Genomic DNA, 261,559 nt, shown 5'->3' with positions numbered 1-261,559 from the left:
GACCCCAGGTTGATGGTGGAATTGAACTCAGGACCTTCTTGCAGTGCTAACAGTGCTAACCACCGTGCTGCCCTGAAAAAATAACTATTTCAGTTTAACTTAACCTTTAAAGTATTTGATATTAAATGGAAAATATAGCAGCAAGAACGTTTTAACACGTAACTATCTGCTTTCCTGTTTTCTGTGTCTGTCTGCATGCCTCCTCCTCCTTTAACTCCTTTCCTATTCAACACATACATATATTCCATATATATAAGCCTATCATTACGTTGCGATAAAAATATATACATCTCTACATATCATTTTTGTGTTTCTCATGGATGGACCCTCAGGGTCCCTGCCCAGGATGCACTCTGACTGCAAAGTTTACTCCAATAACTGTAAATTTGCCACCTTGTCACCTTGTACATTCATTCAGCTGCACTTTATACGCAGGGACTGTTGAATATATGCAGACTGTAATTAATTTACCATTTTATTTGCTTCCTACCTTCTCTGTACATTAAAGGCAGTATGTCTGGTTTACTTATTTGACATAAATCTGTGCATTTTTCTTTTATTTCTGGGTAAAGGTTCAACAGAAATGCCTGTAATTGTAGAGTTAATCCTAAACAATGAAAGTGTTTTCACCATTTTGTCTCTGGCGGGGAAACCCCCTGATAATATAATATAAATAGCACTCACCGTGGCATCTGTTCTGCTTTAAGTGCCTTCAGTACATTTATGCTATGATTAGCAGTAGTTTTCCTTCGTATTTACGTCAATTCAGCATAACTAACTTTATGCTCATGCTGCTGGGAAACTGTAACAGACATACGAAAACTATATTTACAGTAACCAATAAGGAAATACATTTAATATTAAAAGATGATTAATTTATCGTATGATGGACGTCTTTGTTTTTTGAGAGTCTCTGTATGTATAGAAATGGCTGATAAGCATTTCTCATGCTTTCTAGAGCATACAAATAAACAGCAGAGGATGAACATCCACCGTTTTCTCCTTAAAGCATCAGATTTTCACGGTTAAGGCTGCAGACAGTGGTCTCTTATCTGTTTATATTCGCAGATCTTGAGCAGCTCATAACTTCTCAGAAAACAGATTTGGCTCCCTGGAAGAGAAGAGAAAGCACAGCAGAGGGAAAGACTCCAGATTATAAAAAGTAGCACAGCTGCACTGAGGACGGATGTCTGGCAGGTGATTTTTGAGGTGACGTTTGAAGCTGAATCCAATAACGTGTTCTTTGATGTATATAATGCACAGTGATGTGATATAAAAAGCCATTCATGTTGCTGTGCTTCCTCATTTTGGAGTGCCAGATTTGAAGCGACAGGGACGGCATGTTTTCTGACAGCTATACAGTTTTTTTGTCAGATAAACGTTATTTAAAGTGTCACATTGGTTCTGTTCCGGTTTTTGTATTTTTGGCAGCCAATCACATGCTGTTAGTTGCCTGTTGCCTGAGGGATTCGACTATATAAAGTGGCTGTGTATATAACATGTTTAATGTGACCTTTTAGTGCAGACTCTCTCCTCAGCTAATATACATGTACTTGCAGTATGAACAGGCATCAGATAAGGCAGTGCATATTTAACTTTTGATCACAGCCTCTGATATGATTTTTTTTTTCTCCAGGAGAGCTGAGCTGGCGCCCACCATGCCTTTCTCTTTCTGTTTACTTACCTGAGAGGTTTGGGTGCAAACAGTGCAGCCATTTTAGCAGGGCTGAGGCCAAAGTCACCACAGAGAGAAGTCTGGCCACCTAAGTGGCTAACCAGTGGTGCAGGTGAGGGGGCACAAAAAACTGCAGCTACATCCAGGAAGTACATTCATGAAGTATTTTTCTCTAGCTGAACTTTTTTTTTATTAGCTGTTGTTCCCATATTTAAACTGCAGCGTTTTCAACAATTCCATTTTTTATTGAAATAGGTTTTTATTTGATTTTTTTCCCAGTCAGAGCTCATTAACTTGTATATGACTTCCTCATCGCAGCCTGCATAGACAAACAACAGAAAAACTGATTTTGGTACAGCTATAGAGAGCTGCAGGAATGAATCCAAAACCTCGGAAATGAGTTAGCACTTCTTCTACTTCTAGTTCCCTGTGGTAGGCGTGTGGTTAATACAGGCTTAAGACGTTTTCACATGTTGTTCCACTGCAGCTATTCCTCAATTCAGACTGTTTAAAATGTGAAAATCTTCTGCAGCTCACACGGACCTTCAGTCACAGCTTCTGCTTTTGTGTGCTTTGGGTGCTCAGTTAGAGAAGAAAGCAATGTGTACGTATCTGCCCATTTACTACTCTCACAAGTGGAAAATTAAATATTTCCTTTATGGTTTCACTGATTTATTTTAATCTTTTGATCATTTATTTGGCGAACTTGATTCTCCATCAACAGCTTTAAGTCCTTTCTTAAGTTTAGCAATGATGATACATCAGAGTGAGACATTTTTAAACACCATTTCTTTGTTTCATTTGTTCTGTTTCTTTTTATAATGTAAAGATTTCATGAAAAAAAAAAAAACATTTTATTTTGAAGCAAAGGTCTCACCACCAACTTGCAAACCAGGGGTGTCAAATGTAAGACTGTGGGCCAGAATCAGCCCACCAAAGACTCCAATCCAGCCTTCTGGATGGATTTGGAAAATGTAAAGAGGGGCATAGATTTTGTTTTAACTGCATTTTCGAAGTTGGTTTTTTTATAGCTTTTTGTTTAATAGCATCAAAGTATCTAAGTAATAGATAAACAAAGAAATGATGGAAAACTTCCTCTTTTTTCACTATCTGCAATAGATTTGTTTTTTATTATATGAAGATATTTGAGGAATTCATTGGTTAAACTTCTGTATACTGACAGAAAGAGGAGTTTCACTGGTCTGGCCCACTTAAGGTCATAGTGAGTTGCATGTGGCTAACAATGTAAAATGAGTTTTACATCCCTGTTATAAACCTTTCACTTCACTCTCCATTTGATTGACCCTAGTAGTGCATTCTATCCTGTCAGTTTATCCTATAAGATTTTAAAAGTTCAAAAGATGTGACTTTTAAATTGGTGTCACTCAAAAGACCTAAGATCTAAGACGAACCCAACCTCAGGGAGTCAAAAGCCTGGATAAAGTGCAGGGTTGTGCCGGGAAGGGCATGCAGGCTAAAATCTGTGCCAAATCCACCTGCTGTGGTGACATCTCGGGGAAAAAAGAAGTAGCAAGAATTTCACTTAACTAAAAAAAAAACCCATGTATTTATAGTAAATGGCCTCTTACGGTCCACCAGGGGGCTGTGGACCATACACTGGGAATCACTGCTCTGCAACATAAGCATGTAAAATACTCCAGCTGTGAATTCTGATGCTAGAGGGTGTTTATCAAAAAGTGGCTAGACCTCAGAAGCTGTCGGGGACCTTTAGTGGTGATGATGTTAAAGTCATTTCACCATTGTGTATTTCATTTACAGCCTGACATTAGCATTTTGGTTCTGGCCATTGATTTACATTTCAATTTGGCGTCGGTTTGTGGAGATAATGTGTAAGCATCATGAACTCTTTGTTTTCTGCAATAATCCAGAAGTCTGTGGAAAAACTGGTTGCTTGTCGAGGGAATCAGGGTGATGTTAGCTTCCAGGTTGGACTATAAAAAAAGAGTAATCCCTGCAGGATCCACCCAGGAAAACAAAAATGAGAGACATCAGTTTTTGTGCCACCCTGGTGTTCACACCCCGGCCACTCCTGCAAAATATTGTCTTGTCTTGCCACTTCATTTTAAAGCCTTATATCACTTAGGAAGTACCAACAGTTTGAATGTGTATTTTTAAAAATTTCAAGCAGTTTATTAATGTATCTGCGGTATTTTTAGAATTTAAAGGGCTCCAAAGGTGATCTGAGTGACTGATCAGTTAGTCTAGACTCCAACAAACAGTTGGATGGATTGGTATGATGAAGTTATTTGGGTAATCACGGTCCCCAGAGGATGGATCCTATCTATTTTCCTGAGCCCTGCCCTCTCCTCTCTCAGCTTCCCAAACATTTCTGACTTCTCCCACTTGTAGAGCCAAAAATATCCACGTCACACAATTACTAGAATCAGGAAATCAGACTGGAGACAAAGACAGGACTTACAAAGAGACGAACAAATGAAAGCAAGTACCAAAACAAACCAGGAAGACAAAGGCACAAACACGGAGACAAGGCAGTGGGAGAACAATAATAAAAAAACCAAACAATATCACAAAACTGAAGCTCATCAATAGAATAACCGAAAAAAATTAAAAGCTGGAACTAAAAATCTAATAAAATAATAAAACCTTGGTGACACAGACACCTGATGTGTTTGTCAGTCTGTTTGTCCTTCACTCAAGTGGTTAGCTGCTGCTTTTGTTTGTCACACACACGTAATTACTCTGGGTGTGTCGCATTATTGGGAGTACATATCTAGATATTTCTTTTATTTGATCATCGACTGCTATATTTGGACATGTCCTTGGTCACTCGATGTGTTTCTCCCTATATGACAAAGACCCACATGAAAAAGCCAGAAGACGCCCGGCTGGTCACGATCCAGGGCCCGAATGGATCAGATGAGTTGCTCTTACTGCATATCTTCCTCATTACGCTGGCTAAATATGGATTTCATGACAGACAAAAGGCCGCTCATCATCGGATGACTTATGGCTGCAAATATCATTTGATGGGCTCAATGCCGAGAACAGCGTTTCCATGTTGCTCAAGCAGAATACGCCTTTATTCAAACAAACAAATTAAGGAGTTATTACCACACTCTCAGTCATAAACTGGAGGCATGGAAGTTATAAAGGACAGGCCTAAAATTAGATTGTGACTAAAGTAAACAGAATTACCTGTAAACAACAGACCCTGGGAGCACTGGTATATTGTCATTTGAACTCATTAAACACAGACTTAACTGGGAATTACATGTATAATCAGCTTTGCTGCTTTGAGGTTGTACTTTTATGGACTTTGTTGATCACTGTACTCTGACTAATGTGCTGGCCCTGAGGTGCAAAACAACAGCAACAGTAAAAACGTTTCAACTTAAGGACAAGGTAGAGGCAACATTTCTTGTTTTTGGATGGAGGCAATGTGGCGGCAGGTCAATTTCACTTCCTGTCTAGAAGGCGCAAGATAGCAAGTATGTCACGAGTCTCTGCCTTCACTCTCTGAGGTAACAAAAGAGAAGAGCAGGAGACTCCCTGATGCAGAAATATTATGCGGAGACTATAAATAAGCTGATGACTATCAGCTCATCTCTTATTCCACACAGAACAAATGCTTCTGTTTATTGCAGAGAAACCCGTTCTAGAGAAGATAAATAAACTTTTAGATAAATGAAGTATGAAAAAGTTGAAAGTTTAAATAAGTGTCAGGATTCAGGAGAAAGAAGGAAGCCTGTCACACAACAAAAAGCCAGTCTCTGATTGGCTCATTTAAAAAACCACAAACATCTAAAACAGAAAGTGTGGGCCATACTGGAACATTTCTATATGGATTTATATAAAGATAAATTCACTTTCTAATAAAGTTTGAAAGAGATTTATGATTAAATATTAAGAAAGCAGAAGTCTTAAAATAAAAGCACACTCTAGAGTTACATGTTATTCTTATTATATTTGACCTCATGTGCAGTTTATATGCTCTCGCTGACAGGAAAATGGGTAAAATGGAATAATGGCCTTCAGCTGGCAAAAAGAAAGCTTTAAGAAAAAAAACAGAAGTGGAACACAAAATTAAAAAATGAACAAAATGTATTGAGAGAAAACAAAAAGGAGGAAACGCTGAGTCGTAAAAAGCATTTATGTGGCCCACATAAACTGATTTTCATTTCAGACTGTCTTTGTGAATATCTGATCCAAAGAAAACCGAATCCACTAAAGTTAAAGTGACCTTATTGTCATTCAGGACATACAACCCGGAGGCAGGCATCCTAGCTCAATGTGCAGTAAAGACAAAGGACAGACAATATGCAAATACTTAACTAGCATTAAAAAAGAAAAAGAATAATAATTATATAATAATCTAATCCGTAACCCTGAACTGCAGATTACTTACCTGTTCCTCTCTGCTTTGCAGAAAAACTGTCATTTTCCTGGTGGGAGAGTGAGAGAGAGGTCGAAGAGAGATTGGAGCTCATCGATAGACTTTTTTCTCCAAAGACCTTGTAAATAGAGATTGGAGATTTGTGGCTTCATCCGCATTTTATAAATAGTTAACTTCCAGGAGCACTGTAAATAAACTCACTGAATCTGAGTACCACGTTTTGAATCCGGTCTGCTTCATTGGTTATGAAAGGTGCTTTGAAAAAAGGCAAAGATATGACCACACACACACTTGACTCCAGAATGAGAGAAAAAGGGTGCCTTCTTCATGTGGCCTCAGCTCAAAAACAGTGCATAGGGAGCTTCCTGGAACGAGTTTCTATGGCGAGCAGCTGCATCCAAGCCTTGCATGACTAAACGCAATGCAAAGCTCGCCGCTGCTGGACTATAGAGCTGTGGAGACATGTCCACTTCTCTGTCTGTCAATCCAGTGGACGAGTCTGGGTTTGGTGGTTGCCATGAGAACAGTACTTGTCTGACTCCATTGTCCCAAGTGTAAAGTTTGGTGGAGGGGGGATTATGGTGTGAAAGGAACACCTCAACATGATATAACACCTTTGGGATGAATTAGAGCGGAGACTTCGAGAACACACTCCTAAACTTTGTCTGTGAAGGTTCTCAGTCATCCAGGTCATCGTTGTGGAAAGCCTTCACAGGAGATAATAGCTGCAAAGGGTGGGTCAACATCATATTAAACTCTGTGGATTAACAATGGGATGTTACTTTCACCTTCTGCATCCTTCAGCAGATTTCCAGATGACAACGAGGCACAAAGTAGAGAAATGAAAAGTGAAAAAGAATGAGACACAGGTGGGAACAATCAGAGAAACAGATGGCAGACACAGACAACGAGGCCAAAACACTGAAAACAAAACACCAAATAACAGAAAGACATCGCAGAGAGAGGAAGGAAAATATGAATATAGAAACACGAGAATGGATATCAAAATAGGAACCAAAACTACAAAATAAATAAATAAATTTTTAAAAATCCCAGGACGTGACAATGAGAGAAAGCTTCTAAGACCTGTGTACAACACAGTGTGAAAAAGGAAGTGAAAATGGTACATTCTAGACTTGTGTTAATTCTTGTGGCTTGTGGGATGTGCTTGGCAGACACTTCAGACTGTTGTGATAAGCAGGTTACAGTTTCCCACAACCGAGCAAAAGCAAGAACAAATTATTGGTACTTGCAGACAAGTATGCAGCTTAAATGTTATGCAGATTTCTAGACACAAAACAGTAAAGCCCTGTAAGCAATAACGTGAAAATTAGTCAAAAATTATCTCAAATCTGCGCAAACATAAATCAACATTTCACTTTGAGCAACAAAAACAAAATCAAACATATATAAAAAAAAATATATGTTACTTTAGTTTCTGTTAGTTTCCAGAGCGGTTTGCACATATGAGTGTAGGTTTTATTTAGAAAGGTTTAGTTTTACTTCAGCTTTTTTTTTTTAAGTTCCAGATTTATTTTTAGTCGCTGTTGTTATGACATGGGTGGCAATGGTCAGCTTGCAACATCAAACAGGTTCAGATCAGTACCTGACTTACAGTGATGCAGGCATCCCACTTTCAATAAACATTTGCATCAAAGTCTCTTCCGGCTGGATATTTTGACAAATTTTACCTAATTAAAAAAAAGATATTCCCTACTTTTAGTTTTAAGTAATGTATATTTTTAATTTTTATTTTGTAAGCACATCAGAAAACCAGATCATTTTCAGTTAACTAAAATTGTTACATCAAGCTGGAGAGAGGAAACAAAAAAGGTCACAAAGGCAGCAAAAGCTGAGATTATTGGACAATTCAAACCTAAGAAACACTAAAGGAGACAACTAGATGATCTCTCTCACGCACACACACACACACGTCTAAAAATAGTTAAACACAGGTAAAAACTATTGTGGGCGGGGCTTAGAATCACAAAGCAAGGAATGGGATGAGGCCAGTCTGTAAAACCACAACAAGACATATGAAAAAGCTAACCATCAACCAAAACCAAGTCAAACCGAAAGAACAGTCAACACTAATGAAGACTAAACTTGATTACAGAGACAGGTGACTACAGAGGACCGCACTAGAAACAACTAAAAACTAACAGATATCACTGGGACAATAACAACCTTGATTTGTACTCATTTTTTCTCGTACAGTATGAATCCCTCTCCTCAAACATGTAAACCAGAACATGAACAGAGTCAGCAGGTAGATGGCAGGCAGGCTGGTGCTTAACCGTTTTTGGGTTTTTTTTTGCAGTGGTGGTGCCAGAGGGTAGAAGAGTTACAGGAGACATGCACAGGATCCAGGGAAAAGACTTTCCAAACAGGCAAGCTGAATAACTGCAAGGGACGCAGAAACTACAGATAAGTAAGCAAAGACTTCCTAAACAGATTCCAGGCAATGATTGTCTGATTGTCACCATATTGATGGGGACAGTCTCACAGAGAACTGTGGCACCACTTGTCCTTGATATACTCACAGCCTGATGAGTCTGTGGCAAACAGGTGTGTGAAGAATGACTCACACTGAAGAACACCGCCACAGGTTGGAGATTACACAAAGTGCCAGCCCAGCAACTCCACCTCAGAAATAATTATTAGGGAAGGGTAGAAAAGGGGAGAGAGAAAAGACAAACCAAACCAAACCAAACCAATCCTGCTGAACCACATCCATCCATCCATAGGTCTGTCTGTCTATCTTCCAACATCTATCCATCAGCCCAACCAACCAGTCATCAATATATCTAACCAAACCTCCAATCAACCGATCATCCAACCATCCATCCATTCATCCATCCACCCACATTTCCCTTCCTGAGTAGAAGCTTAGAGGCTAGACTAGACACAACCTCACTAATAACCGGCCTTTCTTTGCTGTACTAATGACATGTTTCTATCTTTCAGCTCCATGTTTTATTCTTCTGACAGTTTTGTTGCTTTGCCTGATGATGCTTTTTGGATACATTTGATCTTGGTCCCTCGGAGTCCTGTCTCACTAGAAACCTTCAGTCTGTTTTCCACAATCACAGTGCTGCTTAATAAGCATTGTTCTGCTGGAAGAAAGCTCAGCCAGATCTATAGCAGCTAAACAATGGCTGCAAGCTGATTCAATTGAACAAACCTCTGATGGGCAGATCAAATATCTGAATCCCGCTTCACTGGAAGGATACAACTCGGGGAAACCTGACCCCTTAAACAAAGGAGCTAATGTAGTTAGCACTACTAATCTGCTTCAGTTTGACAGTTGGTCTATAAATAGTGCACATCCTTCAATATTCATTCTTTATTTTACATGTCAGGATGTTACTAAATAACTTCCTCAGACTTTCTGGTTACTTCCTTTTAGTGCATTTTTAGACCTCCGAATCTCAATGTGTATTTTCTCTCCTCTTATCAAGTTTTTTTTTTAAATCTTTGTTAACATCACTTTCATTTATGTCTTTTTTTTGCGTGTGCGTTTTGTTGCATTATTATTTAGTTTCGTCATTTTTGTAAGACTACTTTGTTTCTCTTAGCTGGTTTTTGGCTCCCCCTTCAGGATAAACCAGTAAAGAGCTTAGAGGTGTCACTGAGAAAGACACTGATCAGGTGTAGCTTGGGTCGGTGAACGTATTGTGTTTCCTTGTGGCTAAAGCTGCTGTCTTTGTCCCAGCTGCTTCCCGTTAATGAATTCAATTTACCTTCACATAAGGAGCTGCTTCTATCACCAAGCTTCTCCCCCTGCTGTGAGAGGAGGAAATGTCCCCCAAACACAAAGACTTCAGACAGGCGTCTATAGGAAATGCGTGCACGATTATAAAGCAGGGCTTAGTCGCATTTCATGTCTTTGTTCAGTAGTCTGATAAAATACCTAAAAATAATCATCATGTCACTGTGTAGGTCCACGTGTTTGCTTTGTGCTTGGAGGTCTGGACAAGTATTTAGCAGATTTAGAAGGATTAAACATAATCTGAAGTATGGACTTTGGAGTATAAAAGCGAGTGTAAACAAATAGATACTTTTATCAAGGGAATTAATCAGGCTCAGGACAAAGAGTGACTCTCAAATGATCACATTCATGCCACCAGTTAGAAAGCTACTGCGAGACCAACAATGGTGGCATCTTATAGGGTTTTATAAAGTCCTTGCAGGTTTTTCAGCAGTACGTAATTCTGCAAAGATATTTATTTGTGTGGAATCTTCAAATTTCTTAATTATTGTTAATTTTAGCAAATGACAATAATAATAGATTTAGATATGCTGTTCCTGTATCAGACTAGAGGAAATTGGCTGAATGGAAAACACATTCTGAAAAAGTTTGGATGCTGTGTACCATTTAAGAAAAATATTAGCTCATTCTGAGTTTAATGGCAGCATAACATTTCAAAAAAGTTAGAACATGGCCATGTTTACCACTGTGTGGCATCCAGTCTTCTTTTAACAACACTCTGTAAACATCTGGGAACTGAGCTGCTGGACTTTTAAGAGAGGAATAGTCTCATTCTTGGCTGATAGAGGATTCTAGCAGCTCATTCTACTCTTATACTAAAAAAACAAGCTGTTGTAATAACTAAAATATGAAATATGCAAGGCCTTCCCTGAAAAATATGTCATCTGGATCGGAGCGTATGTTGCTCTGAAACCTGTATATACCTTTCCAGATGTTCGAGCTGCTAATTGCATGGGCACTAATGCACCTCCATACCATCACAGATGCAGGCTTTTGAACTGAGCGCTGATATCAAGCTGGATGGTCTCTCTCCTCTTTAGGGATGTCAGATTTCAAGTTGTCTAACCCCAGAACGGATTTCCACGTTGCTCATTTTAAATGAGCCTTGGCCCAGAGAGTTTCTGGATCATATTCACATATGGCTCCTTCTTTGCATCATAGAGCTTTAACCTGCACTGGATGAACCATGTTCACAGACAGTGACTTTTGGAAGTGTTCCTGAGCCCATCCAATGATTAAATGACAGAATCATGTCTGTTTTTAATGCAGGGCATGGCTTTTGTCGCTCACACACAGAGATTTCTTTGGATCTCTGAATATTTTGATCATATTTTGATCTATAAATGATGAGATATTCAAAGTCTTCGCAGTTTTACATCGACCAAAATTGTCTTGAAATTGTTCCAGTTTTTTATTTACATTTTACACAGTTATCCCGATTTTTTTGAAAGTGAGGGTGTAATTTAAAGATTAGCATCCTATTAAATTATTAAACACTAACAATAACTGAAATTTTATTCAGCATTACACAGAATGAAAAATTGGGTTCTCAAACTTGTTTTGACAGGCACGACTTCAGAAGATGAAAATGTTGATCAATTATTGATTATTAAAAGGTTTCAAAATTGAATTTTTGTAAAAATAAAACATAAATATAAGCTCTGTAGATTCAGATTTTATGTTTTCCTCCAGGTTGTCCACACCCCACCATCTCTGTCACCTACCAATGAGATCTGAGAACCACCGAATGTTATCATTACTGTCAGACAGAAAACTGAGGCAATCTCGCCTGTTTCCGCACTGCGATCATTCAGCACAATATTTTTTTTTGGTAGAGGATTCAGACCCTTTGATAAACAATAAATACTACTAAATAAACAGTAAAAATACTCTAATTTACACTGTTTCTTATGTAATGTAACCACAATCCGGAAAATGATATTAAATTATTGACATCAGCATCCGGTTAGACTCTGTGTTTACGGATCATTCAGGTCTTTATGGTCTGGCTTCAAAGATAAATATAACGGGGGATCATAAATGTTTATTGTAAAATTTATTTCATGATGAAACAATAAAAATCAGTGTTATCAGGGTTTAATGATTATTACATTTTAAAAATCAGGTTTTCAGAATAGTTAGTCACTGTGATCTCTGATGGGTAAACTTGTATGACCACAGTCTGAACAGCATATTTAAATCCTGTTTTGGAGGACAGGCAGTGTTTTTTTTTTATACTACATTGAAGTGAAAGGACAAGGCGTATCCATAGAACAAAAGGGCTTTATTCCACAATATAAACTTGTAACATCTTCAGCTACTCCAGGTCATTCCTGCTGTTTCCCGTGACGGGTTACAAGGCGAGGATCTGCCCAGCCAGCAGCCTCTTTTTCCTTTGGCGTGCCGCAGTGTTTCTCCGTAACCCAGACACGTAACCCAGTAGCTTTCTGTACATCACACCATCATCGCTAAAACACAACTCAGCCGAGATCAAAGCCATTTAAGTCGATTCAGACAAAAATTATTGCTCAGATAAATAAAACTATTCTACAAAACAAAAAAATGGGAATAATTATATTAAGATGCATGTACTAAACACTGGATTTCAAAGAAAAAAAAAAGTCATTTTTTGGGGGGTGAAAACCTCGACTTCTGTCCCCTTAGCTCTGGTTTAACATGCAAGAAAGTTTTAAAGAAGATAATATTAACCCTTGATTAATTCTCTTTACCGGGGGGAGGGGGGTTCATGGTGTAAGACTCCTTTGCGCCGATGTAACGGGATGCCATGCAGCACACTTCACATCCTGTGTTTTTCTTTTTTTCATTTAGACAACCACAAACAATTCATAAGAAGGAGGAAATATATATAATATATATATGTAAAAATACAAAAAAATAACTAAACATTATAGTTCTGGACAACATGTCAAAGAGGAGATAGCACCGTTGTTACAAAAGGGTTGGACAGACGGGACGAGGGGGTGAAGAGGGGTACGGGGTCAGTGACCCTCCAGACTGAGGACACGCCTCCCTTCAGAACGACTTCTTCACTTTCTTACGCGCCCGTCGTTCAGTGTACACGTGACGCAAATGTAGTCCTCCTTCTCGGCCATTTCTGCCGTAACGCCGACGCACACTTGGTGAAACCACTGATTGCAGCTGCCGTCACACTGAACCCAATTCACCTGCAAAACACACAAGTCAGTCAACACCACAGCTAAACAACTGGTCTACACTTCCAAAAGCTTTATGCTTCACGATGTTCATCAGCTCCACCTGTGTTTTCATGGAGGGCAGCAAAACAATTCACTAGCTTGACCAAACAAGGTGCCACCTATGCCGTCAATTGGACAAATCTAATAAATATTTAGTCTACAGTCGGATATTCATAGAAAAATCCTGTTAATCCGGAGGAAAGTTTTATTTTGCGTTTATCCTGAAAAAATACCCTCAGTCCTGTTTGTGATAGACCAGTCAAACATATTCAATCAATATTTAATCAACAGGAGAACTTAACATATATTTAAAGTTAAATGTGTCCTCCAAGAGATGATGGCTATGTTCTACGTCATGATGTTGTTGTTATTTAGTTTGCTGTCTTCAAAGAACAGAAATCCTTGAAACTAAAAGTCAAGGGAACAGCATACCTGGAGGGGGAGGATAGTTTCCACCGTCATTAAACCACCCCCTGTGTTTTTTATTACTCATCCACCTGCAAACTGGAGTTTGAGGTTTGGCCAGTTTGACTGACAGGTGTCCCAACACAGACAGCTTTAGCTGATCAACCCTCCTTGGGCTTGCCTCTGCTAAGTTGAATGACTGAATTGAATATCTCCGCTGTGGGGGGTGCCTTTTTTTGTTAATTATCTGACTAATATTAATGCCTGCTGTGAGGTACAGACCCCCTCAGAAGTCTGTGACTTTGTTAACGGGTCACTTCTGACTCCAAAAATCTCACCCATAACCTGCCAACACGTTTATGTGAAGGCTTTATGTTGATAAAATGAAATATTAGAATGTCATCCACTAGAAATCTACAGCACAGGGTTTTTGCACAGGTTTGTCTGGGAGCGCTGGCGTTTGCTGTTCACGATCAATTCTTTAGATAAAAATAAAGATTACAGCTCGTCTTGTTTTTGAAGCAGCAGTTTCCTGACCGGAGATGAGTTCCTCATACGGGAGACAGTAAAGTAACCTTAGCCTGTCCTCTGCAGACTAAATCCATTTATGTGGCTCCTGTCAGAGGTCTTTCTCACCTCATCTCCCTCTGGCAGCTGACACCTCTCAGCTGGACACACAGCCATTTCCTCATCAGATTCGTCAGACTGGGAGAAGTTGGAGCGTGGGGAGGACGAGGTCGAGGTTTGCCTGCGCTGCGGATTCTTTTTATTCATCTTTTGTCTCTTGTGAGAATGCTTTTTGTCCTTCCCTCTGCGCTCTCCATCTGAACTGTCTCTCTCCAGATGCCGCTTCACCTTCTTTTCTGAGCTGCTTGCGCCTTCCCTCATGCCTTTGGCACCATCCTAAAAATAAAATCAGCACGATGAAACTAGCACTGCAGTGTTCAGGATGTGAACTGGTTCCTTTATTGGTTTGGGCTTGTACCTGGTTCAGTGGCAGATTTGTTCCCTGAGAGTTAAACTGCATGTGTTTCTCACAGTCTGTGGGCTCCTCCTGTGGTGGTGACATGCATGGGTTTGTTTGCTGGCTGCTGGCTCTGTCCAATAAGACATGGTAGAGGCTCTGCACCTCTGGCAAAGACACCTGCAGAAGGAGCCCCTCCACCATCAGCTCCTCCAGGTCCCGACTCAAACCTGCAATATAAACACGCAAAACCTAAAATATAGCAATCTGAAACGACAGAAAAACTGCGAGTCATGTCTTCATGAAGTCGATCAGGACACTGACCGTGCAGCGGTATGCATCTCTGCTCGGTGTAGAAGACGGTCTGAGCATGGCTTGTCCTATTCCACTCTGGAGTCAAACAAGGAGCCTGTATCAAAACGATCAAACCCCGATGTTAACACGTGCAGGTAATTTTTAGGTGATAATAAAGACAACTCTTTAAGCTTTTCTATCAGGAAAAACCAGGGCCTTAAAGACAGACCGAAAAAGTCAAAAATATCACTGTAAATAAAGCGGGCTGGAACTGAGCTCTACATATGAATCAGATTTGTGTCATTTCTGCAGCTTCTGAGACACCTATCAACTTTTTATTACATCTCACAGCACCCTTTAATGGTGCATTTCCCCTCCTTCATTATTTTATTTATTTTTTTACACCTGCCAGATGGTTTATACTAATTTACTAATATATCTCCTTCTGTTAGCTCCTTCTGTTTTATATGAAATGCTTGGCAAAGCTGTAAAAACCTGATCCTGAACCTAAATATTTTGTAAGGGAACTGGTTTATCGTGTCGTGTGGAGAAAATCTAACGTTCTGTCGCACACGTACATTTTCATTTAGCAGAGGTGGGGAGAGAACTGTTCCCCATCATTACCAATTAACATTTGCAGATAATTAACTGCTTAAAAAGTGGCACAAAGAGATGAGGAGTGACCTGAGTGTTGCTCTGAGTGTTGTCACTGCCTGAAACCCAGCGGGTGAGAGTGGGAGGAGTTCCTGGCCTCTCTTCGAGTTCTGGTAGGTTACATGCCTGTGAAACCTCCTGCGCTTGCTGCTGCCAGTTTACTGTCCTCTCCACCAGATAGTGCAGTGCATCACCCTCCGGGAGGCGCACCCCGACATGCCGCAGTGACGCCAGCAGAGAGAGGACTTTGCTCAAGGGGGGCTTTTCTGACTGCTGGCACTGCGGACAGAGCCATGGCTGTGTTTTGCAGGGGTCTGACGGGTCTCTGACACACACACTGTGGAAGGCATCCCTGCAGAGTTCGCACTGTAGCATCGCACCCATGGGCGCCCTCTGACAGAAACACACCCTCAGGTCCATGCAGTCTGCCGTGGGAAGGAGCTTTGACTCATTTGCTGCCCTGAGATTAGAGAAAGCCTCCATCTCCCTCACCCGCAGCTCCTCAAGAGTTGCCATCTGTTGAATGAAACATAGATTCAGTATTTTTCCTGATGAATTTCAGCAGTCAGCTCTCTACCGCAGTGATTAAGCAAATAATCACTGTGTTATCATCACAGTTGTTTGAATAAAAGTTTGTTTTTTTTCTTAAATTGACTGTTATCACCCTGTTCAGCATTGTGCCCCATATCAAGTTTGACTGCTTAACACACGTCCCAAGCACCCTTCTATATGCAGTTAAGCAACAACTTGAAAAGACAAGACTTTCCTTCCGCTCAAAACTGCTTCTCCTCATCAGGATCTGACCACCAAAACTTCAAAATCAGGTAACTCAGCAAACTTTATTCTTTTGAAGCATGCATGTCTCAGGGAACAGGTCTTTGAATACTTACTGCAGAGGTAGAATCCTTGGTCTCTGAAAGCGCTTTTTCCACATCGCTGAGAGTGTTGAACCTCAAAGTTTTCTTTTTGTTACTTTTAGGCGATTCCTTTCCTTTCTTTGCCTTCCTCTTTGGAGAACCGACATTTCCAACTTCACATCGGGGACAAAGAACCTACAGAGAACAAAAGCCCTGTGAGTCTCCTGGACTAACAGGACCTAAAACTAACAACTTCTGCCTGTGACGCAGGGATTTTATCTGCACCGAGCCTTAAAATAAAGGAAACTGTGCTCCTGTTTACACTTAACCCTGCATGCTATTATTGTGCCAGACACTGCACTGAAGCCTGAATTTGATGGAAATAAATGATTTTCACTTAGAAGTTTGGCAATAGTTTTGGTGACTAATTGTTTTGTATAATGCAGTTTTTTGGGTAAGATCCCATAAAGATCCCATTCAAATGTTTTCTTTGTTTCCAGAGGATCCAATACAGTATACATATACATACATATTCAGTATTCAAATTCATTAAACACAAGCTCAACTCTCTCCACACAAAGAGAAGTAGAAACAGGAAGGATTGGACAAGTCAAACATTTTCTGCTGAGGTTAAAACCTGGCAGGCAGGTTTTAACCTCAGCAGAAAATATTTGAAAATGTCCTAAAAATCCTTTTAAATCTGCAGGATTTTACCTCCAATAAGGTGAGGCTTGAGTCTTTCTGAAGGAAAGTTGCTGCTGCTGAGTTTTTCCATTCCTGCACTTGTGCCATGAGAGACTCCAGCCTGTCTAAAGGCTCCAGGTGGACTTGAATGGCTTGTCCTCGTAGCACCATGTCAGAGAGGGTGTCCACCATCGGGATGCAGCCACTGACCTGAATCAAGAAGATTATTTTAGTGTAACACACTTTTTTTGCCCCACTGATACCCTGAACCAGCTGACCAGTTATATTGGCCCCGTGTACATTGTACTGGTCCTTAAAAAAACAACTAATAATTTTCATTAAGTTATATACTACTGAATAGCTTAATAGTTATAATAACACAAAGAATTAATTATTCTAAAAAAATATTCTGAAGAATAATTACAACTAAAGCCTTAAAATAAATGGTAAATGGTAAATGGCCTGTATTTATATAGCGCTTTTCTAGTCCCTAAGGACCCCAAAGCGCTTTACATATCCAGTCATTCACCCATTCACACACACATTCACACAGGAAGTTGTGCTCCTGTTTACACTCAACCCTGCATGTTATTATTGTGCCAGACACTGAAAGGCACGGAAAAACATACAATACCTAAGCCAGCACTTTTTTTTCAGTATACTGGATAGGATCAGGCAAAAAGATGCTTTTCTACACCTTTGAGTGTGTTGAACAGGTGGTTTAATACATGAGTCTTTTTGGACTTTTCCACTCAGAGATTTCGATTGCAGTTACAGTAATTGTTGACTTTCTTTACTCCGTTTTCGCCGCACCGCCTCTTTCCTCTCACTGTGTGTGTGGGTCAGAGTGGAGAGGCTCCAGCCTCAAAATAACTACGACAGTGTCATCTTCACTGCTGCTGTGAAACACGGAGGCTGAATCTAAAAATAGTTTTTACTCACACACCCCTTCACACTTTTTACACCCCAGACGCCTCTATTTTTGGTCACAAATGTGAGTGACACAGTTTCACTGCCTTCCTGCTGTCTTTTATACGCCTCTAAGAACAGCCTCTTTGTTGCAGTAACCTCACGCACTTTCTTTAATCTGACAATAGGTTACTAGCCAGTTTTCATGACAGGAGAACTCTCAATCGTTATTAGTGGAAACACCATTGTTTTTAAGTCACACCCTATCAAAATAATATATAATAATATTATATTTCCTGATAGTCCAACCGTTCTTAAAATTTCTGCTAACCTGAAGCTCCTCAGCTTCTTGCAGCCACTCTCGGGCTTTTCTGATGGTGTCTTTCAGGAGAAGACAGTTTGGGAGGTAGGCAGGGATGCTAGATGTCTTCTCAGCAGCAGCACTAAGGGTCTCTATGGAGTGTGGTGGTCTGGTGGGTAGAAAAACACAAATGATGCACCAAAGGTTGTAAACAGTGGCACAATATTTGCATCAGGTCCATGTTATCTATATTATCAATACCAAGAAATGCCATGACACTTTATTCACAAGCTTTCTAAATATTTATTTTACCACAAACACTTTCAAAAATGTTCTGTACATACAGGTTTTATTGCATAAAATTGCATAAAACATAAAGTTATGTTATTTTGAAAACCAAACTTATTTACATTAAATATTATTTTAATTGTCAAACATCTGAAATATTTTTCAAACACTATCTCATTTTCTGTGAAAACCCCAAATTCAAAGCTGCAGTGGACTAAGCATGATGAAGAAACACAAAACATTTTTTTTAAATGCTGATATTTAAGTCCTGATTGGAGATTAGTTTGCCTGATAATGGTGAGAGTAAATGCGCATTCCTGACAGCCATGCCATTAAAAGCTTCTGAAAAGCACTTATGACAGTTAATACTGGACAGCACTGAGTACCAATGGAATGAGGGCAGAACTAAACATGATGCTCACTTTTTGTTGGTCTTGTTGAATATTCTAGCAGCAGCATTTTGCACTAGCTGTAATTAAAATGAAGCAAAATCAGGAGCACTGACGTAATATTACATTATTCAGTTACAATCAGTGCAAATACCTGGACACAGAGTTAAAGCTAAGAAGCAGAATAACATCTTAGAAATCATCTGGTTTTCTTTTGGATTAAACTCAGAGCATGACAAGCTACCATAATATGTCCTTGTTGCTGTTTTGGAAGCTCTTCTATCCTGTGCCTACGATGCAAACTTTATCATGGATTAATCAGTGCTGCCCTCACCTGGCTTTAAGAAGACTGCTCGCCTTGTCCTCCCAGTGCTCGGACAAAGTGAGCTGCTCTTGAAGTCGTGCCATGGCTTTCTCCACTGACGGATGAGGTGCTAATCCGACTCCCTGGTCGATGAGCCTCCTCATGGTCTCCAGAGTCAGGGCAGCAGGCTGAGCGCTGGCCTGTTGCACCCCCTCCAGCCATCGTGCTTGCTCCAGCCTCACTCTCAGGCGGGGCAGCTCTGGCAGGTCTACGTCGAAGTCGAAACTGACGTCCAAAAGGCTCTGGATCTCAGCAACACTGGGAAGTTCATCTGCCAGGACCTTCTCGCTGTGCTGCTGGAAGTCTTCAATGCGATTTAAGAGTTCCTGAACATGGAAAATACAAGAAGTTCAGATGTCTTCAAATCAGATCAAGTAGTGCATTTTTATTTATTTAACAGGGAAAGTGCCTGTTAATGGACACTGATGTAAAAAAATAAGACGTAAACATGTAACACTAATTTACATCTGTAGTCCTCAGGCAGGTCACATCAAACTATGCGATAAAGAAAAGACATATAACACAAAACACATAAAAACACTCAAATAAAAACAATACATCACATAAAGTTCAGATAAAACTGATTACAGACCTAATGTGTTACTCAAAGGTCTACTTTATTGCCATTAGTAAGCTATTCCAACATTTACTTCCCTTAACTGACACCACACTTTGTGGTTCACCTGTGAGGCATAAAACTGTCTCATTTAGCAGTGGCCTTAGTGCCAATCACACTGACACTTTTTTAAATACAAGGAACACAGGGCAGAAACTGCACAAATAAAAAAAGCTGCACAATGTGACATAAAATTAAAGAAATAAAATTTTACTTTGGTAACAGCAAATTTCTTTTCCTCAGCTTACCTTCAACAGGGGCGCCTGAGGGAGACTGCAGGAGAGGTTGTACAGCTGCCGCACAAATGAACTCAGCTCCTCCACAGTCAGCTGGCTCCGTGATTTCCCGCTTCCACACCGATACCTGTGTCCATGAGTGAAGAAATCAACCTCATTAAGGCGCTATTACTATTCAACAAGAAGAATGTGTGAGAACAAGTAATTCATAAGCCTGGGTGACATCGCATATTAATGTTACCTGGTCTGCTTCTTGCCATTCAACAGCTGCTGTGCCACAGACGCGCACTTCTCAGCATCTTGTGTGACCAAACGAAGCCGACGCAGCAGGTCGTTGTCAGGGAACAGCTTGGAGTCTGACTCAGCAAGGAGGGTGCGAAAGACTGGCAGGCCTGAGGAGACAAAAGCAGCTTAATCATAGTCTAACACATTTGCAGCTTAAATAACCCAACATGTTGCTGAGCAACTGATGACTTAGTGCAGCAACCTCTTTTTTAATGTTTTTGCTGAACATACCACTGGTGCTGCAAAGAGTAATAAATACTTTTATCTTATAACTTACAGCACTATTGACTTAACTGAGTCTTAGGTTAATTGCTTCCAGGAGCTCTTTGAGGGATTACTTTGCTGACAGTGACAATGGAGTGGAGTCATTGGTAGAAGGATTTTAGGATTTCTTTTCTTTATTGACTTTATTTAGAATCACTCAGTCAAACAGCTAATTATGATTATCGAGTGTGATTCTAATATCTTCTAATCTAATATCAAAAACAGGAACAAAACTCGGGGTGGTTCTTTTTGTGTGTTATGTTATACTGGCCCTTTAAGGTTGGGTCTGGACTGCGATGAGGCGATATGTGCTTTGTGTAGCATGAATGACTGGTTAAAAGGTTGGGGCAAGATAGAAAGGGAACTCAGCAAAGAGGAAGAAAAGTGAACAGAAGCACCATGAAAGGCAAAAACAAAGGTGGCAGTGAAGCGTTTTCATTGTTTTTAGCACATTGACTCACTTCATCATAACAAGTTCTTTCCCTGTTGTGACTTTTGTGTTCTCTGTCCCATTGGCTTAACTAAAGGACTTATAACAGCGCAAACAAACTGCCCCAGAATGAAGGTAAATACCTCTAACACCTGATCCTAGGTCTGCAAACCACTGTATGCACAGGGGATGCCACTATAGCTCACTTGGTTGAGCTGTAACACATGTATTGTGTCTTTACTGTGGTAGGTTGTTTCAGTGTGCCAGCCCCCCTCACTGTCTCCCTACTACTGTGTACTCTATACTGGACCATCCAATAAAGGCCAAAAACATTCTGAATGCACAGATACTCACACAGGAAATGCTGACCTTGACTCTGAGCTCGGAACACATTATTTCTAATCGCAGTGCAGCTGCAGAGCAACTTAATATTAGAGCACTGTATGCTGTGATGAATCCCCACTTGGCCAATAGTAAGGGGGCTGTCAATATCCAACATCATTCATACAAGATGTCTCACCCAGTGTGTGTTTTAACAGTGTGTGCAAACACAGCTTTGTTAGCCAAAATGCAAACGCAGTGGCGCACGTTTGTTTTGAGCTTTTTCAAATCAGAAGTGAGCATATTTGGATGAGCTAACTGTACGACTGCAATGCACAAACTCAGATATCTTCTAATTGGTACTAAGTAACAGACTAATAAAGTAGTCTGACAAATTTCTATTGACCTGATTAAAATGCTTCAAAAGACACAAACGGCAGTTTTGCACAAGTGAACTCTAGCAGACTGTAGTTGGCTACAGCTGCCTGTGTTGGTACACCTAACTCAAAAATTCATCTACCAACAGTTTTTAATCACTGGAGAATCCCAAACAAACAATTCCCAAATAATTATTTTTATAAAAAGCTGTAAACATTTACTTTAATTTTTAAGTCTTTTCATTGGTCATTTTAATGTGGGAGTTTTGGGGGATTGGGGGCAGTTTTGGCTCTCATGCACTGGCTTCTTTTTTCAGCCCTTCAGGTTACCGCTTTGATTTGCTACATGTTTCTCCCACTAAAATTTACAGAACTATTAAAGCGTCTTAATTAAGATAACGAGAAAAGGCTGTAGAGCTCTCATTTGCAAGTTTCGTAAACTATTTTGCTCCGCTGTCTATAGCTCCCAAGAACAGTGTGACACCCTCTTCAGTAAACGAAATTTAATTAAACTAGTGGCACTTTTAAAAATAAACATCAGACAGTTAACACCATGCTGAGGAGTCTAAACAGGACGTCGATTACACTTCCTACAGAGTGACACTTTTCCCAGTTTGAGCCTAAAGTACATGGAGAGGAGGGATGCTGAGGCAGGCAGAGTGATGAAGAGGGGATCCTGCTGCTGTGCCATAATAAACAAGAACACCAAACTCACAGTACACAGACTGCAGCTGGTGGTTGACGCGTCACACATGACAAACTGTGCAGTTTGTCAAGTATGCAACAGCTGTATTAATTTGATGAGTAGGAAATTTTGGATCTGCTACTGAAGTAGTCAATAAGGTTTGGATACGTGTGTGAGTAAAAGGAACTGATTTCTCACATCTACTCAGGAAAGCTGACAAACATCTACTTACAAGGTTTTCATCAGTGCTCTACTTTCTGAGATAAAACACGAGCAAAGTTATATTACTGACTGTTTACAGATATATGTCTTTGGCAGGCAAAGCAATCCTTTTTAATACGAGTCTAAAACATGCATCCATCACCTCTTTTACATTCTTTGCTGGCTTGTTTTCAGCTCAGCACCTGCCCTGTTTTAGTGTAGATGTGTATTTTTCTACTTTTGCAAAACATAGTAACTACAGAATAAATGAAACCACCTGCATTTACATGGGCTGTCCATAAACGTTACTTTAACTGTGCCATCGTCTTTTCCAGCAGGTAGGAAACCTCCTCGGCAAATGATGACTTGTTTGCTAAACTGAAGATAGTGCTTTTGTTTTGGGCTGCAATGATCCATAGCTGTGCCCAGATAACTGAAACGATTGATGCTGGAACAACCACATTAAATGCGGAAATGGAAAAGGAAAAAGGAAGAGGACCGCAGAGGAGGCTAAAAAGATGATAGAAAGCGAGATTCAGATGCTATAATTACTGCTTACTCAGTTGAATATAAGCCAGCGTTTTAAAATGGAAAGTAGTGCAGTCTTTGTTACAGCACCATGGAAGGAGGTTGTCTACTGCAACTTCAAAACATTGGTTTAAAATTTGAATATAGTTTCATTTTATGAAATTAGGTGCAAGGAAACGGTGGTTATTTTACTTAAACACCTGAAACCATCTGTTTGGTCCTTTTGCTGCTTACCTTTCTTTTTTTCGAGCTTAGCCTCTAGAGTCTCTGTTACACGGGAGGCCCATTCATCATACAGCTCAGATCGTTGCTTCACAGAATTCATCATCAAAACCAGGTCGTCCAGTGTGTATCTGTAACTGTAGCAGCAAAGCAAAACAATGAATTTTTTAATAAGATGCACAAATCAGAAGAACCACAGTTTTCTGTAGTTTAATACTAAAAAAGAATCAGTGGGACTTACTTCAGTGTGTAGTTGGTGACGGGACAGGAGCAGAGGTTGCTGATGTGGTACAGACAGACCAATACTCCGGGGGTACAGGGACAGGTGATGGCAGACAGGTAGCACGTGGTCTTGCACTTGAAACATTGTCGCTCATCATCTTGGAGGTGATCGTACTTTGCCTCCTGGCGGTGCATCACTCCCTGAAGGTGTGAGATAGCAACAAATGCATTAGGTGATGCAGTGTGTGTTTAAACACAACACCTCTTTGCACTTTTTTTAACATGTATGCCACTTTCACTGCTGGCCAATAAAGCTTAGTGGCACATTTTTACACATTTCTGCGAAGCCAAAACAAAAAAGCAATTTAAAAGAAGTGATATGAAAAATAAACCCGTGTTTATTTATAAAAAATAGTCTACACACTATGCAACTCTGTCATTATATCTACACGAGATGATGAAAGATGCTGTACCATTTTCTTCACTTTCTCCCTCAGCTGCTCCTCTTCTCGGATCATGGCGACCATGTCCTTGTGCACGGCTGAAGCCAGAACCACGCTGAGTGTATCTGCTTTTGTGGCCATGTTGCACACCATCTCATCATGCGAAAACACATTGTACCGATGCAGTGTGCGGTAGTGGTCAACACACTGCCTGCCAAGAGGCATCTGGTAGAAGAGAAAGGAGCAAAAGAAAGTTAATTAAGTGTGTAATCGGTGATGGAGCAATGGCATTAGAGAAATTAGTCAGCAGTAGTTTCAAGTAAGTGAGTAAAGAAGAACAAAAAAATGTCAGCCTAATGTAAATATTTTCAGCTTTTCTTACTCTCCTGTGATAGTAAAATGAATTTACTTCAACTTGTGGCTACTCTACAAAAGAAAACTAATTTTAAAAAAGCAACATGATCTTTTTTAGGAGAACAGATATAATATAATTTACTTATAACATAAACTGCCGCTCCACATTTCTCTCCAGTTCATAGTAACAGCCTTTGGATAACACTGTATGAAAATACTGGAAGTAATCTAAATACTGATGCATGACCCGATAAAGCAGCTTAAGCTTTATTTATAGTCCTGCACTGAATCCCAAAGAGCCTGTGGCATAGGCGGTTGTTGGTATTTGTGCCTGCTTTTCTCTGCCCTCAGCATGATTTTCTTTCTACCTGCTTCATGGGGAAGTCATGGGAAAATGAGAAACTTGACCAAAAGCTACCAAAAGTCTCCTCTGCACATTGCGCTGGTGTTCCTGGACTCTACAGCTGTCACCGGTGCTTCATTCTTTCTTGTGGTTGTCTTTCTTTTTCCTGCATGCCAGCATGCCACATAGCCTTCTAGATAGTCTACATATTCTACATATTCTGTGAGAACTCACTTCACAGAGAGGAAATCCCACAATACGTAATCCTTCTGCAGCTAATGATAACCGGTGCCCTTAAATACCATCATGAAGGATTCTACTGTGTTTGTTTGAATTTAGAAACAGACCAGTGCTCCCAGTACCATTTTACAGTTTCACCATCAGTGTTTTAACCTGTTAAAGGGATGGGCAGCTTTCAGATTTCACATATTCAGTTAACGTGACCTCTGTTTTTATAGGACATAAAGCAGTTGTTATAACAGTGGTTAAAAATGTGTGTTGCTGTGACGCGTAGTTACTTTTCTGGGAAGCTGCAGATCAGGTAAAGTGTAGATTTTATACAGAACTATAAATCAAGCTGTACAGCAGTACCACTAAAATAGGCTCGCATTTTTTTTGTACTCTATCATTGAAAATCTTTCATATTAAAAGTAAAAATAAATTACCTTGTTATTCATTCACATCTGCTACTTTCACATAAAATTATACTGGAAAAAGTGTTTTAAATACTTTTACCAAACAAAAAAGAGATGTTGTTTAGAACAGCGAAAATAAAGGGATTCAATACCCAGTCCACTGTGCAGAAGTTGACCGCCTCAGCGAAGTTGAAGCCCTGATTGAAGCCACTGTGATAAGCTCTAGGAAAGGTGATGACAAACTCACCAGCACACTGGTTTGTTCTGTAAATCTGAAACAAAGTGGAGAGCAGAGAAGATCCTGTGAGAAATATTCAAGTTTTATCTGTATATCCACTTCATAACAGACACTGACAAATTCAACCAACATAACAAAATACTACATATACAGATATAGACTACACAGGGTATGAAAAAGACTACGAACTGGGACTCCATGGTCCATCAGGGTGTTGGGGTTCATGATGGTGACCAGCTGGTGGAGCAGGTCAGGTTGAGACTCAAAAAGCTCTGGGGCCAGTTTCCTCATCACATCCTCCAGCTGCTCGGCAGCAAAACCAGGAGCACCATACCAGGTTTTGGGTTCCCCCCTTGAAATGAACAAGATAAAAAAGACTTCACTCCTGCTGTCCAAAAGTGAGGTGCAAATAAAATATATTTGATTTTAGGAGCTCAAGCAATAATAAACCTATACAAGAGACTTTTTTTGTATACCAGTGCAGGTAATTGATGGAGTAGCTCCAGTGATCCTCGATGTGCCAGCAGAAAGAGGAGAAGCACATGCCAACATAAAGCCACGGCAGCGTCATCCCACAGATGTCAGCTGTTACATGAGTCAGTACAGACGGGTTCATCATCGCCAGGTTGTTGAGGTTCCAGCCACATTTGAGGTATTTCTGCGTGGGGAGCGGTATACTCAGGTCAATAGCAGGAATTAGAGTGCAATGCTTGTACCTCTTAGTTTGCAAAACATGATTCCACAGATATATACAAGGTTTTATATGGCTTATTTAGACATTTACCTCATCTGCTGGAGAAACCTTAAATTTTCCATTTGGAATAGGGAATCCACTCCCAAACTCCTTCGAGGCGATATCTGCTCCATACTCTACAGTAACGTCCTCATCGATGGCTCCAACCAAACGCCAAAACTCTTTCTCTACCAGCTCTGTGGGCACCATCTGTAACAAAGAAGTGAGAGGTAATTGAATTTAAAATACTCAGACTGACATAGAGCAGTATGTTTATGTTTGGACCTTATCTACTTACATGAACTGGCATGTTGAAGTAATCAGATTTAAAGGCATCTGCCATTTGGCCAAACGCACGCAGGGAATAGTCTCTGTATGCCTGTTCAAACCCGAACGCCTCATGAGGCTTGTTGCATTCCTGTGGGCGAATTTAAAAAAGCCTTTCAAAGATATTGACACGCTTAGCTTTTTTTTGTGTGTGGTTTTTAATTTATGCACAATTATTTATGGAATTATGATGCCAAAAACCTATGACTACATAATTAAAAACATATAGGTAAAACTCTGAGAATCCTGAACTTAAATCTGTGGGAGAATGGATTCCAGGAGGAAAAAAATTATCTTAGAGAAAAAGTGAGCAAACCTTTTAAAGAATTTTTTTTTTCCAATCAGACTTTTCTATACATGCAGTTCTCTTTCAAACCTCACTCAGTATCTCACTATTGAAAGTGGCCTCTGGCATGACCAATCAAGCAAGCTCCACTATTACCATGTCTGTCCAAAAACGACTAATCATGTCAACAACACAGGGTCCCCAAAACCCTTATAATAGCCCCTGGCACCACACCAGATATAATCACTTATGTGACAATTAATTTAAATAATGATTGTGATTAAAGAATGTCCGCTGTTCAAATCTAACAGCCTCTGTCTCCTAGAGTCTGTTGTCTAGAGAGCCAAATTGGAAGCTTCAAAGACTCAGAACTTTCAGCAACAGTAGAGGAAAGTGAAAGCTACAGATGAGCAATGGGGCACAGGTGGAAGCATCCCCACTTGGTTTCAGATTTGATATTTCGCTCAGTGGTAAAGGGATTCAAGGGTGGCACTCAGGTTGCAGACTGTTATAATGCCAACACCTGAGGAGATAGATCTCCAACCTTCAGCACGTACATATCTTAAAAGCCATTTCCAACTGCATTGGGTGTTTTATGATTTTAATTTTCCTCTTACTCTGACATTTTGACAAACCTCACACTACACTTACGACTTACACCTGGAGAGATGATGCGACCGTGAATAGTCTAGGCCAGATTTAAACAGCCATTAACTTCAAAGGCAACAAAACATTGGAGTAACTGCAATTTAGAGGTATTTTCACCTGTACGTTATGTCTGAAACTCACTTACTATGTACACTGCTGCAGCTGTTATATATCTAAAACTCAAACTAAACACCATTTTATATCAGTGAAGCAGCAGGCCATATGAGTCAGCCCCCAGCAGAGCATCCTGCCTGAGGTCTCCTCTGGGTATCAGATGCTTAATGGTGTAAGCAGTGTTTCAAAATTAGATCACAAAGAATTAAAAATATTTTTTCTATTTCTTTGGCACCCCTCTGGTGGCCTGTGGTAAAAGCCAGCCCTGCCTCCTAAAGGTGTGAAGTTCACACATGATTTCTTTTTCTAGGAAAGAGTACCTCAGATTATCTCAGGACCAAGAATGAATAGCAGCCCTTTGTCATGACTGACATACTGTCTACTGGAAGTTGGTGAACAATCTGTATCTGTACCTGTGTGGATCTGTACCTCTCAAGAACCAGGAAACGGGCAGGGAAAATCATCACAGACCCCTCACACCCTGGACACAGACTTTTTGACCTGCTGCCCTCTGGCAGACGGTACAGAAGCCTGCAAACCAGGACCACCCGACACAGGAACAGTTTCTTTCCCCTCGCCATCTCCCTCCTAAACAGTTGACCTGTCACACTGCTCCCCACTGCCAGACTGCAACTGCACCTTATGTACATTCTGTAGTATTCATTCCACCTCATTTCATTTCTGTATTTTATGTACATAAGTTTAGTTATTTATAGTTGGTTTACACAGCTTTGTGTATGTATGTGTATGCATGTGTAATGTATATATAGACGTGTGTGTGTGTGTGTGTGTGTGTGTGTGTGTGTGTGTGTGTGTGTGTGTGTGTGTGTGTGTGTGTGTGTGTGTGTGTGTGTGTGTGTGTTTTACATTGCTGTGCTTGATAGCCACCATCTACCGGAACCAAATTCCTTGTATTTGTCTGCACATATACTTGGCCAATAAACACGATTCTGATTCTGATTCTGATTCTGAACAAGAATGAATAATTTTGCTGAAGTGAAAGAACTATGATCTAAAAGAATGATTTCATCACAAACGTCTTATGTAATGCCAAGTGTTGTAGTTTCCTGGTGTGTTTGGGTCTAAGTAAAGTCTTGATTATATTTAAACATCCGTGAGTTTGTTATGTTCCACTTGGGTCTGAGTGACATAAACTTTGTCATCAGATAGTGAGAGTGAGTGTACACAAGGCAATTTGAATGACTACAGGTTTTGTTTTTTGTTTTTTCATGATGGTTTAAAGCATCACAGTATTTACACATGTCTGAAAACCACCATCCAGAAGATTGTTTAGTTTCACCATATTTTGGTTCTGACTTGGCATTAAAAATACATGGGTGTATTTAAAAGGTCCATACTAAAGTAAAGAGTGACAAAGAGAAGTGAAATCAAATTATTCTGAGCTTTGTAGGTGGCAAAAGTCTGCCAGACATTAGAGCTGGCTCCTGGAAGGAGAACCTTTAAAACTGACCCAGGGAATACACTGGCTGCAGCAGACTCATGTTCTTTTTGCGATTTGGCTATGGAAGCTGTTTGAGCCCACTCACTCCTTACGTTGCTTAAACTAGCAGAAGTTATACAACTTCTTTTGAGCTGTTAATTCTGCTAAACATGCCAGTAAAAGCCCAAAACAAAATACAGATGTAGAACTACGCATTTTAGTTCCCTTTTAATGTTAGCGTTAATCTATACAGACTTTGAGTAACAGTTTAAGATAACCATACCTAAGAAACTTTAAATTGTAGTTACAGTATTAGTGTAGTTTTGTAACACATTTTCATTAGTGAGGAGAGATTCTTGTATTTAGTCCAGTTACACTTGTTGCAGAACTAGTGACACTGATCTTACTTCTTACTTGTTGTACTGTAACCCAACCCAGTACTTTTTTTCTAAGCCAAACAAACAGATAGCAAAAGTGAAAGTAAACTACATGTTCACAGTCTTTACGTCACTGATAACATACCTGCTTATACGTTCCTTTAAAAACAAACACTATAAAACCTGGCAACAGCTTAAAAAACAAATACATTCACAATAAACAAAAGTAAACAATAATGTTTATAGATTGACTACACAGTATTTATGCACTACTTAGAAGCTTTATAAAATTCATTCCACCTTAACAAGTATCAAGATAATTATTAAGTAATAATATTATTTAGTATTTTTTTCAGTATTTACTAACAGTGAAAACCTATTTAGCTCATTTTTCTATGTATTAACGATAGTAATTATAAAGTGTTACCAGACTGTGCTGTTTAATCTCACCTGAGCCAGACACTTGGGGCACCTCCAGTCTCCTTTGGGAACGTCGTGCAGAGGAGGGATCAAACAGAAGGTGTGGTAGCTGTCGTCACAGCCGTCACACAGCAACAGGCGGTCTTCATCTCCCCCACTGCCACACATCAGACACACAACCAGATCCACCTGGGCAATAACAACAGGAGCAGTTTGTAGTGAGATGATAATAAACAGATAGAAATGAAAAACATTTTTTACACAGACTGAAATCTTCCAGTACTCACTATATTTATTATAAAAATGAAGAATTTTAACATGCATACTTTGAAATGCTGTCAGATTTAAATGATCAGTTATGGGGCATGATATTTTAAATCTTTATTTCTGCTCATTCCCTCTGCCTTCCTTTCTTGCGCTATTTTATCTTTTAGTTTATGTAATTACATTCAGCATTAAAATGTCACATTTTTTTGTTATGTGTTATCTAAAAATGATACATATTTAATGGACAAAGGAAGCAAGTTTCCCAGCACACTTAGTCAAACGATAAAAGCTGAGGGTGGATTTCTCATCATGTTGAATTAAACTGAACAGACTCTTTTGGTGTCTACTTACTGGACTCGGAGGAACTGGAGGCATGACTTTCTTGTACCGTGACTTGGGAACTTTGTCAGCTTCAAATATTAGTTCCTTGGTTTCAACTGGTTCCTGTTTCACCAGAATTGGGATCTCTTTCTCTGCAAGGCCAGAAGAAATGTTACTAAGACCAAGAAGAGGTTTATCCTTTACGGGAAAATTGTAAAAATACACAGACTCCATATTTGGTACTTTTAAGTTACTATAAAAACATTATTTTCTTGGCTAAAGGAGAATTTGTAACTGCTGAATATATGTTTAATTACCACTTATTTCTGCTTATCGCTACTTTACACTCTTGTTACAACATTCATACATGTTTATTAATGCTTAATGATTCCAAACAAGGTGTGCTGAAGTGTTTGCATTAATGCTATGGATATCAACAGAGTAACTGTTTCTTCGCTCTGGGGTGTGGGTCTGACCTGGTTCTGTCTTGACAACAAAAGACCCCATCCTCCGCCTCAGGTTTGGCTTGCTATCACCAGGCTCACCTGGTTCAGTCTTCACACAGACAGCCTACAGACAAAGCGAGAACTGAAACTTCGAACTATGCGAATCTTCAAATAACTGTTGAATAGTGAAGCCCTGGTTTTGTGGCTCCCACCTCACACTTCATGCGCTTGGCTCTGCGAGCACTTGGACAAGCATCAGGTATCTGGACTGGTGTCCTCTGAGCCTGGTCCTGCAGCTTCTGCTCCTTGATGTCTGTGCCCTCCTCTGCACTGTCGACCGGCTGGACAGGCGTCTGAACACACTGAAAGAGCCAGCAAGGGAGAACTATATGACAAAGGCTATTAGAAAGAACCTAAGCGACTAACTGGAAATACCTGTAAATCAGATACAGTAATCAGGAAGATATAAACTGACTACCAGGTAGTATAATACAGTTAACTAAAACTAAAAGTAAGAGTAGAAGAAATATTTTAGTTAACTGAAATTTAAAAAAAAATAGACTTCAGGAAAAAATGGAAACTACCTGAAACAAAATTAACTAAAATAAAAAAAAAAAAACATATAAGAATATAAAAAATATCTTTTAGTCTTTTTCACTTTTATGAAGTTTGTTAACCACTCTCAGGCACTGGTGTGAATGTTTAATAAGATACCTGGTGGAAAAAAAAAATAATTTACTCTAGCCTTTTTGTATTTTTTCATTAGTTTTTATCTTGTTTAATTTTTGCATTTTCTTCTTTCTCTTTCCAGAGAAAGTTTATATTCTTTATACAGATGTTTATATTGTTTGAAAATATTGTGTTTTTATTAGATTCAGCGTTAGTTTTAATCTGTAAATTATAATCGCATGTGTGGTACTTCCCATGGATGTGTTTTAAGAAGTTCAGAGTACAACAATACAAACACAATATTTCACATCATGTACACATTCCAGTCTTAGACAAACACATGCAATAAGGACTTAATAATGTATCTGGTATTCAGAGTTATTTTAGTTTCGTTATTATAGTTTTAAGAGTGAATTTTATTGTTAAAATATCCAGATGTGGTTTATTTTTTTTAGTTTGGTATCATTTGGTATTTAAGAGTGTTTATAGTGAAACAGTCAAAGAAGAAACGTCCATGAGGAGGATGTGGTTAGTTTGTCACCTCAAACAGGGAGCAAAGAAACACGCCAAATTAAACAGAAGGACATGTGTGAGTTGAGACAGTTTGTGTGTAAAGGTAAGGTATCTCAGACTCTCAGGAGTTTGACTTTTTAGTCTAACTAATTACCAACAGCAGGTTATTGTGTGGATAACACATTACAGCTGCAAAAAGTAGGTCAAGGTGAAGATACCGTGAACTGATACTAAGATTAACTGTTTTATGAAGAGTTTTAAATGTTGTGTCTGCAAATATAGCCCCACAAATCTGGAAACACTTTATGCTGCTGAGCCACAGATAAACATGCATTTTGTTAGATGTGAGGCCGAGTAGCTTCTTAAACGTGACACAAACGTACCTCTTGAAGTTCGGGATCAGCCTCCAAACCCATCAGTTTGGAAGCTGGATCTGGTGCCTAAGGCAGGAGAGAGCTTTGGTAATTACAGAGTTTAAAGTGACCTGTGTAAGAGGTCACAAATGACCAATTAAATCAGCTCTCTTGCAAAATGTCATGAAAAATTAGAGCCAAAATCAATAAAAGACTAGACACCAGATGATAAAATCTAACTCAATATATCAGTAAGAAAACAGAGCTAACTTAAAAATACTGCAAAAATCAGACAGATCTTAAAAACACAAAACATACAACCCAACATAGAACAAACTATCCTAATAATGCATTTGTTTAATCTTGCTCCTTCCATATTACATTCAACTTGCATTCAACAACATTTAGCTTCAATGGAAACATTAATGAAGTGCATTATTAGAGATTTGTTTACAGATGAGGGTCCATCCATAAACTATGAATCATTCTCATTTGCTGAACAAATGAGAAATACCAGTTCAGTGGGTATTTCCTGCTTTCATTGTCCTACTTACACTAATGCAAATGGGTACCCACGCCTAAGTTTGTTTTCCAAACAGCCACCTGCTGTGTCCTAAACCATGTTCAAACTTCACCAGTTTTATTGTGACTTTGAATGAAGGCACACATTTGTTGATTTTACTGCCTGAGCTCCTTACTGTATTATATTTAGGTTTCGATCTATTGAGCTTTTCACTTTTACTATTTTCTATTTAACTGCACTCCTTTTGTGTACATTTAAATATTTACCTTCCTAAGCTATTTTGTTTTTGATATTGTCTTCATTATACTGAGTTTGGTTGTTGTCCATGTTTTGGTTGCAGGAACTGTAATGTCCCAACTAAATGCACCTTATCTTTTGTTGTTCTCTATTCAGGTGTCATTCTGTCACTGCTTGGTGGAAGGAAACTGGTCTAAAAAGCTGTGGTTTGGGCGTTAATTGGCATATGCAAGCAAGACCACAAACTGCCTATAATGGCTTCCTCACATTGGCAGGCTGTTAAACTTGATTTTAAGATTTTATTGTTTGTTTTTGAGCAACTTGGGTTTCAGTATCGTGTCCAAGAAAATTTTGTCAAACACACTAATGGAGCCAGGAATCAACCAATCTTCTGGTTTAGTACATGACGTGCTCTACCTCCTGAGCCACAGCCACCCAGGAAGTGCAGCTATGAACCGTTATGAACTGTGGGAATTATTTAGGAAAATTGAACATTTCTGTGGTTTAGCTCTTAAATGTTAGCGCTGGAGTCAACATGTTTCAAACTGGGCTGGATAATCCAATGAGCATTCTGTGGATAATCCCTGGGGCTAACACTCACACACATTTCATACATATATATGTAGTAATAAGACTACTATATTACTAAGAACGTTTTTTAATCATAAAAAACAATTTAATCAGTATATTACAACACAGTACTCCGTGCTACATGTGCGCCTTTCACTCCTACACTGCTGAGGCTGTTAGTCTCTCTAAACTCAGCTGGGTATTGATGCTGCAGTACTTCCAAAATTAATGAAACAAGAAGAAATTTTTAAAAAAAGAAGAAGAAGAAGAAAACAACAAAAAGAGGATGGCAACCGTGACCCATCATCTTTATGGAAACTGCCAGATGATAATTGCTTTAGTCAACAAGATCAGAAAGAAACATTTGCTGTTAAAATTAAAGTTGAAAATATATTCCGCTAAATGACACGCAAGCTAATCTAGAGTCTCACTAAAGCAGCGGCTCCCAAATTTATGAAAAAGCTCTGGCTGCTTCATTTGTGCTTTAATATCTGCTGCTTTAAAGCTGGATTTGTATTGGGATGGTTGCTTTTTATTTTACAGTAAGGTACAGCGCTGCTTGTATATGTTGCATTAGCACAAGTAGGGCAATGAAAGTAGAAAACACCCCCTAAATGGACATTTCTCATTATAGTTTGTGCACGGACCAGATGAGTCACACACTGCTGGGAAAAAAGATATGTTGTCAGGCTGATGCATGCGTCTAACTCACCAGCAGGTTTGCTCCACTCTGAAACAGATTGTAGGGATAGAGGATTCGCTCGTAATGCCCTCGCAGGTGTGAGCCCACGGCTTTGCCAGGGGCGAAGCCCATTTGCAGCGCAATCTTGGTCCATCGCCTGTCCCGGCAGACGATGTCAAACCCACCTTCCTCTGCTACCAGCTGAAGTGACACATAGTTCGTTATAAGAGTGGTTTAACTAGATTATTACATATATATTGACAGTTCTTCCTGCATATAAAAAGGTTTTGATCTTCTACTAAAGGAAATTTCCAGGACTCTGATCTCTTAGCAAGTACTTTTTGAAGACGGGTTTAATTTACTCAAATTTGAAATACATTTTTACTTAGCAAATTACCACAAAAATAAGAGTCTTAACTAATCGTGTTTATGTGAGTAGTCACCCATCCAAAACGCCTGTTTTTTCAGTCAGCTAAAACCCCTGGGTATTTGATTTAAAAATGATGTAAAGTGCAAGCAAATATCAACCTTATTTAGCTTATACAAATCCAAAATCTTCCTCTCCACATGAGGAATCTTCAGGCTACATCCCTGCAAGTCCCAAAATTTCGCAATCTGGTCCAAGAAGTTGAGTTTGACTCTGGTTTGTGCCTAAACAAAGAGACAAGCAATTCAAAGTCAGCTAAAGACCAAGAACACCAAGAAGATTACTGAGGGACATGACAGCAAAACCAAAAAAAATGAATATTAGGTGCTGTTCTGCTGTTTTTGTGAAACATAAATAATTGCACTTTCAGTTTTAAATCCAGTAATCCTGTTTTTTGTAACATTATTCCAAAGCAGTAATAACATTACTGGTCTTTGTTTCATTGTAGCCTCCGTGGGTTTAGTGGCTACGTGAATGAGTTAAAAATAGCACAACATTTCAGAGTACTGATCCACAGAAAGATAAAAGAGTCAAATGAGGGCTGGTATGATCTGACTAGCAAAACTCACCTCCAGTTCATTGAGCCTTTGGATCCGAGGAACAAAGTGAAGCTTGTCGATATCGCAAGCAAACGGAGGCTGCCAACCCTAAACAGCAACAAAAATACAAGTGAAGGTCATTTAATCACGTAGTCTTCTTTGACTTTCATTTTTGCAATAGTATGCCATGTGACTGAGGCTACTGTTTTTTTTTTTGAAAGTTTTTCCCAGTTGTGTTTGGACCCAAATTTGCCAAACTTTTTTTTTTTTTTTTTTAAACACTGGTGGCTTATCTAAAGTGAAATTAGCCACGTAAAGAGGCATAGGACTACATATTTGCAGGTTAGGCAAGGCCTACTGATAGCTGAGAGAACAACAATCAATAACCTCTTCAATACCACACACAGACTGGGCTATACAATGAAAACACCCATTCAACACCCATGCTGGGCCCCTAAAGTTCTTGTTTTAAGTCTGAAGCCAACATCCCCCCCTCACCACTGGCACACAAAATGGCCAGATGGAAGACTCACTCACCAGCACAGCTTACCACAAAGCCAACATGGAGGACAACACCCTACAACACAGGCATATACATGAAGAGTGGCTCACTCTTAACAAACTCATATTCTTATAACATGCACGCCAGGGTGTAGATGGCCGTAATATGGCGGATTTAACAATAACTTTTCAGAAAGAAACCCCAGTTGAATCTAGGGCCCACAATGGGGGTAAATATCAGACACTTGGAAATGAAGAGTAAATTCTGGACTTGGACAGGCGGAATAAAAACACCTAAAAAAGTGACGGGGCGCTCACTGGAGGGCGATGACTACTTCAGGATGCTCTTGAGAAAATAATCCCTAATTAATACCAACTTTAGGTATGCGAGGACACTCGGGGACAAGCTGAGTAAAAGCATTGTCCCTCATATGATCACATCATGATCATCCTCTTCTTCTACGGAGCCTAATGGCTTCCGCATAGCCACCTATGTCAAAGCTGTGTGTTGAATTATGACAGGTTGAGCTGTTAGCCTGCGCTAGCCTAGCCAAGCAAAAGTGGCTCAATGACTGAGACCACCGACGCTTTGTTGACACACGGCGAATCACGACTTTAACCCACTCAAAACACTGACAAGTCTAAGAGACTGCTGTCGGTCAAAAGCAGCGCGGCTACGTTGTGAATAGTCACGAATGAGAGGCAGCTAGCAGTGGCAGCACAAAGAATGAAACAACCGTTTATCCGCCATGTTGAGCAGTCCCTTTAAATCCCCAGCTCTCCGTCTTTAACGATGAACTAATTCAGCATCCGCGTCTCCGTAACGCTTTTTTCACCTTTAATGACACTCACCGGGGGCGGCCGCACTTTACAAATGCCCGTTTTTTCAGCGATGGGACGGATCTTATTGATGAAGGCGTACGGGTCTCGAAATTCTTCCCAGCTGGGCTCGAAGACCGGGCACTCCGGAGGAGGCTTGAACTCGTCCGGCCGAGGCTGGCTCATCGTTTCGGACGACCCGGTGGAAGCTCGGACAGGACAGGTCACCGTTCGAAGAATGCTTTTTCAATTTAATAATTATTTTTTATTTCCCGTCTATTCACCACTAGAGTGGGTGGCAGCCAGTCGACATCAACATGAGAGGAGGCAGCTTACACACACACATACACACACACTCAGATACACACATAACCTACACACTCTTCCACTTACACACACACATTCACTCACAGTGAGGAGAATGTTCCAAGGCAGAGCAGTGAGCACTTCCGCTCGAAAAACTAGACACCACGCAGCTCTTATCTATGCATGTGCTAATTATCTGTTTCTGCGGTTAAATTGACGTATTAATCAGTAACTACAGATGGAATACAGTTTACAACGTGTCCTGTAATGTGATATCTTAAATTACGCAAGACTTTACAGACAGAAATCATAGTTTTATTTATTTATTTATTTATTTTCATATCCCCATGTTTTGTAACTATACCCTGGAACAGGATATACTCCACTTTAACGTGGGGCTGATTCGAAATTAGGTCATTTCGTTTTAATTCAGTTTTCGCAACACCACGCTCTCTTTTTTAGTGTAAGATAAACCCCTGCAATATCAGAAACACAACCCCAACAATCAAAGTATCCCCTAAGAGCAAGCATTTGGCAACTGCGCGGAGGAAGAACTCTCTTTTTAACAGAAAAAGACCCCCAGAAGACTGGCCTTAGCCAGGGGCAACATCTGCCATGACTGTTTGCAGTATGAGGTATGCTATTTATTTTTTTTAAATCAATAAAGTTCACAACCACCCTACAATTCTTGCCACTCACAAACAACAGATAAGTACTCATGTTAAATTTCTCATACACAAAGATGCATATCAATGCAACAGCATCGGCAAATCCTTTAAGCTGCTGGCTCTGTCAACACTAACAGAAAACAGGGGAAAAAAACTACAGATGGCAGTATATGGCAATATATTTATATGGCATATAAATATATTGGGAGTGAATTAGAAGACATGAATCATGAGCTGAGCTTATAGCACCATAAGAAAGGGATCACTGAGGATCAACTGATCTAGACCAAACTATAAGGCTCATCAGAAAGAAATGTTTAGGCTTATTCTTAAAAGTAGAAAGGCTGTCTGTCTCCTGAACCCAAAGTTGGAGCTCTGTTGGAATAATCTGGTAATAATATTTCAGACTTTGTATTTAAGGTGAAGGATTTTAAATTAAATTCAAAATTGTACAAAAAGCTAGTGAAGAGAAGCTAACACAGGAGAACTATGTAGATATGAAGTGTATGCCACCTTATGAAAAAGATAATTAATTAAACAGTAACAATTATATAACTAGATGGGGATTCACAGTGCAGGTATATGAAAATGTTAAATTCATTTCTAGAATAAGGAAGTAACTTCAGTATTTTGTAAGTGTGATGTGTTTTAGGCTTACTAAAATCCAGAGGTACTGTCTTATTAATTATTTTATTACTTGCAGACCAAATTACAATATAATCATCAAATAAAATGCCATACATGCATTCATAGAATGAGTAAAAACTAATGATTTAACTCATTTAAGGAGCTTGCAAAGAAGCCCAGTCACCTTCTTTCCAGTCTTCTTAGACTACCATGACCTGGATGACTGAGAACTACACAGTCAATGATTCAACTCCTAACCATAAGTAAAAACATGTTCCTTTGTCATTGTGGCATTTGAATATCTTTAATTCCTCTTTTGAATGTTTTCTCATTAATTATGTAAAAAGAAATTTCAGAAAAAACTTAACTGACTGCATTACCTTTTGCCTTTTAATTAAAAAATGTTACACAATTTTGAATGCAAATTCAGTATAATGAAAGTTTACTGTCATGTGAAGCTTTAAGCTTGCCACATTTTAATATCTACACTTTTACTTTATAGACACGAACACACATTTTTACTCGCCTAATTCTACATAGTTTAGTTTTATTTATAAATACAGAACCAGGTTCAGGGAGGGGCAGCCAGTTGAACACAGGACAAAAGAAACTTTGGAGGACTGGACCCCGCCCACATCATGGCATAATGGCCTACTGCAGGAGTGGCCAACACGTGGCCCGGGGACCACAAACTGCTCACCAAAGGCACCAATTTGGCAGTGAAGTCAATATTTAGGTAAATAAAGTGTATTCTATTCCTTGTGCAATATCAGTATTATACAGGTGAAAACAGATGAAGCAGGCTGTTTAAATCATAAAGGCGTAAAAACACTGTTGTAATCAAGAGTAGGGCTTTGTCAATAAATAACTCAGAGGACGTTTTGTTCCACGATGGGGTAAGATATTTGGCACTAAAACATGAAATAAATACATAATCTATGCCGGTCAGCCAAAAGTTAAGGTTAAAAGTATTTCTCAATACAGCTGAGACATCTCAGGCTGCACGTCATTTGTTTTGTACATGGATTGCATGGAAAACTTGTGTTTTTGCCACTAATGAGTCAAACCTCTCAGTGTTGACAAGAAATAACACCATCTGATTTCTGTGGATTTCTCCAAAGGCAGTTTAAGCTCTTAAGGTTAATATTTCACAATGTCCTTTTTTGTTTGCAACTTATATCTATTTAAAATGGACATTATTATGTCATGGTCTTGTCTGACCCAACTGAGATTAATTTAAATGGCTTTTGATGCCTCTAGCTCGCAGCCACCATGCATCTGCTCCACAGGCTCAAAATCTTAGCTAACGCCAAAAAGTGAAACGACTCTTTACTTTTTCCACTTCAGCGTCAGCCTGCAACAGATGGCAGCGAATTGCGGGTAATATCAAACGAATTTCATGCTTCCAAATATATTAAAAACATAATTTAATGAAGTTGTGCGTTAAACGCCTTTCTTCTTTACTGAGTGACTTATGTTTACGCTTGCGCGGAGGGATACGTGCAGGTGACACTTTTAACGGCTGCCGGGACTCGTTGTTTAAATAGACACTGAGCGCAGTTTGATTGGATGTATCTCATAAAACATCTGCTTCTTTCTTTCTATCTTTCTTTGCCATGAATAGTAGTTATTATCAGTTAACTTCCACACAAAGTGGAGAAAACAGTTAAATAAATAAATAAATGCAATTAATATTTTGTGTTACCAAACAATAGTAAAACTTGCCCCAGTTTTTCTGTGGATTTAGGCTGTCTCATAATCCCAAACTGACTCCATGATGTTGGGATCACAGCTCTGTGGGGACCGGTGCCATCTGTGGCTCTTTGTCTTTCAGTTTACTGATTATTCATTCTGGATCTGGCTGTGTGCGTTGGAGTAATGGCAGCTTTAATTTTGCCCACCTCGCCCTCACTGTACTGTTAGTCAGATAAGAATCTAAACATCCAATAGTGCATTTACACAGCACTGTGTGTACTAATGAGGGGCAGCTGCTGTAATAAACCGTGTAACAGCTGCTACCTTACACTTAACTCGAACCCTTCCTAAGAAGATGAAACTGCTGGTTTTAATAGAGGAAACTGGTGGTTTGCATACTTTAGGCCAGGGGTGTCCAAACCTTTTGTCCAGTATGTGTGCTATATTCATTAATGGAAAATCACCCAGGGGCCAACAATCTTTCTCAGTCTTTTTTTTTTTTTTTGAGGTATAAACATAATGCTTTAAAAAAAACAAGCATTTTTATTAACACAAGAATTATGGTGACAAAATAAAACTACTTTTCATTCACATATGGACAGTAAAATAACACAAAGGTCAAGCTGTCTGAAATACATGAAACTTCAGTGAAGCTGCTGAATATCAGCATCTCAGGTTAATTTTAATCGATATGTACAATTGTGTGTGTTGTGTGAGTGTATAAAAGTTTTATACACCCATTGGTTGCATCTCATGGTTCTGACAACATGAGGTAAACAAAGAAATTGCACTTTATTAATTCTGTTTGTGGTGGCGGGCCATAAATAATGCATTTAAGGTAGGTGCTGGACTTTGGACATGTCTGCTCTAGGCTTTGAATTTAACAACAAGTCAAAAAAGGGAGCATGCAGGATATCAATTTCTGTGGATGTGATATAAGGCCATGAATAGAAGTTTTAAGAAGAAGTAAGATGAAACAAAGAGAAATAGTGATATTTTTACTAAGCACATCTGAATGGAGATTAAAAGACAGTTTGCTTTCATGTTAACACTCTTTTCAATTATTTAATTAATATATTTTTGCCTAATTCTGAAATTATTATGTATTAAAAGTGTTTGTATATGTATTACAGTATTATAATACAAGCAAAACAAACAGGGAAACAAAACAAGCAACAACACCGAGACCAGTGTAGACATATCCAGGCTATAGTTGCCTTTTAACCCTATTTATGTGAAAATAGAGTATATTTCATTAACATATGCAATTAACACATTTAATTAGATTCAATAGCTGTACATCAAAATAAAAAAACAAACACTTATTAACATGCACCAGGCCACCAGTAAGCCACTTAGGGGGGTTAGATGTTAGATTAATGCTGAATTGAAAATGCATGTGTGAAAATTCACTTAAAATTACTTAAAACGTGCTTGTGAGGAATGGCTGAGCAGTGAATACAAACGATGTAGTGGCATCTTTTTATTTCCCTTTTTCCTGATTAGTGCAGTGTGGTTATGTAAAGAAAACGTGAAGCTAATAAAAAATAAAAATAACTGAGAATCTCAAACAAGGATCTGAAACAAAATAACTCAGGAAATACATCTGCACCCGATTACATCCTATTTCAGTTGATTCCTTGGAAGTACAGCCGCCGTGGCCTACTTACCAACATCACCTGACACAGTGAATCTGGAGAGGAGCTGCAGGTCCAGCCTGTGCTCACGGTAACCCGTTCCAACCCAGAAAATGCCATTTAATTACTAAATCGACTTACAGCAGTGTTTACATGATTATTCAGAGATAATTGTAATAAGTAAAGAGTGGAGAAATATATCTGAAGAGAAACTTCACAGAATATCTTTCCCTCTTTCATAACAAACCTGACACATTTTCACAGGAACCAGACCAATAAAGACTCCAGATGAGGTCCAAAAGGATCCAGGACCTGTCAAAGCAGAGACTGGTTTGGGTCCAAAGCAAAAGAAGTTCATTTTTAATTTGATCCTCGAAATTTCAGTTAACTTGGTGACAGTACAGAAACAACAAAGCTAGGTTACAGGTACTGGGTGTGAAGTGTGGAATTGCATTCATTGCATTCTTTTAAATGTCCACCAGGAGGTGATATCTTTGGCTACAAAAAGCCTTCCAGTCCTATGGAAGTCTATGGGAAAATTGGGACAGGATCAGAAAAGGAGTACATCAGAGGGAAAGCTCAGGCCGAGCAGTTTGGAGACAAAGTTTGGGAAGCAAGGCTTGGACATGTGCAGAGGAGGGATAGTGGATTTATGGGACAAAGGAGGCTGAACATGAAGCTACCAGGCAGGAAGATCGTAGAGAAGATTAACGGATGTAGTGAAGGAGAACAAGCAGAGGTGTGACAGAGGACGATACTGTTGCAGATCAGTTCAGCAGCCAAAAGAAGAAGCTTCCCTGATACATCTGACTTTACTGTCTTGTCTTTGTTTTACTTCCTGTTCTGAAATCTTGTTTCTGCCCATAGAAACTTTAACTAAGGAATCCGATTATTCAGTCCAGTGTTTAACACTGAAAATTGTCCAAGATTTGAGCACTTTCACAATTTAAAGCTGTTCCACCTCCCGCCTTTGTCCCATCATGACTAGATCACTGTGAGAGTGTTTTAACAGAAATGTAGACAAGAATTTAGTCGTCAACACCTGTGGAGCAACCCATGGCATCACTGCATGGGCCACCTATGTATTTATTTTCAATGGTAATTATTATACAGTTTCTCATTTTCTGTTATCCTGTTACAATGGTGAATGCCTATATTAACATGGCTGAAGTTTGGAATAATGATGTCATTGTATAAATAACTGTAATCAAGCTTCACACTACTGTAAACACTATTTTGTACATTTTTTTTCCGTTTTTGGCTCTCCATGATATCACTGAGAGGCAATAGTTCTAATATGGTCATGTAAGCATGCATCTTTCCTTCTAAGCTTCTATTTAACAAGGATCCGCACGAGTTAAATTCAATTTTACTAATATAGCACCAAATTCCAACAAATGCCCCAGAGCACTTAATGTGATGAAAACACCAGAAAGTAGTTGCTTTTAAGGGATAGAGGAGGGAAAAGTTTTAAATAAGGATTATTTTGGTCTGTGAACAATACAAAGCTACTCTAGTAGGTTAAAATAAAAATATGTTGATAGAATTGAGCATAACACTTGGTGAAAACTCATGCAAGACAGACTGGAGATGAGGGTGACATGTCCCAGTGATCTTCACTCATATTTTTGTATGCTGTTCAGTTTCCGGAACACCACAACACTTTATCTGTTGACCATTTTGCTGCATGTTGCTCTGCACGGTGTTTGATTGGCTGCTATTCACAGTCAAACGACACATCTCAGGAGGACATGCAGCCAAACGAGAGGAAGCTGTTATTTTTAGTGGGTGGTGAAGCGGTTAGCAAAGGTGCTTCAAAGCAAGAAGGTTCTGGGTTCAAACCTGGGGGACGGCTGAGTTTGTTTGCGTATGCATGTTCTATATGTGCCTGCGTGGGTTTCCTTTGGGTACTCCTTCCTCCAACAGTCTAAAGACTTGCACGTCAGGTGAACTGGTGATTTTAAATTTGAGTGTGGCTGTCCTGTGTGTAATACAATTCCCACCTAAAGGCAGCTAGGATAAGTCCCAGCGTACATAGAAGAAAATTAGTGAAATAGTAACCTGTTATTTGATTAATAGGCTCTTCTTATTGGTCATGGGTAGCGTTTGACACCAGTGGCTTGTGTGAAGTGTAGAAGCAGACAGGAAATATGAGCAGGTGGGGGGTGGAAAGACTTGCATCAAAGACCCCTTGGCCTGATTTGTAAAGGGGTCACATGTGGTTACCTGGCACCATCTTAGACCACTGAGTCTCTGACAAGTTTCACACAGAATATGCCAAGACGAAATTTATTCAGAGCACAATTCAAATACAACTTAGCTCACATAAAAATGGCATTACAAAAAAGACAGTGAGAAATGCATCGCTTTGCTTATTTAGGATTAAATAACAGCTTTGCTGTCATAGATTTAGGCCTTACAAATTTCAGTATTCTTCGTCGTTTTCAGAGTCGGGGTTCATTTGGCCCAACTCCTCGTAATCTTTCTCCAAACAAGCCAGGTCCTCTCTGGCCTCTGCAAACTCTCCCTCCTCCATGCCCTCACCCACGTACCAGTGGACGAATGCACGCTTAGCGTACATCAGGTCAAATTTGTGGTCAAGACGAGACCAGGCTTCTGCAATAGCAGTGGTGTTGCTCAGCATGCACACAGCCCTCTGGACCTTGGCCAGGTCTCCACCAGGAACAGCAGTTGGAGGCTGGTAATTAATGCCGACCTGTAAAGACAAAGTTAAAAGTCAGAAACATGACGTATCTTAAGGTGTACTTGTTAGACCTCGGTTACACAGACCTAGAGACGTGTTGGCGACCTAGCAACTACTAAATATGTTTTCCCTGACCAGCTGGCAAATGGCTGCTGGAAGTTTCAGTTATGATTGCTTTGGTTGATCTCAGATTTCACCAGTCAGCCATTTTTAGCATGAAAGATACCGACTTGTCTGCAAACAGTCACCAACTAATCATCAAACGGTAGTGAAAACTGAAAAAGTGAGATGCAAACCAGAAATGGAGAATGTTCACCTGTAATGTAAAAAGACATGTTTTACTTGCTACACATGTTCTCTAGTGATGCCTGATTGCCATGGGGTCAGTGACTGATTTCCCGGCCTGTGTGACTATTGATTACATCTGACATCATTAGCCATTTCTGGGTTTAAATGCTCCTTCACAAACACTGAGGAACCACTCAGGGTTAAAACAGTCAAAATTCTCTACCCTGTCCTTTCGGGTGTTAAAGATTAACATCCAGGCAGCCATGGAAAGTGGATTTATGAGGTTTAGAAGAGTGAGAAGTTAGTGCCTCTGTAGTCTAGTGGTTTACACATTTGCCTAACAGTTAAATTCTGGAAGGAGACCCAAATCCTGTTAGTTGAAGGGAACCAAACATAAAAATCTGCCAGATTATGCCACTTGCTATGGTGAATAAGGCAGTAGTGCGAAGTAGCTCTGAGCAGTTTGCAGAGGTGGTAGGTAATATAGTACAAATACTTCATAGCTGTACTTAAATACAATTTTCAGTTTCTGTTTCTTTACATGAGTAATTTTTTTTCACACAACTTTGTGCTTTTACTCTGTACATTTTAAGACCAATAGCTGTACTTTCTACTCTTTACATTTTCAAAACAGGCTTCTTATTTTCGTTTAAGACATTCGAGGGGAGTTATTATTTCACATCTAGCCTTTAAACATCAGACCTGTTTGAGCAGTAACAGTAACAGTGAAAGGCAGTCCTAATGGTCTATCACTGGGGGTTATTGCATACAAAAAGATGGAAGGTACATAATTTGTAGCGCCATAGCCATTTTAAGCAGCTGTACCTAACTTCATTTATAGGTAAGAACTGTTCAGTGGTATTTGATAAACTGGAAAGCTAAAGCTTACATGCAAGTCCTCATTGGATAACTTCACATCGTGTACAGAGTGGATCTGTACACGATGTGAAGTTTTGTTTTCTTTTCATGTGGAACGCCCTGCAAAACAAACTAAGGTAGACTAACTGTGTTAAAGGTTGCATTAAAACACTCAGCATTTTAATGCAGAATAAACAGGTTTGCTTGCCTCACTGTAATGAACTCACAGTAAACCAGTGTGTTGGACTGGTGCATAATAACTGTGGTGTTCATGAACAGAGTTAGGAAACATTAAGTATAGTAGAGATGAATTTGGATTTAAGCTGATGATACTTAGATTCATTCACTGAATTGCACTTTAATATCAACTGTTTACCGTCTAGTATAAATACAGCATAAAAAGTGTACTGTCTGTATACTAGACAGTATACTGTTTATCCTGTCTAGTATACAGACAATATAAACAGTATACTGTCAAGACAGTATGTCATGATAGCCTGTGAAACATCCACTTAGAAGAGCAGTAAACCTCAGAGTAGCAGAACAGGTCAGCTGATCACAGCTTGTACATATAGACAACCAATTGGAGCTCACAATAGAAATTATTGTGAGTTGTGTTTCTTTTCCTCATGCTGATCCACAAGATGGAATGGAAGGAAGAAGACACCGAAAACCTCAGTCAAGAGAACTTCTGAGATGATCCATCCACAATGCTACGTTAGTTGTTAACATGTTGCTGTGCAGTTTGGATTACTCTGTATGAAAGAGTTCTAAAAGTAAGGTTAATGTCCAGATGGGTATCTTAGCTTTTTCTGATGACTTTGTGTTCAATTACTGATTTCCGGTCACATTAAATGAAATATGATGTCCATTTTGTAAATTATGGACATCATTGAGGTCAAAATTGAGGACCCTTCAGGGTATGTTCACTGGCCGGTCAATTTCTAATTAAGATCAACCCCTTGCTCACCTTTTCCTGTTTTCAAACACCAAGATGTTAATGTGACATTGTTCAGCTTGAGGTTTCAAAACAGAACTTCATAACATCCATCTTTTATAATGTCTTTGATGGCTACTAACCTTGAAGCCAGTGGGGCACCAATCAACAAACTGAATGGAGCGCCGGGTCTTGATATTTGCAATGGCAGCGTTCACATCCTTTGGGATGACATCGCCTCGGTACAGCATGCAGCACGCCATGTACTTGCCGTTACGAGGATCACACTTGACCATCTGGTTGGTCGGTTCAAAGCAAGCACTGGTAATCTCAGACACAGTCAGCTGCTCGTGGTACGCCTTCTCAGCAGAGATGATTGGTGAGTAGGTAACCAGAGGGAAGTGAATACGAGGAAATGGGACCAGGTTGGTCTGGAACTCCATCAGATCCACATTGAGGGCGCCATCAAAACGAAGGGAGGCTGTGATTGAGGAGACAATCTGACCAATCAGTCTGTTGAGGTTGATGTAACCAGGACTCTCAATGTCTATATTACGATGACAGATGTCATAGATGGCCTCATTATCAACCATGAAGGCACAGTCGGAGTGCTCCAGGGTGGTGTGGGTGGTCAGGATGGCATTGTAGGGCTCCACCACTGCCGTGGACACTTGAGGAGCTGGGTAGATGGCAAACTCCAACTTGGATTTCTTGCCATAATCGAGCGAAAGACGCTCCATTAGCAGAGAGGTGAAGCCAGAGCCGGTACCGCCTCCAAAGCTGTGAAAGACGAGGAAACCCTGCAGGCCGGTGCACTGGTCGGTCTGACGAGACACAAGAGTTTTCAGTATTAAAGCAGCTATAGCCAAATTTCATACAGTTTATCAAACAAGTAAGGTAAGTGCTTAGTGATAGGGAGTTTCTTTCTGAAATTGTAGAGTCTTTGCTTTACATAATAAAGCACCTTGAGGTGACTGTCGTTGTGAACTGCTGGTAAATAAATAAAACTAAATTGAAAGGAAATGATGAAATTTCATTCTTTTTACAACTGGTTCCATTTTTCCATTTCTTACAGGTTTCAGTTGTACCAAACCACGTGTGTATCAGTCTTGAGGACACCACAAGCCACTTTGCAGCATCTGCAGTTTTGATTTTAGCAGCACAAGCAGAAGAAACAGCAGCCGCGGCCTCCTGATGGCAATCACTATCAACCACCAAAACCAACTGCTTCCTGCACGCACATGCTAGTTTCTGTTGGAGTTAAAATACATTTCTAACTTCTAGCTATCATTTGGAAACATTTGCCATTGTGGGAGTTTATCTCCCTTAACAGACCAATCAGCTAATATTATACAGGGCCAAACAGCTTCACTATAAGAAAAAACTTGTGGAAACTAAACAACTTTAAACATTTTTTTTTTTTTTATTTGTTTATTGCCTAGAAGAAGGTGTAAATTTAGTGATTTGCTCCTCTTCTTTCAGGGCTATTTCACGAGTGCCTGTAGACAGTTCCTGTATAATGGGATTAAAAGGCAGAGGAGAAAGTTCCCCCAAATCTCCTCTAGTTGTAGTTCATGTGGGAAAAGTAGCTCAGATACTGTTAATGAGCACTGAAGCAAGCCACCAGTCTGGTTATCTTGCAATATTTTCTTTTATTGCATTTCACTTTGATGCCTGAGTTTTGAAATTTCTTGGAATCTGCCAGTGTTAAGTCTTGATGCATGCTCAATCATCCAGGTAAGTAAATCTCCAAAAGTTGATTCTGTTCATCTGGACGTAGCGTTTTGTGGGAGAAATGTTTCGTCACTCATCCAAGTGACTCCTTCAGTCTCAGCTGACTGCAGGTTTCCCCAATCTTATAAACAGTACATTGCATAATGAATGAAACCAGCCCACTGAAGGAACAATGGGCTGGGAGGTCAGTTCATTAATCTTAATTATGCAAATTCTCATGACCATTGATCAACAACCACTGACCAAAACCCACTGATCAAAGCCCACTGATCAATGGCTTCCGTGACTCTGCGCTCAAACCAGCGTTCCTCCCTGTTCAGGACATCCTGGACAGGGAGTCAAGGAGGCCATTTACGTGAAAAGGGAAAGACCATCTCTGAATTGAGGAGGGGGCCTAAGGGTAAATCTTTCGCCATCTTACAATGCTGTGATTGCAGCCACTCCCAACTCTCTGTGAATGGTACTCATGGCCATTGATCAGTGGGTTTTGGTCAGTGGTTGTTGATCAATGGTCATGAAATTTTGCATAATTAAGATTAAGGAACTGACCTCCTAGCCCATTGTTCCTTCAATGGGCTGGTTTCAGTCATTATGCAAATGTACTGTTTATAAGGTTTGGGGAAACCTGCAGTCAGCTGAGACTGAAGAAGTCACTGGGATGAGTGACGAAACGTTTCTCCCACAAAACGCTACGTCCAGATGAACAGAATCAACTTTTGGAGAGTGTCAATGTTAAGATGAATTATTGCATAATAATTTGGATTTTGAACAAACCAGATATTTATTGAAAACATTTATTGAAACCAAGCTCATAACTACTTGAAAACATAAGCAGTTTTTGTTAACAAGCTCACCATGTTTGGGTGATGGCTGAGCTGAAGCTTTGAGTAGAATATTTTTAGGGCTTTCAACCACAGATTATAGTCTTCATCATGTATCGAGTTAGCTAAGAGTCTGTCTACGTTTAATGCAGATGGCAGGGGGTGTAATGACCCCTGTCTCTGTTGGAGAACGATAACTGACAAAAGCCAGAAAACTCTATCTGCAGATAAGGACAATGTGATAAGCATGAAGGAAAGAAAAAAGAAAAAAAAATATTAAAAAGAAAACAGCATGTTGGATTTCATAGATCATTAAAGAGCCTTTAAAGTTCTTATTCTTCCCATCCATATGATAATCTGTTGCCGTCTTTGCAATGGTGAATCATCCACAGTGAACCACTAAAGTGCTGACAATATAAAGCAAAAGCCTTAAACATAAAAACACCCATGAATAAATGTTAAAGTTGTCTGTCGTTGGCTGCTTTCAGGTAGAAAGTGTACCAATCTGAAAATGACTAATAATAAACACAACAGTCTAAAATAAAACATTAACTGACTTTTTTCACATTATGCTCATTTGCCTTATTCCTGGAACTTAATTTAATATCACTCACATATCTGTCTGTTCAATATGTATCAAAACCCACCAGCCTGTTAGCTTGCTATAGCCTAAAGGCTGAAAGTTTTATTACTGTAGTAAAATCAGTTCTTATAAATTCTGCTAATTATTATTTTATACTGGTGCAAACAGGTTTTATGGGGTTGTGCCAAAGTTGGTGCAACAGTTTCTTAAACACAAGCTACAACAAGCTATGCTGTGAGGTTAAGATGCGCAGGGAGGGGGACCTGGGGTAACTGACGCCAGTAGCATTGGTATACTTAAGTTACCATCTTCTCATCTGATTCAAACCTAGAAAGGAAGCAGGATATTCCTTTAAATGCCATTCAAATGTCATATCATTTATTTAAAGGGGAATTATGATGCTTCTCCTTATTCCATATCATGTATTTGCTCTAACAATAGGAATTCAGCTGCTGTTTGAGAGGAGTCACCTTAAAGCGAGAAGAGCTTAAATGGTTTGTTTCTGAAAGGGGCAACAGCACAAGATGAACAACGGTTATTTTAAACTGTGACTCTAGTAATACAAATAAACTATATTTAAAAATCCCACAAAAAAACAAAAACAAAATTGTACTCAGGTCGAAAATATGCCCGTTTGAAATTAGTCACGAAACCTCAAATAAATAAATGAATAACTATAGAAAAAAAAAAGAAAACTTAGGTAAATAGTCAAAATAATGAAAAAGTTTTAATAATAAAACTATTATAAGAGCACCATTACCCCTACTAATAAACTGATTAAAAAAAAAAAAAAAATAGCAGAGCTTCTCTTTCATTATTACTAACCATTTTACGGATGCGCTCCATGACTCCATCAATGATTTCTTTCCCGACAGTGTAGTGACCTCGAGCGTAGTTGTTGGCTGCATCTTCTTTTCCAGAGATCAGCTGCTCAGGGTGGAAGAGCTCCCTGTACTTTCCGACCCTCACTTCATCTGGAAGGAAAGATCACATTCAGAGCCAAGTCATCTCCCCTTTAGGTCACTAGGTAATGATCCTGGTTCTTAGCCCCTGAATTTTGAAGTTTTTTTTTTTTCTTTTACTTTTTCAAAGTAAAAGAAAAAAAAGTGTGTTGATTAGCATTCTTTGGGTTTTGTCTGTTGTTTCCTAGCGTGCTCGTGTCTTACCTCAGTGTTCACCTGGTTTGCTCTCCCCGTTTCATTATCCTTGATTAAGTTCACCTGTTCCTTGTTACTGAGCTGTTTCTTCTCCCCTCATTAGCCCTCAGTGTATAAATGCATGTGTATAAATAGCCCTGCCTTTTAGTTCAAACTATATAATCCTGTGTTCCTCAAAGTTTTGTTTTCATTGTTTTGTTTGTATTTTGGACTGTTTACCTTTGCTCTTTTTCTTATTTTGGATCTGGACTGCATCTTAGGGGTTTTCATCTTAATAAACAACTCACTCTTTTTTGTCTGGCGTTTGTTTGCACACTCCTCATGTTTTAACACATCAATATGGTAATCCCACCATTTTACTATATTTTACTAGTCACGATCTGAAGGTTTTATCTAATCTAATGCAGTGGGGATGCAGGTGATAAAATGTAGACTTTACTCAAATGTGACACAGCGTGGAGCCATGAAGTTGACAAAATGTAGCAAGAGATAACCTGACAGGTCAAAAATATAAAATTATATTTTAACTTCACATATGAAGGTGCTTGCTTAAACTTTTAATCACATAAATAAATAAATAAATCTATATTTTACCAAACTGAAACAGGGAATACAGGACATTTCAATTATTTATTATATTATAAAGTTGTCAAGTATGTTTCTGATTTGTGTAATCCACGAACTATATGTAAAAAAAAAAATGGATATGGCTATAGTGTTTTTTTTAAATGCTTCAACATTCGGATTTAGTCCATTATACTGTGTTTGTGGAGCCTGGAGTTCATTGCTGTAGGGAGCCAAGGCTGGTTAGCAAGTTGAAATGATAAACTATGTGTGCAGCACACAAAAAAAAGATCTGGAATTAGCACTGAGTAGACAAAATACTAGAATTTCATCAATCAAAACTGAAGCACAAACTTCTTGGACAGAGCGTGTCACATTGTATTTCAGATAATTCTATCAAACTGCTCCAGCAATCACCAACAACACAAATACAACAAAGAGGTCCAGTTCAGTGGCTCAGCAGGTGAGTTAAGACACAGCAGGTAGGCACATCCACCACTGTACTGACTGCAGGAAGGGAGAAACTATCCCTACAGGCAAAATCTGTTCTTTATTTCTTTTCTGGTTGTAAATGTGCTTTTAAATGATATAAAGTTCTCTGTGGATTGACTCACCTCAAGTGGCCATTAGAGGAGCTGCGGTTTTTGACACGTGTGTTCATTTTTCAGCCCCAGAGGCTGCTGTAGTGAAGGTCTGCTGCTTAACTACATCATTTTTCATTATTTATCCACAGGTCATGTGGTTTTTTGCAGAACTTTAGTGAAACTACATTTGTGAAAGTTTTTTTTTATTTTAAGACCATTCAGTGAAGGGTTGGTAAGCAGTTATATATAATGAAACAATAAAAGTCTGGAAAAAGGTTGAGACATAATGGAAGAAAATGTTCTTTCCCCGCTGAAATCCATTGAATATTGCACTCTACATCCAGCTGTTTACATAATACCCATTCAATAAAAGGTGAAGGACTCTCGACTGCACTTGTTGCCTGGATACCAGTCTTAACTGCACATGGCTCATGTGGATTGAAATGTGTCACACTTGATACTTATGACCACAGATAATTGGACCTCAAATGTTAATAAAAAAAACAAAACAAGGAGGGTAAAAATAAGCACATAATCAAAGCTGCTCACCAACCACAGTGGGCTCCAGGTCCACGTAAATCGCTCGTGGAACGTGACGCCCAGAGCTCCCAGTGTTGAAGAAAGTGTTGAAAGGATCTTCTCGAGTGTTTGCTTCAGCTGGAGTGTCCAGGAAGACGCCGTCAGGCCCAACACCATGCTCCAGGCAGAAGAGCTCCCAGCACGCATTTCCCGTCTGGACACCTGCTTGGCCCACATGGATAGAGATGCACTCCCTCTGCGCAGAAGAAGATCAAGTTGGAGGTTTATCACAGACACAAAGTATAAATCAGCACAGCCACCAACAGAAAACATCATTCTGATTAACAAAAAAGTTTTTTTTATAAGACAAGTTAACTATAAAACTGCACTTTTTTTGTCTGCTGGATGCATATTTGAAGTCAGACTCACTTCAGATAAAGGTGCTCAGCACAGCAGCAGACAATGAAAGTTTTTTTTTTTTTTTTAAGTAGCAGAGAAATTTAATTAGTGTGTTTTTCTGCATAAAGGAATTTCTGGCAACACCCAAAGAGGTTTTGTTCTGAGCCAAAGGAAAATTACTGGAATCTTTTTTTTTTAATCTGTTTTGCTTAAATTTTACTCAACCATAATAAAAGGTTTATAAAATAATAAATGTATTAATGAAAAAGCCAAAAATACCAAGAAAATGCATTCAAATCTCTCACATAGGTAAAAACAGACTTGGTTCCTTCCTACTGTTGTGAAACCACTGATCTAAACCAGGAGCCAAACAGAAAAGGTCCTCAGTATTTACATTTAATTATCACTGATTTTTTACTTTGGAGACAAATGTTTCATTGTTTCAATCACATTTGTTGTGATTTTTGTTTGTTGTTTGTTTATTTTTCTTTACTTTGGGGGATTTATAAAAATGCAGGCAGAAAGTTCAAGTGTCCATAAATCAAAATATGACAATGATTATTTGATGAGTTGCTTAAACTTGATTGTTCAAATTATAATGAAATGCTAAAAGCAGTCGAGTTACTCTAATTCAGACAAAAACTGAAGATATAAAATCCTAACTTAAGCTAAAAAGAAACATCTGTAAGAAAAGAAAAATCAAGAGATACTATGTGAGTATATAAAAATAAATTGCTCAATTTTAAATTATGCTGAAAGTAAAATATGTAAAATAATCCACTTATTTATAAATCAAATAATATTTAAAGTAATTAGATTTCATAATTTGGTTTAGAATTTTACTTTTACACTGCAGTTAAGAGCTCAGAGCACAAACATCTCCTAATACACTCTCCTGTGTGTCATGTTTGTGCCCCCGCTCTGTCTATTGTTAGGTGTAAACAATACTGAAAAACAGGCCACACTCATTTCAACACTTCACTGGTGCATCTTCCAAAATCTTCCAGTCGTGTTTCAGCATGTTGAAAATTTCAGCTCGTTTCACCCAGAGGCAGAACATCCCCTTAGATGATTTTTCACTGTTGAGTGACAGTTTTTAAGTCATAGGAAGACAATAGAGAACATGAATGCTAAAACACGCATGATAAAAGCGCACCAAATCTTAAATATGCACCAATAGCCTACAAACTGCAGATTAAACCACCTGATAGGAAGAATAAAAGAAAACTGGAAGGTCATAACCAAAATTGTGGTTCGCATCCAGGTCCAAGCACCCAATGTAGGTTTGAATTGAAAAGGGAAAAAAGGTCAAGAAACATTAAAAATATACCAAAGTGTATTTACTTGCACTTTCTTCAGGGTATAGGACCTTAAAAATATGATTAAAGAATAATTCAGTGCAGACTGCGTGTGCAGAGCAGAGGTCATTGAGGAAAAAGTGATTTTTATGTATTAAAAAGCAAACATTAAAGTTTCTAGATTTCCAGAGGTTCCCTTACCATGTTGCTTCAGACAATTTTAAAAGCAGCTTCTGTTGTGGAGTATCTGAAGTTTGGCGTCTGAGGCTCTGGACAGACACAGACTGTGTAATTCCTCTGCCGCGTCCCGGGACGAGTAACGTGTCTCCGCCAGCACAGCTCGGTTCTGTCCCGCCTGCCGCCCGCCGCTCTTTATACGTGCAGACGCCTCGCAGTTGGGTCTCTCTGAAGGTGCTGATTCAGGGCTTTGGGAGGAGGGCGAAGACTGATGTACGGAGGGAGGGATGAAAGCTTTCCTCCCCCATTAAGCCAGTTCTGCCTCAAAATGTTGTTTTAGACACTTTTCTGGCTTGTTGTTACTTGTATGCATTAGAAGAAACGGCATTTGGACAGAAAATCAGACACACTTGTCATCTTTGACAAGTTTGTTCACATTTTCCCTCTTGGTAAAGCAAAACCTGATTGCAAACAACTCTCTGTTTTATAAAGTTATACAGTTTTCTTTTGTCTTCTTTTGGCTCCTTTGTTTAGCAGAATGAAAAAAAGGAATAGACATTAAAGCGTGCTTTCAAATTCTACTGAAGGAAAACAGTGATCAAAAATATAATGCATGCGTTGGCTACATTATAAAACTGTTGGGTTGTTACATTTTCTGGAGTCAAGGAGTAGCTATTAACTACTTAGCCCCTCCAAAGGGTCAGATGATAAATATAAGTAGTCTAAAGATTGGTTTAGAGAAAAGAAGATACAGGTCTGTCAATCATTTTTCCCTTTTGACCTGAAAACAAACATTTAAAACAATTTAAGAGGGAAAATCTTTTTGGTTATACTGCTGAATTTAACCTGGTAAACCTTCAGTAAGTAGTAGCCACCTGCTGATAAACAAGTACACTTGGTTAACTGACCATCAGCAGGTGTGAGTACCACCATAAAAGCAGAAGGCTGGTGGTTTACTGGTCTGGAGCATTCAGGTGTGGGTTAACACAACGTCAAAGAAGAGAGACACAATCAATGATCTGAAAAAAAGAACTGTTTCTACACATCAATCTGGAAAGTTTTCAAGGTCATTTCTGAACAGTTTGAAGCGAATCAGATTATTCATAACTGGAAAACGAGACAGTTGCCAGAGTGGACATCCCAGAAAATTTGCCAAAGTTGAACTGTAACTGTAACAAGCATGGCTTGTTTGGAGGGATTGTGAAGAGAACGGCAGAAGTTTAGCAAAATTCTTGTTTAAAAAAACATAGCTTGGTGACCTGTGTGTATTTTCAGTGATTTGAACAAAGCTTTGAGACTTTTCAACCATTAATATCTATGCACACTTACAGATTTACACACACTGTTTGGGATACGCACACACAAATCTCTGCGCAGATCGAAATACATACACGTGGCTTAAGATACACACGTACAAATGGTTTCGCTACAATAATGGCCTGAAAAAGGCTGTTCGTCTAAAAGGAACATGGCAGCACAGCTTGCACAGGTATTTTCGAGCAAAACAAGTCTTCTGGAAAAACGTCCTCTGGACATATGAGACGAAAGTGGAGATGTTTGGCCACAATGCACAATGTCACATTTGGCAAAAACCCAACACAGCATATCAGCACAAACATCTCGTACCAACTGTCAGCACAGAAGTGGAGGGGTGATGATTTCAGGCTTGTTGTGCAGCCACAGGACACCTTGAAGTCACAGAGTTGAGCATGAACTCTTCTGCATAAAAAAGTATTCAAGAATAAAATTCGTGGCTATCTGTCCCCACAGTTAAAAGTTATATTGAAATTGTTTGCTACAAGACAATCATCCCAAGCACATGAGCAAAACTACAACAGAATATCTACAAAAGAAAGAAAGAAAGAAACTGCAAAGCAAACTTCAAACTGACTGAAATGCTGTGGTGTGCCGTGCATAAACAAATACCTGCAAACCTGAATGAACTAAAACAACATTGTAAAGAAGGGTGGGACAAAATTCCTCCACAATTATGTGAGAGAGTGATAAGGTCATACAGAAAACAATTACTTTAAGTTATTCCTGCTAAAGGTGGTTCTACTAGCTTCTGAGTCATGGAGTGCACTTTTCTAAGAATTGCACAGAGCCCTGAGAAAAATACATGAAGAACCTTAAGAATATCAGCATGTATTGCAAAAATATTAAACTTGAAAACATATTTGATTTATTACTCAGGTTTGCATTTACATACATTTTCTGTTGAAGATCTCTACAAGAAAGTATCTTCCTCGCATTTGTGCCATGAAATCTTATATTTCTCTTTTATTAAAAAACCTGTTGGAATGATCCTGTGTCATCATTTGCTGGTTTTGAAAGCAGTCTTTCAACAGTATCTGATTGCTCTGTTTAGCATTCATCAAATCAAAGCTTCAGATATCTGTCAGATAGCATTTCCTTTCTGGAATAAACGTATTCAGTGGTGGGAAAAGCACCCATTGTTAGAGATATTACCAGATTTACATTTGGTGAATGCGAGTCTGAAACTCCCCCAAAACAAAACAGCTATGAGAGGCAGGGCTCAGTAAGGGCTTAACTGCCAGCATTAGAAAAGTAAAATAACATTTAGCAATGCATCAATGTGCAAACAAAGTAATTAATTGTCTTAATTAGTAGCTTGACATTTCCACTTTGTAACTTTTTAACTCCACCATTTTTCTTTTTAATGTATTAATTTGACATTTTATAAAATGTTTAGGAGATATTCATCCTTTTTTCCTACCAGATTATCTCATGATGCTTTAGAGGTGCCAAATCCCCAGTTTGAGAACTACTATAGTACCTAAAGAGTCATTTTTAATAGTTAAAATTAGCAATAATTAACAGTAAAATGCTATTATTGTGTTCATGCTAGGCCTACAAGTCTCACTGAGTACTTTGTTTATTACCAAACTTTTACTTGCACACATAGTGTATAACAAAAAGTCACACATTATATTCTAAAGCACTAACTACTGTATAATATCAAAGCCTGGGTGAACAGGGGTGCTGAAGGTGCTGCAGCAGCCCCTGGCTGATGGTAGAGGACCTGCAAGTCTAGAAATACAGCTGAGTCTTGTTAAATTGAATTGTGTCAGTTATTTATTTTTAATTTGTAATTCAGTGCCACCATGGACATTAGTCTATTATTAATCATTAGTCAGTGATGTAATGCTGTCACAGGCCAGAAGGCCAGTATTTGGGAGTTGACTCAAAAGCGGTTTGCAGTAGGCCCACACTGTAGGTGGTGTTGGATGGATGGAACAGCGAGATCCACCTCTAACCCTGGAAACAGAGGCGGCTGGTAACCTAGGGACACTTCGAAAGGCGAGAGACCAGTAGCAGATGAGGTAAATAAATTGTGTGTGTACTCCTACCATGGGAGTTGTGAGGTTAAGCCTCTCAGTTTGGCCATTGGTCTGCAGGTAGAATCCAGAAAAGAGGTTGACCTTGGTCCCAATGCCGTGCAGAGGGTCTTCCAGACCTGGGAAGTCAACTGAGGGCCCTTGTCTGAAACAATCTCCAATTTGTTCCCCTCCTCAAAGGGGAACAAAATGCGCGAATATTGAGGACCTGTCTATTATAGAAGGGATTATGGTCTTACTGGAGGAAGTGAGGAGACCAGTAACAACGTCCAAAGCTATGTGGGACTATGGCCTGTGAGGTGTGGTTAGGGGTTGGCGCAAACCTGAGGGTCGTTTGGAGTTATTCTTCCTGCATGCACAGATGGAACATGCTGCTACATAATCTTTAACATACTTTTCCAGAGCGAGAGAAGAAGGCACATGGCTGAAGCTTATTAGAGGGGTCAACTATAAACTGTTAAGGTGTGTAGGTGACCCAGAACTTTTTTTTTCCATATAGTGTATATAGATGTTGGAGAGTCATAATAATTACTTGAAAATTAAGTTAATCTAAAGGAGCCAGTTGAGGCTGTTCGGACAGCAGACTAGAATGCCCCCTAGATGTCTCCTAGGTGAGTTGGTTCAAGCATGTCCTATCAGGAGGAAATGGCCCTGGGGTAGACCCAGGACTGGCAGGGAAAATGAATTGGTGTCCCCATGATGAGCTGGAAGAAGTGGCAGGGATAAAAGGAAATATGGGCTTCTCTTCTTAGACTGCTGCCCCCACGACCTGAACCCAGAAAAGCCTGGAGATACTAACACAATACATAGACTGAGCATGTCATGTTTCTAAATATTTAAACTGAAGTTGTGCAGTGATAACATTGATGAATCGTCCCCTTTACTGTATTGTGAATGGTGCATCCAACTATTCTGTTTGCCAGTTTGTTGCTAGCTCAGCTGACAATGTGTTCTGGAAATATGCAATGTAATGACTATCTGCTGAAACATCTACTAAAACCTCAGAGTTTCCGCCACTGGGTGGACCTTCCCTCCCTCTGAAATTTAAATGCAACCCTTCAAACATATGGTCCAGAACAAAGACATGAAAAAGATGGACGTAGCTAAGGTGAAGTCCCACTTTGAAGTCTTGAGAAGAGCATTTTTGCTGTTCCCATCTTGGTGTTTTGAATCCGGACGTGAATAGCAAGGGGCAAGTCAGACTCTGAGTTCACACTCTCACTGGCCAACGACTTGTCAGTCACAACTGGTTAAGAAAGAATACCTAAAAGGACCAAAATGTACAAAATGAACTTATGTTTCTTATAAAATGAGTGACTGAGGACAGAAACCCATCAGGAAACTCACCAGTAATGTGATCACAGAGGTCAAATCTGAGGATCATTTTCCCATGAACTACATGACCCCACATGTGCAGACAGAAACACAGAAACACACACACACAGACATGATCTGTGTCCCTGATGTGCAATAGTACCAAGTGCAATTTTTCCTACTATAACAAAGCATTTTATTCTATTTTGTATAGTATGTTATTTTCCTTTATCTTATACTATTCTATTGAGTTTTTCTTAATTTTTATTACTCTTAACTTTTACTTTCTGCCATGACCAAAAACTAATAAAGGTTTATCTTATCATATCTGAAGAACCAGAACCACAGGTAGCCTGGTGGCTTCTCAGACCCAAAAGTTACATCTGTCATTTTTACTTTCTGTGATCTTGAGCGCAGAGAGCTGTTTTCCTTAGTATATCATCAAATTATGTTGTAATATTTTCAAGTTTTAAAAGTTTGACCCTTACCATTCGCAACCCCCACAGTCATTGGATCCACAGCCAAACATCCCCAAAATCTAATTAATAATAATAAAACAGTAGTTTTCTTTCCTTTAAAAAAAAAAAAAAAGTAGAACATTTTAAGTGCCACATATTAAAATACTCTTGATTTCCAAAGACTTCCCCTGAGCGGTTCCTGGTGCTGTGCCACTCTGTGCCTTTTATGCTCTTCTTCTGGTTTTATATTTTTATTCTGGGACTCCAGTAGAGTAACTGTGAATGATTCACAGTTCAAAGAAACGCTTATTTATCTTATACTGGTAGCTGGCACTCACCTCTTAATGCGAAATTTGAGGCACATTTAATGTTGACATAATCCAAATATTTCAACATTTTAAAGGGTCTCTGCCAGAGAAGCTTGAAATGTGAACATCAATGAAAACGTCATATTCCTTTTAATTTTTATGGACCATTTTCAAACTTCACAACAATATACTACACCATGGGGGGCATGAGTACCTAGGTTGGCAAAGCATTTGGCCTTGACCTTCATTGTTAGTGCCCAAAGACAAAGTTGACCTTGAAAAACAGTTCCAAGAGACCATATCTAATAATATATCATATGAAAAGGCATGGAGAGAGCTGTACAACACATTTTAGTACAATGCCCTACAACGTCACAATGATGCCATAAAGCTTTACAAAATCACATGCATGAGTATATCTTAAAAATATAATTTCTTATAACTTATAAAAGCCAAAGATTTCAGCCAGTTCTGCTCCAATCATATGGGCAAAGATAATACAATACACCATTAAGCATTACATATTTACTATGTAATACTTCAAGGTCATAGGTCAAAGGTCAGACATCAGCATGTTGCAATAAAAACATCAAAGTTTTAGTATAGACCTTGCTCTTCGGAGGGGGGAGGTGCTGGTCTCTGAGCGCTCTTGTTGGTTATATGATGTTGCCTCGCAGTTGCATAAGCTCATCACTCCTTCGGCCAGATAAGCTAAAAATTGCCTCCTACCTCTTTTTCCAAATAATTTTTCCAAAACTTTGATAGAAAATGCCATGAGGTCAGGGAAAGGTGTTAAGGAGATTTTATAAGGAGTTGGAAAAGCATGCTGTGCAGTGATTTCAGTTACACTCACACTACGTGTCTTAATGAAATGAAGGCAGAGATTGTTGACATAGGTTTACTGTGTATACCCAGTGCTGTTCCACACAAGACATATAACAGAGAACCATAGGTGAAAAACATCACCTAATTAGAAAAGTATTTACTTCTTTTTTTCAAGACAGATGAATAAAGAGCCTATAAATTGAAATGAAATGTTTGTCACATTGAGATTTTTTGCTCATCCTGTCCACACATTATTTTCTCTTCCTGCCAACGAGATGATCGTTGTTATTAAAGCTTTCTGTGACTTAAGTTGGAATAATCAATGATTACAAAGGTAACAATAGAGCAAAAACAGAACTAGTGCAAATAGAATTTTATTAAACTTTAATGATCATTTAAATATTCCTCATCTCATTTTTTAAATATATAATTTTATGTTCTTTGTGTAAGGCAAAAATGTAAGACATTAAGTCATAATATGATAATTTCACAGCTCACCTGTGGCTTTAAGATGTTGGAAAGTTTAAAATATGTCTGAAGTGAAATGGAAAAAACATTCCTAATTAATATTTATGTAATCTGTGCCACCTGTCAGTTGATAGGTTTTAAATCTGTTTCTATGCCCGTGAATCTCTTTGAACATTTACACGTGATAGTGGGGTATAAAAAAATAAAAATAAATCACAGATTTTTTTGAACAATGACAGATGGTGCACTTTTATGAGCTGTGGAATGGCATCATCGCTTTTCCTTTTATAAAGAACGGCCCAATGCATCCTCTTCTAAAGGCGGTAATGAAGGAAGCAAATAATCTTCTCAGTATTTAGAACAGCAGTCCCCAACCCCCGGGCCACGGACCGGTCCGTGAGTTGTTTGGTACCGGGCCGCAAGAGTTGAGGCTTGAGTGTAAAATTCATGGTTTTTATCGTTAACCTGGTTTCCCTGGGTGTTTTCCCATGTGTTATGAATAAATCTTCTTTTTTTGGTACCGGTGCTGGTTTTATTTTGTTGTATTTATCCCCAACACCTTAAAGGCCGGTCTGTGAAAATACTGTCGGACATAAACCGGTCTGTGGCGCAAAAAAAGTTGGGGACCGCTGATTTAGAAGATTTCACTGTGGCTCCCATTCAGTCATGAACCTTCCTCAGCAAATTTGTCTTCTCTGTCAACAGGTGGTTCAGATGTATCACAGATAATCTTAACTGGTTCTCATTGTGTTTATTTACTTCCCAGGCAACAGTGATGTTAGGAGTGTATCATACATTTACATCCAAATCTATACTCTGAGGAAAGAAAAATAAATCACAAGCACCTCATACTTGAATTTTCAAAGTTGCCAAATCGAGGAACAAATGAATCAAGAACCAATGGATACAAATCAGTCATTTTCTAAAACAAAAACATCTCTAAATATATCTTCTGAGAGAGAGAGAGGGAGAGAGAGAGAGAGAGAGTATGTATGAAACATATTAAAGTGATTTTAATTAAAAAGCACTGTTTACAGGTAGGGGTTGAATTACTGACTCATTAACAACGTTGCAAATGCCAAATGAGTTCACCTGATAACAAGCTAATGTAGGGCAACGATCATCAAAGTCAAATGGGAGGCAACATGGATGCTCACCGCTTGATGTAGGCCAATGTCATAAGGCATATAGCAGCAACTGGAGCCTGAATCTGCTCCATTGTATTTTGTTTTCTTATCATGAGTAGAAATATATTGCACTTTGAAGACAAACTGAAAAAATAATCTCACAGGTAACGACAGACACAAGTACCACAGAAGAGAGTCATGCATGTCCTGATGGGCTCCTTGGAGGCCTCTTTTGAGGTGAAGTCTACCACGGTGAAGCTGAATCTCTGTAGCACGGTCCGAGTTGCGGAGAGTTAACCGTCCTTTGGAGGAGGCAGCCCAAACTGCTGCGCTTCATAATCTTTTGAGGGTATCTATTTGCATACTGGTGAACAGACATCTCCCTTCGCGGCTGTGTTTTAGAGGCATTTAAGCACAGTTTAGCTGCCTGCCCTCCCGCTTGCTTTTCCTCTTGTGGTTCTTGGCAAACGTCACTTTTCTCGTAGAACACAGACGCCCGCGTCACACCGCTGGGTTGCCATCGAGGTAACAACTTCCCAAGAGTCGATAACTGGGTCGTAACATTCGATACTGCTGAGGAGAGAGTTCCCGTCATATCTGGAGAAATGGAGAGGAACTGAGAGTTTGAACCACAGCAGGAAACACAGAGCTGAGTGAAGCCACTGAACAAGATGACATTACTACTGTCTGACAAGCCTGCTGCAGAATGCTGTACCGATTCCAAGTTAAATCGGACAATTCACCTTCAACCCTGAAACACGTTGTGTCTATAGCTGTCTTCGTAGTGGTACTATGAAGAACAAAGATGAAAACACAGTAGTAACAGCTGCTCAAATATCACTAATGTACAGTTGTATACATGGAGGCTAATATATGCACTAATATTTGGTTAAATGTCTCAGCAAGTTGCACTTCAACCAGATGCTCTTGGTGGCCATCAATAAGCTTCTGGCATAATTCTAGGTGGATATTTGATCACTGGTCTTGTTTGGCAGAATTGATTTAAATTAGGTTGGTTTCCTGGCAGTAGGTTTGGCTTTTAAGCCACGTCCACAAATTTTCAATATGATTGTTGTTAGGGCTTTGAGAAGTTTTGATGTATGCTTGGGCTCATTGTCCTGTTAGAGCCCCCAGTTGTTTCCAAGTTTCAACTGTCTAGGTATTGATTTCAGGTGAAGTTAAAGAATTGAATCCACTTTGTGCAATTTACCAGCACCACTGGCAAATAAAAGCCCCAGAGCATGATGCTACCACCACCATGCGTGTATAGTGTTCTTTGGTCTGAAAGCCTTGTCTTTACTCCTCCAAACATGCTTCTTGTCATTGTGGTCAAATAGCTCAATCTTTGTCTCGTTTGACATTGCATGACTTTCATGCCCACGGTCAGTGCATGTAAATTTCTGACCACAATAATTTGTCTGCTAACAATATGAATGCAAAGATAAAATCAGCCTATTTTAAGAGAACCCACCATCCTTATTTTCAGCTGTGTATATATGGAATATACTGAAATAGCTTTAGATGCTTCACAGTTCATGATTATTTATCTTATCCTGGGGCTTTGTGCAGTCAGTTCATCTGTCTGAACAACCCAGATTAGTTTCCTTCCCCTGCCCTGTTATTATGTGTCATATGTAGATATGACAGAAAATAAGGAAATGTATCATAGGTCATCTTTAGCATCATGATTAGGACACCTTACCTAAGAGTGTTAGCGATAATTTATGAGTTGTCTCTGTAGCTCAAATTGCTCTGAATTTAAACCACTTACAGATGCCATGCTCATGTGTGGTTTTGATAAACAGTTTGGGCTTTGTCACTTTGGGGAATTCTGAAAATGAAATGCACTGAATGTTTAAGAAGAAGATTTCAATTAGACTGAAATGCTAGAAGGGTAGAAAAAACAGGAAAAGGCAAAACACAACAAAGACAAACCAGGGACTGCTTTGGTGAAAGGTGTGTTACTTGAGAAAATACAATAAAGGAAACAATGTTTTAAGTATCAGATGAGCGAGTCTGAAGGCTCATTAGATGTCAAGAAACTAGTGTTAATGTACTATGAAACATGACTGTGCATTGCAGAAAAAAATGAACAAATGAAAAAATAAACAAATCTGTGTGCTTTGCCTGTAGCTTCTAGTGTTTGCATCTCCACTGCAGTCACTGAAATTAATGACCAGGCTGAACCCACTAAGGTCGGTCTCAACCTCAGTTTGTATTAGTTCACATTTTTGCTCAGCTTTACTGTTTTCTTTTCAGTTCAGTTTACTTTCACTTCGTTTCCAGAGACAGTGTGCTTGTTTTGAGTTGAGCTTTTATGGTTTGAAAATGTTTAGTTTAAGTGTCAGTTTAGTTTTTCTGTTCCGGGAGTATTCGTCATGAGCATGACTCAAGAAGGTCAGAACCTGTATTACAATACAAGCACAAGGCTCACAACCATGTGGGCACCCCAGTTTGAGTAAACATAATGTCCTCCTTATGTTTGTTGTGCTTACATTTTTGAACCAATATACTAAAACTAAAGCATGTTTTTTTATGTTTTAATTATTTTTTCTAAGGATGCAGTATTGTTTCAGTAACTATAATAAACTGGGGTCTGACCCAAGGCAGATAAATGGAATATGGTGGGATTACATTATGCATTCACGTTAAAAAACATTTCCTTTATGCAATCCTTAAAATTCTTATGTCTGTGTGCAGACTTGTTGGAAATACATATGTGATCTATTCTTTAATCTTAATGTGCGCACTGTATGCAGGGAGCTATGGGACATTCTTTCCGTACACGAGCTGCTCTATGCTGAGTAAAATAAGGAACAAAACCCATAATCTCTGTAAAAATACATTTTGAGGGTCAGTCGAAGCCTGAGTGCTCAAAAGTCATTTTTTTAGTGCTAAATTCTCTAATTGTGTTTCTCCACACAGCGTGAAGGGATTCGTCGTGTTATCACTGGGACAGAAAGCAGTCAGTAGACTTGAGAGACCTTTCTTCATAAAGCATTTCTATGCACAGTAACGATCATGTATTCAAACTGGTTTCACTTCATAGTCTACATGGAAAGAAGGCACAATAACCCAAAAGCCTGCCAATATTCATATCATATGTGAGTGCTGTATTAAGTAAAACCCCTTTAAGACTATTGTCACAGAAATGGAACTCTTTCTTACCCGGCGATGGCGTAGAGTCGCCCTCGGAGAACGGTGGCTCCTACGTAACACCGAGGAGTCGTCATACTGGCTACAGTGGTCCAGTAGTCTGTTCTGATGTTGTAGACTTCGACAGAGTCGAGGTGTGAAACGCCATCAAACCCTCCCACTACATAAATGTGGTCATTGAGCAAAGCCACACCGGCCCCTGGAAACAGCAGGAAGGCGTCAACAGACAGCAGCACAGCTCGCAGGAATTTGGATCGGATATCAGTGTGACCATAGCTCAAAAAGTTGTACTGAGGATCTGTGACAGTGGCCCATTTTATGTATGATGTTGTGTTTACTACACCATGCATCAGCAGCAGTGTGAATGGGAGAGCTAACAAAGCATCAAGGAAACGGCAAAAGGTCAGCTGTCTGGAGGAGATGTGTGCTTCCCACGCCAACAGCTTCTTGTTATATGCCTGAACTTGCAACTTCAAATTGTTGCAGGTTTTTTTTAGTCAGCAGCAAACTGTGGTCAAGTCTGTTAACATGACTGAAACACAAGAAAACTTTCAAAACCAGTATCTCTTGCTCAATTATTTTCACTGTCTTTAAGTTTAGATTAACATTTGATTGGAAGCTTTTAGAAATATTAAATAAATAATTTTACAAATGAGGCAAATAACATGGTCTCTGTTTATGTTTTATTTTTAAATAAATACCAATCCATGGGCATGTGCAGAGAAGGGATAATGGATACACATGACAAAGGATGCCGAGCATGAGGAAAAAACAGACCACAGAGGGGGTTAATGGGTGTAGTGAAGGAGGACATGCAGAGGGTTGGTGTGACAGAGGAGGATGCTAGGGATAGGTGAGATGGAGGAAGTTGATCTACCATGGGAACCCAAAACAAGGGAGCAGCCGAAATTAGAAGACAATAACTTGTAGTGGATTGGTACTCGATGTCAGCAGAAAGTCAAAACCAAGCCATCGGTAATGTATCCAAACTGGAAAAAAGATGGATTGGCGCATCCCTAATGTTTTATTCCATTTGTTTTCTTACCTACCTGACCGTTTGGTGGCCATGGGTGTGACACTAGTCCAGTGGCCTGTGTGTGGGTCATACCGCTCCACCGAATTCAGGATGTTTAGCCCATCATAGCCACCTGTGAAGAAATGGATGGTCAGAAAACTAATCATGATGAGCTTGTTTATGCTGCTGTTCAACAGAGTTCTAACTAAAGATTGTGATGTCTCCCACTGGCTTGTAAATTCTTTATTGTGAAGACTCAAGCTGAGCGTTTTGGCACTCGCCATCTTAACTTTTTAAAATGCTCATTTTGTAGCAACTTGACAGGCCCACTCAAAAGCACCTTCTGCTTTGTCATCCTAAAAGACATTATGCTGCTTAGCATGCACATGCAAACATAAAGACTGACTGAGGACACATATCAGGAAAGCTGAGGTCCATTTTTCCATTCACTTCGGTAAAATCAAATTTCTTTCTAAAGGGAATCAGGGATAGGTTTCACTTTTCAGACCCAGAAGCTACGTGCACCTTGTATATGACGTTTATAGTTAAAATCTTTTTGGTTCATTTTATGAGCTAAAGCAGAGATTACCTTTGAGGTCAGAAGGAGAATATAAACTGTTTCCTAAAGAAATCTTAACCAAAACGCTTTATAACAAATGTTATAAACCACATGATTAACCGAAAAACCTGCCAAAAACAAACAAACAAAAAAAAAGACACATTAACATAGTTTTCTTGACATGAAACAAAGCTGAAATGATAACTCAGTTTTTATATTTGCCTGTACTGGAAAACATGGAGTTCTCATTGCATTGTGGGTTGCTTGTAGCTTTAATGTGTCTGTCAGAGGTTAGTCAGCTATCAAAGTAATTTATCCTGTACGAGTTTTTGAGAGGAGTCCAATGACTGAGTACAAACTGCCTCCTGACATCTTCTGAGGGAAACCGACTGTGGATAAACTCTTTAGTCGAGCAGCCAAGAATTACTACTGTCATAAATGATGAGGAGCTCTAAAAGACACACCTGCGGAATGGTTATTGCTGGAGAAAATGAAGACAGCTTCTACGAAACTGATGGTAGAGTGTTTCAGAACAAGCGACTATGTTAAATTGGTTTTACTTCATGCTTTCATTGTTAGAGAAAAGGAGGAAAAGAGGGTGAGAATTAGTCTTATATTCACACACTGCATGTATAAAATGGTAGTAGCTTCATGATTTGAAAAACTAAGCCGATGTGTATTCTTTCTAATCGAGCGACTTCTCTGGTTGCAAAAACAAGTGTCTACTGCTCAAGTGATCTCTGACCTCAGTCTACCCTTTCTCGATGAGTTTATGGTTTCAATTGCTAGTTTCAAGTCTTAAAGAATACAATGTGTGTTCGTTTCTTAGAATACCATCTTCACTAGAGTCAAAAAGATCAATAAAATGTAGGTGTTATGACTTTAGCTGAGACCGAGAGGAGAGACAAATCTCTGGGAGGGTTGCGTCAGGAAGGGCATCTGATGTGAAAACCTTCTAAATCAAATATGCAGAGCTACACACTGGTGACCTGTAGCTTCAGCGCAAATCAACACCCAGCATTTCCAACTCTTCTGCTCCACCTATAAAGGCTTGCTAAATTTTCCAATCAACGAAAATAAAAATCAAAAGAAAGTAAATGGATGAAAAAGAAGAATCAACTGTAGAAAACTCCACCATTCTCAGTGACACAGCACTAGCCATAATAGTTTGACGTGTGCATTTTCAGTCATAGTGACTACTTAGATTGGTACTCAGTCATCACAACATGGAAAACTTCTGCTTAAGGGGAAATCTGAGCATAGGGTGCCCCTTGAATGTAGTAAATTTGAAAATGAAACGTTTAAGATTTTAAAGAAGAAAAAAAAAAGGGAAAGGCAAAGCACAACAAATATAAACCAGGGACTGTTTTGGTGAAAGGTTCGTTACTTCACATAATGATAAAATACAATCAAGAAAACCATGTTTTAAGTATCAGATAAGAGAGTTTGAAGGCTCATTAGATGTCAGAAACATTGGAGCAAAAGCTGAACAAATGAAAAACAAATCTGTGCTTTGCCTGTAGCCCCCAGTGTTTGCACTTCGACTGCAGTCACTGAAATCAATGACCAGGCTATTTTTTCATGAATCATTACGATATGAAAACTTCCAGATGTTGACGGATGAAACAGTCATGGGTTATAGGTCTGTGTCCACCTTTTATATACAGTCTATGCTGGTTTTCAGGTTAATATTTGGGCCCATGTGATAATGAAATTTTGATGACTGTGTATTTTTGTCTCCATACCTAGACAGTATATAAGCCCGCTGGCCACCACCAAACCAGCTCCTTCTCTAGCCGTCTGCATATCACCCAGCATGCTCCACTGGTCGATGTTTGGATCATATCGCTCCATGCTGGTATGACGCCGACTGCCATCGAAGCCACCAGCAACATAGATCATATCTGTCAAGAGCCAATAACACCACAGCTCTCTGATTAAACACGAAAAATGGAGATGGACAAAGAAAATCACCGGTGATTTCAGAGAAGGGAGTAAGATCACTGAGCACAGAATGTCTCTGACCTCCAAGTGTTGTAGCTCCAGCAAGGCCTCGCCGAACATTCATGGTGGCGACGGTGTACCAAACACCGTCCTCATCCGCTGTGTAGTCCAGGCACTCCACGGAGCTGAGCCGCGACCGGCCGTCATAGCCCCCGATCACATAGACTCGATCGTGCAAAGAAACTGTGGCCACGTAACGCCTTTTCCGTGCAATATTCTGTTTAAGACACAAGTGTCAAACTCATTTTAGTTCATGGGCCACATACAGTCTAATTTAATCTACAGTGGGCACTGCATTGTAACTAAAAAGAAGTCAATTCTGCAGACATGAACCAAAGCCAGAGCAAAGACACGTGAACTGAAATCTATTGGAATTCTTTTCAAAGTAAAGATGATAGTAGAAATCTATCTTCCAGGGAAAAAGCTTTTCAAAATCCTATGTTTGGGGAAAGACAGGAAACTCTTTAAGCTGAGCTGCTTTTCACTATACTTGTTATCACTATAATTAAAGTAAATTTAGATAATTCTTCACAATAACTGCAAAAAAGAGGTGTTCAAACTTGCTTTTAGAATAACTTTTGCCATTTTGAGATTTGAGAAAGCTGAAAGCAGAAGCCTGAGTAAGACAACCCTTAACCCTACACTCTCACAAATTTACCAGCCATTAGAAAATACTGTATTCTGTAGAAGTCATTTTAATTTTAAAGGTTATTTTTTATTCTTTATTAAGCTATTGATTTACAAAACAGGTGCTGAAAAGCCTGAGATGCCTTAATAAAAATCTATTTCAACAATATTTCACTTTACAGATCAAAGCTGTACAGTTTTCGTTTCTGAAGAGGATTTCATGTGTTCATGATTCAAACAACTTCACTTTTAATTTTCTGTCCATTTCTTGTGTAATGTTGGCATCATGAAAAACCTTGCATTTCATTGACGAATTGGAAGCAATTTATGAGTTCAATAACATTTTCACACTTTGCACAGCATGTTTGACACCCCTGGTTCAACAGCCAAATACATGCACCAAATTAATACTTACAGGTAGAAAGCTCCACTCTTGAGTTTTGGGATCATATTTTTCAACTATGTCTATTGGTGACTGCTGGCTGCCAAACCCACCGATAACCAGCAGGACTTCTTTGGCACCTTAAAAGAAAATAACGTATTTTACAAAGCTTCTGTCTACAAGACAAGCATTTAGCTAAAGTGCAGTTGAAAACTGGATTCCTACCTAATCTGGCTTGTGTGCGTGGGCCTTGCATCTCACTCCTCAGCTCCGGTCTTAAGTGGAATTTCTTGGCTTCGTCAACAAGGTCTCGACATGGCAGGCTACACCGAATGAGAGGCTAAGACGAGTAAAAACTTGCTTAATTACGGTGTGATAAAACTTGACAGAAAAATCTTTCATAGGAGGCTTGGCATGTGATTACACAACAACCCACAAAGCGTCGCCTGGCTCACCTCAGTATCAATGACATCTGTAATGTAGCGTGGGGTCAGCAGCGGCATCCGAACAAACTCGAGCATGTCTGGCAGGTAGGGTTCCCGCTCTTTGCGGTTGTGTTTGACCCAATTTAATACGGCCTCGAATACAGGCTCCTCCGAGTCCACCTGCATACCGACAACATGTACATTAATAACACCTGACAGTAAATCTACACAACACTGAAGGATTTGCTAACAGCTGCAATTGAACGATTGCACAAGACTGATTTTTGATGCAAGCTCTTTTTCAATAAATATAATTACTTGTGGCAAGACTAGTGGCAACAATTCAAGAGATTTCTGCAACTGCAAAGACAAAATGTACAAAGGTGAAACAGCGCAGTCTGTTAAAATAAACTTCAAATCCTCAAGGATGACAGAAAACTTTAACTGAAGGCAAATTATGCATGACTATGATTTACATGTATGGTCTGGTTTTATTTTAAAAACAACAAATATGACAGGAAAGACAATTTGACAGAACTTGTGATCTATAAATCATCATGTGATAATAACTGTGTTTTCACAAAGCGGGGTATGTGGTTGGGAAACAGGAATTTCCTGAGCACAAAGCCAAACTTAAATCAGATTCACTTCTCTGCAATTTCATTGTCAGGTCAATCCACAACACTGACTGGAACTTGGGTGGTTGGGGGGAGGTCACAGACTGATTCTGTAACAGGTTTATACTTGCTTTTCATTTTTGGCGCTTAGATTGTTGACAGACATTATAGAAGCTGTGAAAGTCAAGCTCAATTTGCATTAAATCAACTATTTGTTTTAGGGATCTCAGACTGAAATTTAACTATTTCAGTAGTAATGCAGACTAATGTTATTACACTTAACTAGAACTCGACTACAAACTAAAACTAGTTGTGATAAAAGATTTTAGTTAACTGAAATAAAACTTTGTGAACTTGCAAAACTCACTAAAAACTGCAAACTGCCTGATGAGGCTTTAGTGCATTTGTAGATATACAATGTCTATGTGACTGTGAGGCAACAGCCTTCACAAAAAGTCATGTTTAAACCGTAATTCCCTAAATCTTCCCCCTGATCAATATTCTCCATATCACAAATACTAACCAAGTAAACTGAAACTACAGAAACTAAAATGAAACTAATAAAGCCACTCTGGAAACTAACTGAAAGGGAACTGAATAAAAAAAGTCAAAATGAAATAAAAATAAAAACCAATTAGAAAATTATAAAACTATAACACTAACTTTCATGCAGACAAAAAAAGTTAACAGGCAACTTTCAGGCGCTTGGAGTAACAAATTTTACATCATCCAGCAACAAAACAAAAAGCAGCATTCACAGCACATTTAAAAAGATCTTCAAAGAGAAGCAAGCCTCCCTGCATGCAGTTTTCCTACCTGAATTTCGTCACATTTTATTAGCTTTTCCACTTCTGTCTGGCTCAGCAGCATGAACTCCTCATGCTGAACCACCTCGGAGAAATGCTTCTGGGAGAAGAGCTCAGCGGCCTGCATCAGGTCAAGGCAGTTGTGAGTCTCTGCAAAGTCTCGAATGCCCAGACAGTTGGACGGATCGAGTTGGCTCTCCAAAAAATCACAACACGCTCTTTTCACCCCTAGGGAAGACGGAGATAGGTTTGTACACACATACTCCTACATAACTCTTTCGAAAACCAGCATTTAATTCTCTCTTAATTTGGAAACGCAGAAGGCATTTTAATGGAATAGTACCACTGTTTAATAAATGTTTCTTAGAAAATAGAATTTTAAATTGATGATTAAGCCTAAAAATAATTATTACATCACATTTTCTGCGGTTCCCAGCAGACTATAATAATTCTGGATGATATGATTAATTTTACAAACAGACTCATTCACACTATCTACAAAAATATATAAATTTGCAACATTCGCTGTCATTTTTTTAATATAAGATTATATGGCGTCTGCTAAGATGAGCTGGATATGGTGGCCAGGGAGCGGGAAGTCTGGGCACTCCTGCTTAGACTGCTGCCCACTCATCCTGGCAGAAGATAGATGGATGCATGGATTTTCCCAGGTGCTATACAAGGTATGAATACTGAATACAACACTGCGTGATTGATTGATTACACTGCTGTAACTGAGGTTCGAATTAAGCCCTTACGTTGTTGCATGAATGGATTGAGGAATTAAAGATGATCCATTTAAATCTGTAACTGGATGAGTTTCCCAGTTACTAACGTTTGCGAAAGTGACTTATTTCAACAGGCCTGCTTACTAAAACTCCAAAATCCAACATTACAACAACCCAGTTTATTCTACCAGCTGCACATAAACTGACCTAAGTCATGCTAAAACTAATACATTACTGCCTGCAAGAGGAAACAATTCAAACTTTGTAATACCTGGTAAAACGTATCTTTGAGGAAACTGAATAATACGTTTCAAGATCTGGGGTTACAGTCGTGAAAAGATGGCTTAGGCAAACTCTTTAATCATTATGTTTATTTTCTTTAATCATAACATTGCACTTTAATTAACATGAACACTGTAAATATGCCACATTTACCCATACACACTAATTCTTATCAGCAGACCGTGGTAAACAGACATAATTATATTATGTTATATTAATATGTTAAACAAAGTTATAAAAGCTCAAAACACAGAAGCTTCTGAAGACAATGTCAAAACCAGAGACAATTATTAGAAACTTTTTAACTCAAGGTACAGCTCTGAACTTACCTTTGAGCTGTAGCAAACACGCTGCAGGGAGCAGCTCTTGTACGTTCTCCACCGTGACGAGCACAGTCTCTGTGTAGACAAAGTCCAACAAGATCTCCATAGTGGATGCCGTGAGCCCCTGAATGTCGACAAAAGATTTCCCCTTTTCTGCAAGCTACAGAGCCAAAACAACACATTTATTTGAAGGATTACTTTTGAGAATCATCCTGCATTTTAGGCAAATGTAACACCACCTTAAAACACCCAGAAAGGCCAACAAAGAAAAAAACAGAATAAAAGAGTGCATCAGGAATGTAACTGGGGCATCTATTTTTCAAACATTATTACCTCGCTAGTGAACATGGCACAAAAATAGTCACTGCAGGCAGCCAAGACAATTCGGTGAGCTGGAAAATCAGTGTTCTCCACCCTCAGAGTGATGTCGCAGAGTGTGTTGCTCTTGCGAAGTGAGTTCATTGCATTGAGGATGGATTTGGCATGGGAATTGGTCATGATGTCTTTGGGAGCCATGCTGCTTTGAGAATCCCTTACGGATCTCAAACTATTAAATGAATCTGGAAAAAAGACAGTCTATTTTGAAAACATCCTTTGGGAAGAAAGGTATTCCACAGTAAGCATAAAAGCACGCCACAATGTCACATTTTTATATACTGTACAAGCAAGTCATGCAGCTAGTGAGTGTGTGTGTCTGTCAGTAATTTGTCAGTTGGGTTGAACTGCTGGCTATTCACAAGATAAGTTTGTGACACTTTGTGGGAAATGATAACAGATTTTTGTCACTGTTTTACACCCTTTTTACAACATTTTGTAACCCCCCCCCCCCAAAAAAAAAACCTAACTGCTAATGAAAATGTACATGAAAAACCCCCCAATTTATATTAACTTTTACATTATATAATACTTACTTTGTATATATATAATTTGTATTGTGTATTATTTCTACATTTTTTTCTTGGCAAGGACAAGAAATAGCATAATTTATTCTGCTTACAGGACAGCAATGGAGAGAAAATACTGACTATCATAGAAGCACTATAGTATTTATAGTGCTGTATTTGCTCGACTTCTTGATTTATTTCTTGCAAACAATGACTTGACTTATTAAGGGGGGAAAAAGCTATCCAATCCTACCTGGCCCTGTGTAAAAACAGAATTGTTACCCTTGTTAAATCATGAATTAACTCCAATTAACCACATTTTTGGAAATCAGAGTTCAATTACACTTGCCACACTTTGGTCTGATTACTGCCACACCTACTGAATCAAGAAATCACAAGAATAGAACCTGCCTGACAAAGTAAAGTAGCCCAAAAGTGCTCAAAAACCAACATATCATGCCATGATCAAAACAGATGAGAACCAAAGTCACTGACGTCCATTTCTAAGGCTTTGGGACTCCAGTGAACCACAGTGAGAGCCACTAACCACAAATGAAGAAAAAATTGGAACAGTGGTGAACATTCACCAGAGTGGCCAGCCTACCAAAATTACTCCAAAAGCCCATCGATGACTGATCCAGGAGGCCTTAGGCATGTCTCACATTTGCCAAAGAACATCTAAATAAACCCCAGAACTTTTGAAAAAAAAAAATACTCTGAGGACTAAAGTTGAACCTTTGAAAGGTTTGTGTCCTGTTACATCTGATGTAAGACTAACACAGCATTTCACAAAAAGAACATCATGCCAACAGTGAAACACGGTGGTGGTAGTGTGATGGTCTAGGGCTTCTTGCTGTAATTCATGGAACAATGAATTCTGCTCTCTACCAGAAAATCCTGAAGAACAATGTGAAGTCATCAGTTTGTCCCATGGAGCTCAAGCATAACTTGGTGCATAACATGAGTTATGCAGCAGGATCTGAAACACATTAACAAGTCTGCCTCTTAACGGCTCAAAAAAATAAGATTTTGGACCGACCTAGTCAAATTTTGGACTGAAACCAGATTAAGATGCTTTGGCATGACCTTAAACTGGCCACTCATACTTGAAAACCTTCTAATGTGGCTGTATTAAAATCATTCTGCAAAGAAGAGTGGGCCAGATTTTCTCCACATGTGAAAGACTCATTCCCAGTTATCACAAAGACTTGACTGCGGTTCATCCTTCCAAGGGTGGTATAACAAGTTATCAAGGTTGTAGAGGGCAATTACTTTTGTCCACACAGGGCCGGGTAGGTATGAATATCTTTACTCCCTGAATAAATTAAATCATCATTTAAAAACTGCATTTTGTATTAACTGAGATTACATTTGCCTAATTTTAAAAGTTCTTTGAAGATTTCAAAAATGAAAAAAATAACAACTCAGAAATGGGGGAAATACTTTTCTCATCACTCTACTTCTTGTAGAGAGGTTTAAATGATCAGTTATTTCTATGAATAAATGCAGCATATTTAATAATGCTAGTCAAATAAATATGTGTTTTTTTTCCTTTCCAGACTTTACATTTTTGGAACATTTTTCCACTACAGTCTTGCAAATAAAACTTACCGTTAAAAGATCTGAATACTTTTTCCACCACTGGGAGGCAATAACTATAGCTACACATTAGCTAGCAGCAGCCAACGACAGCTGACGGCTAACGCCAACGCTAACAATAACAACTACGAAAACACAGCAATATAAAGTGAGCTGACGGCCAGAGGAAGACAACACATGGAGCGACACACACACAAAACAACTTATAATAATACCTGTCGCAGCAGTAAAAACGTCTAGCTAAGTTGCTCAGCTAGCTAACGTTAGTAGCACCAAAGTCCCCCTGTCCCAGTTCTTTGCTCCCAGTCGCACTGCCTAAACAAAGCCCCTCAACTACAGCTACTCCATGACGACCTCTGCCGGGTCACTCTATGCACGGCCACCGTGAGGACACATATATCGGAACGGCATCATAATAAATCTCGATGGGATTTTTATCCAGCTATAATATCCCGTTGACTAAACTGCAGCAGGTCACAGTAGCAGCAGCAGAGCAGCGACTCCACAGATTGGACGTAAACAGACCATTACGTGAGTGTACGTGCGCGTCCCCCGAGGAGACCGCCCAGACGCGTTTCGCTCCAGAAACAAGATGCCTTCCGCGCATGCCCGCTGGTCGGCCTCAACTGCTGCTGTAGGAATAGTAAAATAGCCGTCTCACGCAAACTAAGTGACAAATCCGGATTTGACGGGGGCTTATAAACCCAAAGTGACACACAGAGAAACGCAGGAGGAATTTTATCTCTTAAAAAAAAATATATTCTGCTCTCTTTTTTTTGGTCACCCAAGGACGGCAGCTACAGCAGGAGGAGGAGTTAGCGGCGTGTTTCCGCTAAGAGCAGGCCGAGACGGTAATCTATGCAGCCGCACTGAGAATTACAAAACAGCGGCAGACCAGTTGGCAGCTACTGCGAATAGTTTGACTGAAATTTGTTTAATCTTCGGGGACTTTTGGTTGTTCGTATCGGGAGGCTAAACAACGAGAGAGTGAGTGGCAGCTGGACTGTCAGCGATGGAAGCTGAATTTCGGGAAATCGATGAAAACGGCAGCTGGAACGCCATTTATCAGGTAAGAGCTCTTGGCAAATTAAGGTGGAAATAATCAGACCGTAGCTGAAGCTGGTTAGGCCAACGTGTAGCTTATGTACGGTGAGGTGGTAGCTATAGTTTCTCTGGCTATATCTGTGTGTTGGTGTTTAGTTCAGTGCCTGTTCTTCCTGCTCGGAGTTAACCGATGATTGATGCGTCTGCCCGGGTATAAAGGCAGCAGCTCAACGCTGACTGACGTCATACATTTTTTGGACGTACTAACTTATTTTTAATGATTTGTTCTCAGTTTCGTCTAACATTTCCATTCCGCTGTTAATCGGCAGCTTATTATAATTATTATAAATGTTTGTAATACATTACATAGGGGTATAACACACCTGAAACCGAGTGAAATCGCGATACAAACCTCCAAAATATCGTATCGCGGTTCTATCTCTCCCATACCATGATACTTAAGGTGTAAAATGCCATAGGTAACAATTCAAATGGAAATGCATCACAATAATGGTAGAAATTTTCCTCTATGAAAAACTTTGCCACGTTCTAAAGAAGTTTTAGCCTTTCATAAAAGAGAATTATTAATTTTTGTTGAATGGGGTTTGATTTACTCAAACTTAAATGCATTGTTAAGGGTTTTCATTGGGGTTAATTTAGAAAAAATAAATTTCTGACAGAACAAATAACCAAAAAAAACCCCAACTGAAACCTGCTTTGAGCCAGGAATCCCCCTCTCCCCAATATACTATTGCATACAGGATTCATTAGTCTGTTATATGTGCCATACAGCTTCTATTTTAATTCTTTAAGACCATATCCTAAAACTTAAAATTAAAAGTACCCCCTGGGAATTTTTTTGTGAGCTAGCAAAAGTACTGTTCAAAACATTTACCAACACATTAAATATTTTCTGTACATTTGTGGTCTACTAAACATGTCAAAGGCATTCACTTCCTCATTTATGATATGAAGTGTACTGTTTAGTTGGGTTTTTTTTTCTTTCTTTCTGCGTATAAGAAAATTTGACCTGCTACGCGAACTTCATGTAATCACCCCAAAGGCTCATTTTGAGCAAGGAAATGCTCTTAATGGAGCTTAATTGTTATTCGTAATTCAGTCGTGATCAAACGATCAGACCTGTTGTGGACTTTGGTTTTCTCCCTCGTGTCTTTGTTATTCATCCCTGCTGAAGAAAATTGAATAAACTGAAACTGTGGAACATAAGGTTATGGACTATGATTGGTCATTGAGTCAAATCTCAATCATCTCTCTATTATTTACAAACTTTATAAACATTATGCAGTGGCTGAAGTTAAAACTGTGTTGTTGTTGTTTTTTCACATGGAATCTTCTTTAACTGTTACATAATTCAAATAACATAGAAAAAAACTGTTCAGTAGGCAGGGCTTTGGATTATAAAGCCAGACCAGGTGATGGTCCCTACAAGCCCATAGCTTCCATAGCGGGATGTTTGTGGGTCCAGATGGGCGAAACGCTGTAATAGAGTTCGGCCGTCTTGGGAAACCTTTAAAGCAGCCTCAGATGAACCACAGAGAACTGAAGCTGACCGCAAACTGTTCAGCATTGCCAAAAGCAGATAGGGTGACAGGCCCTAAGTGATCTAGAGTTGGAAACGGCTGCAGTCAACCATTAATAATCTTTCCACAGGTTCACCTACCTATGCCTTGAAACTTTTTGTCCCGCTGTTTAGCTCTCTTGCAGTTATATTGCCTGCAACTGAACTAAACAGCAAGTTTAAACTTTTTAGGAAGAGGTGAAAGCAAAATAGGTGGGCTTGGAACATGTATATCATGAAACAATAAAAACAATGAAAATGAATGTTGTTTCTTGTTTTCATAATTGTTGGAAGTCAGAATTGACATTTAAATTAAACTTTCATTAACCACTCTAAGAAAGCAACCAGCAAATTTCTGGTTTCAAAAATTTGATAACCCCCTCCTCATATTTTAGGGTAGTCTAAATACAAGCTTTTGACAGTGTTAGTATTGAGGCAAATATAATCCTGATTGTTATTGAGATAGCTAGAGGAAATTGTAAAAGGGTCATCAGTGAATGTCATCATTGTTTTGTTTGTTTGTCTTAAAGAATACAGTAGTCACACTCAGAGCTTTTTAATGTGGAGTGGATGTTGTTTTGTTGTTGTTGTTGTTGTTGTTGTTGTTGTTTTTTTAAACAAAACAAAAAAACCCCTGCAAAAACACCAAAACTCTGCTTTAATGCTTGGTTTCCTTCTTTTATTCTGTTACAGGAGATTCGGCAGCAGTCGAGTGAATTCCCTTGTAAGGTTGCCAAATCACCTGAAAACAAGACTCGGAATCGATACAGAGACGTTAGCCCGTGTAAGTTTGTCTTTGCTTGCCTCAGTGTGCTGGACCGCAGAGTCTGAAACACTTAAAATATTCCCACAACTCTCAAGGTGTTTTAGCCACTAAAATTACATTTAGGACCTCATTATATACTCGTATACTGGTTTCATTTATCTAGGGCAGATATTTTAAAATGTTTTCATGTAATTAACTAGGGTTTTCAGTGATTTTAAGCATCACAGTTTCGCCAGGTTTTTATGCCAAACCTTCTGTAGAACAGATACATTACCTGAAACTTAACCTGCCTCTTAAAGCTAGCACCATGCACACAGAGGTTGGTCATAGGGATATAGTATTTGGGTAACTGTGATAGAAACTTTGTCCAAATGCCCCTGAAAGTAGCAGATTTGTTTGTGTCCTGCCTGCCAGCTCTGGTTGCTCATTTGTCAAACCGCATGTGCTTCAGGATATCTCTGAATCTTGCTCTGCATCTGTGAACTGTGGTTCATTGCAAAACATTAAAGTGAGTGAGTACAAGTGGAAAATTACAATAAAATCAAACACTGTTATGTTTTAAAAAAAACGACATGCTCACATTTTCACACAGCTTTCTATTATCTTTGCCACACCAAAGGGGTTATTCGTGTAAGAAACTATGAAAAGTTGTGGAATGGCAAATGTCATGTCATGTCATGTCATGATAGGAACATTTTTCTGATTCAAAATATCACAAAGGCACATATAAATATACAGCTGGGGTGATAATGCGACCTCATTTGAATACTTGAAGGTTAAGTGAATGCCACTGTGGTTCTCTTTGCTTGGTACTCTACCCACAGTGTTGAAGGGTCTGTAATCTCCTATTTATGTTTAAACATCTGTGGTGAAGTCACAGCATTATGCAGCATTATATAAACACCTAAGCTGTCTGCTGTTTTAGTAGGTACAAGCACTGTAATATCAGTTTGAAGTCAAGTAAAGGTAGTATTGCGCAATAGAAACAGCCTTGCATGACTCTAACTGGCGTGGCATAGTATTTCCAGCTAATTTATTACTGAGTGTCTCAAAAACACCTACACAAGGGGAAGATCAGGGAAAGGGGAAATTAAGTTTTTTTTTTTGTTTTTTCAGCAATGCTTTTAGTATCATCTATTTTTTTTAAGCCTTGAAATAAATGGTAAAATAAAAAGCAAAAACAGAAACAAAAAAGAGAGGAAATAGAGGAAATGCTTATCTTATAAATATATGGTTATCCATAACCACACAGCTCCTTTTTTTTGTATGTTACATAAAAAGTGAGCGTATATACTGAAGCATAATTCATTCATAAATATTAATTTAAAAAATAATCTTTTTTCTGAATTGAGGATATATCTTAAAAATCTTAAAGGAGCCACTGTTTTTTGTGAGCTTGATTTCATTAACAGTATTGGCCTCATTGGGACTTACTGGTGTCTTTGACCAATATTTTGGTACTGTTACAAGCTGTGTGCTGGATATTGTGCTGTTACTTCAGGATATAAATCTAAAATATATCTAAAATATATTCTTACTGGCAGTTTGGTGACCATACACAGTATAAAAGGTGCACGTGGATAAAAGCTGAATTTTGAAGCTTTAAAGTTAGAGCTTTGGCCACTATCATAATGTTATGATGTTTTTTGGGAGCTAGAGTTGACCTTATATGCATGAAAGGGTGAAGGGCTGAGTTTACAGGTACAGTTTTTTTTTTAGCAACATCAATGAACTGTTAATTAATACAGTAGCAGTAAACACTCAACAAAAAGGAGCACAAACTTTGTGACTAGTTTGTACCACACATTAGTTATTAGTCAAATGATCTCCATTAAAAAAAACTCAGTGACTCCAGTTAGTGGAAGTGTACATCAGCTACATGTAAGTACACTTGTCAATCAACACAATGACTAAGCTAACTCAATAACTCAATTATCTAAGTGAATGAGTTTCCTCATTTTTTTTTTTTCTTCTCTACACCAAGTTGTAAATATATATTTTAATGCTGTAAATTTGGGCGTTTTGACAGGGGAGTCTATTGGGAATTACTCGCTTTTAGAGTCAACCTCAAGTGTTCTCTAGAGGATCTGTAGTTTCTGCCACTTCTGTGTTTTCAGCTCCGGAAGTTTCCCTCTTGCTGGTGACTCAAAGAACACAAAGATACCAAATGATTTTTCCAATATGTATTTTTTGATCATGAATCTTTTTTGTGTTTTTTGCTTGTTTGTTTGCTTTTTTGTTTGAATTTTCTATAGCAGTTTGGCATTTAAAATACAAGGTTCGTTATACTCATGTGTTCTTTTTGGGTACAAATCAGATAGCTTTGGGTCTAGTGCACTTCCTCTTGTGATAATTTTCTCACAGGTCACGCTGACCTCTTCTCAAAATCTTTCTACTGCTGGAGACTTTGCAATAACTGAAAGCCTCATGTCAGCTTCAGCAGATAGTCAGGTTGCAATGAACTTTCTACAAAACGTCCTAACAGCTGAACTACAGAGTTTCCTCTTTTTCACACTCAATAAGCCATGCAAATTTTTTTTTTTTTTCTCAGACTGGGTTGCAAATAGTTACCGTAAATACCAACAAGGGTTTTCTTATTCCCCTTTACCAGATATGAAAATCAGGAACCTGAAACTTTTTTTATACTGCTAACCTTTTACCTAAAAGGTTCTTCACTGGAAATCGTAAAAAGCTAATCTCACAATAGTTAACATCTTTAGTTTATATGAAGATGCTTGTTAAGTGTTCCCTACAGCTGTTTTGGTCTGAGAATTGCATTTCTAGTTCCTGGTGGGTTGTGGCATTTAAAAAATTTTTTTTTTAAAAAGTTCATATGCATATTTTCATATTTCTTTTGTTTTTTTTTGTTTTTTCTCTTCTCAGTTGATCACAGCAGAATACATCTGCAGTTAGGTACAAATGACTACATTAATGCCAGCCTAATAACAGTAGAAGAGGCACGGAGGAACTATATCCTTACTCAGGTAAGTGTAGAAAAGATTCAGCACTGAAAATTCAATATTTCTTCTAATTCAGAGAGACAGTGACAGAAAAATCCAAACCTTTAAGTCAGTATTTTCTCATTGTATAAGATAATTTGGTTTCCTGGTTGGCCTAATGACCATAATATCTTGTATTTTATAGTTTCCCCTTATTTTATGTCCTTGTCTGCAGCATTTATAAAATGAATATGCAAAGTTATTAGTTTGTTAGGCACACAGAGCTAAAGATGAGGCCACTCTAATGCAGTAACTCAGCATGAGGTCCTCCCTTTATGAAGGTCATAATTCTTAGTTTCTGCTGACACCGTTTTTTTAAGGATTTGATTCGGCTTTTATGATAAATTTAGAATCTTTTCGTTTGTTGTGCTTTTAAATGATGGAGGTGTTTCTTTTCATTCTACCCTCATCGTTAAAAGTCGAGGTTTATCATGTTTTTATAGCTTTCAAGTCGTCCTCAGCATCAATGAGTCGACCTTCTGGTTAGAGTGACACTGCAGGGCTCGCAAAATTTGAAAATCCCTGGTAGCCCTTCGGGCAGGGACTCTTCAGTTTGTGGTAGCCCAAAATAAATTTAAGTAGCCCGAATAAAAAAGAGAGCAATTTTTTGATTGATGTTTTGTTTCCTGTTTTGTTTCTGTTACAATATTATACTTTAATGTATAATATTATAACGGAAACAAAACAATCAAAAAATTGTTGAAACACAAATTACAACATTGTATAAAAATTACAATCATCAACTCAAATACTTGGTTCTAATTGAACAGAAATTTCTATGAACTTGTAAGAACTGTGTAGAACATGAATCAGTCTGTGTCAGGTCCTGAATTTGAAATTTCCACTGAAGTCACGGGTAAGAGATAAGTGGAACCAAGATCGAGGCCATTTGCTTTTTGAAGTTTGTAAAGACTGCTAAATTTTGCCAATGGTAGTTCACTCTGTGCAACATAGTACGCTGTTCTAAACAGATTTTTCAGGTTTATTTTTGGTATGTTCTTTGCAATTGGTGTTTGTTCTGGGAAAGATATTGCAGACTGAGCAATAATGCATTTCTTGCATTTCTCATGGGTTCTAATGGGGGTCTTTCTTAAAATTACTGGTCCCAGTAACAAAGGCGCTTGTCGACTCAGAAATCGAGGGAAAACCAACAACACACCCGGCAGAACATTATGTTATTTACAGGGGTGCAAATAAGTGGTCCGCAGGTGCGCATTTGCTGTCAAAATAAAAGACGCACACCAGATAAGAAGTTGCAACGCGTGTTTGCCTACATATAAAAGTCACTGTTTTTGTCCGCTAGAGTGGGATTTTCACGGCATAGTCTGCACCACATCTCTGTGCGTTCATCATTTGTTTGAAGCCAGCTCACCTCCTGCAACCAATTTTCCGAGAATACGCGCTTCTTTTGTGGTTCGGACTCCTTCTGACATTTCTTTGGAGGTGGAGGAACGCCAAAGTAATTGCTTAAAGGAGCTTGCTTCTTCGACATCTTTAAGAGTTCTAAACAAATGTCTGTCCTCCTCCAGAAAATCTTATGTACGCAAACGCGTGTTGCAACTTCTTATCTGGTGCGCGTTTTTTTATTTTGACAGCGAATGCGCACCTGCGGACCACTTATGTGCACCCCTGGTTTTTTAGCTTGTCATATTCCAGCCACAGAAATTCTTTTGTCAATGAAACCATAAAGCTGCACTTTCTTTTTCCCTCATAGTCTGATTTGTCATAACTTTTCCGTTTTGTGGTAGGCTTTTCTTTGGCTGTCACTTCTTCACCCTGACTTGTCTTATTTGGCTCAGCAGAGCTAAAATATATATCCTGCTGCTTTTACACACGCACTCACATAACGGTCAGTGATTCTCTGCTCAATCAACCTCTCACATGTTTAAGCTTGCTGTGGGAGATTTCACTTGTCAGGTTTGAATAGTAAGCTAATGAGTGATAAGACGATGTCAGAGGAATTGGTGCGCAATTAATCGTCACTCACCAATCAGTACTGTCGCTCTCTATACACAGTTCACGCGATCGCAAAGTGAAAGCAAAAAACAAGCTCAAATTCAAACGCGATTTCAATATGTCACATATTGACAGTGGCTCACCGATGCCAATGACATAATTACCCAGCTACATTTCCGAAAGAATGCAAAAGCATTGACATATATTTTTCCTTCCTATGATAGCCCGACGGGCAGGGCTGAGATAGATTTTGGTAGCCCGACTGAAAAATTCGCTAGCCCCGGGACGTCGGGCTAGCGATTTTGCGAGCCCTGCACTGGGAAAACACTTTGACATTAGGGCTGTTTATACTTGATGTTATGAAGTCACAACTGCAGGCACAAGTGCTGCTTTGGTGTTCATTCAACTTGTCCTGCACCTCAGTTTGGTTTTTTTTTTTTTTTTTTTTTAATCCTGGTGCTGTTTGGTTCAGCCAGGTGGACACGAATATGCCATCATGTTTGTTGTTCTGCTGCTTATGCGGCTGCTCCGGGTCAAAGAGGCAGCAATGTCAGCAGATGCTCTTCTGGGCAAAACCTGAGGTATTGCCAACCAAGGAACACAATCTCTAAAAGGTGTCTTGGTTTTGCTGGGGCTTCTTCACCCTGGAGGACCTGCCTGGAACAACTTACCTATGAGGCGCCAGGCGAACTCCTGGTCAGTTGCCTGAGGAGCACTGGCTCTACCCTGATTCCCTCCTGCATAACCACTCTCTTTATACTGTCTGAGCCCAGACATCCTTTAGAGCTTTGACTTTCTGCGATCTACTACTACCCACAGCTCGTAACCATAGAGAGAGAAACAAAGCTCATTGAAGATTGATTTAAAAAAAAAAAAACCCACATAAAGCTAAATCAGTTGTCAAAAGCATTTAAAATATCTTTATTCCTGCTCGCACTGAGAAAGCAAAACTTTTAGAGCTCTTTGTGAAGCAAATATTGTCAGTTATTTAGTAACAATACCAATATATTAAGCTGGTAAATGCTCCACATGTTTCATAGTGAACAGATTGGAAATGGGCAAATGTAAAGACCCAAATTGTCCAAGTCAGAGCACAGGGCAAAGCTTGGGGATGATCCCTGCTGGTACTAATGCTGGACAGACCATGAACTGGTGACAAGGCAGAAGGGACTGAGCGGGAACTGGGATTGAACTGATCTGAAGCTGGGATCTTTGAGCTGATAATGAAGGGTAGCTTCTGAGGCTTTGGGTCAAAGCTGATTTGGCAACATTCAAAGGAGTGATCATAATGTTTCCTCTCCCAGCCGTGCAATTACAACAAAGTGTATTACAAGACAGTTTGTATAAGCTCTGTGTATTACAAACAATATTGTGTATTTACAAACGGCACTCAAAAATTGCATCTATATTTCCAGCCTGTTTTTAGGAGTTTATAATGTAGATTAGATCAGTTTTTGATCCAAAGAAGTTATGCAAAGGGTAAACATACTCCAGTCTCCCTCTTTAGGAAATTTCAGGGCAAGAGTGTTTATGCTGAAGACCCAATGTCTTAAAAATTAATGAATAAATAATAATAATAATCAAATGCCTTGGAAAGCTCCTTAAATAGATACTGTTTTATTGTGTTCTGTTACACTAAAAATATTATTTCCTGCCTTTTATATAACAAATGTGCTGCACTTCCTTTTTAGGGACCCCTACCAAGTACATGTGGCCATTTCTGGGAAATGGTGTGGGAGCAGAGGACTCGTGGTGTAGTGATGCTGAACCGGGTCATAGAGAAAGGCTCTGTAAGCAGCTGTTTGAGTCCTCGCAATGTTACAGTATCATCATACCTTGTTTACCTTTGAACATCACCGCTGTCTGTTACCCAGCATGTAATGTGTACCTTCATGTCATTTTAGATTAAGTGTGCCCAGTACTGGCCAGAGAGAGAGGAGAGAGATGCCATCTTCGAAGACACCAATTTCAAGCTCACCCTCGTCTCTGAAGACATCAAATCTTATTACACCGTCCGTCAGCTGGAGTTGGAAAATCTGTGTGTAAGTTGTCTTCCTGCTGAGTTTGGTTGGAAAACTGTAGAGTTGGGTAAAAACACACCGCTGTAAAGAAAAGGGATTAAAAGAGTGAAAACTTTGTAAACATAGATTTTAATTACAGGAATGATTTGCATACTTAAGATCATTAGTGAAACTTAAAAAAGAATAAGTCAAGCCTGACGGTGAAGTGGAAATGAAGAATCAGGCCAGAGTTAACATAAAACGGCAAATTCACAGGGCTTGTCTATAGTACTTTACATACCCACTGTAGTAGATTTGATCACTAGATTTACTGTACTAGTGGGTTTTTGTTTTTTTTTGTTTTTTTTTTTTTTTAAGGTAATTGTAGGTGCTATAAATACTTGAAACTGTGAGAAATGGTCTACTTTCTAATGAGCTGCTTTTGCTTTTTCTTCTAGTCCTCTGTTGTTGTTGTTGTTGTTTTTCTCTGCGAGGGTCTTTTACTGTGTAGCCTCTGTTTTTATTTTTCCTGCATTGGTTACTGTTCTGTGTAAGACTCAAGAACTGACAGCAACAAATGACATACACTTCCTTTTTTGCACTCCACCAAGTCTCTATTTCACACTTGGTGAAACAGCACTTCATCTTTGATGCTGGCTTAATTGTCACATCTACTAGCTTGTGGTGCCAACATGCTAATGATTAAGAGTCTTAAGTGTCTGTTTATTCACAGATTTAGAAAAAAAAAGAAAAGAACGTCACGCTTGTGATAATTTATTAAAGAGGAATTTGCACCACATGGTATTCTACCCTACATACAGGTTTAGTTTGGAATCAGCACTTTGTTGTGAGTTTTTCATTTCTCCTGCATATTTTCTCTCCAATCTTTCTCTGCAGACTCAAGAGACTCGTGAGATTCTGCATTTTCACTACACGACCTGGCCCGACTTTGGGGTGCCAGAGTCTCCTGCATCTTTCCTCAACTTCCTGTTCAAGGTGCGAGAGTCGGGCTGTCTAAATTCAGACCAGGGACCAGTGGTGGTGCACTGCAGTGCTGGAATTGGGCGCTCTGGAACCTTTTGCCTCGTGGATACCTGCCTCTTGTTGGTGTGTACAAAACTCTGTTCTTAGGAAGTCGTGATAATAACATATTTAATCTCCTAGGAGACTGACATTTGCACAGGAAATTAACGCAACCTTTTCTCAAGAAGCTGTCGTGCTAGAACAACACTTGATTTCCAGACATAGTGACGAATAGTGCTAAGATAATGGGAATCCATTATAACAAATAAGTTGTCTAAGCTGTCTTGTTGAAACACCTGGTTAGAAATCGGACATCTGGTTAGGTTGTGTTAAAAAAAACCCCCATCTATTTAAAGTTGTTAGTTTGCCCAATTACTTTTAAGATTCTGAAAATGGGAAACTGTATCAAAATGTCTAATTCCTAAAAAGTTAATTTAATAAGAGTATTGCATTAACATTGAATTAAAGCAGAAAGTTTGAACTTCAGTAATATATTGATTGAAATCCACTGTTGTACAGAAAAAAAAGTGCCATTGTCCAAATTCGTACAGACCTTACTGTAGATCTCACTTTTAGAACCACATCAGCAGCCCAATTTAAAAAAAATTTAATCATTTAAGAACTTGTATAAAGGTTAGAAGCTTTTTATTCCAGGGAGATGCTGAAAAAACCATCCACACATTTATTTCTACCTGGCTGGTGTACTGAAACTGTGCTCAGAGGAATCTTTGAAAAGAGAGAAAAAAAATTCAGTTACTGAATGCAGCTGTCAGCTGTATTTAAAAAAATAAATAAATAAATAAATAAAATATAGAACACCTGCACTGAGGTCATTACATTGGCTTCTAGTTGGTTGAAGAGGTGATTTTTTTTTTTGATTTTTTTTTTTCCTTCTTCTTCTTCTTCTTCTTCTTCTTCTTCTTCTACTTCTTTTTTTCAAAGGCCAACCTCAGGTTAAGTATTTCAAGCTGCTAGAACAGCCTGCTGAATCATATTAGGTGTACTCCAGTATTAGTATTTATAAACATATTTTAAAAATTCCTATGTTTACCAGCCTTTCAGTCTAGGTCCTGGTCTTGAAATTAATAAGCATTTTGCTTTTATTTTTAGTCTTCCTATTGTTTTCAAGTGATTAGTCTTTTAATTTTACTGTTTTTTGTTATTTTAAAAAAGTATATTTTGTTGGTGATGGCTGCTCTCATTTATTTGTGGGCCTAAATCTATTGGCTTAAGTTGTCTTTGTAGTTTAGTGGCTGAAACCTCTGGTAGCTCACTCATTGTTCTCAAGTAGAAGGACATACAGTTTTGTTTATTTATTTTTTTGCTTGCTAGTGTGACAGAAGTCAGTACGCTCTTGCACACCTTACAGAGGACGTCAGAAACGTCTGTATTGAATGTTTTTGCTGCTGTGTGTAGATGTCTCTACGTAAAGACCCGTCTTCAGTTCGTATTCGCGATGTGCTGCTGGAGATGCGACGCTATCGAACGGGCTTGATTCAGACTGCAGATCAGCTTCGGTTCTCCTACCTGGCTATAATTGAAGGTGCCAAGTACATCAAGGGAGATACTTCTGTGCAGGCAAGTCCCTCCTCTCTTTTCTGCTCTGTGTTCTTAATGCACAAATTTTACTTGGTTTGTCTGTTTTTCATTAACTGTTTTAGTTTCTTGCTCCCCTTAATCCATCTTTCGTTTGATTGGCCGTGACTGGTAAAGCATATCATGGTGGAGCTATTCCCACTGAGATGACCATATAAGTATATCCCCTCTTTGTACCAGTGTGTACGCTCAATGACCCGCTTCTTAACAAAACTATCTAATCAGCAGATTAAATGGCAGCAATTTGATGCATTTAGGCATGTAGACATGGCCGAGGGGACCTGCTGAGGTTTAAGCTGAGAATCAGAATGTGCAGAAAGGTGTTTTTAAATTACTTTGAATGTGGCTCGTCTAAATATTTCAGAAACTTTTGATCCACTGGGATTTTTCCGCACAATCATCTGTTGTTGCTGTCATCTTTATATGGAGAAATGATTCCGGAACCTTGTCAAATCTATGCCATGAAGAATCAAGGCAGTTCTGAAGGCACAAGAGGTCCTTCCCAGTACGAGCAAGGTGTTTCTAACAAAGTGGATAGAGTGAGAAAATGGATTATAGGTCATCTTTAATATCATAAAGCAAATGTCTTGATGCATGCTCAATCATCCAGGTAAGTAAATCCCAAAAGGTTGATTCCGTCAATCGCTACAACACAGAGCGAACACCATCCCCACAGACAGAGCAGCCACTGCGTCTCCATGGCTTAAACTCCAAAACACGCTGCGCCAAAAATTGGCCCACCCCAAGGATCGGGTCCCCCGGGACAAACCGAGTATTGTAGTGTATGCTGTTAAGTGCCAGGAGGATTGCAATGATTTATACATAGGGGAATCCAACTAACCTCTGACAAAGTGGATGGCACAATACAGAAGAGCTACCTCATCAGGCCAGGACTCCGCAGTCTACTTACACCTACAGGCCAGTTGTCACTCTTTCAATGATCAGGATGTACACATCCTGGACAGGGAGGAACGCTGGTTCGAGTGGGGAGTCAAGGAGGCCATTTACATGAAAAGGGAAAGACCATCTCTGAATCGAGGAGGGGGCTTAAGGGTACATCTTTCACCATCTTACAATGCTGTGACTGCAGACATTCCCCAACTTTCTGTGAATGGCACACATGGCCATTGACCAGTGGTTGTTGATCAATGGCCATGACAATTTCCATATTAATGATCAAGGAACTCACCTCACAGCCCGTTGTTCATTCAGTGGTGCTAGTTTCAGTCATTGTGCAAATGTACTGTTTATAAGGTTGGGAAAACTTGCAGTCAGCTGAGACTGAAGAAGTCACTTGGATGAGTGATGACTGAAAACGCTACGTCCAGATGAACAGAATCAACCTTTTGGCATAAAGCACATAAACATCCTAAGAGTCAATGTTATAAATCACTACTTGGTCATGTGTGCGTGCGTGGGTGGTTCATTTGACTTGGAGTTCAAAGCCCGTGTCTGGTTTTTATAAACAGGTTTTGTTTTGTCAGTTATAAGAAACCATAAAATTAAATGCACCAAGTTTAATGTTCTCATTTAACTGGTAATTTAAAAAGCATACTATGATTAGACTGATATAACAGAAGAGTAAATATAAAGGAAAATGCACAATATAATGAAGGTAAACTGGAGTCTCTGTTGGTGAGAAGTCCCCTCTAATTTGAAATCTATTATTTTAGCTATTTTTATTTTTTTTTTTCCCCTTCAAGGAGTCATGGAGAGCGCAGTCCAACGAGGAAGATGATCCTCCCGAGTTCACCCCTCCTCCTCCTCTTCCTCCTCCCAGAGACCCTCAGAATGGCAAAGCAGAGCCGTCCTTTTTCCCTGAAGAGATCATCCGAGCAACAGAGACCCACAGTCTGGGGTAATCATCCAGATGGTGTTTTGTTTGAGTTTATCTAATAATGTTAAGAAAACAGGATTGGGTGTCAGTGTTGATTCTAAAGCTCATAGATCCGAGGAGGAGAAAGGCCAGGAAACGTAATTAAATAGAGTGCAGTTTGAAATGTGAGGTGTTGAATTCCTAAAATTAAACACACAGCTTTTAAGTATTTAGCAGACACTACAGAAAGCTCTCTGTTGGTTTGTGATCAACTTGCTCCACCCAAGGGAAGCATTTCAGCAGTGGGTGTGTTAAGATGCCACAGGTGTGTGCTGATGCTTACAGGGCCTACTTTAGTCCTACAGCCTACGTACAAACTTGCAGATTGTTGTCTAGCTGTAGCTGTTTGCTGTCAGCAGGGGGCAGTGTCACAAACAACTGCTCTGTGGACTACTCTCTAACAAAGAGTTTTAAAACCAATGAAAACTGTCCACTGCAGCCTCCGTTTGTGCTTTTCATGCCACCCTTTTATCACTTGTTTTATTTGGCCCTTCTCGCTCTATGATGTTAACTCTTCCTGTTCAGGCCCACTTATCAATCAATAAGCACGCAACCTAGCACTGCATCATCCCTGTGTATACCTACTTTTTTTTTGGTTGTTGTTGTTTTTACACAAGCGCATCTGTGTAGGTTGCATACCCAAAATCCTTCACTCTGCATATCCAAATGTGCAAAATCTCTGTGTCATGGCTCAGTGCACCATCTTGTGGCACATGTGGTATTACAGAAAAGTACAGCCTGACCCATGTTCATGTAAAGTTAAAAATAATATCTTTTCAATACAATACTTTGTGAATATAAAGTCACAGTGATTATTTCTTCACATTCTGTTGTGAATTTGTAATTTTGGAAAGGTTTTATAAACATTTTAAATACATGAATTCAGAATAAGTACCACTAATTAAAAGGATGTTTTGCTCACAGTGATTCTTTGTACATATGCTGACTTCATTACTCGAAATTTCATTCATATTTGAAAAGAATGAAATCCTCATGCCCCACTTAACTGACTGGACTTTATAAAGTCAAAAAAGGGTAAAGTTAGTACGTTGTTGTGTTTTTGTTTGTTTGTTATTTTTGTGTGTGTTCTTTTCACTCAAAAACTAGTCTACTAATTTCAGCTAGCAAGGAAGTCCTTGTTTCTGTGGAAAAAAAGAAGTTAAAAAAGAAACTCATTATTTTCTCATCTGAACCTAAAGGGGGTGTGTGTACATTAAGGCTTTATTCTGCGTAACTTTCTTTGTTTCTCATTCAGCTCCTCAGAAAAAGTTCGAAAAAGGATTCCAGCTGCTGACTCTCAGCCTGCTGCTGATCTCCAGCCCACTCGTGACGGTGTTGCTCAGTCCGACGGCCATTTGGAAATCCACGATGATACCTCCTTTCCGAACAAATCTGAGCAGCAGCCAAAGGAAAACTCTCCCGTGCCGGGGACTTGGTCCCCACTACTAACCAAAGTGTGCCTGTGCACAGCACTGGCTCTCAGTGCTTTTGCCTGCTATCGAGCCTATTTCCACTGATGTCCTTCTTCCTCGTCTCTCCACTGACGTTGCAAAGTGGACAAGGCTGGCCAATCAGCCCGCTTTGACTCTGCTAAGGGGTGGATTGTTTGGTCTTCAGCAGATTCACTTCCACTGGTTTTAATTTTATAAATGCCGTGCAAGTGGTTGGCTGGCTGCCGACCTTATGACCGACCCAAACTTTCTTTCTGTGTGTCATCTTGGATGCTCAGGGCCTCAGTTTTTCAGGTGTCACATCCCAAATAATGTGTGCTGGCTTAAACGCAGACTCAGAGGGCTCTGCTGGTCTGTGAATCAGGATGAATGGCCTATCAGCCCATTTTTTTTTTTTTTTTCCATGAGTCTCTTCTCTTATTTACCAAACGACACGTGAATGTGTTCTTCCATGTTTTTAGTAAATCATGAGCCCGTTAGGATTTTGCTTTCTTTTCTTTCTTTTTTTTTGGTTAAACAAACAGATCAGAAATCGTAGAACCAGATTTATGACCAGCCTGTCTGAAAATATGCCAGTGTGGGAGAAACCTTATTTTTTTTGTTTTGTTTGTTCGTTCCTTTGCTGTTGGTCAACATGGATCCCAAGAGTAAAATGAAATCCAGAGCATGTTGGGGTGGTCCTTGAATTGTTATGTGACTCCACTAATAGCCTGCAGGTTGAGTACATACAATATATGCGTGTTTGTGTGTGTATATGTACATTTGTGTGAGTGGTAGTTTTTAAATTCTACCCGGTGAAAAATATTAATATAACATTTACAGGACATCAAATGTGAGATGTAGACCGGGTTTTCTCCTGGTATGTGATTCTTTTTTTTTTCTCTCCCTGGTAGCCCAAAAGTGACACAGGAGGAGGGGGAAAAACAACAACAAAAAAAAAAAAAACAAGGTAGAGTGACGTGTCTCACTCTGTATTTGTAACGTTTGAGTGATTTCAACAGCTTGAGAACTTTTATAAACATTGGGCTTTAGTTCTAGTATCGCTCACAGTGGATAAAATGCGTAACATAACCGAAACAGAGCTGATTCACATTGTAAAATAAGTGAATGTGTGTTCAGTCGCTGGAGTGCCAGCTTAAAGACCGGAGATGCAAAGTAGCCAACATCCATCTCTGTTCTCCAGCAATACAAATACTCAGCATTGTGTCGCCCTTTACTAACTCTCAAGTTTGAACAGGGAACCAGGGACTTTGAACAAACCAAAAATCAAACACCAGCACAGGGATGAAAATAATACACTGTAGTGATGATCCATTGTATCTTGCCATGGCCCTGAGCTGGCGATATTGTTTTATATGATTATTATTTCTTTTAGCATGCTGCATTTGTGAATCAAAAGGTTTATCCTAAGAAGAGATTAGTTAAGCTGCTAGCGTTCGTTTACCTTTGGGACTCGACAGCTGTACCCTTCTTTAGAATGTATAATTCTGTATTAGATACAGCATACAACAGAAGTGAGTACAACCCTGCGTAATATCACTTTTTTAATGGTAAATTTGTTATTATTACTTTACTATTAGTTTGAATGCCGGTAGAGTTGTTGCGTTAGAAACAACCAAAAGATGCTTCACAGTAGAAACTCTGTGCAACAGAAGTAAGCACACCTTTGACACATAGCCGACACAGTCGCATCCGAATGCTTGGTTTTTGGGCTCCGGTGCGGTGCTCGTGTGTATGTGGGGGAAAGGACATTAGCGGTGTTGTGATTTCTGCTACATTTCTGTGTGAAATGATCACTCGGAGAGAAATCAACAGGTGGTCTGTTGTCTTATGTCGCTGCTCGTGAAGTGAAAGTTAGGCGGAGTCTAGAAAGGGTAAGGTTAACCGAAACGTGATGATCGTGATGAGCAAGGAGGATTCCAGCGGATGTTTATCAGATTGAACATTAAACGACCTTTAACCTGCCAGTTCTCTAGTTGCTGCTCAGTCACATTTTAATTGGTTACCGCTGATGATCACAGGTGTATTCTCTTTTGTTGCACTGAGTTTTTAATTTGCGGTGCTTTAACTAAAGCTGGTTTTGTCTCTTTCACATGAGCTGACATTAAAGAGTGGTGTACTCATTTCTTTTTATACTGTACATATATTTTAAATCAGGTTTCAGTGTGCTGAGTTGGTTTTTGTTTTTTTTTCTGCTTTAGCGAGGGATTAAATCTCAGCACCTGTGCAGCCGTTGCACCAGGTTTTCCCGTTTTTTTTCTATTCTTATGCTGAGCTCAAAAACATGTATTTTTTTATTTACATTTGTTATTTTCCTTTTTAAATAAAAGAGAAAAAAAGCACAGTTGCTGTTGATTTGTCCTGATTCACACCTAATCTTGTTTTTAGTCCTGAAATGTCTCATTGTATTTATATTTTGGACAAATAATCGCTGTGCGCTCAGAACTCTGACTCCTCTAAGGTTTTCTACTTGTTGGATCGCTATTGGGGATAGGGATGATTTCAGAATCATTGGAAAAAATGAAAATATGCACTCACCGACCACTTCACTAGCTGTACCTGCTCAACTGCTCGTTAACAGCAACTCAATGCATTTAGGCAAATGGGTATGGTTCAAGGCCACCTGCTGAAGTTCAGACTGAGCATCAAAGTGGAGAAGAGAGCTGATTTAAGTGACTGGTGCCATACAGCTGCTCAGAGTATTTCAGAACCTGCGGCTCTGCTGGGATTTTCCCCACATAGCCTTTTGGGTTTACAGAGAATGTTCTGAAAACGAGAAACTGCCCAGTGAGTGTCAGCTCTGAGTGAAAATGAAGGTAAAACTTTGCATGGATTCATTAGATAAATTACAGCTATTGCACAATTTAAAAAAAAAAGAAAAGAAGAAAAGATTTTGGCAGGGTTAGTTGGGAGGGGCTTGCTAATTTTTCATACAATGACTCTACTGATAAAGTTCTGCATAACAGAGAGGAAACTAAGAAAAATTTCATAGCTTTAATTACTCTCAAAAAGCCCGTCATGTTTTTCCAGATGTAATTTAATCCTCCAGAAACCATTTTACTGACTTAAAGTGGGGGTATTTTGTGGTTATATTTTACTTCTTTTACTGGTTCTGTTTGTTTCTTATACGGTTCCATTTATCTATGACAGACATTCAAAAATATTCAGATAATAAAGTAATAAACTGTTTGTGCAGTTTTACTGTAAATATAAAACTATTACATTTTTGCTCCTCAGTAGTTGTTATGCAAACTTGTTTTGAGCAGCCACGTATCCTGCAGTCATAAAATTTAGTGGAATGAAGAATCCGATAACAGACAATGCATAAAATGGGGCAGTTTTGCTTTTACAGCTATGATACACCCCCTGATGTTTCTACTTAAAAGTGGTTGTAGATAAATGGCTCTGGCTTTCGTGACATTTGGAGGGAGTGTAGAATTGATTTGGTTCTGGTTTTAAGAGCTTAAATATGTTTTTCATGTGGATATCTCCTGTACTTAAGAAATTATATGTCAAAATAAAAATCAAAAAGCTTGTGTACTTTCAAGGGGAAATCTTGCGTGATTTTATTTACTTTTCTCAGATCTGAGTTTATATTGCATGAGCCGTGCAGTACTGACCAGCCTCTGCTTGTCTTCACCACCAGGTGGCTCTGTGGGACTGTGATCCTCACCTGTTTCTCGATGTGAAGCGTGGCCGTGTTTGTTACGGCCCACTCTTTCCTGTTTTCTGTAGTATATCGGTGTTTGCTCATCAATTATGTTTGTATTTACAGCGGTTGAAAGCCTGGAGTAAACCAGTTTGCAGACACTGTCTTCAGACTTCACAGTGATTGTGAGGAAGGACGTCACAATAACTTTCTTTTTCTCTTCAAACTTTTCCCCCCATCTTTTACAAACTGTTTTTAATGAAAATGTTCCCTATCTTCAAAAACCGGAGTTTAAATTTCATCATTTAATCTGAGAGATCTCCACAGATAAAACCACAATACTGTACAGTTTGTGATTAACAAACTTTGCGGTTCCTAAATAACGAGATTTTGCTCCTGCTAGTGTAAAATCTTAAACAACAATGGCCATCAAACTCTAAAAGAAGATTAAACATGTCTAGAGATGCATCGTTTCTTGAGTAAACTTCACCACAGGGGTGTAGCGCAGATGATTTGGCAACAGTCTTGGCTAGAACTTCCTGTTTGGGAAATTAAGAAACAGGCACTGTGCTGTACGTGGTGTACAAGAATGCATTTTAAACAGTGAGTGAGTAATAGCACTCCCAACCACGGCTCTGCTGACGTCAAGGCAAAGAACACGCACCACTAGGAAAACTACAATCAAGGTGTGACCGGAAGTCCTAAAACCGCAAATGTTTCAACTGAAACTACAATCTTTCTAATCTGATTGCTCTGCTGTGACTCATGCACTGTTTGTGTTGAAAATGAATTGTTATTTTAATATTAGAAATGTGTTAAATGTCACTTTGATTGTGTTTCCTATCTATATATGTCATCTGGGCCTACATTTTCTGATGTTTTTACTTTAGTGAGAAACTTAAAGAAAAAAAGAGGGAGGGAGGGAGACAGACAGGCTTAAACAAATGTCAAAAGTGCACTGTGTTATCGCTCTGCTTCCTTACTCAGCCTAAATTTTCACAATGCTGACTCCACATTCACAGCTGACCAAAAAAAGATATCAGCCCTGCCTGGCCAACTCTTTCAGCATGTGTCCTCAGTTTAGTTATTAACCTGGAACTTCCCAATAGCTGGCCAGCTGTGAGGGTGGGTGGGGCGATGGCTGACTGGAAGTCTCTCTTGTAGCCTGCAGTTCATTTTCACAGGGAGCCGAGCAGGGATCAGGAAATTCCTGAATAAGAGGAGAGTCAGATCTTTCCAAGAGTGACTCTGCAGAAGTCTGAGTCACCACACTCGGCAGCGCTGTACAATGGGAGCTCAATACCACAACGTGTGAGTACACTGTCATCAGGTGTATCATGTCTATTCATGCCCTTATTATTTCAAAACTCCAAAAACCCAGGAGAGTGAATAAGACAAAGCTTTCAGTGTTAACCTGTCATGAAAGGCAACTTGGCTCAAATTTCCACAACATTTAAGATACAAATAGTCACGATTCCTTTTTGGGCTTTAAAAACAAGTTTATTAAATTTAAAAAAAAAAAAAAATCACACAGTTAAAGCACAGGTGTCAAATTTAGTTTCTCTGAAGAGGCCACACCAGGAAATGAAAAGCATAGCAAGGGCCACACATATAGAGTTTAATGACTGATAATTTATGCTTCTCATGTACATTTTGGACCACATAAAGGCCTCAATCAGCCCGCAAAAAAGTCTTTTAGACTTTATAACTTTTAGTCAAAGTTGTGTGTTTAAACTATAAGAGGGATACCACACAGCCAGCCCACAGCAACCTGTTTCACAAACCTGACAGACAGCTACCTGCCCTGTGGGTCACTTAAAAATACACCCTGATGTCAAAGCAAAGTAGCGGATCTTTCATTCTGTTCCCGTTCATATGCCCGCAAGTCTCACCGAGCCCGTTTTACAGGACTCAACATGATAGCACAGTCGTTCTCCAGAACGTCTCGACTTTTCATCTGCAAAACACAGTTTAGGCATGGAACCAGTTGGATGTAAGAATAAAACTTCCCACTCTGAGATTTAGCTGGAAGAATAATTTTTTGTTGTAAATGCCTTTTTTTTTTTCAGTTAAACATCAAAATTATTCTTCTTTCAACTGCTTCCTTAATGACACAATGTTCTCTTAAAACAGAAACTGCCTCATGGCTAATGCCTAAACTGGCCTCTTTTCACATGACCTACTCAGTCTCATACCTCAGCTGCCTTTTGGTTGGATTGTGTGTTACCTTGTTAGCTGTCAGGTGCTATGAAGGTGCGGCTCTTTGTTTAATTTGGTGTGCACACCACAGCTATAAGCAGGCCAGATTAAAATTTGCAAAGGGACAGATTTGGCTTGTGGGTCTCGAGTTTAACCCTTTTGCATTTAAAACAGAAGCTCTGAAGTTTTTTTCTGGTACGCCCCAAAAAATGTTCACACATGACCAATTTTCACGCTTTACTTACTGAGTTTTACTTAAATTGTAAGTTAACTTTTGCTTGTTTAATATCCTTTACCTCACTTTATTTTTCTTTTATATATTTCCCCTGGTGGTCTGCACTCCACTGTTTGAGAAACACTCTACCAATAATAGTATTAGAAATTTACTTTCTCGTGAACGGCAGCTACCAGCAAACAGAAAGCTAGAGGGGTTGGCTGAACCAGAGAAGACTGAAACAGTTTATCTCTGTCCAAAGGTAATAAAATCAACCTTCCAGCACCTCTAAAGCTCACTGATAAACATATCTCATCTAACTGTAAAAACTACACTGTGCCAGGAGTTAGACTGAAAATATTGACAGCTGTCTGAAGAGTTTGATTTTTGTTAATTAGTAACCTTTAGAGGCAAAAGATTTTCGTTACCAGTCGGCAGAGCCAGACACACCGGCTCCGTCTTTCTTTAGTCTTTCTTTAGTCTTTCTAAACTGCAATGGAGTTGTTTTTTTTTTTTGTTTTTTTTTTTAAAAGCTGGAAATACATTAGAAACATAAAAGCCAGAAGAAAATTCTTCATCCGCTCACCTCCTCCCCGAGCCTGGTTCTGCTAAAGGTTTCTTCCTGTTCAAAAGGAGTTTTTACTTCCAAAAAAGAGGTTGTTCATAGGGGTCAAATGATTGGTGAGGTTTTCTGTGTTCTTTGTGTTATTGTAGGGTCTTTACCTTACAATATAAATTGCCTGTTGTTGTGATTTGGCATTATAGAAATAAAATTGAATTGAACTGAATTGAAAAAAAGAAATTACACATCATTTAAACACAGTCTCCAAAAGTTGAATCTGTTCATCTGGACGTAGCGTTTTGTGGGAGAAACGTTACGTCCACAAAACGCTACGTCCAGATGAACAGATTCAACTTTTGGAGATTTACTTTCCTGGATGATTGAGAATGCATCAAGACATTTAAACACAGTGATTAGTTTGAAGGATTTAAGCTCGTTTTATCTATCTTTCCAGCCACCTCCTCCAGCTCTTCCAGGGAAAACACTGATGTAACCTCTCCTGCATGTCTTTGGTCTGCTGCGGGTGCTCCTCCTGGTTGGACACACCTGTAAAACCTCACCTGGGAGGCGTCCAGACAGCATCCTTTTTAGATGGCTGAGCCACCTCAACCGGCTCCTTTTGACGTTAAATGATTAAAAAAACAAAAAACAAAACGAAAATCTGGTTGAACAACTCACACCTTAGTTTACTGGCAACAAATCTCTTTTCCACTGATGCAGTGCCAGCGGTGATGCCAGATCTAAATCAATATTGTCTGAACATGATTCTCAGGCCCTTCAGTGGGACTGTAGTAAAGCCAGGCAGAAGTCTGCTGGAAATCACTGCCCTAAAGGCTCAGGAAGACTCTCAAAAACAAGTGTTACTAAACGAAGTCCACTCAAAAATTCAAAACAAAGCATATATAAACAACATCCAGAAACATTACAGCCTTCTTTGGGTCATAAATGTATGAAGCGTACTGATCAGTCTAACACTGGTTTCTCAGATGCGTTCCCAGTCAAAACCTGTTCACATATTCTTTTCCTTATTCCTTTCTGACACCTTTCACCTTTCTTGAAGGTGTCCTCCTACATACATGTTTAGATGACTGCCTCTTCTGCACGCTTGGAAGCAAAACCAAAATACAAAAAGTGCCAGTGAGAGAAGTACCACTCTGCTGGTAATAAGGATTTATCTGTCACTCAGACAAATCAGTGTCGTCTGATGGTCACTCCTATACATCCTGCTATGACTTGGTCTAACCCTCACCCTAAAGAAGACTTATTGCAAAACTAAGAAAGAGGGTACGGGATAACAAAGCCCTCAAAAGAATCAGAGCTGTTGCTCTCAGCAATTTGCTTGGCATACATGGAAACTGTATGCCAAACAACATGAGAAATGTCTAAATATCCTCTGCTGAAGATACTTAAGGAGTATTTTTAACATGAAGTGGTGAGACAAACTACCAAATGTTGAAATATTTGCCACCAAGCCTGCATGCTATCTTATCTCGGCACCCAAACTTGCGCCATAAAAGTAAAAGTAGTAGTAAGAGTCGAGAAATGTCACCAACTGTAAACATAGGGCGCATTTTAAATAAAACAAAAAAACCCCACAAACTGCTGAGTAGCTGAAATGTTACGTCTTTCCATTCTTCATTGATACATTTCTTTCAGAACTACAGCAGCTGATCTCTTTCATTCTTCAACGCCTACAGGCTGTTAAAATAAGAGATGATGCAACGCTGCGGTAAACATGTGTCTGTCCCAGCTATTTTGAAACCTGTTGTTGGCATCAAATTCAAAGAGAACATTAAAAAAAAAAGAGGCTAATTTCTAATCGAAAGACAAATGTTTTCCATTTCAGGGTTTCACATGTTGTCTTCTTATTGCTTCGCCTAAATACACCCTTAAAATGATTTGACTTCTGTTTTTATCTCCATTTTACACAAAGTCTGAACTCTTTTTGGAAATAGGTAATTAGTAATGAGCTGCTGGTGCTTCGTATTTAACATTTCCTTTAGGGCAGGGGTGTCAAACCTAAGACCCGGGGGCCAAAATCAGCCCTGCAAACGCTCTAATTCGGCCCATGGGGCAAATGTGAAAATATGAAATAGGACATTAGACTCGTGCCGATTGATTTTTTTCATTTATTACAGCAGCGCTTCTTTATAATGTAGAAAATCTGAGACGCACTGTTGAAATTGCTCTTCTTTAACTTATATTAAGATATTTCAGGAGTTTAATGTGCAGTCAAACTTCTTTAGATGTAAAATGAGTTCAATATCCCTGCTTTAAGGGGAAAAAAGGACAAGGATTTATGACCTCTGACTGTAAGCTTTGTGTAACTGGGGCCCTTTATCACAAAACAGTTACCACTTCCACCCCAGAGATACTTCCCCTCTATTTCCCCCAGTAGCTATTTAAACAAAAACCACATGAGAAGATCAAACAGGTATGCAACAAATACAAGGATGTAATGTTTTAAGGCAGCAAAGATGTGAGAAAAAAGACTGGATATAGCAGAACTTTGCATTTCTTCTCATCTCATCATCTGATGAGTCCTCGAGGTTAACTTGTGACCTCTTGAAGTCACCCTGACGCTGAGGTTGGAAAAACCCTGGATTACACCCCTGCAGCTCTCCCTCAAGCAGCTGCACAGCTTACACGCTAACATGTCAAATTGTGTTTTTATGTGTTAGTTGCAGGGGGTAATTTTTCTGCAAACCAAGCACAAACGTTGTTTTTAAGTTAAATGGAAAAGCTCTGTTTTTGCTGCTTCTCTGACAGGCTGATGCCTTTGGTTGTTTCTGTTGAGACATTCAGCCGTGAGCAGTTCCTGTTCCTGTTCCTGCCACCCCCCCACCCCCCCGGCTGCTGTTGCTGGGACCAACCGACACTCTCACTGATGTGACATATACTAATCAACTATAATAGGGTAAAAAAACATGCATGTAGGTCATAGCGTAAATAAGAGGTTCGAGCCGGTGCTTCCCCGCTTATAAGCTCCACATCCTTCCTCTTGCTGAACGCAGCAAGGAGCGATGACTTTGACGTCGACACATGGTCGACATGTAAACAAAGCTGGCTGACCTGCCTCACCACAGATGTCATCACTGTGTTCCTTTGGGTTTGTTGTTGATATTGTCTTCATAGAAACGGTGGAAAGGAACAAAAAAAAAAAAGAAAAAAGATGCCAAAGTGTTGCGTGTGGTGTTGTGTACCGCTGAGTCTGTGCTACCAAAAGCTGTTGTTACAAATGAGGTGAAAGGTAAGGGTACGTGAACGTGAGGATGGCCACATAGTCGTGTGGGTGAGTGAAATGTTTTCATGGCTGCCACCCACGTCAACACACCCTGTTTCCTCTTGAGTAATCATGTCAGTCAAAGCCTACACACCACTACTACTATGATAATCCGAGCTGCTGTCTGTGATTTGATGATTTTTCAGCCGAGAGTTTTTGCTGTACAGCGTTTCATTATTATATTATTCTCCCTCGGCCTCAGAGGCATATGTCCTCCCCATGGTTTCAACTCCCTGTTTAAACTGGTTTAAGCTGGGCTTTTGTAATACAGATGACGCCATATTTTTTTGCGCTGTGCCATACTGCAAATTTTGGTATCAATCTATTACCAAGTAAATACAAGCCCAGTATTACCAATGCCGAAAAGGCCACTTACATGGGGGAGAGCAGTGTCCCATGATTTGTGAGATGAATCACTGAGTTTTACTTTTTACAATAATGAGTTAATACATGAAAACACACCCTTCAGCATTGCGTATATTTTAAAAGTGGGGCAGCTTTTGTTGTTTATATGTGCTTTATGCTATAAATAAAATAGACGTGACCGTCACCACAAAAAGGGTCAGGCTTTAATCAAACAGTTTGAGGTATTGTTTTTTCTTTACATGTTTTTTTAACACAATTCAGCGGGCTACATACTGAATTCAGAGGTCCAGTATCGATCCAATACCAATACCCGCATTGGTATCAGTACTATCGATACACCTCTAGATGGAAGTGGAATTTCTTAAACACACCGAGTACATCAGAGGACAAATTTTCACTTCCACAATATTCAAAATTTTCAAGGAGTGGTCGTCAGAATAAAACAGGATGTTTGCTTTGTGTGCATGGCGATTCATATGTCTGGTAATCTAGGAAAGTTTTGGTGGGCAGCTTTGAGGAACAGTGCATTAGACTGAACTTTCAATATTGATATAAACTTCATCACCTTACAGATTAGTGGGATGTTGTGTTTCCTTTCCTTTTCTTTTTTTATTCCTACTTTAGTGAAGTGCATGCAGTCATACCTAGAGTCAGTTTCTCCGATGAAGTGGTGATGAAGTCTTGACTGTTTAAAAGAGCTCAGATGCATATTTCTGTTTCTTCATTTCTTGACTATTTTCTTTTTTGACTATTGATTGGTTAACAGTTCCTACAGTAGCTGTACGGCTGCCTCCTATTCAGTGGTTACAAATAACTAACTAAATAAACAAACAGTTGAAATTTACCTAACTTGTTTAACTTGCTTTCTCATTTATGCAGTCATTGGACATCTATAGGCTTATTTTATTGTGACAGGCAATAGACACAATCTAATATTTTACATATACATGCTAATAATAATTAGTGACTGTTTCTTGGTAAAAATGTACATGCAGTTTGTTTTTAAAATTTTACTTGGATGTTTTTGCATTATGGCCTTTTTACTTTAAAAGTAAACTATGCAAATAAATTATCTACCACAAATTTCAAGAAGACTCAGAAATCGCTTGCATTTTAATGTTTTGTAAGACTGCATGTAAAGATGAAAATATGCTTTTTGAAGTAAATAAACTTTGTGACTTTCTAAAAACTTTAAAATTATTTTCAAGTGGATTTTCCCTAATAGTTTTACCGCTGAAAATGAAAGTCTTTTCAGGTTTCATGTGAATAAAGATGTATAAGTTAGTTCCCTAATCATCACTGTTTTTTGTACTGTAAATTTTGAATGCTCTCCGTTTTCACACATTGAGAGTTTATTAGGATAAACTCTTCTTGATCACAAAGGTTGCTCGAATAATTAAGCCAGCATTCGTTTTGCAAGGATGGCCTACTCTTATGCAAGATCAGGGCAGGGAGGCTTGCTGTGTAGTGACCGCAAGTCACTTCTGCACGTCAGTCTTCAATTTTCACAGTCATCCACAGCAAAAAAATTGCAGAAGTGAACTAAGATGTTGAAATCTTGGTTCACTTCAAGACAGATCATGTTCTGGTCCGTTTACCGTATCTCAGGCGGTTTGGCTTCCCGTTACAAGTCATGGTCCGGAAATCCGGTGTGCCTTTCACTTAGGAGGAGGAACTGTAATTAAAAAATAAAAATAAAAAGGCAAAATCATTATCAAAATCATCTTTACTTATTTGTTTTCATTGTTGCTAAAAATGGCAAGGGTTTGGCTACTTTTGGTTCAGTTCTGATAATTGTTTGCCTTTAGTGTTAACTTAGAGGGTCTATGTTTTTAGTGCAAAACTTCAAAACACTAAATCCATCTTCCAGATCGGTCTTCTCTATATACCCACTCTGAAGACTTAGAAAGGGTTTAAATACAAATTTGTGTCCTCTCCATCACTGAGTTAGTTTGTTAGATATACATATATATATATATATATATATATATATATATATATATATATATATATATATATATATATATATATATATATATATATATATATATATATATATATATATAAGAAGATAATACATAAGAATACAAAGGGCAGTGCATGGGTGAATGTGGCTCATAGTTTAAACCTCTTATACTGGTCAATAAAAACAGAAAAGCTCTATATAAATGTCCTGTTTTTTTCCATTTCCAATCTCAGAAGCTTTCGAGTCTCAGAAGTTTGTCACTTGTGTCAAAAGTGTCATGTGGCATTGTCCTTCAGTAATAACTTCAGTTCCTCAATTTTGTGGACGCTTTTGTAAAATCAATCCTTTTTTTTAAGGAAATGTGTTGCGATAGTAGTATAGCTTAATGGATATTTGTTTTTTAGGATTAAGTTAGACTAAAACTAGAAGGATTGCCTAAGGTACAGATATTTCGGCAGGAGCGATTTCTCAGTATTTAAGAGTCCCACATTACTCAAACGTTGCTCAATGAATCAACTGCAAGTCAAAGAAAGTTCTCCAAACTGGGTGTTACCTGAATCTTGATTTAGTTGTAGTTATGGTTGGCCGCATTGTGAAATGAGGCAACACTTTGAAACATGGGAACGACTTCTTGCAAATTTAAAGTACAGGTCTCATAATATGGAAGAAATGTGGTGGAGTTTTTTTAATGTAAAAAGTATTTTCTGTTTAGTTACTAGATAGTAAACTTTAGAAAGCGTATAAAGGCAGGCACGTAAAATTATACCCAGCTTTATTTGAGGGACATACCTGGAAATGAGATTCATATCAAGGGCCCAAAAGAGCACGTATTTTACACAGCTAATCAATAATGTGTATCTCATATAGCCATTTCATATACAGTTTCGTCCATATAGCGCCCTCAACACTGATCCAGGAAAAGTAAAAGCTCTTTGATCATTTACCCTTTTGCCACGACTCTGACTGATGCCTACCTGGTCTGTGACTCACTGTTTGCTGCTGTGAGGATTAAAACAGCAAAACAATACCAGAAAAGATGTTTCTGAAAACAAAAATTCTCTCTTCACACTCGGTACAGATAAAAGATACTCAGTCTCCCTCTTTCTCCTTGAACTTTTCTTTCTGTTGCAGTCTTTGTTAACTTGCAGGCACAGTGGAAGTATGACTGTTTGTTTAGTTTCATGCGTACAGACCACAGCTTCGACAAGGTGGTCCAAATTTTAAAGCAGGCCAAATTTGTTCCATGGGCTAGGGTCACTGGGTTCAAGATGCTCAGCAAAGGTGCGTCTGTTTTAAGGTGTTTTTTAAATTAAATTTAAAAAACACACAAATGTGCAAAAGGAAAATAAAATGGCCCCACTATAGTACCTTGAGATACTTCAGTGCTCATATATAGGTTAGCTATATGTTTGTACCGTAAAACTTCAAAAACTAAAACTAATGTTATAGAGACACACATGCATCATCCTGCTGCTATAAATCAATAGCTGGAAATATTCCTTAACAAATGAAGATCTGCTTGAATTATTTTGTTACTAAAAACTATAGTATCCAGATGTTTTAGGGAATTATTGGGCCTTTCACGTTAAAAAAGCAAATAAAGATGAAACTACAGTTTTCAAGCTGTTGTTTAAAAGAACCAAACAAGCTTCAGCCTGATTTCTACTGATAGTCAGAAGCAAATCAAGCATATCATTGTTATGTGTTGTTTTGCATTTTGTAACTCAATGACAAAGCTGATTATGATGGTTACTAATATGAAGCAACATCTACAGGCAGCAACAACAATACTAGACTTAAAAAACATCTTTCTATCCACTTACTTATCCAGCTTGGGCGGCTGGCTCTTATGAAACTGCTGACATAGGACGAGAGGCAGGGAATGTGCTGAACAAGTTACCAGTCTGTGAGATAATATGACAGAATTAAAACTATTAATCTATTAATGTGATTAATATTTTTGGTCTGCTCAGTTCTGACAGTGGAAAAGTGAAAAATTAACACAAATACTTTAACACTTCCCCAGAGATCCATCTAGTTTTGTCAGATGGTGATCTTGCAGCACATTAAATGTGCTGCAAGATCACTGACTAAATATGTATAGCACCTTTTTACTCAGTCATGCACTAAAAGGACTTTCTATTACAAGTCTCATTCACACAGACACACAGAGATTTTATCTTTGCCTCAACACTTTCTAATTCACACAAATTATGATGGTTGCATCGGAGGTAACTTTGAATTCAGCGTCTTGTCCAAGGACGCTTTAGTGTGTGGACTGGAGGAGTCAGGGATCAATTTACCAATCCAGTCTACCACCTGAGCCACAGTCACCTCCTTATATAGCTGAACACATATCATATGTCATAAAATACCCTGGTTGTGAAGGTATTTCATGCAGCAAACACTGCATCACAATCATAATCAGTAGTTTTTTAAATGTTGTTTGTTCGTTTTTGCTTCATTATAATGTAATAAATTCACTCTGACAACCTTCTGTGTGATATAAAACATGTAGCGTGCTCTTGCTGCAGTCAGCTGAGATTTTAAAAACAAATGAGAAAAAAGGATAAATTAAAGATAAATTAAATTTTAAGGGTTCTTCAAGTTTATTTAAGGAAAAGCACAATCTGTTACAACATTATAACAAATTGTTTTGAGGAACAAATAACTGCTAACAAATAGGAATGACTCACATATGGGAAAATTCTTCAATTTCACAACAACTAGTACAAAGTGAGCAGTGGGATAACAGGTGTGTGTGTGTGTGTATAATGTGATCGTGTCCTGTGTGTTTGTATTGGATTATAGGAGACCAATTGGAGGAGCTGTGATGCAATGAGGAGTTTACGGTCAGACACTGCCCATTGACGGTAAAATGCGGACACGGAGGGCCGGGCTAAACACTGAAGCACAGAGGTCATCCTGTGTGGGAATTTCCCTGTTGCCTGTCAGCATGTGAGCCAGAAGCAGGGAAAGACTGAGTGGGGCTCCAGCAGAAAACGAAGGGGTCATCGAAGAAAGTATGCTGAGAATGTTTGAGAGAGTCTGTGCCAGCGCTTGCAGAGAGGACGAGAGCAACGGGAGCAAAGAGCCCTGCTGACAAACAATGGAGAGCTTCTCTGAAACATTGCTTTGTTTCTCTGATTGGCCTTGGGGATTAAAGCCAAGCCACAACCACTTAAAGCCATTGTCGTGAACATAGAGTACAACAATGTCTTATTTAAATGTGGGTGTAGCATTCTTCGTGGGGTGATGTGCTGGAAAGGGAGGATATTGCACAACAGTTAAAAGCTAAACTGTTCATCATGGAGTGTGTTGAAATATCCTAAATGTCATCTCTCACTGCACACAAACAGCATCACATAGTTTTTATGCTTCATTAAGAGGAGATAAAGTGAGTTTTTCCCCTCGTTTTTCTCTTCAGTGTCAGTGTAGTACATGTGTCACTTCTTAAAAAAGAAAAAAAAAACTAACAGAGGCACTTTTCACTCGCCTCACTTTTCTTTGCTGTTTGAGGAAAGAGTTGAAAAACATTCCCCACCCTGAATTGTCATAGATATCCTTTAAAATCCCACCGTGCTCCCTTTTCTTTATCTGCTCAGTCTGGGATTTGCTTGCTTGTGACAGATATGTTTCATATTGTGCACACAGTGAACTGCCTTGTCAGGGCTTGGTAAATTCCACTGCAGACCATTTGTCAACTTATCGTGTCTGGTGTAGCTAACCTACTACCATTTTTTTTAAAAACTTCTACATTTTTCCTTTTTCCTGACTTGAGGGTTAAAATAAGGTTTGCGCTCGCTGCCAGACAGATCTTGGCTGTTGAAATGTGACCTCAGGTTGTGCGAGGAGGTTAGTTGCTGATTAATTTCCATGCAACCTTGAACCCCTCTCTGGGGCAGTGGACCCTGCAGACTATTGACAGAGCAGTGTGCTAAAGATAAAGCCATTTCTGTGCTGCGTGCAGTGTGACCAAGTCTTTTTTTATGCTTTTTGCTGCCCTCAGCAGTATCGTTTCATCATAAATTGCCTGGATGTATTTCAGGATATGAGAACTTTTCTTCCAATCATTAAGTAAACAGAAGTGCTACAGCTTTCAGATTTACCCAAAGAGCATTTTTTTTCTTAATTTTCAGGAATAAAAATCATCTTTCTATTTTATTTGTCAATTTTTCTCTATTTACCTTCTGATCAAACCACTGGGTGCCATTTTCTGCTTCATGAATACACCACATGAGCAAATACTTGAAATATAATGTAATGTTTCTTTCTTTTGTTTTTTTTTTAAATGTCCTCCATCTCCAAGAAGAAACGTCAAATTCCTGCTCCGTGTTTCTTTTGGGGTGTATTTCAGTACGCGGGCCTCAATTAAAAGATTAGGAATATGCTTTGCCGCTGAGCCAGTTTCTTATCTGCAATATGTTGTAAGAGAAATATGTGGTATTACACAGTCAGTCTATGATGAGTGTGAGCATTAGACAAGCAAACGCCCCTTTCTGTCTGTCTGAGCCTTCACCTGCCTCAAAGGGACAAAAAAAGGAGATTTACAAGTGAAATTGTTTTAACAAAGTATAAATCTGTTTAATTCAATAAAATATCAAGTACAATTAAAGCATTTCACCTTTCAATATTAAATAATTAGACTTATTTCATTCATTGCCAATACTATTACAAAGAGTTGCATCATTTCACTGCAGCACAACTCTTCCCTTGACAACCACTGCTCCAGATACACACAAAAAATGTAGAAATTCACTCGCATGTATGTAAAACCTGCACAGAAATACTGCATACACACACACAAAAAGAAAAAAAAAAATCACATCTGAGAATAAAGCTAAGGTGACATGTGAAGAGTCGTGAATGATTGCGCAATACATGCACCCACTCCTTCAGTCCCATTCAAAGTGTCCTTGTAAACTGGTGGTCGCCGTCTTCACCTGTGAAGCGTACCGTTTTCAGCACAGTGGATTCCCTTTCGGCTCTAAAGTCCACCGATGATCAGACAACAGCACGGAGATCCGTGCAGAGTCTCCGGTGTGTGAATGTGTGTGTGTGTGTTTTAACACTGTCCGGTGGCAGAGAGCAGGTTGCGCAGGGTGGCCAGCTCTCTGGACAGCTGCTCCACTCGCTTTTGTAAACGATCGTTCTCTGCGGCCAGTTCCAGCACTTTGTGTTGAGTCTCCAAGTTGCGCATTTTGGCTTTGTCCCTGCTCTTCCTCACGGCGAGGTTGTTCCTCTCCCGCCTCAGCCTGTACTCTTCACTGTCCTTGTCCAGGCGTTTCTTTGACTTCCCGCTGGACATTTTGCCACTGTGCGATGGTGATCTGCTTTTACCTGACGGGGCAGGTGTGCCGGGCGGGCTGGAACAAGTCGAGGACGCAGTGGAGATGTTTCCGAGACTACCACTAGTGGACTGGTAATGAATGTAGGACCTCATGTCAAAAGCAGACGAGCCGTTCTCCATCTTTGCGTCTTCCTGACTGTCTTCTCTGTCGGCGGCAACAGCAGCAGCAGCAGCTCTATAGCGGCTCCCGAGTTCAGGGCTCAGCACGCTATCCACGCGGGTTTCCTGCAGCTCCGGGTAACCTAGCGCGTAGGGCTCCCTGGGGTCCCTCAGGTTGTCGCACTGGCTCGTCTCCAGCTCGTTCAGTAGCGAGTAGTTCTTGTAGTTCTGCAAAGCTGCAACTCTTCTCTTGTTCTCTGCCAAGAAATCTGAGAAAACGTCCCCCTGCTGCTGCTGCGTCTGCGCCGCCAGCTGCGGGTAGTGCAAAGCTGAGTCCAGGTAAACACTGAAGTCTATCGCTCTCTCCCGCTCTTCAATGCCCAGCTCCGTCATCGAGTCACCGAGCCTCCAATATGAGCCGCCGCCGATGGGGCTGATAACGCTGTCTCTACTGTGGATAGCAAAGCTGCCCTCCTCGTAGAAGCCGGCCACTTCCATGGATCTTAACACCCGCCGGATTGCAGAAGCATGGAGGGCTGAGGTGAGACGCCCTGAGTGGTTTGGGTTGAGCTGTGAAATGCGTCTGAATGTGGTGAGTCTATATCTCCCGTGACAACATGCAGTAAACTACTTTGAAGAACTTGTGCTCATGGAGTGAGAGGAATTGACAGGTTCTTCCTGTCTCGGGGGGTTTTATTTTTTCTAGCAAGGGGCGGAGTTCAGGTATGTGACGTGCAAGGCAAGTGGACAACCTGTGCTGTTTTTCGAGGATCTTTGGCACACTGAACTGCGTTTGAACACAATAAAAAGTGAACTTAAGCACTTAAGCGGTTTTTTCTCTCTTTCTCCCCCTTCCCTGTTTGTTTGGTGGTATTGTGGCACTTGGCTACAGCAGGAGTGTCAAGATAGGAAATGCAATCATTTGTATGATTTTAAAACAAACGAAACTTAACTTAAAAAGCAAAATAAAAGTGAAAATATAAACGCACAACGGTGAGTACTTAACCAAGAGCGCAATAACGAAACAAAACCATACGTTAGGAATTCTTTGAGTGTTTTGACATCGGGTCCCTTCACGCCCTCTACAGTCAGATCTCATCAACTCGACAATAATGGAAAAATTCCACTCGGCATGTTTACCATTTTCTAACTTCGTGCGTAATCGTCTCATAACAACGATACTCATAAGCGCAGCCCCTGACAGCTGTTTCCTTTGAGCTGACTAGATTAAACCAGTATGCTGTTCTGTGGTAGACCCCTACAAGATGATACATCTCTTCCAGCACTGTATCAGGGTCAAGGTGGGTGTAATGAGAAATTTAGTGAGTTTGGTTTATGACAGTCCAGTGGGTCCACGGCTGAACCCAGGCTCACTGTGCAAATATGTCAATTCTCCCAGAACATACAATCTAGAATAAAGCCCAGCATCCCAGTGTTACCAGTCACACGTGGCCTCTGAATTGGATTTACAGTCAGCACTCTCTGTTTTCTTAGACATGCAATTCCGATAAGGAAAGAATTCCCAAAAAAGGTCCTATGATGGAGAACCGGAGATGGTGGTGGTGGTGTGTGTGTTGGGGTGGTGGGGGGATCGACTTGTAAGAAACCCGAGATGCTGTGTGAACAGTACACAAAAGCAGCAAAGTTAAGAGACATAGTTATGGATTAAGTCTTACTGCCACCTTCTGGTGACAAGAGTCATTATAACTGACTCAAAACCGAGGTTTTGAGTTCCTGGCCAACATCCAATCTGATCTCAAGTAGGCCGGAGCTGTTAAATCACTGAATAATAACGTATACACATTTTCTCTCTGAGTATAAACACACTGTGAAAATTTTTTTTACATTTAAAAGAACTATCCACTTGTTTCAAGTTTACTAAAATAAGATTTATGTAAAAGGACAGACTTTTACACACACCCATAGCTGAGTGGTTACTAATTTGTGAAACACTTTGGCTGCCTCTTTTTAAAAACCTTCTATCACCGTTTCCCCACATTATTAGGTACACTTCTTCTACAGCTAGGACAAATATTTAATCCGCCAATCACATGGCGGAAACTGGGCGCATTTACCGTAAAAATCTCATTTGTGTCTCTTTTTCAGATTAAAGGGAACCTGTTATACTAATTCCCAGCTTTGTATTTTCATGTTTGGACTGCTACTAGAGAAGTCTCCCTTCGCCCACTGTCTGAAACAAGCTGTTTAGCTTCCTTCTCGCTCGACTTAATCCAACTTTCTTCTGATTGGCTGTTCCTGGTAAATATTTGAATATCAGGGGTGAGGTTGAGAAGACCATATAAGGATTTCCCCTGGTACCGACGTCATCAAGACTAAGAAGAACTGTCTGAAGTATGAGCTTTTGGCTCCCAGTGACTGTTTGTGCATACACTGACATATTTGTAGCAGAATACACACTCACTGACCACTTTATTAGGTACACCTGTTCAACCGCTCGTTAACGCACACATCTAATCAGTCAGTGTATTTATGCATGTAGACATGGTCGAGATGACCTATTGAAGTTCAAACTGAGCATCAGAATGTGGAAGAAAGGTGTTTTAAAATGACTTTAAATGTGGCTGGTCTGAATATTTCAGAAACTACTGATCTACTGGGATTTCCCACACAAACATCTCTAGGTTTGAATTTTTCCTCTTTGGGGATCAGAGGGATTACCTGTCACATGTTATTTTAAATCTTATAATGTGTCACATTATTTTTTAAATAACCAATGAACCGTTAAGACACCTTACCTGAGCATATACTGGCAACCTCATACGCAGCTGAAGCATCACAGGTGACAGATGTAACTGTAACACCTGTTCCTGTTTTCAGCAGTGACGTGGCACTTGCTCAAGATTTGGGGTCAACAGAGGAATACCTGAAGGATTTAGCAGCTTAACACTTTTGTTGATTATGTTTGCCGAGATGCTGTCTATGATTACACATAGTTGCAGTGAAGGCTTAAGTGTGATGAAAAAACAGATTACAAAAGGTCAGATTTCTCAGAGCGCCTAACATCCAAGATAAAAAACAAACACACATAGATCTACAGTGCATGATATGGTAATAGAATATCTCAACATGATCATCAAAACTGAGAAGACTGTCCAAAATGGTAAAATTCCTGTTTTTCACGCTGTATTTCAGAGAAAGGGATGACAAATATGATCACATTTTTCTGTCTCTGTGTTGTTTCTGTTCTAAAAGGTTTGGAGGCATCCAGCAGTTAATGTCATCAGTGCAGGTAAGATCATCAGAGAAAAATGCTGAGTACAAATGCACATCATCTGTGTAGGAATGGCAGGATATATTATGATTCTTTATGATAGTAACAAGCAGAACCATGTAAAGGTTAAGGAGTAAGGGACCGAGGACAGACCCTTGAGGAACCCCAGTTGAATTTATCTTATTCTGTGGATCTAAAACCACTAACTGATACATAAAAAGTTCTATAGGTGTGAAGCTTTTATGTCCTGTTAAAACCAACTGAGTCATGAAGGTTTTGGTTTAAAATTTCATGATGTGTCAAAAAAGTGAGATGACACAACCCTCTTTCTGAAAAATGAACTCATTAACTCCCTTTTACCTTCCATGTGATCAACCACTTCCCCAAAGCCTCAGGTCTCTAGCTGAATATAAATAAATGTGAGATACTGGCTCTGCATGAGTCTCCCCTGCAGTCAATATGTAATACACATTTAAAAGGAAGTGAAATGTTATGGATTTATACGGATGAGATAGGAACAGAAAATAGGAATATTTGTGTTGGTATAAGAAATATAAACCAGTTCAAAATATTCATTTTAAACTGATTGCTGCAAAGGGACATAGCAAAACAACAAAAGCAGCTTTCAGCTACTCTGTTGCCACATAGCACCACGTGTTTGATTTGGCATAGGTTTTTAATGCTTATTTATTTATTTATTTATTTATTTATTTATTTATTTATTACAACAGATGTGCTTATGGACACACACTCCAAAATGGATGGCTGTTTCTGGCTTTAATTGAGCCAGCCAAATTTTCTTGCTAAGCAAACGTGTTAACCGCTACACCATTGGAGGCATAAATGTAACATTAGTAAGTGATATGGTTAAAAATTATAAAGATCTTGGGGCTAATGCCATTGTTTTTTATATTACGAATAGTACTTCAAACTGAGATGGTTTAGAGCCTTGATTCTGAACAGACACTACTTTTGATCATTATTGCCAGTGTGATTTTTGGAAAAAGGGGTCAAACAGATTTCTATCAGCAGGTCATTCTCTACTGGAAATGAATCTATAGCCATAATTTTTGTCCACACAACACACCTGTGTGGAACACCAGATGCATTAGACTTGGTACGATATCTGTGTACGGATGTAGCTAATTTTATGGATTGGAAAGGTAATCTATTACAGCCTGAGGTGCACCGAGAAAAGTTCAAGTTAGGATGCACTGCTAAGAGTTATAAAACATTGACAAGAGCCATCTAGGTCTCTCTGAGATCAATGATTAAAGAAGACATTGTGTACTCTAGGACTTCTCCCAGACTGACAATAATTGACTTTTGTCATAGTAGGTGTACAAACAAAGTTATCAGAAATATTTTATTAGACGAAATGTATCATAACCCAGTAAGAAGGAATTATATTCTGAGGAAGTTCAGGTGTTACAGAGAACACCTGTTTCACTTCCTCTCCTAAATGAGATTTACCCAACTAATGAATACATAAAGCTGAAATTTTATTTGGATGTGAACTCTGGTTTAAAAAAGATATTGAAAGTGTGGACCTCATGATTCTATTTTTATTAATTTAATTTCTAGAACTACGTGTGAAGCTGGCTGCAGTCCAGGCTGCTTCAATGCCCACATATAACAATGATTTTAATTAAATTTGGAATTATTATCAATCAATCCTAAATTGGATTCCATTATCTGGATTGTGGTATTATTAGGGAAGTCTTTTATTCACAAATACTTGCATTCAATTTTAAATTTAAACCATGCATAAACATGGCTGGTTATTTTAAGTTTAATGCACTGTTTGAGTGTCTAGTTTCTTTCTTTTGTACACCCGGTTTTGTATATAAATATTCTTAGTGCCTTATTTGACTGTGTGGTTGTTCATAAAGAAAGTTGTCTAAAAACTCCGCTTCCCGTTAATTCCATTGCACAGATATTGGCTGCAACTCACGTAGAACACCAGGAGAGGGCGCTCAAGATAGTGTTGAGGGAACAAGTGACTGGAAGTAAATGCATTTACAAATACTTATAAGACAGAACATGCCGCATATAATTTCAGTTTTCACTAAACGGTATCGATAGTGCGTTCGTGCTGAAATAGAAGTTCATTTTTTTCTTACAGGAGAGCATAATTTACAGCTAAAATTCTAGCATTCTGCCAATGTTGCTGATTGGTTAGTTAAGGATTTACGTCAGGATAGACTCCCTTGACGATACCCATTAATAAGCCACTACTAGTAAGGAACCTTTGCTTCAGAAGCGTATTTATATTACCACAGAAACTTACGTGTGTGTAAAACAAAATAAAACAAATAAGTACATTATTTGTGGTTTCCGTGGCTGCAAGCTTCATGCCTGAAATGAAAATGTCATATACCGTGCCGTAAAGTGGCACATAGTGCGGTGACCTACCCAAAGTAGAAAGAAATGTAAGATTTTTTTTTTTAAGGAATAGCTGTAAATTGTGTCAGCGCCTTAAAACATTATTGACCCTAGTGAAGGTTACTGTTTACTGCACTAAATTTGCATTAGTGTTTCCTGCTCACTGTTTTCTACAGTCAATGTTCTGGACTATCACGGGCACGAGCAGAGCGGGTTCCAGACAGGACGGGTGGGGTCAGGAAATTCGATCGCGCCCCTCGCAGCCCCCTTGCCTATTGGTCACTTGGCTGCCTGTGAAGTAACCAAGCAGCCAACTGGCTGTTGATTGGTAGCTGCGTTCAACGGCTTGCACCCCATTGGCTGAAAACGTTACACTGTCTGTGGGCTGAGAAGTTGGTGATTCTGTTGGTTCCTGGTGGTGAGTAGAGAGATTGAAGGGGCCGGGCCCATAGCGGAAAGAAATGGCGAGTATGGTTAACGAGAACGAGTGTGGAGGGGAAACACAGAGCCTTGAGCCGCAGGGACCGGGCCGGGGAGCGGCCAGATGGGGTCCACAACACGCCGGTGCCCGAGAACTGGCTAATTTGTACTCGCCAGGTGAGTCGATCCTCTCCGCTGCAGCTCCGTCTCATGGGCTTGTTCACCGAGTGGCGGTGTGACATAACGACGGTCTTTATTCAGTCACCAAGAAACAAACTGCTAAAACTACTAAACGAAAAGCAGCAGATTGTATTTAACTGCTCCACTTAAATGACACCGAGCAGTTGTCGGCAGTATGGGTGTATTACAGCCACGGTGCTGTCGTGACACAAGAGGAAATTATGTCAGAGTGGCTGAATTTGTTTTCGAGTGGCTGTGCTGCTTTGACATTTCGAGCATCAGTGAAAGAGGTTATAGAAGAATCCACTGCCTCTGCTTTAGGCTCAGAAACCTCGTCTGGTCACGGAGCTGCTATGACCTTTCGTATCTGTGCTGTTGTTGGTTGCCAAGTCAGCACACACGGGCTGCAAACACAACCAAAAACTCATGCTCTGAATTGTTTGGAGAGCTCCATCGGTCACCCTGTTAAAACACTCAGTGGTGTTTCACGCCCATCATACAAATGCATTTTAAGCTCATAATGGCAACTGAAACTAGGTTTTGCATGTGACTGATTAGAAACTTATTTTAGTTCCTGGGCCACATGCAGCCCCCGTTTGATCTTAAGTGGGCCAAACTGGAAACACTGCATTAAAAACACCCAGGAAGTCCTGTGATAGTGGTCATCTGGGCCAGAGAGAGAGACATCCTTTATCCCAGTCCATTAGACATTTGCCACTCAAGAGAAGATATTTGTAATGCCTTAAGAAAAATGTGCAACTTCAAAAATATTCTGCTTTTCCACATTTTCTGAGTCTACTGTCATTACACGCGCATTACATTTCTATACAGTTAAGTCACAGCAGGTAGCATGGTTTCTGCATATTAAAAACCTTGTTACTGTATGATTTAGTTTATCTAGATCTAGATTTCATTTGACATTTTCAAACATCAGAGATAGATGTTCACATGGACAAAAAAAAAACCTGTGTAGAGTCTTAAAAAAATGCCCCCAAAGTAGAGGCTAATGCGTGTTTATTGGGTGCTGTTGATTGCTTCTGTTTGTCTTCAGATACTTTTTCATGGCAGGTTTTGGACCTTCAGTGAGAGAATATGAGGAATAATAATCATAGCATCAGTATTCGGACTCACAAATGTCAGCAAATTCCTGGAAGGAGATTGACAAAACTGACCAAAACAAAGGGTGACGTCCCAGGAGGGAAGAACGTCTCATCATTTTATTTGTATCTGGCAACTGGCGCTGCCTATGAAGCACCCAGATACATTATTAACACATAATGCACCAACACAAATGCTGGCAACACTTAACGTAGGTAATGTCGGTTAGGCAAAAGTCTAAATCAGGCCTTAGAGAGAGGGTGAGGAGACATGTGAAGGGAGTTGGGAGCAGAACAGCTGCTCCCCTGAAAGAGCCAGCTGAGGTGGGTCAGGCATCGTTTCCTAGGTGCCTTCCCTTGGAGGTTTTCCAGGTAAGTTCCTCTGGGGATAGACCCAGAATTCACTATGTCATCAGTATTGAGAATGCCTTGGGGACCAGGCAGGAATGGGAGATGTTACCGGAAATATAAGGATGTTCTGGAATACCCAGTGCATGTTTGGAGCCACAAAAATTTGACTTAAGCAAAACAAATCTGATGAATGTTTCTCAACATTAGGGCTTTCTTAACAGCTCAGCACAGAGCACCAATATCACTGACTAACATTTCTGACCAAAAGCAATGCAAATTCACGTTAGGCAAGGAAAATGATAAAACCACAGGCTATGATAGAGCGGGTAGATAAGCCGCCATGTTCAGCTGTGTGTCTGGTCAATAACACGGCTGGCTCATGTTTCCTGCTTCGGCTGTTGAGTGACTCTTTGGTGGCAGGGGAGGTGGGATAACCACTATCTTTGGTGTTACAGAATTCTCCAGTGGATTTCTATTCATCATTTGTTGAGTGCATTAAATCTCCTGCTTATAGTGTCTCTGGGGTGGGCATTTAACTGGTGGATGATTGGGCCACTGCAGACAACATCTGCTGAAAGCTGAATTAATCAAATTTTTGTGGGCTAAATTATCATCAGATCATTCTATTTGTTTTTAATGTTTTGGTAAAATGGTTATGGTTTCACAAGTGGGGCATGACAGAAAAAAAAATAAGCACCACAGTTTAATGTAACATACATTTGTTTAGGACAGATTTATTGGAGCATAAGCTGATGTAAATATAAAACAGCCAGTAACGATGAGGTCAGGGGTTAATGAGGGTTAATGCAACAAACTAGTATTATATTTTTCAATTACTTAATCAAAATGTACCAAAAATGTGAGTGGGTTCAAAATGAGTTAGCTCATGCTCAAAAATTCCCCTTTGACTAATATTAAAATCTGTGGGATAAGCACCAAACTACTGAATTTTTTTAAAAAGGAATAAGTCATATTCACCGACTCCTTTTACTAAGATCTAGTCTTGTGTTTTCACACTGTGTTTGCTGCTTTTTTGCTGTTTTGTTTCTAGGTCACTAAATTACAGTCTTCTTTGTGCTGTAACATGTGGACAGGTATTTCAGGCCCTGCTGCTCATTATTGTCAAAGAACAGAGGAATGCTGCCACATCAGACAAACACGCAGAGTCATTTGCTAACCTTTGAACATCATTGGATTATCTGCACTGGAAACGCTGCACAAGTGATAGAATTTGTCACTAAAAAGCTCCTGTTTTTTGTTCTTTAAGGCAAAAGATGTCAAGAATGGATCAGTGTCATCCTCTGCTTCTCTCTCATGGCCTTCAACCTCATTTACCTCCTTGCCAATTTCCATCAGGGACATACATGGTCCATCCTGCTGGGCATTGGTAAGTACTAAATTAAAAAAATGATATAATCTTCTTATGTGTTATTATTTGCTGTCTCTTTTATCAAGCTTCTCTTTTTTTCTCCTTTTTAGTGGCAGGTATCCTCACTGCAGACTTTGCATCAGGATTTGTTCACTGGGGGGCTGATACGTGGGGATCGGTAGATCTACCCATCTTTGGAAAGGTATGATTTCCCATCATTTACCTCCAAATAGTCATTTTTCAAAGGGAGCACTTTCCTTAATTTGCCACATATATGCAGGCCTTTATACGTCCATTCAGAGAGCACCACATCGACCCCACAGCCATCACCCGTCACGACTTCATTGAGACCAACGGTGACAACTGCATGCTGACCATAGTCCCTCTAGCAAACATGGCCTATAACTTTCTCACCCTCTCACCTGGTGAGTTTTGTATCAACAAAGCATTATCTCCATCGTGAAAATACGCTAATCTGATAAAACCAGTTTCTTTAAGAAAAGGGCAGGAAGGCAACAGCAAACAAACTACCATGTTTGTCTTCTTTTACCTGCAGCGGAGATTTACCATATCTACCCCCTGTACTGCTACCTGTATGCACTGGCCATCTTTGTGACTCTTACCAACCAGATTCACAAGTGGTCTCACACATACTTCGGGCTGCCTCGTTGGGTCGTGTTCCTGCAGGACTGCCACATCATCCTTCCCCGCAAGCACCACCGCATCCATCATGTCTCTCCTCACGAGACCTACTTCTGCATCACTACGGGTTTGTAGTATTATTTCATCAGGATTACTCAGAACATTTCTCACACTACCCAACCAAACTCTGTCTACCCACTTCTGCTATATTTGCATGTTCACATGGAGGGTTTGCTACATTAGGGCTTAGTCATACAGGCCCAGAGACTGGTTGTTGACCAGCCCGCAACCGCTGTGCGCTAAGGAAACATGTGTATTCCCTGACCAGTTGGTGAGTGGTTGCTGGCTGTTGCAGGGTGAAAACGGTTGCATAGAGGGTGCTTCATGTCCAGGCTTGCATGACTGACTTTAGGCTGTAGTGCTTTAAAACCTCCCAACAATGAAGCTGCACCTGTGCTGACTTACTGACAATGTGTTTGTCATGAAAACTGCTCCTTGCGCAGTTAGATTGTGTGCAAATACATGTACATTTATCTGCGAACTGCTCAAAATAGGATCAGTAAACTGTATTTAGACTCATACTACGTGTGTAATTATCTAAAAGTTGTCCTAAAGTTCTGTATTTAAACAGGCTGGGTTAATAATTAAGTTAATAATCTTTTTTTGTTCCACGGTTGGGTCTTAAAAGTGAGTGATTATTTCACCTTGCTGTAATGCCTGATTTAGGGTATCTTCGTAACCTGTGGGCAAAAGAGAGGCTTTTTTTTTCTGTCTGATTGCAGCCCGCCTGTAGTCTGAGCAAGCTTTAGTAACATGTTTATAAACTGTCTGTGTGGAGAACAAAAAAGGAACTTATTGACCTAAATTCAATTTAGAAACCACTGGTCACCCAGAGCCCGGTCATTAACAGGAAGTTTTGGTGCAGGTATATAATATCCGGCTGCACCTGCAGCCCAGAGACATTGGCGGTTGACCGCAAAAGCAAAGTCACAGAGTAGCTGAGGGATTCTCAGTAGTAGAAATATCAGATGTGGTCAGTTAGTGGAAAGGGTTGTATTATTACAGATTTTCAGAGCTTACCAGAGTTAAAAAATAAGAATATGTTTCAAAGAAAGAAGGTTAAGGCAGGTTTTATAGTTTTCCATTGTGCATTTATTTCTGTCGAAAGATGGGTTTTGATTTGTTGCTTGCTGCTGTATTTACACCCTACATCTTCATTAAGAGTGCTTCATTCAGTGTTATGAAGAGTCACAGTGGATAGGGTCTGATTTAAGAAAGACAGACAGAATAAGGGATGTAATTAAAGATGATTTGAGAGTTAACATTTGTTTTTTAATTCTCCAGGTTGGCTGAACTATCCTTTGGAGAAGCTGGGTTTCTGGAGATACTTGGAGGATCTCATCCAGGGCGTGACGGGAGAGAAGCCGAGGTCGGACGATCTGAAATGGGCTCAGAAAGTCAAGTAACACAGCGGGCTAACTGCACCCTACCTCAGACAACACTGGGTCCGTCCAGGCTTCTCATCCCTTTTTTCCCCACGCTTTGGAATCCATAGGGAGAAAAACTATCTAACACTTTCTGATGCCATAGCTTTAACTATTGCACATTTGTTTTTCTGTTTTTCAAAAGGAGGGCTTTGTTGGTGGAATTTTTCATCACTCTCACACAGATAATATTTAAAAAAAAAATGCAATATATCCTTGATACTTTATATATTTAACACAGCTCATCACTTTTTAGGGGTTTTGCTAAGGAAGAGCGATCATATACATTTGAAATCACTTTCTAAGGAAATCAAATATTTTCTCCACATAAAAAAAAATCAAACTCAAGAAAAAAAATACTTGAAAGGTTGAAAACTCTTTGCTTCTCCAGAGCCACAGCTGTTAATTTGAAGTGATGATGAATCACATTATATTTAGCTCAGCTTTATTTTCTGTGGATCTGTCTCTGCATCTCCACTTTATCAAGGATCTACTTGATGTGCAACTGATTTAGGCTTGAATTCTATTTCGGTCACGGCGCGTAGTCAGGCTTGGGTGATGTAGGACTTTTGGAAGCTTTACCAATGTTGATATCTAAAGATCAAATTGATAAATATTACTTTTACATTTATTGTGTACTTGCACATTTGGGTTCAGCTCAGCCCACTTTTGACACTGTCTTTAAGAGCGAGGTAAAGATGCGTTCAAGGATGATTAATATAAACTGTTTCTAAAACACAGCCATATTTAATTGTTTAATCTGGGGTGTGTCAAACCCCCAAAAATGACTCCAAAAATACTGAGGAACATAGACGGTGTAAAAGATGGACGTAGCCACACTGAGGTCACCCAGAGGTCAGTAAACTGCACACTTATTGGCTGATGACTTGTCAATCACAACTGGTCAGCTAATGGATAATTATCCTTTCTGAAACTTAGAATGAGCAAAATGTATTTAATATTTTATCTAATATGACCTGAAATGAGTGGATCAGATCCATAAAAGCATTTCTTGGAGGCCATTAAAAAGAACGTATATTTAAAGCACTTCCATGTTGGCTTCAGTTTTCAGTCCTGGGAGCTGCGTCCATCTTTTATACTTTCCTAACAAAGAGGAGATGTTACCACGAGATGCTAAAGGAAAAGAACCCCCCCCCCCCAAAAAAAAAAAAATCACAAGAAAATGCTAACTGCTCCTGTCGGATCATAGTGGTATTTTGAATTTCATTTGTGGATCTTTGCATGTGATCCAACCATTGAAAAAGTCATTATCAAACAAAACCATTTGATTTGAAAGGCTTGTAAAAATTTACATAACTGCAGTCATCACTGATGTTAGGTCGTTATAAAATCGGGGCAAATAAAATAAATTCGGTTGTTTTTATCTGCTGGGTTAGTCTGGCCCTAAAATCAGACGATCATGTGCCCTCCATGCAAACTAACCAGTTTGCAGGAAAGAGGCACATGCAGTTTTTTTTGTCAAGCTGCCTTACACGCCGCAGATGCAGTACTTCTGTTTGTTTTTGGTTCAGCTGCAGCACTTTTTGTTGTAATGTTGCATTGTTCTGTCATTCTGGGGTTTGTATCTCGCGTAGTGAGACGCAGACACTCCAATGTTACGTGTCAGCTTTGTGTGATACTGTTTTCACTCCGTGCTTCTCGCTATTGCTTGTATCGTGGAAGGAGACTGTCAGGTTCAGAGCGTAACATTCCCGCTGACCAACGCTGCCACCGTGCACCTTCTCGGTAACTGTGACAAGCAGGCTCGGTGATTGTTTCAAGGGCTTCACTGAAGGGTGACGATCTTGGAATTTCCTTTAAAACCTCTAGATGAGATTAATTGGTTGAAAGTTTTAATGTTTCAGTCATTGATTTGTAAATGTATTGTACAGCAATTAACTATGCATTGTAATAAGAGGCCCTTAATTATATGTCTTAACTCATCTGATTAGGTTCAAATGCCTTTCTTTTTCTATAGTTTACACATATTTGCTAAGTCAGAAGAACTGGAGTTTAAAAATTTAGCTACTTAAGGAATTGCATGACAATTTTTCTTTTTTCTAATTAAGATGTCACACAGACGAAAGAATGCATGCATGCATATAGCATGTCGGCTTGTGCAAGCAATACACTGGGTCACCAGCTTTCCTTTGAGTTTGTGTAAAAGCAGTCATGAATGGGGAGGATTGCGCTCGCTCCAGAGGAAATTAATTGTACTGCTTTTAAGAGATGACCCCAAACTTTGACCAAATGGTCCCAGGTCTGAACCACCAAAGTGTTATCTTCATTCCAAGGAAATCCTGGCAAAGTTTTTCAGGCGGAAATGGGAGAAGCTAACCTTCTTAGGTTGACCAGGTTAAAGGCTTACTTGTTAAGCTTAAAGTAGACAGATTAATGATCATTACAGTTAAGTTTGCAGCCAAAGTTCTGCTTTATGTTACGTGATATTCCACTTTTAGAATCCTTCATACTTGATTATATAGGATTATTTACCATAGGTCCGCAGCAGGAGTACACTGTAGACTGCATCGTGCTTGTAGAGTATTGTGAGAAGCAGTTTTGTGTGCGCTTGGTAGTGTCATTTTGCTGGTAGATGGATGGTGTTACGTGTGACTGCATTAAAGTTTAAGGCCTGCTTGAGTTCTACTCTTGTAGTTCTTCTTGGTCAGTATTAGGCAAAATGTTTGTGCACTGTTAGACTGCGGTGAGTGAACGCGTTGGAGCCTTTGCAGACAGCTTTCTAAGTGGGAATCTTGGCGTTGGCTTTGCTGGATGTTTCGGTGCTTAAGCAAGTTGCTTTTTGTGATCTTATAAAGGTAATGGCAGTTTAAAGGATGCTTTGTGCTTTTGTTAATCAGCAGAATAGAAAAAAATAAGTATAGAAGGTTTAAATGATAGATATGACACGCCATAATTCATTTGGAAACTGACGACTTTATTTTAAATATGTATGATGAGCTCAGAAGGAACCCAAACCATAATAATCTTTGCTTGGAGAAAGACTGGACATCAGTAGGTGTGTACGGCTTTCATGGTGAATAACCTGGTTGTGAGTGTAGCTCTAAGATGCATAAGCTTTCTTCTTACTCTCCAGATGATCTCAGGATTGTGGTTAGATTAATTAAAGTAATTGTGAAAAACAAACTCCTTTTTTTTGTGAAGTTAAGGCCATTATTTCAGAAATAAAAGTCATATACATTGGATTTTTTTTTTGTTTTGTTTTTAATCCAGAGTAGTCACATTATCGTAGATGCTTTCTGGGATCTATGGTTACCATAAATCAGTACAGTTAACTTGGCCACTTGTTATTGAGGTAGAATTTGTGATCGAGCTGTATTTGGATTTTCCGCTTAGAGACAGTGAACTTTCAGTGGATTTGAACGGTGTTTTGCGACAGTATGTGGTCAATTAAGTATTTTTTTCACACCTGAAAAATTTAGTGAGAGCAAATGAAGATGTTAGTAAGTGAGATGGGCAGTTAGAATCTCTCCTCGGACTTTATTGAATCGCCTTATCCTCTTGCCAACAATGTGGGAAAAGAGTTTGACTGACTTTAAATTGCTCTTCATTTGACTCTTGCTTCTTCTGAGGTAAGGTCCATGTGGATGTTGTTGTTGTTGGTTATGTACACCGGTGGTGGGGATGGAGTTCTAGATATCAGATTAATGCCTTGATGCCTTTTTGTTGTCTTCCAGTTGGAGGACTTACAGTGTAAATAATATACTGTATTTATAAATAAACTAATAAACATATTTCTGTGTTTCTCTTTCTTTCTGTTATCATTATTATTGTTATTATTTTAATTTAGTTTAAGGGTGGGAAAAAGTGTATAATTTAATCTGTTTTAGGAACTTAGGTGACGATTTCACAGGGTACACAGAACACCACCTTCTCATACATAATAATTCTATTTTTTTTAACCTTGTGATGAAATTTTAAAAAGCTAATTTGCATATACAAGTTTTAATTTGAATTATATTAGCAAATCTTTTTGCAATTTATTCTTTAAAATGTATAGTGCAATTTATTTAGTTTTTTACATGGGGAAAAAAATCACACCGATGATATAGAAGTCTCTAAAACTCGCAAAAACTCACATATCAAACATGATACACTTTAGCATTAAAGGGTAAAATAACCTGCTTGATTGTGTTTATATTTGCCTAAGTAAAGACTTTTTCACCATAGCTTTTTGCAGAAAAGGTACAGTAATTGCCAGCATCTGATGGTCTTCTGCTGCTACTACAGGTACTTGTGTCAGTGGTTAAAACATCCACTATGAAAAGCGTATTAATAATTAATGACCCTGTCTGTACCCAGAGCCTGGCCCTCGACACATTTACTGCTAATCGATGTGCTTCTCACAGATGCAGCTGTCATGTTACATTCCAGGCTTCTGTTTATTCCAAATAAAACAAACACTTTAAATTTACTTATTCAGTTAATCCTGTTCAAGCAGAACAGACAAATTATTCCGCACTCAGTTCGACTACACCATATTGAGGAGAATCTACAATAACAAAAGCATTCAGCAGTCATTTCATTAGGGACACCTGTTCTGCTGCTTGTTAATGCAAATATTAACCAATCACATGGTACAAAGACAAATCTATTTAAGTGTGTAGACATGTGCTGAAGTTCAAGCACCAAAATGAAAAAGAAAGGTGATTTAAATGCTGATGCCTGATGGGCTGAGTATTTCAGAAACTGCTGATCTACTGGGATTTTCCTGCACAACCATCTCGAGAGGTCACGGAGAACCATCTGAAAAAGAGAGAATATCTTTGCAGAGCTGCAATTCTCTGTGTGAAAATGCCCTGTTATCTCAGAGGTTAGAGGAGAGTGGCCAGACTGCTTTGAGCTGGTAGGAAACTAAGTCAAACAACCGCTTTATACAACCAACGCACAACACGTCAAACTTTGAAGCAGAAACTACTCCAGGTGCCACTACTGTCAGTTAAGATCAGGAAACTGTGGCTACAATTCACACGGGCTCACCAAAACTGGAAAACAGAAGAATGGAAAAAGAATTTGCCTGATCTAGTGTCTTGATTTCCTGCTGTCACATTCAAATGGCAGGGTCAGAATTTGGTAGAAACAGCTTTCAAGCATGAAAGCATGGATCCATTCTGCCTTGTCTCAACACTTCAGACTTGTGATGTTTATGTAATGGTGTGACAAATATTTTCTTGGTACCCTTTGGACCCTTTAGAGCCAAATTGGCATCTTTAAAATACCACAGTCTGCCTCATTATTGTTGCTGACCATGTCCTTCCCTTCATGACCACATTGTATCCATCATCTCATGTTGGTTTTCCAGCAGTATAAAGCACAAAGCTCACAATATCTCAAACTGGTTTCTAGAAAATGACAATGAGTTCACTGTTCTCAAATGGCTTCAACAGACGCCAGATCTCACAGAGAGTACCTTTGGGATGTGGTGGAACATCATGGATATTGTTTGATATCCCAATTCTTTGATCTTTGGGCTGAAGGAAGAACAACACTCGGTGTATAAATGCTCAACCAACAATCTCTCGCACTAAGCATTCACATTCTTTCTCTCTTACAGCGCCTAAGTGACGACCTTGGCTTCCTGTTTTATCTCCTCCTGATGAGATGGGGCAGAAAACCTCTACAATATGTTCTGTTCTCTTTGTAATCAGAAAAGGAAAGCCATGATTCGACACAAACAGCATTTCTTATAACTCAGCAGTATAATGCATCATAAAACAGTGTAATGATTTCACAGTCTTGAATCCAAGGCATAATGTGGCCTATAGCCGTATAATGATTCAACAGTTCTTTGATTAGAAGTGTAAGGTGGCATAAAACAGTATAATAATCTCACAATATGCAGCCAACAAACCTACAGCAACTGTGTGATGCTGTCATGTCAGTTAGTAGGGCTGGGTTAATTGATGACAGGGTACACTCTGGACAGGTCCCAGTGTATCGCAGAGCTAACACAGAGAGACAGACAACCATTCACACTCACACCTATGGACAATTTAGAATCATCAGTTAACCCAGCTGCATTCAGACTCCACACAGACAGGCTGCTGTGGAGTCAAACTCAGGACCTTCTTGCTGTGAGGCAACAGTGCTAACCACTGCGCTGCCCTGTGAATACTTGTGATCAATAAATGATCAAAAGGGGGGGATGTGATGACACTGGACAGCTGCTGTACTCTGTACTGTTTTCTGAGAACTTTGCCAAGGCAAATTAAGATCTCACAGAGATAACTTGTTTTATTTCAGATTTTCGTAACAGCTGATACTGACATAACAGTGTCACACAGTTGCTGTAGGTTTGTTGGCTGCATATCCATGATGTTCCACCACATCCCAAAGGTACTCTCTGTGAGATCTGGTGTCTGTTGAAGCCATTTGAGAACAGTGAACTCACTGTCATGTTCAAGAAACCAGTTTGAGATATTGTGAGCTTTGTGCTTTATCCTGCTGGAAAACCGACATCAGATGATAGGTTCAATGTGGTCAAAAAGGGAAGGACATGGTTAGCAACAATAATGAGGCAGACTGTGGTATTTTAAAGATGCTCATTTGGCTCTAAAGGGTCCAAAGGGTACCAAGAAAATATTCGTCACACCATTACATAAACATCACAAGTCTGAAGTGTTGAGACAAGGCCGAATGGATCCATGCTTTCATGCTTGAATGCTGTTTCTACCAAATTCTGACCCTGCCATTTGAATGTGACAGCAGAAAATCAAGACACTAGATCAGGCAAATTCTTTTTCCATTCTTCTGTTTTCCAGTTTTGGTGAGCCCGTGTGAATTGTAGCCACAGTTTCCTGTTCTTAGCTGACAGGAGTGGCACCTGGAGTATTTTCTGCTTCAAAGTTTGACGTGTTGTGGGTTGGTTGTATCAAGCGGTTGTTTGACTTAGTTTCCTATCAGCTCAAAGCAACCTGGCCATTCTCCTCTAACCTCTGACATCACAGGGCGTTTTCACACAGAGAAATACTGTTTCTGAGTCAAGAACATCTCTTCCTTTAATTTGCAAGCTTAGGTCAACCTTTTGACACTGGACTCCACAGCTTACTTGCTATGTAATAAGCCTGCAGTCAGTCAGTGAATGACCTAATCAAACTTGGCACGCTTTAATCTATCCTTGCTAATTAAGGGTTTCATTCTTTAATCTCTCACAGCAATCTTTTTCTTCTAATATATTGACGCTCCCCCATCTTTGTTATTTTAATTGTGTTTAATTGTGGCCTTAGCCTTCAGAAATACCTTAATTTTTCATTCCCCATGGAGCTGAGGGTGCTGTAAAATGGTTTCACATCAGTAGATGTAGATGCACATGCATGATACCTATACCTACCCTACCTACCTAAAAGTAGATGCACATGCTGATGAATGACCAGAGGCCCATCCTCCTCCTCAGTCTTGCTGGATTTCCACAATTTCTGCAGAAGCACAAAACTTGGACCTAAATTACATGTATACTGATTTATCATGCAATGTGAATAGAACTAGGAGAGAATTACATGCTACATTTGAAGAAAGATGATTGAAAGATATACCGTAAAGACAAAATTCTGGACAAATACTCGTGCCTTTAGAACTGGCTGATTAAAAAACCCCTGGAGCAAAAGGGCAGTTAATAATATCTCTCTTTAATGAAATGACTATTAAAATAAGCACAACATTTTTTGATGCTCTGACAGAATTAAATCATTTAATATAGTGACCTGCCTTGGAAAGTATGCCAGGTTAGATTATCTGTAAATTAATCTGCTACTCTGACGACAACAACAACAACAACAATAATAACAACAACAACAACAACAATACCAATACTACTACTACTACTACTAATAATAATAACAGTTCCGTTTTATACAGCCACATAGCTAATCAGTTTGCTTAAAGCAACAAAGGAAGCGCCGTTGCTGTCTTCTTGCTCGCGCACGCACCGCGGGCTACAATGGTAAAAGTGCGTGCTCGCTCCCGCTGTGTAGCGACAAGATGGCGGTCGCCGCCGGATCAGGTAAAACGGTTGAGACGTATTAATCACTGCGAAAAGCTATTTTTGAACAGTGTTGTCAATGAATTTTTACCGCGTGCCTGTTAGGTTTTATGATTAGATTGATTCTGCATTCAGACGCTGTGCTATGTTGTGTTATTACATAGAAGCTAAAACAAAGCTGAGGAGAATGAATAGGAAGCGATGCTAGTAGCTAAGCTATCTTAAGTTAGATAAAAGGACAGCAGGTCTCACTTCAGTGCTGTTTTATGGGCGTGGAGCCGTTACTCGCCAGCCATCAGCAAATATGAGACATTGCAACTTGTTTATGTATTTGTGTATTCATTTATACATTTTAATTTTAATAGTTTAATTTAGGATGCTGCTTAAATTACAGCATCCTGTTGTCAAACCACAGCACCGCCACCCCACCGGATAATGACAGCCTGTTTGCGACATCAGATTATTTACAGGCGCGATGTGTTGCAAACCGGGTGTGTAGCGTTACTTAAATGTCATCAAGAAATGCGGGTGCATCCCGCAGTAAGACGGTCTTCCTGCCCGGCTGTTAAACGTAAACAGTGACTGTACGTTTTCCGAGAGCTCATGAGGGAAACATGACCTGCGCTGAGCTTCACTGAGCTTCTCTGGAGACGCCGGTGAGCTGAGCTGAATTGCTGCAGCAGCTGGCAGTGTGACTGGGTTTGTTTGGATGGCTCTGTTAAGGGTGCAGCCTCGTCGTATCTTACTGCGGAGGCCAAGTGATGCGGCACCGCCGGAGCCAGATGCTCAAGTCTCACAGGACGTGAAAATAACACCTGCTCTTATCAAAAGGCTCACGCAGGCTGCAAAGCTGAGGCGTCCCTTATTTTTTTTTTCGGTCTTATTGAGTCATAACTTTATAACTGCAAGTCATTTTGTCTGGCACACTGCTGGCAGTTTTATTTAGCTTCATAAATCTACCTGTGGCTCTGGAAGTTTGCATGACTGAATGGCTGTGTGTTTGCCCACAAACAGGCGTTAAAGTTCCTCGCAATTTCCGGCTCCTGGAAGAGCTGGAGGAAGGTCAGAAAGGTGTGGGAGATGGAACGGTGAGCTGGGGCTTGGAGGATGATGAGGACATGACCTTAACACGATGGAGAGGGGTGATCCTTGGCCCCCCAAGGGTTAGTGGTGCCATTTTTAACACCTGGATGAGTACTTTGCAGGAGCAGGGGAGTGTTGACCAAGCCAAAAGATTAACAGTTGCTTAAACCAAAGGTGTCAGGTTTGATTTGTGCATCGCATGATGTCGGGGAGCAAGTCAGGTCGTCCACTTGAAGAAGAGGAAAACATCGAGGCACTAACACTACTTTGCAGTCCTTCGAATGATTGTTTTTGAATTAAAACAGAATAAATGTGAAGCAGAAGCACAATTAAACTCCTGACTAAAGACCAATTATCGCACAAGTTTGCAGCATAATGTTGTTTTTAATTGTTGACAGATGTCCCAGTATCTTTTTAGTTAGTTTGTAATTATAGGTATTTATAAATACTTTAAAAATTGCTCAGTGCTAAGCTGTAAAGTTGAAATGACCTATATGAGACTGTTATTGAAAATGTTGTTTTTAAATTAATGACTGCAGTCCTTTGAGGACCTCTTTCACAGGACCATGGACATTACCGTATGTCAGACTACAGCTGGGTCAGCCAGTTTGTCTTCATCTACAGTGTATTCATTTACTGTGCGACTGGGTAAAACTGCAGCAGTGCTGTCACAGTTACAGCCTGTATGCAGGGAGCATAAAAAAATTCTGGCATACCACCAAATGTTTTGGCCAGAGCCAAAAATTGTAGTAAAATTAGCAGTTATGTTAATTCTAGCAGACATTTTTGTTGATTAGATTAAAGCAAAAGGCACAGATTTGTGTAAAAACAAGGTACCGCAGACTCTTTAAACTCTCCCCAGGGCCTTTGTGAGTCAGGAGAAAAAAACCCCTACAAGGGTATTTCCTGCCTTAGTTTTCACATGATGTTGTTGCACATAGTGAACATTGTGTACCAATTTTTTTTTTTTTTTGTTCTTCAAAGTTTGGTGTGCTGTCTTCTCACCTCTCCCTACCTTTCTTTGTTTAACAGACAAGCTATGAAAACAGGATGTACAATCTGAAGGTTGAATGCGGGCCAGGATACCCAGAATCACCACCTTTTGTCAGATTTGTGACAAAGATAAACTTGAATGGCGTGCACACCTCCAACGGTGTGGTATGTGAATTATTTATCATTATTTTTAAAATGATTGGCTCATTTTGGATGCACTCTGTGGAAGGAGCATCATATCTGCTCTGTGGAGTCAGATAAACAACTGATCAACTAGCTTAAACTGGCCTATCACTGATATGTCAGGATATATGATGTTTCTTATCATCTTATTGTTTAATACTCTCACTTACTGTTAGAATATTGGGTGAAATATCAATATAAGATTTTATTTACTCCTTAAAAGTCCCAAATGGTCCAGCTCTGCAGTTCTGTCTGGTTATGAGTTCATATCATCATGTTTAGAAGACGGCCATTGTATCCATGGAACAAGAGAATAATAGATGATTTACATTATGTACATCTAGATCTTTATTCAGATGTTTTAGGTTTTTCCAAGAGTTTTTTTTTTTTTTTTTTTAAGATCTCAAAAAATTGGTAATGTGGGATCTTTTTTCCTAACTTACATGAGCACCATGCAAGTTAGGAAGAAAGACGAGGGCCAGTTCAGCCTTCATTCTTATTTAAAAACCCACTTTAAGACTTTTTTTTTTTAAACTTTTAATGCTGTATAATCTCCGAAAGAGGTGATTATTGTCTAATATGGTCATCTCAGACACACTGCTCTACCTGTAAACACCCACTTGCTACTCAAACCTTTTATTTTACGTGGCAAAACGCTGGGGGGAAAGGATAAAATTGCTTGTTTCAGTCTGTGGATAAACTGAGAGGCTGTACCAAGGTAATTCATTAGATGAATAAGAATTGCTGTGAGCTATGGATCATGCAAAGCGGCACTAGTCTATTTGGAAATGGAACAGATACAAAGGTCCCCTTTTTTTGCACCTAAATAACATGACTTCCTCGCTTCTTTGTGGGTGGTTGCACTCATTTCACTTGGTCAAGCGTGTCAGTGCTCATTCATCTGTTGCTCTGCTTTTTTTTCTCTAATTGTATGCCCAAGGTTAATGTGTAAAGCTTGACTTAAACACATTGCAGGTTAAAGCAGCAGTAAATCAGTTTCTATGAAAATAAAATAAATATGAATTTAATGGATCTGAACAATGAAATACATTTATTAAAAAATAAATAATTTTTAAAAACATTTTGGTGCTTTAAAAAGGTAAATCCAAGATGGGGGATAATTACGGATGATCTGATATCCTCGTGTCGGTGTTGTTCCCACATCATCATAATAAATGTTGCTCCAGGTTCAACATTGCAAGTGACCAATCACATTGTTGTGACGTCCTCCTTTTGTCAATTTGAAAAATACCGCCTTCAAAACATCTACTTCACTTGCGAGAAGAGAAACCGCTTCTGTCTGCCGATCCAGAAACTTGAATTCTTTGCATTTCAGGATACTTAAGCATTATACATATTGTCCTTGCAGAGGCGGTTTCTCTTCTCACAAGTGAAGTACATTTTTTGAAGGCGTTTGTTTTTTTCGAGGTCGCGGATGACGTCAGGAGAAGGTGATCACTGGTCACTTGCAATGTGGAACCTGGAACAACATTATTTATGATGATGAAGGAACAACACCAACACGAGGATATCAGATCGTCCGATAATTACAATGTCTAACTGCATCCATCTCCACCCTGCAGGTTGACATGCATGCAGTGTCTGCGCTGGCCAAGTGGCAGAACTCCTACAGTATCCGGATGGTGCTGCTGGAGCTTCGACGGCTCATGACCTGCAAGGAAAACATGAAGCTTCCTCAGCCACCTGAAGGGCAGATCTACACCAACTGAGCCCCTGCTACTTTTGACTCCATGTTTTCTTTTTGTTTCCCACTTGTTCCTCTCTCTTTGTTTTGCTTTCATCCCTTTATCCCATCCCCCGCCATGCGACATTCCACCTCCTGTCAACACCTTGGCTGAATGCACACACAACAGAAAACTTATGAATACAAGCAGATACATGCAGACGTACACACAGACACTGCTGTAAACACACACACACACACACACACACACACACACACACACACACACACACACACACACACACACACACACACACACACACACTTATTAAGCCGTCATAAGTCATTCCAGCCCTCTGTCCTCTCCTATCACTGGAGCTCTGGGTGGACTCGAGTCTTCAGTCCACACCAGATACGATCATTCGAATACTGTACATCTTACTAATCTTTTTTTTATTATTATTATTTGTTTAAAAATGCAGATTGTACAATAACATAAATAATATTGAGTGTATCTCGTTGTGTGTTGACTTTTTTTGGATACATATCTTCACATCGATGCATGGGTGCTTCGAGGATAATTCTGCATCAGGGTGTACGTCTGAAACCTCTTATCCAAAACACATTAAATTTTTATTTATTTATTTATTTCATGATGAGATATTTTATTCAGCCTGTGTTCACACGGGCTTACAAACAATTGACTGGATCTCAACAAGTGGGTGCACATGACTGTTAAAAGAAATTCTGTGTAAGAAAGGTCCAAAGTGAGCGATGCATATTCATGCTACTATATCTGATCTTAAGCAGATGTACTGTAGGTCTGCAGTTAAAGCATGCTCTAAAAATATGAAGGAAGCAAGCTACCTCTTTTGAGCCTGTATAAAAAAAGAGCAACTATCTAATGTGAATGTGTCTTTGCTCTTTTATAAATCCAAAATCATGCTTATCACATGGTTGTGGTGCTCGATCTAACTAAACTACAGGGCGGGGCATGTGAGTAACAAGTCATGCAAGTTTACAGGAAGAGTGACAATGCTGTTTAAATGTTCTTTAATGACCTTAGCAGTTGCAGTGGAAGATATGTAGACATGTAATTCATTTAACAGGAAATCCTCTCCCTCCGGCCATATTTACACAGATACACAAGTCTTGCATTGCAATTATATTTAATATACCTCGATAAGCATGAAGTAACATCTCATGTTACTCATGTTGTTTTGGCACCTTTATGGTAATTGAAATAATTAGAAACCTGAATAATAAAATGCGCTCTCACCCAAAAATGTTCAATTTAATTAATCAAGATTAAATAAATGGGGTTGTCCAAACGGACCATTTGTTCCAATTTTGACTAACCCTAAAGGGACTTGCTAGGCAAGACACTCAGTGTAGAAAGCTTCGGTCCCTGCTCAAATACAGTGTAGTAGTGTCTCTCAATAATGACTAAATATTATAAAACGTTCATTTTTTTTGTAATTTAATTGACAAAGATAAACTTGTAAATATTCTGTATTCATTTCATGTGAAATAGGTCAAGACTTTCTTATCTTAATTTTGATCATAGCTTGTTGCTCATGAAAATCAGAAATCCAGTAAATGAGTAGTTTGAATAAACTATTATTCATACAGTATAAATACTGCAGTCCAATACATTAAACCACTATGATGAGTGACTATGCTGACTTGACAGATGTCCAGATGATGACCATTGACACCCTTAAGCCACCGAAGGTCACTGCTGAAAAGGCTGGCTGTTTGTAAAGTAGTGTATTAAAGCATATTAACGGAAAGTTGACTGGGGAAAAGACTGATAGGAAAAGACGCACAAACACTGATGACTGCAGCCTCGAGAAGAGTTCAAGAAGGATCTTCACAAGAAATAAATTGAGGCTCTGTATGTCCCCAAAGAACCACCATGCACAGGTATCTTCAGGAAAGAAACTACGTCTGTCGCATTTCTAATCTCAAACTACTCCAGAACCAGGGACAATGTCAGAAGCATCTCACCTGGACTAAGGAGAAAAATGAACTGGACAGATGCTTCTGATTTATAAAGTCAGGTCCTAAAGTCTGGAGGGAGCGTGCAGAGGTTCAGAATCCAAGGTGCTTGAAGTCCAGTGTGAAGTTTCTGCAGCCTGTGATGATTTGGGTACCATGTCATCTGCTGATGTTGGTTGTGTTTGGTTAACTGGAGCTATAAGCCAAAATAATCAAAATGAATAAAACAAACAAACAAAAAGCAGAAAGCCACCACAGCACCCCACAGCTGCTGAGCTCCATGGTGGATTGACGTCATTTGTTACAGATTCTGTCCACTGAGAATTTATTCCCAGAGAAATGATTCAAATTACATTAAATTTGTTTCTCTAACATCTCCAAAATGTGGTCTGGCTGTCAGTTTGCATAAAGGCTGAGCTGACTCTACAACAACAGACTGTAGCCTGGTTACAGGTTAAAAAAAAATCAAGCCACTAACACCTTTAAAGATGTGTGACTGGAAACGATAACTTCCTCGAAAACACCATTGTTCTCTCACTTTGTTAAACGTACAAGTGCTTTTTGTTCTCAGCTTAGAATATTTTAGCACGTCTTAGAGTTAAGTAAAGCCTGACTCTACTTCTAGTACAGAGTGTGCTTTCTGCATTAGTTACAAGTGATAAACACACTTGAAAAAGGCAAAAGCTTTTGATATTATATACATTTTTGGCCTTTTATACATCTACCACATAGTACTCAATGCTTTTAAGCATGTGGGTCATGTGTGTGACCTGGTGAAGTTCACACAAAACATCAGAATGGAGAAGTTGAAGTGACTTAAAATGTTGGGTGGTTGTTGGTGTCAGAAGGGCTGATCAGAGTATTTCAAAACTGTTTAGAAACTACTGGGATTTTCAAACACAACCATCTCCACAGATTAAATGGGATGTTCTGAAAATAAGAAAATATCCAGTGAGCTACAGTTCTCTGAAGAAAATACCTTGTTCATGTAAGAAGTGGCTAAACTGCTTTGAGCTGATAGAAAGGAAACAGCAACTCAAATAACCACTTTTTACAACTGGGCTGTGCAGAAGAAAATCCCTGTACTCACATGTTGAAGACGAATGTCACTCTTGTCAGTTAAGAACATAAAATTAAGCTACAATTTGCACAGACTGCCCTAAACTGGACATAGATCCATCCTGCCTTGTATCAACAGTTCAGACTGCTGGTGTCGGGAATATTTTCTTGCACCACTTTTGGCCCCTTAGTACCAAGTGAGCATCATTTAAACCCCACAGCCTGTGTCTGAGCACGTTCGTCCCTTTATAACTGCAGTGTGACCATCTTCTGCTTCTGGCAGGATAACATATCATTTCAAAAATCTCAGATGATGCCAAACTGGTTTCTTGAACCTAACAATGAGTTTACTGTTCTCAAATAGCCTCCACAGTCACCAGATGTCAGTCCAATAGAGCACCTTTGGGAGGTAGTGGAACAGGAGATTTGCGTCATAGATGCGCAGCTGACAAATGTGCAGCAGCTGTGTGACGCTCTCAAGTCAATATGGACCAAAATGTCTGATGATTGTTTCCAGGACCTTGATGAAGCTGTGCCACGAAGGATTTAGGCAGTTATGCAGGCAAAAGGGGGTCCAACCCATAATGAGAAAGATGTACCTAATCAAGTGGCTGGTGAATATATAGTCAGTAATATTGGTTTAAAAAACTATTAGGCAATGCCAAAATACTAAGCTCTATAATAATTAATATCTGCTAGGACATGTATCGTACAGTTTTATGACTCTTGTGAGGCTAAAAAAAACTGCCCTTTGAAAAGCATTTATTTTGAAAAGTCTGATACAAATAAATGCTGCTGATACAAGAGGAGTGCTTTTCTGTAGTCACAGATACTTCAGTCTGTTTTTAGGCTTACCAAAAACTGTAAAACTCCACATGCACAAGAACCTGTTGTGGTTTTAAAGATGGGGTGAAAATAGCAAAAGTAGATCTAAAAAGAGTTAAGCCTCGAGTAAAATTAAAACAGAAAGCAGAACTGACACACATGAGCTGTGAGAAAGGAGAAGGAGAAAAAACAAGCACCTGTTTGTCTGGGCAGATTATGCAAACTAAAAGCCTAATTTTGTTTTATGAAAACTCGCTGTGGAACACTGTTTGTGCTGTTTCACGGAGACACTGGGAAAACACAGGGAAACATCATCATCATTAGGCTATTATTAATGAAATCCTCTTCTGTAATGAGAAGTCAAAATGAGTCAGTGTTGGTGGTGCTCTCAGGCATCCAAACAGGTCTGAGCCGGTTATAAAACAACGTACTTGACTGTTTTGCACTAACAGGAAGTGAAACACAAGTATGTCAGTACAAGTTTTGACAGAGCCAGCAGACGTCATCACATCAGTCATCTCTTAGCCCCTGGCCACAGTTCCTCCTGTGCGTAATTCAAATGCTTATTAAGTGCTTTTAAGGGTCCCTCCCATGTTTGTGGTTGATTTCAGGTTTCTGTAAAAACCAGCCCCAGGATGCTCTTTCTATCACAAACTGTTGCCTTATTTATATCCTTATTTTCTTGATTGATTGTTTGTTATTTTATCATTTTAAAACCCTTTTTATCCTGTATTTTCTTACAAAATGTAAAACTAGTTACATCTTTTACTTTGCTTTATACATAGCAAATTAACACAGTGCTTTATTATGAATAGTACTGTATTATTCTTACTGCTAATATTATCATCATTGTATCAATCCAGCTGAAATGTCGGCACTTCCCAAAAAGATACTGTTTACCAAATAAGACAGTCCATCATCAGCACAGTATATTGATATATTTTGGTTCATTTGACAGAATAAATTTAATTTTATAAATATTCATCCTTGTTCAGCAGAGGATGACTCCTACTGCCGTTGTTAATCCCAAGATCTTTTTCCCGTTGCTCCATCAGGAAGCTCTACTATTACAGAGACTGTAAAGACATTTCAAAAACATTATCTTTTAATAAAAAAACAAAAAACAAAAACATGACAATTATGGCATTTGTCATTATAAAATTTAGTCTTGACATTAATGTAACTTTGAAGTTAATGATGCTACTGATCTGTAGTGCCATCTTCAGCTCTACACTTTATTTCCTGGACCACATGCAGACCTCTAAGCCAGCGTGACAGCCTTTATATGAAATTGCCCACCCCTCTAAACGCTCGCTTTCTTTAAATGTGGGTGTTACATTTACAAGAAGAGCAGCCTGAGATGTCTGAAGAAAGACTTTAACCATGTGTTTCAGCGAGTCTATGGGCACTTCTTGCAGCTAAGCAACACAAACAGCATTTACTGTGTTTATGAATCAGATGTAAACCTCTCCATGACCAAGAACAGAAGTGCATTTTATTTTTAAAAAAGAAATTAGCAGCTTCACTACAGTTTGGCACTTTGTAAAGATCTCCACCGGGGTGAACTGGACCCTGTGACGGGCACACCACTATCAGTTGTGTATTATACAGCTAATGTTTGCATACTCACTCACAGCTTCACTAACCTCATTTGATGACCACTAAACATGCAAAAAATCATCACGTTTAAAATAAAACAGCCGCAGATTAATAAAAACAGAATAAATACAAATTTGCTCTAAAGTATGGAGGACAAAAAAATCCCATTTAAATAAATTAATGCAGAGATAATGAAAAACATGATTCAAGTTTTTCCCTTAGCAGTACTACTTTCTGTTATTGCTTTTCATTTGACTGATGTTTTCGTGCAAACATCCAAAATTTGGGATGTTTAAAAAAATATCACCAGTTTAATTTATATTTTTTGCTTTGTTTGGACAGCCACAAATGTGTTATTTCATAGTTTTGATTTCATAGTTTTGATGTCTTAAAAAATAGATGAATAAATGTGTCCAGATTCTCACATGGTTACAATAAATTTTAATCTGTCACCCTTCCACTGTAAACATTAAAAACCTACTGATTATATTGAAAACTGGATCCATATGACAGTATCTGAAACAGTTTAACTTATTTGCATAAATACAGATTTTATTTAGTGACCCTATGATGTGTTACGGCTCAGTCACATAGTATGAAATGGAAAGCAACCTCTTTGTAAATAGGAAATATTGGTGATTGCAATGAATTTCTGCTGCCAGCGACTGATCAGTTTCAACATCAAAACTGGTGACCTGGAGGTTGAGTGTGGAAGCTCACTGCATACAGTCATAAAAAGTTTGGTCATGCTGCAGTCTCCAGTCTGGACTCCAATCCTGTTCAGTCCAGTTTTCCCTGATGTGACTGTAGCATTAGTGAGTTCAGCTCAGTTTACCAGAACAAGGTATTTTGGCTCTGTTTTACAGGAGGACCATGATGTTTTAATACCAAATATACACAACGAAGTGGCTACTTTTCCCAGAATAATTTGGCACTCATGTCTTTCACAGGCTGATTTGTCACAGGTCTGCAGCTCGGTGACAAATCACCAATTTAGCTCACACTTGTGACCAGTAGAGGGCAATGTAGTATTAAGCTCCCCTGACTTAATCTGATTTCATCAGTTCAGTGTGATATTTAACAGTTATGTGACCATGGAGGGTGAAATATGTTTCTGTAGAGTTTGAAACATGTTGAAGTGTATATATTAGAGGTATTGGAAATATAAGACCCCATAAACCTCATATTGTGTTTCACTTTGAGCTACAGGTTGGTCTTGTCAATTAATATGAGCCTTGTTTTTGAGCTTGTCTATATTTTGGCAAACTGGCACCATGTAAAACAAGCTGAATTAGATATTAGGAGTTCTTTTTTGAGACTTCCTCATGAATATATTGAACAAAAATGTCTTTTATAATTTCCAAGCAGGTTTTTGGAGGCTTGTTTGTCATTCACTGTAGATATAAAGGTAAGTCTGGAAGTTTAAATTCACTCAATCTAAAAAATACAACTATGTGTCTCTGTTTAATTATGCTGAAGGCTGAATTGTGAACTCCCTCCTGTAGCTGCTTTTGAACAGTCAAAGATAATTATCACTTTTATTTTTTTATTGTTTTATTCTTTAGTTGTCTGTGCGAGCTCCTCAAAGTGCAGCAAGACTAACTTGACCTTAATAAAGGAAGACACTACCCCCTGTTATCTGGTGGAGCTGATCATTGGTGCTGGAGTGGACTCTGACCTACACAGCAGCCACACGAGTCCCACCAGTATGTGCTTACGGAAGACCAGTCACTAATCTTTTTGTAAGATGACAGCAAGTCCTATTCAGCGCCTCCGAGGATTAAAACAACTTGTAAGTACATTTTTGTGTCTAACAGGAAGTGCATTTACTCGAGAGCTCAGTACTGAGTGCGTGCAAACACTGTAATTTCTGTTTTTCTTTTAACCTCCTTATCTCAACTGACTACAACATTTAAAGTATAATACTGTGTTTGTCAGCAACCTCAGTGACAGCTTCTTCAAATTCCGTTTATCACAAGACTGCCTTCTGACTTATTTCATCATGAGATCAGTTTGAAAGCCACAAGCATGCAGAAAGACAGAGTGAAAGTATGAATAGGAAGAGAGCATGGACATGCCTGTTTGTTGGATTCCTCGACAATGTCTGAAAGTAATGTGAAAATTGTATCAGCCTCTGCACGTGTGAACCCTTCTTAATGCTGAAAAGGTTGTTATTTATTTTGGGTAATGAATAACTACCACCACACTGTGGAAATGATGAGTTATCAGGTATCAGTGGGATAAAGGTATTTCTGTTTTATGCTGATTTATATTTGTAACATGGGTCTACATTTATTTTAACTGCTGGATATTTGTTATGAAGAAACAAAATATAGCATCAGAAATATAAAATACGATCCATTTCAGCAAATTAACTACAAAGTAGCGATGAGTTGCTTCAGCTTTACTGGCTACAACAATAAAACACACCTCAGGCATGAAAATCTATACAGGTGAGGAAAGCATGACTGACAGTGTGGCAGACAGCGGGACCACAGCTACTGCTTGTCACATTATTTAGCTTCTAGTTTACTTATATTGTCAGCAGTTGCTGTACAAATGAACAGGTTTCTGTTTGAGATCTCTGTCTGTTGGTACCGTTAACCTGAACTCAATATCTGGAAGAACTTGAATTTCTTCATGTGACATTTATCTTAACTCAAGAATGAGCTTATCAGATGTTAGTGGTCAATGATCAAGGTTGCTGTGACCTCACAAAATAAGTTTTAGATCATAGCTCTTAGACTGCGATGGCATTTTGTATGTAAAAGGTCAAAGGTCAAGTTTAGACCTCAACTTCCTTACTTACTGGCTGAGGCATAAAACCAGAAGGGAGTAGTTATAATTTGTTTCAAAAGAACAAATTATAACTCTATGTTGGCATTCCTGGGCCACACATGCAAGAGCTTACTAAGAGCTTAATAATAACCATTATTATTATGATTATTATTATTATTATTATTGGTATAGACCAGGGGTCTCAAACTCAAATGAGCTGTGGGCCACTGTTGTTATCTCAATGAAGGAGTGTTTAAGTAGTACAAACAAACAAACAAACAAACAAACAAGAAAACACCCACAAATATTTCAGAAAATTTAGTGTTTTTTCTCTTTGTTTTTTAAAATTTCAGATATTGTATAACAAGACAAAACTACAAATGTGAATGCAGGTTTTTTTTTCTCACACTTAACTGAAGCCTTTCATTGAACTACCAAATAAACACATTGGTACTATCTTTCTGGTCAGATACGTGGCAGCGCTTCTGCTGTAATTTTGTTCGTGTTTAACAAAATAAAAATGCAGACATAAGTGGACACATTAGTTTTTGACTGCTAGTGAAAATTGTTTACAAATAACTCACTGAACTAACACAGTCAATCCCTCAACATGTTTGTACTCTCTGCTCATATTGCCTTCATATTAAATATTTTTTTGCTTTTTAAAGAACTTATTTTAACATTGCACTCAACAGCAAACAAATCCTCCCTAACAAAAAAAAAATAACTTCAAGGGCCAAACTGCATTATATTTCTTCACGTCAATATACGGGCCGCGAGTTTGAGACCCCTGGTATTTACCCTGAGTTTGGGAACACCCAGACACAACAGCATTACATAGCAATTTTCTTACATACTGATGCATCATTATTAATGTATCTCCTCAGACTTTTTCACACTGATCCACCTGCAGTATGGCTCTGCTCGTCCACTTTCTGGCCTGTGCCTTTGGCGTTGGCTCCTGGGTGGCTGTGAACGGACTGTGGGTGGAGCTGCCGCTCATCGTCAACGCACTCCCTGAAGGCTGGGATCTACCCTCCTACCTAACAGTAATTATCCAGTTGGCCAACGTGGGACCTCTGCTGGTCACCCTGATGCACAAACTGTACCCGGGGTGTCTTAAAGAGCATATTGTCATTTACTCCATCCTCTCCATCGGTGTCCTGTCCTGCATCCTGCTTGCCTTCTTTTGGGACAGGACCACGATTTTTATAGGGGCATCACGTAGCACAGCTTTCTTTATAATAACTTTCTTCCTTTCCCTGGTGGACTGCACTTCTTCAGTTACCTTCTTACCTTTTATGATGCAGCTTCCAGCAAAATATATCACCACTTATTATATTGGAGAGGGGCTAAGTGGTTTCATTCCTGGTGTAGTTGCTCTAGCGCAGGGTGTGGGTATGGCCAAATGCGTCAACTCTTCTGAGACAGCAGGAAACCACACAGGATCATTACATACGGAGTATCTTCCCCCAAACTTCTCCACCAAGGTGTTTTTCTTCATCCTAGCAGCCATGATGTGCATAAGCCTGGCTGCTTTTGTTGCACTGAACAGACTCCCTCGGACATACGAGCTGTCCACTGAGAACCTTGTGCAGGATACAGTGGTGTCTATCAGCTCCAATCTGGATAACTCAGGGGCTGATCTTGATGGAGGAAGCGTAAAAAACAATGGTGAGGAGGTTGCCCAGGGCGGACATCTGGTGGCAAAACTTTCCGTGTACCAGCTGACCTTCATTTACTTTCTGGTGGTGTGGGTTAATTCTGCAACCAACGGCCTGCTTCCCTCTGTGCAAACATACTCCTGTATGCCATACGGGAACCTGGCCTATCACCTCTCTGCAGCTCTGGCATCAGTGGCCAACCCAGTGGCCTGTACTCTTGCAATGTTCATCCAAAACAGGTAAAAATATTTTATTATTGTAAGTCTGTCTGAAACCAAAACTCAAGTGTCCCGATGAACACCGAAGAAGATTTTACTTCCTCCGTTCTTCCTAATGTTTGTCCAGTGTGAGAAATGAGGGCCAACAGCCACAGTTCTCAGTCTCTGGAAAAAACATATTTCAAAGCTAAGAGAGAGCCAATGACAATCTGATTTCTGTTAAAAAACAACAACAACAACACTTGGAGCAGAGTCTTTCTTAGTAGATGATGAATTATGGAAAAATAATCCCTCAACTGCTCATTAATTAGTCCAGCTGTAAAGTTGAACCATCTTTTTATTTTAAACTGGATGTGACAAGCAAGTAGAGGAACTGAGGGACACTGCAGACTTGTATGGTAACACATTCAGTCATACAGTAGGCCCACCATAAATATACTCTCATTCCTATTCTATTGTGACTCTGAATTGAAGCATGACATAACGTGAACATCATATTCAATCCGTATACTGGTGACAGAGATCATAAAGTGATTAGAAAATTGTTTATTGAAGTCATAAATAAAGGAAATGCAAGTTTAAGGCACCTCTGCAATGGCTTCATTTTTCAGACTAGGAGGAGACACAAAGCCAGCCTCAGGGGGTCACAAGCTAATGTACTTCTTGTGTCGGTCCCATACCTGGATAAATGCTTGAATCAGGAAAAGCATGCAGGGTAAAATCTGTAGCAAATCAAAAACACGTGGATAGATTTGCTATGTTGGTAAATAGTTTACAGATGCATTTACTGAACATAACTCATAACTCATAAACCCTGGTCCTCTGGCCTGCAGGTCATGGGTCCACAGCTTGATCTGCAATAGACACTGGAGAGTATATAATGGACACTGAAGAGCGGCCATCTAATTTAGGGTCGTGGGAGGAGCGGAGCCAACCTGGACAGGTTGCCAGTCATTGCAGGGTTGTCAAAGAGAGACAGATGACCATTCATGCTTTTTCACACCCAATTTAAAGTTAGCATAACATGCATGCACGTGTTTTTGGATTGTGGGAAGAAGTACCCACACAGAGCTGAGGAGAACATGCAAACTCCACAAAGAAAGAAAGCTGTCTGGCTGGCAGACTCAAACCCAGGAGCGTCTCACTGTGAGGCAGCAGTGCTTATCAGAGCACCTGCAAAAAGTAGGTCAGATTGTAAAATGAACCTACTGCTCCTCTAATCTATGACATCAGTAAACACTTTCCTGTTAATAATATAGTCTCAATCTTTAGTCACATCTTAGAGCACAAAGGCTGTTGTGACGATTAGAGTTAAAAAAGGCTGATTAAGCAGTGTTTGTTTTAGAGTAGCAACAGTGTGATTGACAAGAATGCATAATGTCTTTCATCAGTTTCCCCCTTTACACATCTTGTTTGCTTTCAAAACACCAAGATGGTGATGGTTAAAATGCTCAAGTTGAAGTTTCACAACAGTGTGGGTTTGCTCTGCCCACAGCTTGCCCACAGCTTCCCGCTGTGGGCCTGCACTGGCATGTTTACTGGGTATGATACTACAGCACCTTAGCATTGAAGATGAAAACACATTTTTCATCTCATTTGGATTCCCCAAGTCTTAAATGTTCTAAAGAGGAGTGTGGATTTTATCCCCCATCATGTTTTTTGTAATCTCTTTGGAAAAGATGTGTTTACCATACAGCAAGCGAACTCTACTTTAGTGTGCTTACAGGTACCTGGTTATTATTAACAAGTTTTTTTCCACTCAAATATTTGCTTGGGCACAAGGTCCATTGAATTATTCATCTGAAAGACAAGTTGCCTTTGGATTCCAAGAAATTAACTAACTGCTGCTGATAACAGACGTCTTTTGCGCCCAGGTCGCTGGTCTTTCTCGGCCTTCTGGCGGTGGTGGGGACGGGATTTGGCAGCTATAACATGGCCATGGCAGCTATGAGTCCCTGTCCCTTGCTTCATGGGTCTGCAGCGGGAGAGGCGATAATTGTGAGTGAAACACAAGCATGCTCTTTAAGAGAGGTGTGCACAAAAGTACAAAACCTCCTTCATAAACGTCCTGAGCGTTGAACTCTGCTCACTCATAACTTATGATGAGGCAACATCATTACTTAATGTGAAATCAGAGTCTATTTTTCAGTCACAAACACTGTTAAAATAATGATTAACACCCAAATGAGCTGCTGAGTCTCTGTTCTTGTTTTGCTCTCACCAGGTGCTCTCATGGCTCTTCTTTACTGGGACATTGTCTTATGTCAAAGTCATGGTGGGTGTCATCCTGAGAGACCGGAGCCACAACGCTTTAGTCTGGTGTGGAGCTGCGACACAGATGGGTTCACTAGTGGGCTCCGTGATTATGTTCCCGCTAGTTAACATTTACCAGCTCTTTAAGTCAGGAGACTTCTGCAACACCGAGTGCCCTCTATGACCACAGTACTGATGACGACCTGCAGACTTTATTAGATTAATTTAATCTTTTTTGCTGAGATGTAGATGAAAGGTACTCTCATGGCTATAAACAAAAAGTGAAGCCAGAACTGTTTCTGGCATGTCACTCCTTCACTAACAAACATGCTGCATCTTGTTTTTAATCAAGGCACAAACTAACACACAAAAGAGAGAGTGGCTATGCAGTCCTGTGAAAAACCAAATACACTCTATGATTCAGTTGTTTGTATGACCACCTTTAGCGGCAATAACTTGAAGTAACTGTTTTCTATATGACTTTATTGCTCTCTTGCATTGCTGTGGCCCACTCTTCTTTACTGCCTTGCTTTAGTTCACTGAGGTTTGCAGGCATTCATTTATGCACAGCTCATAAATCCACAGTATTTCAATCAGGTTTAAGTCTGGACTTTGACTGGGTCATTGCAACACCATGATTCTTTAATTTCTAGTCCTTCTCTTGTAGATTTGCTGCTGTGCTTGGGATCATTGTCCTGACAAACTTTAACTGTCGGACAGATGGCTTTGCATTTGGCTCTAGAATATTTTGGTGTACAGAGGAATTCCTGGTTGACTCAGTGAGTGTTAGGTTCCTAAGTTCTGTGGCCTCAAAACAAGCCCATATAATCACCCCTCGTGCGCCGTGCTGACAGCTGGAATGAGGTGTTTGTGCAGACATGTGATTTGCGTCAAATGTGGCGCTGTGCACTGTGGCTAACCATCTCAACTGCTTCTTGTCTGTCCAAAAGACATTGTTTCAGAAGTCTTGTGATTTATTGCAACTTTGCAACCTGTGCTGTCATGTTCATTTTAGAGAGAAGAGACTTTCTCCTGTCAGCCTTCCAAACTATACTTGTTCAGTCGTTTTCTAATTTTTTATCGTTGTGAACTTTAACATTTAACATACTAACCGAGGCCTGTAAGGTCTGAGATGTAGCTCTTGAGGTTTTTGCAGTCGCTGAGCATTGCAGTCTGACCTTGGGGTAAATTTACTAGGACATCCATTGCTGGGAAGATTGTGGCATTGTGCTAACACACACCTGAATGCTCCAGACCAGCAAACTGCCCAAACATTAGCTTTTATAGAGGTGGTCACACTTGCTGCATTTGATTAGCAGCACCTGGCTGCTTCACATCATCTTAATTCCTGGGGTAGCAGTAAAGGTGTGCTTAGCCCTTCAGAGAGTCCTGTGAAAACTTATTTTTCCCCTCACATGAATCTAGTCCTTCAAAACATCACAACATGTCATTTTTACATTTTTTCTTTGAGCTGGCAAAACCAACATGCTTGTTAGTGAGCTTCAGAGGTGAATTAACCTTTTGCCAGACATATGACTAGTTTAAATTTTGCATGTTTTTGTTGCTCAAATTATGTTTACTTTGCAATGTTGTGTTTATTAAAGCATGTTTGGATTTGTAAATAAATATAAGAAGTTTACTGTGGTGTTCAGCTGTTTGATTGGATCCTATTCTTTCAAAAAGTTTCTTGGTCCAGTTATGAAACTGTTACAATATTTGGCCACTAGATGGCACAAGCATTCTTTTAAGACATGTCGGTTCACAATCTGCAGACACCGAGTGACCACAAATCCTTCTACGTGAAATACAGTTTACTGGGTGCTCGGAACAATAAAAGGGGTTAAACAGATTGAAAGCTCATATTTATGCAGCTATTATGCGGGATGTTTTGCTTTTTAAATCACCCATGTATAAAATGAAAATGTCATAAAAACAGGTGGTTGATGCATTTTATTATCTGTGGAGATGATGGACAGACTGACAGGACATGGACGTCTATTTATAGAACCACACTACTAGTGACAGCTTGGAATAATCAGGATGTTCTGGCCAGGACCAATGCAGTTCTAGTCATTGTAAACAATAGAAGTCCTGCAGAAAATATGAAAGAGTCGTGGTTATGTCGTTTGTAGCTGATTTTAATCATGCTGTTTTCTGGATCTAGATAAGTAGACTAGATTTACTAAAGAGGCTTCAATTGCTTTGGGCACTAATATTTACATATTTCCATTTTATCCTACTTTAGATTTGTACTAAACGACATGAGAGAAAAATATTGTACTTTTTACTCTATTACATTTACTTGACAAGTTACTTTAGACACGTGAAAGTATAAACACATGACTAGCATTCAAAATACGACGAATGACTGAACCATGACTTCCACCCAACTCTTGAAAAACACTTTATCGTGAGTAAGGTCAGCTCAAAGTCAAATGACTTCCCCTCATAGCTTTTCAGATGGTTTTATTTAGATAACGGGACTAAAATGTTTAAAGCTGAATACATATTTGTGTTGCAGAATCACTTCCTTCCTTTCTCTCTAGTTAATTATCTTACTTTCCCTCACATTTATGTTCTTACCCAGCAGCAGGGCCTGACCTCTACAGCAGGTAGGATCTAATGTATCTAAACATTTAATAAGATAAGATGACTTGGCGCCACTTGGACAAGCTAAGAAAATCACTGCTTACACACTGTTGCATCAGTATTATGATACATAATAATATATGAGTCACTGGGGCTATTTTTAATTTAGGTATTAAGTAGGATTTCCAATGGAGGTGATCCACTGGTAGTGGGTGTTTTTGCAATGATATATTGGTGCTATCTCCACTACTGAAATAATTTGCACCCCTAAAAATGGACAAGTATCAGTTAATTGGTTCAGGGTGTCAGTCAGGATTGTTCAAAAAGTTGGCATGGCTTGACTACCTTGTCTAACTAACCCTGGATCCATATCTTGGTCCAAGAATTTTTTCAGGGATTCTAAAAAATCATTGTGAGGTAGGGCAAAAATTGTCATTTTGCACCATTTCCTCACAAATACATCAAACTTAAATGAGAGGAACTGGACGATGTCTTGATGTCTTCAAAAAAATATCACTAATCCACTAATCCAGGCCCAGATATCCTTCTGGATTCAAGGACTCAATTCACGCATGTTATGGGGAGAATTTGAGGGAGGTGGTTAGTCCAACACTGTTATTTTTAATTAAAGGAAAAAATATTACCATCACAAAGGTATTTTCATTAGAGGTCTAGCAAGTGTTATTGTCCACTTACTATTATACATATGATGAATGTGTGAGTCTTGCAAAGCGGCTTTTCAGGCACAGAGATGCTCTTTCATTGATAAACATCAACTAGTGTTTAGAGGCAAGATTAGCAGCCATGAGAAAGCAGACATAGAATGATCCCATCATTCCTATCAAAGATGCTGGTGCAAACCCTCTGAGGAGTATGGACGGATGCTGGTCATCGATGGGAACCGCAGAGTGGTTTCCCATCAGCAGCTGTTCCTCCTCTCTGCCCCCCATGCCCTTCAGAAGGAAAGCGAGAGGTTCCCTGGCCTGGGTCTGGGGGGAAAAGCCAGGGCGGTGGAGGAGGGCTCTAATTACTGATGCTCAGCAGGGGCCGATGGCTGTTGCTCCTGCCGCTGGTCACTTGGGAGCTTCCCTGACCCCGACACTGAGTAAAAACAAAAAAATAAGGAAGGGAAAATGGGGCCACAATTAGCCCTACATAGCCTCCAGGGCCCAGGATCAGTGGAGGAGAAGCACAGATGGGACTTTCTCACTTGGATTTGCTGAATCTACATTGCAGTACGTGTAAGCTGTGCAGAAATCACTGCAGTCAGTTGCTGATGCAGATTTAGAGGACGGGTTTGTATGAAATCTTAATCACATCAAACAATACATGAGATTTATTGTTTTTGTCTTGAAATAAAAAATCTGAGCATGTCTACAAAGTAGAAGTGTACACCTGAAGACTATGCAAACGCTGTTCTCTCATTGCTAATGTGACCTTGAATGCTTGTATGTAATCAAGAGGATTTTCTCTACGCTTCATTAGCTAAATTCCTTGATTGGCTCTGGGCTTTTGTGTCAAGACAAAACAAAGCAGCAAAGAGAAGTGTATCATTTTCCTCCGAGTGTCAGATGGTCCCATCGCTCCTCCAGCTGGTCAGGAGGGGCTGTGGCCACCTGGATGCTGTGTCCCGGTCCTGTGAGATCCTGCAGTCTCTGCCGTGTGAAGACTCCACTTACTACGCAACTGAGAAGTCCATCTGCTCAGGTCGACACCTCCCAAAGAGTCCCCCTCCTCCTCGACAACACCACCACCACTACCACGACCACAGCACCCCCTTGGCTCTCCTCCCTCCAGCCAGCCACTGTGCCTCTCAACTAAATGAGCAGCGTGTCAAATGGAAGGAGGATTTACCCTTCCTTTAACGGGATAAGAGAATGAATTCACAGCAGCATGATGCAATGAATGGATGGAACCACCTGCACTCTTGCAGCGTGGCTGCTGAATCGACAGATATGTCACCTGTATCTGACTTTGCACACGCTTCTCTTCAGCATTCACTGAAAAGCGCGTTAGCCTTCTGTGACGAAACACGATGCAGAAGCACGGCCACAGAAAAAGAGCGTAGACTGCTTTTTTAGGTCAAAAATAACAAAAACAATGCTCAGAAAGTGTGGAAATTTGCTCGGGTGCACCCGGGGGCTGACAGATTTTGGCAGCTGACGTTCAGGTGAACAGCTTGTGGGCAAACCAATTGCTGATGCATGCAGACAAGCACGGCTCTGACAGCAACTCACAGCTTCTCCCCCATCAATTTCCACACACACTCTGTTTAATAAATGCTGTCCATTTATTTGAAATTGGATGTGACAGCCCTATGTCATTTCACTATAGTGTCTCAGAGCAGACAGTGATGCGCACGGGCCCACTCCTCGTTTTCTATCAGCAGGTATTGATGTTGCTTTAATGAAGTGCCTAGCACTCCACCCTAGGAAGAGACAAGTCTGTCAGCATATGTAAATGCTTCCTGCCTGTCATTGTTGTGGAAGGTTCAGCATAGGTCAGCATAGATTCCCCCTCTGGGAACCCTTTGTTCTGGGGCCCGACGGTGCCACATGAGGGGACCAATTACAGTGCTGCACAGCAGGACGGGGGTGCAAACTTGTTACCCTGCTGTAGTGAGCTAATTATTACCTCTACACTGTGGGTAGTATAGAGCCAGAACATCATGCATGAGTAACAAAAGCAGGCTGGTCTCTGTGTATGCGGCTTTTAAATGAATGGTTTACATTTCCCATATATGATAAGGCATTTCTCTTCTGTGCATTAGTTTGTATTGAAAGCACCATCATCACATTTTGGGAAAAGGTCATCTTAATTTTCCAGCCATAAATAGCTAGTGAACTACTTAAATCCCAGCGGAGGGCCTTTGCATTGTCAATGCAAAGGCAATTTACAGGCTACAGTCTGCCAACCACATAACCTTGATTTGGTGTCAAGAAATGATTTATGAAAATGCATCCTGCTCTCTGTGTCCCGAGCGAGACCTGGCTGGACCCAGAGTGTTGACACAAAGCCCATATAGCCGAGCAAACACACTCGCTGAATTATCATTCATATCATAACATCTCAATGGGCTCTGGTTCCCGGTTCCTGATGAGATACTGGCAGTCTGTTTCTCATTAAGGAGTGCAAGCGATATGCCAGGTTTTTGCCGAGCAACAAAATATTTCAGCTGACATGCAAAATAGCACTTTATCCCAGTGCCAGTGACTGCAAATGTAAGTCAGGTATTTGATGGAAATTGACAATGAGCAGGTCATCCTACGTGCATAAACACACCTGGGTTGTAAGCACATTTTGAGGAGTGGTTTGGAGGGTAAAGTAAGGGGTATATTTTGGGACAAAAATACTAAAAACACCTCTTGATACATATAGACACCCTCCTCTTCTTACCATTAGCTCCCTCCCCTTACATCCAACCCATTCATCTCCTTCTCCCCACCCCCAGTGACCAGTCGAGCCCAGCTGCTAGGGGCTACCAGTCCCCCTTCGTGTGTGGGGCCAGTCAAGTGGAAAATGGCTGCTACCGAGAGAGCCCACTTTAGAGAGCCATCATCCTTTGAAGGGGCATGATGGCCTTTGACAGCCACAGTGTTAACACGGAGCCCACATGAACACAGCACTGCTATTATCGTGTTTACTAAAGCAAAAGCAGAGGAGAAGGGATCAAGGGGAGACCCTGTTGGTTGATGTTTGAATCCAGGGGTAGCAGCGAGCTCATCCCAGCCGTGCCACAGTGGCACTGTGGGGAAACATGACATGGGATCACTCACAGTCAGGTGGAGATTGGTCATTCAGCATGTGCGTTGTTGTTTGGCGTGTGCATTGTTCTCTGGGAACAGTGTGATTGTTATCGAGCCATTTGCCTGTTTCAGCCAGATTCTGCAGCTAAAATAACTCCTGCACAGTTGTTCTTATTTACTTTGGCACAAACATCAAATGAAAATCACAATTCTCAAAGGCTCAGCTCACTTTATTTGAGCCAATCGTGCAGTTCTTGTTCCTTTTACACATTGTTCAGGTACATTCAAGTACAGATACGGTATCTTCAAATGAGCCAAAAATATTTTGTGCAAAAACATCTGATATTTATAGTTTACCAGCTCATATCTAATGTGTTGGTGTGCTCAAGCAGAGTCATGTAAATGCTGGAGAGACTTGATTTTAATATCCGAAGAGTCCTTAACTGTTGGAACTAGTATTTGTGAATTTATTTAGTCTGATGTAAAGAATATTCAACTTTTCCAATGAGAAATTAAACTGGACATATTATGCTCGTCCTCATTTTCTGTTTAATATACACTGTTACAAATATTATAGATAAGGTCAATGCATGTACAGCTCACCTCTGTGAGCCAAAAGCCATTCAGACTGCTGTAAAAACTCAGTTTTATATATATATCTATATATATATATATAGATATATATATTTTTACCTTCAGCTCGGAGCGCCAGCATCCATAATATGGTCATTTGAGGCACACAGCTCTGACTCTGTGCACATAAATCCCTCCCACCTGCTGTTTACACCTTCTGTTTACAACGGGCAGCCAATCGCATGAAAGCTTGTTTGAACGGCGAGGATGGGAGCTAAAACAGGTTGTTCATTGACAGCGAATGAACTGATAATCTACTCCTAATAAAGTGGCTCAAGCCCCATAGACTTCCATGTTAAACTGCCCAGCTGTACAGAATAAACAGACAGTTTGTTTTAATAGCTAATTTTCCTAACCTTCCCCTAATGACATGTAGGTGCCAAACTTTCCCTAACTTAACTCTGCTTTGTCATCTAAGTTAATCTGAGTCAAAAAACTGTTTTAGCTCAAAAGCCTGTTTGAGTTTAGTTCCTCTGGGTCAGTTCAAACTTTTCACTGGGGGTATCTGTGCAAAAATCCATATTTAGAGGGGATGACTTTTTGACTTTAAAGTAAGTGGTGACCTTTTGCAGAACGAAACAATATAACTATGTTGTGGGGTTATGGGAAGCACAACAGAAAATGTGCACAACCAACTGCGAGAACAGTAATATGGTCATTAGCTGATGCAGTGTGCTCTAATCCACCTTTGACCTTATGCAGTGTGGGCAGCCCAATTTATGCATGCAGGTTGGATCAGCAGCAGATAAAAGCTGAAATCGTTTCATCCGGCTCTGCTCTCTCTGGCGCCGCTCCAGCACTGGCTGACTGCTGATGTATGGCTGCAACTCGACCAAGCCGCTCTCACAGCTCCGGCACATGTTGCTGGAGGACACACATGGAGTTCAGAATGAGCAACAGTGATTTTAACTGCAACAAATGGTCGAGGTATGTCATTATCCAGATTTTTGGTGAGGGGGATCATTACCTGCCACAGATGCCACTGTTGTTTTGTGTCTTCATTTGTCCTGAGGCTAGCAAACCCTGATACTTGAAAAGAGCAGGAGGTGCCTTTGTGTAGACGCGCACCTGATCTTAGCAATCAATTGGCAGCTCTACCCCTCACACAAGTCTCCCAGGCTCTGCCTCAAGGCCGTCCATCTGTTGCTGTGAGGATGTGTGGCTGTGGCTGCGAGTGCCTGCGTGCAGGTCGGCATCTATCTGTGTGCATGCATGTTTCTGGAGGAGGAGGTTATAGTAAATATGTTATTTGTGGTTTTGGTTCTGTTGGAACCTTTGCTCTCAGAGGTATATTTCTTTTACTCTCTCTGTGGTCGTGAAACTGATATTTAAAGTGGAAATGGGTGACAAGCCTATACGTGGCAAGATGCTCGCTGTGTAATTAGTGTAAACAGAGCCAGGGGGAAGCACTTAGATCTGTACATTCTAATAAAATTAGCATATTGAGGCTTTTATCTTCCCGATAACCAGATGTAAAGATATACATGAAGTTAAAAAAAGAAGAAAAAAACAGAGGTAAAAAGGACAAAAAGATTCAGTCTTTCCAACATGCTTTAACAACAGATTTTTATTTCCTGCTGAGTTTGCATTAAATGACTGTTCGTGAACGCCAAATCTTCTCTGAAAACATTAGAAAAGCTTTTTGATGGTGGCGTTGAATGTCTTTAGCATTAAATACACCTGCATGTGTTTTACACAGAGTGCCTCACCTAGTTTAAATTCAGTGAGGAGAGCAGTGGAGCAGAACAAATGATCATGACAGAAAGTTGTGCTATCCTTAAATATGTGACATTTTGAATGGTTGTTTTCTATATTAGAAAGGTAAAACAAGCACCCATAACCTATATTTTACAACTCTGCAGGAGTTTTCAACTCATATCCACTCTGGAAATCCCACTGAGCATCTAAGGCCAGGGCTCTTGCATCCCATGACACTTGTAACATCTTATGCAGCCCAGGAGGTTGACATGGAAAAAATTAATGATCTATATTTCATTCAACCACACTTGATGTTAAACTGTGATACAGCAGTGCAAAAAGTCCTTGGTTTGAGTCAGCTAAACAATCATAATGTTTGGTGACAAGGAGTAAAACATCCACACCTCAACAATGGTTTAAATACAGCCACAAAAATTAGACTTACCAACACAAGCCACTATTCTCAAAACAGACACTTTACCAACAGTGACAAACATCAAAATATGTGCATTTCACCTGTGTGGCACTATGTGTTTCCAGATTTTGGATGCGCATTGGAAGCAAGCAGCTTTTCCACAGAAGCTGTATTTGTGAAAGTAACCTCAGACAAATTCATGTTTGGAGTAAACACATCTTCAGTCATCAAAATTTGAAGAATCCCAGTTCCCTTGCAACATCCACACCAGTGTTTTCATTGTTAAAACTGTATTTTAAAAAGTATTTAAAAATACCCAAAGCTGCAAAGTGTTATAGTGCCATTTGGAGTAATGTTTAATAAAAAAAAATATTTGGGTGAGGTCTTGGAATACCAGGAGATATTAATACACAAGCTAAAAGTCTGCATGGATTCTGATATTCGGTATTGGCTGATATTAAAAATAAACGCAGAATAAAAATGCTCCATCTAATGAGAATTAGAATAAACAGAAATTTTAACAGGTTTTCAAACCTTCAAAAGAAAGTTACATTGTATAAACAATTCAGCCTGATTTCGTTCTTTACATTCACACTGCTCCACCTTACTTGATGTTAATGCATGTCGAAGTATGTGCCTGGTTTTTCCAAAAACATTGCAGCATTGAAGCTGAGCTGGGCGTCTGCAGAACAGGTTTTATTTTATTTTTTTAATGCAAACTCTTTTGGTATAAAGCGCACAAAATAACATAGATATAGATCTATAGATACATAGATATCCATCTTTGGAAGCTGATCAGACACGTGAAGGAGACGAGGTAGCCTTTGAGGAAGATGAATGCAGGACATATTCATCTCTTCTGCACATGTTAAACTCTTCTGAGCACATCTGAACACCAGACTATATGAAATCACACCATGTGCAAACCGCTGACCTGAAATCTTCAGTCAGAATAAAACAAATGTGTGTGTGTGAAACCACACTGTGTAGTTTTTTATTCTAATTAATCACTTTAAAGCCTTTATCTGGAGGGTGGAAAGCTTCTCTTTACTGGGTGACTCTGAAAGGCATTACACTGAATAACATCGGCCGCCAAAGAGCTCAGAGGAATATGATTTTTGATACCACTGACCTTGTAAATATTGAACCTTTCAGATACATAACCTGATCCAGGGTTGCTCTGTGTTGGGTCTGTTCATATTTAATGTACATAATATATAAGAAAATTATGAATAATTGATTGATACCAGAAAGGAAGCATGTGTTGTGCTGTTGCCTTGTTCTGTATGGTTTCCCGCTTTTATCTCTCTGCTGTGACAAAGCAAAATTTAAGATTTGTGTTGTATTAAATATAACATGTGTGTATAAAATTATTGCCTTTTAACTGGTATCAAAGGACGTGTTACTCATTTTGTTGCAACTAATGAGGCGTTAATGATTTACTTCATTATATCATGCAGATTATTGATCCTTCTTTTGCCTACACTGCTGCTATGTAAGTGGAATAGTTAGAGATGGAAAAACAGTAATTTGTCGTATGTATACTGGTGCCCCCTCTCTGTACGCTCCTACTTTAACGTGATTTAGTTCATTATAGGGATTCAGTGCTGGGGAGAATGTCATATGCTAAGTTAACCTCTGCGTGCCTCAGTGGCTCACCGCCAGTTACGAAAGGACACCAACATAGACACACTCTCTTCGATGACGACAACTGGCAAAGTCCCCAACCTTTAAAAAAACTGGAGCCGATGCTGGATGCATCCCATGGTGTGAGTGCACTCAATAAATCTGCGAGGGGCTGGTTCAGACTCCCACACATCACCATTCAGTGTCCTTGAAAGCAGCTAATGCCATATCAGTTCAGCAAACACAAGATCCATCCGCTCTGCCACAAGTCAATGAGTCACTGAGAGCACTTTTAATTGTGTGGATAGCCTGCGATGTCCATTTCATAAATATATTGAGTAAAATAGTCACCGATCATTTTAAACTGGCCCTGAGAGCTCGTCTTTTCATTGGACAGCCTACTGTGAGGACGGCCAACAATCCCATTGAGAAATTAGCAGGGTCCCCTGTGTTTTCCTTTCCTTTAATGAATAATTCAGCTGTCAGGGTGAAAGCAGGGCGAAGAGACCTTGTCACTGGCGACTGACTCAGCACTCTGTGGCCTGAGGGTGACACTAAACCTGAGCTTTGCATCCGGTGCCCTTCATAACAGGTTGTGGTGCTACAGTATGTCTCCTGCACTGGTGGCCATACGATCATCCAAATGCAGAGGAGGACAGGAAGCTCTTCTCAGCACGCATCTTTCTACTCATTATCAGGCTCCATAAAAGTTCTGGAGTTTCTGTTGTTTTAGGTTTAGCTTCACAGTGTGGCTTTAGCTGTGGTGTACTGGTTAGTTTTAACAAACCAACTATAAAAACACTGTAAAGACTTTTCTTGTAGCTGATGAAACTAACTGTAATTGTCATTTGTCATTATTTTTCAACCTTAATTTCAAGTGTGAGATGCTGAAACCATGAAATATGTCAGTGCATATACTTGCATGCATTTGGAACATGCAGTTGTTCATGTACTTTGCAAGCAAGACACTCACTGTGAGATAAGTTCATAGCTGTTGCTGCTAAACACAGTAAAGGTAGTGGAGCAAAAATGGTTGGATGCTATTTGTTTTAAAATACGGATAGTTCTATATCAGCTGACATCTCTATCAGTTTAGATGAGGCATGTTGACATTACACATCTGCAAATATGGTATTAATGATATTAGTATGTTGTAGCACTAAACTTAAAATTCTAAAACATAGAAATACCAAATATAAAACCTGGATTTTGGTATCTGCTGGTACTAGCCTGATTTGACGTGAACTGAATTGCTTTAACCAATGTCAGAGACTAGCTGTTGTATCAAAACTGCACAGGCTAAACTGATTGTGAAGTACTGTGTGAAATATACCACCATACCAGCTGATATTAGTAAATAAGATGACAATAACCAGTGCTATTTGCAGATAACAATAAAATAAATGACTGGCTAATTGCAAGCGGGTGCGTCAAACTAGGCAAAAATTCACGCAGCTACAAAGCAAGGAAAACTAACAGTAACAGGAAGTGAAAGTACAAAGCACTGCAAAATAAAACAGGAAATGACTTGAACCTATAGACAACCAAAATCCAAAGCGTATTAGGGCTAGCAATGGTGGCTGATCGCTATATAGTGCAAGATGGCAATTGGCTTAACCTTTTTGGTAAACTGGTTAGACACTAACCTGAAACATCCCTATGTTTCCATTGTCAGTGCGATCATACAAGTGCAGTGCTGTCTTGCATAACCACTGTTAACTCTCGAATCTTTGTAGTTACGGTGATCAAAACATACAGATAGTCAAGATGCACCATTTTTTCCACATTGCTCTTTAGTTCAAACTAATGTTTCCGTTCTTACTCCTAGCAAAAATTGTTTATTTTGTCCTTCCTGTTTTTCCTTTCTTCTATTTGGTGCAGCACGCCTGTGGCTGTCTCCTGCATTTACAGCTAGTGGAAGAGGAAGACATTTCAGCACATTTACAAAAGATGACTCCACAACCAGGACACACAATCCCCCCTGGGCCTTGTGCATTTGCCTCCTATGGTCCAGAGACCTCAAAGCAAACATCTGTTATCCTGTAGAAACAACCTTTGATCCCAGAATGAAGACTTTCTGACAAATTAAGGAAGGTATGAAGGAAGGAAAGCATCATTAAAAACAGAAAAGTGAAACTGTTGTTATTGATTGGGTGTGCAAGCATAAGGTTAAACATGATTCATTTCTTCAGCCTCTGCTCAAACCCAGTGAGTGCTACAGAGATAACATTACATAGCACAGTCCTCTGTGAATCAATTACTTACTGTCTGACTGTCAGCATAAAGATTGCGTGCAGAGCTTGTCCTATGAAAGCATCTCTTTCTTTTATTTTTTCATATTTATCCATTTAAACTGTTAATTATATTTTCTTCATGTTTTATTTAAATAAGTCGCTTCCAAGGATACAAACAACTGCTCATAAACTCTGCGAAAATTAAAATTTTCCCATTAAGCAGTACTGATTTATATTGTTCCTGGTGGTAAACCTTCAAGGAAAACAAGGAACTTAGTGGCTCGTAAAATAAATGTTTTATTTCCCTACACGGAGGTTTAAATGCTCCGTGGTTCCAGGGATTAAAATATGCTGAGTCTAAAAAACACAAATCAGCATAAAACCTGTAGGTTTTTGACCTGAGCTAAAATTCCCCACAGGTGGCTATTTATTATATTTACACGCACACACACATGCATGCAAACACACACCTACACACACACAAAAGGCAGAGCAGTAATGGCTATAGCCCTGGTAGTATGTACAGTGACTGAACAGAAACTGTAATTATTTATATAAAATACTGTCTGTTGTACATATTAATAATGTACTAATTAAGACCTGTTGTAGTATGTTTAGAATCTGTATATAATAAAATGCTTCACTTTTGGGAGTAAAACACTAACACAACACAGCTTAATGTCTCAGTGGCAATAAAAATACAAATTAAGTTCTTAGTTTCCCAGTAGAAAAGTTCAGTTAAATACCTTTATATTAAAAAGTGTTTATTAAAAGACCTCTCTTTTCTGTTCTTGGAATAGTATAATTGGATATTTAACATAATTTTGTTATCAGTTTATTTAAATATTTGTCACCGCACCATCCTGGAAATAAACATATTAAATCACATTTACCAATCTGCTGTCATCACATAAAAGCTGCAGAAGAAACGCACACAAAGTGCATCATTGTCATGCAACAGGTGCCAAGTGGGATCAACACTTGCAGATGTATTAAAGCCACTTGCAGCTGTGTAGTCATCATTCATGTGTCTAAATATGAGAGGAGCACAATGTACGGGCCTCAGAAACCCCAGCGTTCATACTGAGGAAGAGCAAATGAAATGAAATGGTGAGACAAACCAGAGACCACCATTAATCTTCATTGGTAGCACCTACTGTCTCCAAGTCTGAAGAAGGTGCATCAGATCAGGGGCAGGCTTGCCATTTTTTTACACCAAAAGATTTTTTAAATATATTTTCGTTGTTGTGGTCATTACTTGTCAGCTATCTTGAAGGGAATGTCAGCCAAGTTTAAACCAGGCATGATTTGACCAGTGTGCTCACAGAACCTTTGGATCATGCCTTGCTCCCTATCTGCAGATGCAAATGTCATACTGGAGGTAGGTGGAGGTTATTAGACATCGACATTAGCACCTTCCAACAGCAGACACTTGCACACTCCGGTGCTTTTGTATATGATCTTATAGAAGTGTATACTCTTATTAAACATGGCTGTTTCAAATAATGAGGTCAGAGTATGTACAAATAATCCCTGTGAGCCAAAAGCTCAAACAGTTTTTTCTACTCATACTATCCGTATGATGTCAGTGAGAGGGCACATTTCTAATTTGGTCACCTGAGGCACATAGCCCTGGCTGTGAGTACAGAAGATACAGCAACCTTCTGCTCAGACCTTCTGTTTGTGAAGCTCAGCCAATCAAAAGAAAATTGGCTTAAAGGTAGGGGATCTGAAACACCTTGGTTCAGTGACAGTGGACAGTGTGCAGAGCTGCACAAAGGCCTAGTATAAGATAAATAACGATTATAGAGCAGAATAGGTCCAGTTTAAACTTAATAGTGCTACTATTGATTAAATGTGTGCCTTTAATTTTAAGTAGTTTAGGTCTTCCCGTTATTTATAGTTTCCATTCCCTTCACCCAGCCCAGGTTTTAAACATTAATTGTGTTGTATAGCACGAAGATGAGATAATGGACCACGCAGTGGTGATTATTCCAGCCAGTCAGCAGTTCTTTATAGTGCTGCTGAACATGTGCTGTTTGTGTGTAAAGACAAAATTGAGTGCTCCTTTCATTCATGTCCAGATGCACATGGATGCTTCAACAATTCTCTGATTCTTCAAGTTTTGATGGCTGGTTTGACAATCATTGTGAGCACAAATTTCCATCAACAAAAACAAACACATTACTGTCAATCTCATGAGAAAACCACAGTGCCAATCATCAGTGATGTAGAGAGAAAGATTAAGTGACAACAGCCTTCTCCCAGACATAAAAAAGCCTTTTATTGAGAATTCAAACAGGTGTCATACTGGTTTCTAAAAGGCAAAACAAATGACAGACTACTGAGCCGTAAATAGCACAGCAGACGATGGGAGATTGGCCATATGTCCACTGTGTGTGCGAGCGCCAGCTACACTGGCTTGGTTTGAGATTGGATTCTTTTGGGAGCGTCCCAGTAAAAGCTCCTCTGGGATGGTGAGAGATTCATCTACAACATCCGTTCACTCAATTTTGGTCAGCTGAAATGCTTAAACTGTGCACTTTTCTCCTCTGAGGTTTGCATGTATTAGAATGGCTATTTTGCTGAGTGTATCTCTCACTGCTAACCGAACACTGTTGGTCCACAGTGTTGTTGAACACTGATATCAGTTTAAAAATCATATTTATGTGCCTCATTAGCCTTTTTTGAGGTCCCTTTAAATTCAGTACCAAGAGAGCGCAGGGTCTGGGGACTTGTGTGTGCATGTGCATGTGCATGGGTGTTAGCCAAGGATAGAGCATTCTCCGAGGAGGACGCAGCTCCATCTGGGCCAGAGTAATTGGTCTGCTATTCATATTCAGCAGTGTAATAGCCTCTAGCTATTCATACAGTCACACATGAACTAGTTACACTGAGGACAATCAAAAGATGGGTTGACCCAAGCATCAGACCTTTAGGAGGGAGTACCGGGACAACATGTTGAGACAATCTAACCTGGTTTGATGGGATGTATGAGAAGATAAATTATTTTAAGACTGAATTCGTCAAACATTATTCACAAGCTCCAAATCTGCAGCATTTAGCAGGAGATTTATAGTCTCTGTGGTGGAGAAATGCTGTTAGACTGTGCTAGTTATGAAGGCTGAAAAAGAGTGTTGGATCTCAGCAAGTCAGTGAGTCTTACATCATGATGAACAGCCATTAATAGATCCTGCTGCACTTCGAATGAAAAAAAAAATCTGCCCTCCTTTCCCTGAGAAAGGCCTGCAGCAGTCCTGCTCTCTCAAATGCATGCAGTGAATCATCAAGTGCAGTGGCAGATTATGGCGAACTGTTACCATGTTGAACAAATAACTATTTTAAAGTACCAAACAGCTGAGCGCATGTTCATGTATTTGTGCATAAACATTTCCTTGGCAGCCGCAGACCACAATAAAGCCTAAACTGGATCTATTTCAGCCTTAAAACCATTCCTCACCACCATCAGTGCAATGAACTGTAAAGCCCCCTGCTGTAAAAGAAAGGTGGAGCTGGTGTTTTTCTTCTGTAAAAACACCTATAATTACCTGCGTAATGGAAGAAAGCCCCCTTCATCATCTGATCATTCCTCAACAAGATAAATATGGTGGTCAAGGCATTTAGAGACAAATGCTATCCTCTTGGTGACGAGGGTTTTGAGAGGTGTATTTATCATGGTTTGAAGTGGTGTCTGAGTCCAACCAAAGTACTGATTATTCAGAGTGAAGAGGAGCTGCCAGCCCATTACCTCCCAGGAAATAACAATATGAACACCCGCCTCCCCGGCCCTTCCCAATGTAGTCTGTCAGAGCTTGTCAGCTGCAGCACCATTCATTCAATCTCAACAAGCACCAGGATTCATTCCTCGTCCTGCACTATCTCTCCCTCCTTTCACCCGCACTCTCCCTCACGCCGCCTCGCATTACCTCCCAATGTCTTGCAGGTTGCCCCCTCCTCCTTTCAGCCCCACCCCACCCGCTCACTTCCTCCCATTCTGCAAGCCTCCGCTGCTCCACCCCTCCACCCTACTTGGTCCTGATGAGCCATTGTGAGATTCAAGCAGATGGATGGGGAACAAAGGGGTGAGAGGGGGGCCCCCTCTGCCTGTCCCCCCTTGTATCACTGCCAACCAGGCTCTGGGTAATCTTCTCAAGCTTTCACGGCAGAGCAATGAATAACCTCAGCCTCCACTCTGAGACCCAGGCTCTGCCGCAGCCGCCCACCTCTTATCTCACCCTCTGCAGACTCGCCAGGGCCGGCTGCTCTCTGGATAGCATCTCTCACCCTCGCTTTCTACTCACTGTCTCTGCCCTCCACACCCAATCAGGTTTTTTTTTTTTTTTTTTTTTTGTTTCTTGGGGCGTGTTACAAGGCCCAAAGATTAATTGGGGCTGTGGCTGGATGACATCTGGTCCTAGCTTCATACAAGTCTGGGTCCTCGAGGTCTGCCGGGTTTATAATGAAGTGTATATAAGTTCATTTTCTCATCAACAGAACATTAAACAGAGCTTTTTCAATGACCATTTCAATGCTGATTCTGATGAGCTCAGGTTACCGTTTGGTAAATTTGATTACTAGAACTGGAGCAGAAAAAATACAGCTGACCTGAGCTTTATTATAATAATGAAAAAAATCTGCCAACCTGTTTGCTGGGATATATCTTGAAATATTTTTATAGCATCAACAAATCCTACAAGTACTGTCTGAGTAATAGTTTCTTTCTTTGCACCACAGACCTTTTCAGCTGACAAGTGTTTCTACTGATACAGATTCTTCAAGCTGAATCAACACAAACACAACAAACAACAACAAACTGAACATTTTAACATTCATGAAGGTTTAACTTATAGCAGCGTGTGTTTTTCAAACTTATAATGAATGGTAATTTTGGCAGCCAGCGTATGATTGAAGGCCACAGAAGAAAAATGCACTCAAACACATTAAGTTAGTGCTTTTAGTGTTCTGTTCAAAGAACAATGGATTTTGTTGGTAACTGTCATTTTTAATGTTAGGAAGGCTCAGTCTGCTATTATGCTAAAACGGAAGAACGGAAACTGAAGAGAAATGTCTCCTCAGTCTAGTTTTGTCCGGCCTTATTTAAAATATGACATGAACTGCTGATGCTTCATTTGTCCTTGTCGCACTTTTGGGCCAGACAAAATGTTACCAAGGGGTGCCACTGGCCCACAGCCAATTTGGGCCTATTTAACGAGGTATTCACGTGCAAAAGTACCACAGCATTAAAGAAAAGCAAAGGCAACAATACACATTGATGAACATCATCTTGGGGTGTCAAATATTGCCGTCCTGTCAGATGCTCCCAGCATTGCAAAGACATACAAAAGGTGTTCTTTGGCATCAGTGCCTTGATGCACTGAATGCAGCATTATTAGATACCACGAGATAACTTCTCTTAAACAGTGATAAAGTCTATATTAGAATGTTAGGGGTTATCATGGTAGAGTATCTTTGTGCAGTTTGGAGGTTTTTATTTTGTTTATTTTACTACTTGGACTTTATTTGCTCTTTTTCGTTCACTTTTTACTTTCTCTTGCTGCAGTTTAGATTACTTGATTAGACTTTAGAAAAGATCATGGTATAATAACTGACTGAATGCATTCAAATGTTATGTCAAGAAATCCTCAACATTTGAGATGAGGCGAGAGGAACAGATCCGTTTCACTATTGCAATAACCCAGTGCACCGCACCAGAGATGGCAAAGGAGCCAGTTTTTTGGACAAAATAAAAGTATTTCGTGCCCCAAATGTATTTAAGCCATTCATTGCACTTCAAATTAAAAATGTTCTTACATTAAATACTGGGTCAGTGCTATTTTGTTGTTATTCTATTCATGGATTTGCATCATTCTTTAAAATGCATAAACCTGCATACTTCTTCATACAGATTCTAATGATATAATAATAATTGTCTACTTATATCACAGCACTTGTGAGTGAACTGATCTAGATCTGAGCAGAAAGCTCTTCAGACACTAATAAGAGCTTCATGCTTGAGCCTCCACACCAAGGAACAATCCACCTGTTCTGCTTTAAACTGCTCAACCACTCCACAGCTTCCTTGCATGGCCCTGTTAAAATATTGAGCATGTACTTAAGTGCTATTTGGCCAAGTGTCATTTAGGCTAAGGGGCTCTCCATCCACAAAAGATGTCTTGAAGTGACTGGATCAGAGCTGGTAGCGAATCACAGAGGAATACACAGGTGTTGAATTATTTACTTGCTATGAAATATTTATACTTTTGTCCCACAAACTACTAACTACGACTATGAAGTAGGGCTGTAGTTACAGTGAGAGCAAAAGCAAATTTTTTATGTGGCATATTTCACTAAGATAATAAAATGATGAAGATTATTAAACCAACTCATAGTACAAATGGGACATTTTTATGTTTAGGCGAACACGCAGCGTGGATGTAAAGTATGCGTCGCTGACATTTAATTAATAACACAGCATTTATATAAGCTCAGACTTTAACACTTAAACATCCTGTATACAGCTTATAGCACATCAGGCACTTACTTAGTCTCTTTCAAATGCAACATTTGGCTCTTCTTTTGTATTGAAAAAGATTTATTTCAGCATAAAAATAAAGCCCGGTGTGTGTGTGGAGGTGATCAACTGAAACCAAACTGTCTGTAAACCTTCCATTTTTTCTCTATAAACTGTGATGACATTATCTGATTAAAGTATAGCTGCACTGACTTTCAGAAACCACTTGCCTGAATCTACAAGATTGGCCCACGATTAATGTTGGACACTTAATCCTTTAGTCAAATTCAACTGTTCAGAAAGACTGAAGCGGGGGAACACGTTTACTTTCTCCTCCTCCTACACCTGCCACCTGCAGTCGTATTACAAGGCTACAGAGTGGAAAAGCAGCCTGTTAAACTACATAACTACACTGTGCATGTTTGCATCCTTTGTCCTTTCAAAACAGATAAAATGTTGAGAGCATTAAAGTCTGTCATGGGCCTTTACGCGATCTGAAACAGAGCAACTGTGGTCCTGTGCAAAACACTCAAGGCTTAACAAACAGGAAGGGAAAGCACGAGAAACTGACAGGGAATTTATGAAGGGAAGAAGAAATGTCTTTACAGAGGTCCTGACCCTGCAACAGAGCCAGAGTGAGTCAGACTGGGTACAAATTATATTCCGTCTTACTGGGTTTTTGAGGCACATCCACAGTTCTCTGTGTGTGGTTTTTACACACAGTCCAGGAATCAGCACAGGGAGATCAATGGCTCACTTTTTACTCATATATGTGTGTATATATATATATATATCAAGCATATATCTAAACTGATTGTATATTGAGTGCTTTAAAATGTGAGTAACGAGTAACTGAATGCCTCCTGTGTGGCACAGATGGTGCTGCTGCTGCCGTACAGCTAACAGAATGCTTGGTTATGAGAACCTAGTTTGTTTCTATTGATCAGTAGTGTAACTTTGTATTCAATGCAATGAAAAGACAATTACTTGATATAATTTGTTTCATGGAACTTTAAGACACCTAGTTAGGTACAGATTGTTGTAATGTTAGATCAAATGTGTGTTATATGTGTTGCTGTTTGAGGTTCACAAAAATTCTTTTGTGAACTTTCCAGATTTATAAAATCCTTTATCAGAATATTACATAAAATTTTGCAGTTTATGATGATCTTAAAAGTTCAGGAAATTGTCCTCTCTCTGGTTCTTTGGCCCTTTGGTTTGCTTTCAGTCTGAATGCACCACCATATGATGGTAGAGGGTAATGACTCTCAGCATAAACACCAACCTATGTAAAAGTTTATGCTGCTTTTAATGCAATGTTTGGAATTTGATTCACACGTATTTCCATCGATGGTGAGTTTTATCAAAACTTCACCCATAAATATAAACAGCAAACAATGCGCTTGATATATAGCAGACTCTTTAAAGCAGACTGCTTTGTCAGAGTTGTAACACTTTGGTTTTCTATTGTACTTGTGCCTTTGCAATGTGAGCTGGATGTCCTCCACAAAGCTCAGGTCGTTTCCTCTGAGCGTCCTTCCTCAGACGCCTCAGGACAGTGAAGTAGAACTCTTTGTTACCCCTCTGACTCTGGGGGATGAATTCATGCCGCGCAACCCTGTGAAAGTCTTAAAGGACACTGCCTTCAGGCTTGAAAACTGGCCTCTTCAACTGTTGATTAGTCTCCTGATTATAGCTGGAGTCCTAGCCCTTAACCCTAGTGGTGATCCTCAACATTAAAGTTGGGTCACTGTGAAGGAGAATCTGATGTTTGCTCTCTGTGAAGAAATCATCTACAGAGAGTGCAGGTGAGCATAAAGGAACTTATATAAAATAATCTAAAAGCAGCAACACTTGAAGTTTTCACAAGGTGCACAAGAAGATAAGATAGAAGGGGACATCACATAATTTAAACAAAATATGCTTTTTAAAAATGATTGGAGTCACTGAACTTCATAGATCGACCTTACACCTGTAAGTCCTTTTTTCTAAATACAATCTGAGGGTCATGAACAGAACAGTTGGCAGCGTTCATTTCAGGGGTTAAAACTTAAGGAGACAGATTATGTTGCTGTAGGGCTCAGCATACTTATTAATGGCCTAATTAGGCTCCGTATTTTCTGTCATATATACAGTATATATAATCACTGCTAAAGAGGTCAAAGTAGCAAATAACAATGTAATAACAATGTAAGCTAAGTGAAAGTAATGTGCAGGGGACAACCAATCAGAAGAAAGCTGGCTCAGAAGGAGGAGGAGGAAGGGTGCTAAAACAGCTTGTTTCAGATGGAGTAAACCGCAATAAAAGTGGCTGCACCAACGCATGTTATAAGATTTTTTTTAAAAGGTTATATTGAACTGTCATTCATGCAAAGCTACTCTAATAAGATCCAAGAATAACAATACAGGGTCAATAGGTGTTGGTGAGAGGGTTCAAAGACAGGACACAGAGGCAGACAATGTTTACTGTTGCAACAAACTGCAAATATGCACAAAAATCAAAAAGGAAAACAAAACCACAAAAGTGAGGAACTGGAGGAAGGCAAGTGGAGCTCAAACAGACAAACTAACAAAGGCAACAGAAAAGAGACATCTGGAAACATTCTTCAGAGATTTTGGTTCATATTGACAAGATAGCATCAAACAGTTGCTGCAGATTTTTGGCTGCACATCCACGATGTAAATCTTCCATCATACCACATCCCAAAGGTGCTCTACTGGATTGAGATCTGGTGACCTCACTGTCTTGTTCAAGAAACCACATTTAGATCATTTGAGCTTTGTAAAAAGGCATGTTATCCTCGTGGTGGTCATCAGGGGATGGAAATGGACAACAACAGTACTCTAGGCTGTGGCATTTAAATGATGTTCAGGTCCAACAAAGGATTTGTGCCATACTATTACACCGCCAGCAGCCTGAACTGTTGACACAAGGCAGGATGCACATATGCTTTCATGTTGGTTACACTGAATTCTGACCCTACAAAAATCCAGATTATCAGGCCTGGCACCATTTTCCAGTCTTCTATTGTCCGTTTTTGTTGAGACACAGGAAATGAAATGAGACACAGGTGGAAGCAATCAAGTGCAGGTGAAAACAATGAGGGCAGGGCAGACAATGACAAAGATGGGAAAGGACCAAAAGCAAGAAGTAACAAACAAATAAAAAACACATGAGAAAACGAACCCTGAACCTAAAGCAGATAAGGAAAACCAAAACACAAATAATTAATATAGAGACTTGAAGAATAATGATAAACACGATGTGAGGGAAACACAGAGGGAAAATGAAACGCAACAAAACCAACAAATAAAACGTGGACCACAAAACACAACAAAGACATTACAAAAACCTGGGACCATGACATGTGGAGCTGAAAGTCAACCTTGTGCATGCAGGGTTGACGTATTTGTGCACAAACTGATGAGAAACCATATATGGCTTTGTAAGAATCTTGACTTGTTTCATCTTGAAGCTTTAAGAAGATGAAGCTGCTCTCCTGTAGCATGAAATAACATCACAACTCAGTGCTAACCATGTTACACGTACAAATCTGCTGGAAATGCTTTTCTTTTATATGCGTGTCGTGAAATAGTTCAACATAGGCTTTTCAAAACAACTCTATTTTTATATTACCTGTCAGAGGAGTGTACATTCACGTGTCACATAAAGAGAGCTATCATCAGAGCTTTATGGACGTTTATGAAAGACGATGAGGAACACAGAATGGTAGCCTTATTTAGACAAAAAGGGTTTGCTGGGATATCAGACATCATCAAGTGACACTTTAGTCACACACTGAGCAGTTGTTTATACATAATTCCTTTGTAGTTTCAGAATCCCATTCTGCGGTTGATCATATTCTCTTCTATTTGTGATCAGACGCTGACCTGTTGTGCAGAGATGTGCATATTTACTCTATTCATAGGCTCCACGCAGCACACATGCTACAGGCACATATTCATTACTAAGTAGCCTGTGGCGACTGTCATGTGCAGACAATGGTAGGAGACAAAAACAGTCTAAGGAATCTTCCACACTTGTAGTCACACTGTGGAGATAGCGCAGCCAAGGAGCAATTTATTTATCATATTCACATAATCTTATGAGCGTCGTATGTAAAATCACAGATAAGCCTCCTTATGTCGCTCAGATATTACTGCAAATGAGCATGTCTGAGAAATGTAACACCTTGCACAGACTCTTGCATTTTAATTTCTGTGGCATCTGTGACCGGTCCGTCTTGTCCCTAACCCCCTCGGGGGACCCCCAACCTATCTGCTGCAGATCCCCAAAACCCTGGAGGAGGGGAGGGAGGGGGGGCGAGCAGGGACACATTTGATTGATGATGGTGTGAATTAAACAGAAAGAGATGGAGAGAATCCTTTTATCAGGCCAGAAACACGAGTGGATTAAAATGTAGTTGTACAACCCCTCTGTATAATGCAGCAGCCTGGCCGCATATCACAAGGCAGCAGAAGCCAAGATGAGAGCTGCTTGTTATTATTGTCACCACCCTGACATGAAACTTTGCTGAAGCAGGGAAACGGGACCGAAACATGGGACTCGGGGCTGAAATTCAATCTGAAATAAATGATGAAAAATCATTATTGTAGCTTTTGCTAAATATTTGGCAAAAAAAAAAAAAAAAAAAACTGCTGTTCTCTCCATTTTTACAGCTAACAACTGGAAATCTTTGAGTTTTTGGCTGTTCAAAGAATAAAAGACCATGTGTCAGTGTTTTCTACCATTCAATTAAAAGCACGACTGAATAACAAATGGCAACTTAATTGATCATTAAATTGACCTTTTCCTTACGTTTTGTATTCTTTTATATAAAACCTCAGCATTTATTAAAAGTGGATATTAAATTATCTTTGCAGAAGCAGATAATACGGTGCTTCTACTGCAATAAAAGTACAAAAAAATTTTAATGTTCAATCCTCTGATGACTTTCTTTGGTCTATAAAAGTAATATGCACTTCATTTGATATAATCATGCAGGGACAAGCCCTTGACTGTCCTTAAACAGCATCACTGAGTCAAGTCCTCCCTGACCAAGTCTGAGACTTTAATGGACCTGCAGCGAATCTCCGTCTGTGCCCGACTTTCACTGCTGCTCTGCTGATGTTTTGTGCCACTGCATAATTTATTGCTCTCTTTGCAGGCCTCTTCCTGCACGTCCCCTTCTCGTGGTGCAGGTGAGAGTTCAGCTGTTTGGTTTAACACATCACTGAGAAAGGTCTTAGACCTGGCTCCACAGCAGCAGACCCCACATGTGACAAATGCAATTAGAGGGAAATATGCAATTACTGCAATCCCCACTCTCTCATGCGGCCAGACAAGGACAATTTGTCAATGAGGCCCCAGTGGTATCTCCTCAGCTTGGATAGGGACCTGCAGGTACCATTGTCTGTGCCTCCTTCTCAAGTGCTGGCCTGTGATGTTGGACTGCCTTAAGCCCCTGGGAGGCCTGGCAGAGGAAGATGTATGGCTAGAGCAAAGATATAGTGTTCAATAATCAAAAACAAACCCCTTGTCTTTGACTCCTTCTGTTACAGGCTCTTTTTCCCATGGACCACAGAGAGGCTGCATTTAATAACTACTGTCTGCAGAAAATATTACAAGCAGCAACAGATAAAGTATTCATCTGTTTGTTATGGTCCTGTTTTAGTCTATTCAGTTATTACAATATGCCATATTTGTTAGCCTGTTATTACAAACTAGACAGTTCTGTTAAAAAGCCACTAAAACTAGCATGCTAACTAACATGCTAACAAGCTTCCATATACTCCCCTAATTCGTGCCTTTGTTAAATTTGCACCAGTCAGTAATTAGGCTTAGGGTTAATAGTTACGCTAGTCCTTAGTTTAGTGTTTTTATGTCCACCATTGAAAGAATGGTGCATAAAAACCTATTAAGCCACAACCCCCTTCTGTATTTTACCCTTGGATAATCACATTTCCATGCTGAAAGCTTTGACTGTTATATGTAGAAACAGCACCGGTGCTACAAAAAAGGAGATGTAATAGATAAATATGGCCTTAAACTACTTCTCATCAGGGTTACCATCAGAAAATGACTTTTTAAACTAAAGTAGGTGGCTTTATTTTGTGGACAGCAAACATAAATTAAATTAATGCTGCAACCATCCTGATGTCGCTCATTGGTTTGTGAGGCCCTTATTGATCTTGCAGCCTCAACGTTAGCTGCCATGTTGGATCTTTGGAGCCTAAAACATTTAGATCAGAGTGTGAAGTGGTGAGTTATGAGCTCCATCCACATCAGTGCATTGCACAGACACAGAAATCTCCTAATTAGTTTTAAGTTTACATTTAACTTTCACACAACAAGCCATACTGCTTTTCATAAAATAAAATAAAAATACTCAACACAGAAAAGTCTTGGGACCTTTTTAAGTTCCATGACTTGAAATAATGGCGGTGAAGCCAAGTAAACAGCTAGTTTGCTAGCCACCGGTGTTGGTAGCCACCTGTCAAGCAATGCCCTGTAGAGTTGTTGCAAAGAGGTGGACTGGTTATGAGACCCAGCTTTTGTTGGAAGTTATAAACCTGCTTTTTAATAGAGTTTATTTGGACATATTATCATAGAAGTAAATGATGCAGACTCTCTGTTGGAGCCAGTCGTGGCAACTGCAGGTTTCTGCATTTTTTCCAGCCTCCTAATTTGCCACTTGGCTACAGCCTAACAATATGCTATGAAAAACAAAACAAACAAACAAACAAACAAACATGATGATGATGTCACCAACTCAAGTTTTAATTTTTTTCATTTTAATCCTTTTATTGTTCCAATTATTTTAATCACGACATCAGTGCACTGCTATTGCTCAATATTACTTGTTTTTAAATCGCTCTTTTTGAGTTTTGACACGTCCCAGAGCAACCAGAGGTCCTGTGGATCTCACAGCAGGCCAATCGGCTTGGCCAGTTCACCTGATACAGATAACAAATAAAGAGAGTGGTTTAATGTCTGTATGTGGCTGCAGATTGAAACACCGAAGCACTGGCTGACATGTGAAGCAGATGACCTGCTGCATGCCTTTGTGCCCTCTTTGAATGGACATGATAGATAGAACTGGAGCAATGGAAGCGAAGACGATGACAATTTGAGCACTGACCTGGTTTTCACTGTAGTCATCGTAAAACACAGAGCCAGCATCCTGGGGACATGTAATAACATCAGGCCTTTGGTGTAATTCACTATCTCAGTGTGTGGCTATATAGCAAAACCCATTACATTTGCCTTGTAATTTGATGTCGCCCCGGCAAGGGATTCAGGTGACTGCGACCCCCGTTAATGGAGTTCCAGTGATAAGGACAGCTCTGTTTATTAGCCACATGCGGTCAAGCATGGCAGGAACAGCTGAGCGCAGGCAGGTGTCAGGCCCTGCGAGGGCTCAGGCACCGCTGGCAGGCCTCGGCGCTCATTTCACGCATGTTATTGTCACACTAGCTAGGTTGAAAAAGGAGGTCGCCGGGTGCACAACAATATAAGTGCTGAGTGATGAGGTTTCCTCAGAGTCACAGTGGTGTGTACGACTGCCGGCAATCTGGTTTGTTTGTGGAAATCAATGAGTCATCTGGAGTTTTGTTTTCAGTCAAGACGGAGGAGGAGCTTTATTCACGGAACATCAAGACTTATTTTTTTGTTTCTGGAAGCCACTCAATTTCAAAAGAGCCGTTGGAACTTACAAATTTACACTCTTGCACAATACCAGAACGTAGTAAATGATAAGTGAACATTAAGACACAAAAACAAAAAGATCACCCACTGAAAGGTTATCTCTTCCTGAACGCGTGCTTGCAGACATTTACAGAGCCTTGAGGAGAAAATGAACTTCAAATTAAAATGTCTATTTGATGCATTATCCTAATAGGGACGGATGGGGAAAGAGAACTCTGCGGTGCTCTCATCCTTCAGCCTGAGGGGACAGACTTGGAGAGTTGTCATTACCAACTTAGCCCATCAAAATGAGCCTGTTGGGAGGTGGATTCACAGAGATTGTCTGCTGTTTTGACAGGTGTCTGTGCTGGTTAATTTATCAGGCAATTACAGAATAAATGGAGCTATCTTTACATGGGAAATATGATTGATTCTGTAAAAATTGCACAATAATATAATTTCTTTTAAGAGTTAGATTGTTGGGTTTTGAGTTGGGTATTGAAAAGAAAGCAACTTAACTGTAGCTTTAAGTAAGTACATAGATATATTTTATGGAATATATGATTTATTATATTTCTATACTGATCTTAATTTGTTTTCTTATTTCCAATATTGCCTTTTCCATAATGCTGCACTGTAGTCAACTCCACTTACTTTCAAAGATGCTAAATAAATACATTTCATTTAATATTGTTCACTCAGATCATGTAATTGTTAGTGTAAAATGATTTCTTATAGCCTCAGAAACCTGAAGCCCTTGATTACTGTGAACAACAATCCAAACCCAAAGACATATCACATGTAGGAGAGTACAGACCAATTAGATAATACAAATAGCAAGAGCCATTAAGAGTTACCATATTATGACAGGAGTACTCATGGCTGCAGCTGGAGAACCTTTCAAAAGGATTTATATTGCTACATTGTGTTTTCCAACGAAAAGCAAGATTTTGTTTTGTGTTGGAAATCTAGTGCAGCGGTCCCCAACCCACGGGCCTCGGACCGGTACCGGTCCGTGAGTCGTTTGGTACTGGGCCGCGAGAGTTGAGGCTCAGGCGTGAAATGTATGGTTTTCAGGGTTTTTATCGGTTTTCAGCGTTATTTTGTTATCGTTTTTATCGTTAACTCGGTTTTCCTGGGTCTTTTCACGTGTGTTATGAATAAATCTTCTTTTTTTCGGTACCGGCACTAGTTTTATTTTGTTGTATTTATCCGCGACACCTTATTGCTGGTCCGTGAAAATATTGTCGGGCATAAACCGGTCCGTGGCGCAAAAAAGGTTGGGGACCGCTGATCTAGTGAACCAAATCGAGCCCAAACTCTCTCCCCACCATCTCTGCTTGATTTGTTTAGTTGAACTCACATTTTTTTAAATTTTAAATGAATAATATTTAAAGTTCACAAAAGTAATCTACACTTATAATGACAAAATTTTCGTTAATAAAGTTCATTAATTGCAAGATGTTTCCAAATTCCCCGAGAATTCCCATGAAATAATCGTAAACACCTGCAAAATTTGGGGATTTACTCTTGTGCAGCAGTGATACTATCATGCTGATGAAATCTGTCTACAGACACACAAACACAAACTAAGGTTCTCAAAAATGCTTTTTTAATTAAATTAAATGTGGCATTCCTCAAAGGTCCACTATTGCTTCCAGTACATACATGCTTCACCTCAGCCAGGTCTTTCAAAAGTATGTCAAATGTTTGCCTTTCTGATTTGAATGTAGTCTTTGCACAAATGTCAGTGGATGACGCCCAGATTTTAACTTGCATTAACAAATATAACAATGTAAAATGTATTATGGTTGCCTGTTAAAGTCAATATTGATTCTAGAATTTTGTTCACTTTTAAACCATTAAAAAGCTTTTCTCTGAATTAAATCAAGACCCTGACTTCACTGTGATGGGTGATGCTGCTGGACGGTCCAAAGCCTTGGCTAGCAAACAAAGGTGACCAGACGTCTCCCATTAAAGTCCCCAAACATCTGGGACAGAGTGCGCATTGAGATCATACTGGCAACTTCTTTAATGTGACTTAAATCTGTTATTAAATTACCTGTATTATTTTTTTATTTTATCTGTCTAGCTTTTCCTTGTTATTTGCCTGTCTGCATAGCTTTAAAATTATTAAAAAAGAATCAATGTATTTTATTTGGGGCACTTATTTCCAATTCTATGTAAGAAGGACTTTCTTAAGAAAACTAGCATATAAAAGCAAGACTTACTACTAGTAGTTCCCACTAAAGTAGTTGTCTTCTGAACATTTTGCTAAGAAAAGCAACATTCACATGCACATTGACAAGGTTAAATGAATGAAGTATGTTTTAGGGCTTAAAAATCAGATAATTCACACATTTAATAAGTTGTATGTCTGAATTTTGGACATTTTTACTTGAATATATAAGTAACAGGTTATTAGGAAAATCTTTATTTGCTAAGAAATTAGCTAAGTGACTGTTTAAGTAATCGTTCAGGTTCCAGACTTAAAAGTCTCTGCACTTTACAGTCTGTGCATCACAGCCGTTATTGATGGGCCAGACAGCAGACGGGCAAGCAGCCTTTATGCAGCCTATATAAAGTGTGACCCAGGAGCCAGGGCTTTCTGTATGTGTGCCAACGTGGACGTGCTTCCAGCAATAGTCATGTTTCTGCCAGCTGCATCATCTGTGCCTGCACAAAAGCATGCCCTTTGAAAAGCGCTCAACACACACAAAAGCAGTGATGCGTGGTGCACATGCCTCAGTGTGCAAACGTGCATGCTCACATTGCTCTTTGCACAACTTCAGATAACCAGTAAAGCAGAGTGAAAAATATAAAGTGGGTACATTTCAGGAGGTTCAATTTGCGTGTTTATTTTTTTTAAATACTTATTTAGATTAGATTGAATTCTTGCACACATATTCAAAGAGATGTATTACTGAGGCTGGTTAGGAAAGATTTGAGGTGAAATCTAAATATGTAGCAGTAGATTGAAGCAGAAGCAACAGAGCTCATCTGTCCTCTAGCAAGAGACTCACTGTGAGTCATACCAAGTGCACACATCACTGTAGAGACACTCAATTATGATTCAAATCTCCATAACGGGGCAATAAAGCCATTTGTCATGTGACCATCTGCAGTGCATCTCCTCTGATTCTGCATGAATATAGTTAGCCCCTGTGAAAGTGCAAAGAGTGGAACGTGTGGATTTATTAGTGCCAGACTCAAACTGTAATCACCACAGAATCAGTGCTGTGCTGATAGATTAATTTCATTTTCTGTGAATTTCTGAAAATCTCCAGCAGCTTAGAAACAAACCCGAGCCCTGTAGCCGGCTTTGTTATACTTTTTTCTCCTTTAAATTTCAAACAAAGTGTGAAGGGAGAGAACAACACCAGTTTAGTCCCAGCACCGTAATTATCGCCTGTTTTCGTCTCCCAGGGATGTTCACGGACAAGGGCCTCATAACAGGTGACAGAATGCCTGCCAGCCGCCCCCAGTTCCCCGCCCCCACCCCAGAATGGTGACTATTATAAACCAAAAACGTATGCTCTCAATATATATGCAAATGATGCTTGGTCCCAAGGTGAAGTTCGCAGAGCAGCAACACTGCTTGCCTCTGTTTTGCTCATTTGCAAAAATGTTGAGAGTAACAAAGACCACAGGAAATTGAAAAATTGTTACTAAGTATTAGAAAAAGCAATCATTTTCCCCAGGCAGCCTAATCCTGTGGAAATTGATCTCACCTCTCTCCCCGACACAGTAAGAAAAACACATAAGTTGAAAATGCCTGCCTCAGTGTTGCCTAGTGGAAAATTTGTTTGTTGCAGATTTCTTTTATTTATTTATTTTTCTCTAATAAAACTGCACTGTGGCGGGATGTCAGGAACCAGTATCTTTGTTTGTCCCCTTGGCTGCAAACAGGTGTAGAGGATCTTCAAAAAGAAAATTAGTAACCCATGTGTAATTGTTTTCTAGACTTCCTCCTTCTGCCGGACTGCTGTATTCATGCTGCATTCATGCTGCGTGCGTGCAAATCCGTCCATTTGTTATCTAATTTCAAACAGGCTGATATCATCTCACTAATGCATTGGCTCTTCCTTTGCATGGAAGTACAAATTAGAAACGACAGTCTATTACCCACTGCTCTGACCTTTGTGATGGAACATAATGTGAAAAGACCTACAATACCTGTATTTGAGGGAGGGCGAGGACACAGTGGTGATTAATTAACCCAATTAATTTAGACTAAGATTATCTGTACAATTATTTCTCGATAAATCAGAGCAAGGTGTGATGATGACTATTATAGTTAAGGTTTAATTACAGCCTTAGAAAATGAAATTGCTTCACTAAGAACACACTTACGCATTTTGCAGAAGAAGAATTGCTCTACCACACAATTGTTTTCACAAAATGTATTCCTTGTTAAAGGAACAGATTAACAATTTAGAAATATGCTTATAGGATTTCTGCAAGGATAGGAAAATCAATACTACTTCTATCAATTAGAAGGTATTAAAATCCACCAACCAGCACCTCCAAAACTCACAAATTTACCTCCTTTATGTGGTTTATTCAGACTACTACTTGGAGAGCACCATTAACTTCCTGGAGTCTCTGCTGGTTGGCACATGCTACCTCTTATAGAGCTGTTAAGTGTCATTTTTACACTTCAGTTTTTGCACAGATTAAACACAGTAAAGCAGACTAATTAGTGATGATTTTTAATCACTTATACAGAGCCAGCAAAGCTGTTTCCTGTTTCCAGCCTTCACAATAAACTAAATTAGCCAGCAGTGTTTGGAAAGTTACTCCCGGAATGTAATTCATTACTCATTCCATTTTGAAAAAGTAATTTTGCTCATAATTCTTTTGTCACTTGGCCCGGCATCAACAAGTTGTCAACCTGCAGCTTGGATTTACTGACAATCAACAGACTAATATTGTTGTTAGTGAAGCCCTGAGATTCTCACACAATCCTGAGAAAATCTAGTTTATTCAGGAGGTTTATGATAGCAGCAAGGAATTCACAACACATAGGACAACTTTGAAGTCAGCCCTCTCTTTGGAAACACCTCCAGCAAACACACCCTAGACCACAAAGTCTATTGAGCATAGACACACATATCAGTGCTGTGTCTATTATTACTGTAATTACTGGGATTAGCAAACACAGACAATCATTTCAAACTGTAATTTGAAAAAAGCTGTCCCGCAACTGTATTTCATTACTATGTAATCTATAAATCAAGCATTAGTTCAGGTAGGCCACGAAGTCAAACTCAGCCACAGTTCCTGCTGATCAGCTGATCTCAGTGCCAGGCACATTAGCTGATAAGCCTCTAAATGACAAATGGTAAATAGACTGGTTCTTATATAGTGCTTTTCTACTCTACCAGGGCACTCAAAGCGCTTTATTCAAAATCCTTCATTCACCCATTAATACAAGCACTTTTTTTTAAACGTGCAAGTACTTTCTATCTAACATTTACACACATTCAGACTTCGATGGATGCATCAGAGAGCAACCTGGGGTTAGCATCTTGCCCAAGGATATATTTGCCATGAAGACGGAGCAGCTAGGGTTCAAACCACCAACCTTCCGATTAGCAGATGACCTGTGCTAATTCCTGTAGCTATGGGAAATAAAGTCTGCTTACAATTGCTGTTAATCTGCCACCCACTTTGCAACCCACCTCTACCCTAGCTCTTCTGATCATACTGCATCTAAAGCTACGCCCACTTTGGAAATGTTTTGAATGTTCTGAATCACATTCTGCTACTGCAAGCAACTGCAAGTGTTTACGAGTGAAAAAAGTACTGGAAATGAGAAGTAGGCAGGATCCCAGATAAGATTTTCTGTACTTCTAGGCCAGTGACCAAAGTGAATTTCCAATGAGAGTGAAGAATACAGTAAAGTAAGAATAGTAAATACATTTATGGGTTGCCTAGGCAATCAGAAACTGGAATTACCAGCTTGAGGTTTCTGTTGCTGTGATTTGGTAGTATATAAATAAAATTTAACTTTAACTGATTGGAATAGGAATGTCTGCAAGCGACCAGTCATCAACTTCAAAAGCAATATCCAATGAATAAATCACTTCCATTGTGTACATAGCTTAAATGACTCAGTGTCATCTGTCTTAGTGTCATCTGTTGTCAGTGATGCCTACTCTTTTCCGTACTGCAGTCTTCCTCCTGCTGCACGTATATCCATTGAAGTGTGGGGAGGTCCCAGAACAGAGTCATACTGTGAATACAGATTTCTTCAAATGGAAACTGGTGGTTTTTTGACTATAGAGGTCCCCATTGCACTGAAGACACTGTTAACTTCCTATTTACTGTGCACAAAGTAATAAGTTAAGCTTTAGTTTGATACCAGATGCTTGATTTTGATCAGGATTAATTTTTTATAGTGAACAAAGACAAATTAAGAGACTTGGTTTAAACTTTATTTCCTTTTTTTAAAATAAGTATTTACTGTAGGTACCTAAGCTTTTTCTTAACACTGGGTCATTCAAACGTGACACTTAGTCAGTACCTGGTGCATTTGAATGTGATGCCAATGGTCCTAAATATGCAGTATGTGGAGAACCATTGGTGTCACATCATGTTGTTGCATTGCCTCAAAGTTGAGATCAGTGAGCCAAGGCTTCTGGTGTAGGCAGCAGCCATCTGGACCAAGGCTTCCTGTTCTGTCCACTGGTAATGGTTTGTGAATGCAGACGATAAAAGTAAAAGCTTAAACAAAGAGCTATAATCCCTGTTTTGCAACCCAAGTCTGACTGTTCAACTGCATGCGACCAAAACCTGCTTAAACACGATTGGTTATTAGCATTCAAGACTACAAGTGGACTACAACCAGAAGCCTTCTGGTATCAATACACTACTGAGTCTGCATATTCATATGCAAATATCTGTCTACATAGTTTAAGATTAGTTTAACTCAGTACCTGTCAGCTTCGCATCGGCAGTGGTTATTTATTGTATCATCTGTTCAAGTCACTGAATTTCCCTGACACTCCATGGTCTCTGGTCATCACGTTGCTGCTGTTTCTTTCTTCCCTTTAGTGGCTGACATGGGAGCTCCTGACTGAGGTAGAGATTTCATGTGGTTTATTGCTCACTTTCACAGGGATTATTTATTGAACTGCCAGCATGGCCCCTGCTCTCCACAGCCACCCAAAGCCTCCGTGTGACAGAGGAATTTATGCCACATGAACAGCATACTGAGCTCGAATTTAAGTGTTATTAAGAAATATCACTCATGCATAGGATACTATTTACAGTAATACATTCACACATGCTGCGACTTCCTTTGACGGCACTTGAAGAAAAAATGATGATAGATTGTGTGCAGGGTGTGAGGCTATAAGAGAGAGCAGGGAGGAGACAGAGGGGGAACTAGGCTTCAAGTATTCCACAGGCTAAATGAAGAACAAACATCCACCATACAAGACAGTGAAGGGGAAAAGATTATCATCTGGAGATGAAAGGCAGAGAGAGAGGGAGAGAGATCCATTCACTGCCACACAGCTGTCTTATTTGCAAGGTGTTGAGAAACCACTTTTTTTTTCTCCAAGAGGATGAAAAGATTCTTCTGAAGCCAAAAGGGTCTGCTATCATTTTTGGGCAGCTTGAGCAGTAGAGATGTTATTAGCATAAATTATCTCCCCCACCAAAGAGATAGGAACATGCTAGCTCCTTTCTGCTTTTCACACTTAATTGCCCTATTTACTGAACAGTTGCCCGTGGACAACAAACGCACACACGCTCGGAGATGCATACAGGACAACAGGCAGACACAAGCCAAATAGGGCATGAGTGATACACTGAACTATCTGCCAAACAGCATTAGATACAGTGTGACTGGGGAGGCAGTTAAGGTCCATTCAGACTTCATGTTAAACTCGAAATCTACAGCACATTCATTACTGGTTTCCTGACCTTCTTCACTGAGCCACGTCTCATCACTGTCAGTGTAAAAGGAAGGTTTGCACCAAATGCAGTGAAAGAGCTGTGGCAGAATAAGGAAATAAATTAGAAGTATTTTGTAATTTAATAAATACTTGTTGCATCTTTAAGTTCTTTATTTAATGCCATAAAACAAAAAAATATTATTATTTTTATGTAAAATTGAAGAGGGGGTACCTATGTCCTCAGGAGCCCACAGGATGCCACAGACATTCAACTGTCTCTACAGTTTGTGTACAGCTGGGAAAGTGCTGTCTGTGGAAAATGTTTATGTCCAGGGAGTCGTTAACGAAGCTCAGTTATTTTAATCAGCTGCTTAAATCCAACATTTCCGACACTGCTTATTGACATCATGTCTTGTTGTGGTGTTTAACTGCCTTTCTGGGTAACATGCTTTCGACACAGTTTGCAGTACATGCTGCTCTGCTTCTATGGTGAACTTTAAATAGTCAAAATATCTCCACACTACTACACAATTAATCCTTCTTTTTTTTTTTGTCTTCATCCTTTAAGTCTTGGGTTGTGTCTGTCGGGATGTCTTTTTCAGTAATGCTGTCACTCGAGGTTTCGTTAACATTTTCTGTTTTCAATTGTTTGTTATGTCACTCACACTCTTAAGTACGGCAGAAAATAGATGTTTATGCTTAATGGACTCTTAGCTTTTCTTCCACTAACCCAACTGAGTCTTATTATATGAGCAGCTCAGGTTTCAGGTTTTATGCATGTGAATCTCTGTGAAAAATCAAGTTTTCTGTGCAATAACTCTTTAATTATGTCAGGAGAAAAGACACATCTGTAATAAAATAAACGGATGAGGTAATTCTGTGGTGAAGCAGTGTGAAGGAACAAATCAACTAGACTGACTTCATTTATGTGGCTGGGCAGGTCATCTCCATAACCCTGGAGGGCCATACAGGATGTTAATAAGGCTGATAGTATCTCAGCCCTCCCACCATCTGACCAGAGGAGAAGCCCCTCCAGCCTTCGGGGGTGCAGTCACTATGGTAACATCCTGAGGCACTGACCACATGTCAGTGGGAGTCTGGGGGCCATAAGTGGCCCAGAGCTCTGGCATTAGGAGGAGAGCGAGGATGTGGAACAACTGGCAAAAAAAGTGTTGTGCTGCTGTAGAAATGTTTGAGGCACGCTGCTTTTCACAGTTCATCTCTAACATGTAGCAGACTTGTGGCATGCATTCTATAATTTAACATTAAAATTCATATGAGATTAAATGTTGCAGTAATTAATTAGCAGATCATATTAAAGCCATGTGGGGAACAGACTGAGCACAGAATATTTAATGAGATGTTGGTGTAAACATGCTGGTTGATGCCTTTTCCAGTTACAGGTGGTTTTATTCCACAAAGCCAAATTGCCACTAGCCATCATTCTGGGAGATGTGGACGATATCAATATTCAAGACGGTTTTTCGCCACTATTAGAGCATCATAGGGTTTTTACAGCACACTGAGGCAGTTACATTATTATGTGAGTGTTTCGTTTGTTAGCTGGGTTACTCTAATTTGCAATAATTTGCATGAAAATTTTTACCAGAGTTGGAACTTGGCCCAACTGTTTGAAATCTGGATCCAATAATTTGTTTGAAGAATTCACTACTATTGTAAAATAGTCCAAATTAGTGCAATAAATCTTCATGCATAGATATCAGATTGAAATAATAAAGATATTGGAGACATTGTCTTGATTTTTTTTCCAGAAATGTCATAAGCTAATCTAACTCCAGATATCTTTGTGTAGATGTGTAGATGTGTAGATATTAAAGGTTGTGCACTTTGCAAGTATTGGAAACTTACTAAGATAAGACACATTTTTAGTACTTATGGTAAAATGTCAGATACACTTTTTTCTAACTGGTTAATATTTGGGCTTTGTCCTACTGCATTACTTTTTAAAGCTTCTGGAAAACAACAGTGCAAAATGTAAACACTTTGTTGCACTTAAAACTGAAATCAGTTACTGAGTAGTGAAATAATCTGCCTATTTTTGCCAAGTGAAATTTTAGGCACATCATCTTGGTGTCTGGGAAGATGCGATGGCTCTAATTTTTATTTATTTATGATTTCTTAAAACTTTTTTTTTTTAATATTAATTAAAAGATTTAAGAGGGTAGGAAAAAACTCATATTAGTCCCTAACAAAAATAAATGTTAGCCTTAACTAACAACTCCTTGAGCTTATCAGATCTAAAGTTCCTGCTTTAACGACATACTGCACACTATGTTCTGCTGCATTGTACAAAGAGCAGAATAACAAGAGCTTTTGCCAGAGGTGCGCTGTAGTTCAGGAAGACACAGACTGCAGGTTTAAGAAGCTGCAGAAAAAGGTCAATATCAGTCAAAGAAAGGTTCATTCTTCATTTAACCTCCAGGCTCTGTGGAATAAAAGCTGAAGAATAACTCAGCAGCTACACAGATGTTTGTTTTTTCTCTCCACAACATAAATGTATTATCACAATAAGAAAACAGCTGCAATTAGATAATTTAAGTGTCAGAATAGATTACACTGTGAGAAATATTTCCTCAGATGACTCATACCAAAGAGTGTTTACTAAAAAACATATTTCACCAGAAAAAACAAAACTTCACCGCAGTTCGTTGTTTCAGACAGTTATTCTTCCCCTGACCTTGCTCGTCCTTGGCTGTGGACTATAAGCCTGGTGACAGTGGCGTCAACTTGTCCTGTAATGTACAATCACATATTTGTGATAAATCCTGACCACACAGATTTAAAACCGTCCACTCTCGACACCCGCCGCGGTCGATCCACAGGGTCACCGTTAGTGGAGAATATGATTTAGAAGGCCTGCAGCAAGTGGGCACGCCTAGACGTCTGAGTAAATCTACACCACCTTTTACCACTTTCAAGCGCAATTTTAGGAGTGTGATGAACATGGAAAATCCATATTTATGAAATTAGTCAAAAGGTTCTTCTCAAGAAAACTGAAATTTTCAGGAGAATCCACAAGTGGCTCTTTAAACACTGAACATATTCTCCTCATGTTGGACTTCTATAATATCTATAACAACTACTGTTAATATCCAAGATGCAACCAATAAAAAAGTGATAGTATTACCAGTTAAATAAGGCAGAATGTTGAAATAAAAGAAAAAAAAAGATTAATCAAGTTAATTGCCAGTAAATTAACCACAGCTAATTCTGACATTCAATTAATTATTAAAAGCAGGGAGAAGAGAAAGGTCCAACGAGCCGTACCAAAATAGCTCTTCATAGTATGAAAACTGAAAAGAAATTCTTAAAGCTGTTCAATTTACAGATAAGTAAAATACTGTTGTTGTTTCAGTTCCAAAATACTCAACAAGCTAGTTTCAACTGTGATCTGTTAATAGTACACGCACATATAATGACAGCTTACTGACTGACTACAGAAGAAGTGAGTCCTGAAACTGTGCTTCTTAAAATTCTTCTTAGAAAATCTAAACTGACCCACATTTTGTTTTGTAAGTGGATTTTTCATTAAACATGTTCAGGGCTTCACTCTAAAAAAGGGAAAAATAAGAAAGGAAGCTTCTTTTTCAGATTAGTTTTTATTCAGTGGTTTTACTGGTCTGACCCACCCAAAATAAAACTGGCCATATGTGGCCCCCGAACTATGAATAATTTGACACCCTGATGCACAATCAATTATCAAATATGTTATCTGGTAAAAGCTTTACACAGATGGTATTTGCTTTTTTTTGTCTGTTGAACTGAATATTTCGGGGTTTTCACTGATATGTAGAGTAAACAAGCAATCTGAAGGTTTTACCTTGGGTTTTTGGGAATCTCTGGTGGGTATTTTTTAAAATGTTTACCAACATTTTATAAATAAAGTGTTCAGTGAAAGAAATATCTGAGAAACTTTTGTATCATACTGAATTTTCTAGCACCGCTTAAGCCACAGGAAGAGAAAAGCATCAAACAAAGCACACATGGACACACACACATGTGATGTTACTTACAACAGAAAGAGGAACAATTTTCTTTTAAAGGTCTTCAGTCATATTTGTACAATAATATGTTATTTAGTCAAACTAGTGATGTGATGCGAGTGCTTCCTGTTGATAGTGAATCAAACAGGTGCATCATTTGTGTTTTCTGCTTTGTGAGGCAACCACAAGACTTTGTTTTGTCTTTTTTTCCCCGTGTGATGAAATCTCTAATGAAAAATAAAATGTATAATGCAGCATAACAATCACGGTGTGAGCTAATGAATTCACACAAACACAAACCAACCTAGAGATATGCAGCCAATTTAGTCAGCACGAATCTAATTCTGGATTTCACCCTAATCAAAAAAGATGTAATTAATTAATCAGATAATTCACTGCCACGCATGGCAGGACACACATCTGTGCACTGGTAATGGGGAGGGAGAGAGAGCGAGAGAGAGGGGGGGGAAGCTGAGCTGTGCGGCGCTTGTACTTCCCTGTAGCCAAGCTCGTCAGCAGTGCTGGAATCCAGTGCAGCTTTAAAAAAGGTCCAGCTCTCCCAGACGCTCTGATAGCCTCTCCTCTGTACTGTATGTGTGCTCTCAGCATGTGAGTACAGTGCGGCGTGTCGAAGGGATGGAAAGATCTGAAGCTGTTTGAGGTAAAGGAGGTGACATGAGGGAGGCCGTGCCTGTACAAGACAAACATAAACTGTGCCACTTCATCTGAAAACAATGGGGGACAGGACACTGAGTGTGTTCTCATCCACATCTCCATTGTCTACCCTCCTCTTTTACTCCTCCTCTGAGCATGGAGCATAAGAGGGGTGAAAGAGGGAGGGGAGGAGAGGAGGAGGGGGAGCAGCAGTGGGGGCAGTGGGGGTCTGGCTGTGTTCTTTCTCCTCTGTCTGTGTGCGAATGCACAGACGGTTCAGTAGTAATTTGATGTGTGTCCCCGGGGACATTTGATGGATTAAAGCTAAGCAGCTCCATTTCGCAGCACCACCTGATCTTCCACTGCCTGTGCCCCATATAAAGGCTGGCGTGATTGCTGATCTCAGCTAGTCTGACAGTCTCTCTCTCTCCCTCCTCTCTCTGTCTGTCTCCATCTCTTCTCTTCCTCACTGGTCCCTTAAGCCTGCTGCATCACAGGAGCTATCCAGTGCTGAACAGGATCGCTTTTATTTTTTATTTTTTTATTTTTCCGGGGGAAGCTGGGGGAGCCAGAGAGTATCACACAGCATTGCCGGCAGCCTTGTTGTCCACTGGTTTCCATTTTCTTTCTTATCTTATGTTTTTGGCTCTTGTCTTCACATTAACCACAAGGATTATCGTCAAGCCAGCTCTGCTTGTGTGCTTCCTCAGAAGGGTCTTTTCATTTCTCTCATGCGTTTTTCTCAGCTCTGTGTTTTTATCCATTGAAACATGCCCCGCTCATTTTTGGTAAAGAAGATCAAGCTTGATGATTTCTCTTCGTCCAATGTGGCAACTTCCAATCATCATCACCACCTGGACGACTCGTTCACTTTTGCACGCTCCATCACAGACTCGGTGACCAGCCTCGGGGTTCGTCTCAGCGAGAATGGTGAGTTAACATGCCTCTAGTCCGAGCTGCTCCAGTTAAAGATGTGCTAGCGCTCCTGCCTGTAAACAGCTCCGGTGCTGATTTCAGCACGCCTGATATTTCTACACTTAGCACAGATGGTATCCTCTTTTGCTTTGTTGTTGAGTGAGAATTTCCTTTGAGTCAGCCAACAGCATGCTTGTAGCATGTAAATTAATTTAGATGTTATATTAAGCCAGCTGATTTTTGCACTGGTATCCTAAATAATCCTCTCCAGAGGCACCCCACCCCCACCAGTGTGCTCCCAGACTTTTGTTTTTTGACTCTAGTGAAGGACAGACACAATTCAGGTCAAAGCCACGGATTAGTTTATGTAAATAGGAAGCAAAATGTGTGTCTAATCAGGAGAAGCTCCTGTTACGTATTTGTATGACTGCACCAACCCTGTGGTGGCTGAACGCACATGGGCTGACTATATCTGGTCATCATGTGGACTAAAAAAATTCATGAATATGAGCGATGAGCATCAGATGATACATTTGTCCTTAGCTGTTATTGTCCTTGAGTTCCGATCACGGTCCGATCCTCCCTTGCCCCCCTCTTCCCATCCAAATGGAGCATGCACAGTCTCCCCACCCCCATCGCTCCACTACATCTTTCTCTTCCTTCCGGGCATTTGAAAACTAGCAGGGGTTAGAGTTTCAGCCGTGCAGGCCTATCGCCGCCACAAGAGACATTAACACAGTGTACAGTAGAGCCAGGAGGGAGGTGGGGAGTTGGGTTAAAGGGATAGTGAGGGGAAGGAGAAAAGGGAGACAAAAATGCTTGGGGCAGCAATGAGGCCGATCACGTGACAGATGTACAGTAAACATGAAGAAAGGCACATAGCTGCACTGTGGACACCACACTCACTGCTCGCACTAAGCTCCAGTCGGAGCTGTGAGGCGACCTTCACTTTCACGGTCCGCTTTAAGCCCGCCGCTTCCATTTTGTGGCCACGTTTGGTGGGCCATATGTGAGTCTTTGTTGTGGTTTCTCAGGACGTTTGCATGGCGAGAGAGGCTTCACGGTCCAGGGCTAAATGCTGTGATGATACCCACCTGTTATTCAACCTTGTCAGCAACAAGGTGAAATTCAAAAGATGGGGGATTTTAAAAAATGTTATTCGGGGCAAAAGAGACTGAAGAGGTTTACAAAACTCTAAATAACTTCCAGGTGAAGACTAAAAAAACATGATGTCTGTTAAAGCATTTTTATATATTTAAACATATAATGCAGCTTACATTAATTCTGTTTTTTAGTTTTCCTTCTGCAAGATTTAAAATGATTAGAAATCCATTTGTATAATTTTTGTCACTCTCTATTGTTCTTGAATCTATTGTTCAACACCGTGAATAATGCATTACATTAAAAAGAAGGAAAACACAATAAGGCAAAACATTAATGTTGACAAAAGGCGTTTAATTCTAACAAAAGAATTGTTCTTTTCATGCCAAGTTTAAAAAAAAGGTAAAAAAAGAATCCTCAGCGTGGCTGAAATGCCTAACATCAGCACTTCTGCCGTGCCAGGAGAGTTTCTTCCCCCCATTGTGGAGACATTTGACTTGAGTGTCTGTCGAACAACAAAGAGGGGTGGCTGAGAGGGTCCATTAATTACATGCTTGCTTTGCATTACAGAAATGAGTCTATGGGCTGTAAAGGCTGATACAGCTCGAGTCCTAAAGCTCCGTGTCTGACCTTGGGTAATTGAAACATAGTAAACAATTCTGCTTATACTGATGCAGCAAAGTATGCTTTGCTGATAAAAAAAAAAAGCAGAAAAAGCCCATGCTGTGGTTTGTAGCATGCAGTTATATTCATAACATTTAATAGTGTGGCTGCAAAACAGGTGGATTTAATTTCTGAATCAGCACAAGCAGCACTTGTCTATTTAACTGTAATTATAAGAATATGTTTTTAAAGGATAAATAAACATATGTTTTTTCTAATAATCTGGTTTTGAAAACAAGTGTTCCTCTCTTTCTGACAAACACCATCTGTGCAGTTTAAAAAAGTGAAGCCATGCAGTGCAGCACAATAATGTGTGCGCAGGCCTGGTGTTTCCCTGTCCCCGGGTGTCATGGTCATGTCTTTGACAAAGTGGGTGTGTGAACTCAAACCCTCGGGAATGGAGACGCTGCAGTAAGAGAGCACTTCAACTGATTTCTTAATGGCTTGTTTCTTGGAGGTACTTCAGTGTGCTCACTGCTCTAGACAGGTGACCTTCTTCACAAACAACGTGCATGATGCCATTTTGCACAATATCAAGCACGCTCTCAATAGACTGCTATTGTGTGTTGCAGGTACTTGATCTGTTCCTCGCATTATTTCTGTCTTCTCCAGCACTCAGCTGTTCTAACAGCTGCACTATTTTTACAGATGATAGCCTATTGATCACTTCAAAACTTTGAATTTCATTAAAAAAGAAGTCAATACCTAATTTCCACTGCTTGCTGCACACGGTGCAGGAATGGCTTTTTTTCTGCAGTTATGCACTATTTGTCAGGGGAAGGAAATTTCACCACATTTTATGTTTGCATTCTTATGTTTAACCTATAGAATATCAAGCCTGAAGGTAGTATATGCTCCAGAGATTCATAACGTAAGACTAGATCGAGTTACGTTTTGATGCATTTAGCTGCCAGCGAGCCTTCTAGCTCCTGTAGCACTGAGCTGCTTCGGAGAGAAAGGAAAGACTTGAATGATGCCAATAAAATATATCACTCTGAAACCATGCTCTGCGCAGTTTAAATCACTTAGGGGCCTTGTTCTACTGCATCATGTTTAAACCTGCTTGAAGAAGAAGCACAAAAAGCCTGCATCAGATATGCATGCATCACATTAGTCTGTTTCACAACAAGCAAAGAAACACATTTAATTTGTTAAACCTGTATAAAAAGCTTTAAAATAAAATAGCAAAAAAAGGGTAGATTTTTTTTCTAGGATTTAGTCTTAAAACATAATTCTCTTTGATGCCAGCAGTCACAGTGAAAGAAGGGCCAGTCAGTGAGCCTACTACATTTAAGAGGGGTTTTAATATGCATCTTCCTACACAGGAGACTTCTTTGATGAGCTATTATCTAGCGCTCATCTTTATTGTAAAATTGCAACCTCTCTAAACGCAGCTGAGCTTGCACGTTTCTCTGCATCACTGAGCTATTGTCTGTACAACCTGTGGGTTGTGGAAAAAATGAAATTAGCTCTGCCACTCAGTCTTTCACCATTTTACAAAGGGCAATCATGCAACACTACAATCATGTAATCACTAGCATGTCACTGTGTCCTTACTCAGCACAACCCCTGGCCAACTGTGTTTGCGTGTTTCTCTTGTCCAGGATACATCCAGGATTACATCACGCCATCTGTATACCAGGGGGAGAAGAAGATGGAGCACAAGCTTGCTTCACCAGTGTCAGACCCCCTGTACACCCAGGTGAGCAGCGGAGGGGAGTACTGTGACCCTGACCTGAAGCACCCCGACAGCCCCCAGTCTGGCATGACCGCCAGCGGCTTCTACACTGGTGAATCGGAGGCCCTGGCCGAGGGTTACACCATGGATGCCTTCTTCATCTCTGATGGGCGCTCGAGGCGAAAGGGAGATGGGGAGAGTCGTGGTGGAGGCTCCAGAAGCAGCAGTGCCAACGCTGGGGCTCAGGAGAGGGGAGCCGGCACGCCTCGCCACACCTGCAATGAGTGCGGCAAGACGTACGCCACCTCCTCCAACCTCAGCAGACACAAGCAGACGCATCGCAGCCTGGACAGCAAGATGGCTCGCAAGTGTCCCACCTGTGGTAAAGTGTACGTATCCATGCCAGCTCTGGCCATGCACATCCTCACCCACGACCTCAAGCACAAGTGCGAGGTGTGCAACAAAGCCTTCAGCAGGCCGTGGCTGCTTCAAGGTCACATGCGCTCACACACGGGGGAGAAGCCCTTTGCCTGCGCCCACTGTGGCAAAGCCTTTGCTGACCGTTCAAACCTCCGCGCCCACATGCAAACACACTCTGCCTTCAAGCACTACAGATGCAAGCGCTGCAATAAGACCTTCGCTCTCAAGTCCTACTTGAACAAGCACTATGAGTCAGCTTGCTTCAAGGGCTCTGCAGACGAAGATGACTCTGGATCAGAAAACTAACCACGAGGAAGAAGTAAAACACTGAACCCCTGTTGTAGGTTCACAACCAATAACCCTGTTCACTCTGCCCTCCATGCCTTTTTTCTTCCCTTTTTTTAGAAAGCAATATTTTCACTGAGATTACGTGAAGAAACTCTAATGATTATGGCAAAGACAATTTCAGAAGATGCTGGATTTTTTTCCCTGCACAGTAGCTAATCGTCCACAGAAACATACAATCAAACAACCTTCCCCCAAATAGAGACTGTAGATGATAGATGTACACAATTCAGCAACATGCTTGCCACGGATGTGGGAACATGGAAACACACAAAGACATGCGTGCACACACAGACACACACACTCACACACACGATAATATATGAGGCCTGGCATGTGAATTTTTATCAATGACTAATATGATATTGATATCAATAGTAATAATATTTAGAATCCTGATATTTTATAGGAAATAGTAATGAAAAAAGAAAAAAAAACATAAAAAAGGACTAACAGTGTTCTTTTGTTTTTTAGAGACAAAATGACCTCTTGTATTTTTATGCTGCTTTTTATTTGCTAAGAATTGAATTCTTTTGCAACTGCCAACATGAACTTTTTATGAAAATGTGAACTATGACAGTATTTGCAAAAAAGGGAGATCATTTTAAAAGGTAAAAAACACAAACCCCTTTTCCACACCAGTGTTTCAATTCAGTGGATGTTATTTTTCTATTTGATTTTTCTAAATTTATTTTTTTGTGCTGATTATCCCTTCTTAATCAAATGCTTCTTTGTAACTGTGGGTACTCACAAAAAAAGCTGAGTTAAATAAGCTATTTAAGATCATAGGTCATCCAATTCAATTCTGCAAGAGCAGTGGTTTTAAAACGTTGGCCTGTTGAACAGGTTATCACGCACTCTGCCTGATCAAATTCATAGTCTCACCCTGATGTACAGACACTGAGAGCCAGACCAAATGATCTCGTCGTTATAATAAGTGCCATGTGCGGTTGACTCGTCTATAGCAATGAAAACTCGTTGTTCTTCCTCCACCGTGGTGGCTTCCATAAACTCCAGTCTTTACGAGCAATCTTCACCCAGTGTTCGAGGTGCTCCCCCCCTCCGCCAGTGTTACCTCAGAGTGAAGGTATGGACTCACCCACCCTCAGTTACAAAGTGACAGTCAAATTTTTCTGTTTGTCTGTTTTATATGTCGCTAAAAGCTCCGCCCACGGTTTAGATGCATACCATCTATTTATCATGTAAATACTTTATTTATTTACCTATTTATCTATTTATTTATTTACCTGATTTTGTGTATTTATTGAAGACTTGCTTATTTATCATGTATTTATTTATGGTTTATAATTTAAAAAAAAAAAGGAACATCCATTGACCTTGTAAGATGCTGCTGATTTTCAAAGAAAATGTTTATATGCATGAAAACTGTAGAGAGTCCATGGGACTTAGTTTTTTAAAGAGGAACAATGTACAGTAGCAGCGCTAGAAGACTTCAAATGAATGACTGCAGAATTATTTTTGTTTTTGTGGCAATAACTTACCTGACATAGCAATTGACATGTATAACAATCATAGCTCCACCTAGGGCAATAAAATGAAACAACTTTATCTCACGGTTTCTCCAAAGTCCACCTCCCCCTCCTCTTCCTCCTCATTACTGAAGATTTTCCGGGACTTTCTGTCTTTAAATCTCAGGCGATAAGGAATTTTTAGAAATGGCCGACATAGACATGGATGTAGATGTAAAACAAGTCAAATAATGTAGGTGTAATTAAGTTACACCAAGTCTGCAAAGGTGAAAAAGCAATAATAATTGTGAGAAAGTATCCAAATCTGTTCGAATTCACCTGAAAGTATTACTGTTGTTCAGACCAAGCAGGTGCAAAAATATCTTCTGGCAGCTTGAGTAACTGAATTGCTAGAAGGTTTACATTAAATCTCATTTAATACACTGACATAACAAAGCAATTAAATACAGTTAAATAAAGTCACAACCGATCCCAAACGTGTCACGTGCCGTTGAAGGAAATCTCTGAGGCAGAATAAGGCTGGCTGCACGTACATCTTAACCAGCACTAATGGAAATGATCTTGACATGAACTGCCTTGGTGGAGAAAGTTTTCAAGACTGTTGCAATAAAACGACGCGCTGTAATGCACTTCCAACTCCCACATCATTTGTCCCGCATCCCTCCCCACCCCAACAGCCGTCCTCATCCTGTCCCAACTGCCTCTAAACAGACGCAGCGAGGATGAGATGTGCTGAAGTGGGATTGGCGGAGGGTGGCGGAGTGTGGGAGGATAACAGGTGTTTGCAGACAGACTGCAGATAGGGAGCGTAATTGAGTCGGTGAGCGACCTCCAAGGGGAAGGTCAAGCACCAGCAGGCAAATGCACTGTCAGCTATTTGCATATTCCAAATGGATGGCACGATCACAGTAATGCTGAGCTTGCCCTTAATAAAACAAAAACACAATGCTGAGGATAAAAGAGCGTAAAGATGGGCTTCTGCTCTGTTTGTCCGTCCTCTCCTCCCCGTTTCACCATCATCCTGTCAATGCTCGCCTAACCGCTACAGCTGAATCACTGCATGAGAGCATCCAAACCACCTGTCTCCTGATTAACTTGCCGAACACACGTCGCTGTATTAGTGAACTAATGCAGAGATCACTGCTTCCAACTTATTCTATGTTTTGCATTTCACCATGGCATATAAGGCATCTCCAAAACCTCTACTAAGGCAGAAGGCACCGAGATCATTAAAAAAAGATTGACTGGAAATATATTATACCTGTAGGCTTCTATCTAAAACTGCGAGTATTACAGCTAGTCCTCAGAGAAAATACTAATTGCAGAGAGGGAGGCACAATTTGATTCCAAACTACTGATTTAGACGTAGGGAAACATTGTTCCTCTTTGATAATTTTGTAAATATATTTGTAAATATATCACAGCAATAATATGACAATGCATGTAGACATTTAATTGCTCTTTTTCTATTCATGCTGTCTTTTTTTATTTAAAGAAAAAAAGACAAATACAGGTACCAATTGCAGTCTGGGTGGCCACGTGAATCAGGGAGTGTCTTGATTAAAAAGCTATCTGTTGTAAGTTACAAACAAAAAAAACTTCAAACTCTGTTTTTCTCCTCTGTTTTTCTTTTTAGTTGTATTTTTTTTTCTTTTTAATTTATTTTCTTCTATTTATGTGCCCGGCTTGGCTGCGCAATGAAAAAGTGCCAAAAAGTATGATTTCCATGACAAAAGCCTTCAACATATGGTTGGCTGCTTGAAACCTTCCATATGGTCCTCAAAGAAAAAAAAAACTGATTAAGATTTTCCACTTTCATCCTCTCTTTCTCTCTATTTATCTTCCTTCTCTCTCTCTGTCTGTCTTTCTCTGTTCCAGCTGAGTATGAAGAAACTTAAGCCATGATTGCTGAGGGGTGTTTTGATTTTATCTTGTTCTGCTACAATTAATAATGATGACAACAATAGCAATGATAACGTTAATAAAAACAATAGCACAAGGAACCTGCAAGTCCACTCTTCTTCCCTTTAAAACAGTCAAATATGATTTTATTAAATGATAACGGGGTGTTTTGTGTTTTTATTATCAACACATGCACACACACGTATCCTGCAGATGTTTGCCGACACACTTAGAAAATGGCCAGCCTGGTATCTGTTTGGAGTATCCCTTAGTCAACATTAGCAGAGTGAGTAATCGTAATTATGACTATAATGTGCGATCAGCTGTAGCCTCCTCTGTCAATGTTTGAGGGATTTTATGAGCTTTACTGTCAATTTACTAACTTTTAATTTCACCGCTCGGAGGCACAGAAATGCCAATATCCTTTGTTTTTCACAACAGCTCGGAACGGGAATGGTCAGAGGACCTGACAGCACCAATATAGCTTTGAATAAGAGTTCCTGAGATGTCGGCGTTATCAAAAGCAGAGGCATCTGTTCCACCACTATTAAGCCCTTCCTGGTCATTAAATTTTAATGGAACATTGATTTTATGCTGGAACTACTCTTTCTGAGTGACTCAAAAGCCAGAGAAAAATATGGAACAAAATAAAAATGAATCATGACAGAGGACAGGGATTATTATTCTGGGGCTTTTCTTGATTGGTTTCCAGGGAATATACAACACTTGAATTCAATCGCTTGTGTCCTTCAGTGTCCTCCAGCAGCACAGCAGCAGTATAATGAGACAGCAGGCAGAGCAGAGCAGGGGCTCAGAAACAAGACGCTTAGCTGCACACTCCTTCCTTCAACATGGGGAAGCAGTGATTATCCTGGCTCCTGCCTCCATGGTAGTTATCCTAAAGTTAAACACGTAACAAAATAAAGCGGCATATCGGTTTTCACGTGTGGAGTCAAATGACAAGTTTACAACCAAGTGCTGATTAAGCTCGCAGCACTGCAGACCGCACATCAACATTCACATGCGGCGCTCACTCAAACTTTACCCCGGCAGATGTTGTCCCTTATCAGATTTTATGATGAAAGTAAATAACTGATTTCATTACACGGCAATGGACTGTAAAATGGGGACCCACAGAATCCAATTACATCACCCATGGGTGTGCTGTGTGTGTAACAACAGCCACTGTGAGCGATCGCCATCAGGAGGCAGGTAGGGCAACTGTGGCCCTGCATACTATATCACACCCCCTCATCTGCAACGCTCCAAAACCCGGCACACAGCCAGCACCTCCCACTGCCCTCTCGCTGGCAGCAGATCAGGTAAATTATTTAAAACAACCTGCAAAATTGAGCGTGCTACACCCACACTTCAAAGATATTGACTTGAGAACACCATCATCTTCTGAGTGACTGTCTGAGAGAAAATATTTCTGCCTTCTGAAGGAGTAAGGGGTTACTAAAAGGCTACCGCACAAATCTAGTGCAACAGGAACTGTTAAACCTCGCACACTGGAAAAAGGGTAACACTGCACACAAAATGAAGTAGCTGTGTTTTCTTCACTAATATGTCAATATATTTGCCAATTTTGCTAATATGTGATGTTATCTGCCTTAATTATGCAGCGTTTGATTAAGGTTTGATTACAAAACTGTGATGACATTTTTTTAATATATTATGACATTTGTTAGATTAATCAGTAAATTGGGAATCTAATAATAACAATAATCTTTAAAGTATAGTATGTGCTCTGTCTAGCATGATCTTGTCTAAAAAGCTGAACTTTTAAAAAGTCTATCAAATAGAAATTAACCTGGAAAAATTTTAATACTTAAGCATCTGTGCAAGAATTTTTAAAGCAGAAGTACTAAAATACTTTGTTGTTGAATATTTATTTTAATTCTTTAGCAGCTTTGAAATGAAAGATTTGAATATTTAAAAAATCCAAAACACTCCTTTCCTATATTTTAAATATAAACTGAAAAAATTATCTGCAGTTTTTTTTAAATTATTAATTTGATGTTCAAATTCTGATTTGCTACTCTGCACAGGGAAGTCATACACAGGCTATTGTGGTTAACATGGCAGGCAAACAAGCAGAACTTAAACAACAATTTTGTTAATCAGTGAGTCCTTTCAGGTGCTCGCTCCCAAACATTTCCAGGTTCTGGCTTCTGACATGTGAGACTAAAGAGTTTTATATAAATAAATATTTTGGTGTTTGGGGCACATGCAGAGCTCTCTTTTTTTCACAGTTCATGGAATAAATGGCTCATTAATTCATCAAAGATCGGTCATAAAATAGACTTAATGGATGCTCCTGTTGAATTTAGAATCACTCTTTATTTCAGTTGCTGCAGGTGTCTCTCAGTTACTGGCTGGTGAAAAAGCAAACAACTAATCATTTTTGTAATTATCATTAGCTAATCCAACTCTCCTTTATCTGGTGCCGGCCCTTGCTCTGACCCTTTTCATACATCTGGCGCCATCTGTAGGCTGTTCACCAACTGTCAGCGTAAACAATTTAAGAAAAAAAGAAAAACAGGCTTTGATGTTGATGACAGTGCTGTCAGTTCAACTGGATGATTCAGCTGAAGGAGAAAATCTGCTCTGCATCGTTTTCATAATGAAAAGCTCCTCAAATCCGCATGCAAACAGTCTCCCACTGCATAACCAGCACGTATGCACCCTGACCAAAGTCACTCAACAAGAGGTTGGTAAAACCAGCCAGGACCAACCAACTGTAACTGCCCCTTTAAGAGCTAACAGTTTGTCTTTTCACATTCTGCATCACAGGAGAGATGCTCATTAAAAGTGCCTCCATTCCTCACTGTTTCATCAAGTGAGACTGCCAAGCTCTTTAACTCAGTGTTCTTGATGTTTGTGCTGTTTGTGTAAAACCCATCTGTTTCCTCATCTCTCTGTTGGCAGAGGGTCCACCTCATCCGTATGCTTCTCTTTTTGAAGTCATGTCAAAATCACATTTTTATGCATCTTAGATATCCAACTTGTCATCAGCACTCAGGCAAAAGTCAAGGAGGGCATTCCTTAAATAGCTCCTTTTTCCTTCATATACAATGTACGCAGTAACAAGGACAGCACTGCATTACATTATAATTAGCAGAGCTGCAATAATTAGTTGATTAGCGTATAAGTTCATCAATCAGCAACTATTCTGATTACAGAAAAATAACAAAGCAAATTTTATACCAAAATTCAAAATATTCACTTCTTAAATGTGAGGACTTTTACACACACTTCAGATGGTTTTTTTTGTTCTGGCATTTTAAAGCTGAAACCAATCAAGAAAAGAACTGATAAGGATTAAAAATATTTTACAGAATTTGCTGATTATGAAAGGGGCCGTTTAAACAAAAAGAAAAATGCTTTTTACTCCTGCTTGTTGTGCTTTTTTAAAACATACCAATTAATGTAAAGTAACGACAAGGTGGACAAATCAGTTCAAACATGATAAGAAGGTAGTACTGAATTATGTTCAACTTGATGAATTCAGTAGGCATGTCTGATTACTTTATCACAGCCTTTTTGTCAGGTCACTCTAAAAGGAGTAGTGATTCATCTGAAAATGGAAATGTGCCTGTAAAATAGCAAATATGACCTTCATCTTGAGCACAGTTTTGATGGAGATGCATTAAATGATCATGGTGTATAAATTCTGACCAATCCTGTAGGAGGAGAACTGGTTCTAGTGAACCATGAATCAATGGATGGACAGACAGACGCCTTGCCACATAAAAGCTCACCTTTAACTTTCTTTATTGTGTGCCTTATCTCGTTTTTTTGTGAAGGAATTACACTCAGAAGATGAGCGTTGGGTGCAGGTGACGATAAATGTCTAAAAGCTAACTAAAAGAACAACTAAGTTTTTTCAGTAATTATGGCTTTAAAATAAATACATAATCTATTTTCTAAATAAACATCAACATATATTCCAATAACAACAATATATTTACAACAATATTAAAGAACTCAAATCATTTTCTGTCCTGTTATTTCTTGTATAGCCCACTCAATTTTTAATACCTTTGTAGTTCAGTGTATCACACTGGGAAAATATTACTATTAGTATTTCTGAACACACACATCGTCCTATACATGCATAGATAAACAATGAATAATTTAATAGGGATCACTTTGCAAGACCGTTACTGTCTGTCTGATTTAAAGAGGCCAGATGTTTATTCATCAGCTGTTATGTGTTCACATGTGCTTAAATGTCAGCTTGCTTAAGTAAGTGGAGCGCCCTCTGTTGGGTTTGAGTTAAACAGCAGTAAAGACTCAGTGTAGTCAGTCACCTCCAGATTAATATTTACTGACTTTTGGAGGTCGTTTTGTTTTACTTTAATGACTTCATGAAATGAGATCATCTACAGGCCGGTTCTGGTCCTCAGAACAAACTGTTTTTATGTGAGTTGCACGAGTTATAGAGGTACACTCTATGGTCACTTTTCTAGCACACCTGTTCAACTGCCCTGTAATGTAAATATCTAATCAGTCAATCACATGGCAGCAACTCAGATCATTTAGAAATGAATACATGGTCAAGATGACCTGCTGAAATTCAAACTGAGCATCAGAATGGGAAAGAAAGGTGAATTAAGTGCGGTATTTTCCCCAACACAACCATCTCTAATGTTTTCAGAGAAAGGTCTGAAAAAGAGAAAATACCCAGTGAGCAGCACTTCTCTGGGTGTTCACTTTATTGATGCCAGACGCCAAGAGGAGAATGACTTCTTCCAGCTGATAGGACAGCAGCAGCAACTCAACTAACTCAACCACTGGTTACAACCGAGGTATGTAGAAGAGCATCTCTAAAAGCACAGCATCAACCACACCAGGTGCTACTCATATAAAAAGAAATCCAAGGGTACAATTCACAAGGGGTTCATCAATTTTGGATAACAGAAGATTGGAAAAATGTTGCCTGATGAGTCTTGATGTCTGCTGCCACATCTGGATGGTCGAGTCAGAATTTGGCATAAACAGCATGAAAGCATGGCTCCATCCTTCCTTTCATCAGTGGTTCAGGTTGGTGGCAGTGGTGGTGCAATGGTATGAGGGCATTGTTTAAACACCACACCCTACCTGAATATTGATGCTGACCATGTCACAAAACTCTAATCATCTCTTGGAACAGGAAATTCACATCATGGATGACAAATCTGCAGCAACTGTGTGATGCTATCATGTCAACATGGACCAAAATCTCCAAGGAATATTTCCAGCACCTTGTCGAATCTATGCCACAGAGAATTAAACCAGTTCTGAAGGCAAAATGAGGTCCAACACAGTACTAGCAAAGTGTATCTAATTAGATGGCCAGGGAATGCAAATTGTAACTTGTGGTGCCAAAAAAAGAAAAGAAAACTCAGCAGCAATGTCTATTGGAAGAAATCATGATTTAGTTAATCAAACTTACGTGCAAATCTCTTTCTATACCAAACCAGATCTGCCAATCCTATTATTCTGCAGAAGAAAGAGTCCAACTACTCGTGACAAGATCTCATGTTGGAAAGAGCATGACAGGATAAAAGCTGAAGTGTTTGCTTCACTGGGATGGCAGACGTAGACAGAAAAAGAAAATAGCTCCTACATGAGACTGCTCACTAGATGGTTTGTGGATTTTTGTTGAGGAACCAGGTTATGATTTATATAAAGAGACATTGATGCAGAGTTTCTCACATGTATTTCTTATCACCTCGAGAGCCACAAGATGAGTGACGTATACTTCTTATATGTTTAAGGGGAGAAGGAAAACTCCAAAACCTGGAAAATAACACCAAACAATCTGGGAAAAACAGCACTACAGGCAAGAGGGAAATCATGTTAATTTGATTTTTGGATGAACTATTTCTTTTGGCTTTACAGTTGGAAAAAAATGTCTCTGTGCTTTTGTTTTTGCTATCAGGTCAATGAACGGTGCACTGAGTGTGACTGCAGTTTAATCCACATCTAAATAACCTCTCTATAAAGCACCACTTGTTCTCTCTCTGTAGATGAGATTTGGGGTGCAAATTTATTTCAAGGCGAGGAAGATCATTAAACAGAAATCTCATTCTCATGTACTTGAAGGAGATAGTGCAGAAAATAATTTCATAGATTTCGGCAGCGAGAGCCATCGGCGAGTAATCAACATCACTGAGCAAATCAGTCACACGTTCGGCCGGAAACACGCAGACATCCGCTGTTGCTAAACTGTGTTAAGATCTCACACACATTCATCTATCACAAAGAAGACTGAAAACAAGCGTCAGAATAATTATCACTTTAAAAGCATGTCAACTTGTAAAAAAAAATAATACTGTGTAAATAAATATAGCTCACTTCTTTGTCTGAAAGCTGGCAGGTAATTTTCTCCAGCTGCTCTAAGTGTGACAATCCCACGGGGACTGAAATCTAATATTAACAGCAAATCATTATGTGGGAACTGTTCTTCCGTGACCTGCCGCTGTACCTGTGTGACTAACTCAATCTAAGTAATTGAGATATGTTAACAACTCGCATACCACCCTGCTGTGACAGCAGAGGGTCACGCAGAGTGTAGTGGGACTCCGAACACACTTTAGCGCTGGAGATGATTTACATGTCTATACTGCTTGACTGACACGGTCTCTTGTCTTCATGTGACGCTGGTTTCTTTTCAAATGGCTTTTGATTGACGGCAAAGCAACAATTCGACTATGGTATGAAGTAGTGAATGAGAGGGGAGAGACGTGTCACCGTACTTATTTACTATACTGCAGTTATTCATGCAGGAACACTAAATCGTGGAGCCCATGTCAGCATATTATGATCCATGTCACTATATTAGAGTTTAAGTGGGGTTTTCAGTATTCTGGTGTCAGCTAAATTGCTCTTTGGGAAACAAAGTAGAAAATGTGAGGCAGTTTTCAAAGCTAAGCTGTTCTTGAGTGAAATAATAAACAGATGCTGTTTCTACACAATCACCTGACAATGAGGCAAAAAAAAAAAAAGCTGATTACACCCACTGCAGCATAACAGGATCCATTTTGTTCAGCTTTAATCTGCAATACTATATTATATGCTGATACCTCTGTTAATGATTACACACTATATATAGGCCACTTTCATGTTCTAACTGATCCCCGTGTGACCAATTAATCACCATAAAAGGCGCTGCCACTGCATTTCAAAGAATTTCTAATAATTCAATATAATGGGCTGCCTCTCCTGTCCGAGAAATCAGTTTTAATTGTCTCATTAGAAGATGATGCTGTAGCTTGCTGTAGCTGTGGCTTGGAGAAAACAATAGTTCTGTTTCCGCTCCACCGCCGCAGATCTTTTGAAGCTTACTTACCTGTGTGAGCCCAGACATCCTTTTTTTTCATGTAGCCACAGCAACCTGGCTGGTTCTTTGAAATCCCTGCAAAAAATAGAATATGAACAAGTAAGGAGGAAGAAGAGGAGGAGGAAGAGGCCCATATCGTGCAACAGTCCACAATACAAACAGTGACCTCATTAATAGAAACCACTGCCACCGAAGGGCTCTGGGGTTGTTGCAGCTCTACATAACTGCACGATTAATTTCTGGAGTGAATTTTAATGGGACACAGCAGTTTTGCAGGCATGCCTTATATCTGCACACCTAAAGTTTCTACTTTGGTTGAAACCCTGTGACCGCTGCCCTCGAGAGGGCATGGCAATTGCGTGATTGACAGAGAGAATAACCAATCAAAACCTTCCATTTTTAACAACAGGAAGTAAAGAAACAGTTGAGTGTACTGTATTCGGTGGGTATGCTAAATGTTTCGGCTGTACTGTGGTGCAAAATCTCCGCTGAAGCTGGTGTTTTTATCCGGCAGAAATATGTCGATAGCGCCCACTGACCGTGGACCGGCGGGCGGTGACCAAAGCACCGACAACAGGTCGATTCACTCGGACACCGTGGAGGAGGTCCATAACATCCCGATGCAGGTCATCATCAGACCGTTTCCTCCAGTGCTGGACGAGCAGAAAGTCCAGAACCTGATGGACACAATAAGGGTGACACGGTTGTTTTATGTTAACATTTGTTTGTGGATTGTTTGGCGCACTGCACTGCTGTGAGTTACTCAGTTTAGCTACACACCTCTTTAGTGACAGGTTTTACTAAAACAGTGCCAAGTACTCTAAACCAGGCACTGTTACGTTACAAGAAAAAAAAAAAAAAAACCCAAACATCTGCAAACATTGGAAAACGTCTTTGTTTTCCAAGTGCCTCGTTAACTTCCCAAACACTGCCCCAACTCCTCCCAATAAATGACGTACTTGTAATCAAGACCGTTGGCGCCCCCGGTCCAGCTGAAGACATGGCTGGTATTTTTCCTGCATTAACCTGCATGGCTTCTCTGCTTTTTCCACTTTCACTGTATGCAAAACATACTATAGAAAAGTGGCAGTCACCTCATTAAAAAGAAAGTCAAAAGAAGCTGGTATTTTATCCAGTGTTGACTTTTGTAATTTTGAACCAATCACATAGGAGATTGTTTCAGTGTGAGAGAGAGATTACACAGGATTGGTGTTAAAGCGTGGCATTTTCTTCTAAAATCAATGTATATTTACTTAGAAATAGTTCCTTCCTCACTTTATTGGGAAGATTTTAGAATTATTATAGTCCTTTGGTTTATCAGAAGAGGCAATAAATAGAATATATGTGTATGACACCTTTTACTTTAAGACATTTTCTTGTCGTACCTGCTGAAATTTCACTCCACACCTTGTTGTAGGCTTTAACTGACACTTTATCTTTCCTTCCAGGAGACGGCAGACATCAGCGTTGTTCCTCCTATTGATGTGCTCTGGATCAAAGGCAGAGAGGGAGGAAATTACTACTACTCCTTTGGAGGCTGTCACAGGTTTGCTGCCTATCAGAGGTTGAACATGCAGACCATTCCAGCAAAGATCATCAAATCTAACATCTCAGACCTAAGCACTTACTTGGGGGCTTCAACGCCTGATCTGCGGTGATGCTGGAGCAGCTTGGAGCTTTCCACCCCACCCCCCGCTTCAAATGTACTTGCCTCAGGTGGATCATACATAATATGGCTGTAACTCTCCTGTTGATGACTGCAGAGTGAAGGCTTTGCCAGCAGGGGGAAATGTAGCTCTTTAGTTAAATATGTTACATTTTGTCATTTGAAACAGCTTAAATGTATGCATGTTAATCATGTGATAGCTTTAATGTTGCCAAATACCACCTGCACATACAAATTTAACAGTTTTCTTCAAGTTCTTTATTTAAAAAATATGACGCCTGAGATTGGGCTAAGATAAGTTTTTTTTATTTTATTTTTTTTAACTTAAATCGACTAATAGCGTGAAAGTATGAAAGAGAAAATGAATTTAGCACATCTTCATCTTGGCTATAAAATGAAACCTTGAAGCATCGAGCCCAATAACGATAGACAAAAGTGAGAGTGTCAATCATCTTACTTCATGTAAAGAGAAAGGCTAGAAAACAAGGTACCAACTATTTCATAAACCCAATTTTAAAAGTATAACCCTATATAAAATTATTTACAACAAGCTCTCAATTTTGCTGGTTTTATTGGTGATCATGGAATAAATATTACAACTAATGTACCTACATTTATTAATGATTCATTTTTTAAATAGAAATAAACACCAGTCTTAAATTAACTGAACCTTTTATCCTTTTGCTTTTTTCCAGTCTGCATTCTCAGCTGTTTGCTAATATCATAAAGATGATGTCAAGATGATTTTTATAATAACAAACCTCTTAAACAGTGACAAAAACACAAACATGCTACATATGTATGTTATTCAAAGCTGCAAAAAATTGTAAAGAGAATATGACTTGCATCTATTTTTTTTTTTTTAAAGCATGTAGAGTCCCTATTTCCTCTTATTCCATCATCCTCTATGGTGTCACAACTCTGCTTCATCTAAATCTTTGCATATTTAATGCCAGTTACTCATTATTTTGATGCTAGTTGTCTGTGGATGCTCGGATGCAAGTAGTGGGTCAGCTCACCCCCGCTCAGCCTTTAAGTGATGAAGCAGTTGTTTCAGCAGTGTGTTTATTCTGTAAACATAATCGAGTAACCCCCCCAGTGGAAGATGGTTGGAGATGATCAGGTGTTTTCACAGCAGACATTTTTACTTGTCAAAGTTGGAAAAAGCACAGCTGTTGCTGATAAAATGAACAACTTCTCTGTTCTGTCGAAGCGCTCCTGTGACAGCGAGCCAGCCTGCACAGCGCGGCAGCAGAAAGGGAAGCAGTGAAACTGAATTCAGCTATCATTAATTTTACTTATGTGCTTTTACTGTTGTGACACTTGCTTACAAAAAAAGCCTGTTGTATCCACCAGTGGCTTTCCTTCAAATTCACCTCTTGAGGTGCTTGTGAGTACTGAGGAAGATTTAAATACACCTTCACTGTCGCTGGTTGAAGTTATTTTTGTCTGAATTGTATTAGAAGGTCCCCGTGGATCTAGTTATAATTTTAGAATCAAATGGCCGGCTTTATGTTGCAGCTGCAGATTTTCTTTTCAATAACTAAAAGACAATTTCTGCAAACTGCTGTTTTTCTGTTTTTTATAATTCTCTGTAGCTCTGGTGTCACACAACCCTGTAGTTTTTCAGTCATATTCAGCCACGTTGTTCATGCACAGTCAACTTTGATTTTGATGTTCCAGACAGCATAAGACAACGAGGTAATAGAAAGGAGCCTATAGACCAGATGGCTTGCCGAAGGAGTGAGGTGTTATGAGAACATCAAGCTGACAAAATGCAAGATGTTAAGTCTTGCTGAATCTGCTCATTGTGCTTGCCGTCAGTCTGTCTCTTTCTGTTGTTTCAAAGTGATCCCCAGTGTAACCGTCCAGATTGTGTTTTCACAAAGAAAGCGGAGGATCCTTCATCGTACTGGTCAGCTCGTATCAAGTACTTTTAACCAAGGCGATCTCAGATGAATATGAAAAATACCCCGAATAGTTGCTCGTTCTTCAGGCTGTGGTCCAGACTACAAATGTTTCTTTCTTGCCCTACCTCACATAAATAAATGCACACTTCTTTTATTTAGCACCTTGTTTATTGTTGTTGCTGACCTTGAGGCAGGCCTTGCTTACTAAATCAAGCCAGACAGCAGTTCCTTTGCCTCAGTCTTAGAGGAAGGAACTGTCGTCTTACAGAATAATATAAGTACGCTATACATTGAGTCGTGGCCTTTCCGACATCAGCTGAGAGCAACCTGCTGATCTCCCTTTGTGGCCATCGAGGAAGTGAAGGGAAACCCGGGGCAGCTTTTACCGAGCAGCCCCTAAAGGACTCTAAATTTCACCTTTGAATCGTCGCGTGTGAGAAGATTTCCTGTAGCTCCCTCACTGTCTGGAAGTAACCGTATCCTCAAAGGGGTTTTGACACGCAATACTGGTATGAAAAAATACATTGCACCTGTTGCTTCAGGGGAGCGGTTTCCATGGGTGGTTCTGCACACTTTATCTTTGAGGATTTAAACAGATCAAGGGGATTTGAGGGTTAAGAAGAGGAACTGTTTGAGGCAAATGGATGGATTCTAACACACACACACACACACACACACACATGAATCAGATTTGTGTTTTTTGTTTTTGGGAGAGGTGGTTGGTGACGTTCTTGCCAATTGTTTGCCCGACTTGTGTTTTAGCCAATTTCCTGTTTCCCGGCTTAATCACATGTAGAAGGCTGTCATTATTCAGAAAGAGAGAGTGAGAGAAACGCCGACAGTTTATGATTTTTTTAAGAGCCTGCTCCTGTACCTGAGGAAATGATTTTATTGATTAAAACAGTGCAACACATCGATCAATAAAACATTACGTGACCACAGCAGCGTGACGAGGCACCAGGATAGCACATGGATAAATTGAGGCCACGAAACTTCCATAGACTGGATTTCCATTTCTCATTTACTTTTTGGCTGTTTGCTGTTGCATTGCTTTTACTGGTATTTACTTCATGTCTACAAGCCTTTTATTTGGTGATGCTTTTTTTTGCACTGAACAGGGTTTGATGTAGTTACAAATATTTTAAAAAAGAAACACTGAAATAAATACCCAGAAGTGGACAAATGAAACAAAAACAGGCTATTTTTGTATCAAACATCAGCATGAATAATAATGGAAGACTATAAAACAAAACTGACTGATATTAAAATTTATGTTTTTTGATGTGCACAATTATAAAATAGACACTTATAACAGTATCTTAACTGTCTTTCCCTTTTTTGTGCTATTTTGGGGGAAATCATGGAGATTGGGGGGCTCTAAGCAATAACTTTTATAATAAGGAGGTTAGGAAGAGTTAATAAACATGTTGGACTTTAAAAGCTCTATTCACATTAAAAGCACTAATTAAGGAAAAGGTCATTAGATGAGTATCTTGTTCATGTAACTGTTAGAGTGGCTTCTGATTAAAAAAATTAAAAAGGGTTAGACTTCAGTAATGAATGGCTTTTGAACCTTTTCTGATTACAGAAAGCTTTGTGTCTGCAACACATAGACATCAAATATCTTGGATTCAGTAAAAAAACCAAAACAAAACACACACTAAAAATCAAAACACGTCTTTCATCTTCACTTTGTTTTGGTCATATCTGCTGGAAAAGAACTGGAGTATCATCTTCACTCCAGCATCCAAATCCTATTGAAAAACATTTCTATCATTGTTGAAATTATATGCCTGTAATGGTATAGAACTGTATGAATTAAAATGATGCAATTTTCTAAAATACTAACCAGCTTATTGTTTTGTCAGATATTCCAGTAAAAATCTGTGTAGAAATCAATTTTTCTTCATGTTTGTGGATTTCATTTCATTCATCTTGAAATGCATTATAAAGTCATCACTCTTTATCTAGAAAGTGACTCAGTGTTGCAGTCAAACTGCTTACATACTATTAAGTTGATTCATTTAAAATGAAACTGAAAAATGATCTCTGGTTAGCCAGCTCACCCATTTGTTCCACTTGGGGAGGCATTACAGCCAAACCCTCTTGAAAGAGTTTAGGTTTAACTCCGTTTAAGTCGATGAGGACTTCTCACAGCTTCCTATCCGGAATTCCCTCAGACTGCTGGTGGCTGCAGGCGTGTAATTTGTGCCAGATTTGCAACGCCGTATCCACCCTCTGACCTCAAAACAGAGACACATTGTGCACAAACTTTCTACTTTATGTAGCTTTTCGAAAGTGTTCATGTGGCTTAATGACAATAGGCTGTATCTCGCTCAGCCTGCAGAACTGCAATGTGGCTCTTTTGGAGAGTTTCCACTATAAATGATGATCAAAGTAATTGGAAAGCATTGTCAGTGATCAGTTATCAGGTATTTAACATCTGTTTACTTCTCTAGAATTGCTCTGTAGACTTTAATCAGAGGTGTAGGGAAAAGCCCAAGACGCCTGTTGTGGCATCGGATAAATATGATACAGCCAGGGGACAAACAAAAACTCTATACAACATTTTTGCTCAGCTCGCATGTAATAACTTTAATGTAAAACAGAACTATTGTTAAAGGGAACAGATTCTTTTCATTTTCAAAACCATATTTGCATTATAGGACTTCATTAGAAAAGCTTTGCTTTGGTACAGCCCCTCAATTCATTCACTTATGAAAACTGCCCCTGAAGATTGTGAAAAAGAAAGTGTGCATTAATGAAAGTATGAATAGCTAGACTCATCTTCTCAAAACTTATTCATAAACCTAAAATCTGTAACAATTTTATTTATATAGCGCCAAATAACAGCAACAGTTGCCTCAAGGTACTTTATATTGAAAGGTAAAGACCCTACAGTAATACATGGAAAACCCCAACAATCGGATGAGACCCTATAAACAAGCACTTTGGTGACAGTGGGAAGGAAAAACTCCCTTGGAAGAAATCTCCGGCAGAACCAGGTTGAGTAAGTCCCTTCTGAGGTTAGGGGAGGAAAACAGGACAAAGACACAAAACTCAGCGCATCATGGGAAGCCGCCGGCAGCCTCAGGGTATTGCAGTGTAACGAAGGGAGGATTCAGGGTCACCTGATCCAGCCCTAACTAGATGCTTTAGGAAAGAAAGCTTTAAGCCTAACCATAAAAATTAGAGATGGTGTCTGTCTCTCAAATCTGAGAGTTGGCTTCAAATAAGAGAGGTCTGAAAACTGAAGGCTCTGCCTCCCATTGTGCTTTTATATACCCTAAGAACCACAAGTAAACCAGCAGTCTGAGAGCAAAGTGCTCTATTGGGGTAGTACAGTACTGTGAGGTCCTATGTGTGAACTACAATTTCAAAAGATCTTTGAATGGGAAGGAGAAACATGATGATGAGTGACACAAGAGAAACAAAACAGACATTTAGAAACCTCTTGAGGTGGGTGATGCACCCAAAATCTCAAGTCAAATGACCGTGAGCATCTTTTTCCAATGAATCTTTACCTAGCCTTAGTGCTGCTGAAAAAACCCCCCAAAATCCTAAAAGACCCACAATAAATAAATCCCTTCTGCTGATACTTTAATTTTTTCCAGTCTGTCTGTGGCTGCCAGCCTTAAGCTACTGATGATGTAATTTGATCACAAATGCAATACATCATCTGTAAAATGGCTGGTTTGTTTCAGTGTACCCAACATCATTAAACCAGACGAAATATTGCATTTGCTGGAATCTCTTTGAGCTCCAGCAAAGAGTTTAGTTTTAAAATGTGTATTTAGCACAGAAGGAAAGTGTGTCTGAGGTCAGCTCAAAATAAACTTCAGAGCCCATGCTGATTGTAAAAAAAGAAACGTGTCACATTGTGCAATAGTGTTGAGCCCACTGATGTCTTTTTAATAGCTTTTGAACAACAATGGAGCTTGATGTCACAGAGGAATAAACTATAATTGCTAATACACATGCAACACTAGTTAGTAGGAACTATCCATTGTTGATTTTCTAGCGTATGAGTGGATTTCTTGACAGCAGAACAAACACAGTATCACCAGACATGCCCTTTGAAGGGATGTATTCATTAAAGAGGGCATTAATCATCTGTTTTGTGTCAGCAGCACAGGACATCAAAAGAATGGGGCAGAGCACCAAAGTGGTGTTGTCATGCTCTGCAGCAGTCAGTGACATAAATCAGAATTTAAAGATAGAAGACTGGACAATACTGTGCCTTTGCCACTTCAGAAAGAAACAGAAAGAATTTTTTTAACTTTTTTTTTATCCCCTCTAATTGTGGAGTTAATTAGACACTAGCTCTTTGAAGTTGTATTTGAGCAAATATCTGTTTTGATCTAAATGTTTGTGTCAGCGTATTCAAATACTCAGAAATGTCAATTTTTGAAGTACAGTGCTTAACAAATTTATTAGACCACCACCCAATGTAAGGTCTGTGCCACAGCCGCCCTAAAGTTACAGTACTCATAATTAACCAATTCATTTTTTCATGTTTCTGTAATGGTTAACTCACCAGTAGGCACACCTACTTTATCAAAATTATTTTTTTCAAATGCTAAAATATAATTATTGTAATTATCGATTAATTTTCAAATATATTGTTTTACAAAAAGCTGAACAAAATAGTAAAGCACCTTATTATTAAAGCCACTTTTAAATGACTATGTGTCTAACCATTTTATGCTTTAGTAAATTTACATCTATTTAACAAAGTATATTTTCTAAGTTTTGTTGCAGTATCAGTGTTTTTTGTACAGGAAAAAATTGCGTGGTGTGACTGTAAGTGCAGTTCCTGCACTAAATGTGCCATACGCTGCAACCTTCTTAAAATGTCGGTGTGTGGCATTAATAACAGATGCAGCCTTGTCCTTGGTAAAGAGATATCAATGGTTTATTTCTGTTTATCCCGTGGGTGTGTACTAAATGTCATGAAAGTCCAATCAGAAGCTGTTTTACCTTAGCACCAGACTCATTAGACTAGACATCTCATAGAAGAAGAGAACCTGAATGCAGGACACCAGCAAAAGAAAAAAAAAGTTCAAAAACTTTTAATTCAAGGATAGAATCATACAGGAAAGCACAAGTCATTAAGATAAAAAAAGGAACTGGCAAGAGGAAGACATGAGAAATACCTGGAAGGACTAGAAAGCTACGCTACAGGAAACAACACTCTGGCCTAAAACAAAGGTAACCATATGAGCGTTGGTTACCAGCATATCAGCTGTACCTAAAGCCAGAAATGTCAACCTCACCAGAACAAAAATCACAGGATCTTACTTCTGATTCTCATCCTCTTTAAAGACCACAAACTTATATACAGAATTCTGCACCCCTGACAGCCATCAACAGAACAGCAAAATGTGCAACAGCTCACACAGAAAACCTTCATCTGTGTGATCTGCTATTCTCAGGGATATCTAAAGCGCAATGATACAGACCTCAGTGGGCAGCAAACACAACATGCTTTTACTTCATCACTCTAGATAATTTGAGCTTCTCCTTTTGCAAAGGCACAAAAGTCTATCACAGTTCCATGAAATGCGAGAATTGTTCTCAGAAAGCTTAATCTTGGTGCCAAGTCAGAATTCTCACAAACTACTGTAGGGCACGCGAACCGGAGCAGCTGCAAATTCACATACTGCACAAAGATAATAATAAATTCCCGGCAAGACTTCGTGATAGATGTAATTAACCGAACAGCAATCTAATTTGTTGGTTAATAGTTGAGCGGCATCGTTGACCTTTAATGTGTTATTACTGGATCATCAGATTTCAAAACAAATTAAAATCATTTTGCGTATCTTCTGTAGCTCATAATATTTTTAATTAATTCAGATGAAGTTGAATCTCTGGAGAGAGTATCTTAATTCTGAAGCTGAACATTCACACAGCCTCTGGCTCTGCGGGGTCCTGTGTTTGATTCATTTTGTTTTGTAAGCCCTCCCTCAGCAGACAGTTTGGGTGTCTGACTGTTGATGCAGCTGAGACACACTGAAGTGGCTGAACGTGCTGCCGACTTGCCTCTGCTCATGTGGCTTCAGAGAGACTGAATCATCCGTTTTGCACCACTTTGTTTTTTTAAACTATGGGCAGCAACTGAGTAAATTCTTGTGATTCCAGGATCATCTGTTCATTGTTTGTTTACTCTTACTTAACTTTCTCCCACTGTGGCTTGTGATCCTCTGTAAGAGCTAAAAACAGCTTTCAATATGGGGACACAACAGTAGTATTATTTACTCAAGCTAGTCTAAGTCTGTTTGTTGCTGTGCAGTAGATATAGTTAATGTATTCTCCCAAAGAAGAAATAAAAATAAAAATAATTTCTTCTCATTATTATTGTTACTACTAGTACTACTACTACCAAATATGACAGTGGAGAAATCCCTTTATAAACTGCATGTGTGTGCTTAAAGTTAATTTAGTTTTTGTGTTTACCGATGTGGTTCACCAGCCCACAGAAACAGACCTTGGTGGGTGGCAGAAACAACCCTTTACGGTAAAATAACTAGAGAGCAAACTTCAGTCCCTAAATGTCTTTAAAGCTTTACACATTGATCAGTGCTTTTGAATTTTGAACATTTCTAATCATGCAACTTCTAATGAAGCATTTATTATATAATGCTTAAGAATGGTTGCATCTCATGTGTGGGGATTCAGTACTGGAATGTAGTAAATTTAGTTCAGTACTACACTTTGTACTTTGAATGCTTCTGTGTGATGCTGCTTTACACTTAAAATAAGTACAAATAAAATAAAACAAAATAAATAGAGGAAAATAAGTAAAGTGTTCTTTTTTTTAACCACACTTCCCTTTTACTAACAATTATTAGTTTCGTTTTACATACAAGGCAAATCAGGATATTAAAAACTTGAATGTTTTTAGACTCAATCAATAATTTAAAGTGGTTTAAAGTAAATGAATACAGCATTGCCACGCCACTTAATAAATGCTGTTATTCCTACTAGATACTACTGCGATTACATTAGATGTCATATTCCCATATGCTTCACCATTTTTGGTGACCACACTGTGTTTGTGAGTCTCCAGAGATCCCTTCTTCTTCTAACAACTCTCTCTCGAGTCTCTCCTAACGTTTCCCCTTTAAGTGGAAATGACCGTAGTTTATTGAGTCCTTTTCACTGGAGAGGCTAGTGTAACTGTAAATGTTGCTGTCAGCTCCTCCCATTCAGCTATAAGAGCCCAGCTGACCAGGTAGTCTGTGTCCATCCCTGACTAGGCCCTGCGCAAACGGACTTATGAGAAATTGGTGAGCTTTATTAGGACCGTACGTTTTTGGTTGTACGTAGCAGGCTTTGTGCCATATTGAGATGTAGGTAGGGACGGTCCCTGAAGTTGTTTTCCGACTGGTTGCACCGCGGATCTGCAGTCGAGACTGGTAACTTTTTCAATGATGACTTTTGCCATGCTGCGGCCTGTGGCGACGCACATGATCTACTCGGACTTCACTGTCACCTCCGAGGACGATGAGAACCGCAGCGAGAGCGATGGCAGTTCGGAGCAAAGTTACTGTAGCTCCACCGACAAGCGAAGACGGATTTCCAGCAAACTGGAAGGAGACTCCGCGGTGGTCATGAAACAGAGGAGCGCGGCTAACGCCAGGGAGAGAGGCAGGACGCAGAGTGTCAACACCGCTTTCACGGCTCTCCGGACTCTCATACCCACAGAGCCCGTGGATAGAAAGCTCTCCAAGATTGAAACTCTTCGACTGGCATCCAGCTACATTTCTCATCTGGCCAACGTGCTTCTGATTGGAGACGGTGGCGCAGATGGGCAGCCGTGCCTCGGCGGGGTCCATGCGCAAGGAGAGATTGGGGCGAAGCAGCCGCGGACCATCTGCACCTTCTGTTTGAGCAACCAGAGAAAAGGGGTAAATGTTTTATATCTCAGAGCTCGATTTAAAAAGGCTTAGATTTGACTGCTGTGTTAAAAATGCCAAAAACTTTATCTCAATAATCGTGCGCAATGAAATGCACCATGCCTATTACTTAACAGTGCAGCTCCTTTTTATGTATTTTTTATGCTGATGTTTGTTCGCAGTATAACAGTGTATTTCTTAACCCTCGCTTTAAATTTCTCACACATAGTGTGTTTTTACTTCTGCAAGAAAACCAGAGCCACGCAAAACATTTAGTTGTTGATTTGTAGGAACTACATTTATTCACGTGACATCGCTTTTGTAAGCCTTTATGGCGCAGATTTTTTGTTTTGTTTTGTTGTTTTTTTGTGTGTTTTTTTGAGTGCTTATATATGACCCAAGAATGTCTTTCTTTCCAGATCAAAGATGGAAAAGACTGTTTGAAAATGCGAGGGCTGGGTCCGCTCCGAATGAGACGCTGATTGAAGACCAGTGAATGACTGACAGCCTGAAAACCCTCAAAGACTTTCTCAGGGAAGAGTCGAAGCTGGTTTTGGAGAGCGTGCTCATCTACATGTACACATGCTGGATCAAATAATGGAACCAAAGAAAGGAATATTTATACTTGACTGGAAATTTACGCATAAGCCTTTCAAAGATGCAGTGCATTTTTTTTTTAAAAGTTGTGGATTATTTTTTGTTTGGTGTCTTTTTTGTTGGCAAAATTTTAAATAAAATATATTTTATAAAACAAAAACAATTCCTCGTCTTTAAAAGAAAAAAACACACATTTGGCACAAACAATCATATCATAGTGTAGTTCAGATTTCCTGCACTAAAGAGGAGATTAATGGAGTGTATATATCTGGGACCAACAATCTGTTGAGGTCTTCTATTTCACCACCCACTTTAAAAAGAAAACAAAAGAAAAGAGTACTTCCAATATACAATAAGCAGCTGCAGTTTGGAAAATTGCTGCTCTTTTCTAATAAACATTTGAAAACATTGACTCTAATAGCAAATTTGGAGGTATAAATGTTTTTTTATGTCTTTGCTGAAAGATGTCACAAATACAAACATTTCCACTGTTTACAGTGATGGTGCCAGTGTGTTGTTTATGAAGCTTTGCAGACCCACGGCAAAAGGTTCGGGGTTTCCAGTGTCACTGAGTGGTGTGTTTTTCCCAAAACTCACGAGTGGTGTTTTTTTGAAGTCTGTTATCGATTAGTCACGGCAAATAGTAGCCCACACTCTGTTCGGAGCCCCCAACACAGCTGTTGGTATGTCAGAGGGATAAATCACTGCTGTGGGCCCAAAAGACAGGGAGATGGGGTGAGAGGTCAGAGGTCACAGTGTAGTATTGAAGTGAAAGCTAAGTGACATTTAGTGATTGCAAATGATGCAAATTTATTTCCCAGAGCAGATTTTCAAGGTATGTATCTTTTTATCTTGTCATTTCTTATTAGTAGGAAAATATCGCTGTATTTGATATTCAGGTTCTCACATCGCTATCAGCATGACAAATGATTACTGTTGTATTTATTTTAAGCTGCAAAAGAGAACTTTCTCTTGTGCTTGCCATCTTTTTGTGCACTCTGGTTTCTGTAGCACACAGCAAATTCAGACAGCTTTCACTGACAAATGCAGATAAAGTCAATACTAACATAAAATCTCCCAGTAAAGTCTTCAGGCACCACATGCTGTCAGAATAGCTCCAGTGTCCCTTGGCACTCATTCTCAGAGCCCCTGAAAATCTACTGGAGGGAAGGAAGACCGGTCTTCCAAAAGATTTTCCCTCATTTGACATTTTGAGGATGATGATGATAATGATGATGACAATGATGATTATGATGATGGTGATGATGTTGGAGAGCACTGTCTAACATGTTCTTCCACAATCTCCATAGCTATGCCAATATCAATCACATAGCTATCACATCATCCCTCCAAAAGCATTCCAGTAGCTATCATAATACTCCAGTGGAGGGGGGCATGATCCGAAGGACACCTTTCCATGACGACAAAAAGGCTTTAAATGGATAAAGGTGATAATTCAGAACTGTAACTTGATTTGTAGTGCAGCTTCTCTCTAAGACACATACATGCACATCAGATAACTGGCAAGATGAAGAGTAGTTCAAATGCTTATTGAGTATTTAGTTTGATTTATGTTTGCAGTGCTTTTATTTCCTATAAACATTTTTTGAATAATTTGTCCAATGTGTGGCCTTCAATAACTTTATCTAAACCAGTATGATCCCCTGAAAAATAACTAACTAACTAAATAAATAAATAAAAATACAACCAGACCCAAATAGTGGCTGTGAAATGCTCCCCACAGCACAAAAAAGATCCCCTAACTGTAGGGGTCAAGGGTTCAACTTTTTCCTTTAATTTGCCATGTGTCTGTATTTCATAATGCTGCAAAGCAAAAGCCGCCCTGTCTCTGTGGGCCTCTTCTCCAGTCTGTAATGAAAGCTTTAACAGGCAGATTGCAGCTCAGCGACACACAGCTGAGCCCAAGTTCCCTTCTGGCATCTCTTTGAATAAGACTGCAAACTCAGTCCTCAGAATGACAGAGGAAGGCTCCCTGGTGAAACCGGAGGCTGCATGGAAAGTTAATTTTAAGGCAGCTAAAGGTGCATGCTGGGGGTCTGAGTTTCCTTTGCTGTCCCTCCCCCACCTGCTCTGTCAGGATAAGTCGAATTTGTCCTCCTCACTCAGGGACCGGGCCTCCTCAGATGGCTCCCTGAGGCTCCCCCCGGCAGGAAGATGTCACGTAGGCAGAGGAAGGGAAAACAACACGCAGCCGACCTCTCTGAGGAACTCTCTGTGCGGCGGGGCTTTGGGTCATCGCCAGTCTTGACATCATCCGGCACTGGGACCCAGATGTACGGATCTCTAGTGATGCTTTTCAGAGTGAGCAAACAAAATACTGAGTGTTCAATCAAATCGACAATTTTTTAGTTTTTACTAAGATGAAAGGTTAAAAAAAAAGATGGCGGAGATGATCAGAAGGAAAGGACGGGAACAAAGAACTCAAGTAAAGTCAGTAAAAATCAGTCTGGATCTGTTTAACATGTCTGACAGGCGAGCGTCCAGAGGATCCACCTGGAGATCACTGCAAAGGTTTACCGCTTCACTTTGGTAAGTTTTTCCTCCTCCTTGGACATCCCAGTCCCAACAGAGAATTTTAGCGGAGCTTAAATGAAGCCAGACGGCAGTTCCACCTCCTCCTGCCAGTTTTATGTTCTGTGACATGACGATAATAGATGGAACTCTGCTGTCTTACCTAAAACTACTAGAACAGAGCATTTTCTACTAAATTAGGTAAATTTTTTCTGCTGTTTCATGTATCTTCATTGAAGGAAGGTTTTATATTTTTCTTTTTTTTGTATGCATAGCCAACTGGATACTGGATGTTTCACATATTACTCATTGGTTATTTTTCCAAACTTTCAAGCTAAAGCGTTTTGGACTTCCGCAATAAGTGTTGCATGACTTGGGTACGAGATGCTAGAATAATGTTTAATTGTGCAATAAAATGCAAAGCTTCAACTGCACTGTGGGTGTACAATGTGTTTCTTTGTAATTCTCATTGAGAAGCTCAACGCTTTACTGTGCACCACAGTACACTCAATTTAGATCTCATTGTTCTTCTTGGTGATTGACAGTTACTTAAGAAGAGGAAGTGGCATATTTTGGAAGCACAGTTTAATGAGTACAACTGAGCTCAGTCTATGAAAACATCTTTGCAAATGAGACACAAATCACGGTTCCGGCAGCTCAAAGTGTTCCTGTCCTTGCCTCACTAACATGAGACAGAAAAAAGTTAAAATAGATGATCCAGAAACAGGAAGGATGTAAAGCATTTTTCAGCATCATCTGGGAGCCCAGGACTGATTCCCACATGGGTGCTTATCTTCATCATTTTGTAGTCTTGCCAGAGAGCTGTTGTTAGACATAAACCTGCACATGGTAATATTTTAATGGCTTTTGCTCTCAGAGTCTGTTTCAGCATGTTTCAAACACTCGCTGGCTGGAGAGATGGCCCCTGGCTCCACCTGCATGTCAAAGATATTGATAGTTGTGAGTCACTTAGTGGTTCCAGGCTCAGATACCTTTCTTCTGATTTTACTGAACATGAACGCTTTCCCAAAAACGAGGAAGAGGAGGGAGAGGAAGTCTGTCTGTTTGACCGTCAGCTGAGCTTCGGCGAGGGAGAAGCTCGCCAATGCGAGGAGACAGTTGTGTCTCCTCAAACATGCAAGAACAATTGTTTTCATGTGCCAGACACCTTGGCAAGGCCTTCAGAGGGAAAGGGAGGATGATGGAGAGTGAAGGGTGGGCGGGGAGAGCTGGTAAAAGGAAATCCCAGAGAAGAAATTAGGGAACAATGCACACCGTCTTAACACTGCTCTGTTCTGTTTCAGGCTCGGACAATCAAGCTTTGGCAGTCAGCAGGCTGCCAAAGCCCAGGGCTTGAGGTGAGAATCCAGCAGCACAGACTTGAGGGGTTTTTGCTTCCTTAAATAAACAATTGAACAGGCAGCATGATGCAGCTCTGCAGCGTGTTGTGCCTCACAAAGACAGGATTCATTTCAGTCAGATACAGATGAACTGAGCAAAACAAAACAAGACATTATCCAGATCAAACGGGAGGAAAAAAAAATCTTCCCCAACATGTGGAAGCGTTCATTATTGGATGTTTAGAGGAAGTGTTTGTGTTCATTTAGATACATTTTCTCAGTTTCCCACAATAAATTCTGTCCCACTATTTCACTATCTTCCATTTTAAGCTTGATTTTATTGCTTATTCCTTGTGATTTTTTCTTGTTGGTATGTTTTCCTAGTTTATCCTGTTTTTGTTATCCCATACTTGCAGTTAAATTTGTGGTTATCATGGCATATGTTTGATTTTATCACTGATTTTAATTTGTTCTTTTTGTCTTATGATCACTGATTATTTTCTTCATGTGGAAAGGACCGAGGATCAACTTCTGTCATGTAGCACCTATGAAACTTTATATAAATAAAGGCAACTTGACCAAATGAAAGAATTATACAGTGATTTTTTTCCTATTTAGAGGTTGCAAAAGGAAGCTGAAAGCATGACAAACTAAAGAGTTTTTAGTTTCATATTTTACCTTTGTTAGTCACTTTGGAGCAGACAACCTTAGCTACACTAGAATGGCTGTAGGAACTTCATTCTTGCTAATGTCAAGCGGGGGGCAATAACTGGAAATAATGTAACTGCACAGACATCTACAGGAAAATGGACCTTTAGCTCTCTTCATCTATGACCTCAGTAAATACCTTCCTGATGAGTTTATGGTCTCATTTGCTAGTTTCAAGTCCTACTGAACACAACATAGGGTTAATTTCATAAATTATGGTCAAAATTACACTCATAAAAGACAATGAAGCAGTCACATTTGGTTCTAAAAGCTGTGTTTAAAACACAATTCATTTAGAATTAATATAATGATTATTTTCTTGATTTTAGGACCTAGAATTGTGAAATGTTTCTTGCATATCTTCATACTAGAGACAACCATAAGGCAAGAGGCAGAGTACACCCTGGACAATTTGCCAGCCTGTCGCATGGCTAAAACAGTGAGGCAGACCATTTAAAATCACTAAATAACCTTATAACTGCATGTCTTTGGGCTGTGGGTGGAAGCCACAGTGTACTCAGAGAAAACCCACCCAATCACTGAGAACATGCAAACTCCACACAGAAAGGCCCCAGCCAGATTCGATAGATTCAAACCCAGGAGCATCTTCCTCTTACATAACAGTGCTAACCTTTGCGCCACTGTGCTGCCCTCAGTTTAAAAACTCACTTTTTACTTTTTTTTTTTTTTTTACTGGAAGCAATGAAACAAAGGTGACGTCTTGAACATAGTGAGTCATTGTTGAGTCACATCCCTCACTGTAAGGCATTTTAAGTAAAAAATAACAGAAATCCATAACAAACATCAAAGAAGTCCACATTCTGCCCTCCATTCAGAGATCCAGGTGTGCACAAGTTAATGGCTGTTTTTAGGTGCAAGTTGTCAAAATACAGTGTATTTAATAATTTGTGTTGTTTTTACATAAAAACCTTGTTTTGTGATATGTATTCGGTTGTCCTGCTGTGTTTTATTGTGTTTATGTTTCAGTGTTTTCCCTCCTGTTGGACAATAAATTTAATTGAACTAAGAATAAATGATTGGTTGGACAATAAATTTAATTGAACTAAGAATAAATGATTGGTTTTAAGTGTCTTTCTCTTTCTTAATTACTGTTTCAGGAACAATGTTATTGTGGAAAAAATTAAAACAGGGTATTTTAGATCAATCTATAACGTGACCCCCCGCTAGCACAGGATCACCGGTACTGTTATGGCCCATCAAAGAGCTATATATCTGTCAAACCCTAGTAAACATGCGTGGTCTTCATGGGAAAGTCTCTGTGTACAGGGCCTGTGGGAGAGATGGCGGAACCATTGGGATGTTTCATTTCAGCAAACAGAGCAAACAGTCAGAGGATTTCCTCAATCAGAGGCGAAAGAGTTTGCAGTGAACAACCTCGCTGACAGAAACATGGAGACCTGCACAAGCAGCTGGGCGTGCTAACAACCTCTGGGATTTACTGTGGCGTGCAACACCCTTTAACAACAGGACTAAGAGGCAGAATCAGACACACCTACACACTCACACACACACACACACCGTACATTCACTCACTCACATTTACACCAGCAATTAAACCTTCAGAGAATCACAACTTCGATGAATCTTACAAGTTTTTGTCACTGACTTTTATGACTGCACTATTTCCTTATAACACATAGTTTGCATGAACTTTAAGACTCCCTTGAGCTTGGTTATGACGCTTTTCTTAATCCAGCACAGGAATATCAGCACATCTGCAGCGCAGAGATATTTAAGAAATGTGGAGTAGCATGTTTTTGTATAAGCTATTTATTTCTCATGCTGGGATTATTCCCTGTCACAGATCTGAAACCGCTCGCAGCTGCACTTACTGGTGTCCAATAGGAAGTGGCCCAAAAAAAAAGAAAGAAAAAAAAGAGAAAATCCTCATTTCCACCAATGTTCTGCCGTAACATCAGTAAATTTCTATGTCCCTTTGCCAGCTGCTGCTGAATGAGGTATTGTTTAATGCAGATGGTGGAATCCAAAGACCTCACGCTTCCCTTTTCCATAAAGCGAGCCTGCTATTAATAACCATATATCGACCTCCTTTGTCAACAAGAGCGACGCATACAAATAATATGCCTTAAGGAAGACAATGGGGAGTTCCCTGTGTTAAAAACAACAGGATGAGCCAGACTCATAAGAGTGTGTGTGTGTGTGTGTGTGTGATTAATGTGAGACAATCTGTCTGTGGGAGAAAGATCTTACTGACCGACTTAAGATCTGTTTCATATCTAACATGTTTTGCATTCTTCCCTCTGGTCAGTGATACATTTTCTCAAGGTGCAGCTGTAGTGACCAACAAGACATTAGGTCCTGCACACACCTTTTACAGTTAAGGCCACAATTGTTAGACAAAGACAATTTTTGTAATTTTGCCTCTGTGCACCACCACAGTGGATTTTAAAGGGAACAACCAATATGTGATTGAAGTGCAGATTTTCAACATTAAGGCATTTTATATAAAAAATCTTGCATTACCTGTTTAAGTATCACACCCATTTTTATATATAGTTCCCTCATTTTCAGAGGCTCAAGGTTAACTGGACAGACAACATTTTACATATGAGCATTGTTTTGAACGCTGCAGTCAGAAGTCTGAACCCACTGACATGATGAAATGCTCTGTTCGTTGAGATGCTCTGCTTGGCTTTTACTGCAGTATCCTTCAGCTGCTGCTTGTTTGTAGTTCTTTGTGGATTTAATATGTATTTAATAACTAAAAAGCATGCTCAATTGGGTTGAGATATGTTACCTTGATTCCTGGGTTGTTTTTGGAATATAGTTTGAGCTGTCTGGTCAGTTTTGCAGCATTTGGCTGGATCTGAGCAGTACAGCCCTGTGCATGTCCTAATTCATTCTGCTACTTCTATCAGCAGTTGCATCACCAGTATAACACAAGTGACCTGGTTCTACTGGCAGCCATATATGCCTATGCCATTGCCTCCATGTGATATGTTTCAGATCATGGGCTTTTTTTCTTCTTCGTCTTCATACTGTACTTTTTTGTCTCCATCATTCTGATAAAGATCCTCTTTTTTTCATTTGTCCAAAGTTTTTTTTGTTGTTGTTGTTTTGTTTTATTTCTGGACTGTCCAGACTCTTCTGTAATTTGGCCTTCCAGTTTTTGAGTTTAACAACTGATTTGGACCTCATTGTAAACACTCTGTAATTCCATTCATGAAGGCGTCTCTTGATTCTCTGGTCTTTCAGGTCTTTTGGGGTTGCTGAGCTGACCAGCCCATTCATTTGTTTTGGCTACTCCTAGTAGTCCTAGTTTTTTCTCTCTGTCTCTCTGACAGGTTTATCTTATTTTTTCCATGTGACAGCCTGTTTTGCTTACTTTAATTCTGATACTTTAATGCTTTAATACATTTTTGAAAATAAAAACTTTATGAATCAAAGCTGATTTAAAATCACCTTTAGTGGTGTCTAAAGGCAAATTGACAAAAACCGTCCCTTTGTCCAACAAGTTATGCACCAAACTGTATGTTATGCTCTTGTTAATCTTGTCTTTTTTATGTTTTGTACTGTGAATGTTGTAATTACACATATAATACTCATAAATTGGTTTCCTTTGTCTTATTGTATTATTGTTTGCTGTGTTTTCAGGTGAGAAAGCTGGTCAACCACAAATCCTTGTGTCCACGTTTCAAAGTGTTTAAAGACAAACAGTGAAAGGAAACAGGAAAGGATCTTATACGGTAGTTAGCTGCAGCAAAGTGGGAATCATGGAAAGTATAAAAGATTATCATGGCTTCTGGGTCTGAAACATGAAGCCCAGCAGGAGGACCCTAAATCTGCTTTCTTTTTAATAACCAGCAGGTGAGACACCTGGCCTGCAGCAGCTAGATTTCTTACTAAAATGAAACAACACAAAGTGAATAAAGTCTTTGGCTAATGACCTGTGTTTGACAACTCATAAACTCAACAGGAAAGTGTTAACAGTAGTCAAATCAGACATTTTACCACTGCTTTATGACTGAACATCTTTTTCCAGCCAGAATTATCACCATCTGGTACCTTCAGATAGAGTGCTTGTTTTTATGCACTCCTGCATTGTCCTAATTTTTCCGACCTGGACCTAATATTTTTCATGTCAGTTTTCTGAGACATGGATGAACACATCTGGCTTAACTAGAAAACAACTCCTGTCGTTTTACGTCTGCTAGATAAATAGAGATCAAAATATCTGCTAAACTTGACATAAAATGCCCCACATTGCCTCAAATTATACACCTGGTATTTTCTTAAAAAATGCATCATCTGGTTTATTTGTTAAACTTTACAAAGCTCATTCAAAGTCACAAAGTATATAATCCAAGTGTCTCCACAGACTGAAGAGGTCTACTTCTGTCTGCATGACTCTATACTAAAATGATGGCGATTAATGCCAAAAAATGTATTTTATTCTAAAATGACTTGATCTGACATGAGAAGCAGGACTTTATATTTATCTCTGACGCAGGACAGCGTGAGAACAAAGTCTCACAATTTTTACAACTATGTCTCCGACACTGCTCTTTTTTCATTGCTGTTCAGATTTCTGGCCGAGGAGGTGGTGCTGCTGCTATTTTTAAAAATACATTTTTATCCCAGATGATCTCTTTAAACTCCATTCAGATGGTGAAAACCAAAATTGGATGACTTAACCCTTTGTATGGTATTTTAACATATTATCCACTTGGGTCTAATGCATCTTTTCATCTTAGACTTTCAGGACTTTTTATCTTTGACTATTAAGTGAGGCAGGATTATCATTGTCTGGACTTCAACAGACAGCAGGACATGCTTTGGACTCTGCCTTCATAAATGAAGTCGCTTTCAGTGACCATAAAATCGGTCAAACAAATTTTAATGTTAGACAGAGATAACACAATTAAGTACAAAATGCAGTTTTGCATGTCTGAAAAAGTAATTGCCCCCTAAATCTAATAGCTGGTTGTGCCACTCTTGGCAGCAGAGAACTCCAATCAAGCTTTTGTGATAACTGGCAATGAGTCTTTCACATCACTGTGGAGACATTTTGACCCACACTTTAAAGAATTGCTTTAAATTATCCACCTGGAGGGTTTTTGAGCATGAACGGCCTGTTTAAGGTTGTGCCAAAACAACTTAATAGGTTTTAAGTCCAGACTTAGGCCACTTCAGAACCTTCATTTTATTTATTCATTATCAAAGTTTTCTCCATCTATTAGTCATGGCTCTCTTCATGGAGTCTCAAAGCCTTATAAGTGGCTTTGAGACTGATAGACATCAATGACTTTCTTATCTGTTCTTGAGTTTCTTCAGACGGTGGCATGATGTGCAGTTTTTTCCTTTTCCTTGAGTCAGCAGTTCTCTCATTAATCATGCCTGGACATGGCTACTGAAACTGAACTCAGCTTTTCCAAAAAACAGTTAATCTATGATTTAACAAGAGTGGGAAAAACCATGTGTGCGCTTTCATAAAGGGCAAATATTTTGGACCGCCTTTTCTCCTCAATAAATGAAATTGCCACTTAAAAACTGTATTTACTGAGGTTATCTCTGTCTAAAAATAATTTTGTTTTATGATCTAAAACATGTTAGTGTGACAAATGTGCAAAAAATAAGAAATCAAGAAGGCAGCAAATACTGTGGTACACTGTATACACACACACACACACTGCACCACATGGGGGCATGCTTTTCCACTCAGTAAATACCTCCCATTAATATGCTCTGCTTAAACAGCCCCTTTTACAGGAAACTGGTAAACTATGACTCACTTTCAAGGAAAAGGAGAAACACTTGTTACAGTGAACTCAAGTGTTGATTGACTTGTAAAAGATGTGCAGGCTGACATTGCTCATCAAGGTGAGTTAAATCAGAATTTTAGAGGATCATCAAAACTCAGTCTTTTAAGGTTTTTGCAGGTGCTTCCAAATATTCAAACTGTAGCTCTCTTCTCTCTGAACGCCGTGGTTTGTTTATCTCAGCTGTTGCTGTTGCATTATGCGAGCCAGAGTAAAATCAATATTGAAAGAAGCTGCAATGAAGATGTCTCTCTTGAGTGTCCAATTGCTGAAAACAACAAACATTTCCTCTCTGTGGCATGGTACAAGGTTAGTCATTTACTTCAGGCTTAAAAGTGTAGATTGTATTTTGTAGATGTAAATTTTGGAAACATCAAAACTGCTTGTGTTTGTTATTTAACAGGTAAAAAATGGGAATAAACATGGCATTATCAGGAGGGGTAAGAATGATAATCCAGTGTACTACAACGTTTCTCGGGAGGTCACATTTGGGGAGAAGCACAATCTACTTCTGCGGAAGGTTTCACCTGCCGATTCAGGCGATTACGAGTGTGTCACCACCGCAGATGTAGGGGGTCAAAACCAGAATCACAAAGTCAGCCTGATCGTTACTGGTAAGCTTTCAATTAAATATCCCTGGCAGCAATATGAGTTTTCGCTACCTCAGGTAGCGCATTGAAACTGAGCTACATATGAGCCTAGACAATGTATTGACACATTTGTTGATCCTGAGAGACAAAGTCAGACTTTTTGATTACTGAGTTTGTTATGGCAAAGCATCTTCTTCCTACAGGGCAGTTAAAGCTCTGTAGGATATACAGAATGTTAAAGGTTTTTCAGGAACTGTAAATATTGAACAAATAGTTGCTAATTTAAATTTGTTTATACATACAGTGAGGTGTTAATGAAACTGTATATGATAAACATAAATATAATGTAAAATATATATACAGATATGTCCTCATATGGGACAATGATTTTATAGCACAATAAAGTCAACATTGCTTAACAAAGTATAAAACACTACTGAGCAGACCTGTAAGTGTAAGTGGCATCAAAGCCCTCATATAGTGCATCATATAATGTTCACACACATCTCAGGAAGTCTCAGGAAGTCTCAGGAAGTTAAATCTATCTAACAATCTTACATAATTTAACCCCCGCTTTGCCTCTGCAAACTGCCATGATGCCACATCAAAAGGCAGGAAAAGCAACTCCAGAAATCACACTTTTTCCACTGTGACATTTAAAGAGCATTTTTTCCATTCAGGCTCTTTGATTAACTCAAGCAAATATTTTGCTAATGGGAAAATGTTTAATTAAACCACATCTGTAACCCATAACTGATATCACAGTTTTTCAGGAAGTAATTTGAAATCAATTCAAACTGATATACAAATAACATCACTTTGTGCTATAGTGATTTTTTATTTTATGTTGTCTAAATACAGAGTGCGCGCCCACAGCTCCACTGACGACACTGAATTATTTGAACACAACAATGGCAACTCTGACCAGTCCGCCCTGCCAAACACAAGTCCTGGACCTGCCAGTCACGTGGAGCATAGCTGGCTATTTGGCAGTGGCCCTTGCCAAAATAGTCCTGTCTCTAATCATCATCTGGGTAAATATATTCTTTTATTTTTCTGCACACAGAGGAGAAATTAATCAAAATATTTAAGGGGATGTACACGCAGCACTTCAGATACTTAAACAGTTTTAAGCCTATTTTACTAGCACCTGATCACAGATACCATGGGGTAAATACATTCAAAAATGACTTCTTTAATCACAGCCACTTAATAATTTGACGGTTGCTAAGTCTTCTAAGTAACAACTGAACCAAAAACATTTGTTCATGACCTCTTAATGACACATGAAACCGTTTCACATTGTTTGTTTGTACCTTTTGAAACCATCTATATAACAGCATTACTATTGCTAACATAGATACCTTTAGGTTTAACCCCACACAAAAACCCCACATTTACATTAAAGAAAAAAATAGGGTTGATTTTAAATGACTAATCTCTCATGAAGCTTAGGGGATTTTCCTCAGTGTGTTTCCAGTAGGTGGGTTTTGATTTTTGGGGAAAAGAACAACCGCTGTTGGTGGTTAAAAAAAACTGTGTTTTTTTGGTGCATACATCCCTGCTCCTTCATAAATAATAAAAATAAAGTTATTAATTATTTCCCATTTCCTAGGTCACAGTCAGCAACTTGACCCCTTGCCCCTAAAATTGACCAAATTTTGGTCTTGCAATGCCTACCAAACTAATAGTGTCTTTTTTATTGAGAGGACAGTTTCCAAATGTAAAGTAAACAAAGTGAAACAAAAGCAAAAAGAGAATTACACAGGACTTCATCTGTAATTTACAGGCTCGGGATTGCTACCCTAAATTATTGCCTTTCAAAAAATCATCATAGACAGTTTAGAAAGAAACTATTGGTTAAGTTAGGTAAGTTTAATCAAAACAGATAGAAAAGGGATAAGACTTGATTTTCAACACACTTACAAAAATCAAACATCACAGTCTTTTCTGGTTTCAAAACAGAATCAGCGGTGAAGCTAAAATTTCTTCCATGTAAACTGATATTTAAAGTAGAATGTGTACCCTGAGCTGAGGGAGCAAAAGAATTAAAACATTTATGTCTTATCAGTTTTTATCAAGAAAAAAAAAAGTTCATGCATTCTGTCTGAAAACGTTGTGGTTTTAGGGACCTGGAAACACATCTGGTGGAAACATATGTAGGTAAAAACAGATAAGGCTAAAACTAGAACTGTGTGAAAAAACCACAGAGACAAGTAAAGAAGAAATTCGACTTTTTAAATTCGAAACTCAGATATGTTTTTAAGTGTCCTTGCCTTTATTTACCACCCCTAGAAAAGTTCAAGATGTGGTTAAAGTGACGGCTTTCAGTTTCAATTCAAAGGGTTTAGCTGTTTCCTAATACCCCATTTTCAGAGGCTCACAAATAATGATACAAAATAACAATGTCAAATATAAGGAATTCCTCTAATTATTGGATGAACATTTTTGTAGTCAATGACTGACAGGAGTATAGAAGCCACGGACATTACTAAATCCCTGTCTTTCCACTCTCCTTTACGCAAGCCTTTACGCAAGCCGCCTTCAGTTGCTGCTGTCTGCGAGTCTTTTGTGGTTTGGTTTTGTATTAAATGACAGGTGTATTTAATCAGGTGACTGACTCGGCCCTTGAGTAATATTCCATTTCTTTGCATTGAAAAACTCTTGGGGGTACTTTTTTTTTGTATATGTTGGGGTTTTATCCATTTGCACTGTGGACAACAGTGAATCGGTTTTGCAGCATTTGGCTGACTCTGAGGGGAGAGTGTAGCTCTGTACACTTACCAGTTACGTCATCAATAAACACCCTGGCTCCACTTGCAGCTGTAGACTTTAACAATAATACGCCTACATCCTCAAGAGTGTTATTCAGTTAGTTCATGTGAAGTTGTTTATCTTAACCTAGAAAATGATTCTGCGATTTTTACTTTAGTTGTCTTCATTGTCATTCTTTTTAAGAACGTACCAGATTTTTCAGTTTTGTCCTTTACTTATTTTTTTTTTTTGCTGTCTTTTTTATTTTAATTTATTCAGAGGCCTAATGATGGCCTCCCTGCACTGACATCTCTTTGGAACTCAGATTTTAAATTACAGTGAAAAACTGTACAAATATAAATTCAACACTTCAAATCTGCTTTAGATGTTAGGTCTGCTTCATTTTGCAATGAAATATCAGGCGAACAGAGCTCACCTGTACATGAAACCTGTGCCAGTTGTGCAATTCATTTTGAGCCTCTGAAAATGGGAGATTGTCTTTAAAAATAACTGTATCCCTAATCAGTTAATACAATGCTTTTGTTAAACCCCTTGAATTCAACATAGAAGTCGCCACTTCAGTCTTGACTGTTTGATTTAAAAGCATGGTAATATACAGATTTAGAGTATATTTCCCGGACTTTGTAGAAATAAAAAAAAATAATTTGTGTACAAGTCAAGAGAGCCTAAACAGACATCTTCAAGAATATATTTATGTTTGTGATTAAGTGAACACATTCATGCCACACTCTGGTATGCCAAATATCCTTGGGCATCTAAGATACATCCATTAGAGTGTGAATGTTAAATAGAAAGCACTTAAGCATAGAAAAAAGTGCTTGTGTGAATGGGTCATGTTGTATAAAGTGCTTTGAGTGCTCAGGTAAACAAGAACAGTGCTAAATACGAACCCATCCATTTGTCATTTTGTTGTTTCTACACAGCCAAACTGCAACAGTCGCCTCTAGACACTTTATAACAAGGTAAAGAGCAAGTACTTCGTGAGAATCAGAAATCTCCCTTTTTAACAGGAAGAAACCACAAAACCACAAAAACATGCTCACAAAGTCAGGGAAGTTTGATAATAACTAATGATTACATGTGGAATGATATATAAACATGAGAGTGAAAAGAGGTGAGTGAAGAAGAAATAATAATATTTTAATAATGAAAATTATTAAAATAAAAATCTGCGCTCTCTTTTCATTTTGATAGTCTGAATTCATTTAGCACAAAAATCAAACTAACTAATGAAGAAGTCAGGGAGTATAACTTTTAGTAGAGGACAGACATTACAGAGATAATTACAGTAATGGCTTAATGTCACTGTTGACATTATTTCTAATATTCTAAATAGTACATAAATAACACAGTTAGCGTGAAAACCCCATTTCCTGTTAGTCAGTAATGTCACTGCCTTCCTCCAGTTGATAATGTGCACCCATGCAACAGTTTGGTTGCTGTGGTTCATGATGTTGAGTAAATGTAGGCAAACCCCCTCTTTCTCTGCACTGCATTTCCTGTTTAGCTCTGATGGTATTTCTTCCTACAGTCAAAGCTGACAGTCTTGTTTCCAGCATAATTCCCTCAATGTACGTATCTTGTATATACATATACATTTTTTTGTGTGTGTGTTTCTTTGAAAATCCAGGTTATTCATCTCAGATCTTCAAGGCAAAGATATAATAGGTGGCCTCACTGAACCAACAATGCAGACCCTCTACACACACCCTTCCACGCGAGCGGGGAATTTTTTTCTTTTTAATTTATTCTATTTCTAAATGAGTTTTGCAATACTCACGTATTTTTTTTTTACATGTACATTTTAACACAGTTTTTGAGACCTCTACATAATGAATGTAAATTTTCAAATGTAATAAATAATAAACACTCCGGTTTTAACAAATTCGTATTTTCTGGCAGTTATTTCATGTTTCAGGCGTTACAGGGTTAAAAACACACCTCGTCTTTTTATTGGAGGTCAACATTAACAGGCAAAGGTACACGATTTGTTTTTTTTCCTGTGTCCTAGTTCTTTTCGTCCACCACAATTAGTTTCAGAAACCAAACGTCCACAGAAAGCAAAAGTATTGTATCAACTCTTTAAGAAGTATAATCATTTTTATGCATAGTCCTTCATTTTACAAAAGCTCAGATGTATTTCTAGACTAGTATATGTATATTCTAGCCTAGTATATCCTAAACTAGTATATGTTTTTCATCTTTGGATGAAAATCTTTTGCAGCCTGCCTGAAATCTAAGACCTACAGACTTCTTGGGTTGCTTTTGCTGTATGCTTTGAATCATTATCGATTTGCACTGTGAAGCACTGTCTGATGATCTGAGCAGAGTGCAGAGCCCTGTACACTTCAGAATTCACCTTGCTGCTTCCATCAACAATCACATCCTCAATAAACACCAGTGACCCAGTTCTTCTGGTAGCCATACATGCCCACGCAATGACACTGCCTCCTCTGTGTTCATTAATGTTGTATTGCTTGGGAAACTGTTTCTCTCCTTCTTCATAGTGTTTCCTTCTCATCATTCTGCTACAAGTTAATCTTGGTTACATCTGACCAATTTTTTTTTTCTCTAGAACTCCTGAGGTTCTTTTAGATGTTTTGTGGTGAAGTGTAATTTGGCCTTCCTGTTCTTGTGTGTAACCAGTGGTTTGTTCCTTGCTGCATAACCTCTGCACGAAGATTTTAAACTTTGATGATGATAAATCTGGAGAGTTCTTGACTTCATTAGATTTGGTTTTCTTAACCATGGAAATAACTCTGTCAGCATGCACAGTGGTCTTGGGGCTGTTGTGGTTGTTGAGCTTGCAATTGCATTCATTCTTTTTAAGTATGTACCAGACTGTTGACTTGGCCACTCCTGACAAATTATCTAATAGGTTTTTTCTGCTTTTCAACCTAATCATGGCGTCTTTCACTCTTTTAGGACGTCAATTTTAGAGATCCAAATGCATGTTTAACACTTGGAATCAACTCCTGATGTTCCAGTTTCTCTTAGTTAGTCGTGAAATAACGAGAGAACAGACCTCAGTTGTTCAATTCCTCCTGAAAATGTGGCACTATACGTAAAATTAGCTGGACATATAAAACTACTGCTATAGTCAGTAGTTTTATATGTGTCAACCTGTGGGACAGTTTCAGTAACCTACAAGAGGAAACCAAACAGTATTGAGGCCAAATGCAGAGCAACAACTAAACTCACACTATCCTTTTTCCTGTGGAGAAATTGATTTTAGTCATCATATTTCCAAATTATTCAGAAACCCACATCGTTTGATAATCTGCATCACAATGTAAACGTGTCATTGCTGTAAGGAAGTGTTCCTTCCTTCTTTTCTTTTTTCAAATGTCATAGTCTAACAACACTTCCCACTGCAGTTTTCTTGATTTTGAGGTCTTGTTTATAAAAAGTTAAACACACCCTTACTGCTTCCATAGGAATTAAGAGGCCAAGTAACATTGAGGGGGTGCTAATCACATTCACTTGATTAACAGATCATCAGTAGGTGTAACCACCTTTATAAATGCAAAACATTTGGCAGTTTTCTGGTCTGGAGCATTCAGGTGTGTGTTAACACAATGCTACAACCTTCCCCTGAGTGGAGTCTTGTGCATATTGATCGATCATTATATAGTTTTGTTTGAAGAGAGAGAAAGACCAGAAAACAAGCTGGTGCTCTTTTATGAGGAAGTAACACCTATAACTAAACATAGCACAAAAGGTAAGGAAACTTGTTCTTTGTTGTAACAATGCTTCTTGGCAAAAAGTCTTATACTTTTGGAAAGCCTGTTTATTTTCCATCAAATGGGTTGAGTTGAGTATGTGGGCTGCACCCATGAAAAGCTTCCCAGATGTTTTCTGCCAATGCCAAACAGGTTATGCTGTAATTGACGCTTGTTTGGTGTCATTTACAGGGAGTGCAGAATTATTAGGCAAGTTGTATTTTTGAGGAATAATTTTATTATTGAACAACAACCATGTTCTCAATGAACCCAAAAACTCATTAATATCAAAGCTGAATGTTTTTGGAAGTAGTTTTAGTTTGTTTTTAGTTTTAGCTATTTTAGGGGGATATCTGTGTGTGCAGGTGACTATTACTGTGCATAATTATTAGGCAACTTAACAAAAAACAAATATATACCCATTGCAATTATTTATTTTTACCAGTGAAACCAATATAACATCTCCACATTCACAAATATACATTTCTGACATTCAAAAACAAAACAAAAAACAAATCAGCGACCAATATAGCCACCTTTCTTTGCAAGGACACTCAAAAGCCTGCCATCCATGGATTCTGTCAGTGTTTTGATCTGTTCACCATCAACATTGCGTGCAGCAGCAACCACAGCCTCCCAGACACTGTTCAGAGAGGTGTACTGTTTTCCCTCCTTGTAAATCTCACATTTGATGATGGACCACAGGTTCTCAATGGGGTTCAGATCAGGTGAACAAGGAGGCCATGTCATTAGTTTTTCTTCTTTTATACCCTTTCTTGCCAGCCACGCTGTGGAGTACTTGGACGCGTGTGATGGAGCATTGTCCTGCATGAAAATCATGTTTTTCTTGAAGGATGCAGACTTCTTCCTGTACCACTGCTTGAAGAAGGTGTCTTCCAGAAACTGGCAGTAGGACTGGGAGTTGAGCTTGACTCCATCCTCAACCCGAAAAGGCCCCACAAGCTCATCTTTGATGATACCAGCCCAAACCAGTACTCCACCTCCACCTTGCTGGCGTCTGAGTCGGACTGGAGCTCTCTGCCCTTTACCAATCCAGCCACGGGCCCATCCATCTGGCCCATCAAGACTCACTCTCATTTCATCAGTCCATAAAACCTTAGAAAAATCAGTCTTGAGATATTTCTTGGCCCAGTCTTGATGTTTCAGCTTGTGTGTCTTGTTCAGTGGTGGTCGTCTTTCAGCCTTTCTTACCTTGGCCATGTCTCTGAGTATTGCACACCTTGTGCTTTTGGGCACTCCAGTGATGTTGCAGCTCTGAAATATGGCCAAACTGGTGGCAAGTGGCATCTTGGCAGCTGCACGCTTGACTTTTCTCAGTTCATGGGCAGTTATTTTGCGCCTTGGTTTTTCCACACGCTTCTTGCGACCCTGTTGAATTTTGAATGCTTGATTGTTCGATGATCACGCTTCAGAAGCTTTGCAATTTTAAGACTGCTGCATCCCTCTGCAAGATATCTCACTATTTTTGACTTTTCTGAGCCTGTCAAGTCCTTCTTTTGACCCATTTTGCCAAAGGAAAGGAAGTTGCCTAATAATTATGCACACCTGAAATAGGGTGTTGATGTCATTAGACCACACCCCTTCTCATTACAGAGATGCACATCACCTAATATGCTTAATTGGTAGTAGGCTTTCGAGCCTATACAGCTTGGAGTAAGACAACATGCATGAAGAGGATGATGTGGACAAAATACTCATTTGCCTAATAATTCTGCACTCCCTGTATTGACATGACTGGAGTCTGAAGAAACAAGACATATCATGATTTCACAATGTATTCATTTAACAAAAGCATGTAGCATGTGGAAAGTCATACACAGTAACAACAGCCTAGCACCTCCTCCTCATGCTGGTCAAGTCAGCCAGCGTGGTTGCATTACTCAGTTTGGCAGGAACAGCACATCCAAGCAAATCCTACAAGTGTTCAGTGGGGTTCAGGTCAAGACTGCAGGTAAGCCATTACATGCACTCCCAAATCCCAAATTCCAGAGGTAGTCTCTGATAAACCCCACCCTGTGGGGGTGAGCGTTGTCATCTTGGAGGACAGAGCTTGTTCCTAGACTGTGGCGATGTGGGATTACCTCTGGTTGCAGAATTCCGTCTCGATATTGCTCTGCAAAGAGATTGCCTCCAGTCATAACGAGGAAAACAGGCCTGGCTGTGAAGGGCAGTCATGGCAGGTCTACTGGCAGCCCTATGAGATCAGAGATTAGCTGTTTTCAGTTTATTCCAGATTGTCTGGGTAGAGAGCTGCCAGTCATATCATCCTGCAAACTTTGACTGGAAATCTGCAGGACTGCCTACAGTTTCCAACTCTTGACAGGGTGGTGAAGTTGCCCTATGGCATTGGTCCTATCCAGATCAGTCAAATGTGGCCTGCTTGGTGAAGACACCAATTGACCACTGTAGCAGATCCATGCTCAGGGGTGCTACTAATCAGGCACTTGACTGTTAGCACCTCAGGTACCAGGGTGTCAAAACAAGAGTCAACAGCAGAATAACCAGTTTGGCATTGGCAGAAAACATTTGTCAAGTTTTTCACGGTTTAACCCACATACTCCACTCTGCTGCTCAAGACACAAATGTATTTCCTTACAAACGTGGAATTCGTTAAGGGGGAAATAAACAGGCTTTCCAACAATAATGTAATATTTATTACCAAGAAACACTATTACATCAAAGAAATAAATCAGCCAAATACAAATTTCCTTACTTTAAAGTGTGACATTTATTTCAAAATTAATAGCATTCATTTTCACCCCCACAGAGCAGCTTCTTTTCGGTGTTATGACTGCAGTTTAAGTTGGAGATAATGAATATTTTAAACTTAGACACAGACTGAATGCTTTCCCCTTACGTTATTTTTATTCTTAACTCTGATAAAAATCTCCACTGCTCCACTACAGATTCACATTTTAAAAACATGCTTAACTGCTCTCTTGCTGAAGATCAATACCCATCATGTCTGCTTGTATCATTATGATTAACTCATCCATTTTCTGGATCAGTACCACAAAATAGCACATATTTTTACAAAAACAGAAATGAGACTTCTGTGTTAAGAGGAAGTAAACAGTTTTACTAGAATTCCACAACACTGAGCTCTTCCTGTGTGTACCACCCTTAATTCCTGTTTATGAAGTGAAAGTGTTGCATAAGCTTGTGCTCTACAGTCTGCATAGACTTACACTACAGGGAGTGCAGAATTATTAGGCAAATGAGTATTTTGTCCACATCATCCTCTTCATGCATGTTGTCTTACTCCAAGCTGTATAGGCTCGAAAGCCTACTACCAATTAAGTATATTAGGTGATGTGCATCTCTGTAATGAGAAGGGGTGTGGTCTAATGACATCAACACCCTATATCAGGTGTGCATAATTATTAGGCAACTTCCTTTCCTTTGGCAAAATGGGTCAAAAGAAGGACTTGACAGGCTCAGAAAAGTCAAAAATAGTGAGATATCTTGCAGAGGGATGCAGCAGTCTTAAAATTGCAAAGCTTCTGAAGCGTGATCATCGAACAATCAAGCATTTCATTCAAAAGGGTCAACAGGAAGAAGCGTGTGGAAAAACCAAGGCGCAAAATAACTGCCCATGAACTGAGAAAAGTCAAGCGTGCAGCTGCCAAGATGCCACTTGCCACCAGTTTGGCCATATTTCAGAGCTGCAACATCACTGGCGTGCCCAAAGCACAAGGTGTGCAATACTCAGAGACATGGCCAAGGTAAGAAAGGCTGAAAGACGACCACCACTGAACAAGACACACAAGCTGAAACGTCAAGACTGGGCCAAGAAATATCTCAAGACTGATTTTTCTAAGGTTTTATGGACTGATGAAATGAGAGTAAGTCTTGATGGGCCAGATGGATGGGCCCGTGGCTGGATTGGTAAAGGGCAGAGAGCTCCAGTCCGACTCAGATGCCAGCAAGGTGGAGGTGGAGTACTGGTTTGGGCTGGTATCATCAAAGATGAGCTTGTGGGGCCTTTTCGGGTTGAGGATGGAGTCAAGCTCAACTCCCAGTCCTACTGCCAGTTTCTGGAAGACACCTTCTTCAAGCAGTGGTACAGGAAGAAGTCTGCATCCTTCAAGAAAAACATGATTTTCATGCAGGACAATGCTCCATCACACGCAGCGTCAAGTACTCCACAGCGTGGCTGGCAAGAAAGGGTATAAAAGAAGGAAAAACTAATGACATGGCCTCCTTGTTCACCTGATCTGAACCCCATTGAGAACCTGTGGTCCATCATCAAATGTGAGATTTACAAGGAGGGAAAACAGTACACCTCTCTGAACAGTGTCTGGGAGGCTGTGGTTGCTGCTGCACGCAATGTTGATGGTGAACAGATCAAAACACTGACAGAATCCATGGATGGCAGGCTTTTGAGTGTCCTTGCAAAGAAAGGTGGCTATATTGGTCGCTGATTTGTTTTGGTTTTGTTGTTGAATGTCAGAAATGTATATTTGTGAATGTGGAGATGTTATATTGGTTTCACTGGTAAAAATAAATAATTGAAATGGGTATATATTTGTTTTTTATTAAGTTGCCTAATAATTATGCACAGTAATAGTCACCTGCACACAGATATCCCCCTAAAATATGGTTGTTGTTCAATAATAAAATTATTCCTCAAAAATACAACTTGCCTAATAATTCTGCACTCCCTGTATTTTTGGTGCAGGATTCTAGCAACTAGAATAAATGGTTCAATCACTACAGTGGAGTGAATACCTACCTCTGAGTTCTCCTCCTGCTTTACAAAGTCAGACGCAGGATACACGTCATTGTGTTTGTAAATATGGATTAGAGATTATACAAGAGGTGAGGTGTCTCACTGGGAGCAGCATGTACAGTGTGGAAAATTATGTGCAGAGGCCACCATCTACTGGCAAATCCTCAGAAAACATCACAGTCTGGCAAACCAGCACATCAGCTGACTTATCCAGAATGACACTGACTTTTTAAAAAATATTAAAAAAACAACCTTTCAAAAATCGTTTAACATGTATGATGCGGTCTAATAATACAACGGAATAATGACCTATGAATACAAAATGTTTGGATACACTTTCAAATTGTGCATATGTGTTGTGTTTAATGCACCTGAAGAGCGTTCAACATGAAAACAGAATCAGGGGCCACTAGTGCAATGCTTGGGTAACATAACAGGGTGTTCAGTATATAACTATTAAGTAAGTACATTTTTTCAGCTTCAAATTAGGTTAAATGGAGCAGAACATTTTACAAAGCTATGATAATGAAATTACTTTAGTCAACCAGTTAGACGCTTGGTCAAGAAAGTAACTTAAAAAAAAAAAAAAAAACCTTCAATGAATCTTCTAAAACAGCCCCCAACAGCACATGCTGACTCACAAAAAATAGCACTGGAAAGAGGGCTCAAATGTAGGACACTGAAGCCAGTTAAATACACAAACAAAAAAGGCAAGCCTTTGATGGCCAATGGAAAAACCAAAGATACAAATTCCAACAGGTGAGTAAATAAAATAGAAATTCAAACACGGGGCACGAGAAACTAGGGAAGGCCAGCCAGAGAGCAAACAGTGAACCAGTGTTATAAATGTGCAGAGCTAATTAGGGAATTATGTGAATGCAGGCACAAGTAGGTGGGTTTTAAGTTTTGTGTCTTAATGGAATCAAATTATTTCTATTTTTATGTTCTCATCACATGTAGTGGTAGAAAACATTTCAAGAGTCTGCAGAGCGAAGAAGGAAACAGTTAACAATGTTTCTGTCTTCTACCCTTTAAAAGCCAGCAACCTTTGACAACTTCTGCAGATTTCAGCCCATTCTGACCTTTAAAACCTCTCATTTTTATAACAGGGTTAATGCACAGAGGACTCAGCCGACCTTCAAAAGGTGTTTACTTAGTTTAAAACCACAAATCTCTCAAGCAGTGGAAGAAAAAAGCAATCTGTGTCAAGGGTTATGTCCTTTATGTTTCCTCATATTTATACTCTAATGGTATTCTTTGTGTGGCAGCATTATGAAGTAGTCACAAAGTTCTAGGGAAAACAAACTTACCCATGGATGCTGACACAGTAAACACTAAATACAACACCAGTGGATGATTTTTGCAGCAAATACATAAAATAAAACTCCTTTTGCTGCTATCTTTTTCAAGTGTTTTCTTTGAAATTGCTGTCAACAGTTTCTGAGAATAAAAAGCTTTTCTGCACTCTGCAAATGATCTTTGATGTTTTTCCTTTTATATATGTTTTATGGATTTAGAGAATAGAATAGAATAGAATAGAATAGAATAGAATAGAATGCCTTTATAGTCACAATACAGACGTACAATGAGTTACAGAGCATCTCCTACTCAGTGCAAACATGTGGGAGGAGAAAGGGAGGTGAGGTGCACCGTTTCAGCACTATGTACATATGAACAGTATTTAGAAAAAACATTAAATAAATAAGTAAATAAATAGTGTTATGTATTTACAGTGTGGGTTATTGCATGTAAAATTAAGTATTGCACAGTGGTGGTTTATAGTAGTTTATAGAGGGAAGTCCTTGAAATGGGGGTTGGAACTGTGTTATCAGTGCATGTGTGAGTTCATTGTGGTTATGGCTCTTAAAAAAGAAACTGTTCTTGAGTCTGTCAGTCCTTGTGGTGATGCACCTGAAGCACTTCTCCTGAGGGAAGCAGGTTGAACAGGTCAAAACCAGGGTGAGAGCTGGGGGGGATACTAAGATACCCACCCGAGCCTGCTGCCTCTCACCAAGGGCAACTCCAGACTGAGACAGAGTCCAGCCCCTTTCCAGGAGAATGGTTCCAGAGCCCAAGCCATGCATTGAGGTGAGCCTCGCTATATCTGGTCGGTACCCCTCAGCCTCATGCACTAACTTAGGCTCCTTCCCCACCAGAGAGGTGATGTTCCACGTCCCAATTTCTAGTCTTGGTAGCCGGGGATCAGTCCGCCAGGGCCTTCACTCCTGGCCGCCGCCCAGCACACATTGCCAATGCGGAGCCTCCTGCGGGTGGTGGCCTTGATGGGCCCATGTCCCTTTTTCGGGCTGGGCCCGGCTGGGCCCCATGGACAAAGACCCGGCCTCCAGACACTTGCTCTCAGGCACCCTCCCTGGGCCTGGCTTCAGGCCAGGGCCCCGGTAACCCCATCCCGGGCTGGGTGAACTGTTCCCTTGATCTTGCACTCATAGGGCTCTTCTAAAAAATGAAGCAAGAATGCATTTAATGTGTTTCTGTCTTTGTCAGGTTTAATTTTTTTTATTTTTTTGATGTATTGTATTTGAAAACTAAGTGTTGAAAATTGCTAACGTGGAATAGACGGAACTTAAAGCACACCATCTTTATGACTTCTTAGTATGGCATTTCTTGGTATTGTGTATTCATGTTTAGATACTTTTACAAGCTTAACAAGCAACTCTGAGATAGTCTTGTGTGACTAGTTTGTGTCTCTCTGTCCATCTGGAGCACAGAGGAAACGTGCAGGAGGAGAACTAGTGGAGAATGCACAGGTGTATCCTTTTACTCTTGAAGTGTAAAAGAGCCATGGCACACAGCTGGAACACACACACCATTTAGTTATTTAAGTTCACCAGGTGCATAACCTGTTCTTTAACTTGTACACATGTGTGAAAAATAAAGCTTTGTTTGTTAGCTCACATTACCCGTGGGTTGGGCTGGGAAAGGCACACTGTAGCTGCTTCCTTGGCTGGAGTTTGGTTTCTTGTCTAGTCCTGTGTCCTTGACCTTTTTGCTTAATATTGGGTCTTCTCTTTGGTTTTATGGTCGCTTATTGTTATATTAGATTTTCAGATGATTTTATATCTCAAGCCTTTGCTCCTCTTTATTGATACTTGTATTTTTGCTTAGGGCTTATTTCATATAATATATATGATAATAATATAATAATTCTTTAATAGCCTTCTTCCTTTCATCTGTGTGAAGTTTAAGTGCATTTTGGTATTTTATTTGTGTTTAGTAAGTTACTTCCTGTTTTATTTTGGTAGTCTCGTGCCTTTCTTGCTTCTACCTTTGTTCCTGTCGCGCTCGTTTCACTTTTTTGACTTACCTACTTCACCCCCCCCACCAAAAAAAATTGCTGATGACGTGTGTGAAACAGTATAAATAGCCTTGCCCTCAGTCTTTAGGCGTCTGTTAGCCCTCCCTCTTGTTCCTTGTTTATTCTGAGTTTTGTTTGATTTTGGGTCACTTTTTTGTTTGTGTTGTGGACTTTGTATTTATTTGCACTGCTTTAACAACTTTATTTAAGGTCCGTTTTGAGTTTCCTGCATTTGGGTCCAAATTCACCTTTGGTCTCCTTGTTGCACTTAAGCTATTTGTGTACCTGCTGAAAGTGCCGAATTCAGATCCCGATCCCGCCCATTTTATTTTTCAAAAACGCAAAATCAGGCCTGTAGTGATCCACCATGTCAACTGCACAGTTTATTCAGATTTCATTTTTGTATTATAGGGATAAAATAATAATAGAAAAATGTCAAATGCTGTGTGAAACAAAAAATGTGGTCTGTTAGGCATTCAGTTATTTTTGCAGTCCAGCAGTTTCCTGGGTATCTTTTTGAAATGAACGTATGAGAGGTGACATTTCCATCTCTCTGCCCCTGAAGACACCTCACTCCTGTCATGCAAGAGTCCATTCAGTTGGGAAATTTGGCAGTAAGTCGACTATTTAACACACCATCACAGGAGGAGTTAACCTGTAGCAAAGCGTCTGGTTAATCTTCTCTGTGCTCAGCCACGGGCTTCAAAGTGCTGCCTCACAGGTTGCTCTCAGCCAGTCTGGACGTTTCCTAAACGGAGCACAACTTCAAGCCAGGGATGAAAATATCTGTACTGTCCAAGAAGCTGTGGTGCGTCCACAAACAGCTAATCCTTGTGCTCACTCCACTCGTGTTTCTGCCTTTACTTTTTACTCTACCGGAGAAGGTGAGTGAATTTTTTAAGTCACAGTTATGCATCCACCGTTTTCCAAAAAACTTGCACACACGAAAGCACGGTTGTCCTATTAGAAATGCATAACACAGGTGCAAGCAGGAGATTTATGTGTTTAAAATCAGACTATTTCGCAAAGGGTTTGGTCCATCTTTATACTTGTTTTGATTAATCAGAAACTTACAGACATGCTCATACAAACTGAGATTTTTTAAAGTAATAAATTTAGTCAATAATGCTAAAAACACTCACAACCTGAATGCTTTTTACTCTTGGTTAAGCACAATAAAGCTTTTGCTGGGAGTATTTTCACTGTTTGTGGACACTCCGTGAATCATCTGATTCGGCCAAAGAGTCAATAATGCAAATCTAAAACTAAAATGTTAACGATGGAAAAATTTATGTTGTCTCTCTGAAACACACATAATGTGAAGGATACACAAGTTACTGAAAACATAGTGTACACCGCTTTCTTTTTTCTTGTTAAGTCTTTGTTTTGTTTTTTAGTTGTTTTTTTGTATTATTGCACAAATATTAATGACATGTTACTGATCTTTTTAGGAGGGAAAATGTCTTTACGTGGTGGTGCTCATGGCTATGTTTTGGTGCACGGAGGCCCTCCCTCTTGCTGTCACAGCCATGCTTCCAGTCTGCCTCTTCCCAACCCTGGGAATTCTTCCAGCCAAAAAAATCTGCCCTCAGTACTTCATCGAGACCAATTTTCTCTTCCTCAGCGGTCTTGTGTTGGCATCATCGATTGAGGAGTGGGGCCTGCATCGCAGAATAGCCCTAAAGGTCCTTAGTATTGTTGGAGTAAAACCAGCCTGGTGAGAAAATAACTTTATCAGAAGGCAGTTTAAAGCTGATGAGGATTCTGTACTTATCCCATTTTAAGTAATACCTGCGACTTATTTTATTTCCCCAGTGTTGTGAACTTCTGTGCTGTCCAAAAACACCTAAGCCACCCTAACACATGTCCTTTTTACTTCTGTTTAAATAACGTTTCCCCAAAATGTGGTAGACAGTTAATTCAGAAAATTCTGCAACAGGGAGGGATACAATAATAAAACATATAAATGCCTGAATCTTTTGCATAGAATTATATATTTTAATTATTATTATTTTTTTATTTTTATTTTCATACTTAGGGTTGTTTACTGAGTTTAAGATTGTGGACAAAATTGTTTTTCCAGGCTCATACTGGGAATGATGCTGACCTCGTCCTTCCTGTCCATGTGGCTCAGTAACACCGCCACAACAGCCATGATGCTCCCTATCGCAAATGCCATCCTGGAGAGCCTGTTTGGTGATCTGGAAACCCTAAAACAAAAGTGCAAGTCTGTCGACGATCACGAGAATGCCGTAATAAACGGTACGCTGTCAGTTTTCACACTTTTACTGATGACAAATCAAGGTTTTCTTAAATAATTTACTGAATGAAAATGATTATCTATGAATGAGAGAAAACATTTGGTCAATTTTAAATCATTTTTTGGCTGAACCAAAACATTGTTTAATTCAGTCTCATTGTTTTCATAGTCATTCAAGCAGCAAAGGTTATTGTTGTGAAAGGGCCAACTGAACATTGAGCACTTCATCCTCAAATGAACATAATGAACATAAATTCCAATGAATGAATTAAAGACAGGTTGAACGTTTATCATCCAACCGTGTCTCTTCACAAAATATGTTTCATTCTGGAAAGATGATTGTTGCATTGTTTTAACCTTGTCCCGAAGAGCCTTTAATATATAATCTAACATGTGAACTTTGTGCAGTGTTTCCAATGCACTGTCTGACACAAAGTTAGTCAATCCTGAAGTAGTAATTGATTAAGGGGGCTTTGTTGACTCAAAGTCAGCTATTAAATATAACAAAAGTACACCATTGTAAAAGAGCTGAAACTCAGAATTCAACTCATGTTTGGACACTTTGAAGATTGAGTAAGTTACGGTTTCATGGTTACATGTCAAACTGTCAAAATCTATTTGATTTATTTTCTTGCAGGTCAGTCTAGTGTAAAGCTGCATTCACTGCCCTCAATGCCATCAGAAAAACAAATAATGGCAACAGAAGGGTAAGAAGCATTTTTATGTTTTGTTTTATTTTTATTTTTTAAAGGCATTTCACTGCACTGATGTCTTTGATAAATAACTGCACAAATATGACAGAAGTGCCATATACACAGCCAGACAGAAGAAATGTGGACAGGTCTACTTGCAGCAGAATTGCAAAGACAAACTATAATATTAGAAAAGCTCTGTGCAGTAGTGTAGTATTAAAAAGTGCTGCATGAATATGACGGTGCTGTGGAATGCAAAACTGAAACAGTGTTATATAATTGCAGACCTTGCAAGTCAACAGACTTATAAGTAACACAGTCCTGTCATTAAAATATGAGGATCTGACCGTAATTATAAATAGATTTTGTTAAAGTAGCAGGTGACGCTGTTTCATGTGCATCAAAGAGTTTTTGCCTTAGTCTTTCATCCTCAGCCCAGACAGTGTTAACTGACCTGTAATGAACAGATACAAAACAAAAAAACAGAATTCAGATTGATACATTTTCTCAGCCTTATGCTTAGGTACCCTGTTTCAGTGTTGTAGTACTATAGTTTAGGTTTACAGAACAATATGATTGCTTTAAACTTGCTTATAGCAAACAGGTAAAAAGGAGGAATAAAGCTGCTTTTAAAGATCTGTGTTGACTGAGGCTCATCATAGAAAGAGAAGAACTTTAGATGTTCTATAAAGCCCTAAAACATGCTGCTACCTAAGCACTGAGCCCATGCATTTTCTGGGAATGGAGGCAGTGATTTTGTACGTGATGTTCTCTGATTGTAAACATGACCTGCTTTCAATCAGGGTTCACAACAAGGTTAACCCTTAAGTAACCCTTCTGAGACCCAAATCCTGCTTCATAGTGCAGGCATCAGCTAATAACTTTTAATCTTTGTACTTCCCTTTTATTGTGTTCAATTTATTTTTTAATTACTGAGCTTTACATTTTACAGACTGTAAAATACAAAACTAAGCTAACACATATGAAGTTTGCAGATTTTTGCCATACAAACTAAAGAGTAATATCCAGCTGTGCAAACTCTGAAGTTTGTGTAATAATTCACATTTTATGTAAAATAATGCTTCTGAAAGGACTGATACACCAGAACTGACGGACCCGAGGACAGCTGAGGAGAGCCGAGCAGAGGCACAGTATCAGCTCAAAGTCTGGAAGGGGTTTTTGATTTGTATCCCTTATGCTGCCAGTATTGGAGGAACCGCCACACTGACGGGCACGGCGCCTAACCTCATTCTGATTGGACAGCTGAAAAGGTAGCTCTTTTGTTTTTGTGTAGCATTTAAACAGAGCTCATTCTGACACAGAAGTGATATGTTTCAGTGTGTTTAACAGTTATAATTTTGTCTTTCACAGCTACTTTCCAGACTGTGATCTTATCAATTTTGGCTCTTGGTTTGCATTTGCTTTCCCACTCATGCTCCTCTTCCTGTTTTGGGGATGGCTGTGGATTGCATTTCTCTATGGAGGATTGAATACAAGGTTGTGTATCTTTTCTTGCTAAATTTTTCAATAACACTATCAGCATTACAGGATACAAAAACTGGTCCATTACATGAGTAAGGTCTTTATTTTATGAGAGACTATGTTTACAGTATGTTTTGAATTTTTTGCAGATTGTGCTTCACAAAACAAGACAGGAGAACCCAGGCAGAAGCCAGAGCCAAGGCACTGATAAAGGAAGATTACAGAAAACTAGGGCCCATAAAGTGAGGACTCGTGTATGTCTTGAAATCTCATGCAATAGATGCTAGATGAAAAATTTCTAGGACAGAGTCTTTGACTTACTCTTATTCTGCATTCATGCTTTCAGCTTTGCAGAGGGAGCCATCTCTTTCTTTTTTGTATTGTTTGCCGTTCTCCTCTTCACAAGGGATCCAAAGTTTGTGACCGGCTGGTCTGTGTTTTTTAAAAAAGGGTAAGAGAAGCTGACTTTTAAAACCTTGTATGAAAGCAAGCACATTGTATTCTGCTTCTGTGCTCTATTATGTGTCCATTTCTATTTTGTGCTTGTCTTGTTGTCCTTCAGGTACGTTTCGGACGCGGTCACCGGTGTCATCATTGTGTCTATATTGTTCTTTTTTCCTTCACAAAAACCTTCTCTGAGATGGTGGTCCGACCCTCAAGGTTAGTGATAGCATATCTGCTAAAATGCAATTTATGAGGCATCATTGTCTGATTTCAGTTCTATTTGTTACCATATATAGGATTTTCTGTCGCAATATTACAACTTTGATAAGTCAAAAGTTAATATCTAAGAGCAGATATTTGTGGAAAATTCAAAGATTCTGTCTCTGTTTCTAGAACAGCTTTTGCAAAACACAGAAATTAAGCTGAGGAATGTTAATAATATAGATTAGAGAGTCTGAGGAAAGTTCCCGTCTGAAAGTGAGACTGTAGTTTCTCTGTTTCTGTGATTAGAATAATCTCTTAAAGCTATGTGGACACACTTTGGGGTTTTTTCTTTGTGTGTTTGTGTACTTGTATTTTGGATTACTCGGGTTGTAGCTACATGCATGAAAAGTCCATTAAATAATCAAATTCTGGTGAATCTCTTTCTCTTGGTGGACAAAAAAAATGTCTTATGGAAATCATTTTATTGGTTTGGTTAACTCCAAAATGTGAATACAAATGCGAATCAGCATCCGCTGAAATGGAGAAACGACTGTGTGTGTGTGTGTGTGTGTGTGTGTGTGTGTGTGTGTGTGTGTGTGTGTGTGTGTGTGTGTGTGTGTGTGTGTGTGTGTGTGTGTGTGTGTGTGTGTGTGTGTGAGTGCTTATGTTATGTTCAGCTGGTCAAATAAACCACTCGATGCTGGAAAAGAAAGCAAACCAAGGGGTTCATCTGTCACTGAGGGTCACATTATTCGAATAGAGCGGGTTCACTCTGTGTCAAACAGAGTAGGACTTTTAGCTCATTAAACTAAAAATGGAGCAAATAAATACAAAAATATGGTAAAACTCCAAAAGAATATTTGGTAGAAAGCACTAAAAATTGTATGTTAACATGTCAAATATGTTATATGGTAGACTATATGGTTTCCTGCTAAGCAGTTGGGTGGTAGTTTGATCTTCAACTCATCCATATGTTAAAGTGTCTTTCATCAAAACACTAAACCCAGAGATACTTCTTCCGCCTCTTTAAGATTCAAGATTTTTATTTGCTATTTGCGCACAGGACCAATAGTCCATGCACATTGGAATTCTTGTGCAGAGTTCTCCAGGTCAAGTCAAACTTTTTACAAGATAAAGACAAAGCAACTAAAAAAGGAAAATAGAAATAAAGTAAGGAATGGATATTTTATACCGAAGCACAATTTTTAATTACTCATTGAAAAGTTTAACAATTAAGTTTAAGGATTTTAATCTCACACTGTATTGGTGCACAATAACCTTTACATTTTTCAAAAAATGACAAACATTTTCTAATTGTTTCATCTCACCCTTTTCCTCAGCTTTAAACACTCCTTATGTGCCTCTCCTGTCATGGAAAAAAGCCCAGGAATCGGTTCCCTGGAATATCATTATGCTGCTTGGAGGCGGCTTCGCCATGGCCAAAGCTTGTGAGGTAAAGATGTTACATATAATATGTATGTAATACATATAATACACAAACAATGTTTCCTGTCTCTGTGCTAAGCTAAAACTGCTATATGGCGCCTATGGTGGCATCCAACTTTTTAGCAAATATTTTAGGACTATTTCCCAAAAATACCAAAGGATGCTGTTATTTTTCAGTTTGCTTACTAACGTTTCTTTAAACCTCTATAGTTTAGAGTGGAAATGGAGGAAATTAAAGTCTACTAAGTCTGTTTATTAAAGTGTGTCTCTGCTCTCCTCCGGCTGTCAGTGCTTTGTTTGATTCAAGTTCTCTGCTTTGGTTTATTATGTTGTTATTTGATCTTCAACCTTTCACCTCTGTCATGTGGCATTCTGCAGGAGTCTGGACTCGCGTCCTGGATGGGAGGCCACCTCCAGCCTTTGGCTCAAGTCCCTCCTGCTGCAGCTGTGATGTTGATCACTGCTTTCCTGGCTTGTTTCACTGAGTTTGCCAGTAACACTGCCACCATTATCATATTTTTACCTGTCATTGCTGAACTGGTAAGGCTGGTCTACAACCTAAATATATACAGTTTTAGACTGTATGCGAAATTAAAGTGAAAGTATATCATCAGATTATTTTTTTATTCCTGTGTTATATTTTAGCTGAGAAAAATATCTTCACATATCAGTTTACCTGTGTAAGGTACAAACTCATTGCACAATGTCAGTGCAATCACACTGACACAGATGACCATCAGGGAAACAAACTGGACGACTATCTTACAAGATAAAGAAGTCAAAGTGAAGGGTGAACAAGTTTTGCTGTCGACCTTGTCCATTATGTTACTCGGAGGTTTAGTGGGCTTGTTAAACTTTTGCAATAGATGTTCTTATGTTTGTAGCCTGTTGGACATTAACTGTTGTTAGACAATTATTATCTGGGGCTTAAGTACTCCAAAACAATGCCTACACAGGAAGAATAACCACTTAATAGCATGTAAATGTAAAGGCTAGATTTAAACTTTAGGACACTAAGCTGTTATTACAAACACAAACAGGCACAACAAACATTTTGCTTTTACTGTATTTGAAGTTTTACACGTGCTAAAATAATTATTTAGTTCTAGACTAGATGGATAGCTGTAAAACATTTATCTTATGGGGATAACAAGTGAATGGCGTTTCCTATATTTTTATTTTTTCCCCATTCTGCAGTACCTTCATTAGTGGTGTTATTATTTGTTATTTAACTGGTTACTGAATTCCCATCCTTGAGCTGAGTATTTTGGCCATCATCATCTTGTTTTGAAACTGGAAGTTACAAACAATGGGTGGCGCTGACAATAAGACTTAAAACTAGTGATTAAGACCATAAACTCATCAACAAAGTGTTAAATGAGTTTACAGATCGAGGCTTACAAACATCCATTTCCCCACAGATCCCAATACAATTGTTTTGTAACTAGCAAAGTTGCCTCCATCTTCATACACAGTCTATAATTTTATCATATAGAGTGAACATGTGATCATGTTGACACTAGCATTTAATAAAAAATTAAAAGTAACTATTCTGTACATAGTTAGTTTATATCAGCACTGTAACATGATTTTTCAGAAATGTAGTCAGTGATGATTAAAGCCTTGAGGATTTAAACAATCTGTAGGCTAGGGTGCCAAAGCACACAATAAAAGAATGGAGTGATTGACTGTTATTGCATTTACAGCCCATATTAGTTTCTGTTTCTTTTTGAATTTTTTTTTATTACTTTTATGTATTATATGTTAATTGAACTCCAGTGAATATGATCTTGTTGCACTTCAGGCTGCAGGGAGCCATGCAAAACCAGCTCCTGTATCTTTTTTTGCAAAGTATTGCTCCAAAATGAAGTATATAAAACTTTTATGCTTCTGTATTATGCTGCCTTTGCCAAATGACTAATGAGTGTTCTTTTCACCACTGTCCCCTTACTGTACTTTAAATGTAAGATTCTGGATTTTCACTTCAAATAAGCATAATGAGCCTTTTTATACATCCTGTCATAAACATCTTTTCCCTCTACAGGCTATTAATGTCTCAGTGAACCCTCTGTACTTCATGATACCTGCCACAGTAGGATGTTCATACGCCTTCATGCTGCCAGTGTCCACACCACCCAACTCGATTGCCTTCGCATCTGGACATCTTATGGTGAAAGACATGGTAAGATCCTCATTGGCTCTTGACCTTGAAAATATTACACAAAATTACAGCTTATGTTTTCCATTTTTGGTTCCTCAGGTGAAAACTGGCGTTGTGATGAACATCCTGGGTATCCTGTCAGTCACTCTGGCAATGAATACGTGGGGCATTGCCATGTTTAATTTGAATACTTACCCTGAATGGGCTGTCCCATTTAACAAGTCTGCTCTTGTGACCAATGCGCACTTATCTGTGGCTCAGTCGCTTAATGCCACGTTGTGATCACACACTAGATTTTAGCAAGAAGTTAGTATAGAAGACGTATCAGAAGAGTGAGCAGGGAGGAAAAAACTGAAGTAGATACAGTTGTGATCAGAAGTTTACATGCACTCATTGTGGGCATGTATGTCTCTGTAATTTAGGGCCTTTAATGACTTCTTTGAAATAGACTTTTTAATGGGTGGGATGATTACACAGCAGACATTATTAATTGGAATATTTTGGATTTTTGGTAATCCACTCAGGGTTAAAAGTATACATAAAGATTCACACATATACATATACCAGCACTAATATTGGGTCTCTTTGGTAGCCACCAACAAGCTTCTGGCATAATTTTGGCTGGATACTCTTGTTCCATGGGAATTTCCCTATGGACAGTGAGATAAACTGAGATAAACTTTTAGGTGAGAGACTTAAGACATCTACCAATGAGAGTGAAGAATACTATTGATTGACATAAATAAATTAGTGGGTCACCTAGGCAACCAGGACCTGAAATGCCCACTAGGTGGCAATTTTAAAGCAATGCACAACGAGTGAATCACTTCCAGTGTGGACGCAGCTTAAAATCGTTACTGAATTCCTTAGTTTCCTGTTGTTTTGAGTATTGCTTAATTCAATTAGTATTGTTGAATGACTTTTATGGTGGCAAAGAGAAACTAACAATTGTAAATCAATTACGATCACAAATGAGAACAAGCCTTGGCCTTGTCAATTTAAGACACTGTAGAAGCTTCAGCAACACGCAGTAAAAGATTAGAAAAGATTTAAGTGAATGTTTGTATATAGATAGATAAGCCCTTTATTTGTCACTTGCATATGCAGTGAAATTGGAGCCCTTCCGACTGTACATACATTTCACATACATCATATTGGGAAGATGAGGAGAAAAAAGAACACCAGAATGAGCTCCTAAAGGAGGACAGTTTGAGAACAGAAAAAAACACCTCAGCACAGAGAGCACATGAACACACCATACAACATAAAGGAAGTGCATCGGAGGCATTTAGAGGGGGAGGAGGGTGATTGTATATCTGTGTCTGTCTATATATTTGAGCCTGTATGTATACTTTTGACTTTATGTGGATTAGAGAAACTCCAAAGTAAATTCAAACTTAAGATAAGATAACCTTTATTAGTCCCTTGTGCACCTAATTCTTTTTTTAAGTCATAAAAGATGCTGTAAAAGTCTTTCCACCCTTTAAAAAGTCTAGTTCAAAGAAATCATTAAAAGCTCAAAATTGCCATGACATTCATGCCCATGATGAGTGTATATAAATTTCTCACTACAACTGTATCTGTACTGTCACAGCCAGAAAACACATTGTTCCAGCTGTTAATGATGCTTTGAAAAGGTTATCATATTTGACTGCCTTTTTAGGCTCTCAAAGGTCTAGATTTTAAGCTGTGAACAGATTTCGTACAAAAGTGTTAGGTTTTAAAGACGATGAAGCAATACATGAACTCAGTTAATGAGAGTTGATGTGTTGCTAAGTTTAAAAACTGCTGAAGTATTTTACTCTCTGCTTTCTTAAAACTGAATTAGAGCAACATTTAACCTCAAACACATGCTTTGAGCACTGAAGAGTGTTTTATATTTTTTAAATAATCAGACTGCAGAGTGTGCTGTTTGTATTGTTACTACAGGCTGACCTCTGCTGGAAGAAGGAATGAGACTGTGAATAACACTTTTTAAAGTATATATTATGGTTAAAATCAGTAAAAGATTGTTACTTGTTTATGTTTCACGTGGCACACTGCTAAAGCAATACCACATAAACAACATTTTAAATCATCTCCTTTATTATATTATGAATCTTGACTAATGAATGTGTGACTTTTGTTACATGGTGATCTGCACTCATATATTGTGCTGTTATAAATAAAGCCAGTTTGTATCTTGATGTTGTTTATGTATTTGTTATGCACAGTTTTTTTAAGTGAGTTCCCCTGTTTGTATCAGGAAAGTTTCTTAAACTCTTTTAAATGGAAACATTTACCAGCAACACTGGATGGAATGATGGAACATTGCGGCCCCTGCACACACACACACACACACACACACACACACAGCACAAAATTCCTTATAATGTTCGCTTGGTGTTCTCACATGCCCCAACAATTGTTAACTTGTGCAGTAATGTGGTGGTTATTCAGTGTAAGTGTTGCCACAGCAAAAGGTCTGTAGTGTTTAAATGTGAAATCAAAAAAGTTATCCAAAACTAACAGACCATAGCCAAATGTACTAATATGTACAACAAATACAAAGGCTACATGCTTTGTGTGTGTGTTATTCATAAAATTTGAAACAAAAAACAATTAGTATTTGAGACTCAAAATAAATAGGCAATTTTTACCACTGTAAGCAATTAAGTATTTTGTGTATCTTCTCTAACAGCTCACAGTGCGTGCACAGCTGACAAGTTAGCTTAACACACTTTAACTTGAATTAGTTTAAGGAGGCTTTTAGGAGCCATGGGTACAGCTTTGATTACAAAGACAGATATGCTAGCAGCAAGTGTCTGTCGTAGTCCTGAGTCTTGACTCAGTTTTGATTTCTTTTGATTTTTTTTAACTTTTATTGTTTTTAGGGTGTCTGTCTGGCTTTGGGTTTATTGATTAGAATTTAATTCATTTGTGTTAGTTTATTCCTGCCTACTCAATTTTGTCTTGTGAAGACCGTTGTGTTTACTTACTTCCTGTGTCATTTTGGTAGTCCTTTGTATCTTGTACTTTAGCCTAGTTATGCTTCTTTTGTCTCTTTATCCCTGATTAGCCTCACTTGTTGTACCCAGCTGTTCCCTATTCTGTGTGTCTCTCAGTACAAAGAGCGTCAGGTGTCCTTTATTGTGGTGTCTCATGGATTTGTTATTCTTCTTTGGTTTTTGTATTTGCATATGCTTTTAGGTCCCTTTGCCCATTTAAATATGACAGTCCCTTAAACCTGAATTCTTTCTGATGTTCACCTGACTCACTTGGTCCCAACAGAAGTGTAAGGAAAAATAGCCTCCATCTGCTTCGAATGTGTGACCTCATTAAATTATTTCCTTATGTTGGTGCAGTCTCAACACTAGTTTAAACTCTTATTGACTATAACAAAGTGAACATTATGGTTCCTATTAGAGTCCAAAAGGGAACTAAAACAGGGTGTGCTTTCCTGAAGCTGGTGTAACAAAAGTAAGCCAGGATGTCCAAACTATTAAGTAACAAATCAACAATCCCAAGACACAGTGCCAATAAACTTCCTGCGTATTCAAGACCTGCGTGAAAATTATAGTCCATTTGGTAGGTAAATAAAACATGGCTTACGGACTGAAGATGTAACATTAGCTTGTCTGCAGTTTCAGGACACCTCCCAGGAACCTTATGATTTTTTTGGCATTGCTTCCACCAAACCGAGTAACTAAGGACGCAGTGGACAAAATGTAAAACACAGGGTGGTTACTGAATTTCAGCTTTTATTTGTTTAAACTTGATGCAATTCTGATGTTTTCTGATGTTCAATTGGATCAAAAAGAGAAAAACAAAGTCCAGCCAAAATGAGTGACTAATTGCAGTAGTTTTAAGGCACTACATAAAACAACTGATAGATTGAAACTAAACAAACCCAGACTGTTCGTCCTTTAATTCGTTTTTTTCAGTAACATATATAACACATTTTTGGCAAGCCAAATTTGGAGTCACCTACTGACTATGAAGTTACAGTTACTATAAAAATAAATTCAAGCAAGCACATAAATCAAACTTTATAAAACTTTACATCATGATGAAAAGGAGTACCCCTCAGTACCAGTCCCTTCATTCTATAAGTGTTTAGTAAAGTTGTCTGAAACGGTCAAATCCCAACAATCTTTTTTCCTTATGGTTTTCATTCATCTCTCTATTTTGACGAAAGCAGTCATCTTATCCTCAAGAAACAACATGGGAAATTTATCAATGAGGTCAGCGATTTGATCTCCAGTCCCGGGACAAATTACAGAACCCAAATTACCCCCAGCGCACTTCCCTCCCACCATTTTTACTTCTCTGATGGGCAAAAGAAGGGTATGCTTTTTTCCCCCCCTAATATATACAATTATGAAGTAACCCTTCATGGATTTCTTGCCTCATTCAATAGCCCCCCAAAAAGTTGTTGCTACATATAATTACCTAATATAGCTTATTCCCACCCAAGTTCAGTTGACACAATACAGAAAGTAAAATTTCAGTGGTAGAAACCTTTTCAACTACAAAACAGCTTTATATTCACATGACAAACCAGAGGACAGATGACACACAAAAGTGTTATGTCATCTAAACTATTTTCAGTTTAGAAGAGGATTTATAAGCAAAGGGCTCTGTTACTTGTATTGACAGTGTCACCATCATCAAATCATTCTGAAATCGCACTTTGGTTAGTGTGACCTGCCACATCGGGCTTATGAGTGTGTCATGCTCTCCATATGATTTTGTGTCATGTGTGGTTTAGATGCAGAGGGACTATCTTTTCTATTTTCCCACGTGGAACTTGTAGGCGACCAACATGACAGTGACTGTTGCGCAAAGTTCCCCTTTTTAGCCTTTACAGTCCACCAACACTTCCTGTTTATTTTCTCAGGCTCATAATTTCTTAGAGAGGATGAAGATGATAACAGAAAATTTTGTTTTGCCTGTCAGGTAGGAGTTGATCCTCTTTTTTTTGTTGTTATTAAATTATTTATAATTAACTGTTATTATCATCATCATCATCATCATCATCATCATCATCATCATTATTATTATTATTACTAAACTTTTGCTTTCCAGTGTGTCTTTTACAAACCCAGGCATTGAAAATGCATTATTTGTAAAATAACACAATAGGGAAAAAATAGTTTCATGTTGTTGTTTTTTTTGTGATGATCACATGCAGACGGGAAAAAAAGTAATGTTTTAGTTAAGCATATGTTTCAATATTTTAGCCTTATAGATATCAGTGATGTTGTTTCTCCTCTGATCTTGAGTTTCTTTAGATTGAGCATAAGGTGTTGCTTTTTGAGATGCTTTAGCCTACTTTACTTTGTCAGACAAGCTCTAGTTTAGTGATTTCTTGATTCAACTGGACTAACAATTCAGGGCTTGGAGGAAGAATTCACCTTTCCAAAAGATGTAGTTGATCATGTAATTTGTGATTTAGGGGGAAAATTACTTCTTTTACATAGCGCCAGGTAGGTTTGGTAGGTATTTTTTCCTTTAATAAATGAAATTATCATTTAAACCTGTATTTTGTATTTACTTGGGTTGTTTTTATCCAGTATTCAGATTTGTTAGACGATCTGAAACGTGACAAATATGCAAAAAAAATAAAAAAATAAAAAAATTAGAAAGTGGACAAATACTTCTGCGCTGTTAAGTGTTAATTAGAAATGCTTAGAGCCACTTCTCTGATGAATCTTTAAATATTCTAAATAGAAAGTGTTGTATTGTTTTCTCCTCAGAAAGAGAGCAGGATCTTGCAGACAGGCCTTAACGTCTCTGCTGTCATACCTCTGGGACGTTTACTCGGCACCTTCTCCTGCGGGCAGAGACATCCTCACTCTGCTGTCTCTCTGTTTCACACTTGCATGTGTTACTGGTGGCTTGCTTCACCACTGGCTGTCAAAGAGTCTGAGATATGATTACGAAGCATCGGTTCAAACTGTCAGTATCTACAGTGTGAGCATGTTTCTGGTCTCCTTCCTGTGCCATCCCCTGCGCTGTGTGCTAACAATGATCCTTCCTACAGTTTGCACCAAACAAGGACGGAAACTCCTCATCACGGCCTCTGTCATGATTTTGGTGCTGAATGTCATCCCTAATATCACAGTAAATGTGGGAGCAGTGGCACGCATCCTGAAGTGCACTGCTGAGGGTTTTGCAAAGACTTTATTAAACTCATCTGAACCTTTGAACAAAGCCAAGACAGACCTTGTTGAAGAAGCCATCAAAGTAAAGTGGGAGGACTTGAGCATTGTTACCAACTTAAGGACTTTGGATCATTACACACATATTGATGTGTCTGATGTCAAAAGCATGTTTACCAAGATAATTGGGAAGATAGAGGTCAACTTCTCACATGCCAGGAACCTCCTCAGAGAATACAAATTGCTGTCAAACCGGATTCTTGCTGCCGTCTTTGTTGCACTGCTGATCGCTGAATCTGCACGCTACTTGAAATCTTATCTGACATCAGTTCGTTTTGATAATGGGTACATCTCCAAAGAGCTCTTGCAAAAACTGCCAATCAATGAAAGGCCAGCTAAAAATAAAATCAATCTTGAAAACTGTAAAGTAATAAGTCAGGAATGTTCCTCTTGTTTCCTATCACTGATTGTGGTAACTTTATATTTCATTGCAATAACCCTAATAGTAGTTTTGGATCATGTTGTGTACTACATAGTTCAGATGATTGCACCATGGTTGCTGGACTTTCCACCTACATCTGCTGTTATAAGTGTCAATTATAAGGTAAGACAGCACTCGTTCCATTTAATCTTTTTTTTTTCTTTTTGGCTTATTGGAGTCTTTTATAAATTTGTTTTTGCTTTTAGGTTCAGTGGTTCCCCCCTGCGTTTTGCATTATCCCACAATCCTGCATCAAACGGGAGCTGGTAAACTTCCACAGGGATTACAAGTGGAATTTCAGCCCTGGGCCATCTCTCTGTGATGTGACAACTTCAGCTCCAAACCTGGGAGTCACACTCCTGCTGGGATGTCTCTGGCTGATGAGCTACTTTCTGGTTTTCCTTGAGGTTTATGCAAGGCGGCTACGCAGAAAAATCTCTGCATCCTTCTTCAGAAAGCAGGAGGAGAAGAGAATAGCTTACTTGATGAGGAAAATGCACGTGAAGAAAAATAAAAAACACCAAAAAGGGGACATTTCTGTTCATGTGCAAATTTGAATGACATGTAACAGCTAATGAATCGACTGCTATGACATTGGGTTGCATGTTTAGACCATTTGGATCAACTTATCTAGTGGTACTTTCACTTTGTGATGTAACCAAAGTTGTGTGGATGTGTAATTTTGTATATTGGTATGATCTGTCCTGTTAGTCTATGTCCATACTTTTAATTACGAACTCTAATAGAATAGCTTTGCTTGATTCACAGTTCAAAAAGTTATCTTATACTGGGCTTTGGTGCAGCCCCTCTCTTTATTCTCTATCCCTACTCACACCCATCAAAGCCAACTGTAGATTTTTTTTTGATTTTTTGCAAACAAAAGGTTCATGCCCACAGAGCTGTGTATTTGTGTCATATTAAGGCTGACGCAAGAGTACAAGAGTAGAAATAATAGAGCTGTCTCAATCCTGACCTTTTGGCTCACAGGGTTTACCTGCACATACACTGATCTGACTAAAGGTAATTATTTTTGGTCCAGGTGTTGGATTTATAACATTTATGTTTAATATTGCCGATGATGCCCTGTAAAAAGTTCATTTTTATTTTGTGTAGTGGGCCTCAGCAAGCTGAAGCATCATAAGCCTCCGCTGACTGATCTTGAAGGTAAAGCCTCCCAGATGCTAAAGTGACTGTTTCTTGTTTTCTTTGATGTCTGTATCATTCGGTGGTCTTCTCTGTTTCTGTTTTGCAAAATGTAAACTGAATACAGTGCATCCTGTGTATGAGTCACAGTTATAACACCTTTCCTCTGTAAGCGAGTCAACAAACGCCTCTTCAAACCTCCCGCCTGTGGTTCAAAGCGATGCACCAGCACTTCTGCTGAATCTGCATCTTGTTTTGGACAGAGACTCGCCTGGTAACTTTTTCCCCCCATGATATCATCACAGAGCAATGTTTTCCGTGTTCTCTTTTATTTCTTTTATTTCTCTGCGAGTTAGCCTTCTTTCTTTTTTTACCACTCAGCCCCACTAGATGCCACTATGGTGCTTTGGACAGCTGGGGACAAAGACTAATAAGAGGTAGCAGTTTCTGTCAGGAAATGAACAGTAACAGGTCGGATCTTACAGTTTTTTGAACACTGTACTGACCTGAATAGCTTTAATAGATTAAATGAATCTGTTTCATCCACATGTCCAATGATTCGCCAGCTTATTTTAATCACAGTGCCCCTATTTCCTTTCTCTTTTGCATATCAGTATGCTCCTGCTTTAAATTCCCATGAGGCTGTGAGGGTTTATTTTAAGACCTCATCCCAGAATATTAATAGAAGACTTCTTCATCGTCTATTTTTACTCCTGACTTTTGGCCACTTCACAATTGTCTCAGCAGCGTAGAGATGATAATAATAAATTATTCAGATTTTCTCTGATATTATGAGTTATTACTCCCGTGTTATAATAAATAAAACAAAATAAAATAAATCCCTTTATCATCCTTTTTATGTATATTTTTCATGAAATCTGACATATATCTTTGACAAATAATGTGGGCTTCTAAACACATTAATTATAATCCTCGTTAAGCTTTCATAACATGAAGCAGTTCAATCAGAAAATTACCTGTTCTGTAACTTTTTTTCTTCTTTGACACTGTTACATATTCATTACATGCAGTCTGCAGACTGAAAATCCAAGAATCTGCTGTGCATTAGTATTCTCAGTGACAGCCTTGTCCAAAGACAGAGGGTCAAAAAGCTTTTTAATCTGTTTTCAATCATTTCTGATTTTGTGGATGACCAGTGTTTACATTACTTTGTTTTTTCTGCTATGGGGAGTGCAACAATTTAACAGTATCAGCATCTACCCACACATGTATAATGCCAGAAGCTGTAAAAGCGTTCCCAAATGTGCATCATGGGAATAGCAAGACTCTTAATCTTAGGATGTCTGTGTCTGTTTGTCCCTCTGGGGAGAAGAATTATTCTAATTCTACACACTTTAGAAAACTGGAGAATTTAATGTAAATTATACAAGGAGAAGAGTTAACTAAACTGCATCTAGTGTCCACAAAGGCTGTACTTAATACTGCAATTAGTGCTATTTTAATTGCATGTTCAATCATTCCAGTGGATGGTGTGTTGAATTGCATGGTACCTACGCTGTTCTTTCAGTAATTACAGGGTTATAGCCACAGAAGCTGACATGATATTCAGGGCTTGGATGGTAAGATGAAATTGATTTTTACGTGGTGACTGTAGGAGGTGGGTTTGGATATAATGGTGTGAGACGGAGGGAGGAGTATATTGGGAAAGGAGAGAGAGGGAGAGAGAGCGAGCGAGTGAGACAGATGTGGGCGACTGGAGCAACTCTGAAAGAGGATTAAGCAGTCACTTGTATTTCCTGGGATACTGCACCTGGGCACTGCCTTTCACAAATGATGGTAAGCTGCCAATTTTTTTCCCATTATTATCTTATTATTTTATTTCCCTGAACTAAATCAAATCCAAACGTGCATTTTTGTTCTTTCCCGAAGAGTCCGGCATTTGTAGGGGAACTGGGAAAGTCTCACAGTTTTGATCACCCTAAATTTATATTGCAGCATTGCCTTGTGAGATTTTTTTAAAGGGTCACGTTGCTGGAAATTATAGATTTGGTGTGCATGATGGCCTTTAATGTAGAGGTGAACAATCATTTCAGTTTTGAGGGCTACATATTTTTAATCACAGCCAAGAATGAAATAAAACCAGTGTTTTAATAATAAGCTGAATAAAGACAACATTAGCATTTATGAAGATGGAAGTTTAGCTTTTTAGAAGCATAATTGTAGCACCTTTTTAAATCAAGTTGCTGCTTTTAATGTGTGTATTGATGGCTGTTAGGACTATTTTTTAAAATCTATTATCGTTTACAGAACTTTTATTGCTACAGTTATTTCATGAAGTGTGACAAAGTGATGTTTTCAAGCCTTGTGCCAGAATAATTGCAACAGGAGTCCATATAGGGATGAGATTAAAGTGAGTGAATGGGTCAACAAAGCGCTAGACTAAACATTTCACACAGTATTATTATTTAAAAAGTGTAACCTTAACAAAATGCCTCATTTAACCTAAACTAGCTTGAACTTAATCGACTTAGGTTATTGTTTAGGTCATTGTTTAACAAAAGCAATTTGTCTATGCTCATGTTTGTTTATTTACGTTTATGTTTGTTCATCTTATAATGTATTATTGTGTTTTGTTGCCTTTAGGCCACCATTACACCAGAAAACCTTCAGGTGGACTCTGTGTAGAGATTATGTTTTTGTTTGTTTGTCTGAATTTGACTTCTTGTTTATTTATTTACTAATTTTAAACTATTCTTATGATTTGCCTCTTTTGATCAAGGTGCAAGGGAGTATTAAACTTTTTGAAATCCAGACAAGAATTAAAGGCTTTTACAAAAAGTGAATTGTAATATTTAACACCTTGCAAGCAAAACTGCTGTCTAATAATTTTGTTTCTCCACATTTTTGCCTTGAGGATTCCCATTTTGCCCCTGAAGATTAACTGAATATTGGTAGGTGGACTTGAGCAAGATGGAGAACAACACAACCACCTTTCAGGATGTCAGTCGGGTTGTAAATCTGACAGAAATGCCTCTGAACCCTCTTGAAGAACAAGTCATAACGATATTTTTGACCATGCTCATTTGTGGAGTTGGGATTGCTGGGAATATCATGGTGGTGCTGGTTGTTCTGCGCACTAAACACATGGTGACCCCGACTAACTGTTACCTTGTCAGCTTGGCTGTCGCAGACCTCATTGTGCTCCTGGCTGCAGGCCTGCCTAATATCTCTGATGTTGTAGCCTTCTGGATATATGGCTACACAGGATGCTTGTGTATAACTTATCTTCAGTACCTGGGCATCAACGTGTCATCCTGCTCCATCACAGCGTTCACTATTGAACGATACATTGCTATTTGTCACTCCATAAAGGCACAGTTCCTATGTACTGTTTCCCGAGCCAAGAGAATCATAGCTGGAGTGTGGATTTTTACCTCGCTCTACTGCACGATGTGGTTCTTTTTAGTGGACACAGATGAAACCGTCTATACCAACGGGGTGGTCGTCACCTGTGGCTACCGTGTCTCCAGAAGCCTCTACATGCCAATTTATTTCCTGGACTTCACTCTGTTTTACGTGATCCCTCTCATTGTGGCCACTGTGCTGTATGGGCTCATTGCCAGGATTTTGTTCATGAGCCCTCTGCCTTCGCATCTCAACGACCGAGCCGGAGGCGGGTCAGTTCACCAGGGGCACTCCAGTACCACCAACAAGGCCAACAAGGGTGCAGTCTCTGCAAGAAAACAGGTACTGCTAAGGTTATAAAGACAAGCAGCTTAGAGGAAAAAAGAAATAAAAGTAATAAAAGGGCTTTTTTGAGTGGTTCTGAATAAAAATCCATTTTTAATTGTCAAAACAGATTTAGGTTCAATCCTAATAGGGTGCTCGTTTGGGTTCAAAGTGGCTTTGTGGATTGGTTTGGCTATACCACAGTTAAATAACTCAACAGCCTGACAAGATAGTTCATAAACACACTGAGTATTCCCAGAGGAGGAAACCAGTCTCTGCCATCCCCGCTAACCTGACCTTTATGGTTTTGAGTGAACTAATAGAAAACTATTAGAGTGTTTGCCATGACATTTGGATTGGCCACTCATTTCCCCCTCGAGGTGGACTGTAATTGTTTTGTTCTTCAATTATGTTTTCATCTAGCCTAAGGAAACAATTAATCAAAATTTTCATTTGTCCAAATTATTTGTTCATAGCCAAAAGGTACTCACAAGTCCCATCAGCCTTCACTGATGAGACTAATTAACAAATGTCTTCAGGGCTAATTTGCAAAAGTAAACACTATGAATATCTTCAAGGACTTAAACTGAGTGCTAGGATCTTCATATCAACGTATTATTTATCATTTGGCTCTCTGTGATAGCAGACTTTCTCACTGTGGTTGACAGGCTCTTTTATTCTCACTGCAAGCATGTTTGCAAACTGACCTATCCTGTCCTTATGTACAGCCTTAGAGCTATTTATGTGCGTCATTGATTCTTATTGGGCATCCTCTACAACACTCACTTGACAGTAAACTCTGAGTCATGGCATGCAGTATGTCTGCTGAGATAATTCACATAATTGTATTCTTCCTCATTGTTATTCCTTATTTCCTTCCTCTGCTGTCCCAATAGATAACAAAGATGCTGGCTGTTGTGGTCATCCTGTTCGCCCTGCTCTGGATGCCTTACCGAACGCTAGTAGTGGTCAACTCCTTCATTGACCCGCCGTACCACAACACCTGGTTCCTGCTCTTCTGCCGGATGTGCATCTACACCAACAGTGCCATCAACCCCATCATTTATAACCTCATGTCTCAGAAGTTTCGTGTTGCATTCAAAAAGCTCTGCAAGTGCCCCTGGGGCCACAGGGAGGCCGAGTACAATGTGCCGATGTATTACAGTGTGATGAAGAATTCAACCCATGAGTGCAATGAACCGGTCACAGAGCAAGAAGAAGTCAGTTATCACATCACCCACAGGTCCAACATGACAGATGATGAAGCTCTCAGCATTTCTTCGTGAATTTTCATGGAGACATGAAGCGTTTCAGTGATTGTGCGTGTTTTAAGGGTCCATTGTTACTGGCTGTGGGTGCATGATAAATTAATTATGACAATCTGTTATTCTGATGTTTAGGCTTCCTGTTATTTGCACCTGTTACAAAAATAACTACTGTGAAATCATTTTACGTGTGGTTTAATAGTTGTGGTACTTTGTGAAACAGTATTGTAACACCTATGTTGTAAATATCAGTAGAGTCTGTTACCTATGATCTCAGTTACCTCGCCAAAGGAGGTTATGTGATTGATTCAGTTTGTTTGATTGCATGATTACTCAAAATGTTATAAATGGATTTGCATTTTACCAGAGGTGGGGCAAGGCCCAAATTAGAAGTTATTAACTTTTGGAAATGCTCAAGATCCAGGACTTTTTGGAAGGATTCTTTATCGCAGCACTTTGGATCATATCTTCATAAATACATATCGAATTGAGTTAAGAAAAAAAATGGGCGACACTGTCTTGATGTTATATCTTCCATTGCATCCTAATTTCAACATGACTAGGGGTCCATAAAGCGAGAATATTTGAATTCCTGCACGAGTGTTGACAACTTTCAGTGTTTCAAGTATTACATAGTAGCAAAATCTTTTTTCTTTATATCCCATTAACCCTCATTGTCTCTTCCCTGAATTTAGACTAACATATAATGCTAAAAACTAAGCAAATCTTATCCCCTCATCCATCCACCAAAATTATTCCAGACTACAAAGGATTTTTTATGCAGGACATGTTTGTATCATTACTTTTTCAGTCCTGCAGGAAAGAGGTAATGATCATGGAAAGCCTGATGGCAAACACATCAGTTTTGATTCGAAACATTAAAATATAGCCAACGGAGATCTAACAACAAGCAACAATATTAAATAAATATTGTGATGCTAATTGGCATCAACAAGTTTGCACTCTCCCTTATCTTCTTATTGTTGTGGTGTGCTGCCAGCTGTATCACTGCGTGTCTTTGCACCTAAATATATGCAGGTCCATTTGTCACTTAGTATGTAAAGAACCAGTGTGAGGCCCATGTATTAAACATTTACAAATGTTTTGTATATATTGCATTTATCTATTCTGTATTTGACTATGGCATTTTGTAAACAAGCTTGTGTTTCCCTGTGAACTGGGATTAACAAATCCCCTTTACACATCTAAATGTATTCATTATCTTTATGACAGTTCTGTGTGTTGAATTAAAATAAATCCCTTACATATTATTCAGGCATTTCTTTTAGAAAACAGGGATTTAATGTAGATTTGCTTTTGTGAAGGTGATTTACAAGTACAGTGGGGAATTAATTATTTGGTCCCCTGCTGAATTTGTTCTGGTTTGCTCACAAAGAAATGAACAGTCCCTATTTTTGCAGTAGTTTCGTTTTAATGGAGAGAGACAGAATATCAACCAAAAATCAAGAAAAAATGCATTACAAAAAATTCATGAACTGAAAGGGAAATAAGTATTTGATCCCCAAGCAAAACCCTACTTGGTGGAGAAACCTGTATTGGCAAGCACGGTGGAAAGACCCACTACTCTTCACAGAAACTCTCTAATTCCTTTATGTTTCTTGGCTGCCATTTGCCAAATGGCAAAGCTTCAGCCCTAATCACTGATTTTCAAAAGGTTTTAGATTTTCTTCTTCTTTAGCCACTTCTTTGTTGCCTTGGTGGTATGTTTTGGGTCATTATCATCCTGGAAAGACACATCCATGCCCCACCTTCAGTGTTCTGGCAGAGGGAAAGAGGGTCTCATCCAAGATTCTATGCTACATGGCACCATCCATTGGCCCTTAGTGTGAGAGCTGATGTTGTTCTCTAACCTTAGAAGAAAAACAGCCCCAAAGCATAAAGATTCCACATCCATGCTTGACTGTGGGGGTGGT

General features: G+C 39.3%; 15 protein-coding genes and 2 long non-coding RNA genes across 22 annotated transcripts; 12 read left to right on the top strand and 5 right to left on the bottom strand.

Moving 5' to 3' along the window:
* Nucleotides 1–12,085: 12,085 nt before the first annotated feature.
* Nucleotides 12,086–37,180, bottom strand: kdm5bb (lysine (K)-specific demethylase 5Bb). Of its 2 annotated transcripts, XM_031735915.2 has the most exons (28): nucleotides 36,793–37,180; nucleotides 35,470–35,547; nucleotides 35,002–35,124; nucleotides 34,504–34,674; nucleotides 32,492–32,548; nucleotides 31,139–31,288; nucleotides 30,957–31,050; nucleotides 30,511–30,632; nucleotides 29,923–30,081; nucleotides 26,578–26,697; nucleotides 26,331–26,489; nucleotides 26,023–26,204; nucleotides 25,736–25,898; nucleotides 25,461–25,580; nucleotides 24,007–24,201; nucleotides 23,553–23,734; nucleotides 23,324–23,448; nucleotides 20,240–20,390; nucleotides 20,011–20,125; nucleotides 19,117–19,472; nucleotides 18,136–18,274; nucleotides 16,926–17,105; nucleotides 16,245–16,406; nucleotides 15,385–15,870; nucleotides 14,731–14,815; nucleotides 14,428–14,636; nucleotides 14,079–14,345; nucleotides 12,086–13,007 (listed from the first exon to the last, which is right to left on the bottom strand). In XM_031735915.2, exons 1-28 carry the CDS (start codon nucleotides 36,943–36,945, stop codon nucleotides 12,870–12,872), a joined length of 4,641 nt encoding a protein of 1,546 aa, XP_031591775.1. In that variant the 5' UTR covers nucleotides 36,946–37,180; the 3' UTR covers nucleotides 12,086–12,869. The 2 variants fall into 2 exon arrangements, with proteins under 2 accessions (XP_031591775.1, XP_031591776.1); XM_031735916.2 differs by lacking the exon at nucleotides 32,492–32,548.
* A 6,778-nt stretch (nucleotides 37,181–43,958) lies between these two features.
* Nucleotides 43,959–54,492, bottom strand: tuba5 (tubulin alpha 5). Its single transcript, XM_039604774.1, has 5 exons — nucleotides 54,340–54,492; nucleotides 52,472–52,697; nucleotides 50,443–50,591; nucleotides 46,623–47,303; nucleotides 43,959–44,408 (listed from the first exon to the last, which is right to left on the bottom strand). Exons 1-5 carry the CDS (start codon nucleotides 54,340–54,342, stop codon nucleotides 44,118–44,120), a joined length of 1,350 nt encoding a protein of 449 aa, XP_039460708.1. The 5' UTR covers nucleotides 54,343–54,492; the 3' UTR covers nucleotides 43,959–44,117.
* Nucleotides 54,493–61,782: 7,290 nt separating this feature from the next.
* Nucleotides 61,783–76,086, bottom strand: LOC116317172 (kelch-like protein 12). Of its 2 annotated transcripts, XM_039604828.1 has the most exons (13): nucleotides 75,797–76,086; nucleotides 73,432–73,658; nucleotides 73,105–73,258; nucleotides 71,776–71,993; nucleotides 70,373–70,522; nucleotides 70,143–70,257; nucleotides 69,951–70,057; nucleotides 68,930–69,125; nucleotides 68,650–68,808; nucleotides 66,380–66,478; nucleotides 65,343–65,529; nucleotides 62,918–62,964; nucleotides 61,783–62,771 (listed from the first exon to the last, which is right to left on the bottom strand). In XM_039604828.1, the coding sequence occupies exons 2-13, from the start codon at nucleotides 73,612–73,614 to the stop codon at nucleotides 62,419–62,421; spliced, it is 1,968 nt and encodes a 655-aa protein (XP_039460762.1). In that variant the 5' UTR covers nucleotides 73,615–73,658; nucleotides 75,797–76,086; the 3' UTR covers nucleotides 61,783–62,418. The 2 variants fall into 2 exon arrangements, with proteins under 2 accessions (XP_039460762.1, XP_031591719.1); XM_031735859.2 differs by lacking the exon at nucleotides 62,918–62,964 and having other exon boundaries at nucleotides 62,499–62,771; nucleotides 75,594–76,084.
* A 109-nt stretch (nucleotides 76,087–76,195) lies between these two features.
* LOC116317175 (tyrosine-protein phosphatase non-receptor type 1) lies at nucleotides 76,196–94,213 on the top strand. Its single transcript, XM_031735861.2, has 9 exons — nucleotides 76,196–76,650; nucleotides 78,898–78,988; nucleotides 81,854–81,954; nucleotides 85,617–85,715; nucleotides 85,830–85,967; nucleotides 86,823–87,032; nucleotides 88,365–88,526; nucleotides 90,248–90,402; nucleotides 91,676–94,213. The coding sequence occupies exons 1-9, from the start codon at nucleotides 76,594–76,596 to the stop codon at nucleotides 91,935–91,937; spliced, it is 1,275 nt and encodes a 424-aa protein (XP_031591721.1). The 5' UTR covers nucleotides 76,196–76,593; the 3' UTR covers nucleotides 91,938–94,213.
* Nucleotides 94,214–96,678: 2,465 nt separating this feature from the next.
* Nucleotides 96,679–102,988, top strand: LOC116317169. The gene is made up of 2 exons (XR_004199236.2): nucleotides 96,679–96,831; nucleotides 98,950–102,988. It is a non-coding gene; the product is annotated as an uncharacterized LOC116317169 (long non-coding RNA).
* A 5,681-nt stretch (nucleotides 102,989–108,669) lies between these two features.
* On the bottom strand, nucleotides 108,670–110,237 carry cebpb (CCAAT enhancer binding protein beta). Its single transcript, XM_031735862.2, has one exon. The coding sequence runs from the start codon at nucleotides 110,055–110,057 to the stop codon at nucleotides 109,176–109,178; it is 882 nt and encodes a 293-aa protein (XP_031591722.1). The 5' UTR covers nucleotides 110,058–110,237; the 3' UTR covers nucleotides 108,670–109,175.
* Nucleotides 110,238–115,445: 5,208 nt separating this feature from the next.
* Nucleotides 115,446–124,472, top strand: peds1 (plasmanylethanolamine desaturase 1). Its single transcript, XM_031735877.2, has 6 exons — nucleotides 115,446–115,773; nucleotides 118,492–118,611; nucleotides 118,704–118,795; nucleotides 118,874–119,018; nucleotides 119,150–119,362; nucleotides 120,580–124,472. Exons 1-6 carry the CDS (start codon nucleotides 115,638–115,640, stop codon nucleotides 120,699–120,701), a joined length of 828 nt encoding a protein of 275 aa, XP_031591737.1. The 5' UTR covers nucleotides 115,446–115,637; the 3' UTR covers nucleotides 120,702–124,472.
* Nucleotides 124,473–128,641: 4,169 nt separating this feature from the next.
* LOC116317189 (ubiquitin-conjugating enzyme E2 variant 1-like) lies at nucleotides 128,642–133,172 on the top strand. The gene is made up of 4 exons (XM_031735880.2): nucleotides 128,642–128,736; nucleotides 129,730–129,878; nucleotides 130,831–130,956; nucleotides 132,558–133,172. Exons 1-4 carry the CDS (start codon nucleotides 128,715–128,717, stop codon nucleotides 132,702–132,704), a joined length of 444 nt encoding a protein of 147 aa, XP_031591740.1. The 5' UTR covers nucleotides 128,642–128,714; the 3' UTR covers nucleotides 132,705–133,172.
* A 6,637-nt stretch (nucleotides 133,173–139,809) lies between these two features.
* Nucleotides 139,810–146,694, top strand: slc52a3 (solute carrier family 52 member 3). Its single transcript, XM_031735867.2, has 4 exons — nucleotides 139,810–139,934; nucleotides 141,808–142,823; nucleotides 144,677–144,800; nucleotides 145,027–146,694. The coding sequence occupies exons 2-4, from the start codon at nucleotides 141,835–141,837 to the stop codon at nucleotides 145,237–145,239; spliced, it is 1,326 nt and encodes a 441-aa protein (XP_031591727.1). The 5' UTR covers nucleotides 139,810–139,934; nucleotides 141,808–141,834; the 3' UTR covers nucleotides 145,240–146,694.
* Nucleotides 146,695–151,641: 4,947 nt separating this feature from the next.
* Nucleotides 151,642–200,887, bottom strand: LOC120435328. The gene is made up of 4 exons (XR_005609655.1): nucleotides 200,770–200,887; nucleotides 200,613–200,678; nucleotides 152,991–153,241; nucleotides 151,642–152,887 (listed from the first exon to the last, which is right to left on the bottom strand). It is a non-coding gene; the product is annotated as an uncharacterized LOC120435328 (long non-coding RNA).
* scrt2 (scratch family zinc finger 2) lies at nucleotides 184,983–190,175 on the top strand. Its single transcript, XM_031735856.2, has 2 exons — nucleotides 184,983–185,689; nucleotides 189,043–190,175. Exons 1-2 carry the CDS (start codon nucleotides 185,530–185,532, stop codon nucleotides 189,840–189,842), a joined length of 960 nt encoding a protein of 319 aa, XP_031591716.1. The 5' UTR covers nucleotides 184,983–185,529; the 3' UTR covers nucleotides 189,843–190,175.
* A 48-nt stretch (nucleotides 200,888–200,935) lies between the features above and the next one.
* Nucleotides 200,936–202,938, top strand: srxn1 (sulfiredoxin 1 homolog (S. cerevisiae)). Of its 3 annotated transcripts, none has more exons than XM_039604709.1 (3): nucleotides 200,936–201,026; nucleotides 201,118–201,298; nucleotides 202,052–202,938. In XM_039604709.1, exons 2-3 carry the CDS (start codon nucleotides 201,122–201,124, stop codon nucleotides 202,259–202,261), a joined length of 387 nt encoding a protein of 128 aa, XP_039460643.1. In that variant the 5' UTR covers nucleotides 200,936–201,026; nucleotides 201,118–201,121; the 3' UTR covers nucleotides 202,262–202,938. The 3 variants fall into 3 exon arrangements, with proteins under 3 accessions (XP_039460643.1, XP_039460642.1, XP_031591731.1); XM_039604708.1 differs by having other exon boundaries at nucleotides 200,998–201,045; XM_031735871.2 differs by having other exon boundaries at nucleotides 200,999–201,298.
* Nucleotides 202,939–211,409: 8,471 nt separating this feature from the next.
* Nucleotides 211,410–212,797, top strand: tcf15 (transcription factor 15). Its single transcript, XM_031735910.2, has 2 exons — nucleotides 211,410–212,092; nucleotides 212,500–212,797. Exons 1-2 carry the CDS (start codon nucleotides 211,613–211,615, stop codon nucleotides 212,560–212,562), a joined length of 543 nt encoding a protein of 180 aa, XP_031591770.1. The 5' UTR covers nucleotides 211,410–211,612; the 3' UTR covers nucleotides 212,563–212,797.
* Nucleotides 212,798–222,988: 10,191 nt separating this feature from the next.
* Nucleotides 222,989–228,301, top strand: LOC120435111. The gene is made up of 5 exons (XM_039604073.1): nucleotides 222,989–223,119; nucleotides 223,242–223,367; nucleotides 223,462–223,672; nucleotides 224,510–224,682; nucleotides 228,054–228,301. The coding sequence occupies exons 1-5, from the start codon at nucleotides 223,093–223,095 to the stop codon at nucleotides 228,102–228,104; spliced, it is 588 nt and encodes a 195-aa protein (XP_039460007.1). The 5' UTR covers nucleotides 222,989–223,092; the 3' UTR covers nucleotides 228,105–228,301.
* Nucleotides 228,302–238,353: 10,052 nt separating this feature from the next.
* Nucleotides 238,354–249,089, top strand: slc13a3 (solute carrier family 13 member 3). Its single transcript, XM_031735876.2, has 13 exons — nucleotides 238,354–239,098; nucleotides 239,666–239,931; nucleotides 240,298–240,476; nucleotides 241,112–241,181; nucleotides 242,258–242,437; nucleotides 242,538–242,663; nucleotides 242,798–242,890; nucleotides 242,995–243,099; nucleotides 243,211–243,308; nucleotides 244,637–244,749; nucleotides 245,121–245,282; nucleotides 246,787–246,924; nucleotides 247,003–249,089. Exons 1-13 carry the CDS (start codon nucleotides 238,991–238,993, stop codon nucleotides 247,183–247,185), a joined length of 1,821 nt encoding a protein of 606 aa, XP_031591736.1. The 5' UTR covers nucleotides 238,354–238,990; the 3' UTR covers nucleotides 247,186–249,089.
* A 2,686-nt stretch (nucleotides 249,090–251,775) lies between these two features.
* On the top strand, nucleotides 251,776–255,569 carry LOC116317203 (osteoclast stimulatory transmembrane protein). Of its 2 annotated transcripts, XR_005609679.1 has the most exons (4): nucleotides 251,776–251,841; nucleotides 252,642–253,650; nucleotides 253,734–254,547; nucleotides 254,641–255,569. XR_005609679.1 is itself a non-coding variant. In XM_031735896.2 (3 exons), exons 1-3 carry the CDS (start codon nucleotides 251,804–251,806, stop codon nucleotides 254,082–254,084), a joined length of 1,398 nt encoding a protein of 465 aa, XP_031591756.2. In that variant the 5' UTR covers nucleotides 251,776–251,803; the 3' UTR covers nucleotides 254,085–255,569. The 2 variants fall into 2 exon arrangements, 1 of the variants encoding a protein (XP_031591756.2); XM_031735896.2 differs by having other exon boundaries at nucleotides 253,734–255,569.
* Nucleotides 255,570–256,435: 866 nt separating this feature from the next.
* On the top strand, nucleotides 256,436–259,988 carry LOC116317204 (thyrotropin-releasing hormone receptor). Its single transcript, XM_031735897.2, has 3 exons — nucleotides 256,436–256,467; nucleotides 257,546–258,378; nucleotides 259,257–259,988. Exons 2-3 carry the CDS (start codon nucleotides 257,602–257,604, stop codon nucleotides 259,644–259,646), a joined length of 1,167 nt encoding a protein of 388 aa, XP_031591757.1. The 5' UTR covers nucleotides 256,436–256,467; nucleotides 257,546–257,601; the 3' UTR covers nucleotides 259,647–259,988.
* The last annotated feature ends 1,571 nt before the right edge of the window (nucleotides 259,989–261,559 follow it).

The sequence above is a fragment of the Oreochromis aureus genome, linkage group 20 (assembly GCF_013358895.1).
Source record: "Oreochromis aureus strain Israel breed Guangdong linkage group 20, ZZ_aureus, whole genome shotgun sequence".
NCBI lineage: Eukaryota > Metazoa > Chordata > Actinopteri > Cichliformes > Cichlidae > Oreochromis > Oreochromis aureus.
This window is presented reverse-complemented; position numbering and strand designations above follow the sequence as displayed.

Excerpts from the sequence above, each read along its gene's own strand:
- kdm5bb (XM_031735915.2), bottom strand. The coding sequence starts at position 36,945 with ATGAGCCAGCCTCGGCCGGACGAGTTCAAGCCTCCTCCGGAGTGCCCG. Across the intron at positions 31,051-31,138 it reads CCAAGCGCATGAAGTGTGAG|GCTGTCTGTGTGAAGACTGA; the intron begins GTGGGAGCCACA and ends CTTTGTCTGTAG. Across the intron at positions 26,698-29,922 it reads GCCCCAAGTGTCTGGCTCAG|GAATGCAACAAGCCTCATGA; the intron begins GTGAGATTAAAC and ends ATTCGCCCACAG.
- tuba5 (XM_039604774.1), bottom strand. Across the intron at positions 50,592-52,471 it reads CCTGGAGCCCACTGTGGTTG|ATGAAGTGAGGGTCGGAAAG; the intron begins GTGAGCAGCTTT and ends CTTTCCTTCCAG. Across the intron at positions 47,304-50,442 it reads TGGAGCGCATCCGTAAAATG|ACCGACCAGTGCACCGGCCT; the intron begins GTTAGTAATAAT and ends GTGTCTCGTCAG.
- LOC116317172 (XM_039604828.1), bottom strand. The coding sequence starts at position 73,614 with ATGGCTCCCAAAGACATCATGACCAATTCCCATGCCAAATCCATCCTC. Across the intron at positions 70,523-71,775 it reads TAAAATGTGACGAAATTCAG|GTGGACTCGGAGGAGCCTGT; the intron begins GTAGGAAAACTG and ends GTCGGTATGCAG. Across the intron at positions 66,479-68,649 it reads CGGGCTTATATACTGTCTAG|GTGGCTATGATGGGCTAAAC; the intron begins GTATGGAGACAA and ends ATTTCTTCACAG.
- LOC116317175 (XM_031735861.2), top strand. The coding sequence starts at position 76,594 with ATGGAAGCTGAATTTCGGGAAATCGATGAAAACGGCAGCTGGAACGCC. Across the intron at positions 85,716-85,829 it reads GGGTCATAGAGAAAGGCTCT|ATTAAGTGTGCCCAGTACTG; the intron begins GTAAGCAGCTGT and ends ATGTCATTTTAG. Across the intron at positions 85,968-86,822 it reads TGGAGTTGGAAAATCTGTGT|ACTCAAGAGACTCGTGAGAT; the intron begins GTAAGTTGTCTT and ends CTTTCTCTGCAG.
- cebpb (XM_031735862.2), bottom strand. The coding sequence starts at position 110,057 with ATGGAAGTGGCCGGCTTCTACGAGGAGGGCAGCTTTGCTATCCACAGT.
- peds1 (XM_031735877.2), top strand. The coding sequence starts at position 115,638 with ATGGCGAGTATGGTTAACGAGAACGAGTGTGGAGGGGAAACACAGAGC. Across the intron at positions 115,774-118,491 it reads GGCTAATTTGTACTCGCCAG|GCAAAAGATGTCAAGAATGG; the intron begins GTGAGTCGATCC and ends TTGTTCTTTAAG. Across the intron at positions 118,796-118,873 it reads ATCTACCCATCTTTGGAAAG|GCCTTTATACGTCCATTCAG; the intron begins GTATGATTTCCC and ends ACATATATGCAG.
- LOC116317189 (XM_031735880.2), top strand. The coding sequence starts at position 128,715 with ATGGCGGTCGCCGCCGGATCAG. Across the intron at positions 129,879-130,830 it reads TGATCCTTGGCCCCCCAAGG|ACAAGCTATGAAAACAGGAT; the intron begins GTTAGTGGTGCC and ends TTTGTTTAACAG. Across the intron at positions 130,957-132,557 it reads TGCACACCTCCAACGGTGTG|GTTGACATGCATGCAGTGTC; the intron begins GTATGTGAATTA and ends TCCACCCTGCAG.
- slc52a3 (XM_031735867.2), top strand. The coding sequence starts at position 141,835 with ATGGCTCTGCTCGTCCACTTTCTGGCCTGTGCCTTTGGCGTTGGCTCC. Across the intron at positions 142,824-144,676 it reads GCAATGTTCATCCAAAACAG|GTCGCTGGTCTTTCTCGGCC; the intron begins GTAAAAATATTT and ends TTTTGCGCCCAG. Across the intron at positions 144,801-145,026 it reads CAGCGGGAGAGGCGATAATT|GTGCTCTCATGGCTCTTCTT; the intron begins GTGAGTGAAACA and ends TGCTCTCACCAG.
- scrt2 (XM_031735856.2), top strand. The coding sequence starts at position 185,530 with ATGCCCCGCTCATTTTTGGTAAAGAAGATCAAGCTTGATGATTTCTCT. Across the intron at positions 185,690-189,042 it reads GGTTCGTCTCAGCGAGAATG|GATACATCCAGGATTACATC; the intron begins GTGAGTTAACAT and ends TCTCTTGTCCAG.
- srxn1 (XM_031735871.2), top strand. The coding sequence starts at position 201,059 with ATGTTTCGGCTGTACTGTGGTGCAAAATCTCCGCTGAAGCTGGTGTTT. Across the intron at positions 201,299-202,051 it reads ACCTGATGGACACAATAAGG|GAGACGGCAGACATCAGCGT; the intron begins GTGACACGGTTG and ends CTTTCCTTCCAG.
- tcf15 (XM_031735910.2), top strand. The coding sequence starts at position 211,613 with ATGATGACTTTTGCCATGCTGCGGCCTGTGGCGACGCACATGATCTAC. Across the intron at positions 212,093-212,499 it reads TGAGCAACCAGAGAAAAGGG|ATCAAAGATGGAAAAGACTG; the intron begins GTAAATGTTTTA and ends CTTTCTTTCCAG.
- LOC120435111 (XM_039604073.1), top strand. The coding sequence starts at position 223,093 with ATGTGCAGGCTGACATTGCTCATCAAG. Across the intron at positions 223,120-223,241 it reads GGCTGACATTGCTCATCAAG|CTGTTGCTGTTGCATTATGC; the intron begins GTGAGTTAAATC and ends TGTTTATCTCAG. Across the intron at positions 224,683-228,053 it reads TGTCTCTAATCATCATCTGG|GTTATTCATCTCAGATCTTC; the intron begins GTAAATATATTC and ends TTGAAAATCCAG.
- slc13a3 (XM_031735876.2), top strand. The coding sequence starts at position 238,991 with ATGAAAATATCTGTACTGTCCAAGAAGCTGTGGTGCGTCCACAAACAG. Across the intron at positions 243,309-244,636 it reads ATGGTGGTCCGACCCTCAAG|CTTTAAACACTCCTTATGTG; the intron begins GTTAGTGATAGC and ends CCTTTTCCTCAG. Across the intron at positions 244,750-245,120 it reads CCATGGCCAAAGCTTGTGAG|GAGTCTGGACTCGCGTCCTG; the intron begins GTAAAGATGTTA and ends GGCATTCTGCAG.
- LOC116317203 (XM_031735896.2), top strand. The coding sequence starts at position 251,804 with ATGAAGATGATAACAGAAAATTTTGTTTTGCCTGTCAG. Across the intron at positions 251,842-252,641 it reads AATTTTGTTTTGCCTGTCAG|AAAGAGAGCAGGATCTTGCA; the intron begins GTAGGAGTTGAT and ends TTTTCTCCTCAG. Across the intron at positions 253,651-253,733 it reads TTATAAGTGTCAATTATAAG|GTTCAGTGGTTCCCCCCTGC; the intron begins GTAAGACAGCAC and ends TTTTGCTTTTAG.
- LOC116317204 (XM_031735897.2), top strand. The coding sequence starts at position 257,602 with ATGGAGAACAACACAACCACCTTTCAGGATGTCAGTCGGGTTGTAAAT. Across the intron at positions 258,379-259,256 it reads CAGTCTCTGCAAGAAAACAG|ATAACAAAGATGCTGGCTGT; the intron begins GTACTGCTAAGG and ends CTGTCCCAATAG.